The sequence below is a fragment of the Scyliorhinus canicula genome, chromosome 16 (genome assembly GCF_902713615.1).
Source record: "Scyliorhinus canicula chromosome 16, sScyCan1.1, whole genome shotgun sequence".
In the NCBI taxonomy this organism is placed as follows: domain Eukaryota; kingdom Metazoa; phylum Chordata; class Chondrichthyes; order Carcharhiniformes; family Scyliorhinidae; genus Scyliorhinus; species Scyliorhinus canicula.
In genome coordinates, this window is record NC_052161.1 from 18856708 (window position 1) to 19118493 (window position 261786).

Below are 261786 nucleotides of genomic sequence, written 5' to 3' on the forward strand. Positions count from 1 at the left end.
AGTGCACCCAACTGGGGCTCCTCACAGACCGCATGGTTTGGGTTGGAGCAGCAGTTGGATGCACTTAGGAGCATGCAGGTGGCGGAATGCGTCATAGATAGCAGTTATATTGATGTGGTTACACCCAAGGTGCAGGCAGAGAGAGATGGTTGACCACCAAAAGGGGCAGGCAGTAAGTGCAGGAATCCTCTGTGGTTGTCCCCCTCTCGAACAGGTATACCCCTTTGGATACTGTCAGGGGGAGTAGCCTATCAGGGGAAAACAACAGCAGCCAGAGCAGTGGCACCACGGCTGGCTCTGATGTTCAGCAGGGAGGGTCAAAGCACAGAAGAACAATAGTCATAGGGAACTCTATAGTCAAGGGCACAGATAGGCACTTCTGTGGACATGAAAGAGACTCCAGGATGGTATATTTCCTCCCTGGTGCCAGGGCCCAGGATGTCTCAGAACGGGTAGGGGGAGGACAAACAGGCAGAGGTCGTGGTACATATTGGTGCTAACGACATAGGCAGTAAGGGGGACGTGGTCCTGCAGCAGGAGTTCAGGGAGTAAGGCAGAAAGTTAAAAAACAGACCTCAAAGGTTGTAATCTCGGAATTACTCCCTATGCCACGTGCCAGTGAGGCTAGAAATGGGAAGATAGAGCAGCTAAACACGTGGCTAAACAGCTGGTAAAGGAGGGAGGGTTTCAGTTATCTGAACCACTGGGAACTCTTCCGGGGCAGGTGTGACCTGTATGAGAAGGCCGGGTTGCATCTAAACTGGAGAGGCATAAATATCCTGGCCGTGAGGTTTGCTAGTGTCACACGGGAGGGTTTAAACTAGTATGGCAGGGGGGTGGGTACCGGAGCAATAGGTCAGAAGGTGAAAACATTGAGGGAGAACTAGGGAATAGGGCCAGTATGGCTCTGAGGAAGAGCAGACAGGGAAATGTTGCTGAAAACAGTGGGACTCATGGCCTGAAGTGCATATGTTTTAATGCACGAAGTATGACAGGTAAGGCAGATGAACATAAAGTTTAGATTAGTACTTGGAACTATGATGTTGTTGCAATTACAGAGACCTGGTTAAGGGAAGGACAGGATTGGCAGCTAAACGTTCCAGGATTTAGATGTTTCAGGCGGGATAGAGGGGGATGTAAAAGGTGTGGAGGAATTGCGCTACTGGTTAGGGAGAATATTCCAGCTGTACTGCGGGAGGACACCTCAGAGGCAGCGAGGCTATATGGGTAGAGATCAGGAATAAGAAGGTTGCAGTCACAATGTTGGGGGTTTACTACAGGCCTCCCAACAGCCAGCGGGAGATGAAGAGCAGATAAGTAGACAGATTTTGGAAAGAAGTAAAAGCAACAGGGTTGTTGTGATGGGAGACTTTAACTTCCCTAATATTGACTTGGACTTTCTTAGTGCTAGGGGCTTGGATGGGGCAGAGTTTGTAAGGAGCATCCAGATAGTCCAACTAGGGAAGGGGCTGTACTGGACCTGCACTGTACTGGTATTGGGAAATGAGCCCAGCCAGTTGGTAGAAGTTTCAGTAGGGGAGTATTTCGGGAACAGTGACCACTATCACGGCCAGGATATTTATGCCTCTCCAGTGGACAAGGATAAGAACGGTCCGAGGGTAAATGTGCAAAATTGGGGGAAGGCTAATTATAACAATGTTAGGCAGGAACTGAAGAACCTAGATTGGGGGCGGATGTTTGAGGGTAAATCAACATCTGACATGTGGGAGGCTTTCAAGTGTCAGTTGAAAGGAATTCAGGACCGGCATGTTCCTGTGAGGAAGTAGGATAAATATGGCAAATTTCGGGAAACGAAAGATATTGTAGGTCTTGTCAAAAAGAAAAAGGAGGCATTTGTCAGGTCTAGAAGGCTGGGAACAGACGAAGCCTGTGTGGAATATAAGGAAAGTAGGAAGGAACTTAAGCAAGGAGTCAGGAGATATAAAAGGGGTTACGAAAAGTCATTGGCAGACAGGGTTAAGGAAAATCCCAAGGCTTTTTACAAGTACATAAAAAGCAAGAGAGTAGCCAGGGAAAGGGTTGGTCCACTGAAGGACAGGGAAGGGAATCCATGTGTGGAGCCAGATGAAATGGGCGAGGTACTAAATGAATACTTTGCATCAGTATTCACCAAAGAGAAAGAATTGGAGGATGTTGAGTCTGGAGAAGGGTGTGTAGATAGCCTGGGTCACATTGATATCCAAAAACGAAGTGTTGGGCGTCTTGAAAAATATTAAGGTGGGTAAGTTCCCAGGGCCTGATGGGATCTACCCCAGAATACTGAAGGAGGCAAGAAAGGAAATTGCTGAGGCCTTGACAAATCTTTGGATCCTCACTGTCTTCAGGTGATGTCCCGGAGGACTGGAGAATAGCCAATGTGGTTCCTTTGTTTAAGAAAGGTAGCAAGGTGTAGCCATCTCAGATGGCCACCTGCAAAGGACTATGGGAATTATGGCCAACCCAGGACTCAGACAGACTCAGAGCTTGTGTGTGTATTTGCAACCCAGATGGCTAGACGCGATCGAAACCCCCGCTCGTTTGCATTCTAATGGCCCATTTCCCCAGAACAAAAGAACTGTACTCAGGTAACCAACTAATCAGCACCACTCCCTTTACTCAGAGAGCCCAAACAGCCAAGGTCAATGACCGCTAAGGACACGTCCAGCCATAAGGCACCCGCCCCTTTATTGGCCAAAATCGAAGGCAGTGATCGAAGCCTGTCAAATTATTGGGTCCAAGTTAAGGACCGCCCCAAAGAGGGATAAGAAGAGGCACAGCCATGTGCTTGGTCTCTCTTGGATCCGGCCTATGCCAACCCAAATGCAGCATAATGACCAGACAGACAAGTTCAAGCCCAACGATTGCTACCAGACGATGAACCCAGGAGAAACAGAGCCACTTCTTCAACCCAGGCACGCAAGGTCCGGTTGCCCTGAAGTTAAGTATAGGTTATTGTAGTTGTTTTGTGTTGCATGTCAAAGTAACCCTTGTGTGTAAATAAACCATCTTTGAACTTGAACCGACTAACTGGTTGTGTGGTCCTTTGATCGATATCCGGTAAAGCCTTGTGGTGGTATCACTTGATACCTGCCGACTCGAAAGAGCATCATTATTAATCGACAACATTATTGGTGACTCCGGTGCAGATTGGCAACATTATTGGTGATGCTTGTGGGAATAGTATTCCATTAAAAAGGGCAACAAAGGATAATCCAGAGAACTACAAGCCGGTGAGCCTTACGTCAGTGGTAGGGAAATTACTGGAGAGAATTCTTTGAGACAGGATCTACTCCCATTTGGAAGCAAGTGGTCATATTAGTGAGAGGCAGCATGGTTTTCTAAAGGGGAGGTAGTGTCTCACTAACTTGATAGAGTTTTTCGAGGAGGTCAAAAAAATGATTGATGCAGGTAGGGCAGTGGATGTTGTCTACGTGGACTTCAGTAAGGCCTTTGACAAGGTCCTTCATGGAAGACTGGCACAAAACGTGAAGTCACACGGAATCAGAGGTGAGCTGACAAGATGAATACAGAACTGGCTAGGTCATAGAAGGCAGAGAGTAGCAATGGAAGGTTGCTTTTCTGATTGGTGGGCTGTGACTAGTGCTGTTCCGCAGGGATCAGTGCTGGGACCTTTGCTGTTCGTAGTATATATAAATGATTTGGAGGAAAATGTAACTGGTCTGATTAGTAAGTTTGCGAATGACACAAAGGTTGGTGGAATTGCGGATAGCAATGAGGACCGTCAGAGGTTACAGCAGGATTTAGATCATTTGGAGATTTGGGTGGTGAGATGGCAGATAAAGTTTAATCCAGACAAATGTGAGGTAATGCATTTTGGAAGGTCTAATACAGGTAGGGGAAATACAGTGAATGGTAGAACCCTCAAGTGTATTGACAGTCAGAGAGAGGTTGATGTACAGGTCCACAGGTCACTGAAAGGGGCAACACAGGTGGAGAAGGTAGTCAAGAAGGCATACAGCATGCTTGCCTTCATTGGCCGGGGCTTGAGTATAAAAATTGGCAAGTCATGTTGCAGCTGTATAGAACTTGGAATATAGTGTTCAATTCTCGTACTACCAATTCACACTACCAGAAGGATGTGGAGGCTTTAGAGAGGGTGCAGAAGAGATTTACCAGGATGTTGCCTGGTATGGAGGACATTAGCTCGGAGGAGAGGTTGAATAAACTTGGTTTGTTCTCACTTGAACGAAGGAGGCTGAGGGGCAACCTGATAGAAATCTACAAAATTATGAGGGGCATAGACAGAGTGGAAAATCAGGGACTTTTTCCCAGGGTAGAGGGGTCAATTACTAGGGGTCATAGGTTTACGGTGCGAGGGGCACGGTTTAGAGGAGATGTACGAGGCAGGTTTTTTTACACAGAAGGTAGTGGGTCTCATAATATCCACTCTTGTATATCATGAGATGCAGACAGGCAGTGATTGACACACAGGATAACCAATGAACGCACACGACACAGAACAACCAATCACCAGACAGGACACCACCACTATAAAGCCCACAGGGCATTAAGGCTCTCTCTCTCTCATAGGACACGGCTAGGGAGATAGTCACAGTGCACAGGCCAATGAACATCATCACCATGTGATAGAGAGCTAGTCTGGTCAAGCCAGTAGGAGGTTGTCAGTTAGGTTAATAGAGCGTCAGCCCACAGGAGATTATGTACAGCAATCAGCAGGTTCAATAAAACAGTGTCGGACCATCTCCTGTGTCGGAAGCCTGTTTCTCGTTTTACTGCATCCAGTTGCAGTCGATGTTAGACCAACACAGATAGCACATCAGTGGGTACCTGGAACTCGCTGCCGATCACTTCTACCATCTGCAGCACACAAATTGCTGACGGAACCAACAAGAGGGAAAAATATACTTGACCTCATCCTGAGGTTAATATATTTTTCCCTCTTGTTGGTTCCCTCACGGCCTGTTACAGTCCCAATCTAGCAGCTGTGTCATTTAGGACCGGCCAGCTCATTCTGTGATGGTACAACCGAGCCACACTTGGTGATGGACATTGAAGTCCCCCACCAGAGCATATTCAGTGCTTCCTCCAAGTTGTGTTCAACATGGAGGAGTACTGATTCACCAGCTGATGGTGGCCTGTACGTGGTAATCAGCAGGAGGTTTTCTTGCCCATGTTTAACCTGAAGCCGTGAGACTTCATGGGGTCCAAAGTCGATGTTGAGAACTCCCAGGGCAAAACCCTCCCGACTGTATCCCACTGCTCCGCCATTTCTGCCGGATCTGTCCTGCCGGTGAGACAGAACATATTCAGGAATGGTGATTGTGGCATCTGGGACATTGTCTACAAGGTATGATTCTGTAAGTATGACTATGTCACATGGAGGGTGAAAAAGTAAAATCAAACACTAGTGTGTTGTGCTTAAACAAAGGAGATTACAATGGGATGAGATAAGAGCTGGCTAAGGTAGACTGGGAGTAAAGACTTTATGGTGAAACAGTTGAGGAACAGTGGAGATCCTTCCAAGCGATTTTTCACAGTACTCAGCAAAGGTTTATACCATCAAAAAGGAAGGGCTGTAGAAAGAGGAAAAATCAACCGTGGATAACTAAGGAAATAAGGGAGAGGGCAGCACGGTGGCCTAGTGGTTAGCACAACCGCCTCACGGCGCTGAGGTCCCAGGTTCAATCCCGGCTCTGGGTCACTGTCCGTGTGGAGTTTGCACGTTCTCCCCGTGTCTGCGTGGGTTTCGCCCCCACAACCCAAAAATGTGCAGAGTAGGTGGATTGGCCATGCTAAATTGCCCCTTAATTGGAAAAAATAATTGGCTAATCTAAATTTTAAAAAAAAAAGGAAATAAGGGAGAGTATCAAATTGAAGGAAAAAGCATACAAAGTGGCAAAATTTAGTGGGAGACTAGAAGATTGGGAAATCTTTAGGGAGCAACAGAAAGCTACTAAAAATGCTATAAAGAAGAGTAAAATAGATTATGAGAGTAAACTTGCCCAGAATATAAAACAGATAGTAAAGGTTTCTACAAATATATAAAACAAAAAAGAGTAGCTAAGGTAAATATTGGTCCTTTAGAGTGTAGCCACCTGGGGTGGCCACTGCCCAACACAAAATGGAAGATTACAAAGAATGCAGGGAAAATGGACATGTTGCAAAAGCAAGCAGCTTGCAGAAGCGCTTGTGTATTCTGACTGCTGCAGAAACCAGACAGCACTGTGAAAAAAACAAGTTAGCATACTAATGAGGCGATACCCGGTGATTCCCAGGTACAATGGAAGCATGTTAACTCAAATCGCTACATTGAATAGAAGGCCAGACTTCTCGACGCCAAGAGAAGTCCAAAACAATAAGCCCCAAGAACCGCCCAGTGATCGAAGAGCAGCCCCGTTATTGGGGAAATTCAAATCAATCGATTGGGAAGAGACCCAATCGATTGCGAGTGTATAGAGGGTCCGCCCAGGTGGGCGCGAGACCCTGGGAGAGGTATAAGACAGAGACCCCGACCCCAGCTCGCTCTCTTAGCCAGCCTCTCCTTGACCAGCTCTCTCAGCCGGCCCTCCCAACAAGAACACCTAGACCACGGAGAGGAGAGGCCTGGTCAGCAGCCACCATCAAGTAAGTGTCATGCAACGCACGCTACGAGAGTAGACACTCCTGACCCCTTTAGTCCACACCGACTGGAAGCCTGCGGATCCAGGACAAAGCAAGAGGCCGTTGTTCCCTGATCCGGCAGTTCCCTTATCCAGATAAGTATTTGGCCTGTTAGTGGTAGGATTAGCCTAGTCTTGTAGTTTTATATGCACAATTTGTAGATAACTGTATTATAATAAATGTGTCTTGTTTGAACTTACTAACTGGTGTATTGAGTTATTGGTCTGAACTTGAACTTGAAACTTGTGGCGGTATCTTAACGATACCTGGCGACTCTAGAGCTAAGGAACGAAACAGAGCCAAATTGAGTGTAAAGCACACTCACCCAGAACGAGCAACAAGAGGATGAGAAGGGAGATTCAATAATGGGAGATGAAGAAATGGCTGAGGAACTGAACAGGTTTTTTGGGTCGGTCTTCACAGTGGAAGACACAAATAACATGCCAGTGATTGATGGACTGATGGAAAAGAGAGAGTTTTCTGGATTTCCAGAAAGCTTTTGACAAGATGCCACACATAAGATAAGGATGCATGGCATTGAGGGTAAAGTAGTAGCATGGATAATAATAATCTTTTATTGTCACAAGTAGGCTTACATTAACACTGCAACGAAGTTACTGTGAAAAGTCCCTAGTCACCCCAATCCAGCGTCTGTTCGGGTACAAAGAGGGAGAATTCAGAATTCTCACCCGGGATGGGAATTGAACCCGCGCTGCTGGCCTTGTTCTGCATTACAAACCAGCTGTTTAGCCCACTGAGCTAAACCACATCTAAGAGGATTGAGGATTGGTTAATTAATAGAAAGCAAAGAGTGGGGTTTAATGGGTGTTTCTCTGGTTGGCAATCAGTAGCTAGTGGTGTCCCTCAGGGATCCCGTGTTGGGCCCACAATTGTTCATAATTTATTAGATGATTTGGAGTTGGGGACGAAGGGCAATGTGTCCAAGTTTGCAGACGACACTAAGATGAGTGGTGAAGCAAAAAGGTGCAGAGGATACTGGACGTCTGCAGAGGGATTGGATAGTTTAAGTGAATGGGCTCTGGTCTGGCAGATGGAATACAATGTTGACAAATGTGAGATTATCCATTTTGGTAGGAATAACAACAAAAGGGATTATTATTTAAATGATAAAATATTAAAGCATGCTGCTGTGCAGAGGGACCTGGGTGTCCTAGAGCATGCGTCGCAAAAAGTTGGTTTACAGGTGCAACAGGTGATTAAGAAGGCGAATGGAGTTTTGTCCTTCATTGCTAGAAGGATGGCATTTAAAGCTAGGGGCTGGTTTAGCACAGTGGCTAAACAGCTGACTTGTAATGCAGAACAAGGCAGCAGTGCAGGTTCAATTCCCATACCGGCCTCCACGAACAGGCACTGGAATGTAGCGATGAGGGGCTTTTCACAGTAACTTCATTGAAGCCTACTTATGACAATAAGTGATTATTATTATGCTGCAACTGTATAAGGTGAGATCACACCTGGAGTATTGTGTTCAGTTTTTGTCTCCTTACATGAGAAAGGACGTATTGTGCAGAGGAGATTCACGAGGTTAATCCCAGAGCTGAAGGGGTTGGATTACAAGGAGAGGTTGAGTAGACTGGGACTGTACTCGTTGGAATTTAGAAGGATGAGGGGGGATCTTACAGAAACATATAAAATTATGAAGGGAATAGATAGGATAGATGCGGGCAGGTTGTTTCCACTGGCGGGTAAAAGCAGAACTAGGGGCATAGCCTCAAAATAAGGGGAAATAGATTTGGGACGGAACTCAGGAGGGTTGTGAATCTATGGAATTCCCTGCCCAGTGAAACAGTTGAGGCTCCTTTATTAGATGTTTTCAAGATAAAGATAGATCGTTTTTTGAAGAATAAAGGGTTATGTTGTTTGGGCAGGAAAGTGGAGCTGAATCCACATTGAATGGCAGAGCAGGCTCGAAGGGCCAGATGGCCTATTGAGTTTAAATTCCGTCACCTGCTATGATGGGATTCGAACCAGGGTCCTCAGATCATTATCCTGGGTCTCGAGTTTACTAGTCCAGTGACAATTCCACTATGCCATCACTTCCTCATATCGTTGAGAAAGCCAGCATAGGCATGATGGGCAGAATGGCCTCTTTCTCTACTTAAATTTGTTTGTAACTCTAATTGTGTGGAAAGTGGCTTTCTCAACAGAGCAATTGGCAGCACAGAGAGTCTGTGACATTGACAAGTTAGCAATGCAATAATCCTCTGTTCATACACTTCTCAAAATCCACAAGTTTTGCATTTCAGACTGCGCAATAAGGCACAAGTCATTTTCAGCATTGCTTGTAACCTGATAAGATCACTCTTTCTTCCTTGGCATCTCTTCATGATCATTGACTGATGCAGACTTCTAGTGAAAAAAGCCAAGTTCAACTTGGATTTGATTCCATTAGCACTGAATGCTGCAACAAAACTCATGAAAGATCTATTTCCCTGAAATGTGAGCCGAACCCAGCTCTTGCTTACGTTGGTCTTAGCCATAACATCCGTTTATATGGTCTATATCACAGTTGGATGGTGTGCGACCTCTAACCAGCAGGTGGCGGTACAGACACACCATGCTGTCTCGAGGCCAGGTATTGTCAAACCCGGGGGTGATCCGCGGGTGGGTCGCGGGCGGGTGTCGGGAGGGTCGTGGAGCCGTCCGCGCAAATCCACGCCCAACAGCCACAGCAGCAGGCTGTTAATAACCCCGACTGCAAGCGGCTTTCAAAATGGCCATGAACATGTAAAGAAAATGCGGCCGTACTGCGCAAGCGTGCCAGATCATCGGTGCGCATGTGCAAAACTATGCGCATGCACGTCAATGATCAGGCATGCATGCGCATTGCTGCTGCTTTTTTTTAACGTTGCAGTTGTTTTTTTACAAGTTCGGGGGGGGGGTTTATTCATTTTATTTTTATTTATTTTTACCAGTTTGGAGGGGTTTTATTTGATAAAACTTTACAGGGAAAAAATGCAGAACTTTGGACAGATGGAGACTCCATACTTTCCGACACCGGAAGGCTTCACCTTCATCCAACAGGTTCCATTGGAGGAGCGTGTACGAGGGCCAAAGGGACCCAAAACCATTTCCTCCATTTTTGTGAGCAGCAAACAAGGTAAGAGAAAATAGTGGGTCACACAAGTCAGCCAGCATAGTCTGCGAAGGCCGGCTGGCTTGGGCCGTGAAGTTCGGCTGGCATGGGTAGTGAAGGTCGGCCAGCGTGGGTCGCGCAGGTCGGCCAGGTTGAGTCCCAAAGGTTGGCCGGTTTGTAAAACTGGGTCCCTGGCAAAAAAGTTTGAAAAACACTGCTCTAGACCAAGATCATATGACCTGTGCCTCGGGTATGAAGGGAGACACAGCTGGCCATCTTCAGAAGAAGATTGAGAGGGTAATAAGACATACCTGTGAATGGTCAGTGCCAGCTGAAGGTTCCAGAGGAGTAGCTAGAAGACGTCATGATACGTCTGTATCAGATTGCTATCTTACCACACAGTAAAAGATTATGTTGTGGCCCTGAGCCTGTAGGCCCAGCCCGGTGAAAGGCGGGCTAACAGTGCCAGGTGCACAAGCGCTCGAACTGTACAACTCGTTTGTGTTTGATACGAGGTAGTACAGCGGGAACTTAAATAATCTGCATATCCCCAGACACAGAATCCACTCTGATACCAATGCCAGCAGGGAATGCTTCCATTTCCATTGCTTGGAGGTAACGCTGAAAATGAAATGAATGAAAATCGCTTATTGTCACGAGTAGGCTTCAATGAAGTTACTGTGAAAAGCCCCTAGTCGCCACATTCCGGCGCCTGTCCGGGGAGGCTGGTACGGGAAACCTGCCATCCGCTGATTCATTGCATTAATGGTGTTGTCATGCTGCGGCAAAAATTATTTTCAGACACCACATCAATTTGCTGCCTTTTACGAAAGTAATTTGTCATTAATTAGTTGCTGTGGTAGAGTTAAGAATCCACTGGGAAATAATAAATGATTTTGAATATAAATGTCAAGAACAACATTTCAGTGTTTTTTTTTTAAGCTGATCAAAAAACATAAGCAATACTCCTGGGCGCCCTTTTAAAAGTGGCATCTCGCAGTCATTAATTTGTTTCTGAAAACATCTTCTATTTTCTCCAGATTGACTGGTCGTCTGATTTAAATTGGAGTTAAATTACTCACTGGATATTTTCAGCGAATAATGAAACTCAAACAATCAAAAATTGTTCTGCAATTTTAAAGGAAATCGGGTGTGAGGTTGTCATTTAGATTGCGATGAAGAAGTCTTTTCAACCTTTTGCTTCCATCTCTGCAAGTACCCACACTGTCATGCAGATTTCACAGTTCCGAGTTTTACTTAAATGTTTCCTGGCCTCAACCAACCTCCTTAGGAAGCTCATCCAAGTTGTTAAATCTCCTTCATATAAAGGGATCATGAGTGTTGTGTGAGTCAAGGCTGTTGTATCTCCCAATGACGGTGTGAATCAGGCACTGAGGTCACTCTGCCCAGTGCGCTGATTTTCAAATAACTTATTTTAATTTTTACTCTGTGGTAGTCACCACTGTTTGTATATATTATGTATATGAGAAGTAATACGGTAAGGCATCTGTACTACAGGTACGGGGTAGATCCCTGCCTGCTGGCTCCGCCCAGTAGGCGGAGTATAAATGTGTGTGCTCACCGAGCTGCAGCCATTTCGGCAGCAGCTGTAGGAGGCAACACATCTCTGCTTAATAAAGCCTCGATTACTCTCTACTCTCGTCTTGTCGTAATTGATGGTGCATCAATTTATTAAGCAGAGATTTTACAGCGATGGACCTTCACATCAAGCCATATCGCCTGCAGTTGCACCCTCAAGCAGACAACGCCACATCGGCCTTCGATCACTGGCTAGCTTGCTTTGAAGCCTACATCAGATCAGCGACAGAACAACCCTCAGAAGCACAGAAACTCCAGATCCTGTATACACGGCTGAGCTCCAATATCTTCCCCTTATCAGGGACACACCCACCTACGCTGAGGCCATGGTGCTTCTGAAAGAGAACTACACCCGACCGATCAACAAACTCTACGCCAGGCACCTCCTGTCCACACGGCAACAACTCCCCGCTGAGTCTGTGGAAGATTTCTGGTGTGCCCTACTCGCCCTGGCGAGGAACTGCGATTGCCAGGCAGTTTCGGCCTTTGAAGATTCCAAACTCCTAATCAGGGATGCTTTCGTTCCAGGCATAGGGTCGGCGTACATCCGCCAGCGCCTCTTAGAAAGATGTACGCTCGACCTTATGGCGACCAAGAAACTCGCGACCTCACTAAAGGTCGCCTCCGGTAATGTACAAGCATACGACCCCGACCGCACGGGGCTTCCCTCCTGGACATTGTGGACCTCACCAGCGACCGCCCCAGCCAACCCCAAGCCTGCGCCGCGTGGCAGCCAGCCAACCCCGGGGGGCCCAAATGCTATTTCTGCGGATAGACAAAGCACCCCCCGCAGCGCTGCCTGGCGTGGAGCGCAATTTGCAAGACCTGCGGGAACAAGGGACATTTCACTGCGGCGTGTCACGCCCGGTCGATCGCCTCTGTAACCAGGCTCATTGTTCCTGCACCCCCACGTGCGACCCGTGGGCGCCGCCATTTTCATCCCCGCGACCCATGTGTGGCCCATGGGCGCCGCCATCTTCCCCCATCAGACCTCGCACGGCCCGTGGGCACCGCCATCTTCAATGCCGCCCACCACTTGTGCCCCATGGGCGCCGCCATCGTCTGCGCCATTTTGGATGGCGCCTCAGGACACCTACTCATCGAGCACCTCATTGGGTCGCTCATCGGCCGCAACCGGGGTCCACCAACACCAGCTGCAGCTCGCCTCCATCACGCTCAACCATTCCCGGCCACACAACCTCACAACCGCGACAACGACGGTGAAAGTCGATGACCACAAGACATCCTGCCTTCTCGACTCCGGGAGCACGGAGAGCTTCATCCACCCTGATACGGTAAGGCGCTGCTCCCTCGTGGTACACCCCATTACCCAACGAATCTCCCTGGCCTTCGGATCCCACTCCGTGGAAATCCGGGGGTACTGCACTGCCACCCTCACTGTCCAGGGCGTAGAGTTCAGCAACTTCTGGCTCTACGTCCTCTCCAACCTCTGCGCTGCCTTGCTACTCGGCCTGTACTTCCAGTGCAACCTCCAAAGTCTAACTTTGAAATTCGCCGGGCCCCTACCACCCCTTACTGTATGCGGCCTCACGACCCTTAAGGTCAAACCAACCTTCCCTGTTTGCAAACCTCACCCTGAATTGCAAACCCGTCGCCACTAGGAGCAGACGGTACAATGTCCAGGACCGCACCTTCATCAGGTCTGAGGTCCAGCGGCTACTGCGGGAAGGCATCATCGAGGACAGCAACAGCCCCTGGAGAGCCCAAGTGGTAGTAATAAAGACTGGGGAGAAACACAAGATGGTCGTTGACTACAGTCAGACCATCAATCGGTACGCAGCTCAACGCGTACCCCCTCCCACGCATATCTGATTGGTCAATCAGATTGCACAGTATCGGGTCTTCCCTACAGTGGACCTGAAATCTGCCTACCACCAGTTCCCCATCCACAAGGTGGACCACCAATACTCTGCGTTCGAAGCAGACGACCACCTTTACCACTTCTTTAGGGTTCCCTTCAGCGTCACTAATGGGGTCTCGGTCTTCCAACGGGAGGTGGACCGAATGGTTGACCGGTACGGACTGTGGGCCACCTTCCTGTACCTGGATAACGTCACCATCTGCGGCCATGACCAGCAGGACTACGACGCTCACCTTTCCAAATTTCGCCAGACCGCGAAACTCCTGAACCTTACGTAAAACAAGGAGAAGTGCGTGTTCAGCACCAACCGCTTAGCCATCCTTGGCTATGTGGTGCAAAATGGAGTTCTAGGGGCCGACCACGGCCACATGCGCCCCCTCATGGATCTCCCCCTCCCCCACTGCCCCAAGGTCCTCAAACAATGCCTGGGGTTCTTCTCATACTATGCCCACTGGGTCCCTAACTATGCGGACAAGGCCCGCACATTCATTCACTCCACCGCTTTCCCCCTGATGGCCGAGGCTCACCAGGCCTTCAACCGTATCAAGGCCGACATCGCCAAGGCAGCGATGCACACGGTCGACGAGACCCTCCCCTTTCAAGTCGAGAGCAATGCATCAGACATCGCTCTGGCCGCCACCCTCAACCAGGCCGGCAGACCCGTGGCATTCTTTTCCCGCACCCTCCATGACTCTGAAATTCGGCACTCCTCCGTCAAAAAGGAGGCCCAAGCCATCGTAGAAGCTGTACGGCATTGGAGGCATTACCTGGCCGGCAGGAGATTCACTCTCCTCACTGACCAACGGTCGGTTGCCTTCATGTTCAATAACACACAGTGGGGCAAGATCAAAAATGATAAGATCTTGAGGTGGAGGATCGAGCTCTCCACCTACAACTACGAGATTTTGTATCGCCCCGGTAGGCTCAACAAGCCCCCCGATGCCCTATCCCGAGGTACATGTGCCAGCGCACAAGTGGACCGACTCCAGGCCCTACACGATGGTTTCTGTCACCCAGGGGTCACCCCGTTCTTTCACTTCATAAAGGCCCGCAACCTACCTTACTCCATTGCGTAAATCAGGGCGGTCACTAAAGACTGCCAGGTCTGTGCGGAGTGCAAACCGCACTTCTACTGGCCAGACCGAGAGCACCTGGTGAAGGCCTCCCGCCCCTTTGAACACCTCAGCATGGATTTCAAAGGGCCCCTCCCCTCCTCCGACCGAAACACGTACTACCTTAACGTGGTCGATGAATACTCCAGATTCCTCTTCGCCATCCCATGCCCCGATATGACGTCTGCCACAGTCATCAAAGCCCTCAACACCATCTTTGCTCTGTTCGGTTTCCCTGCTTACGTCCACAGCGACCGCGGCTCCTCCTTTATGAGTGATGAGCTGCGTCAATTCCTGCTCAGCAAGAGCATTGCCTTGAGTAGGACGACCAGCTACAACCCCCGGGGAAACTTGGCAGGTGAAGAAGGAGAACGGACAGTCTGGAAGGCCGTCCTGCTGGCCCCACAGTCTAAAATCTCCCAGTCTCCTGCTGGCAGGAGGTCCTCCCCGACGCTCTCCACTCCATCCGATCGCTACTTTGCACTGCGACTATGAACATCTCCTTGCCTTCCCTAGGAAGCCCACCTCCGGGGTTTCGCTCCCAACGTGGCTGGCAGCTCCAAGACCCGTTCTCCTCTGCAAGCACGTGTGGCTCCACAAGGCGGACCCGTTGGTCGAAAGGGTACAGCTACTCCATGCAAACCCGCACTACGTGGCATACCTCGACGACCATCAAGACACAGTCACCCTCAGGGACCTGGCACCAGCTGGTTTCCCCCCCCCCCCCCCCCAAAATGCCCCGGCGCCACCCATCATCCCCCCGGCGCACCTCGTCACAGCTCCCCGCTCCAGGACGATCCGTCCTCCCCTTGGTCCCATCCGTGGATGAAGATGAGGACTACACGCTCCCGGAGTCACCGGTGACCAATCTGGCGCCTCAATCGCCACTGGGACATCGTCACAACGGAGGATCAAGGCATCCGACCGGCTAAATTTGTGAACATTCCCCAAACTGTACACTTTAAAAATGCTCATATACATGTAAATAGTTGTTCCACCACCCCCGCTGGACTCTTTTTTAACAGGGGTGAATGTGGTAGTCACCACTGTTTGTATATATTATGTATATGAGAAGTAATACGGTAAGTACTACAGGTACGGGGGTAGATCCCTGCCGGCTGGCTCCGCCCAATAGGCGGAGTATAAATGTGTGGGCTCACCGAGCTGCAGCCGTTTCAGCAGCAGCTGCAGGAGGCTACACATCTCTGCTTAATAAAGCCTCGATTACTCTCTACTCTCGTCTCGTCATAATTGATAGTGCATCATACTCTTGATAGCCAAACAATCTGAATTGGTATCAACGATCACTGTGTCTAATTATTTGGTATATGCCCCAGTAAGTGAGACTCTGTGAACAAGCCCTGCATGATATAAAATATAACCTTTATTTTCCAGCTTTGGTTTTAGTCCAATTATGAAGACCCCTGGGCCAAAGTTAACTTGACCGCACAGCGCAACCCGAGTTACAGCGGGATTAAGATTGAGTGTGACGTTATCAGAAAAGTAATAACTGCAAAGGTTAATGAAATGTCTAACTGAACCACTAGAGGGAGCTAGATGTACAAGTATATAAGATATTGATGCTAACCTTATGGGTGAGAGGTTGAGGAGAAGGCTGGAGAACAGATGAGTGTAGATTATATGTTTATTATCAACTGTGTATTATCTAGGAGTAAGTGTGGAATCCAAATTAGTAGTGTTAAGAAATTTAAAGCTTTGTTCAATTTAAAGCTATTTTGTGGTCTTTGTGAACACTACACCAACTATCCTAAATTTAGTAACACAAAGAACACCACATGGAGCTGGTCAATCCACAAGCCCATTCCTGCTCTGAAGCCCCTTTAACTCAGTTTTAAACTGAATAGCGCAAGTTCCAAACTAAATCAACCTCATTAGTCGGTACAAGTGGAGGCATTTTGCACCAGTTGCGATTCAGAGGACCTCTAAGACAAAGTGCGGATACTTTACAGACCAAAGAGCCTGAGGTAAGCAAGGTGGGAGGTCTTGAGCTGCAACACCTGGTGAGGCAGAATTTAACACAACAGCATCTTGGTAATGGAGTTGAAGCAATGGGGGTAGCCACACAGGGCCAGATGGAGGCTCATCAAGGTTTGATTGCCAATTAAATTCTCTCCAAACACTCATTAAAAAGGGCACTTTTGGTGGACAGTGCTTCAACTGGCGCCCTCTTTTAACAGAGACCAGCCAATTAGGAGTAAACGTGTAATTGCCTCGGATTTCAAATGCTACATAAAACCATACGCTTAGCATTTACTATTCAATTGCTCTGGAAGTTTGAAAAGGACTTTTCGCAGCCTCTGAAATTAGATCCAGGGGTCTCAGTGGGGGAACGGGGCTGCAGTTCTCCTTCTAGAAATTTAAATAAACTCTGACACAATGTTTTTTTCTTGGTTCCTGTGGCAAATCTTTATATACCTCTAACTGTATAGACCTTGAACTGTATATACCTCTAACTGTAATACTTCTAACTGTATATACACTTAACTCTATATAGCTCGAAATGTATATATTATATAAACCTCTATTGTATATACCTCTAACTTGTTATACCTCAAACTACATATACCTCAATCTGTGTATGCAGTATATACCTCTTTATAGTATGTAGCAGTATATATCTCAAACTATATCTACAGTATATACCTCTGTATATACTAATTGTTTATACCTCAAACTGTAATACGTCTAACTGTATGTACCTCATAACTGTATATACCTCAAACCGCATATAGAATATAGAACATAGAACAGTACAGCACAGAACAGGCCCTTCGGCCCTCGATGTTGTGCCGAGCAATGATCACCCTACTCAAACCCACATATCCACCCTATACCCGTAACCCAACAACCCCCCCCCCCCCCCCCCCCCAACCTTACTTTTTAGGAAACTACGGGCAATTTAGCATGGCCAATCCACCTAACCCGCACATCTTTGGACTGTGGGAGGAAACCGGAGCACCCGGAGGAAACCCACGCACACACGGGGAGGACGTGCAGACTCCGCACAGACAGTGACCCAGCCGGGAATCGAATCTGGGACCCTGGAGCTGTGAAGCATTTATGCTAACCACCATGCTACCGTGCTACCTCACACTGCATATCCAGCATATACTTCTAACTGTATATACCTCAAACTGTGTACATTGTATGTACCTCTAATGGTATACAGCAGTATATACCTTAAACTGTATATATTGTATTTACAGCATATACCTCGAACTGCATATACAGTGTGGCAATAAAATCGGGCCTGGTTTTAAGGTCAATTAAATGGGATATCTTAAATTAAAGAATTGGGCATATTAAAATCAAACACAGTCAAACTTCGGGCAGGCCAGGCTTGACTAAGGTCAAATATACAAAGACACAGAGACATGTCTGGGCCTGTCCCATCAATCACCCATCAAAGATCATCGCACTCTAATGAGACCCAGCAGGAGATCATCACACCCCATTGAAATGCACCGGCCTATTGTTAGAAGCTCAGATCGGGCCGGACGTTCTGTCACCTAGAGTTCCTGCCATTAATTTATATGGCAACAGGTCTCATGTAGCAACACCATGGAGATGGACACCTGGGGGTGGATCCTGGTGTCCTGTCAGGCAGCATCAAGAAACCCACTGGGTATTGGAACCCTCTCCCGAGACCTCATTGGCCTGCAGCCAGAGAAGTTTCTGGAAAGGCAGGGAGGGAAGGGGGTTAAAGGTACGCATCTTAGGCACACCAGGAGCGAAGACTCAACGACGGAGGTGACCTTGACCATCCGGAAGACTGACCAGAGAAGGAAGGAAGAAGCTGCCACCTTGACTCACCTTCGTGACGATGGACCAGAGAGACTCACAGAATCGGGCCTTCAGTTCTACCAAACCATCTTTGCGGGTAGTATATTTGTATCTGGGGTGTCCTCTTGTTTTATGTGGGTAATTTAAGGGTTAATAGTATTATTATTAATACACTTATCGAACCTTTACTTGTGTTTGTTCACCTTGCAACTAAGGGCACCTGGGTAAAACTTTTATTGATATACTGGTCGAAGTATCTGAGATTTAGCAGCTATAACAACAGGATATACCTCAAACTGTGTATACCTCTAACTGTATATACAGCATACATCTCTAACTGTATATATCTCTGTGTACACATCAAACTGTAAATACAGTATATACCTCTAACTAGATATATCTCAAACTGTATATACCTCAAACTATATATTGCTACAACTGTAAGTACAGTATATCCTTCTAAACGTATATATAGTAAATACCTCTGTATATGCCTCTAACTGCAAGTTTTTGCTTCAGCTTTAACAGTCTAAAAGGTTTGACTGCCTCCTGCTCATGCACTCACAGAACTGACTTTGGCATGTGCGGTCACTGAACTTGCATTTTACTTTCCAACGTGGCTCTCTTTTATAATGAAAACAGAACATACTTGAATAACTCAGCCGGGGAGAGAAACAGAGTTCACATTTCCAGTCCGTAAGATTCTTCTTCAGAACTGCAGAGGGCTAGCAATGTGATGGATAAAGTAGTTTCTCCAATTATTCACATTCCCCTTATTGATGTCAGCCAAGGCTCAGTGTGGATAGCTTCTTCACCTCTGAGTCTCCAGTTTCAAGTCCCACCCCAGGATATAAGCACAAGGTTGACAGTCCAGTGCAATACTGAGTAAGTACTGACTGTTGCAGATGCTGTCATTTGGTGGTGAGATATAAACAAAGAGCGTTTCTGCTCCCTAAAATGGATGCAAAAGATATAAATATAAAAGGCACAAGTCCGGGCGAGGGGTTATTATCCCTTCGGTTCTGGGCGATATTTATCCCTCAATCAACATTTCAACAAACAGGTTATTTGACCAATATCACATTTCTGATTGTGGGAGCTTGCTGTGCATAAATTTGCTGCCGCATTTCCTACATGATGTGGAGATGCTGCCGTTCGACTGGGGTGAGCACAGTAAGAAGTCTGACAACACCAGGTTAAAGTCCAACAGGTTTGTTTCAAATCACTAGCTTTCGGAGCGCAGCTCCTTCCTCAGGTGACTCCTACATTATAACAATGACTACACTTCAGAAAGTACTTTTGTTGGCTGTGAGCTGCTTTGAGACATGGAGTGGGTGTGAAAAGTGTTATATAAATGTAAGTCTTTTTATCTTTGAGTGGCTCAATAATTCCGCACCTCCAACATTTACTGGTTCAATCCGAAAGATGAGTAAGGTAGATAATTAATCTACTTCTCCCGCAACAGCAGGGAGACATTGAAGTTAATTGTTCCATGACAAGAAGATTGCTCTTGTAATCAGGCATCACGCCATGTTTAATGTTTTGGAAAGAGACACCATAAAAAGTACACTCATACTGACAGGAATTCTGAAGCAATTGTTGCTTGCTGAGGCTTATTTCTGCTGAGTACAAGCAATTGGCCCCAGCAGGAGGCACTGCGAAGAGAGGACGTGAGAGAGTCAAGGAGTTGCCATCTATTTATCATGATAAATCACTGACTTCATTTTCATGACTCGCTATAGTTTGGCCATATGGTAGCACAGTGGTTAGCACTGTTGCTTCACAGCTCCAGGGTCCCAGGTTTGATTCCCGGCTTGGGTCACTGCCGGTGCCGAGTCTACATGTTCTCCCTGTGACTACGTGGGTTTCCTCTGGGTGCTTGGGTTTCCTGCCACAAGTTAGGTAACTTGGGTATTCTGAATTCTCCCTCCGTGAACCCGAAAAGGAGCCAGAATGTGGATTTTCACAGTTATGTAGTGTGAATGTAAGCCTATTTGTAACACTAAAGATTATTTTAAAATATATATATATGTGTGTGTGGTAGGCTATATTCCGGGTATCGCGGTACCTAGGTGGGATGTACCTTAAACTGTAGCATGAGTGGTAGAACCTGCCTGCTGGTTCCGCCCAGCAGGCGGAGAATAAGAGTCTGTGTTTCACCCACAGCAGTCATTCTGTACCGGAGTTGCTGGGGTAACTACTTGTTCATTAAAGCCTTCAACTGGACTACAATCTCGCTTCAGTAGTGATTGATCGTGCATCAATATGTTCGGCACCTCCAGCAATATTAGTGCACAAATATTTGTGGCAGATTTGTTAGGCAAAAGAAAATTCACATAGGTTGGATCTACATATCCAGTAAATAAATAAAAAACATTAATACAATGCTGAAAACAAAATGAGTTTTTGCGGAAATTCCAGCCAACCATTGAGCTGGATAATGCACTTGTCGAACCTTACTGCCTGGTGTGAAAAAGTAATTATGTTTCAAAGCTTTCTTCAGCAATCTGTTTGACGTTGCACAGGGAATGAAAAACTGTCACGTTTTCATTCCCACCATGGAAATAAAAATCGAGGCCATTGAATTGAAAAGAGCGAGATCTTATCCATTAAGCCTCAGTTTGAATTCCCAGGTTTCACTACTGTGGACTATAGGCTGGTGCTCCATAAGACATACGAGCAGAATTAGGCCACTCGGCCCACCGAGTCTGCTCCGCTATTCAATCGTAACTGATATTTTCTCATCCCCATTCTTCTGCCTTCTCCCCATAACCCTGATCCCCTTATTAATCAAGCGGGTTAGGTGGATTGGCCATGCTAAATTGCCCGTAGTGTCCTAATAAAAGTAAGGTTAAGGGGGGGGGGGGGTTGTTGGGTTACGGGTATAGGGTGGATACGTGGGTTTGAGTGGGGTGATCATGGCTCGGCACAACATTGAGGGCCGAAGGGCCTGTTCTGTGCTGTAATGTTCTAAGTTCTATGTTCTATAACCTATATATGTCTGTCTTAAAAGTGATTTGGCCTCCACAGCCTTCTACGGCAAAGATTTCCACAGATTCATCACCCTCTGGCTGAAGAAACTCCTCCTCATCTCTGTTTTGAAAGATCGTCCTTTTAGTCTGAGATGGGGTCCTCTGGTTCTAGTTTTTCCTACTACGTAGTGAAAACATCCACTCCACGTCCACTCTATCCAGGCCTCGCAGTGTCCTGTAAGTTTCAATAAGATCCCCCATCATCCTTCTAAACTCAGAGTACAGACCCAGAGTCCTCAACCGTTCCTCATACGACAAGTTCTTCATTCCAGGGATCATTCTTGTGAACGTCCTCTGTACCCATTCCAAGGCTAGCACATCCTTCCTTATATATGGGGCCTAAAACTGCCCACAATACTCCAAATGGGGTCTGTACAGAGCATTATGCAGCCTCAGAAGTACATCCCTGGGTCTTGTATTCTAGTCCTCTCGACATGAATGTTACATTGCATTTGCCTTCCTAACTGCAGACTGAACCTGCACATTAATCTTAAAAGAATCGTGAACAAGGACTCCCAAGTCCCATTGTGCTTCTGATTTCCTAAGTATTTCCCCATTTGGAAAATAGTCTATGCATATAATCCTCCTTCCAAAGTGCATAACCTCACACATTTCCACATTGTATTTCATTTGCCTCTTCATTGCCCACTCTCCTAGCTTGCCCACTTCCCTGAACTCGAGATGATGCCAAACAAATATCAGGAATAGAAATGGAAAAGTGAGCACACACTTTACATCTTCTGAGGTATTTTCAGCCGAAGTATTTCATTGTTTTATCCCCAACTCCTGGAATTATAAAGTTACGAGAAACTACATTCTCGGGCAGCACAGTGGCGCAGTGATTAGCCCTGCTGCCTCACGGCGCCTTGGTCCTCGGTTCGATCCCGGCTCTGGGTCACTGTCTGTATGGAGTTTGCACTTTCTCTCCATGTTTACGGGGGTCTCGTTCCCACAACCCAAAGATGTGCAGGGTAGGTGGATTGGCTACGCTAAATTGCCCCTTCATTGGAAAAAAAAAATGAATTGGGTACTCTAAATTTATATAAAAAAAGAAACTATATTCTCTGGGTGGAAATATTTGTGGCATGGTAGCGCAGTGGTTAGCACTGTTGCTCCACATCACCAAGGTCCCAGGTTCGATTGCCGGCTTGGGTCACTGTCTGTGCAGAGTCTGCACATTCTCCCCGTGTCTGCGTGGGTTTCGTTCGGGTGCTCCGGTTTCCTCCCAAAAGCCCCGAAAGACGTGCTGTTTGGTAATGGAAGACCTCGGGGAAAGAGGCAATGGAAGACCCCGGAAGGAACACACTGAAAGCCACATCATGATCAAATGAAGATCAACGAGAGAATTGCAGAATGCTTCGTCCGAGATAAACCTGACCAAGAGTGAATCCGAAAAGGGTTTAGTTGGAGTTAAGACAAGTAGAACTAAGGTCCCATTTGAATCCTGTATGTCCACTAAGAACACGGTGTGTTCGCCTTGGAAGGAATGCAGAAACTAAAACCTTCTCAAGAAACCAGGAACTATTGAACATGAAGAGGAATCAGCAGAAAGAATTGAAACTCTGGAGAAGACATTGAAACACCAAGATGAAATGACTGATGGGGCGAGCTCAAAAGAAATGTTTGAAACATTGCCAAAAATGAAGTTTAAGAAGATGGAGAAATGAATGGGAAAATGGAGAATAATCTGAAATTCATGGAAAGCAACCAGAAAATAAGAAAAATCCAGTGAAGAATTGAATCAGGGCAATAAGAACTTGAAGACAGGAAGCTTGACAAAGAGAAATTAACTGAAGAGGTAAAAACATTGAAACTGACAGCGGAATCAACGATTCAGACAGAGAAAGAAACGGTGATTCCCTCGTCAGAACAAGAAGGCTGAAACGGTCACAGGAATGGACAAGCAGCAAGCCTGCCTGGAGGAGCTCCATGCATGACCTGGGGCTGGGTTCTCTGCCTTGCTGCGCCACATTTCTGTTTCAGCACCCAGGCAGGGTGCTCCGTTACGCCAGCTGGTCAATGGGGTTTCCCATTGTGGGGCAGCCCCACACCCAGGCTGCCGGCAAACGGAGCAGCCCGCCGGCCGAGAATCCAGCCCCATATTTGGAACTGTGCATAGCTAAAATCTACCAGTAAAATTGTGTTTAAATACAGAAACCCCAGATCTCAACAATGAGCCATCACCGTTCTACAAGAAACAGAAAAAGCCCTCAAAGATGTGTCAGAGGTGCCCAACTCATTTTTGTTTTAATTGATTTCTTCACGGGGTGTGGGTCTCGCTGGCTAAACCAGCATTTGTTGCCCAACACTAATTGCCCTTGAGAAGGTGGTAGGGAGCTGCCTTCTTGAACCGCTGCAGTCCATGTGGTGTAGGCACACCTACAGTGCTGTCAGGGAGGGAGTTCCAGGGTTTTGACCCAGCGACAGTGAAGGAACGGTGATATATTTCCAAGTCAAGATGGTGAGGGAACTTTCCAGATCGTGCTGTTCCCAGATATCTGCTGCCTATGTCCTTCTGGATGGTAGTGTTCGAGGGTTTGGAAGGTGCTGCCAAAGGAACCTTGGTGAGTTCCTGCAGTACATCTTGTAGATGGTGCACACGGCTGCCACTGTTCGTCAGTGGTGGAGGGAATGAATGTTTGCGGAAGGGTTGCCAATCAAGCGGCCTGCTTCGTCCTGGATGGTGTCGAGATCCTGGAGTGTTATTAGAGCTGCACTCATCCAGGCAAGTGGAGAGTATTCCATTACACTCCTGACTTGTGCCTTATAGGTAGTGCACAGGCTTTGGTGTATTACTCACTACAGGATTCCGAGACTTTGTCCTGTCCTTGTAGCCACAGTATTGATATGGCTAGTCCAGTTCAGTTTCTGCTTAATGGTAATCCCCAGGATGTTGATTGTGGGGAATTCAGCGATGGTAATGCCATTGAATGTCATGGGGTGATGGTTTCATTCTCTTTGATGGTCATTGCCTGGCACCTGTGTGACACGAATGTTACTTGCCACTTGTCAGTCCAAGCCTGGATATTGTCCAGGTCTTGCTGCATTTAGACATGGACTGCTTCAGTGTCTTAAGGAGTTGTGAATGGTGCTGAACATTGCGCAATCATCAGCGAACATCCCCACTTCTGAACTTATGATGGAAGGCATGTCATTGATGAAGCAGCTGAAGATGGTTGGGTCTAGGACACAACCCTGAGGAACTCCTGCAGTGATGCCCCGGGACTGAGATGACTGATCTTCAATAACCACAGCCACTTTCCTTTGTGCCAGTTATGACTCCAACCAGTGGAGAGATTTCCCCCCCCCTGATTCCCATTGACTCCTGTTTTGCTAGCGTTCCTTGATGCCATACTCGGTCAAATGCTGCCTTGATGTCAAGGGCAGTCACTCTCCCTCCCCTCTGGCATTCAGCGTTTTTGTCCATGTTTGAACCAAGGCTGTAATGAGTTCAGGAGCTGAGTGACCTGGCGGAAGCCAAACTGAGCATCAGTGAGCAGGTTATTGTTAAATAAGTGTCGCTTGTTAGCACTGTTGATGACAATATTTAGTTAGAACTTGTGTACCCAAACAGGCGCCAGAGTGTGGCAACTAGGGGATTTTCACAGTAACGTCATTGCAGGGTTAATGTAAGCCTGCATGTGGCACTAATAAAGATTATCATTATGGCCTTCGTGGACATGCATTCTGGATGTGCAGCACTGTGAGGCTCCGATTTGGGAGTGGCGATGTAAGATACTTACAGGGAGCCACAAATCTAGAAGCTGCTGGAGTTATAAACCTCAAACTGGCTGCCAGAATCATCTCCATTGAAGTAGGCCTCCTTGGCCCAGGAGCAGGCCTGACATATCAATTTGTTTTGATAAAAGACTGGTGTCCAAACTGTGAACTTATTCCTCCCCATGGGTGCTGACAGACCTGCTGTGCGTCTCCAGCATCTTCTGTTGCTGCCTCTGCCAGAAGCTATGCTGTTTAAATTCCAGTGGCGGTTGAACAACCTCAATCCTCTCCAATGGCAGCAAGAAGGAAAGTATTGGATTTCTCACGGCCTCAAGACTGCTCAATGTGCTTTACAGCCAATCGTGCACTGTGACACCCACTAATCAGATGATAGTGCATGTAAAGCAGGTTCGCCCCCTTCCTGGTGTAAACCTGACCGTCTCATCAGAGGGGTGCTGGAGAGATCGCTAGTCAAAATCTCGCCATCGAGAATTCCTTTTTCAGAATCTCACGAGATTTAGAAGACGTTAGGGAAATTGCACGTGAAGATAACACAGCCACTGAATCATGGCCTCAATCCCTGTTCTTACAATCTATTGCCCAATCTCCAGCATTCCTTTCCTCTCCAATTGATGTACATCCATCTTTCCTGCAACTCCCTGTTTAACTCTCTCCAATCCAAGCAGACCTCCATCTCCAAGATAGAAATGAAGCAGCCCAAATCAAACTCACGAGTGTCAACCCCATGGGACAATCTTCATTAGCATCCTTCAACCTTCTCAATGGCATTACCATCACTGAATCCCCCAGCCCCCCACTATCAACATCCTGGAGGTTACCACTGACAATGTCTGACCGTGAAAGCAGAACCGTCAAGGAGAGCGACAAGGCTTGAAAAAGAGCATTTGAAATAAAAGAACTCAGGTCGGATATTATGTGTGTCATGGATGGCCATGGGGACAAATGAGTGGGTGCGCAAGAAAGCAAGTGTGTAGAGGAACATGTTTGCGGCAGTGATACCGAGGAAGCTCACCGAATGTGGACACATACGTGACATTAACAGGAGGGAAGTGTTTGGAAAAAGAGGTTAATTCAATTGTGTTGCAACTCTGGGTCAAGTGGGGCTGAAATTGACTGGGCACTGGCCCAGGGGGTTGTAACAGACTGCATCGGGCTGTTCCCTCCCAAAGCAATGTGTAACATTGCTGCTATTTCTGCGATACACTGATTTGAATGAAAACGGCGAGCAGGCGCATTGTACAAGTGCTGGCCCATCATCAATATTGCCCTAACACAAGTTACGAATGTGCTCCAAACGTGAACGATTGGGATTTGGTTGGCTCTGCTAACTTTGCTGTAATAGGGCAGCACGGTGGCCTAGTGGTTAGCACAACCGCCTCACGGCGCTGAGGTCCCAGGTTCAATCCCGGCTCTGGGTCACTGTCCGTGTGGAGTTTGCACGTTCTCCCCGTGTCAGCGTGGGTTTCGCCCCCACAACCCAAAAAAAAAAATGTGCAAAGTAGGTGGATTGGCCACGCTAAATTGCTCCTTAATTGGAAAAAAATAATTGGCTAATCTAAATTTATAAAAAAAAAATAAAAAATTAAAAAAAAACTTTGCTGTAATGCATTCCCATTTTCACATTACACGGTGTCTATGATTTAATGAGTCTGAATAATGGGGATGGGGTGGGGTGGGATCAGATCCTACCCTGAGAGGGAATGTAAATCCAGCAATGATCTATGTTACACGCTTGGTGGGAACAAAAGTTAGGGAGTGTTAATGATACTTTGATACTTAATGAAATAATACTCAGGAAGTTTACATGCAAACTATACCAGATATTGCAACATCATTCACTTTTTTTTCATTTGTTTCACCTTCATAATATAATGTAATGTTATTATTTTTTATTGAGACATCCCATCTCATACCATGAGATTCAAAAGATTTTTAGCTCTGAAAGCTTTATTAAAAACATGATGAATGTCTTCATTCTCGGTTCCTTAATTGGAGATTCTGGCAATTTGTTTAGGATTTCGGTAATAAATATAAAAGCAATCTTTGGGACTGCAAGTCTTTTATCTCCATGTTCCTGCACCGTTATGTAAAACAGAGATCAAAGCGATCTTGAGATAAATTATCCCTGAAATAATGTAAGTTTTGTTCATTTCCAATCGTCCTTTTTACGAGTGTTCGGCTGAATTTCTGTCCACTCATCGCTTTGGTTGTAAATAAAACAAAAAAAATTCCCTGGACGTCTGAAGTAAAAGGAGAAAATAGTGGAAAATACCCAGCAGGGTCAGCCAACTTCTGTGCGAATAAGGAATGCTATTTGACCTGTTATACATGTGTTACGCAGTCCATTCAACTGGAAAAGTGAGCATCAAAGAGCCTGTCGTGCATTTCAATGAAGAGCAGGGAGTTCACCTGGAGTCCTGACCAATATTCCTGCCCCAAACAACAGTGTGGTGAATGTAATATAGATGTATATATGTTAATTCACACTGGCTGTGTAAGCGCAGTAGCGCTATCCTACCACTAGGGGGAGTAGCGCTGGGAGCACTCAGGAACTTGTACTGGGCTCCACCCTTGGCTCCGCCCATGACTCCTCCCCCTAGTGCAGCTGTATAAATACCCTTGTCCAGAGTCAGCCTGAGTTCACTGCGAGTTCATCGACAGGTAACAGGCTGGCTCTGAAGTAAGTCGATTAAAGCCTAGATTCACATCGGAAACACATGTCTGGTGAATTGATGGTTCCATCACACAGCAAAAAGTAGGTTAACTCTGCAGTTGTTCCATTCTCATATTGAGGTCATTGCCCTGGACAAAATGGCTGACGCATTTGATCGCACACGTGAGCACGTAATGTACACCAAGACCACAGTGCAACACAAAAGGACTGCTGCATTACCTCAGGGACCATATTTCAGAGGTTTTGAAACATGCCCCCCCCCCTCTGCTCGATGGGACAAGATGATCTACTGACTCTGAAGCTGTATCGACAGACTGGGCAAATACATTCAAGAAGTATTTGCAATCTTGTGAGAATGCCCCTTGTCAATGCCTTACAGCAATCCAAAAGGGAAAAATTCCCTTGTCAATCATTCTGATCTCTTTTATTTTTCCACAACGGAATGATGTTGACATCCTGTGGCACCCCTACCTACCCCCAACAAGCAAGCATGCATGTTGTGCCACTGTTTAAGCATAGCTTGTCCTCTCTACTTCAGTAATTTAGTTGGCATTCCATTGTTTCTTGCAGCCTTTGCTGACGCTATTGCCTTTTCAAGCTCACTGAATATTTGCAGCTCGAAATCAAGATGGTGATGAAAGACTGGCCTGAAATAAGTGAAATTCCACTTAGGGCAGCTGCAGAAGCAGTCATTTTGTATGAATTGAGATCACGATAGTATTCTATCTGTTCTCTCTGTCAGCAATGATGCTTCCTGGCGAAGAATTTGAGTGGTGCAATCCTTTTGGCTGAAGAGTCTATCACGTAGTTTATTCCAAAATTATGTTCAAAATGATGAGGTGGAGAGAGAAATAGATAGGGAGAAACTGTTCCCTTTGTGGAATTTAAGGTGATCGCCGACATGAGGAAAAACCTTTATTCGCAGCACCTGGTAGGAACTGGCTGAGAACGTGGTGGAGGTAGGTTTAATCCTGCCTTTCAGGAGTGAATTGGATGCACGCCTGAAGGGATAAGAATTGTGATGGAACCATCAATTCACTAGACACGTGCTTTAAGATATGAACAGTGGTTTTAATCTACTTACTACAGAGCCAGCCTGTTACCCGTTGAACTCTCGATGAACTGCAGGCTGGCTCTGGAAAAGGGTATTTATACAGCAGTCCAGCGGGGAGGAGTCATGGGCGGAGCCAAGGGTGGAGCCCTGTACAAACTCCTGAGCATTCCCAGAGCTACTCCCCTAGTGGTCGGATAACGCTACAGCGCTTACAGTGGTATTGGTAAATACAGTGTGAATTACTAAGTTACATTCACCACAAATTGCAGAGGCAATGGGACTGGCTGAATTGGTCTTGCAGAGCCAGCATGGGAACAAGAAGGCGAATGGCCTCCTTCTGTACTGTAATCACTCTGCGATTCTACGATTGTACAATTTAGTTTAGGGAAAGGAAAGAGATGCCTTTACGGATTATTGAACAGTACAATCACTTCTCCAAAGGAAATTCAAGCTGAATAATCATGCTGCAGCTATCACAGATTGAGCAAGCGATGACGAGACTGCATGCCCCACACATGACGGTGGTGGCTTTCTCCAGAACTCAGGGACGGCACGGTAGGACAGTGGTTAGCACTGTTGCTTCACAGCGCCAGGGACACGGGTTCGATTCCCGGCTTGGGTCAGTCTCTGTGTGGAGTCTGCACCTTCTCCCCATGTCTGCGTGGGTTTCCTCCGAGCGCTCCGCTTTCCTCCCACAAGTCCCAAATGACGCGCTGTCAGGTGAATTGGACATTCTGAATTCTCCCTCTTGTGTACCCAAACAGGCGCCAGAGTGTGGCAACTAGGGGATTTGCACAGTAACGTCATTGCAGGGTTAATGCAAGCCTACATGTGGCACTAATAAAGATTATCATTATGTCCTTCGTGGTCATGCATTCTGGATGTTCAGCACTGTGAGGCTCCGATTTGGGAGTAGCGATGTAAGATATTTACAGGGAGCCACAAATCTAGAAGCTGCTGGAATTATAAAGCTCAAGCTGGCTGCCAGAATCATCTCCATTGAACTAGGCCTCCTTGGTCTGCGTGGGTTTCACCCCCACAACCCAAAAGATGTGCAGGATAGGTAGATTGGCCACTCTAAATTGCCCCTTAATTGGAAAAAATAATTGGGTACTCTAAATTTATTTTTTAAAAACAAAAAAAACTAGGCCTCCTTGGCCCAGGAGCAGGCCTGGGCATCAAATTAGCCCCAGCATCAGCACTTAGTCTCTGAAACATAGAATCATAACGGGGCGCGATTCTCCGCTGCCCATGACGGGTCAGAAAATAGTGGGAGGGCGTCCCCGATATTTTTCACGCCCTCCCGCTATTCTCCCCCCCCCCCCCCCCCCCCCCCCACGGCCGCCCCACAACACGAATCGCTGCTCGCCGTTTTTTACGGCAAACAGCGATTCTCCCCGGGCCAAGTTCCCAGGCCTTTACGGCCATTTTTACGGCAGCAAACACACCTGCTTGCTGCCGTTGTAAAAACGGCCGCAACATGCCCATTCTGGGCATCCAGGGCCCCGATTGGCACGGTAGTACCACGACCGTGCCAAGGGGGGCATGGGCCCGCGATCGGTGGGCACCGATCGCCGGCAGTGCGTCCATAACGGACGCACTCCTTCTCCCTCCACCGCCCCGCAGGATCAGTCCACGGGGCGGCCGAGGGAGATGACAGCCCCGCGCATGCGCGGGTTGGAGCCGTCCAATCCGCGCATGCGCGGCTGACGTCATCGTGCGCATGCGCGAATCCAAACGAATCCAAAAACTGCAGGTCCCAGCTCAAAACAAAAGTGAAAGATAGACAGCCCAGCTCCACCCACACACGGACATCATTGCAGCTATTTGATACAAACCCACTTCTTAAAGGTACATCCACCTGGCAGTAAGCCTAAGAAAGATCAAAGTGGGTTTTGAGGTGCAGGGACCTTGGTTGTGGCTTTGGCTTTCAAACAAGACTTGAGTTAGGATCGCGGATGAGAACCCAATTATTTGCAATTTGTGACATTTGAGGAAATTTCACTGCACCACAGGAATGATAACACTGACCATTGGCATATTTGATGTGAAAGAAACTTTAATTTACACAGAATTAAACACATTAACAACAGAGAAATATCTTTACAGCAGTTTTTAAGTAAAAGGAGAAACTTTAACTTACTTCCTAAACCTGCCTCTGTATTCCAATTAAGCAAACCACTCCAAATAGTCCAAATACCACTCATGAATAAAGTTGACAATCAGGTTTCTACTTGCTTTTCTCGGTGCAGAATCTTTGGAGAGAGAATCTTTCAGGACCAAAAGTGAAACACCTGTTCAGAGTAAAACCTATGAATAACTAACTTTCAGACAAATCTGGATCCTTCCCTTAATTACATCAGCTGTACCCAAAGCATAAGGCACTCTCCTGTCTCGTCCCATAAGATCTCGATGACCTGTTTAGCCAGGACCAAACAGAAACCCCATGTGTCCTTTAAAGGTAAACTATAGTCCATTAGCAGAACACTTCACCTACCTCTTTAAACCAAAGACTAATCTATCTCTGATGGTATCGCATAACAAATCCCTAAATTTGCTATGTTCAGTCAGTCTTTTTATGGTAGCTACAAACTAGGCAATCGATTCACGTTCTTCTTGGTTGCGCTTATGAAACCTAAACCTTTCTGCGATAAATAATGGTTTTGATGAATGGTGACCCTGTAATATTTCCACTATTTCATAGTAGGTTTTTGTGCCTGGCTTTTCAAGCTGTACCAGGCTCCTCAGGAGGTTAAGTTCTGCCTCCCCCCCCCCCCCCCCCCCCCCACCCAAACCCCCCATTATACTCAGGAAAGTTGGGACTTTTATATCTGCTGCTGTCTCATTTGCTTGAACAGAATAATCAAATCTCTCTGTATGAGCTCCATCGCTCTGTATTCTCATCAAACGGTCCCACAGCACCAAAGCCCCCACCATTTTCACTATGGAAGGACTTGCGTGTGCACGATGTGCCACAAATGTTTAGCCCAACCTTCCTTCCTATCTCCCCGAAACAAGGTAAACCTGAGCTTAGTCTGTTGATCGTTGTGTTTTACACCCCCAGCACCAGCGGCGTGCAGAGGGGGGGGCCGACGGGGCGCTGGCCCCGGGCAGCGACTGGATGGGGGCAGCACCGCGGTCGGCCCGAGCGCGCCTGCGCACCGCGGTCGGCCCGAGCGCGCCTGCGCACCGCGGTCGGCCCGAGCGCGCCTGCGCACCGCGGTCGGCCCGAGCGCGCCTGCGCACCGCGGTCCACGGTCGGCCCGAGCGCGCCTGCGCACCGCGGTCGGCCCGAGCGCGCCTGCGCACCGCGGTCGGCCCGAGCGCGCCTGCGCACTGCAGGGGCTGGAGAGGGAGCAGAAAGGGCGCGAATTTTCCAGAATGGACGGCATTGCCACCATGGGTGAGTTTTATTTATTCATTTATTTATTTTATTTATTTGATCTATTTTAAAACTCTTCTCTGCACCCTCTCTGTAGCTGTCAACATTTAAACTGTCGTCCCCAGAATTTGACATTTGGGCCAGGGGCACCCATTTGGGACAGAACCAGTATTTTATAAAAATTCATCATGGCCTCTTAACTTTTGCCCTCTTACCCTTTATACTTAAAGCCCAGGGTCAGCAGGGTGCAGGGGAGATTCTCAGAGACTTGACTGCAAGCTGCTGGAGCTCGGATCTTGAACAGAGCTTTTATATCTGGATTTGGGGACCCTTTATGCACTGGCATAGTGCACAAACAGGCCCCACATGACCAGGGTTTTGTGAAGAAGAAGGGATCTGGAAATGTGTTGACTGTGAAAATTATATTTGTGGAAATTGGGTGAAGTAGTTTGATGAGACTTGGTGCTAAAGCTTTAGAGAAATGAAGATGGAATTTGATTTGAAGAAGTTCAACGTTTTGAAGGATATTGTGGCTGAAATGAAAGCGATACGTGCTGAATGAGCTGACCGAAATGTGTGAGATATGTCTTTGTATCTGCTATGTGTAATTTATCGGTCATATTATTGCAATTTTCCTGTTAATTCATGTTTAATTTACGTTGATTTTGGTGTGATTGCTAATATAAAAGTGAAGTCTTGTATATTGGTCTTAGTTGGGTTGTTTGTAGTTGTTTCCACAAGGGTCATAACAGTATTTCCATGACGTTCTGCTCATATCCTTCTCCATGGGGGTTGCAGAGGAGGGAGGCGCAACTTTTGAGACATAACATCTCACCCATTGATTTAGATTTAGAACAGTACAGCACAGAGCAGGCCCTTCGGCCCTCGATGTTGTGCCGAGCAATGATCACCCTACTCAAACTCACGTATCCACCCTATACCCGTAACCCAACAACTCCCCCTTAACCTTACTTTTTAGGACACTACGGGCAATTTAGTATGGCCAATCCACCTAACCCGCACATCTTTGGACTGTGGGAGGAAACCGGAGCACCCGGAGGAAACCCACGCACACACGAGGAGGACGTGCAGACTCCGCACAGACAGTGACCCAGCTGGGAACCAAACCTGGGACCCTGGAGCTGTGAAGCATTGATGCTAACCACTATGCTACCGTGTTGCAAAGCAAAATGACTGAAGAAGAGAACAATATCCCTAGAATTCCAGCGCTAAGGGGAAATTGACTAACTTACAGCGCAATTTAACCTCAGGCAGCCGTCCTATACCTTAGAGATGGCAAAGATAAAGAGGTCAGTGAATAGCTCTAGAACGGGTGCAACTACGTTTTTTATAGGTTTTTTGGTGATATTTAATGAAATATTTACGTGGGATGTAGTAAGAGTGAAGCCTGGATGATCAGAGGACTGCTATGGCATTTAATCTCGGAATAGGAGACATTTATTCCTTAACATGCTAATATTTGAATACAGATACCACTAATTTGCAAGTCTATGATATAAATTGCACAAAATTATCAGTGGAGATGAACAAGAAAGAGAGAAATTAAAAAAGGAATGTTCAGACTTTGCAAATTATTATGACAATGATGTGGTTGCAATTCAGTTATATGACGAAATTATTGATTTTGTGATGCTCCTTCGAGCTGGAGGGACTAGAGTTCCCCCTGATCCTAAAGATGCTCTGGAGTCTTTACTGCAGTATGGGAGGGATGTCTTTCCGACGCTGTGTGTTTCATACAGATTACTGCTTCCAATTGCATTTTCAGTCGCAAGCTGTGAAAGGTCATTTTCAAAACTGAAATTAATAAAAACATATCTGAGGTCTTCTATGTCACAGGAGCGACTGACCAACCTGGCTTTAATAAGCATTGAAAAAGAATTTCTCACAGCTGATGTAAAAAATGAAGTAGTTCAGGTGTTTTGTGACAGGAGGTATCATTTGGGGAAAAGAACTTAATAAATTTGATTGATTAATATTAAAATCGAATAAATCAGGGTAGCATGGTGGTTAGCATAAATGCTTCACAGCTCCAGGGTCCCAGGTTCGATTCCCGGCTGGGTCACTGTCTGTGTGGAGTCTGCACGTCCTCCCCCTGTGTGCGTGGGTTTCCTCCGGGTGCTCCGGTTTCCTCCCACAGTCCAAAGATGTGCGGGTTAGGTGGATTGGCCATGCTAAATTGCCCGTAGTGTCCTAATAAAAGTAAGGTTAAGGGGGGGGGGTTGTTGGGTTACGGGTATAGGGTGGATACGTGGGTTTGAGTAGGGTGATCATGGCTCAGCACAACATTGAGGGCCGAAGGGCCTGTTCTGTGCTGTACTGTTCTATGTTTAAAGCGTTTATTTCATGTTTCATCTGTGTTTATATATTCAAAATGTTTTCCTTTCTCATAATATTTCTCAGTATATTAGGCCTTATACTTGAGTCTTTGGGGGCATATAATCAAGATTTGCCCCGGGCATCACCAGACCTCTGCACGCCGCTGCCCAGCACCAAATTTGTCATAGCAGGGTACTTGCTACTCAAGCCTACCGAGTTCATTTCAGGCAGAGCACGTGGCGAGCTTCTTTCCAAAGTTGTTTTCTTCAGATTCCTCAATGATTTTCCGATTCCTCCGGCGGTTGCAACTGGCGTTAGGCTCCCCCTGTCCCCAGCTTTTACATAGCGCCGACCGTGTTTATTTGTTTCTCTTTCCGGGTGCCTACAAACGCCGTTCGACTTTTTTTTCAGCTGCCTACAAACGCTGTCCGCCCACCTCGTCGCCAGTTTTTATGTGGTGCTTTTCAAATTAAGTCTGCAGGCCTCAGGGGTTCAAACAAACGCCGAGCTTTATCCAGGAGATGTTAACACCGGAGGCTGTTATGTTACACTGCCCGTTTGCCCGGTGATGTCAGCTCTGCGGACGTCATGTGATCATTCTCTTAAAGTGCCCTGTTCCATCAGTACCCTTTATTTTATTTATTTCTTTTAATATAATTTTGGGGTACCCAATTCATTTTTTCCAAATAGCGTGGCCAATCCACCTACCCTGCACATCTTTGGGTTGTGGGGGCGAAACCCACGCAAACACGGGGAGAATGTGCAAACTCCACACGGACAGTGACCCAGAGCCGGAATCGAACCTGGGACCTCGGCGCCGTGAGGCAGCAGGGCTAACCCACTGCGCCACCATGCTGCTCCCCCCCCCTTTCTTTTATATTGTATCTCTATGAATTACTTTACATTTCTCCGCACTGAACTTCATCTCCCTGTCATTGGGAAGGATAATATACTGTGACAAAGCTAACTTAATATCTATGCCATTCTCCTGTGCTACAGTGAAAGAGAGAAATCAAAATGAAAGGTGACAGGTGAGGGGGAGAACAAAGGTGCACAGGCAGGGACTTCATTCTGAATGGATTAAGTCAATTGTAATTGTCTACTTACTGATGTATCACATCTCGTCTTTTCCTCAATTATAACCGGGATGCAGTCGCTTCACATCTCAATTTATTTTTTCGCGAGTTAAGTGTCCACAACAGTAAAACAAAACACCATGGCAACAGAATGTCAGATGTTCAGCGAGACATACGCAGCCCAAGTTATTGACTCATAATTTGCAATAGCCATCTGTTGAATATTGTAGCTTGTGACTTGGCTTAAGCACCGAGCCACGGCAGTAACTGGGAATCAGGAGGGGCCAATAGAATACAGTCATTTTCTCCCCTTCATTCATCTCCTTGGCTTCGATAAACTCAACAGTCTCTTGAGCAAGCGGTGTTAAATCGACTCCTGCAGTTTAAGATGAAAAACCTCTGTCCAAACCCATCTGTGGAAATGCGTAGAATATTCTGGCAGGAATGCAAACTACTCCCCTGCTTCAGTTCATGAAATATTTGCTTTTGAAACTCATTCTCGTCATCTCTAGGTCATCCATTTTTGATCGGCCTCATTTTCTCACCTACGCTTTTCAGCCTTGGCTCAGTGCGTTTGTTCTTCAAAATGGTTTATCGAGAACAAAGCACTGAAAGCACAATACCTTAGATATAAAACCCACAGAACATGATAAATGGGATAACTCGAGGGAATTATGTTCCTGACGACTTTGTAAGAAATTCCGATTGGCCAAGTTCGCTGCACCCTGGCTGCAGTGCATCAACATGATGCTCTGCAGCAACTCACCAAAAGTTCCTGGACAGCATCTTCCAGGCCATGATCTCCACCTCCATGAGTGATAACAGCGGCAGACGTATGTGAGCAGCACCGCCTCCAAGTTCTCCTCCAGGTTAGACTCCACCCTGGCTTGGCATAAAGTGATGGTTTCTTCATTGTCATTGTGTTAAAATTCTGGAACTTCCTGCTTAACGAACAAGGTGGGAGGATCTTCACTACACGGGCTGTAGCATCTCACGAACATGGCACACCACCTCTTTCTCAAGGGCAACTAGAGAAGGACAATAAATGCTGGTCTTGCCAGTTGGGGCCAAGCTGAGACATATAGGATTATCAGGGTGCTTGATAGGATAGATGCTAAGAGGATGTTTCCCCTTGTGGGAAAGTCTGGGACCAGAGGGCATAAAGTCTAGAGTAAGAGGTCACCCATTATGAAAGAGATGAAGAGGAATTTATTCTCTCAGTGGGTAGTTAGTGTGTGGAATTCTTTACTGCAGAGGGCTGTAGTGGCTGAGTCATTGAGTATGTTCAAGGCTGAGATCGACAGCTTTTTAATCAGTAAGGGATTCAAGGGGGATAAGGCGGGAGTGTTGAGGATAATGACTTCATTGAATTGCAGGGCAGATTTGATGGGCCGAGTGGCCTACTTATGCTACTATGCCTATGGCCACATCCAGAGAATGAATATTTTTTGAAACAAGCACTTAATGTGTTTCACTGCATTCCTGTGTGTATTATTATAAATATGTCAACACTTGTATAAGAGCAGAAACGTATCAAATGTTCATAAGTTAACTTTGCTGATTGAAAATTTTACCCCATTACCTCCCACAATAGACCCCTTCAGCAATCATCAAGCAGTGCCTGATAATAGTGAAAACCTGTTGCATTTTTGGTTAAAAGTAATAAAAGTTGAGGAGTTCAAACTCCAAACAAGACTTAGCCAGCCGACTGCTGATACCCCCGCTCTAGCTTCTCCTGAAATGTCGACACATTCAAGATCAAAGCTGGCTAGCTTCTGACTAGAAAGCTACTTTGATCCAAAGGAAAAAAAAGTATCAATTTTTCTGGGTACTGCCAGGAAGCATTCATCATTTTTCATGATCGCTTAATCCTTTTTTTTATATCATCATTTCGTTAACTGACAAAACCTTGCACCCAAAATTTTTTAAAGTACAGATCATGAAACTTAAGAAGTTATTTTTTTTATGTGGACTAAATCCAAATGCTCCTTTTAAATTGTGCGTGGAAAATAAGTACATCTTGATTCAGCTTCACTGATTATTGTCTTTAAAACTTACGGTGTCATGATATGCTGAGAGGCACTTAATGAGACACGGACGGGCAGCTAATGAGCACAGGGAACAGAACATAACCAATCAGCAGGCAGAACACTTGGGGGTGGTTTCCCACTATAAAACTCACACTCCGCCTCTTTCCACTAAGGACATCTACAGAGTGAGTCCAATGTACATATCACGTAACGCATACAGCACGTGGAGAAGAGCTAGTCAGGCTTGTCATAATATACACCAGTATATCATGGTGCAGACACGCGCTGATGGACACACACAGGGACCAATCAACATGTACAAACATGACACCAATCAACATGTACAAACACTGCAGCCAATCACCAGTTAGAATACACACACTATAAAGGCAGAGGGCACCACGGTTCCCGCTCATTCTGGGTGCTGCCTCTGAGTGGAACAAGAACTCATCCAGCCCAGCACAGATTCACAGCACGTGCTGAGAGAATCAACTGGTTTGGACAAGGCTCAGGTCTCTAGTTTAAGTTAGCATCATTTAGACCCACAGCCTTTGTGTGTTAGTTAGTTAGAAGTAGTTAATAAAATTGAGTTGAAACTTCATCAGTGTTGGAAGTGTCTGTTCATCTCTCAAGTCTACACTAGCCAACACTTCATGGTACCAGTAGTTGAGGGATACTCGCACTTCTGAGACCTAGCTTTCAGTGATCTGCCTTCCACCAGTCTCATGCCATCCTACAGAATAGACTCCGTTTGCCCGCCGCCGCCTCGCCACCTTGAAGGGAACCTGGACTCGAACTGGAAACTTTTCAAACAGCGCTTCCAGCTGTACCTCGAAGCCAGGGACCTGGAATCTGCCTCGGAAGCACGGAAGATTGCTCTCTTCCTCTTCACAGCCAGTACCACACTCTGCACATTTACAACTGGCTCACCTTCGATGAGGGGGAGGACAAATCAAAGTTCAAGACCATAATTCTGATGTTCGACAGCCACTGCGTGGTCGAGGTCAACGAGAGCTTCGAGAGATACATGTTTCAGCAGCGAATTCACGGTAAGGACGAGCCTTTCCAGTCCTTCATTACCCACCTCTGTGCCTTGCGCAGTCCTGCAACTACGGGTCCACCTCTGACTCCATGCTCCGTGACCAAATTATTTTGTGTTCAATCTGAGCCCCTGCGCCAGCAGCTACTAAAAGTAAAGCAGCTCACTCTCTCCACGACCATTGAGACATGTGTACTTCATGAACATGCCTCCACGCGTTACTCCTGCATCCAGGCTGCTGAAACGATGTAGTAAGCCCCTTACAAGGCAGAACGGGTCCAAATGATTAAGTATTTTCAGGCTCTGGATCTGAACAATGGCGGCCATTTTGCGCGCTTTTCACGGAGTCCCGCGCTTACACGCACCGAGTGTGCTGATGTCATGGACCGCTTCGCACAGATGCGCGATACGCTGGATCGCCCCGCACAAACGTCCCGACGCTCCGGTGTGCAGCAACTGCGGCTCCGTCCACTTAAAGCGGCAATGTCCCGCAAAGTCCCGATGCTGCCTGCAGTGTGGCAAGTGAGGCCACTACGCTGCAATGTGCAGATCTTCCCTGCCTGCTGTTTTTAGGAGGTCCACACAGCCCCACAGAGACATTAGGACTATCCAGCCTGCCATCAATGAACCTACTCGAGACCTTAATTCCGACTATGCCTGCAATGACCCACAGGTCCCGTTCCAAATCGGCATCATTACTACCAACAGGATGTCCCCCAAGCGTGGCACTGAACCTGTCCACGTCCACAGTGTCCGGCAGGATGATGAGTAGTGTGCCACCCTTACAGTCAACTGGTCCCCTGTCAGATTCCGCCTGGAAACTGGCGCTTCTGCCAATCTCATCGCGTCGTCTGATTTTCACAAGCTCTGCGTACAGCCTGCTGTCCTGCCATCTGCGTGTAAATTGCTGGACTACAATGGCAATGCCATCGCCGCCAGCGGCTCCTGCCGCTTTGAGGTGACACATCGTGCTCACACAGTCATTCTCCCGTTCGAGATTGTTGCTGCCTCAAAAGCCTCCTTGCTTGGTGAGCAAGCATGCAAGCTGCTCCACTTAGTGCAGAGAGTACTCTCTCTCTCTTCAAGTAATACACCTGCATCCTCTGACACAGACTTCAGGGCGCAACTCAACTCCATCATCCAGCGATACCATGATGTTTTCGAAGGCATGGGCACGCTCCCCTACACGTACAAAATCTTACTCAAGTCCAACGCCACGCCTGTCATTCACGCACCTCGCAGAGTCCCAGCGCCCCTCAAGGACCGCCTCAAGCAAAAGCTCCAGAACCTCCAGGACCAAGGAGTTATTTCTAGGGTCACGGAACCCACAGACTGGGTAAGCTCCATGGTCTGTGTCAAGAAGCCGTCCGGCGAGCTGCGGATCTGTATTGATCCTAAAGATCTGAATCAGAATATCATGCGGGAGCACTACCCGATTCTGAAACGTGAGATGGCCCACGCCAAATTATTCTCATAACTGGATGCCTCGAAGGGTTTCTGGCAGATCCAACTAGATGAGTCAAGCAGGAAGCTGTGTACGCTCAACACACCCTTTGGCAGGTTCTGCTACAACCGGATGCCATTTGGCATCATCTCTGCGTCCGATGTTTTCCACCCGATCATGGAGCAGATGATGGAGGGGATCGACGGCGTCCGGGTATATGTCAACGACATTATTATCTGGTCAACCACCCCACAGGAACACATTGCCCGCCTTCAGCGTGTTTTCAGCCGTATCCACGAACACGGCCTCCCCCTCAATAGGGCCAAATGCTCCTTCGGCCAGTCGAGTATCAAGTTTCTGGGGGAATCACATCTCCCACCAGGGGGTGCGTCCAGACGAGGACAAGATTGCAGCAATCACGTCCATGAAGATGCCCGAGGACAAGTAAGCGATCCTCCGGTTCCTGGGTATGGTGAATTTTCTCGGGAAGTTCATCCCGAATCTCGCCTCACACACCGCGGCCCTCAGAGACCTGATTCGCAAAACCACAGATTTCCGATGGCTTCCCGCTCACGAGTGTGAATGGCAGGAGCTGAAGGCCAAGCTTTCCATGGCCCCAGTGTTGGCCTTTTTCGACCCGACCAAAGAGACCAAAATCTCTACTGATGCCAGTCAGTCGGGGATTGGTGCCGTGCTCCTGCAACGAGACGAGGTCTCGTCATGGGCTCCCGTTGCGTATGCGTCGCGGGCAATGACTCCCACAGAGCAGCGTTATGCGCAAATTGAGAAAGAGTGTCTCGGCCTTCTCACTGGAGTCGTGAAGTTCCACGACTACGTCTATGGACTTCCGCAGTTCACGGTTGAAACCGACCACCGCCCCCTTGTAAATACTATCAAAAAGGACTTGAATGACCTGACGCCTCGCCTCCAGCGTATCCTACTCAAGCTGCGCAGATACGACTTTCAACTGATCTATACCCCTGGCAAGGACCTTGCCGTTGCTGATGCTCTCTCAAGGTCAATCGCAACTCCGTGTGATCATGACGGCTTAATTTGCCAAATAGATGCTCACGTTCAGTTTGCAGCCTCACATTTGCCAGCTACGGATGCACGACTGATGCAAATTCGCCGCGAGACAGCGGCTGATCCACTTCTGCAGCGGATGATGCGTCTAATGTCAGACGGGTGGCTCAAGGGCCAATGGCCTCAATTTTACAACGTCCGCGATTACCTGGCGGTTGTTGACGGGGTGCTCCTGAAATTGGATCGCATCGTCGTCCCACAAAGCATGCGCCAGCTGGTGTTGGAGCAACTCCACGAAGGCCATTTTGGAATCGAGAAATACCGCCGCAGGGCCAGAGAAGCCGCCTACTGGCCGGGCATCAATGATGACATCGCCAATGTGGTGCTCAACTGCTCTACCTGCCGGCGTTTTCAGCCCGCCCAACCACGGAAGACCCTGATGCCCCATGAGCTCGTCATATCGCCTTGGACCAAAGTGGGCATCGACTTGTTCCATGCATTGGGCAGGGACTACGTCATCATCATCGACTACTTCTCCAGTTACCCGGAGGTCATCAGGCTGCACGATCTCACATCCTCGGCTGTGATCAGGGCGTGTAAGGAGACATTTGCCCGACATGGCATTCCGCTGACGGTCATGTCAGACAATGGCCCCTTTTTCGCGAGCCAGGAATGGGCCGGCTTCGTCCGACACTACAACTTCGAGCACGTTACGTCCAGTCCCCTATACCCCCAATCCAATGGGAAGGCGGAAAAGGGGGTCCACATCGTTAAGCGGCTCCTGAGCAAGGCCGCCAACGCCGGCTCAGATTTCCATCTTGCTCTGCTGGCCTATCGCTCCGCACCGCTCTCCACCGGCCTGTCGCCTGCTCAGCTGCTAATGAACCGCACCCTCAGAACAAGGGTACCATCAATTCTCGCTCCCAACCTCAATTATGTCCCCGTGCTCCACCGCATGCACATGTCTCAACTACAGCAGAAAACTTCCTACGACTCACGGGCTGCTGACCTTCCCGACATCCATTCACGCGAAAAAGTTCGCATCCACCTCCCGGATGGTAGCTGGTCTGCACCTGCTGTTGTTCTAAGGCAGGTGGCCCCCCCCGCTCCTTCCTGGTCCGCTTACCAGATGGATCCATTCGGCACCACAACAGGCATGCTCTTCGCCTAATTCCAGGGTCGTCACAGGATCCTCCGACCAGCTCTTCTACTGATCCTGCCGTGGACTGTGTTGCACTTCCAATCACTCTGCCTGCCCCTCACAGTGCTGCAGCCCTCCCGGCTCCTGAGGCGCCAGCCATTGCCCCACCCTTGAGGTGGTCAACCAGAGTTCGTCGCCCACCTCAGAGACTGAACATATGAACTCTGTACACATGTGGACTCTCTGAAATGTTTTTTTCCTATACCCTTTATTGTTGCATTCGTTATCTAGTGATTTGTAAATAGACTTGTTCGTTGTTCCAGTTCATGGTAGTCATCTGCACCAGGCACCGTCCTCTGGATAACACAATTGCTTCATAGCTCCAGGGTCCCAGGTTCGATTCCGGCTTGGGTCACTGTCTGTGCGGAGTCTGCACATCCTCCCCGTGTGTGCGTGGGTTTCCTCCGGGCGCTCCGGTTTCCTCCCACAGTCCAAAGATGTGCAGGTTAGGTGGATTGGCCATGATAAATTGCCCTTAGTGTCCAAAATTGCCCTTAGTGTTGGGTGGGGTTACTGGGTTATGGGGATAGGGTGGAGGCGTTGACCTTGGGTAGGGTGCTCTTTCCAAGAGCCGGTGTAGACTCGATGGGCTGAATGGCCTCCTTCTGCACTGTAAATTCTATGATAAATAGTCTTGTTCCCTGTATATAGGTTTGTACATATGTCTTCGCACCTCACACGTAGCTAGGTACATTCTCCACACACCCACACTATTTATTATCACATGCCTATATCAACATTTTTTTATAAAAGGGGGGATGTCATAATATACACCAGTATATCATGGTGCAGACACACACTGATGGACACACACAGGGACCAATCAACATGTACAAACACCGCAGCCAATCACCAGTTAGAATACACACACTATAAAGGCAGAGGGCACCACAGTTCCCGCTCATTCTGGGTGCTGCCTCTGAGTGGAACAAGAACTCATCCAGCCCAGCACAGACTTACAACATGTGCTGAGAGAATCAACTGGTTCGGACAAGGCTTAGGTCTCTAGTTTAAGTTAGCATAATTTAGACCCACAGTCATCGTGTGTTAGTTAGTTAGTAGTTAATAAAATTGAATTGAACCTTCATCAGTGTTGGAAGTGTCTGTTCATCTCTCAAGTCTACACTAGCCAACACTTCATGGTACAGTCGAGATAGTGAAATCACAGCTAGGTTAGCAGAGTGTCGAACTCGCAGAGAACTGTGCTAATTGTGTGATAGGTTCAATAAATCAAGTTGAACTAAACTCAAGATTTGGAGTCTACTTGAGTTATAGCTGCATCCAGTTGCCGCCTGTGTTATCTCAACGTGGTTAACACGACATACGGAATATCTTAAAGAATTTCACAGTGGAATAAATTGACTGCGGAGAGAACTCCTCTCAGCAAGCAAGTCGAGATTGAAACATAAGATTAAAAGAAAGATTTTTCAATACAGCAAGATTCTATCCTAAAAGCAAGGGCTCCCGGGCCCATCTGAAAAATTACACATGAAGAATCCAGCTGTCTGGCATATTGGAATAACTTTCCAGAGACAGATTGCAGTGTTCTCCGGAGGCTCCTTTAATTACTGCACCACTCATTGTAGAACTGAGGCATATTGACCATTAATCTTCCCGGCTCAAACCCAGGTCAAGACCTAATAGTTAGCTCATGTCAGTTGTGGTATGATTATGAAGCTAGTGAGTAATGATTTCCGCTCCCGATCCTCATTAAGTGGCTCTGTAAAGCAGGAATACTCTGGCCACTGGACGATAGCACAACGGACCTTTCAAGGACAAGATGGTTAGATTTTTTGCTTAGGTCAGGATGTCAAGGGTGAGAGAACTGGATGGATTTGCCAAATTAATTTAAGGTACACATCAACCATTGCCACGACTTCACTGTAGCTGTATCAAAACCTGGAATTCCCTTCTGTCTCGGGGGAAGGAAGTGGGAGAGGTAAGCGGGCCTTTGACAACCCGGTATTCCTGATTTCCAGAGCATCAAACTTCGGAGTCGTTAATGGGCCTTACATATATCCTATCAAGTACCGCTAGCGCTGCAGTATATGAACCGGCCGGGTTTAGTTGCGTAGAGATTCTGTGGCTCACTCTCGCGTGCAGTAGACTTAACGTCTGTTCCTCTGTCGTTTCGGCTGTGCTTGCTTCTCCCAGGTAGGCCTTAAAGCACCGCAGCCAGTGGGAGAAGATTTCTTTTGCCTCTGCATCCTGTGGGTCGAGTTCCAGGCGTCCAGGCTTGAGGGCCGATTCCATGATCGATCTTTACTGTTCTTAAGTAGATTAAATTGATAGAACCATCAATTCACCAGACACGAGCTTTCCAAAATGAACAGTGGTTTTAATCTACTTACTACAGAGCCAGCCTGTTCCCGTTGATGAACTCTCGGTGAACTGCAGGCTGACTCTGGACAAGGGTATTTATACAGCAGCACAAGGGGGAGGAGTCGTGGGCGGAGCCAAGGGTGGAGCCCCGTACAAACTCCTGAGCATTCCCAGAGCTACTCCCCCTAGTGGTCGGATAACGCTACTGCGCTTACAAAGATACAGTGTGAATTACCATGTTACATTCACCACACTATGGTTCTGTGATAAAGTGCACAGTTGCCTTGTTGGGCAGTGGTTCCCAACCAGTATGCCAGGAAGACTCTCAAAGTGCGCCACGAAAACATATTCAGCATGATTCAAAAGTCATATAATTGAAATAAAACTAACCTTCGCCTTCAGCTCTGTGGTTGGCATCTCCAAGACCCAACAAATCTCAGGTCTCCCGCACATGCACCAGCTGAGAAAGAACTGGACATGCTTGGTTTCGATTTTTATGTTGGTCACGCCTATGTGCATGACCATAAGACCATATGTCATAGGAACAGAATTAGGCCACTCGACCCATCGATTCTGCTCAGCCATTCAATTATGGCTGATATTTTTCTCATCACCATTCTCCCCATAACCCCTGATCCACTTATGAATAAAGAACCGATCTATCTTTGTCTTAAAGACTTGAAGCTGAAAACAAAGGTCTCGGTGCCTCCACAAAAAGCAAAACCTCAAAAAGGGCGCAAAAACCCTGGGAAAATCGAGCGAGAGAGACGGGGCGAGGTTAAAAAAAAGACAGGAGAGAGGACAGGGAGAAGTTAAAAACGAAGCTCCCAGTAAGGGACGAAGGCAGAGAATATAGGAGGTGTGGCTCAAAATATTTTTAGAGTAAAAAGGTGTGCCGTATAAAAGGTTGGGAACCACTGTTGTAATGAATAAATTAAATGAAAATCGCTTATTGTCACGAGTAGGCTTCAAATGAAGTTACTGTGTAAAGCCCCTAGACGCCACATTCCGCCGCCTGTTCGGGGAGGCTGTTGCGGGAATCAAACCGTGCTGCTTGCCTGCTTGGTCTGCTTTCAAAGCCAGCGATTTAGCCCTGTGCTAAACAGCCCCTAGGGGGACAGACCTCTGAGTTCGGTACGGATCATGGAATACGATTAAAGGAAAATAGGGTTTGTGATCTGTTCCTACAATCATGCCGTACCTGGCCTTGGAGATTGTGCTAATACTTATCTCTGAAATGGGAAGTTATCAGTTCTCTTGCCTTGATAAGTACAAAAACTCGCACATCCCCACATAAGATATATTCATTAAAAGAAACAGCTGCATTGATGGGTGGAAGAAAGCAAGCACAAGTTCAGAAAAAAATTAAGCACATTATCTGCCTCTTTGATATCCTGGAGGCCTGAACAAAATCTGTGAAATTTGATTGAAGAGTTTATTCAGGCTTCAAGATGACTCTAATTATCTTGATTTTTGTTGTTTGACTTAAAAGCTGAAAAGGCAGAGAGGAATTATGCCAGCAGTGAAAGACATCACAAGAGTTCAAAGTATAAAAGGCTCAAGCCTGTAGCTGAATGTGTGAAATAACATTTCCCTGCCCCATTTGAATTTAATGCGACAGAAAAATCTGTGGTTTGTGGAAAATGGCTGTGATATTCGCTCCTGCGAATGAATGCTGTCACATTATTATTGGGGTAAGAGTCTGTGTTGGTTCGAACATCTACTGCTGCTTGTATGATTTGAGGACACTCCTTTACAAAATTGTCCACACCGAGGAATGGAATTCCTCACATTCCCTATTAATTCCAGTGAAATGAAAAGGCAAATATTTTAGTTTGTTTCTATACCAATGGCTTCTGTTATATGACCAACAGCAGGAGTTGCTCTGCATTGTCAAACATTATTAAACAATTAGGAGGAGATATTCAGACATTGACCATCCCCTTTTCGTGCAATGTACCAAATACATTTTGGAAATGCTTCTGTGAAGCGACTTTGTCCATTTTACCCTGTTAAAGGAGTTATATAAATGCAAGATGTGGCTCTGGTGACCGCAAATGGAGACACATTTATTACTATTCAAAAAAAAACCTATGAATATTTCAGGTGCACTAGTTGATCCCATTTGATGGTACACACGTGGTAATTTTAAGTTTGGTTAATAGGATAAGCAGATATAATAAAATCAGCCAGAAATGAAAGGATTACAGGGAAGGAGGAAGGAGTGAGAATGTGAGGGGGAAAGGAGGTGGGAGAGAAGATGGAGCTGGGAAGAGGACCATGGTTGATAGAGAATGGGTGATAGGCACAGAAAGATGAGAGAAGGTGGGCAGGAAAGGGGGCAGGGTGGGAGTGGCATGGGACAGGGGGAAGGCAGAAACAAGGCTGGATCATGGAGAGAAACTGGGTGGGGGAGGTGGGCAGGGAGATTACCTCAAAGATAGAGAGGAGGTGGGCCCAAGTTGGTATTGCACAACATCACTCTACTGGCCCTGGAATTCCTGCAGGAACCAGCAAAGTTCCTGATGGGCTGAGGGCACAGCAAGGGGCAGCCTCCTGTTTGACTAGGGGCAGATATTGTTGGGTTTGGCTCCACTGACATAGTGAAGCATTGAGAGGTACATTCTCTAACACAGGCTCAGTTTCCATTTGAAGTTCTACCAGGAAGAGGAGTTATGGGAGGGGGGGGGGGTTTACAAACCAGGTTTGTTGCTGAGAGGGAAAGAAGAGCTGGCCTGGTGGGTAGCTGAGCTTCAAATCACATGGTATAGTTTCTGCTAATTGTCAGATGAAAGTAGTTCAGTCAAACAGCATGAGCTGAGTTACCTCACACAGTTGACGATCATCTTCAGAACAGCACAGATTTTTTTCGCCTCACTTTATGTCATGGTCGGGAGATATTAGTAACTTGGGTCGAGAAATGGGGGGGGGGGGGCAAGATGTAGCAGGCAATTTAGGAGTTTAACAAACTGAAGGGAAAGACTGCAAGTAACATAGTTAGAGGGAGATGCCCACAGCTTGAGTTACCTTGTCCCATTCAGACTTAACCTCATTAGTGGAAATACACAGGATGCCCCGTTAACCCAGGATGATCCACTCAAAACCCATTGTCATTCGGGACAACCTTGTTTGACGAGAGAGAGAGAACAAATTGATCTTTCCGCACCGCATTAAAACTTTTAAAATTTATGACATCTGGTCCAGCCTCTTAGCCACTGTTGAGAGATGAACAGGCGTCCGTAACATTAGTCATGCTACTTCTGCAACAGATGGGAAATATTTCACTTCTGGTCCAGAATGGTGTTTTTGTTTTTGGGGAGGGGGGAGGTATTGTTGAAGGAGTCAGGTGGATGAGGAGAATAATTTCCTCATCCATCCTCATAACAGAAATTCCTCATTCCCGAAAATACCCTTGTCAAACTTTTCAGCACCTTCTCTGAAACCTTCACATCCTCCCTAAAATGTAGTGACCAGATTCCAGTCGAGGCCAGACAAGGTTTTAGGAAGTCAATGCCTCCATTTATAGAGCCCAGGATTCCTTACACTTCAGAAATGGAACCTGTCCTGCCAACGTCAATGATTTTTGCACATATACTCCTAGTGCCCTCCTCTCCCACAGCCCTTTTAGAAATTTGTCTTTTATTTTATCCTGCTTTTTAATAAGGACACAGGGAACCCGCACGACGTAAAGTAAGAACAAAGTTTTACGCACAAGAATGATATATACACTACCCGGTAGATCCCTACTGGGTTCCTCTCTCGTTGCTGCCTTACTGGCCGGACAAATGTGAAGTACTGCGATTTGGAAGGTGGGAAATATACAGTAAATGGTCGAATCCTTAAAGGTATTGTCAGGCAAAGGGATCTGGGTGTACAAATCCACAGGTCACTGAAAGTAGCAACACAGGTGGAGAAGGTAGTCATGAAGGCATACGGCATGCTTGCCTTCATCGGCCGGGGCATTGAGTATAAAAATTGGCAAGTCATGTTGCAGCTGTATAGAACTTTAGTTAGGCCACACTTCGACTATGGTGTTCAATTCTGGCCGCCACACTACCAGAAGGATGTGGAGGCTTTGGAGAGGGTACAGAAGAGGTTTACCAGGGTGTTGCTTGGTATGGAGGGCATTATCTACGAGGAGAGGTTGGATAAAGTTGGTTTGTTCTCACTGGAATGACGGAGGTTGAGGGGCACTTGAGAAGTCTACAAAGTTATGAGAGGTGTGGACTGAGTGGATAGCCAGAAGCTTTTTCCCACGGTGGAAGAGCCAATTACTGGAGACATAGTTTTAAGGTGCAAGGGGCAAAGTTTAGAGGAGATGTGTGAGGGAAGTAGGTGCCTGGAGCGTGTTGCTGGAAGAGGTAGTGGGAGCAGATACGATAGTGACATTTCAGGAGCATCCTGACAAATACACAATAGGATGGGAATGGAAGGATACAGACTCCGGAATTGTAGAAGGTTTTAGGTTAGACGGGCAGCATGGTTGGCGCAGAGTTGGAGGGCCGAAGGGCCTGTTCCTGTGCTGTACCTTTCTTTCTTCTTACATACAGTGGTTATTTGAGATACCCCACCCCTAGCAGGAAGCTCATACTCTGCAAGAAACATGGGGAAGAAATCATTCCGACCCCATAGGTCCCATGCGGGATATTTCACTTGTGCCTAGTTTCATATTGGGTATGATATTAAAGGAAGAACGAATACTAATTTTACTACAGCTGTTTATTTTCTGCATTTGCCGCAAAATATGGAGTCCAGAAAAACACTCAGTTTGCACCTTGCTTGGCTAAGGCTTAAACATTCCTCCACCGCCACCCAGTGTCTTTGTACTGGAATTACATGCTGACCAGAGGTACAACACACACCAGCGTGTACCTCATTCATGGCAGGCAGTCACAGGGGGAAATGTGTCTGCACCAACTGTGTAGAACAGGCTGGTAACCAGCTGTCAGCCGATTTTCCTTGCGCAAACTTTCATTTTCTTTTATTTAGAAGTAGTTGCTTGGCATTGCAGAGCTTGAATATTGCCAAAAAGAGATACATATTTAGCACTCTGGGCTAAATCGCTGGCTTTTAAAGCAGACCAAGGCAGGCCAGCAGCACAGTTCAATTCCCGTACCAGCCTCCCCGAACAGGTGCCGGAATGTGGCGACTAGGGGCTTTTCACAGTAACTTAATTGAAGCCTACTCGTGACAATAAGCGATTTTGATTTGATTTCATTTCATTTCATTCATACAGATCAGAACAAAGACAAGAATGCCAAATTTCAAACCGTCACATCAGTTTGGTACAAAAAAATGGGAAAATATGTAATTTGAAGCATGGAAGTCTGGCAATACCAACCTAAGGCTAGATGAGAGAATGTAGGGAAAATTCCCACGAAAGGTTAACAGCAGCTGCAAAAGAAGGTTTTGAAATGCAGATAGCCTTTATCAAAAAGGCATTAAGAAAACAGCTTGTGACTATTCAAGCTGTAAAACTGATGTATGTCTTTTAAGTCACAGCAGATTGAACTTTTAGTTATAAGGGAAAAAGCAATATTTCGCACCTCCTTTGAAGTTAATTATTTTAGTAAGCAGCTAGAAAAGAATGGCTAGGAATTTCAGTTGAACTGGGTGACAAATGTTTAGGTGTGAAATCCTCCTGACACAAGGTGAATATGGGAAGGTGGAGACAACGTGTCCACGGGAACACACGTTAGACCCAAATCGGAGTCAGAGTTCTGAGCTGGGGGCACTATTTGATAATAAAGCAACTTCAGAAATGACAGAAACCAGATGTAACACCCCTCTGGGATCAAAGCACTTTTGAACATCACAAAGAGCTGAAGTCATACTCAATATGAAGACATAGTCGTGTTTGAAACAATTCAGATTAAAGGTATCTTGTACGATCAAGAGTAAATAAAGTTACTTTACGATAATGCCATATAAACTTAATAACTGCTAGCAGGGGTATATAAACCCTAAAAAAGGGGACAGCCAGCAGAGTCAGCTCTCATCGCTCGGTCATGGGAAGAATAGAACATAGTAACTGAGCAGAACAGCGAATCCATCTGAGGAAGACAAAAAGTTAAAGAAGAGAGAGTCAGCTCTCACAGCTGCCCTCGGTCATGGGAAATGAAATGAAAAATGAAAATCGCTTATTGTCACGAGCAGGCTTCAATGAAGTTACTGTGAAAAGCCCCTAGTCGCCACATTCCGGCGCCTGTTCGGGGAGGTTGTTGCGGGAATCGAACCGTGCTGCTTGCCTGCCTTGGTCTGCTTTCAAAGCCAGCAATTTAGCCCAGTGTGCTAAACAGTCCCTGTTTAGGGGGCAATATAGAGCATAGCAACGGAGCAGAACAGCGAATCCATCTGAGGAAGACCAAAAGTTAAAGAAGAGAGAGTCAGCTCTCAAAGCTGCCCTTGGTCATGGGAAATATAGAGCATAGCAACCGAGAGGAACAGCGAATCCATCTGAGGAAGACCAAAAGCTAAAGAAGAGAGATTGTCAAGGTGGACCTGAAGGTCTTTTCAACCAACCAGGGGAATCCAGAAGCAAGATCCTTTTAGTTTTCTGTAGAGACAGTGGGCAGGATTCTTCGACCCCACGCCAGGTGGGAGAATCGCTGGGGGTCGGCGTGAATCCCACCCCCGCCGTCCTCCCACCACCCCCCCAAAAATTGCCACGGCGTGAGTTGCGCTGCCCGCCTCGAAGAATGGCGGGATCCGGCGCGACTCAGTGGACCCCGGGGCTGGCCGAATTCTCCGGCCCATGATGGGCCGAAGTCCAGCCCGTTCTGCCAGTCCTGCCGCGTAAATTAGAGTAGGTCCTTTACCGGCGGGACCTGGCGGAGCGGGAGGGCCCCGGGGTTCCTGGGGGGTCGCAGGGGGATCTGGCCCCGGGAAGAGCCCCCACGGTGGCCTGGCCCACGGTCGGGACCCACCGATCCATGGGCGGGCCTGTGCCGTGGGGGCACTCTATTGTTCCGCACCGGAGACCGTGGTCCTCCGCCATTCCCGGTGCGGAAGCGAATCCCTCTGCGCATGCATGGGAATGATGTCAGCACGCGCTTGCGCTCCCGCGCATGCGCCGGCCGGCGTAGGCCCTTCGGCGCCGGTTGGCATGGTGCCTAGCCCCTTTCCCGCCGGCTGGCGTGTGCCAACCACTCCGGGGCAGACCTAGCCCCTGAAGGTGCGGAGGATTCCGCACCTTTGGGACGGCCCAATGCCGGAGTGGTTCACCACTCCCTCCCGTCGGGACCCCCCCCCTGCCCCGCCCGGTAGGGGAGAATCCCGCCCAATAATAAAACAACTTAAAGTTTTACCCTGAAACAGTGGTTATTACAAAGTCTACTGTACTTACTTAGCAATGCGGGACCCAGGATCAATGCTACTAAGTGGTAAGTAGATAAAATTCTTCTGTGAAGATACGCAATGCCTCCCATCCAAGATACAACTCCCATCAAGAACTTAAGTAAAAAAGATATGACAGCGAGAAGTATGTTTTGTAGACAGGAAAAACACACAGAGAAGATTTCTTTTGACTATATTTATAGATATTTCAAACTTTTGAAAGCATTGCAACTTGGATTGTCGACAAAAGAAATAACAAACTGAGACAGAGACGCAGATGGTCAGTCAAGTGCAGCATAGATTTAAAATTTACTGGGTCCTGGACAAACAGTCAAAAAATTGTATCAACTGGACATCTTGACCAAAGAGCTGGCACAGCAGGGATGAGTGAATGTTTCCGGCTGTGCTGTATCATTCTATGGTTCAATGAAATGACGTTCTCAAAAGCTGGTTTGTCTCGCAATGTGATAGTGATACAGCTGACCTGGTTGTGCATCAAGTTCAGTAGTATTCTTGGAGATGTTCTCACCCAACCCGGTGATAATTTTAGTTCAGGCTATTGCAACCAGGCACAGGATTAAATTCTAACTTCCTGCAAATGTGGAGAAAGATAAGGCTCGCACTTCATTTATTGCCTGTCTGCTGTCACTGAAGGTTGTTCACAGTTGTGCAGAGCATCAATGGCCTAAATAGGGAAACATCTCCAGCATTAAACTTGCAAAAGGATTTTAGATAGATATTTGCAAGGTGCAGGACTTAGAAGTGGAGAGTGGTGTGAGTCTAACTGGGTTTTTCTCATGACACAGTTATGCTGGGCGAAATGGCCTCATTCTGTACGAGGTGCATAATTGCAGCCACATACCTAAAACAGAAAGATTGGGCAGGTAACCCCCACCCCCAACCACATCCGTGTCGTGTTTCCCAGCGGTGGAGACAGCTTGCCATTGGCCGCCGATATCCACGACGTTTTGAGTGGTTCGCCCGGCCAACCGGCTGGGAATCCACTGCGGTGGAGGGGGGAGGGGTGGCCTTCGGCAGGAAGGGCCGGGAAATCGCGCCGACTATTTTGCACGGTCACTCAGCTGACACTGTGGGTTATCCCCACGGATATCACACAGCGAGCTTTATTTTCAGCAGGAACATAGTTGTACAGGACCTAGCAGGAAAAGGCCATTCGGCCCTCCAAGCCTGCTCCACTTTTCAATAAACTCACGGCTGATCTGGTTGTGGCCTCAAGTCCACTTTCCTGTCTGAATCTCCCCACTCCCCGGCCACGACAAATCATAAATCTGTCTAACTCTAACTCTGCCTTTTTTTTAAAATAGTTTTTATTGAAAAATTTTGTATTTATACAACAACATCAAACCATAATAAAATACCAACAATAACAATAATAGCAATCATAAACATTCGCCCCTCCTCAATGAACACAACATATTAACAACGACTTAAATTAACACAATGTTAAGTTACATAACCATAGAAACAATAATAAAGAACCCCCCCCGCCCGGGTTGCTGCTGCTATTGACCAAGATACCTATCTTTTGCCAGGAAGTCCAGAAAAGGCTGCCACCGTTTGTGGGGCTGGGTGGTGGAGACGATGACAGAGGGGGGGGGCCTTAACTGGTTCTTCCCTGCGCTGGGGAGCTGCTGCCGTTTTTTCCCCCTTTCCACTCCGAGTTCGAGTCATGAAATGCGGAGAAAGTCAATCAGCACACCTTCGCCCACCGGGAGACGTCGAAAAAATTCAGTTTTGGGCTCAAAAAAGAGCCGAAAAGTCCGTTTGAATCGGGAGCTCCCAAATGTGTGGCTTCCTACGTCATCGCCGCCACCAGAAGTCAACTCTAACCCTGCCTTGAAACTTCTGCCCATAAATGAAATGGAGTGCCGGCGAGATCTTGCAATCAGAGGCAAGGCAATAATCTGTAATCCAAGGACTGTGGATACATTTAGCTTTCAACAGAGACCCTTCTCCTGAAATAAAATCCAGAATCAAGAGCACTCCTGCTATTTGTGTCCTATGGCTTATGCAATAGAACATAGAACATAGAAAAATACAGCACAGGTGTGCCGAACCTTTGTCCTAGATTAATCATAGAGTATCATAGAATTTACAGTGCAGAAGGAGGCCACTCGGCCCATCGAGTCGGCACCGGCTCTTGGAAAGAGCACCCTACCCAAGGTCAACACCTCCACCCTATCCCCATAACCCAGTAACCCACCCAACACTAAGGGCAATTTTGGACACTAAGGGCAATTTATCATGGCCAATCCACCTAACCTGCACATCTTTGGACTAAAATGTAACCAAATAAAATGTCAGACTGCTTGCCCGACATCCAGTGCTGGAAGAGCAGGAGTTTCCTTCTATTAAACATCGGGAAGACATCCGTCCCGGCCACCCATTCCATCCCATTCCCTGGCAACTGCCTGGGACAAACCAGACCGTTCACAATCTTGGTGTCATATTTGACCTTAAGATGAGTTTCAATCATATATCCACCATGTCACCAGGACCATCAATTTCCACCTTGTTGACAGCTTCAATGAGACTTACTGATGAACCTCTCCCCCTTTCAGGTGTGCACGGTGTGTTAAAATCCTCAGCAGCTTTGATGTATGCACTTTTTTTGCTTCTCTTAATGGACCCAAACCTGCAGAACGAGTTCATGCGGATCCAGAATGAAGTTTTTGCAAGTTTTGCAAATAGCCTGACGCCTCCCCAGCCTCGGCTCATTTGCTGCTGCAACGTTTTTGTTACTGCCAGACGTGACCTTTCCAGCACACCCCTAACTGCCTGCCACATTCTACCCTCCAGAAACCTGAGGTCATCCCAAACACTCCAGCCCGTAACCGAAATTGCACCGAATCCTGTTCACCCACCACACCTATGTTCGCTCACCTACATTAGCTCCCAGTTAAGCTATGCCTCGATTTTAAAATTCTCGTCCTATTTTACAAATCCCTCCATAACCTTCCTTCTCGCTACCTTTGCCCTCTCCTCCAGCTACACAACCCTCCAAGACATCTATGCCTCTCTAATTCGAGCCTCATCAATTTTAGTCACTCCGCTATTGGCGGCTGTGCTTCCGGCTCACTTGGTTTATGCTCTGGAATTTCCTCCCTAAATCTCTCCAACTCTCCAGCTCGCTTCCCCCCTCCCTCCCCCCACCCTTGAAGATACCCCTTCAACCTCTTTCACCAGGGTTTTGATGATCTCCTCCGATATCTCGTTATGTAGTCTGCTGACGCTTTTACTTTTAACTGTTGCATTTGCTGTTCTCGTTGCTGTTATTCAAACGTTGGTAGAATTGGAGAGAAAAGGAGGCTGTTTGTAAAAACTGCAACAACAAAAAAGGAAGTGCAATGATTCTGGATCTGCGTGACTTCATTTTGCAGGTTTGGGTGCATTAAGGGAAGCCAGCGATGCGTTTGAATCAGAGCTGCTGAGGATTTTAACACACTGTGTTAGCCTGAGAGCAGAGAGATTCATCAATGGGACACACTGAGGCTGTCCCCCTGTCACAAAATATAGAGGACCATACATCATCGCACTTGTTAATAATGCCCCACAGAAACAACGGCAGGAAATGATTACATCTTGCCATGTTGCACAATGGACACCATTGTCTTTCATGGACCAACAATATTTTCATTACAGGGAATGAATTTGTACATTTTGTTTGTTGATGGATATGAGAGCAATTGTTTCTGGATAGCTAGATGTTCAGTTCAAATTCAGTTACCTTGAAAATAATGAAGAGGTACCTACTGCAGGCAGGTGAAGGCTGAGAGCAAATGTTATTTATGCACACTAAATTTTATGTTACATAATTCATGCTTTGTCAAAATAAAAAATGGATGGGGAGGCTGATGTTCTGAGAATATGCAACCAGGTATCTGATGGTTACAGATCTTTCTGATGCACTTCTGAAATATTTAAACAGAAATGCATCTGAGAAATTATTCATCATTAAATTTACACCAACGTGGGAACCCTGACTATATAGGTATAGAAATGCTTTGAATTTTACTGGCAGATGTGCCCACTTGTTAAAGTTGTTCCGCGTCGGGATAAAGAAGAAAACTTTGACAGTGACGGCGGCATTAGTATACACGTACCAGAAATACAGTTCCTTATTTTACAGGGTGGCATGGTGGCACAGCGGTTAGCACTGCTGCCTCACAGCGCAAGATCAATTCCGGCCTCGGGTGACTGTCTGTGTGGAGTCTGCACGTTCCCCCCCGCGTCTGCGTGGGTTTCCTCCGGATGCTCCGGTTTCCTCCCACAGTCCAAAGATTTGCAGGTTAGGTGGATTGGCCATGCTAAATTGCCCCCTCGTGTCCAAAAGGTTAGGTTGTGTTACTGGGTTATGAGGATAGGGCCAGTGCAGACTCGGTGGACTGAATGGTCTCTTTCTGCACTGCAAATTCTATGATTTAGCTTTGTGAATCTATGGCATCAAGTATATGGAAATATAGAAAATAGGAGCAGGAATAGGCCATCCGGCACTTCATGCCTGCTCTGCCATTCAACTTGATCATGGCTGATCTTCTATCTCAACTCCATACTCCAGTGCTCTCCCATACCCCTTTACACCTTTAGAATCTCGAAATCTGTCTATTTCCTTCTTAAATGCTTTCAGTGATTTGGTCTCCACAGCCTTCTGTGGTAGAGAATTCCACAGAATTTCACCCTCTGAGTGAAGAAAGGTCTCCTCAGCTCAGTCATATAATCGTAGAATCATAGAATTTACAGTGCAGAATGAGGCCATTCGGCCCATCGAGTCCGCACCGGCTCTTGGAAAGAGTACCCCACCTGACCCCACTCCTCCACCCTATCCCCGTAACCCTGCAACCCCATCTAACCTAAGGGCAATTTAGCATGGCCAATCCACCTAACCTGCACTGTGGGAGGAAACAGGAGCACCCAGAGGAAACCCACGCACACACGGGGGGGAACGTGCAGACTCCGCACAGACAGTGACCCAAGCGGGAACCGAACCTGGGACTCTGACGCTGTGAAGCCATTGTGCTAACCACTATGCTACCATGCTGCCCACCCCATATGTCCTAAATGGCCCACCCCATATCCTGAGACTGTGACCACTTATTCTAGACCCTCCAGCCAGAGTAAACAACTTCCCTGCCTTCAGTCCAGCCCTGTCAGAATTGCATACGTTTCAACGAGATCCCCTCTAATTCTTTTAAATTCCAGTGGATGCAGGACTAGTTATCCCAATCTCTTCGCAAACGACAATATGGCTATCCCAGAAATAACCTTCACTGCTATTGCAGGTATACCCTTTCTTAGATAAGGAGACCAAAACTATACACAATCCTCCAGGTGTGCTCTTACCAAAGCCCTGTTCAGCTGCAGTAAGACATCCTTTCTCCTGCAACTCAAATTCTCTTGCAACGAAGGCCAACATTGATACCATACCAGACAAAACACTTCCTGATTTCAGGGCATCATGTCAGCGTCACGCACTCATAAACGTGTTACAGAATGATTGGAAGCAGAGTAAGGCTTCCTCTATTCCACGCAAACAAGGTGCCCAAGTCTCTAAACTCTGCAAAGCCTTCTGGATTAAGAGTTTGGAGTCACAGGTATTTCTGGAATTGGAAAACCGTGGTCCTACAGTGAGAATAAACTGCCTTTCTTGGTCTCAGCTTCAGCCAGATCAGGACTCAACTGAAAATCCTTTCTCAAAACGCCTGATGTCTTAGGTCCACCCAACAATGACATTACCTCATCCAGCTGAAAACTAATTAACTCCCCAGGAATTCTCTCTAATCAAAACAAAAGTCCATTTGGCCCAAGCTTTTATGATGGTTAATTGCACCTTAGGCTCCTGAACGCTTTGTTGTCTTTCAGACCAAAATTATTTTTTAAAACGTGACTGCAGCCGTCAAACACACTCTATCTCAGGCTTTTACTCCATACTTTACCAAATACTTAGAATCCAATATATCTAAAATACAACATTCATCACACACCTCACTCCAGATCCTGGCTGCAAATATCCAAGCTAACACTCAGGTTCAGGACTGAAGGAATACTGCACTGTAAGGGGTGCTGCCTTTCTGATGAGGCATTAAACTGAGTCTACATTTCCCCTCTTGTGTAGTCAACACTATTTTGAAGAAGAGCAAGAGAGATACCTTCAGTGTCCAGGACAATCGCTATCCTTCAATCAACACCAGCAAACAGGTTATCTAGATATTATCACATCGCCGTCTGGGAGAGTTGGACATGCACAAATTCAATGTTACCACAGTGACAACACTTCAAATAAACATATGTCATTGGCTGTAAAGTGCTTTATTGGGACATCCTTTGCTTGCCTAAGGTGCTATATAAGTTTTCTTTTTGCTTTTAGAAGACAGCTGAGAGTTATATCCCCAAACCAAAGCAAAACGCTGCAGATGCTGGAAATCTGAAATAATTACGGAAAATGCTGGAAAGACTCAGCAGGTCTGACAGAATCTGTGGAGAGAGAAACAGAGTTAATGTTTCGAGGCCATATGACCCTTCTACAGTTGTAGTCAGTCAGCTTCAGGAACCACCCTGGTAGTGAAGCCTCATAATTAAGGGCAGCACTATTGGAAAGAATTTTCAGGCAATGAATTCAGCAGGCAGCATGACGGACTGCTTTATGGATACCCACTAATGACAAGAAGCTTTGTCTTGCTGTTACACAGACTGATAAATCATGGACAGTGCAGCCAGAACCACTCCAGTGGGCATGACTGGTGACTGCATTTCCCTGTCCATTCAGAAAATAAGCCATGTCTCCTTCACTGAAGAATTTAGCTTGGTGGGGAGGTAGACAACTGATGTGTACCTCTGGGAATGGGGTTCAAATCCAGCCAAGACACAGGTCTCTGTTAGCTATTAAACATTCCACACAAATGAGTTCACATGGCTTTCCATTCAATTCCAATGGTTGGAAAATGTTATCAATATAAAGCTGCTCACAATCTGAAATTAAAAAGGAGAAAATAATTTGCTTTTACAACTGCTTCCCAGTTCATAAAGTATATTTAAAATGTGGCCAGTGGGAAATATGGCAGCCAACCAGAGCAAGGTGCAACAGCAACCAGAGAATCATACAACTGTCCAGTAAGGAGGGTATTTTTGTCTTTGGGCTGTATCAGCTCCATTGCACAGCAACCCAGCTAGTCATATTCCCACACTAATTTGCCATGTTCCCTGCAATTTATTTATCAAATTTTCTTTTTAAAGTGACAATTAAACTTGTATCCATCACTGCATCAGACATTGCATTCCAAATTCCAAACACTCCCTGTGTCAATGCTTTTTCTAATCTCACTTCAAGTTCTTTGTCAACCACTTTAAACCTTTGCCCTCTGGTTATTAACGCTTCAGTCGTTGGAAAATTGTTTCCCTTTATTTAATCTACCTAAGCCACTCATGATTTATCAAACCCCCTCTTCGCCTTCTCTGCTCTGAGAAAAATGCTCCAGTTTCTCCAGTCTCTGGAAATCCTGGGACCATTCTCATCTCCAGAAACATTCCAGTAAACCCCCTCTTCTGTCCTCTGTCCAAAGTATGCATGGCCTCCCATGTGATGTGTACAATTGGATTCAATGCACCAGCTAGAGTCAAACTAACGCTTCATAAAGGTGCTGCATACCTTTCTGTTTTTTTTTTGTGCTCTGTGCCTCTATCTATAATGATGTGGAGATGCCGGCGTTGGACTGGGGTGAGCATAGTACAAAGTCTTACAACACCAGGTTAAAGTCCAACAGGTTTGTTTCAAACACTAGCTTTCGGAGCACTGCTCCTTCCTCAGGTGAATAAAGAGGTATGTTCCAGAAACATATATATAGACAAAGTCACACATATATATAGACGCGCCACAGCAAAAAACCACACCGACCTCCTCAGAAGACAAACATGGGACACAACCGACAAAGTACCCTTCGTCATCCAGTATTTCCCCGGAGCGGAGAAACTATGACATCTTCTTCGCAGCCTTCAACACGTCATCAATGAAGATGAACATCTTGCCAAGGTCATCCCACACCCCCACTACTTGCCTTCAAACAACCGCGCAACCTCAAACAAACCATTGTTTGCAGCAAACTACCCAGCCTTCAGAACCAGTGACCATAACACCACACAACCCTGCCATGGCAATCTCTGCAAGACGTGCCAGATCATCAACATGGGTACCACTATTACACGTGAGAATGCCACCCACCAGGTTCACGGTACATACTTGTGCGACGCGGTCAACGTTGTCTACCTCATACGCTGCCAGAAAGGATGTCCCGAACCGCGGTACATTGGCGAGACCATGCAGACGCTGCAACAACGGATGAACGGACATCACGCAACAATCGCCAGACAGGAATGTTCCCTTCCAGTCGGGGAACACATTTTCAGTCAAGGGCATTCAGCCTCTGATCTCCGGGTAAGCGTTCTCCAAGGCAGCCTTCAGGATGCGTGACAACGCAGAATCGCCGAGCAGAAACTTATAGCTAAGTTCCGCACACATGAGTGCAGCCTCAACCGGGACCTGGGATTCATGTCGCATTACATTCATCCCCCACCATCTGGCCTGGGCTTGCGAAATCCTACCAATGTCCTGGTTTGAGACAATTCACACCTCTGTAACCTGGAGTTACCCCTATCTCTGGATCTGTAAAGACTTAATTACCTAAAAATGCTGGCATTCTAAGCATTGTCTTGCATCTTTGACTTCGTCTATATGTATGTTTCTGGAACATACCTCTTCATTCACCTGAATAAGGAGCAGTGCTCCGAACGCTAGTGTTTGAAACAAACCTGTTTGACTTGAACCTGGTGTTGTAAGACTTCTTACTCTCCCTATAATGCTCGGGATCCCATGTGCTTTCCAACTGCTTTGTTAACCTGACCTGCCACCTTCAAAGATTTGTGCACAAGCAACTCCAGGCCTCTCTATTTTCTTTCACCCACTTTAAAATTTTACTATTGAGTATATGTGGTCTCTACATCTACTTCTTAACAGAACGTCTCACCTCACACATCTCTGAATCCAACTTTATCTAATGTGTCCACCACCAGCCTGCCCGTGTCCCTTTGAAGTCTATTACTATCTTCCTCACTGTTTGCTAACACTTCCAAGTTTCACGTCACTGAGCATTTTGAAATTGTGCCCTGCATTCTCAAGTCTATGTCCTCACTATAAACCCAAAACAGCAGTGATCCAAGTGCGGAACCTTGAGGATCTCCACTGTAGACCTCCCTTCAGTCCACAAAATAGCCAGTAAGAACACATCTCGGTTTACTACCCTTTGACCATTTTTGTATTCATGATGCCAGTGTCCATTTTTTCCTGTGGGCTTCAATTTTGCTTAAAAACCCAATGGGCGGATTCTCCGTCCCACCGCACCCATTTTCTGGTGCAGCGCACCTCTGCCGGCAGTGGGATTCTCCGTCCCAACAGCCGGCCAATGGAGTTTCCCATTGTGCGCACTCCCATGCCATTGGGAAAACCACAGGCGTGAGTGCACTGCCGGCAAAACGGAAGATCCCGCCAATGGAGAATCCAGCCCAATATATGAAATAACTCAACAAGCACTCTTTAAAAGTCCACGTACACAATATCAACTGATCTTCCCTCATTCACACACTGTTACCTCAACAATAAACTCAATCAAGTTAATCAAACACAATTTGCCTTTTCTAAATCCATTCTAAATTACCTTGCTTCTAAGTGGTTGTTAATATTTTCCCGAACCATTGTTTCTAAATTGGTTGATGACACCAAACTGGGTGGGAAAGTAAGTTGTGAGGAGGATGTAAGAAACCTTCAAGACGATTTGGCCAGACTACATGAATGGGCTTGAACATGTCAGATGGAATGTGACGTGAATAATGTGAATCCAGACGTTATTCACTTTTGTAGGAAAAACAAGAAGGCAGAGCATTTCTTAAATGGTGAGAGATTGGGAAGTGCTAGCGTCCAAAGGGACCTGGGTGTCCTTGTTCATTAAGCACTAAAAGCTAGCATGTAGGGTCAGCCAGCAGTTAGGGAGTCAAATGGTACATTGGCCTACTACTTGGGCTGGTGAGTCTAAAACCAGGGTACATAGCCTCAGAACAAGAAGTAGGCCATTTAAGAATGCCAGGGAGCCTGGGTGGCCAGGGTACCTGGGTGGACATGGTGGCAGTACCAGGGGGAGTGGCAGAGTACCATCCTGCCCTGTAGCTAACTTTTACCTGTAGAAAATAGCTCCTGTCCACCCAGGTTTCCCCAATGGCCTGCAAGACCCCCGCTGTGCCATTACACCTGGTCGACATTTCTGTGGGCCAGTACCAAATGGCACCCAGGCAAGATCTCCTAGGCATGACCGTCAACTCCCGGGCGCTGGGTGAATCCATTAGGAACCGTTAGGATAATTTAAATATGCACATCCGGATCTTGCCAGATCTTACGCTTTCCGCACTGTTCACCCGTTTCGTCATTGACTCATGCCCATTGCCTTCATCATAGAATTTACAGTGCAGAAGGAGGCCATTTGGCCCATCGAGTCTGCACCGGCCCTTGGAAAGAGCACCCCACTTAAGCCCATGCCTCCACCCGATCCCCGTAATCCATTAACCCCACCCAACCATTTTTGGACGCTAAGGACAATGCATCATGGCCAATCCACCTAACCTGCACATCGTTGGACTGTGGGAGGAAACCGGAGTACCCGGAGGAAACCCACGCAGACACGGAGAGAACGTGCAGACTCTGCACAGACAGTGACCCAAGCCGGGAATCGAACCTGGGACTCTAGAGCTGTGAAGCAACTGTGATAACCATTGTGCTGCCCAAAAGCCTTTAGCCTTAGTAAGATGGTAATAACCCTTTTAGTGGGATAGAGGTGATGTACTTAATGGGAGGCTGAAGCAATCAGGTGTTGAGTGTTCAGTTAAAGAACTTGCTGTGACCAGAACAGGAGCTTTTTGCCAAGTGCTGAGAAGTTAAACAGGCAAGAATCTGCAAACTGTTTCCTCAACAATCTCTCTCTCTTAAATCAAGTTTATCCACGACATCGCTATGCAGCAAATATTCCTGGGTTTTCTAAGTGTATTTAAAAGTGGGTTTTGACCTGAGATGGTTTTGCTTGATTGGAGATAAAAAGATAGCAGTTAGAAATTTAAAGTGTTTCATTTTATTGTTAAGCATCGTTTAACTGGCAATAGTAAGCTATTTCTTGTATGATGTTAAAGTTAATTTAATCCTGTGTTAATAATAACGTTTGTTGTAATATACCATATCCCTATTTGTGCTGGGGGTCCGTCCTGGAGTGAAGTATCCTTTCCTCACAGGCTTATAAATTAAATTCAATATTGGGCCTTCCGTCCAGTACCCTAGCAACTGTTGAGATTTTGTCCAGGATTGTAATTATAATAATCAGGTACTTGGGATGAACACAAAATTAGAAGAATATACAGGACAATGGATATGAGAGCTCCCTGCTCCCTGCACAGCCTCTCTCACCAAATATGTTGTGATGTGGAGATGCCGGCATTGGACTGGGGTGAGCACAGTAAGAAGTCTTACAACACCAGGTTAAAGTCCAACATGTTTGTTTCAAACACGAGCTTTCGGAGCGCAGTTCCTTCCTCAGGTGAATCACTGTGCCAACATACCAAATATGCTGGCACAGTGGTTAGCACTGCTGCCTCACAGCGCCAGGAACCCGAGTTCAAGTCCAGCCTTGGGTCTGTGTGAAGTTTGCACTTTCTTCCCGTATCGGCATGGGTGCTCCGGTTTCATTCCCCAGTCCAAAAATATGCTGCTTAGGTGAGGTTACAAGGATGGGGCAGGGGAGTGGCTGAGGTACAGTGCTCTTTCAGAGGGTCAGGGCAGATCCAATGGGAAGAATGGCCTCTTTCTACACAGTAGGGATTCTATAGAACTGTGGAACGAGTCCCCAGGCCCACAAGTTCTTAAGATTCGTAGGCAATTGAAAACTGCAGTGAAAAGGATTCGAAGCCTGTTCAAACTTTCCTGGGAACAAGTGTTATTTCCCAAAGTGTCAGAGGAATCTATGCTCAGGTACTCAAGACAAGAAAAAACTGACCCTTAAAATTCTTATTGTCTCAAAATGAAGCAGAAAGAAACAGGGAAGATTTCTCATGTCTTTGAGGTGTAGTAAAATCTGATAAAAAATCATCGCATTTGAGAACAAATGCTTCATACAAACAATATTTAATTGAGCCATTGCTGTTTATAACGATTCCCAACAGCAGATCTATTAATCCCCTTATTTTAAAGGTTGCTGTACTGCGCAAACACAGTGATCATTAAGATCAAATGTCTTTAAATCCTGTCCTTAAGGCTTCAAGATTATAAGAGCAGGACAGTCATCCAAAATTCATGTGAGGACACACTGCCCTTTGCAGTTCATATAAAATGCACCAACTGTAAATTAGCAATGCAAATATCTTAATCCGAATTAATGAGTTTGATGCATGCATAAATGATTTCTAAATTCACACTACTGTTGCAACAAAGGAATCATAATTTTGAGCATATTTTCCTTTGGTGCATTAATGTTGCTGCAGCATTTCATTACTCAATTGCCTGCTGACTGCATTATGGTGTGTTGATGTTTGTGGGTGTCTACATTTCTGCAGTGTTAAATCTGAGGGAATAAAAGCCGGGTACTTGGGATTAACACAAAATCAGAAGACTTGGGAATGTACAGGACGATGGGTAATTCTGTCTCTGTCCCGTATCCTTGAGCCAATACGGCCAAAAATAATAGATGCAGGGCGGCATGTGGCGCAGTGGTTAGCACTGGGACTGTGGCGCTGAGGACCCGGGTTCGAATCCTGGCCCTGGGTAACTGTCCGTGTGGAGTTTGCACATTCTCCCCATGTCTGCGTGGGTTTCACCCCCACAGCCCAAAAGATGTGCAGGGTAGGTGAATTGGCCGCACTAAATTGCCCCTTAATTGGAAAAAAAAATAATTGGGTATTCTAAATCTATTTTTAAAAATAATAGAGGCATTGGTTTGTGCTTGTGAGACCTTGATGTGTGCTATGTTTGTTCATTTGGCAGAGGCACTGCTCCTGCCCCTGGCCCCATGAAAACCTTGGGAGAAAAAAAGCCCTAAAAATGACCTTTCTGGAGAAGCCACCGGTCATCTCTTTAAGGACCCGCTGGTTAGCGCCTGGAGAAGATGGGACAAGCATGTAAAAGCTTTCATACTCTGCCTATATTTATTCAGGAAAATTGTAGTTGGCAGCATAGATAGCGTGTCCAAAGTGGGACTTAAACATGCAGCCTTGAGATTTTGAGGCAAACGTCGTAAAATGGATGATAACGAGTTGGCAGCTCATTTTGTCAAGAGTCGTGATTTTTATTGTTATTGAAGTTCCATCCACATATAATCAGGCGCATTGTTTACCGTGTCTGAATAAGTGAAATTCCATTTCTTAATCACAGGTTTTTTTCAGATCTTATTTCAGGCAAACTGCAAATCGGTGACCCGCAGTGATCAGCAGCAGGAGTTATGGCTGCCTGTTAAAAGGAAAAACCAGTAAAACTTGCCCTAGCTGGTCTTGTCTGCCTTAAAACTTAACTCCAGTATTCTGAAAATTTTGAACTAGTTTTTCCATCGTTCTCTTGCCAGTTAAACTCACTGTGTAGCTCTCACGCCAGGAGAAGAATTAGCTGACCTTTCTCAAGACTTTCTGCCTTATTTATGCAAATGTAATTGAGAGTCCTGCTGAAGAAATTCAGCTGAAACGTTAACCGGTTTCTTTTCGTTACAAACTGATATGCTGTAAATTTCCAGCATTATCTGTGCTTATTTCAGAGTTGCAACTTGCTGACTGGTTTTCCCTGATACGAAGCTGTTTATTCTTCCAAGAATTACCCATCACATCATTTTAGTGATTTTCTTTGTGTTACCTTAATGATTTCTCACCTGTTTAATGGTGTCGCAAAATCCTAGCCCAACACTATCCCATCAAACATCATTTCCTCTGTTTAACACTGTCACAATGACCTTCTAAGTCAGGGATGGGTAAACTACGGCCCGCGGGCCGCATGCGGCCCGCCAAAGGTCTTTATGCGGCCCACCAAGTCATTAAAAAAAAAAAAAAATTTTTTTTTAAAGATTTAAAAAAAAAAATTTTTTTTTAAGGTTAATGGGGGGGGGGGGCTGTTGGGTTACTTACTGGTATAGGGTGGATACGTTGACTTGAGTAGGGTGATCATTGCTCGGCACAACATTGAGGGCCGAAGGGCCTGTTCTGTGCTGTACTGTTCTATGTTCTATATGAGGCGCCCAGAATCATAACCGGGTGAAGTAATTATTTTACTTAATATACTATGCGGCCCTTTAAAATTGTGAATTTCTGAATGTGGCCCTTGCACGGAAAAGTTTGCCCACCCCTGTTCTAAGGTATATCACTGCATCCAGTTAATAGCAACGCCAATTTAGCCTATGTGATCATATCTGTTTTGTATTCTAGTCTCAATGTAAAATTAGCCTGACTTCAATCATTCCACTCGGACTAAGGACTCAATAACACAGCATTATTCACAAAGCTGAACAGTATATGTTGGAAGGGTTTTGATTACAGAAGAGTGCCTCTTAAAGAAGACTTAGCAATCTTCAGTAGGTTAACAAGTCTTTATCAACTGCTTTATCATGGATATGCATACATACATTAAAAGGTACAGGAAAGGAGTTTTCTCCTGGTCTAGGTCTTTGCATCTATCTGCTCAACACCACATTGACTCTCGGTCTGGGTCATATATTTTCTTACATCACTGTGTGGGTAGCATTATACTCAGACCTACATTAACCCTGTATGTGCCAGACCCTTATACTACAGTACTGTTGCACTTAAAGCTACAAACAGATTTTTAAAAAACCTGCCTGGTAGTCATCAAAATATTATTAAACTTACAAAATAGCACCAAATGCTTCTCATGCTAGCTGTCTTAAGTAAAGAGTTTAGGGCAAATTCTTCCAGTTGGTGCTGGTAATCGGGATGGTTTACTAGAAACAAAGGAAATTGTTGCTACTTTGGCCTTTAGTCTGCCAAGAGTAAAATCCAAATTGAGCTATCAGCTTTGTCAGTCAAAACTTGGACCAGTTTTGTCTTCCAGTCTTGTATTGGTTAGATCTTGCTTTGGATACCATTGTCTAAATATGCCCAGCCCAAATGAAGCACATCCAAGAAAAACTCTCTTCTTCACACAAAGGGTTATGGGATGTGGGATTTTTTTTGGTTCATGGAATGTGGATATTGCTGGCTGGGCCAGCATTTATTGCCCCATCACTGAGGGCATTAAAGAGTCAACCACAATGCTGTGGGTTTGGAGTCACATGTAGGCCAGACCAGGTATGGATGGCAGATTGCCTTCCCTAAAGAACAGTAGTGAACCAGATGGGTTTTTATGACATCGACAATGGTTTCATGGTCACCTTTAGTCTTTTAATTCCAGATTTTCATTGAATTCGAATTTCCCCATGTGCCATGGCGGAATTTGAACCCAGGTCCCCAGCCAATGACTCTGGGCGTCTTGGGTTACTAGTCCGACGACAATACCACGACACCACTGCCTCCCCTTAATTCTCAGCTTTGATCACTCTGAACATATAGTCAGGGAATGCGGCTGGCACTTCACTCAGTAAGGCTTGAAGAATATGGAGAAAGGGCAGCAAGTTGGGATTTAAAAGATGGAGCTACCGTGACAAAAATAACCCTAGGGCTGGGATTTCCAGCCCAGCCCCACCAACTCCACAGTGGCTTTTCTGGTGGCAGAGGCAGATCATCATAAGCCGTTGGCGGGATCGTTTGGTGCCGCTGAAGTCAGTGGCCATCTGCAATGCACGCCGGCCGTGTCGTCGGAGAAACATTTGGTGGTTGGGGGGGGGGGGGGGGGGCACCTTCGGCAGGACTGGAGGATCTTATTGGTGGGTAGGGCCTGGAATGTGATGGGCCCAATGGTCTGCTCCTGTACCTATGTCCCGAATGAACGGCACTTGTTGAAGCATAGATTTTACCTGTAACAACCCTGGGCTTGTAGAACTGGGCAGCACGGTAGCACGGTGGTTAGCATGGTTGCTTCGCAGCGCCAGGGTCCCAGGCTCGATTCCCGGCTTGGGTCACTGTCTGTGCGGAGTCTGCACATTCTCCCCGTGTCTGCGTGGGTTTACTCCGGGTGCTCCGGTTTCCTCCCACAGTCCAAAAATGTGCAGGTTAGGTGGATTGACTATTCTAGTGTCCATAATAAAGGTTAGGGGTTGTTACCAGGATAGGATGGAGTTGCAGGCTTAGTTGGGTGTTCTTTCCAAGGGCCGGTGCAGACTCGATGGGCCAAATGGCCTCCTTCTGCACTGCAAATTCTTTACTCAGAGAATAGTAAGGGCGTGGAATGCCCTGCCTGCAACAGTAGTCGACTCACCAACACTAAACGCATTCAAATGGTCATTGGATAGGCATATGGATGATAAGGGAATAGTGTAGAGGGACTTTAGAGGGGTTTCACGGGACGGCGCACCATCGAGGGTCGAAGGGCCTGTACTGCGCTGTAATGTTCTATGTTCTATGTTCTATGATTCTATGAAGTGGACAGAAGAAAAAAAGGCTTTACTTTACAAAGTACTTTATCAATTTCCTCATGCAATGAACCCATTTGCACTGCAGAGACATGGATGTGGGCGAGGGAAGCAAATCAATTTGGTTGTACCATACTCTCAGTGAAATGAATGTCTATAATAGTTGAGGGGGAGGCATTGGTAAGAGCACAAAGAAGTCTCTTTAATGCTGTCCTTACTGAGAGTGGAGACTTGGCATAGGGGTCAATATGTATGAAGGTGAATACAGAATGCAGACAAAAAGGACAGTGACAGCAACATTAGACACTGTGCCAGTCCATTCTGGAACCTGACCTTCAGCCAAAAATACCAGAACCTAGAAATTAAATTGCCCTACATTAGGTCACAAATATTTAAAGCATTGCTACTGTGAAGAGTCCACCATTTTAACAGCAGAGTTGATTCATTTAAGATCATCTCTTTTAAAATCAGAGACAAATTAATTTCCTGTGAATGCTGAACAGTTGTATTAAAAATTTGTATACTAATATTGAAATTTCTGGGCTTTGAGCTTATTTTAATTTGGAATTTGAAATAGGTCTACCAGCAGAGGAGCTGGTGTGGACAATGTAGAGGTACTATAGCAGCAATAAACAGGATAACTGGTTGGAACTCATCCAAAAAGGAAAGTAAAAGATCAATTTTAACCCAGCCCATCCAAATGGGTCAGAGGGCATTGAAATTGCCTCTGGAGTCCAGTCTTAACCTACTATTCTGAGCAGGCAAGGCACGAACCACCCTAAACCACTCGGGTCCTTCTTTCATTTTGCCGATGGGTTTAGATGATGTCACTTGGGCTTGACTACAATTTGAACCCAGGACCTGAGTCTTTTGGTTTTCTTCACAGACCGATGTGTTGTGCCTGACTTTCCTTCAAGGGTTATGCAGGAGGAGCAGGAGTGCTCGGGGTTCTACAAGGCAAGTTTAGACCTCCCCCAACTGCAAGGTTTTCTAGAACCACCCCATCCAAACACTTACCTGAGTCTTGGGCACCATCCTTTCAAGATCCAGTGGCGGAATTCCTGATGCCTTCAGATCATGATCCTGCTGAATTTTGTTGGGAGATTAATGATGCCTGGCCGTTAAAATTTCCCAGGCTGAACATTGCCACGACCTGGACAGTGCGTGCCATTTAATTCAGTCACCCGCCGGATATTCTCGTTAGGTTTGAAGTCTTCTCCTGTACCAGCCTCTCCGAACAGGCGCCAGAATGTGGCGACTAGGGGCTTTTCACAGTAACTTCATTTGAAGCCTACTCGTGACAATAAGCGATTTTCATTTCATTATTGGGATTTTTAGAAATTTAAACTCTCGTGATTGCCACAGATCAGCACAGCATAAATTCAGTGACTTCTGATATTTTTCAGTAAGGGGGAGGGGGAGTGTTTGCATTTCCATTATATCATGTACGATTCATTGTTAGTAGAAGATTGATGCTGAAGAACAGGAGTGTACAAAGGCTTTTAAACCTCTCAAAGCTGGAGCTCAGATGCTTTGAGAAATTTAATTAGCACTTTGTTCCATAAACACAGCAGGACTGGATCCTGGAGTGACGAGTAATCCATTTCACGTGTTCTTTGCACTCACCGCCTAGGCTCAGGAGATTTGGCACTCTCCGGAAAGCAGACATCCAGGAGCTACAAGTGTTCTATTCCCCTCTTGTCACGCTGTCAGCTGTGGGATGTCCTGGTTTTAACAGGTACCCTGATGCAAACACTTTCCGAAAGATGATAAATCCATTTCATGTTCCAGCTGCTTATATCAAGGTGCTCAAAGGTTATCCATTAAGCAAGGTTAGGCAGATTTCAAAAGAAGCTCTCATGAGATTCATGCAAGCAGTTAATGGAAAGGAGTTTCAGTTACTTTTCAGTAACTCTGCTCTCCGTGACCAAGCATTATCAAGCTACGCATGGTGATTGGCAACAACGATTTATTTTTTTTATAAATTTAGAGTACCCAATTCATTTCTTCCAACTAAGGGGCAATTTAGCGTGGCCAATCCACCTACCCTTCTCATCTTTGTGTTGCTTAGGCGAAACCCACGCAAACACAGGGAGAATGTGCACACTCCACACGGACAGTGACTCAGAGCCGGGATCGAACCTGGGACCTCGGCACCAGGCAGCAGTGCTAACCACTGCACCACCATACTACCCACGGTGATTGGCTACAATGTTGAGGTGAAACAGAAATTGGTATTCCAGTGGGCATGCTGTCAATCATTGGCGATTGAGCCTATTTGGTTAAACTACCAAGTGCTGCTCATTGCTATTGTTCATTTCCATATTCAGTATCAATGACAAGAACTTGAAAGTATAAAACACTATTTGGTTTCCATTAATCTGATCAAACATATATGTTTTTTTTCCACAAATTGTTCATTTACCCCTCGGGTTCTTTATATGTTCACCAGTAACAGGTATATCAAGTCTTTATTTCCATTTTTTTTTGTCTGTTTGTCTTCCCCTTCCACCCATTCTCTCACTTTCCTCGCCTATATATCATAGAATCCCTATAGTGCGGAAGGAGGCCATTCGGCCCATCGAGTCTGCACCGATCCTTTGAATGATAACTATACCCATTTACACTCCATGCCCACCCCGCACTATCCCGGTAATCCAGAACCTGATCTGTGCAGCCCTGGACACTAAGGTGCTAATTTAGCATGGCCAATCCACCTAACCTGCACATCTTTGGACTGTGGGAGGAAACCGGAGCACGCAGAGGAAATCCATGCACATACGGGGAGAACGTAGAAATTCAAGACAGACAGGGGCTATGAATTGAACCCAGGCCCCTGGCGCTGTGAGGCAGCAGTGCTAACCACTGTGCCACCATGTCGCTTTGTGTCATATTCCACCCTGAGGTGAACTTCCATCCACATATCCTCACCATCTCCAACACTGCCTATTTCCACCTCTTTAACCACCTGACTCTACCACTGTCTCAGCTCCATCTCCTGCAGAAAACTCAATTTTTGCCTCTGTAAACTCTACAAGTGGTATTCCAATGATCTCCTGGCTGGCTGCCCACATTCTACCCTCCAAGTGACTTGGTGTCAAATTTAATTTGGCAACATTTCTGTGAAGCATTTTGAGATGTTTTACTACTTTAAAGTCAGTATGTAAATGCTGGTTGTTGTTGCTGTTGGAGAATTCAATGCCATCGACCATTCGGTATCTCAGCAAATGGGTGCACGGAGACGTCCAGGATCAACTCTTCAACTATGATATCAAAATCACTTTTAGTACGTTCCTTTCTTCCTTGAAAAGCAAGGGTCCAACCAATCAGAGGCCAAGAGCAAGAATCCCGATGGATGGCCCTTCATTAGCCCAAGAATGACGGGGCAGATTATCAAACCATGCTGCACATGAAATTAAATGAAAATGAAAATTGCTTATTGTCACAGGTAGGCTTCAAATGAAGTTACTGTGAAAAGCCCCTAGTCGCCACATTCCGGCACCTGCTCAGGGAGGCTGGTACGGGAATTGAACCGTGCTGCTGGCCTGCCTTGGTCTGCTTTAAAAGCCAGCTCTTTAGCCCTGTGCTAAACCAGCCCCAGTAACCAACCTTCTCAGACCCGACCTGAAATCTCCCTACTCTATACTTCAGTAACATGCATTAGTCATGAATAAGCTTTTAACAGTGCTACAATTATCATACTTCCTTATTAAGCTACCACAATGGCTTTTTCTCAAAAAAATACATCCATTTGTACAGACCAGACTGTATTCAGTAATGCAAAAAGAAAGGTATTCTCAAACACTATACTCGGTGTTGTGAACAGATCTGCAGTCAACTACACAATAAGGGAATAACAACCAAAAAACCTTTGGTATGACTAATTTTTTACTCCTTTACAATTTCCTCTTGTTCTGCTCTTGATCACTGTCCGGTGACCTCTAAAGAAAGCGACATTTCCTTGGGTAAGTCCCACGGTTTGGTTAACCATACCTGCTCCAAGTGACCATTCTTGTGTGAATCTGGGCAACGACACCTACAGGTTTTGTGACTATGGATCCATCATAATTGGACACTTTACTTTCCTCATTCGAGATCCAAATGCATACACTTGCAGGTAGCATCTTTGGACGAAGATAAGGAGACAAATCTCTGACAATTTCTTTCCCTCAGACTGGGTGAGAAATCACGAAGGCCAATTGGACTGAGTCTCATCTTGATTGGATTAACTCTTGAAATATTTGCAGTGGAAGACAGTGTTGTCTTAATCCTTGTGTTGTTTGTTGCGTTGGGCTGACAAGTGGGATTCGCACCACACAGGTGCCAGGCAATGACCATCTCCAATAAGAGAGAATCTAACCATCACCCCTTGATATTCAGTGGCATTACCATCACTGATTGCCCCACTATCAACATCCAGCGGGTTACCATTGAACAGGAACGGACCTGGATTAGCCATATAAATGCTGGGGCTATCAAAGCAGGTCAAAGGCTCGGAATCCTGTGGTGAGTAGCTCACCTCCTGACTCCCAAAGCCTGTCTTCCATCTACAAGGCATAAGTCAGGAGTGTAATGGAATACTCTCCACTTAAACAGTGCAGCTCCAACAACACTCAAGAAGCTCAACACCATCCAAGACAAGGGCAGCACGGTGGCGCAGTGGTTAGCTCTGCTGCCTCACGGCGCCGAGGACTCAGGCTCGGTCCCAGCCCTGGGTCACTGTCCGTGTGGGGTTTTAACATTCTCCCCATGTCTGCGTGTGTCTCATCCCCACAACACAAAACGATGTGCAGGGTAGGTGAATTGGCCACGCTAAATTGCCCCTTAACTAAAAAAATAGAATTGGGTACTCTAAATGTATAAAAAAATACACCATCCAAGACTAAATAGCCCACTTGATTGGGCCCCCTTCCTCAAACATTCAATCCCTCCACCACTGGCGAACAGTGGCAGCCGTGTGTACCATCTACAAGGTGCACTGCAGGAACTCATCAACGTTTCTTAGACAGCGCCCTCCAAACCCACAACCATTACCATCTAGAAGGATAAGAGGAGCAGATACCTGGGAACCAACCACCTAGAGGTTCTCTCGCTTTTTTTTACCAGCAATAAATATGGCAATCAATAAGGTTACCCTTCTTTCTTTGGATATCAATATTATATTGCTCAGTCGCCAGGTTTCAAATGATACCACCACAAGGTTCAACCGGGTATCGATCAAAGAGCCAAACACCAGTCAGTTAGTTTAAGGTCAAGGGTATTTTATTTGCAAACACAATTATCATGCAACATAAACACTACTAGTTAAACTATGACAACCTGTACTTAACTTCAGGCATCTGGCTTAGGTCAGAGGAACAGTGGTCGTGGTAATTTGCTGCAAACAACCCACAACTTGCCTTCAAACAGCCGCGCAACCTCAAACAAACCATTGTTTGCAGCAAATTACCCAGCCTTCAGAACAGCGACCACAACACCACACAACCCTGCCAGGACAATCTCTGCAAGACGTGCCAGATCATCGACATGGATACCACCATTACACGTGGAAACACCACCCACCAGCTACGCGGCACATACTCGTGCGACCCGACCAATGTAGTCTACCTCATACGCTGCAGGAAAGGATGTCCCGAAGCGTGGTACATTGGCGAGACCATGCAGACACTGCGACAACGAATGAACGGGCATCGTGCGACAATCACCAGGCAGGAATGTTCCCTTCCAGTCGGGGAACACTTCAGCAGTCAAGGGTATTCAGCCTCTGATCTCCGGGTAAGCGTTCTCCAAGGCGGTCTTCAGGACACGCAACAACGCAGAATTGCCGAGCAAAAACTTATCGCTAAGTTCTGCACGCATGAGTGCGGCCTCAACCAGGATCTTGGATTCATGTCGCATTACATTCACCCCCCACCATCTGGCCTGGACTTGCAAAATCCTACCAAATGTCCTGGCTTGAGACAATTCACACCTCTTTAACCTGGGATCACCCCCTATCTCTGGATCTGTAATGATTTCATTACCCGCAAATGCTCGCATTCCAATCATTGTCTGGCATCTCTGACTTCGTCTGTATAAATGTTTCTGGAACATACCTCTTCATTCTCCTGAGGAAGGAGCAGTGCTCCGAAAGCTCGTGTTTGAAACAAACCTGTTGGAACCTGGTGTTGTAAGACTTCTTACTGGGATTTTATCGGTTACTCAAGTATCAGTCTTTTGTCTTACGGAGATGGGCCATCAAAGTGCTAATCGGTTGGGGGTTTCGATTCTTCGCTCACAAATATACATTCAGGTTCTGAGCCTGCCTGAACCTTACATTGTCCATTTTTCCCATTATGCTTTGCGACCGTCCATGTTTCCCATTATGCTTTGCGACCGTCCATGTTTCTTATTGTAAGTGGCAATCCCAGATGGCTACAGTTCCCCTCCAAGTCACTCACCCTCCTGACTCGGAAATTTATCGCTGTTCCTTCACTGGGTCAAAATCCTGGAATTGCCTCTCCAGCGGCACTGTGGATATACCTACATCTCAGGGACTGCGGCGGTTCAAGAAGGCAGCTCCCACTAGGGATGGGCAATAAATGCTGGCCTAGCCAGCGATGGCCATATCCCGTAAATACATTTTTTAAAAGGTGGGCACTATTCACAAAGCTCTGAGACTTGACCGCACTCATTGCTTTTTAAAAAACAAATTGAGCATTTTCATTTCCACAGTCTGAATTTGGAAATATCCGATATAAATATTAATCACCTTTTATATAAAGAAGAGCTATCCAATATTAGGCCTTTATTTTATATTGAATTTATCAGCTGCTAAAAGTCAAATCCTCCCATGAGCCTTTGGTGAATAGATTCGGTCAGACTTGCATGTACAAATAGCTTAATGAAATCTAGCTTTGATAATGATTTAATGGATAATAGTAGAGATTGTGGTTGGGTGAAGACTTACGCCTGACAGAAACTGCTTCGAGCTATCTTCAGTAGCATCTGTCAGTTCGGTAACTTAATGTTCAGCGTTAATTCAAAGGCACAGCAAAAAAGCCAGCAACCAAGACTGCGGGAGCTCATAATTCATAGATACGTCCAACACAGAAGGTGGCCATTTGTCGTCCTGCACCTGTGTCAGCTATTTGAAAGTACGGTGACGAGCCCCACTCTGTTGCTCTTTGCCCTTAGCCCTGTGAATTACTCCTTTGTAATATATATCCAATTCCCTTTTGAGAGTCACTATTAATCTGCTTTGCAGGAAGTGTATTCCTAATCATAGCTACTCGCTCTGTAAAAAATATTTCTCTTCATTTCTCTCTGGAATTTGTGTCAGTTATTACGCCTGCCGGTGACAGTGGGCGGAGGTAATGTTTTGTGCACTAATGTTTTTGCCGTGATCTGATTGGCTGGCGGAGCAGGCTCGAAGACCGGATTGTCTTCATCGGCTCCGAATTCCTATGTTCGTTAGCCTGATCCTCTGAAAACAATATATCTCAAACCCAATGGATGCTTTCAACAATAAGGTTATGGCCCAAGGAAGAACTGATTAATTCTTGGCGAAGATGCCGATCCTGGAATTGTTTTGAAGCATCCGTTAACTTTGGGAGATAGAACGAATTGGCATTTATTTAGAATGTTGTGGGTTGAATTTTGATTTCCTTCTGAAATGTGGGCATCGCTGGGTAGGCCAGCATTTAATGCCCATTCCTAATTGCCTTTGAGAAGTGAGCTGCCTTCTTGAACCTCTGCAGTCCATGTGGGGCAGGTACGCCCAAACATCAGCAAACATTTCCACTCCTGACCTTATAATCATAGAATCCCTACAGAGAATGGCAGATTTGCAATGGGCAATTTGGCAGATGGGCAATTTGGCCCATCCTCTAAAAGGGCACCCCACCTAGATCCACTACCCCACCCTATCCGCGTAACCCCACCTAATCTTTGGACACGAAGGGCAATTTAGCTTCGCCAATCCACCTAACTGCAATCTTTGGACTGTGGGAGGAAACCAGAGCACCCGGAGGAAACCCACGCAGATACGGGAGAATGTGCAATCTCCACACAGTCACCCAAGGTCAGAATCGAACCCGGGTCCCTGGCGCTGTGAGACATTTGTGAGACATGTCCACATTTAAACCAAGGCTGTAACGAGGTTAGGGCTGAGTGATCTTGGCGAACCCAAACTGAGCATCACTGAAGAGGTTATTGCTAAGTAAGTGCCACTTGATAGCACTGTTGATGGCCCCTTCCATCACTTTACTGATGATTGAGAGTAGACTGATGTGGTGCTAATTGACTGGGTAAGATTAATTTTACAGGACATACCTGGGCATTCTTCCACATTGCTGGGTAGATGCTAGTGTTGCAGGTGTACTGGAACAGCTTGGCTAGAGGCGAGGCAAGTTCTGGAGTGCAAATTTTCAGTACTATTGCTGGAATATTTTCGAGACCCATAACCTTTGCAATATCCAGTGCCTTCAGCCATTTCTTGATGTCATGTGGAGTGAAGTGAATCAAATTGGCTGAAAGCTGGCATTTGTGATCCCAGGGACCTCCAGTGGAGGCCAAGATAGACCATCTACTCGGCACTCCTGGCTGAAAAGGCAAACAAATTATTCAGCTTTATCTTTTCTACTGATGTTCTGGGGTCCCCCAGCATTGAGAATGGAAATATTTGTGGAGACTCCTCCTCGAGTGAGTTGTTTAATTGTCCACTACCTTTCATGGTTGGATATGGCAGGACTGCAGAGCTGCTGGTGGGACAAGGCACACCCAAGGATGGTGAGGGTGGTGTCTAGGACATTGTCTGCAAAGTATGATTCCCTGAGGATGACTACATCAGGCTATTGCTTGACTAGTCTGTGAAACAGGTCTCACAATTTTGGCGCTAGCCCCCAGATGTTAGTAAGAAGGATTTGAAGGGCCGACAGGTCAAGTTTACAATTGTTGTTTCCGGTACCTTGGTCGATGTCTGGTGGTGCGTCCGGTTTCATTCGCTTAATTGTTTTAGAATGTTGTGGATTGTCTCAGCTGCTGTGGTGGAATTTGGCATAGCTGTCAAAATGTGAGCAGAGTTTTCAAAGCAGGTTGCTGGATATTGTTTGGATTGAAGCCTCCCAAGTAAGATGGAAGCTCTAAAAAAAAATTTTTTTTTTCGTTTGTAGTTACCAAGTATCAACCAGGTAGGGAAAAGTCTCATGGAAGAACTGCCTAATGGAGTTAAAACATCATGGCAGAAGCGTGCGTTCTCCTGAGGACCTTCTTCACATGTGTTAAGTATGTGTTCTTTGGTCACCATGCCATATAGAATTCTGCAGGAGAAAATAGCATGGTTTAGCCCATCAGGCCTGCTTTGTCTCTTTGGTGGAATTATCTAGATAAGGCAGGGGTGGGCAAACTACGGCCCGCGGGCCGCATGCGGCCCGCCAAAGGTATTTCTGCGGCCCACCAAGTCATTAAAAAAAAAAAAAAAAAAAAAAAATTTCTAAAAAAATTTTTTTTTTTTTTTTTAATTTTTTTTTTTAAAGGTTAATGGGTGGGGGGGGCTGTTGGATTACTTACTGGCATAGGGTGGATACGTTTACTTGAGTAGGGTGATCATTGCTTGGCACAACGTCGAGGGCCGAAGGGCCTGTTCTGTGCTGTACTGTTCTATGTTCTATATGAGGCGCCCAGAATCATAACCGGGTGAAGTAATTATTTTACTTAATATACTATGCGGCCCTTTGTGAATTGTGAATTTCTGAATGCGGCCCTTGCACGGAAACGTTTGCCCACCCCTGAGATAAGGTAATCAATGAATACTTTGTATCTATCTTTAGCAATGAAGAAAGTGATATCCAGGCCTTGGTAAAAGAGGAAGTACAGTAAACACTAGAATGATTTAAAATTGATAAGAAGGAGGTATTAGATAAGCTGTTGACGGGGCTCAATCGCCAGTGATTAACAGCATGCCCACTGGAATACCAATTTATGTTTTACCTCAACATTGTAGCCAATCACCATGGGTAGCATGGTGGTGCGGTGGTTAGCAATGCTGCTTCAAAGCACTGAGGATCCGGGTTCGATCCCGGCTCTGGATCACTGTCCATGTGGAGTTTGCATATTCTCCCTGTGCCTGCGTGAATCTCACCCCCACAACCCAAAGATGTGCAGGGTAGGTGGATTGGCCACGTTAAATTGTCCCCTAATTGGAAAAAAGAATTGGGTACTCTAATTTTTTTTAAAAATAAGTTGTCGATACATAAAGTTGGTAAAGCACCAGGTTCAAATGAGAAGCATGCCAGGATACTAATTGAAGTGAGAATGGAATTTGTGTAACTCTCCTTTCACCAAAAGACTGGAAAATTGTAAATGTTACTTCCTTGTACAAAATGATGTGGAAATCAGCCCAGCAGACCAGTCAGTTTACGTTTGGTGGTGGAGAAATTTCTAGGAACAATAATGAAGAGCAAAATCAATAGTCACGCTAACAAATGCAGGTTATTTAAGGAAAGCCAACATGGATTTATTAATGGAAAAGTGTGATTAACTAGCTTGCTGTATTTTTTGCAGAGGTAATGGAGATTGCTGGTGAGGGTAATGCTGTTAATGCGATGTACATGGACTTCCAAAAGACATTTAAATTCATGCCGTACAAAAGACTTGTTAGAATTCATGGATTAAAAGGGAATGTAGCAACATGGATAGAAAATTGGCTGAGTGACAGGAATCAGAGACTCGTGATTAATGTATGTTTTTCGGCTTAAAAATAATAATCTTTATTGTCACAAGTAGGTTTACATTAACACTACAATGAAGTTGCTGTGAAAATCCCCTAGTCGCCACACTCCGGCGTCTGTTCGGGTACACAGAGAGAGAATTCACAATGTCCGATCCATCTAACAGCACGTCTTTCAGGACCTGTGGGAGGAAACCCATGCAGACAAGGGGAGAAAATGCAGACTCCGCACAGACAGTGACCCAAGCCGCAAATCGAACCTGGGACCCTGGCGTTGTGAAGCAACAGTGCTAACTACTGTGCCACCGTGCTGCCCACATTGATTGGAGGAAGGTTTGTAGTGGAGTTCCCTTGGGATCAGTGTTGGGACTTACATTTATTACCCCTAATTTTGGTTTTCTCTTTGTTAGAAATGTTTTACCCTAATTCTACCCTAAAAATCCCTTTCATGGTCTGGCCTTCATAAGACCCCGACGAGGTCACCCCTCAGCCTTCAGAAAAGCAGTTCCAACCCGTTCAGTCTTTCCTGATCTTTTCTCACCTCTCAGTTAAGGTATCACCCTTGCAAATCTTTCTTTGCATCTTCACAAGTGTTCCTCTCCCCTAAAATTCACGGGAACCTTTGAGTAGATTTCCAGGAAATAAAAACAGCATAAAATAAACTTGGATGGTTTCTACTTTCAGTCTGTCCTTTTCACTGATGTAGACAGTAATGATCCAGCAAGGCAGCCATTTGATTGAATCAAATAGCTTCATCTCTCAGTGGTATCAAAATGAGTTCTCAATTCAATATGATGTATACTTAACCTAAAGGCGCACAGGGATTGACAATCACGTGGTATAAGCAGCATCTAAAACCTGATTATGCTGTTTATATTTTGGTGGATACTTTGGCTCATTAAGATGAATAGCATCTTTTTAAAAAATTGAAAACACCATTTTGGCCTTCATTGCTTTGATAATAAACTGGTAGTTTAATGACCATCTGTTATATAAACTGCTCCATTTTTATTTCCATGAAAATCCCATTTTTTCCTCTCAAAATCCCTTCGATAATGACTGCTTGCAGGGTTCAGTGAGATTTTCCATTAAAGTTTTCAACGCTATTCCTGACCTACAGTGAGCCTGTATAATTGCTCCTCCCTTTTCTTGTAGTTTAATTCCAACGTTCTGCATTCATCTGGCAGAATCAGTAAGGGAATCAAGGGCTATGGGGATGGAAAAGCGGAGTTGGGAATTATATCCGATCAGCCACGATCTCATTGAATGACGGAGCAGACCCGATGGGCCGAGTGGCCTACTTCTGCTGGGTTGACGGAGGTACTAGGATGGTACCCAAATGTATTCCAGCCCAGTTTGGGGAAAATAAAAGGGGCAATAGCCCATATCCAAGTCGAACCAGGAGCCATGCCGCGCTATTTTCGGGCACGCCCGGTGCCTTATGCCTTGCTCAAGAAGGTAGAAGGGGAGCTCACTCATGTGGCCTTAAGGCTCATTTGCTATCTGAACATTTCCTCATCAGCCAGAATTTCACTCCCGAAAAGGCATAGGGGTTTTTTTTGGGGGGAAGGGGCAGAGTGGCAGGAAGAAAGGAATCAAATTGAAGTGGAAGTGGGAAAGAGGGGGGGGGAAATAGGAATGTCAGTGTTATTACCTGCCTGCATACCACTGGCTGGGGACTAATGAAAATCCCACAATCCTTAGGGAGTATGAGCTTCCCCAATGAGGGGGGGCGGAGAAATCATTAGCAGGTCCCTGCATAAATAGAGCTGGCCAGTATGGAACCAGCAAGAGAGGAGTGAGCAACAAGGAAGTACTGCTGCTGTTGAATGTATATATATATATATGTTATTGTAAATGAATGTAATTTCTTTCTATTCTACAACTCGTGCTGGATTCTTCGTGGCCCTCACCAAACTGGCGATGAGGGTTAAAGAGCAGTCTATGCTGTCTATGCTGCTGAAGCCACCTCCCTGGATTTTTGTTGGATACACCATGCCTCTGTATGAACATTTGGATGTCTTTGATGCTGTGCTGGAAAGTTGGAACCAGTACGTACAACGGATGCGTTACTATTTCCGGGCAAACAACATCACCAGAAACGAGCGCCAGGTGGCCATTTTGCTTACCGCCTGCGGCCCGCAAGCGTTTGGGGATTAGGGGCCTTACGTACCCAGCTGCGCCGGACACCAAGACGTTTGATGAACTTGTGACCTTAGTGGGGCAACATTTTAACCCAACACCGTCCACTATAGTCCAGCATTACCGGTTCAATACCGCTGAGAGGACCCCAGGAGAATCCCTTGCAGAGTTTCTATCCAGGCTAAGCAGGATTGCGGAGTACTGTGACTATGATGAAACCTTGTCAGAAATGTTACGCAACCGTTTGGTTTGCGGTATTAACAATGCGGCCACCCAGAGAAAGTTGTTAGCCGAGCCAACATTGACTTTTCAACAGGCCATTCAAATAGTATTGTCCCGAGAGAGTGCAGCATGGGGAGTGCAGGAGCTACAGGGAATGGAGGTGCACGTCACGGGCCCAGCCTGTTGGGTCGGGACTGGTTGCGCCATTTGCGGCTGCAGTGGCAGCACATCCTCCAAACAGGTTCTGGAGGGTTGACGGAGGTACTAGGATGGTACCCAAATGTATTCCAGCCCAGTTTGGGGAAAATAAAAGGGGCAATAGCCCATATCCAAGTCGAACCAGGAGCCATGCCGCGCTATTTTCGGGCAAGCCCGGTGCCTTATGCCTTGCTCAAGAAGGTAGAAGGGGAGCTCACTCATTTGGAGTCCTTCGATATTATCAGGCCCGTCCGTTTCCCTGACAGGGCAGCGCCAATTTTACCTGTAATGAAGCCAGATGCCACAGTTCGCTTGTACGGCGACTATAAACTTACAGTGAATTGGCTTCCCGGCTCGACCGATACCCAATGCCTCGCATAGAGGATCTCTACGCGAAGCTTGCAGGCGGACTCTCATTCACAAAATTAGATATGAGTCACGCCTACCTACAGTTGGAGCTGGACCCTGCCTCCCGGCCATATTTAACTATTAATACACACTGGGACCTGTATGAATATACATGGTTTCTCTTTGGGGTATCCTCTGCCTGCGCTATTTTTCAACGCGTCACGGAGGGGATCTTGAGAGGTTTACCACGTGCCGCTGTCTACTTAGATGATGTTTTGATTACAGGGACGTCGGAGCAGGAACATTTTGAAAATTTGGAGGCTGTCCTTAGACACTTTTCAGAGGCTGGATTCCGTTTACGTCGCACAAAGTGCATCTTTCAGGCGAAGGAAGTAGTCTACCTCGGTTATCGGGTGGACCGCGAAGGTTTGCACCACGTCACAGAGAAGGTACGCGCAATTCAACAGGCCCCCGCCCCAACTGACACTTTGCATTTTTGTTTTTTCTCGGCCTCGTAAACTATTGCAGGAAGTTCCTCCCCAATCTGGCAACTACGCTGGCCCCGTTGCACCTTCTGCTAAAGAAGAATCACACCTGGGTTTGGGGTCAGCCGCAAGAAACCACTTTCCGGCGGGTAAAATAACAATTGTCGTCGTCTGGGTTACTAACCCACTATGATCCTGGAAAGCCTTTGCTCGTCACATGTGATGCATCCCCGTATGGTATTGGGGCCGTCCTGTCCCACAAGATGGAGAACGGGGCCGAGCAGCCAATAGCTTTCATTGACTGCAGCAGTAAAGAAGTACGTGCAGATCGAGGAGGGCCTGGCAGTGGTCTTTGCGGTGAAACGCTTCCACCAGTACGTATATGGCCGCCACTTCACTATCGTGACTGATCATAAGCCTCTGCTGGGACTTTTCCAAGAGGATAGGACAATACCGGCCATTGCTTCCACACGGATCCAGCGCTGGGCTTTGTTGCTCGCTGCCTACGAGTATTCTCTGGAGCATAAACCAGGGACCCAGATAGCGAATGCCGACACACTGAGCCGATTGCCTTTGTCGACCGGCTCCATGTCGAACTCCACGACTGGTGAGGATGTTACAACCCTAAATTTCATGGACACCTTGCCTGTCACGGCATCACAGATCCATGAGTGGACCCAGACGGAGCCAGTCTTGTCAAAGGTTTGGCCCATAGTCCTGTATGTTGGGCAGCACAGACAGCTCCCAGGCGAGTTGCGGGCATTTTCCTGCAAGCTGTCCGAATTGGAAGACGGTATCCTCTTGTGGGGGTCGCTTGTGATCGTCCCGGAAAAAGGACAGGAGTTGATACTGAGAGACTTGCACAATGGGCATCCAGGTGTGACCAAAATGAAAATGTTGGCCCGGAGTTATGTCTGGTGGCCAGGCCTCAACATCGACATTGAGAAGGTGGCCCAAAACTGCTCCATTTGCCAGGAGCGTCAGAAGCTTCCGCCGGCCGCGCCCCAACATCACTGGGAATGGCCAGGGCGGCCTTGGGCTCGCTTGCATGCGGATTTCACCGGCCCTTTTCAAGGATCCATGTTCCTGCTATTAATCGATGCCCAGTCTAAATGGTCAGAGATGCGTAAGGTGGGAGGCACAACGCCCTGCGCAATGATCGAGAAGATGCGTTTGTCTTTCAGTACGCATGGCCTCCCCAAGGTGCTGGTCACGGACAACGGCACTCCGTTCACAAGTGAGGAGTTTGCGAGGTTCATGAAGATGAACGGCATACGCCATATCCACACTGCTCCATACCACCCGGCTTCCAATGGGCTGGCGGAGCGCGCAGTGCAGACATTCAAACGAGGCCTAAAGAAGCAGTCTTCCGTGTCTATGGACAAGAAACTGGCTCATTTTTTTGTTTTCATACAGGACCACCCCCCATGCGGTGGCTGGGGTAGCTCCCGCGGAACTCCTAATGGGCTTTCCCGGACATTGGCACAAAAGTACGCAGCAATCAAGAACGGCAGGGGCATGGCCTTTCTCAGCATCGGGCGATTCGGCAGCTTGCGCCCGGTGACCAGTGTTCGTTCAAAATTTTGCTGGTGGTGCCTAGTGGGTCCCTGGCGTTATCTTTCACCGAACGGGCCCTATCTCTTACCAGGAGCAAGCCGAGGGTCGTCTCCAGCACAAGCATGTAGACCACCTTCGGTCCAGAAGACTATTTCTTCCAAAGATTCCCCGCCCCCGGAGCTCATTTCTACAGCCACAGAGACCAGACACAGTGGAGAGTATTCCTCACAATCTTCCTACGGGACGCCGACAGGACGGAGGCAATGGGCTCCGACATGGAGACACAGGACGCCTCAGAGGGGGGGGCCTCGGGCCCACGGGCCGAGGATGTACAACCGTTACGCTGTTCATCACGGAAGCGCCGTTCTCCGTCTTGTTGCACGCCGCCCGATCCAGCGCCCCGTGTAAATGGTGTCTGGCCTGCGGCAAAGCAAGTCCGACGCCCTCCTTCACCAGGGTCTTCGGGGATCCCTTGGACTTTGGGGGGAGAGGAGTGTTATATCCTGCCTGCTTACCACTGGCTGGGGACTAATGGAAATCCTGCAATCCTTAGGGAGTATGAGCTTCCCCAGTGAGGTGGGCAGAGAAATCATTAGCAGGTCCCTGTATAAATAGAGCTGGCTAGTATGGAACCAGCTAGAGAGGAGTGAGCAGCGAGGGAGTTACTGCTGCTGTTGTATATATTATTGTAAATAAATGTTATTTCTTTCTATTCTACAACTCGTGCTGGATTCTTCATGGCCCTGACAAAAGTCAGGAAGAGTTGTGATTTGGCGGGAGGAAAGTATTAGCTTGAAGAGAGTGAAGACATGAATAGGAACATGTCCACTTGAATCATCAGCAAGGGGGAGAGGAGTGCTGGAATGAACTGGGAGCTTGAAGGAAACCAACTGGGCCCGGTAAAGGGGCAAAAGTTGAATAGAGTGTTAACCAGCTTTGCAACCAAATTTGTTCCCCAAATTTGTTATCCTGGACAAGATCCCTCAATTTGTTCACTTCCTGAGGGGATACCCCCAAATTGTTACGCCCCAGGTGAGGAGGGAGGAACTGGCTCCCTTTCTTTATTCAACCCCCTTGGTTGTTTGTCACACGATTAATTCAAAAAAAGTATCACAGCCTTTGTGGCTATCTTTTCACAGCTCAATGTATTCTATGATTTAAAAGGAGCCAATTTAACTGGACTTTTTCGAGTTAAAGCGTGAGTTTACTGGCTACTAAATATGAGAAAAATGATAAGCCGCATGCATCTGCATTTACAAGGTTAGAAATGAGAATTGAGTCCTAAACTAAGTAAGTAAGAAAAAATAGTCAGTCTCTGATGTGTGTGTGAGGAGATGGTGGAATGTTGCCGCTGTTGCGATTCCTGATTCCAGTAGTGTTGACTTCAGCGGGTGACAGTCGGTTTCGAGATGCCCGGTTTAGCTGAGAACCTCCCCTGGTTCCTTTTTTCGGCCGTAGCTTTGCCAACTTGTCTTGTTTCAGCAATCGGAGGGAGAGAGTTACCTGCCAAACAATTACAGGGGCCTGCGGCTGTCTTTCTTCCTGTGTCGCACGCTGACACACCCAACACCAGTCCACCCTGACCATGAAAGGCAAATCGGCCTGGGACGTTGCTCACAGGGGGCTGGATTCTCCATTTGGGAGACACGGGACGGATTTCTCCATCCCGCCGCACCACAAACCATCGGGACTCCCCGTTTCCGCCAGCTGGCCAAAGCGGTTTCCCATTGTGGGGCAGCCCCACGCCTTCGGGGAAAACCCCCGGGCTGCCGGCAAAACGGAAAATCCCGACGGCGGAGAAATCAGCCCCATATAGCGTGCGATTCACATTTCCGTTGGGGGCGCTATTCGTTCCGCGACACAGGGCCAGCACTCTGCCAGCAAGAATTGAGATCCATTCCCGGCCCAGCAGGTGGTGTAATCACTGAGGCTGGAATTAGCGCTAAAGAGCCTGACAGCTGGAGTTGCTTTAAGCGCTCCTCACCACACACGCGTGGCAGAGAAGACCTGCCCCCAGATTTTAGGAGTCCGAGGTGGACCCACGTCTCGATGCCATTGAGAGGAGGGGCACCCTCCTTCCCAGGATGCGCCACAGACTCAAGCCCACCCGCCTCAATAGCACCTGGGAGGTGGTGGCAGAGGCAATCAGCGCTGCCATCCTCACCAGGAGACAGCTCATTATCTTGAGGGCCGGGGTCCCCAGAGAAGGTTCCAAAGGCCATGTTGCAGGGGTCCTCTGGGTGGAGTGAGTTCTGCTAGTCCCCAGCTTCCTCTGCAGTGGGGCAGCACTTCTGAGGAATGTCAACACCACTGATTGAGCATGGCCACACCCATCCCTTTGATGATGCTGCTGGGGTGGGGAGTTTCCAGAGGGGCTTCCACATCACCAGAGGCTCTCTGCACATTGACAGGACACACTGAGCAGTCAGCAGTGTGAATAGCCAGGAGCACGAAAGGGGTGCATTTGTACCCACAGGCTGCAGTAATGGCTGCCTGAGCCAGGCCATCCCAATCCCGAAGGAGACACCCCGAGTTCACCGACTTGGCGCCAAGTCGTTCCTCCACCCCCCCCCTACCCACCCCAGTAGTAATGACAATTCTTGAGAGTTTTTTTAGCCTCCCCCTCTCGCTCAATAGCCGTGGCACCTGAGCCCCACTTATAACCGCTTGCACCAGTTCTCGCCCGCGTAACTTCTGCCCAAGAGGACGGAGAATCATGAAGGGGTGGAGCATGAAGTGCCTGGCCCGCTAATGAGATTTAAATCCATGCAAATGACGGTTTTTGCATGGACCCACCGTCGTGGGGTGCAAACCTCCGTAACGCTGCCTGCGAGGGACTGGAAAATGGCAACGGAATCAGGTGCAAATTGTGATTTTTTTTTTTCCATTGCGCGATTCTCTACCCGATCGCGATTCTCGCTGCCGCCGTTGGGAAGCGGAGAATTCAGCCTACATGTCATTTCTGAGATGATAATCAGCTCCCATTATCTCTACAGGAGATGGCAGTTAGTTTATGGATGACTTTTATGCTTTTGATGCCTCACTTTCTGGATTCAGGATGTGATTCCATTGTCTCTCTCTCTCTTAATAGCACCAACAACTCAGCCAGTGACTGAATATACATCTTCAGCGATCTTTAGCTTGTATGACTGTTTTCAAAACCACAGGTCTTATTTATTTAAAGGTTCAGTCTGTCTACACCTAATTCGGGGGGGTTGAAGGAATGCAGGGTACACCCATGAAGCCCATGTTGGTCTGTGATTTCATCTCTCAAATGTATATAATCAGGGCCATTAGTATTATCTTTTTGAAGTTATTGGTCAACTTTTGCTGATTTTCTAAGTTGCCATGTATGTGACTCACTGTCCGATTAGAGGAGCTTATTTTATTGCTTGCAAGTTATCCAATGACTAGATTTGTGGAAACAATGGCTACAGGATTCCATTCATTAAATTCTGACATTTGACAACAGAAAATTGCACGATTGATGTATTAGACAACAGCACATTTATCCTCTACATTTATCAATTGCCCGTCAACAGCTGCAACCCTTTTACTGTTGCAAACACCAGACATCAGCAAAAATCAAATTCTCCAAGACCGGATTCCATAATGGATGGAGCATTATATTGCCCCATAATTCAGTAACTTAACTGACCGTTTCTTTGGGACCTCTCAGCTCCAGTTCAGAGACAAGTCAAGAGGTTTTGCCAGTAAAAGGAAAAAAGCGTGCTGCAAACGTGTAACTTGGAGGGAGATTGATTATGTGGAACCAATCTACAGCCCCGACGAGCTGTCCTTGTAGACAACTTGCTGATGTTGTAAAATGTTAGTGTCGATGTCGAGTATGCAATTCAAGGTAAGAGCTGACTTCTATGAAATAAAGGAGAAGACAAAATGATTGTGGAAGTTGTGTGTGTCTTTGGGGGTGAGGGGGGGGGGAGAGGTGGTGGGGGGGGGGGGGGAAGAATTCAAGAATCCCTAAGACAATACTGCAAAGGGGAAGAAGCCTGGCCCTCCCGAACTTGCAATACTACCACTGGGCAGCAACAGCCGAGAGAGTGAGGGGTGGGGTAAAGGAACCAAACATGGAATGGGTGAGGGTGGAGGAGTCCTCCTGCAGAGAACGACCCTCTGATCCCGCGCCATGACAGCGCACCTATCCCTGCCGGCAAAACACAACGAACCCAGTGGTAGTGGCAGCACTAAGAGCCTGGACCTAGATGAGACAGGTCTTTCGCTTAAACGAGGTGTCGACCATGGCCCCCAACTGCAGCAACCACAGGTTTCTACCAGCCATGCCAGATGACACCTTTAAGAAGTGGAGACAGGATGGGAGGTTGCTGGTGGTTCGGGACTTCTACACCGGGGACAGACTTAGAAGAGCGGATGGAGAGACTGGAACTACCAGATAGGAACTCCGCCATTTATAAATCAAAATATTTATCCGCAGGGAGATGACGAGGTACCCTCAGGCCCCGAGAGACACAATGTTGAAGGAGGGTACTGGACATGGACAGTCTGGAAAAAAAGAACTGCTCCCCACTGGAGGGAACAAGGGAGAAATGGGAGGAAGAATTAGCGACGGAGGTAGGGTGGGGACCCTGGAGCAAAAGCACTGAGCAGGCCACCTCCACCTCCTCCTGCGCAAGGCTCAACCTCCTGCAGTTTAAAGTGGTGCACAGAGCTCACCTGAACAGAACCTGAATGAGCTTCCTGAACCGGTGCCAGGGAGGCCCGGCCAACCACACCCACATGTTCTGGGCCTGCCCCAGACTTGTCAGGTTTTGGTCAGCCTTCGTCGAGATGATGTCCAAGATTGTGGGGGTAAGGGTGGAGCGTGCCCAAGAGTGCCAGTGTTCGGGGTATCAGACCAGCAGAACTTCATGTGGGCAAGAGGGCCGATGCCCTTGCCCTTGCTTCCCTAATCATCCGCTGGAGAATCCTGCTCGGCTGGCAGTCAGCAGCTCCAACCACAGCTGCAGAGTGGCCGGCAGACCTGTCGGAATTGCTCCAACTGGAGAGTGGCATGGTGGCGCAGTGGTTAGCACTGCAATCTCACGGCGCCGATCCCGGCCCCTGTCACTGTCTGTGTGGAGTTTGCACATTCTCCCCGTGTCTGCGTGGGTCTCACCCCCAAAACCCAAAAGGATGCGCAGGGTAGGTGAATTGGCCACAGAAAATTGGCCCTTAATTGGGGAAAAAAGAATTATGTACTCAAGAATTTCTCCATCTGGAGAAGATCAAATAGACCATCCGAGGGTTGGAAGAAGGCTTCCACAAATCCTGGGTGCCATTCATCAGCTTGTACCAAGACCTGTTCGAAGCCAACAATGGATAGAATGGGGGGGGGGGGGGATGTACAGGGGGGAGGGCCACAGAAAGCAAACAGGAATGGGGGGATGATCAGGGGGGAGAGACCCAAGAAAAAGCCAAAGGGGGTCCCAGGGGGAGACTGACATGGGGACCAGAGGGACCTTCACAAAGCCAGAGGAGTAAAACAAACCATCTAGGGTGAAGGGAAGGACCTAGTATAGGACCCGGGGGGTTGGGGGGAGGGGGTGACTAGAGGGGGGGGGGGGGGGGGGGCGGAGGGGTGGTGTGGAAAAGGAGCAGCATGTAAATTGTATATTATACCCATTTCAGCCATTTCTCGTACAGTGTTAAAATTCAAACCTTCATAAAAATATGAAAAATAAATAAAATAAAGGAGAAGAATGAGTACGACAGTAAGACAACATTCATTCAGCTCATTGCTTTAGGGAAAGCAACATTAATACTGCAGTCACATTTGCAAAACATGGATGCCCCACAGGAACAAAGCTTCCCATTAAACAAGTAAGACATCACCTTGCAATACCACTCGTGCTAACTTTGTGATTTAAAACTCTCACTTCTCTCTCCACACAGTATGAGGTTGTGGTGAATGTAATTCACACTGTATTGTATTGTGTCCTTGTGGGATCTGTCTGTGAGCCGTTGCGCGGCTCTGCCCACAGGGGGAGATGAGGAGCTTGTACAGGGCTCCACCCTCGGCTCCGCCCATGTCTCCGCCCATGGCCCCTCCCACTACCGGAAGTATAATGTGCTGCAGCCGTGTGAGCCTGCCCTCAGTTCTTCTGGTCGCAGGCAGGCTCAGTTGTAAGTCTATTAAAACCACAGTTTACTTCCAATCGTGTCTCGAGTGAATTGATGGTCACATCAGAGGTTTGATGTACCATCAATTACCACAAGACGAGAATGGTGGAACAATCGAGGCTTTAGTGAACAAGATGTTGTGCTTCCTGTAGCTGGAACCAGAATGGCTGCAACGCAGGAGAGCACACACATTTATACGCCGCCTACTGGGCGGAGCCAGCAGGCAGGGATTTACCATCGTACCTCTAATATACGGACAGTGCCGTAATACATATGATATGCCACTAGTGGTGTTCACCATTAGGTTGAAGCACCTTTAATTATCTTACAGCTTAGGCCTTGTGTTCGGAGTGAGGGTGGGTGGGAGCCAGTGTTGAGGGGAGGGTTTTTGGTGACATAGTTTGGGTGGTAAGAGCAAAGGGGAAGCAGGAGTTTGCCAGGGATGAGGGTACAAAGAGTGAGTTGGTCGTGAAAGAATCAAGGGTTATGTTTCGTGTCCAGAAATAATTTAAGTTTCTTCCACACTTTTACTATGTTGTGCTCAGACAGGTAGATTCCATTTCATTTTTTTTGTGCCCCAAGCTGGATTTGTACATTTAGAACATTACGCTTCAGTTCAGTAATGATGATCTAGTGCCATCTAGTTTCTAATGCAGCTTCTCATCATTTTACTAAGTGAAGAGACACAACCTTATGTTATATGTACCAGGAAAATGGTACTCTCATTGATTATCCTGGACTACTTAAATTACTTTAGAAAAGCTCCCAAGTTGATAATGAATCAATCTCAACTGTTTTCCTTTACTGTTTCATTGCCTGCCCCCGCCCCATCTGCACCTCAGTGGAGAATTTCTAGTTGCTGTAATTCAGGCAAAGGCTTTGCAAAAATGATGTTGGCAGCTTTTTTATTTTTTCACACTATGTGGGCACTGTTGTCTGGGATAGCATTTGTTTATCATCCTGAAATTACTCTCGAGCCGCCTTCTTGAACTCCTGCAATTCATGGGGCATAGGTGTCCCCATGGGGCTGTTAGAAAGGGAGCTCCATGATTTTGACCCAGCGACAGTGAAGGAACGGTGACATATTTCCAAGTCAGGATGCGAAGTGACGTGGAGGGGGACCTCCAGGTGGTGGGGTTTCCAGCTATCTGCTGCCCTTGCCCTTCTAGGTGGTAGCGGTCATGAGTTTGGAAGGTGCTGTTGAAGGAGGCTTGGTGAGTTGCTTGCTACGGTTGTTGGTGACTCACTTGTCTCTGACCTGCACTTCCAGTCACAGTATTTATAAGGCTAATCCAGATACGTTTCTGGTCAATGGGAACACCCAGGATGCTGATAGTGGGAGAATTAAGTGGTGGCAATGCCACTACATGTCAAGGGTGGTTAGATTTGTTCTTGTTGAAGATAGTCATCGGCTGGCACTTGTGTGCCACCCATGTTACTTTCCTTTTTTTCAAGTCAAGCCTGAATGTTTTTTTAAATATTTTTATTCAAATTTGTCATTTTATATAATACAGAATAACAAGAATAAACACTTATACATCCTTAAAATAAAGCCTTCACACAGCCTAACCCGTCCCTCCCTTCCCTTTTCTCTCTCTCCCCCCCCCCCCCCCCCCCCCCCCCCCCCCCCCCCACCATTAAGAACTAATAGAACATAGAACATTACAGCGCAGTCCAGGCCCTTCGGCCCTCGATGTTGCGCCGTCCTGTGAAACCCCTCTAAAGTCCCTCTACACTATTCCCTTATCGTCCATATGCCTATCCAATGACCATTTGAATGCGTTTAGTGCTGGTGAGTCCACTACTGTTGCAGGCAGGGCATTCCACGCCATTACTACTCTAATGCTGACAATAAATGTCTGCCACCTCCGATAGAACCCCTTGGTTGCTCCCCTGATGGTGCTTGACTTTCTCAAGGTATTGTCAATCTCCCAGTCACACCGAGGCACTGGTTGGAGACGCCGACCTCCACCCCAGCAGTACACGCCTCCAGGCAATCAGCGAGGCGAAGTCCAGGACATTGGCCCCTGTGCCCGGCTGCAGATCCAGTGAGTCTGACACCCCAAATATGGCCATTAAGGGCCCAGCTCAATCTTCAGAATCACCAACGTGGTGCTAAAGAAGGAGACCCAGAAACCCATGAGCTTGGGACAAGATCAGGATATGTGGGCATAGTTAGCCTGTCCTGCACCCCGACCAAGAAATGACTCATTCTGGATTTGGCCAGGTGCACCCTGAAAACTACATTAAGTTGAATTAAACCAAGTCTCGCCTCTAGCCTCCCTATCTATATGTGCTGTGTGTAATATGATCTTCCCTCTAATCCTCAGGGCAGCACGGTAGCACAGTGGTTAGCACTGTTGCTTCACAGCACCAGAGTCCCAGGTTCGATTCCCGGTTTGGGTCACTGTCTGTGCGGAGTCTGCACGTTCTCCCCATGTCTGCGTGGGTTTCCTCTGGGTGCTCCGGTTTCCTCCCACAAGTCCCGAAAGACGTACCCGTTAAGTGAATTGGACATTCTGAATTCTCCCTCAGTGTATCTGAACAGGCGCTGGGGTGTGGCGACCCGGGGATTTTCACAGTAACTTCATTGCAGTGTTAATGTAAGCCTACTGTGACACTAATAAAGATTATCACTGCTTTCAGGGCCTCCCATAGAGCAGAGGGAGAGACCGACCCATTCCCATTAAACCTCACATACTCATTAATTGCCCTTGATATCCATCCACAGAACTCCATGTCCGCTGATAACCCCACATCCAGCCTCCATGCCAGGTGCTGAACCAAACCCAGCTCCAATCTACAAATCTACAAGATGAGGAGCGTGGTCGGGAAGTTTCCTCACGCCAGGAGGGAGAGACCTTCCCACCAGGAATAAAAAATTTATCCTCGAGTATATTTCATGGATTGGGGAGTAAAACAAAAATTCTTTACCCCCAGGGTGCATAAACCGCCACAGATCTGACCCTCCCCTCCACCTCCTCCATAAACAGCCGCAACACCATTGCCACCCCCAAAGGGACCAACGACATTGGCGCAGGCCAGTCCCGTGTCAGGTTCAAAATGCAATCCCAATCTCCCCTCAGAATTAACTGGTATTGAAGTCTCACATTATATCGTCCCCATTTGGAGTGTTTATATTCACCAGCACCACTAAATTCCCTTCCAGCGTCCCAGTGACTATCATATACCTTCCTCCCAGCTCTGCCACAAACCTCCCTGACAGAAAGTGGACCCTTTTGTTAATTAAGATTGCTGCCACCCCTGCCCCCAGACCCTGCTATCAAAGCCCGAGTGAAATACCTGGCTCACCCAACCTTTCCAGAGCTTAGTCTGATCCCTCACCTGCAGGTGGATCTCGTGCTAAAGCGCCACATCGGCCCTTAATGAGAGAGAAAACTGGATCATTTCACTAGGCCCCCTAGACCACTAACGTTCCAAGTGGCTAATATTATCAGGGGTCTCTCTCATCACCCACCCTACCCCAAATCTCAGGTCAGCTATTTCCACCAGAAGTTCCTAGAACCAAGACCCCACCCAGGATGGCCGCCAGCCCCACTATAAGGTGGGACAAAGAAAAGCTGCAGGTCACCATCAGCTTTCTACCCTCCAACTCAAGAGCCTGAAAACTGCCTCCTATTGACCAATTGTATCATCCCCCTCAGATGCACTCGGCACATTGAAACCTGTCCAAACAGATCTAACAGGCCGCGGCCCCTCCCCACACCTCACCCCCGTTCACTAGCTAAGATTTAACTGCTAGTGAGGTTAACCCCCACCGCCCCCCCCCCCAAACCCAGGGCCCAAATCCAAAGAACAAAGAAAAGAGGCAAAACCTTCCCTGCCGCAAAAGAATAATCAAGATCAAACCCTTTACAATTATCAACACACCATGAGCCATATATTGTCTACATTGTTGCCTTAACCATTACCCCCAATTACATTTGCCCCCCATCAATCCCCAATAACGTATACACTCCAATACAGAACAATAAACCCCAGTTAAGCAAATATATGTACAAGATACGGATACATCCCAAACATTCCCGTCCCATCAACCCCCATTAAAGTCCCATTCAAACCCTTTCAATTAAGTCCAAGTCCTTGTTCCTTGACGAATGCCACCGCCTCCTCCACCATCTTGAAAAAAATTTATCTTTTGAGATATGCGTAAATCTCAGCCTCACCGGGTATACCACACTAAAACGCATTCCACTTTTATACAGCGCCAACTTCACCTTATGAAAGGCCGCACACCTCTTTGCTGGCTCTGCCCAGACATCTTGATAAATTCGGAAGCTGCTTCCTTCCCACATCTTCACACCCCAGTTCTCTTTGGCCCATTTCAGGACGCTCTTCTTCTTCTGGAAGCTACGGAAACAAACCATTGCCACCCGTGGCGGCTCATTTGCCCGGGGCCTCTGCCAGAGCGTCCGGTGGGCCCTATCCAACTCGGGAGGGGACATCGGATCGTCACCATCCCCCACCGACTTTGCAAACATCTGGGCAAAGTACTCGGTTGGCCTCGGGCTCTCCTCCCCCTCCGGCAACCCCACGATCCTGAGGTTCTGTCTCTTCAACCTGTTCTCCAGGTTCTCAGCCTTCACCCTCAGGGCTTTATTCCTCTCCTCTACCATCGACATCTCGGCTTCTAGCGAGGCTGTTTGATCACTATGCCGTGACAAGGTCGCCTCCACTCCTTCAGCATTTCTCTATGCTCTATTACAGCCTCCAAAGTCCTTCCTAGCCTCTCTATTATCGTGTCCAGCGCATCCTCAATAGACTTTTTGAGGGTCTCCATAATCACCCTTCCTTGCCTTTCAAAGTCCTTACCGACTTGTTTTTCAAATGCGATTGCCAAGTCAGCGTTTCTACTGTGAAGGGAGCGGCTACACCAGTCGAGCTTGCCTCGACCATCTTTCCTCCCAGTGAGCTTTGCACTTTCTCTGGCTCAGTCGAAGGACTACCACTCATATTCTTCTTCGCGGCGTTCGACATCCTTTCTTCAAATAATATTAGACGGGTCGGGTTTGTCAACCAATTTCCCTGGGAACGGGGTGAAAAGGACAAAAAAACAAGAACTCTGGTGGGAACAACCTTATGCCTGAATGTTCACCAGGCATTGCTGCATATGGACACAGACTGCTTCGGTATTTGAGGAGTTGTGAATGGTATTGAACAATATGCAATCACCAGCGAACAGCCCCACTTCAGGCATGTGACGGAGTGGTCTATTATAAACCAGCTGAAGTTAGTTCAGTTGGAAACACTACCCGGAGGAACTCCTACAGCAACGATCTGGGGCTGAGATAATTAACCTCCGACATAATTGTCTTCCTTTGGGCTAGGTACCATTCCAACTAGTGGGAGAGCTTTCCAAATTCCCACTGACTTCAGTTTTGCTAAGATTCCCAAGTAATTTATTTGGGGCTTCTGCCAATCTTTTGCTAAGTTGCAGATCAGGAAAAGCCCTATGGAAATTCAGAATGGTATCTACTCAGACCTAATCCATCGCTTTATCGAAAAGCCTATCTCATCCATATCAAATCTCTATTTACTTTTCTCAAAACAGTTTCTCTGGCTGAGGCTCAAATTACAGCATTTTGAATATTTAGTGAGTGTAAGGAAAACAAAGTACAAGCAAACAGCTCATTGGCTGAATTATAAAATAGCATTAGCTAGCATCACCTGCACATTTTTTGCAGGATTCAGTGAACAAAATACTCTTCAGAATAGGAAGGCTCTCTCGAGTGCCCAGGCTGAAAACTGATAGATTGACACATCGAGTATGAATGGTCAACCACTGTTTACCCTCGTCACATTTTGTACAACACTGTCCAATTTATTTTCCATAGTCTGTCATGCCTTTCTCTAGATAAGCAGGCAGTGCTGTGCTACAAAGCCTCTGACAAAGCAACTCTCGGGGATATGAGGAGGGCCAAGTGGGAAAAGGGTAATAAATATCTGGGATGGCATCAGTGAAGCTATTGTTTGCTTTTTCTTAAATGACAAATGTTCATCACATGTGCAGTGATACCATTTGTTTTTATACTTGTACTGTGCAAATTGCTTCAGTCTTGGATTACCTTGAAATCCTACATTTTCCATGCCACATTGCAGGAGCAAGATTAGAATCTCTCAGCACATCACCATTTTAATTGAATGCAATGTTTAAGGCAAAACAAACACCAGGTTTTGTGTCCAATCTGACATTAGATAATACTGTATCGCATCACTGAGTATGCCTAGAAAAGGAAAACAGATACGCAAGTTATTTTGAAAAAAAAAACAATCCGTAACATCCTCAATCTATACTGCTGGCTTTTAATGATTCCACTTTGTATCTTCAAAATGACTTCCTTGGTCATCACGGTGGCGCAGTGGTTAGCACTGCTGCCTCACGGCACCAAGGTCCCAGGTTCGATCCCGGCTCTTGGTCACTGTGTGAAGTTTGCATTCTCCCAGTGTTTGCATGGGTTTCGCCCCCACAACCCAAAGATGCGCAGGCTAGGTGGATTGGCCATGCTAAATTGCCTCTTAATTGGAAAAAATGAATTGTGTATTCTAAATTTTAAAAAAGACTTCCTTGCATATCTTATGTGATTCCCATTATAATTTGGATCAATGTGCATTAGATCTTATCCGATTTAGCTCGCTCAATGGCTCAGCCAGTCTACGGCAAGAAACTGGATTGTGCAGATCAGGAAGAGCCCAGGTCTGAAATTTGGTCTGTGCTGCTTGCTCATCTTTGCCAGTGCAACAGTTGGGCCACTGCTTGGAGACATACCTCACACAAACAAAGAGGTTGTGGTTATTAGAGGTCAATCACCTCAGTCCTGGGACATTGCTGCAGGGGTTCCTCAGGGTTGTGTCCCAGGCCCAACCATCTTCGGCTGCTTCAGCAAAGACCTGCCCTTCATCAAAAGATTATTAGTGGGGATCTTCATTGATGTGGGGATGTTCATTGATGATTGCACTATGTTCAGCATCATTCGTGACGCCTCAGATACTGAAGCAGTCCATGTCCAAATGCAGCAATATTGGCAATATTCAGATTTGGTTTGATAAGCAACAAGTAATCTTCACGCCACACAAGCGCCAGGCAATTACCATCTCTAAAGATATGATCGAACCATCTCTCCAGATGCACATTCAATGACATTACCATCGCTGAATCCCTCACTAACAACTTGCGAGTTACCACTGACCAGAAACTGAACTGAACCAGCCATATAAATGCCGTGACTACAAGAGCAGGTCAGAGGCGGATAATTCTGCAGCAAGTAATCCACCTCCCGACTCCGCAGTGCCTATCCACCATCTACAAGACACAAGCTAGGAGTGCAATGGAATACTCTCGACCTGCCTGGGTGAATGAAGTTTTAACAGCACTCAAGAAGCTCGACACCAAAGAGAAAATGCTGGAAAATCTCAACAGTCCTGGCAGCATCTGTCGGGAGCGAAAAGAGCCAACGTTGAGTCCAGGTGACCCTCTGTCAAAGCTGAGGACACCATCCAGGACAAAGCAGCCTGCTTGACTGGCACCCATATACCACCTTAAACATTCACTCCCTCCACCTGACAATGCACAGTGGCAGTAGTGTATACCATTTACGAGATGCACTGCAACAAATCATCAAGCCTCTTTCAACAGCACTGTCCAAATCTGTGACGTCTATCGCCCAGGACAAGGATTGTAGACACATGGGAGTACCAACACCTGCAAGTTCCACTCCAAACATCATCCTGACTTGGAACTATATCACCGTTCCTTCACTGGATCAAAGTCTTGGAATTCTCTTTCTAATACCACTCTGTGCAATACCTACACTGCGGTGGTTCAAAGCGGCGGCTCACCATCAGCTTCTCAAGAGTAATTAGGGATGGGCAACCAATGCTAGCCTAGCCTGTGATGCACACATCCTGTGAAGGAATAAAAAAATTGTTGTTACAAGTTTACTTCAGAAACCTTCTTGGGGAGAGTTTGCCATTCATGCCAGTGTTTCTGAACATCTATTATTTAAGGCTGTGGTCATATTGCCCGAGGTGACAATGTAAACCAAGGTATGTAACAATGTGACCAGATATCCAGTCTTTTGAATCTAACGTCAAGTGTTTGGAATCGGAGGGTAGATGAGCAAACACATGTCAAGACAGACTTCACAAGAATTGTTAAGCTGCTTTATTTTACAGCAGGTGAACATACAGTATTTCAATCAGTACAACTCATCTTCGTACAATACAGAATAATAAACATGCCGTACTTCCCCATAGAAATGGGGGCCTTTACTTAACAAAATAGCTCCTACCTGCTTGCCTGCATGTATGCTGAATTTCTAAGCCGACTAAAACCTGCCTCGGTTTTTCAAAATTGTTTTTATTCCAGAATTGTGTTCATAACCAAAAAGGAAGCCCTGCCCGATCAGAGACTTCCCAATCGGTGCGAGGTCCTCATCAATTACTGGACACAAACTAAAAAAATAAAACTCAGTTTTACTGCCTTTTTGAAAACCTTACACTTTAACCAATTTTTCTCTCCGTGCCTTTCTGTCTAAACTCGAGTACAGTATACTTTTTGCTTTAAACGCAATCCTTAAGTATAACTGTAGAAAAATGGTCAAAGACCCTGAAGGCAACCACGTTCTACAGTATTATTGCAACACAAATGATTAACAATAGTGTCATTAGGTTGGTCAACAATGTATGAAATTTATTTCGACAAGAATCATAAAATGTAGTACAGATAAAGATAATTTGGTCCCTCTCACCAGCGGCAGCTCAATTGGGCTGGTTTAGCTCACTGAGCTAAATCGCTGGCTTTTAAAGCAGACCAAGCAGCACGGTTCAATTCCCGTACCAGCCTCCCCGGACAGGCGCCGGAATGTGGCGACTAGGGGCTTTTCACAGTAACTTCATTGAAGCCTACTCGTGACAATAAGCGATTTTCATTTCATTTCAACTGAAACTAGCCCAATCTACTCCGTTGCCCTCTACTGTTTTATTTTGCTCTTTTTAAACTATTTATCGAGTTTATTTTCTTAATGTTGTCGTCTCTGCTTTATTGATGTCACAAGAAAATAATCCAGTAAACCACTCTGCATAAAAGGAATTCTAATTCCCGTTTCATTTTTATGTTCTCATTTTTCAAGTAATAACCCTGAGCCCGAGCTCCATTGTTACTGATTTGCCAACAAAGGAAACAGCAAAGTTGATTTTTTTTAAATGAGGTGTTCTTCAGACCTCTCACGGTAACTTTGTCAGAAACCTCGTGGAAATGACAATCTGCGTACTAAAGATAGTTTCTCCGTGGTTTCCAGTTACAGAAGGTCGGAGAACCCCCACAAAATTCTGCCCATATCTATTTATCCTTTAAAACCCCTCTATCGGAAACAGTGAACCTTCTCTGCACCAGTTTTTTTTTAAAAACTCTTCAACTTTACAAGTTTTTTTTCATAACTATAACTTTGAAATTTGGCCAAGAGCTAATTTCCTATTTTGTTGGGTCACTGCTGAGCAAAGCTTCCACTTGTGCTTTAGCTCAAATGCTCTTCACATGGGAGTAAATGGAAAAATGGAGGCAGACGTCAGTGCACACTAAAGCTCTTCTCTTGTGGGTAGATCCTGAAAAGAACAGTCCGTGCCCTATATTTTTAGATGGATTGTTACTGAAAACCAGCTGCTGTCGGAAACTTAGGGTGCAAATTGAGTAACGTACAAACCACCGACAAGTAACTGCTGGACCAGAAAACTGAAAGAAAGCAGCACAAACCTCTTTTATTAACTTTTATTTTATAAAAATGTCAAACAGTTCTCCTCAAACCAGATGTGGGATCTTTGAGATCCATCTCCTGCCAATTGCATTTCAAAACATCAAGATCACAATTAATTGTCAAAAGAATGTTTCAGCGTTTGCCGATATTCTCATTCTTCCCCTTGCCCATCCCCAGAAAGGAAACAACATAAATATGGTCGGCGCAACATCGAGGGCCGAAGGGCCCGTACTGCGCTGTAGTGTTCTATGTTCTATGGACAAAAGGCCCATAGCTGCACAGAAATAATGTCACAACCCTTTTTTGACTATGCAGTAATGATTATGTCCTGAGCAATAACTACGTTTTTGTGTCACATTTCCAAACGTTCTCAAGACTCCTGCCCAGGGCAAAAGCGGCTTTGTTTTTACACAAATGAACTTTAGTGGTTAGTAATCTTCAAAATGCATCACACTGCCCTAAAGTAGTTTTGTGGTACAATCTATACACCCATCTAAAAAAGGGTAAAATAACTATGTTTATATAATCATCCATACAACCAGAAAAGGTGAGAATCTGAAAGAATATACATTATTCCCCTTATTAATAGTTGCAACTTTCGACAGGCGTTAATCAACAGACAAAAGCTAATTCCATGCAGTAGCTTAGACCAGAATGGATGTGAATACGCTGGCAGCAAACTAGGCCAAGCCCAACTCCTTTGGGTCCAAGAACACTGCAACCTTAATTCTTAATGTCTCATCTTAACATTTTAGTATCCATCCATTACTAATTTGCAACATCTTTGGGCTGAATGTTATTTAAAAAATACAATTTTGCAATTTTTATACTATTCCAGCTTATCGCCACTTTGCACCATAAAGGAAACAGCAACCTCCTCAATTAATCGTGTCCCTCACCAAAACAGAACTGAAATACGTGTCTGGTTACATACAGCAGTGCGAAAGGGGTTGACCTGGTAAGGCAAAATCCAATTTTGTTTTCTAAATGGATGGCAGAGTTTGTCCTTGGAGTTGTCAACTTGGTCAAGCTCTACTAGAACATACGCAAGATCACTAACATAACACCCTAAAGATGGAGTTATTCCTTTTTCTGTTTTGTACTTTTAGCTATATTTATTCACTTCATATGACAAATGTTGCTAAAATGTAATTAGTATACATTGGAAACTTATAAGTACAGAACAAGGTGAAACATTCAGCTATCTTCTAACATGCATTCGATGGAATTCCCTCGGTGGTTCACTAAACATACTATGTGCGATAATCAAATGTTCCCGACAATAAGGTTTAAATTCCTAATCTGTGCTGATTCAGCTCTTTGCAGCCTATGTTGCTGGGCGAGGGTTGGGGGGAATAAAACTGGTTGGGTTTTCTGCTATTGGTCTCAATCTGATCACTCCTGTCTCCACTGCAAAGACCATTTATTTGGGCGTATGTAGTTGCTGCTGTCAAGCAAGGGCAGGATAGGCCTAAGCCTGCAAAACCTTATACAGCCCAAGCTCAATAACCAGGCCGGTTTAAGAAATTAGGCCACTTTCTAGGGGTACTCAATAGCCAGTGGAATTCATGACACAGTATCCCAAAGAATCAAAACCTTCAGTAAGCAAAGGGTTAAAAAAAAAACTGGTGCCGGGCAGGGGAATTAATTTATCTCAGGACTTGTTTACCGGTGTTAGCGCAAAAATAGCCCATTGGTTAGCTGAACTTGTGACGACTGCTATGTTGAAAGCAGATACCAATTTAAAATGATGAGAGGGCCATCTCCACAGTCACTTCCACAAAACTAAAAAGGTCTTGAAATAGTTTCAGACTCTTTTTTTAAAAAGAAACAGAACATACCAAAATGCAGACAACACAGTAAATATGGTAAAAAGACAGTGAACTGCTAATAATGTTTTGCATGTTTTTATCCTTGACACATTATTTCCTGTATGGCTTTAATAATGATTGGAGCTCTTTCTTACTTGTGGAAGCACCATATATAATTAAGGCTTCTAGTAATCTAGGTTATTTCACAGTCCTGAGCCTAACAAATCAGTGCAATTGTTTCCAGCTAATGCTCTTCAGCTAGTTAAAACCTCCTGCACGTTCGCTTCATGACATAAAATATATCTGAATTTATATCACTGCTTTAGTGAATGTGTGAACCCGTGTTCTCACCAACGCACACGGCTAAAACAAAACTTATACGACCCAATACCTTTAAGCTGACTGTACCATCATAATACCCTACTGCTAGAAGGAAAACCATTGATCTTTTTGTATCCTGGGTACTGTAATTCAAAACTTATTTCAAAACAAGTCAAAAGCAAAGACACTTGGGATATAAACAAACTAGGAGTCTGAACAAAAACTGCTGGAAATACTCCAGCAGTTAGTCAGCATCTGAAAGAGGAAATACAGTTTAAGTTTCTCTTTTTATTGTGTATTTACAGCACGTATTTTTTTTCCCTCTAACCCCCTTCCTGTGTCAGAAGCAAGTGATGCAATTCTGCCCCCATCCAAGTGCGAGGCAGAAAATCGACTCGAGTCCCGCAATCACTCACTCAAAAATTTGAAACATCAAATAATGCAGCATGTAGTTTTTACATATAACATATTGCATATATTAGAAATGGGACATACACAAAAAATGAACAAAAATGTGTTAAAATACAGTGCAACTAAGTTGTGGAAACTCTTTGGTCTAACACAGAGGTGATGTTTTCCACAAGAATGATTTGGGTAGTTATTTAGTTATATAATGTAGGTGGAGCATTAGCCATTAAGGCTCAACTTTGTTTCTCCCAAGATTCGATCAGCATGAGTTTGTGTCAACCCTGTGAAGAGGGAATAGCTGAGAACTTCAATAAATAGATACACAATAAAATAACATGTACAAAAATGTTAATGTACTACAGTATTTACACATTTCACAGCAACAATGTGGTTTCCGAATCCCAGCCTTTATAAATGATACTGAAGTGCTTTTTTATTCATATTTCCTCAGTATGAGGTGGTCCACCATTCTAGGAGTTACCATTTGTTCTTGACAGGGATTCAAGCTGGAAAGGCAGCACACAGAAATTAACTTCTCTTAGTCATGGTATTCCCAGCATAAAACCTGTGGTTAGAAAGTCTCTCCTTTTAGGAGGGACAGGACAAAATATTGTGCACTGTACGGATTTCATGCCACACAGTAGTAATGGCAAATACACTTAAATTTCAGGTTGACAAGTGTCATCAGAGGAATGAGTTGGACTCCATATTGCTTCGATAAGATAATGCACAGCTCAAAGTGGCTCCACTCGCTAACACCATCGTTTGAAGTATTTTGAAAACCGTCAGTGCTAATGCTGCAGACTTCACAGGTACAAGGTCGATCTGTAATGTCTAGCAACAGATGCACATTCAATAACTTGGGATTTCTTAAGTTCCCCCCCCCCCCAATCGGCAAAATACATTTGTTACCAGACAATGGGAAATCTGAATGTTTGGGGAGGCACCTTGTGATGGATGGTTAGTTAGTTTCGATAGCCATCAAGGTTGGGATTTGAAGTTAAAGGTTAGTAGCCATGCACACTATTCTTACAGCAAGTTGCTCGTCACAAAATAGATATAACTACCGGGAGTACTACCTTACTGCCAAGGTACAATTTATGTCTATTGTAAACATTTGGCCCTTTTGAATTTATATGGCTTGTTTCTTGGTCACTGTGTACTTCAGATTTAATCAAAGTACTTATGCCGAGTGTGTTTTCAGCAACCCTAAAGCAGTCTGTAATCTGAGGTCCGGCACACACAAAGTACAGGTCAAATAATTGTCACTACAATTAATCATTAATAATGCAGGGCAGTGTGGTTAAGCCTGGATCGGCAATTTTGACTCCTCAAGCAGCAAGTTCCCAATGTCAATGTGGCCAGGCTCAGGAACTGTTGGGGGGGGGGGGGGATTAAAGAAAGAGAGAGGAAAGAAAAAGAGAAAGTTGTACATGGGGAAGGAGGAGCATATATCAATCTGGATAATTCTCCTCACAGCTGAGGCCACATCAACCCCCAAATTTGTTATATAGTTCTTGACATAGCTGTTTCATGCAGCACTGCAGAAAGCAGAGGCCAAGTCAGATGCTGTCCCTATTTAGCTACCAATGGGTTGCAGCCATGGGGTGGAAGGATATCTTTATTAAGATATCTGGAATATGACCAATATCAGCCAACTGGAAGAATCAGAGCCTTATATCAGCATTAAGAGATTCCCTAAAGGGAAAGAACATTAGGTAGCATACATTCTATGATTGCAATGTTTTAAGTTATTGCAAATAGCTGATCTTTCAGTAGAAGGTGGTTGATGTTAAAGATAGGTTTGGGTGAAGACCTCTTATAAAGCCAATAGCGTGCGCACAGATTCACTCCTAAGCACAGAACAATCGTACTGTATCAAAAGTACTGAAATGAAGTCTGGAGAATAGCAGATACCAGCCTAAAGGTTTTGCACGGGAAGTCCACAACTTAATCTCATAGAACTCACAGTGTCGGATCGCTTAGGTTTTAGCACAGCAGAATGTTTTAGCAAATGGCTTTCTTTGCATGGCAACAATGCTCCCCAGTGTCCCAAGAACCCAGGATAATTTGGTACCTCATTCATTATTGCTGAATTTGACACTACAATCTCTGGCCTATGACCACAACCTCTCAGGAATAATGTAAAATCTCCTCAACTTAAATAACAAGCATAAATTACATAAGCACGAAAGGTCAGACAAACTTTCGCAGTTTCTAGGGATATCGTAAAATATCAGTGTATTCAACAAGCCAGCAGCAATGATGGCCGTCGCCTTTTAGTGGAATACGTTTTCATGTACCCGCATCAAAAGACACAAGAGAGGCGACGCTGAATGGAATGGTACGTTAGCTCAGACTGCACAGGGCAGGTGAGGGAGTCGGGGAGGAGGGAGGGTATTCAGCCATGTGCCCTTCATTAAAACAGTTAAAAAGAAAACAAATGAGAGAACGCAGCAAGTATTCATTTCTGCTTTTAAATGTCAATTATCCAATTCAAATGGATTGATCAGTCCATGTCAGCAAATCACCATCTGCACCACCTTGCCCAGCAACTTCTATGCTATGGTGAAATTAAGGATGTACTCCAGCAGTTTTTGTCGATTGATGAGAGGTAGAAAAGTGCTGCTCAGTTCCAAGGTGGAGCTCCCGCTTTTCTGCGCTTTGAAAACCTGGAAAGGCAGAGTTGTTCACATTACCTATAAATTGCTTGAAATTCTTTAAGCGCAGCTTGCAGCACCCGTAATATTCCCTTCTCACAATTACATCTGAACACAATCTCATAACACTGTAGCTCGGATAATGTTATTAAAAGCCTACAACACCATCAGCTGTTTTGAAAGCTTAGCGCTTGTCTTATGAGGAACGGTTGAGGACTCTGGGTTTGCACTCGTTGGAGTTTAGAAGGATGAGGTTGGGGGGAGTGGGGAAGGAAGAGATCTTATTGAAACTTACAGGATATTGCGAGGCCTGGATAAAGCGTATGTGGAAAGGGTGTTTCCACTTGTAGGAAAAACTAGAATCAGAGGGCACAGTCTCAGACTAAAGGAACGATCCTTCAAAACAGATGAGGAGGAATTTCTTCAGCCAGAGGGTGATGAATCTGTAGAACTCTTTGTCACAGAAGGCTGTGGAGGCCAAATCAGAGTATCTTTAAGACAGATATAGACAGGTTCTGATTAATAAACAGATCAGGGGTTATGGGGAGAAGGCAGGAGAATTTGGATGAGAAAAATATCAGCCATGATTGAATGGCGAAGCAGATTCGATGGGCCGAGTGACCTAATTCTGCTCCTCTGTCTTGTGGTCTTATTTCCAGGGACCACGGTTTGATAAAAAAAAGATCATGGGCAGATACTGTGTAAACAACAGCGATGACACAACTTTTCTGGCCAGTAAGTAAAGACTGTAACTACTTGAGCACCAAGTCAGTCACTGCCAAAATATGTGCGTGCCTCTGTTGCTGTAAGAACCCCATGTTTATCATAACCTGATTGGTGGTGCACACTGCGGCTGGAAGATCTAAGATCTCTTCTTCACTAACTGATAAATTAAATGGGGTGCAACTTTACAGTTTTTTGCCTGCATTTCATACTCTTAGCAAGTAATAATATACATTAACTTAGTTAAGAAACTAGTCATGCGGCAGTGAAAGTGACCGTGGAAAAGATTGCCTACCCCAAGATCTTTAAGAGTCTTCACCGCACTTTTTGCAAGACAGAAGGTGGCACTCTCACCTGCAGGGCAAAGAAAACATGGTGAACCAGCAGATCTCCTCTGGTGTTACACATGGCAAGTTGGAGGGTACGCAATGTAACAGGAGTGATACACCATACAATGCACAATGTGCTATACAAGCGTTAAGACGGAGTTGTGTTCCTTTAAAGTCCACACATCTAATTGCTGTAAGAAAACACTGGTTGAATATCAGAGTTTAACGTCTATCTGGCGGGAGAAATTTGCAGATGGGATTGCCCTTCTGTACTTTCAGCTTCAGATCAGGGAAAACCATGGAATGGTGCCTCTCCCTCTTTTCTGTCGGATTAGGTGCAACGCCTGAAATGGGTCACACGCTTACAAACCTCTTAATACATATATGCTAGTACGCTTTGGCACATTATACAGTGGAGTGCAGGGTCTGGGGTTAATTAGCAATTCAGCTGTTAGGGACTTTGCGAATTGGGTTGGCTTGCAAATTGGCTGGGCTTTTGTCTCGAATCACGAGATGAGAGTCTTTTGTGCTCTTTTGTCCAAAATAATTTTCACTCTTTTTTTCCACAGGATAATGTGGAATTTTTACCATGGAATCAGAATGTTGTGGGTTTGAGTCCAACTACAGGGTTTGAACAGAAAATCTGGGTCACTGCGTTACATCTGTGCTGAAACAATGTTGCATTTCCAGGTGGGTTATCCTATGGATTAGATGTTAAACCAAAATTTAATTGGTCCTTTAAAAACCGTTGATAGGATTTCTACTTTGACAAGCGAACACAAATCACTGGAAATAATAGGATCTGAAACATTTGGAGAAGTTACCAATAACTATTTACTTCCCAAGATCACAGATGTGGTTTGCACTCACTTTGAAAAAGGATTGAAATTGGAATAACAGTAACATAACAGAACTCACCGAATACTGCGATCTTCATTTCTGTTCTGGATAACAGATACTTGTGAAACTTGCTGATGTATTCCATTTCTGAAAAACAACAGCATTTTTTCAAAACACTGTTAACATAGTCACTGGCCCAAGAAAATAATTTATTACAGAAGATTAGATTGCTTATTTTGGGCCTTCCTCCATTTTGAGCAGCATTTAGTCAACCATCACATACAGATGAATAAACCATTGTTTGGAAAGGGAAGGGATAAAAAGCACAATAACTATTTTTATAGCCTGCATACATTATGGAAAAAAATCTCCCTAATGAATGCAGCTCCATCTTTGTAGCTGGTCTTATTAATGCTGAATTTTGAGAAATGATGTGACGCAGCTGGTTTCCAGACTAAACACTGACTGAGGAAAGTAAAGCTATTGCAACAGTATACTGACCCCATGACTAACAACTTTCCTCACTACTGCGTAAGCATTAAAAGTCAGCTCATAAATATGGCTTTTATGACTAGTCTTTGGAGATTTCTGTTATAATACTTCCAAAACGTAAGAGCGTTCCCAGTTCTTTTCCAAAATCTCCATACATTTCTGAGCACCCTGATAGCCACATCAATGAAAGTCATTCTGCTTCTCTTGATTAATGATCCTTTTAGCAAGTAACCCTAACCCAGTGTAATTGTTTACTTATTCAGTGATCAACGGTATTCAACGAAAATTGAAAGACTCTTACTTCCTGTCAATCACTATTGATCGGAAATGTAATTGAACCAGCCAGGTAAATACTGCGACGACAAGCGCAAGCCAGAAGCTTGGAATTCTGCAGCAAGTAACTCTTTTCGACAACAATCTCTCCCTCAATGCCAGCAAAACTAAAGAGCTGGTCATTGACTGCAGGAAGCAAAGTACTGTACATACCCCTGTCAGCATCAACGGGGCCGAGGTAGAGATGGTTAGCAGTTTCAAATTCCATGGGGTGCACATCTCCAAAAATCTGTCCTGGTCCACCCATGTCGACGCTACCACCAAGAAAGCACAACAGCGCCTATACTTCCTCAGGAAACAAAGGAAATTCGGCATGTCCACATTAACCCGTACCAACTTTTACAGATGCTACATAGAAAGCATCCTGTCGGGCTGCATCACTGCCTGGTATGGCAACTGCTTGGCTCAGGGCCGCAAGAAACTTCAAAGAGTCGTGAATACCGCCCAGTCCATCACACAAACCTGCCTCCAATCCATCGACTCCATCTACACCTCCCGCTGCCTGGGGAAAGCGGGCAGCTTAATCAAAGATCCCTCCCACCCGGCTTACTCACTCTTCCAACTTCTTCCATCGGGCAGGAGATACAGAAGTCTGAGAACACGCACGATCAGACTCAAAAACAGCTTCTTCCCCACTGTTACCAGACTCCGAAATGACCCTCTTATGGACTGACCTCATTAATTCTACACCCTGTATGCTTCATCCGATGCCAGTACTTATGTAGTTACACTGTATATCTTGTGTTGTCCTATTATGTACTTTCTTTTATTCTCTTTTCTTCCCATGTACTTAATGATCTGTTGAGCTGCTCGCAGAAAAATACGTTCACTGTACCTTGGTACACGTGACAATAAACAAATCCAATCCAATCCAGTCCAATCCCACAGACTTTTCACCATTTGCAAGGCAGAAAAGAGCATTATAAACAAATACTCTGAAGATCCCTGGATCAGTGCAGCCCCAGCAATTCTCATGGATCTGGACACCACCTGGATCAAAGCAGCCCACTTGATCGGCATGCCATGCACCACCTTAAACGTCAAACCGGGGCACACAATCTATAAAGTACACCGCGACAAACTGCCAAGGCTTCGTCAACAACACATCTCACACGTCGAACATATACCACCATGAAAGACAAGGGCACATAAGAACACACCGCTTCCCAAGTTCCCTTTCCATGTCTGTCACCACCTGGGACTCCCTATCTAACAGCATTTTGGATGCACAGACACCACATGGACAGCAACTGCTCACCACCACCTTCCCAAGGGCAATTACACATCTTTTGTTTGCCCAGTATCGGAAAATGGGGCACCTTGGCGGTCAAGCAGACTCACAAAGCAGCAAAGCCATTGAAGGTGTTCAGAGAAGAGATTGCCGAGTCATTCTAGATTACCGAGTCATTCTACCTACCATTTTTGCTACAATGCATAACACAATAGCTATCTTGACTCACTCAAGAACAGATACAATCAATTCTGCCATTCTAATACAAGATCACTGCCAAACTTAATTACTTGCAACCCACAGGCAGAGCTCAGTGTCTACCAGCTAACGATCTCAAAATAACCAACTGAATGAAGATCAGAAACAACAAGAATTAAGAATAGTTCAATGCCATATTTGATTGGCACAATGAATAAACTCCAATGATTTTCAACCTTTGAATCCTGATAACAAAGATCTTAATCTAACAATCAAGATGTTATTTTATTTTGCTCGATCATTTTTTTTGTATTTTACTTGGAAGAATTATAGATTGCAAACCTTACCTCACTTTGGTTCTTGGCCGCGATGAAGGTTAAATAAATAAACCTTCGATGAAGAAGAATTAGGGAAGGGAAATAAACGCTGGCCTTAACCGCAACCCTCACAAACTGTGACTGTAACTTATTGAACAGTTTTGATCCCCTTATCCAAGGAAAGATATACAAGCATTGGAGGCAGTCAAGGGAATGTTCACTAGGTTGATCCCGGGTATGGAGGGGTTTTCGTTTGAGGAGACGTCGAGTAGGTTGGCCCTGTATGCATTGGCGTTTTGAAGAATGAGAAGCAATCTTATTGAGGGGGTTATTGACAGAGTAGATGCTGAGAGGATGTTTCCCCCCCCCACCTGTGGGAGAGTCTAGGACAAAAGGGCATAATCTCAGAGTAAGGGTCGCCCATTTAAGACAGAGTAAGGAGGGTAGTGAATCTATGGAATTCTTTACCGCAGAGAGCTGTAGAGGCTAGATATGTTCAAGGCTGAGATAGCCAGATTTTTAATCAGTAAGGGGTTCAAAGGTTATGGGGATAAGGCGAGAAAGTGGAGTTGAGGATTCATATCAGATCAGCCATTGAATGGCAGAGCAGATTCGATGAGGCCAAATGGTCTACTTCTGCTCCTCCACCTTATGCTCTAATACATATTTCAAAAGTCACAAATACAAGTGAGCAGTTGACGTCCTCAGTAAAACCTACCTTCAACTGGAACTCTAAAGTTTTGAATAAAAACAGCAGCTGCAAAGTAAGCTTCCAACAAAGGGCCCAACAGTCTCTGTAGGAAGGTGATGAACTCCTGATGATCCTGAGATTGGCTCACCTAGAACAGTTAAATTTTAGAATATTCTGCAGTTGTATAAACAATATCTTAATGCGCTAATTGATCTTGCGTGGTACTGCTCACAGGCAATGTTTTGAATTGATCTTCAACATTTCATAGTACACACCGAGTACCACAGCTTCCCACTCACACTGCCCCCGAAAATGGTAGCATGAATAGAAAATCAATCTAGATGATTAGCAGGGACCAATTTAATGCATTTAGCATGGATCAATCAGATGGGAGACTTAAGCAATGTGGTTCGGAGAGACCAAAGAGCTGCACTAAACTTTGATCAACAAATGTTACACAGGTAAAGAAGTAAAAAAAATTTCTTTAATATCTCCAGCACAATGACACAACTAAGGAAGTATTCTGCAGCAGCAATCATGAGTATGTGGGAGTGTGTAAACACCTCTGAACTTTTTTTGAGCACCAAACTAGGACCTAGAATTAAATTGTTGAAATTTTAAATTTCTAACAAATTGATTTTGTAATACTACACCTTTAGATAACGGTCTCGCTGCTCTTCCCCATAATCACTGTCATCTTCTTCATCACTTCTCCACGATAGACCATCTGGATATTTATTAGCCCATGTCTCCTCTGTAGGACTGGGGCTCAAATCCTCCTGATCATTTAATAAATAAAGATCTGGTTATGATTTGAAAAACACATGTGCCATGTATAGTTGATTGCACTGCATTATAACCATGACACAGACAGTTGGATGTGAAGTACATATCCACCTGTATAAGGAGAAAACTGTCTCTATTTCTCCATCTCTATCAATTGCTCTATATACAATATATATATATGATCCGTGTGCGCATGTGTTTGTGGCCGTATTGTGTGTGTGCATTGCAACAGAATGAATTACAAGATACCCTTTAGGGTGTCATAAATATGAATGGCAAAACACAGGAAGATAAAACATTGAAAAAGTTTGTGACACTACAAGGCGACCGACACAGCAAAGTGGGAATTAACCTTCTGAGCTGTTTGCTTTAGTTGTGGAGTTTACTCAGCAACATTTTAAGGAAGTGAGTTCTATTCTAATCAATTCTGGATAAACTGATGGGTTCCATTTGAAAACCATAGCCAAAATCTTTAAGAGACTTGCCTAAAGAACTAAAGTTATGTACAAGGTCACGGAAACCAAGAGCACGGAATCGTCACTGTTTTCTTTTGTGGCTCAACCTGCTTTCTGTAAACTCAACCTCATTGTTTCCCAGCAAATTACCACTGGTATAGAGAAAAAAACAAATGGTGGGTGCAGCATTATACACCACTTTTTTCCTTTTCAGCCGTGGCTGAATTCACAAATGATTGGGTTTTATGCATGTGTGTTTAAAAGTCCAATAGATTGTTTGCTCACCTCTGCCACCATCAGGATGCCGTACTGAATAAACTTTCCGACAGCATCATGACAAACCTGGTACACTGCCTGACAGGGCTAGAAATGGAATTGATCAGATAAATTTGCATATAAATCACTATGACATTGCTACCAAAATCTACGCATCTTACAAAAATGATATGCCTGCACACCTCTTTCCAATTATTCATAACTGATCACAATTCTCCCCATTAAGCCATAATTATTGGAATGTCCGTAGTTATTGATTACACTGTAAAGCTTGTGCATCTCAGTTTTGCACTTACCAACGCTACTGCCACTTCATTGGAAAGGAGGTGGCACAGACTGGCAGCTGTGCGAATAAGTCTTTCTTGGCTGACCGTTAGCTCTATTTGGCCTGGTTCTGTAATCCTCTCCTTCAGAATAGCACAGAGGGAACAGGCTGAAACACAGTGAAAGTAAGAATGACAACTGACCACAAACAGAACTGTGGGACTGCCAAGTTACATGGAAGAATTATTCAGCTCTAAGAAAGCATGTACCAAAAGACACCTCTTAGACTGCCTTGGAAATGTTCTACATTTATGAAACAGAGTAAAGCACATATCACTTTTTTAAAAAACTTAATTTTCCTTTGCCAGATTTACTTTTTCTTCACATCAAATAAGCTTACCTAATATGAAACATTCATGAAGTGAACCTACTGAAACTTTGTGCGAAAAGGGCGGGTGCGAATCTTATCAATGCTGCATTGATAAGTAAAAATGGCAAATGCCTAAGCGTAAGTTTATTAGGAACCAAGTTCCAAGAGTCTAGTGAAGAAAAACTATTTCCTTTCCACTTCTCCTGAATAAATACTGGCCAGACGTGATGTGGAATATCAAGCTCAGTTTTGGAAGGATAACTCCCCCGACAGCCTCCTCTGCCGTTCAATTCAATCATGGTTGATCTTCGACCTCAATTTCACCTTCCTGCACTGCATCATATCCTTTCATTCCCTTAATACCCCAAAAATCTATCAATCGCTGGTTTGAATTTATTTCACAACTCAACACCCACAGCCCCCGAGTTTCAAGGATCCAGGGCTTTTTGGCCTCGGAGTGCATTTCATCACGATGATACCTGCAATGAAGGGACCGAGCTACAATGCGAACTTGGGGAAACCCAGCTTGCATTCTCTACAGCTATAGAGAAGTTAATCAAATCTTATGGCATAGGAAGCCATTCGGCCAACCCTTCTTTTGCCATGTTTTGAAAGAGGTATCCAATTAGTCACACTCCTTCGGTCTTTCCATATAGCCCCGTCAACCCTTACTGAAGGGGTGAATTGATTGTGATGTTCAAAATAATGAAGGGAATTGGCATGATAGTTAATGCTCTTCAGCGTCAATGCTGTAATGGAGGAGCGTATGGACTGGCAGAATTAAACTTCACCCCAATAACACTCCACCAAATTCAAAAACGCTCATATTTCAAACACACACACACAAGACTCCCCTAGATTCTTCAAGAACATCATTTGTTTGGTAGCTTGTACAAGGCTTGAACATTTTGATTATCAAAATAGCTTCGCTGGAAAATTAAGTTGAAGCAATCAGTGGGCAAGAGAAGAGGCTGACACCTTGACACTTAGCACTTACCAAGTATAGCTTCTGTGAGAAAAACCTGGAAAATGCCATTGCTGTAGAAATTCAGCTCGAACAGGGCTGGAATTGTCGTGGTTGGAGCAATAAAGAACTCACTGTTGCGCCGGGAGCTTCTGACATTGACGCAGTCACCCAGCAAGTGCAGCGCATGCATAACAACATCTTCCGAATTTCCAGAGAAACCCAGGTCAAAATCCCGAGCCAGTACCACCTCCTTCATAGAGAAGAAATCTTCTACCAACTTAGATAAATGGACACCCTGAATAAAAGTAGCAATTCAGGAAAAGTAAATCACCCAATTAAGTCAAACCCTTGCAAATCAGATACAATCACATTTACTATTATGGTTACTGATTTGAGGAATTACAAGAACTATGAGCAAAGTATGTTGCTTATACCGCTGAGTATGGTTATATATAATGCTGATACACAGTAAGAAGTCTTACAACACCAGGTTAAAGTCCAACATGTTTGTTTCAAACACTAGCTTTCGGAGCACTGCTCCGTCCTCGGGTCTTACTGTGCTCACCCCAGTCCAACGCCAGCATCTCCACATCATAATGCTGATAGTTATTATGTCAAAGACCATCACTATTTGGAGCTCGTGATCCTTACTAGGTCAGGCAAGAAGTGCACACAGTTTATTCGGGGAGAGCATTCAACTCGGATCAAAATCATACAATGAAATTGGGAAGGGACAGCATGTATCATTCCTGATTTTGATGATTTTGCCTCTTTAATGGGGGAGCAATGTAACAGTACATAGGAATGTTGGAAATTGGCACAAGACATTGCCCTGGGGGGACGATTCATTGAATGGTAGTCACTATTTTGTTTCGCTGAAACAGGTTCAACTTGTGTACGGACAGAAAACTTCACAGGTTCAATGTCACTTAGAATCACTGAGTCATAAACGAACAGAAAGGCGTTCAGCACAGAATGGACTTGCTGCTCGGCCCATTACGCTTGTGGAATAAAATTTCGTCCAACCTCACACTGCTTGGACAATGTTGGTACTTTTTTTTTATGTTGGTACTTTAAAGAAAAAAATGAAAACTAGATTATGCATTTCTCTTCCAGGTATCTAATGCCAGATTTTTCTATTGTAGGATTAATTATAATGTGTGGCTAGATCGTGATAAGGAATGCCAGTAGAGGCTGCAAAACGGTATGCATAAAGCACCGTACAATCACTTTACTGGGTGCACGAATACAGTATGCAAACAGCATGGAATTTTATAACTGGGAACGTATATTAGAATGACCTGATTCACTTCGACTTACTTCCAAATATCAATTTTAAGTAAATATATCCCTTCATTGCGTTTGCATTTTTATTTTCTGAAGTGTTAATGTATGGAAAACAACTAGATTCCATGTATGGACAAGTCTTTTGTGTGGCCTTTTAATTTTCTTTCGTGCAGCTGCAGTATTCTGCATTGCAAGCTGTTTGCGGCAGGAAGGGAATTTGGAAGATGTGCACACATTTGTTGTAAATTGTTGCCAGCTCCAGCTTATGCGCCCATATGCAATGCTCCAAGCACGGGGAGGATAAAGATTTAGGCAAGTAATTTAAAAGCAACATGTGATCAATCATTTTAGATTCATTGCCCCACAGACTTTCTCTGCAGCTGCGTACCGAACCTATGCTTAATATGCCTTGTAACTTTGCCCATGGCATCACATGCCAGCCTCGATACATGGCTCGCAAATGAAAAGCTCTCACCTTCCTGTGCCTGTAAAGCAACAAACAGGCAACAATGTGAGTGGACATCACAGCAGAGCATCTACTGGCAGCTGGAAATTATAAATCAAATGGAGATACATAAATACAATGACACAAGACAATTTGGAGATGATTCATACACTATTCAGCAAAGACATGATTGATGATGTCTAACTTTTCCCAAAGTGTTTGCTTTCATTTTCTTTCTAAAAAAAAACCTGAGTAATAACCAAAGGATTTGCTGATGGTAATGGGCGACACGGCAGCACATTGGTTAGCACTGGTGCTTCACAGCACCAGGGATCCGGGTTCAATTCCGGCTTGGGTCACTGTCTGTGCGGAGTCTGCACATGGGTTTCCTCCAGGTGCTCCGGTTTCCTCCCACAAAGTCCCGAAACACGCGCTTGTTAGGTGAATTGGACATTCTGAATTCTCCCCCAGTGTACCCGAACAGGCGCTGGAGTGTGGCGACTAGGGGATTTTTGCAGTAACTTCATTGCAGTGTTAAGGTAAGCCTACTTGTGACACTAATAAAGATTATTATTATTTTGAAGGTAGGCTAGAACAATAAAGGAGATGGTAAAACATTACTCCTCAAATCATTTGGAAAGAAGTTGAGTTAAATTGGCATGTTTTTCTCTTCCTCGACTGAAGGCAATAACCCATACCATAATGTAACAGGCATTAACATCTCGTCAGCTGCCTATGCCAACAACAGTGTATGGCAAAAGGCTGTTCAACTGTGGGGTGGTAATGTGCATCATTGTTTGAGCCTGATCCTTTCCTATCTAACATATTTTAAGTCGGAGACACTTAACAGCAAACAGGAAGGGGGACTCCTGAATAACTTTATCACTCACGTATCCAACAGAATCAACTGTAGAATACCCAATGGTTGCCTTATCTGAGTTTGGCTAACCCAATAGAGGTTATACAGAATTGCATAAAAGTTATAGCACAGAAACAGGCCATTCAGCCCAACCGGCCAATGCCAGTGTTTATGCTGCACACAAGCCGTTTTCAGCCCTATCTTTTAACCTTTATCAGCATTTCCGACTACTCCTTTTATCCTTGTGTACATATCCAGTTTCCCCCTACATTTATCAATGGTATTCAACTCAACTGCTTGGTGTGGTAGGAAGCGCTACATTCAATTTGAATTTGGGACCGTCAACTAAAACATGTTCTGCAATTTTACCCATACATGTGTTTACATTTTTATTTGCATTTCTAATTCATAAAACAGCATTGTTTTGTTTCAGGTAAAACAGATGTGTATAATTTGAAAGTTGCAAACAAAATGTCACGGCTCAAATGATTAAAGTCAACACTTACTGAACAATGCATGCTTGGCTACATTGGAAATCAACTGGCGCCTGTATTGTTCATCTGAAAAATCTCTGGAATTTATAATTGGAACCTGGTCGGGTTCAGCATAGTCATGGCCTGGCCTGCATGGACAAAACAGAGCATAGTGCAATAACATAGGGATAAAATAATTCTTATTTCATTATATAAGATAGTCACAGATCAAAACAGAAAATTATGAAAACACTGTCTAATGGGCAGGTCTTCAACTGAAATGCAGAAATTTACCAATGGTAAGAAAAGGAATCAAAATTAAAGTAGAAAATGTTACTTTATGTAAATGTAGTCTCTTAGCTCCTTGAAAGCTTTAATTCATAGAAACTCACTAATAGTGTAACGTTTGGACAGTACAATCATTTCTAGCCAGATTGAACTGAATAATATTCGAAAAACAATAAATGTTTTTGGAAAAAATCCTCAGAGATTATTAATTAATGTAGAGATTGTCAATTAATGCAGTGTAAGATCGTAATGTGATAGTGTATAATAGAAGTTCACATGTACTGTGGCACAATGTGGTTATTTCACAGGCTCACACATGTAATTCCCCATTCACTGAATTCCCAAGCTGGATCAAACAACCATAAAGACACTGTGGTATTTTAAAAGAAAAGCTTGCAGACCACAAAGGTACAAAATAAACAAGAACTTTATTGGGAAGGTATTGTCACACAGGCTGCTAGTTTAGACTGACTGTTAGCCCGCTTAAACTGTGATGATGCCATCGGTCGGTCAAGTGACCGGACTCTTAAAGTGACCGGACTCTTAAAGTGACCCTCTTCCAACTATGAACAAACATGAAATACAACAGACACAGGAAAGAGAAGTCAAATCTCCTTGAGGCAGAGCTACAAATCAACATCGGTAGAAGCCTGGGAACAGGCTCCCTTGTCTAATTTCATGGTCAGTATATGGCATCCATTTGAGTGGAAAGGGGCAAAATAAAAATCAGTTGCAAGGAAAATAAAGATGAAATGGAAATTTGGGTGTACATTGGTATCCAACATTTAAAAAAAATTAAGAGCCAGCAAATCATGGATGAATAACCTTTTTGGGTGAGTTCATTGAAGCAGTACCAATTGGTGTCACCTGCTATCTATGTCAGGGGCACCATTTACAGTCAATCAGCATTTATGTTACTGAATCCTATCCTGAAGCTCCTTTGAAACAGTTCCCACAACAGTCAAATCTATATTGAAACTATGCTAATTTGAATATGGGAAGTTTTAAAATTTCTTTGCAAACAGTCACCATTTCCTAACAGGTCTACTGTCGTTAATGAAACGTCTGTGCAGGCCATCAGAGTAATTATGCTTGCTGACCTTATATGGAACAGACCCGAGTATTTTAACTTGCTTCAAAAAACATGGTCATGTCTCTACAGGCAGGCCAGTTTGCTGCTGTGGGAGGCAGGGTCGCAGTTCAAGGTGTGGTTCGTAATCGCTTCTTTTGCACGATGGAATTCTGTTTGTTGTTGAATACAGACAACATAAGTGAGCAATTCATTTCACTACAGAAGCCAAGTACTGCAAACCTTACCTATCAGTAATAATAGACGGCAGAAGGATTTCCTCAAGGGAGAGGGCAGCAGGTAATGGACGGTTTCTTTGAGCATCGATGTATTCCTGCAGTAGCAAAAATTACATTTTGGTTTTTACTTTGACTAGTCATTGTCATAGCCTTTAAATGAGTAATTTTCTTAATTAAAATAGCAGACAAAGGAACTTAAGCAAACGTTAATATTTGAAGAGCATAATTCCGAGGCACTTATTTTTAAAGAGCCGATAATCAAAAGTTGGCAAAATAATTAACACTATTAAGTCCTGTTTTTATCTGATAATAAACGAAGACTTAACTCGTAAAGCAACATGTAAAATCTTCCTGAGGAAAGAAAAACAGTTGATGAAGAGACCAGAAGCAGTAGGGGGGTGCAAGAAACTGACATTCCCTGTAGGTATTCGGAGGACGCACAATGTACAACAATTAAGAAAATGCAATGATCCATGCAGGAAAAATAAAGCAATATTTTCATTCGTCTTAGTTGATGTTCCCAGACGCAATGCATGTTCTTTCATATCACATAACCCCTTTTTCTTTTGCGTTGCAAACCTCACATTTGAATTGCACAGTTTTGCTACTCCATAATCTCGAACGAATCACATTGTATACATTTCCATTAATCAGGAGAATAAATCAGTCTGTGGAATGATTGGTTTAACAACATTGAATAGGTCACATTTTTAAGCGGTACATTCAGGAGATTTCACAGTTTTATCACTCACCTTAACAGAGAACGGCTGCCCAAAGTCTACTCGGACACAGCCAAAGTTTTTCCGAAGCATTCTGAAGACACCTTGTGCAACACCCCAAAGACTCTCTTTCTTTTTGGGTTTTCCCTAGAAAATAATAATTTCTTTTTAACATTATGATAGTTAATTCAAACCAGCTTCTGAACCATTTTAGTTTAAAAAGAACACTGCAGGTTTCTTGCCACAGAACTAAACTAACGAAAGCTGCTCAGTCCCTCAAAAAGCTATCTTTTGATATTAAGCTTTATATTGCACCAGCGATCGTGAATCTGGCTCTCATTGGTTCCTGAAATTAAGCAGCAATTCCCAAAGTTCAACATATCATGGAATTTACAGTACAGAAGGAGGCCATTCGGCCTATCGAGTCTGCACCGGCTCTTGGAAAGAACACCCTACCCAGGCCCATATCTCCACCTTATCCCCATAACCCAGTAACCCCACCTAACACTAAGGGCAATTTTGGACACTAAGGGCAATTTAGCATGGCCAATCCACCTAACCTGCACATCTCTGGACTGTGGGAGGAAACCGGAGCACCCGGAGGAAACCCACGCAGACACGGGGAGAAATTGCAGACTCCGCACAGACAGTGACCCAAGCCGGGAATCGAATCTGGGACCCTGGAGCTGTGAAGAAATTGTGCTAACCACTGTGCTACCGTGCTGCCCACGCATGACACTACGACAACTGAACAGGCAGGGAATATTTGACCATAGCTCGACCTATACGCTCTGAACTAAAACATATCTTTATAACAGCAAATACTGAAATAGTTGTCCAAGTTTTATGGTATTTCTGTTGGTGTGCCCTCTGTAAGGTTAACGCGTGAATGAGGTGGTACAATTGGAACAGATGTTTCTTTGTGCAATGCTGCATTATTTACATTAAACAACCTATCATAAATATTTTCATTTTCAGTCCACACTATAGCAAAGCAAAAAACAGTTCCGCGAAAGCAATCTTGGTTATAATCAAAACAGCATTAACGTTACCCACCAGCTGTTCACTGTTGTAATTGCCTTCAATGATCCTGTCATACGAGATTCCCACTGGAATAATCATAACATCAGCAACAGTGTTTTCATAGAGGCTATCGACCACGATAGAAAGAAGGCCCGTCATGGCCATGTATGGTTTACCACTCCGAGACCGCGTGCCTTCCACAAATATCTCCATAAACTGTTGCTGACGGAGAAGTTCCGCGATGTACTACGAAATGGAACAGATAACACTCAATTAAAAATAAATCAAGCACACCATTGCTTACTCATACACAACTGTATGGCTGCCCACTAACTCCTTGCACTCTTGGGGGCTGGTTTAGCACAGGGCTAAATCACTGGCTTTGAAAGCAGACCAAGGCAGGCCAGCAGCGCGGGTTCAATTCCCGTACCAGCCTCCCCGAATAGGCGCTGGAATGTGGCGACTAGGGGCTTTTCACAGTAACTTCATTTGAAGCCTACTTGTGACAATAAGCAATTTTCATTTCATTCATTTTTGAACACTTATTTTAATGTTCAAAAATAAATTAATACAGATACACAAAGCACTGTGCCACAGACCAGCGGATTTTCTTTTTAAAAATCTTTTCACGGTTTGTGGACTTTGGTGGCTAGGTACACACCCATGAAACTTTGGATAGTAAAGGCGTCAACTTAAAAGAACAGACTCTCCCCAACATTAAAGATAATTCAAGTTTAGACGGTTCCCGTTGGTCCAATAGACTGCCAGGCAACATCTTCAACTCAGTTTACTTAAGCTACACCTTAAAACTGTGGGAAGACCAAAACCACAAATTAATGCAACAATAAAACTTCCTCCAGGAGGTCGCATGCCACCAGGCAGCAGAATCCAGTCTGGATTGATAATAAATTAGAACTATACAACACAGTGCGAGAAAAAACAATTCAGATCTTTTCCACTGTGGATAAACCTTGAGATGAGCTTGTGGTAACAAAAGGTGCGAGATTGAGAGTTTAGTCAGCACCATAGATAACTGTAGAAAATAGATTGGGATCCTTCCATAATGTGGTCCACCAATAGTGCAGAATTCATGCAGGTCCATCGTGGAACCCAAAATGTAGGGTTTGCCCAGTGTGATATTAAACCGCACAAGTCATGGAGGCTTCAGCTCAGTAACTGAGCTCTGCTGAGGCAGCGTTCCAGTTGACCCCAGTACCCCTACTTTAGGAAAGAGGAAAACCTGCCTGGTTCTGCTGTTGGCTGTCCAGTCAGCCCTGCCGGATAGTGTAGGCCTGAGCACTGGGCACCAAGAGCAGACACTTTGGGTCCAATGTGCGCACTTACCGAGTTACCATGGGAGGAAATGCTGATTATTTCGGAAACAAAAATACACACAAACTTACCTTTAATACCCAGTTGGACTAAATTCACTGGGCCTTGTTATAACATGGTCTCAAGATATGGATCCTGCGGACCGCATTACAGCAGTGTCCCAGTGTACATACTGTTAATTCTTCCAAAGATTTGTTTCCAATTTTGCACATCAAAACTTACCACACGTAGGACAGCTCGATATAGGATATCCTTCCGTCCATCTGCACAAATATCCAACTTTCGACGGATGAAGAAGCCACCTAGTTTTCGTATAAGAGTGCTGTAAGATCAACACATACCATCTTTAAATATTTTAATTGTAATGGCTGCAACAAACTAGTTTCAGTGCCATATTTCAGGCATGTAAACACTCCTGAAGAGTAGATGAACTTCCCAACTTCAATTTCAAGCAGCATCCTTTCTAGTCTGCCATGTCAGAAAAGACACGTTCCATGACCCCCTCCCCCCAACACATATTATACATTCCCCAATATGGCCGTGACACATATTTAGAGGCATTTATATACAATTTGGTTTGGGCCTTCACTTGCCATTAGACCGGTCCCCTGCGGCTTTGTCCCTCCTGCTCATACCTTGGGTTCCTTTTTGCTTGCTGTATGTTCTATGTCACCTCCCCTGCCCCTCCCCCCAACTCCCCCTCCCCCCCCTCTACTGGTTGCTGGCTGGAGGTAAAGGCTAAGGCACCAAGCCCCCCCCCCCCCCAAATGAAGAACTCCGGCTGATCTGATGCTCCGAAGATCGTTACTTTTGGGCATGGCTCCACACTCACTCCCACAACCCTGAACTTGACCTGGAAGAAGGATGCCCAATACCCGACAAGTCTGGGGCAAGCCCTGAACATGTGGGTTTGGTTGGCCGGTCCTCCCTGCTACCATTGGCATTGGTCCATCACCTCATTGGAGTTCTGACAAGTGTGTTCTGTGCACTACCTGGTTATTGTTATGAAGATACTTTCTTGTAAAGATAAGTGTTGGTTTTTGCGAGTTTTTTTCTGATAAATGTATAATTTATTGGATATAAAATGACTCAATAAAATTAGCCCCAAAAAAAGGCAAGTTCCTCACTGCTACCGACAATTACAATGAACTGCATTTGCCTGTCATTTTAAAGCTTTACATTTTAAAACTAGTCAATAGACTAGAGCAAGGAATCACCGTCTATTCAATGCAGAATCACACAATAGAGTTGGTACAAAAATCACTGCTAGGAACCAGGTTACGACAGCATGAACCATATGTAGACTAAAGCTAACCTTTAACCCAAACCTCGAGTGTACATACTAGCCCATGTGACATTTCCATTTCCTACAGCAACCGCTATCTGAGTTTGTTTTGTAAGAATGCTAATTTACACCAAAGTAAAGGCAGTCTCAGGCCGCTAGACTCATTTTCACCAAGAACTGGAGCCAGTTCCTCAAACTTGTTTCACAGAATTCTTCCGTGCCACAATGAAAAGACAACGTAAGCCCATCAATCAAAACTAGAGTTCAAAGTGTACCCGGTGGATTGCACTTTGTTGTTTTAGATATTAAAATTTTGTTTTTAAACTTCGTGCACAATGTAATTATACTATATATGTAATTATAAATATACTATATCATCATAGAATTTACAATGCAGAAGGAGGCCATTCGGCCCATCGAGTCTGCACCGGCTCCTGGAAAGAGCACCCTACCCAAGGTTAACACCTCCACCCTATCCCCATAACCCAGTAACCCCACCCAACACTAAGGGCAATTTTTGGACACTAAGGGCAATTTATCATGGCCAATCCACCTAACCTGCACATCTTTGGACTGTGGGAGGAAACCGAAGCACCCGGAGGAAACCCACGCACACACAGGGAGGATGTGCAGACTCCGCACAGACATTGACCCAAGCCGGAATCGAACCTGGGACCCTGGAGCTGTTAAGCGATTGTGCTATCCACAATGCTACCGTGCTGCCCCTTATAATATGGAACGATTATACTCATGTCATTAAAAGACAGCTGGAGCCCTCTAAATTTTGTTCACCAAGAGAATGTTTTCAAAACCATTTTGAGTTGAATTCATACCAGCGCCTTTCCTGCCCAAACTTATGAATAAAGAAATAAAACATAGGTTACTCATCCCTTTCAGTCTGCTCTACCTTGTTAGCTGAGATTGCTTTGTCCTTTTAATTGCAATTTCCTGCTCTTTTTGCTTTCCAATTAAGTATCAATCGCTTCCTTAAACACCAACTGATTCAGCACCTAAGACCTTCTAAAACATGAATTCCTCTGCGTGAAGATTTTTAATTTCTCTAAAGGTTCAGAACAAACAGACAAATCATTTGTGAGCAGAGGTATCACTGGAAGCTTCTAATCGGGTTTCTGACAATACAAAGGTGCTGCCTGGCCTGCTTGCATTCAGCAGGAGCTGAGAAGAAGAAAAAGAGCGTTTGGATTCATCAAACTCACCTGAAAATGGGGATATTCAGATTATTTCCAGCAGCAATGTGTGGCGCTTTGATATTATGGCAGAACAGAATGAAAGTGAGCAGCAGGTAGTCAATGTGCGATTTGTGAACTGGCAGGAAGATCAATGGGACATTCTGCTGCAGAGAGAGCAGAAAACATGAGATCAATGGAATAGAAACCGCTACTTGAGGAATATCGGAGACCCTTTCGACATGAGGCCAAAGCCTGGTCAAAGGAAAGCTAAACAGAACTATTTCAGCAATATATTCACCCTTCATTTGCAATGTGCACTCTACCATTATAACTGTGGAAATGAGCGGAACAACTCATTTTCCTATAACTATCTTTGCATAAGCTAGCAGTAATATCAGAACTACAAATTGTTCAATGGCCAAATCTTCATACAAACTGCATGAAGATCTGCAACACGCACCATAAAAATCAGCTTAAGATTGCATAGATAGACCCTGCATCAGATATATTTCACAAAATATATATATGATTTCAACTTTTTGGTATCTCACCTCAGACTGCAGACGAGTATTACCACCCTACATTCATGTCTAAATGTCAATTATTCTCCATGTGTACATAAAATACTTACAGTGTAATCATTACGCAATCTAACATGACAATGATAAATCCTACCAGCTACCATATCTTTTTATTAAAACAGTAAAAAATATATACAAGGCCAAACGGTACAAACACTAATTTTGTGTTGGAGAAACCAATGAGGGGAGGGGGGTGGATACTCTGATTATTAAAACAGTTCACAACACATTTCTACAAAAAACAAATGGTACAAGCACTAAACTTTGTGCTGGAGCCCAGATACCCTCACCTCTGTACCAACAGATGGGAAAGGAAGGGGGTTGGTGGGGAGAGAGGGGAAAGGAGGGTGGTGGGGAGGGAGGGAGTCGGGGTGTTGGTGGAGGGGGCCCCATAGGGCACTGCCTGAATATCTACGGAGGCAGAAACAACAAAAGAACCTTCAATTATGATGTGCCAGATTCCGGGAGTCCTCCAGAGGGGGTGACGGGCGACACAGTCAGGCACGAGTGAGGCCTGCACCCCACTCCAGAGAGCCTCATGTGCACCCTGCGCTCCCGACATTGGGCGGCTGACAGCCTTCGGACAGCTGCTCTCCGGGCCAGAATCCTCCACCACACTGAGTGCAGCAGGTGACACGGGCCCTCCAACCAACCCAGGGGCTGCCTTGATCCCGCCACCGGAATCATCGACAGGCGGGATCAGGCTCCTCCCGAAGTCCCGGGCCAGTGGGAGGTGGTGGTGCAGATGCCTACCAGCTACCAACAGAAATTTGTCAGTGTGATCAATTAAGTAGAAGCACAAAGTTTATGCTGCTCTATTTCAGATAGTCAGGTGTGAAGCACAGTACTGGAATCTAATGTTTACACTTATAAACATTTATTTAGAAGGACACATATCAAAGAAGCACCTCCAAACCCCACAACTATAGTTTCAGTTTGTTCCTGTATATATGAACAGACGTAATCCCCAGTTAATGACCACCACCTGTATATAATTAGTTGCTCAATTCCTGTATAATTGACACATGATCTACGGCCGGGGGAACATAAAGCAAATGAAATAAATATGATATTAAAGAGAGAGAATAAGAATAATTTAACTTCTGAAATTCAGACAATGGTTAAAAGGCATTTAGGCATTGTTCTCAATTTAGAATGTTATTAAATACCTCAATTAGATTAGAAATTTAAACTGCTCCCAGTGTACAATATTCTACAATTAACAGGTGCCAAACATTGGGAATTAACAACCTTTAATTAAACTGGCAACTCCCAAATTGCATTTACACGAATGAATGCAACATTTATTTAATAGGTAAATCAGGTTTGGAACAAAATCACTGGTAACCATCAAATCGTGCTCTGTGTCTGGAGCCCCAAATTGGAGGACTATGATTTTTACCTCAAGTTCGAATAGTTGCAATGCCCAAATGAAAACAATTACAAGTTAAATATAATCAGCTACATTTTGTTCCTTGCAGCTCAATGCTTTTACTTCATGGCAGTTCAATGTATTAGGTTGGAGTTAGATAGTTCAGGTGATGTTACTGAGCTGCCAAGAATTTAATTCAGTAAAACTGTTTTCTAAAAATTCAAACTGCTCAAATTCATTGCACTCCAGGGCTGCTCTTCCTCTCTCCTCTGCCCCAAACCATCAGCCGACAACTCCTCCCACCCGCCAGAAAAAAATGCAGCTTCTCTCATTTTAACTGTTGGCATTTCCTCATCCACGGTTTGCTCTCTAGGCTGGCAAAGATCTGTCCTTGGCAGCAATGAAGGTGCATGTCACTGACAAGCTTCTCAAAAACATTTCAAGTGAACAAAGGGAAACGATGGAGCTAACGCCTTGATGCCTCGCCGAGATGCAACGTTAAATAGAACACAGTGGGCCTGGGAAATCCAGAGAGAGAGAGAGAGGTATGGATGGCTGGACAGGATCTGAAACCTCACTATCAAGCGGCTTTTCAACTTCCCCATCCTCAGAGAAGTTTTTCTATTTCTAACTGGACCATTAGAGGGGAGTATTGTACAGTGGAGAAGGCAAAGCGATAAGGCAAAGGATCTACGTCGTACCAGTACATCTCCTTTCAGTTAAACTCAACGTGGGTATCGTTAGCACCCGAGGAGATTTGAGCTTCACCCAGCATACCTATTCTTAGCCAATCAGAAAGTCTGACATTAGAAACTGCGCTAATACCCGACGAAGAGAAAAGGGCAGATTTTAAATTAAAAGATCACGAAAGATGCTGAAGGAACACACGCTCCTTCTCTACTCTAAGAAAGCCTCTTATTTCGCCAGGTTATTTAAGATCGCTCCGTCACAGCACTGACTTTGCTTAGATTAGCACCAGATAAAAAGTATTTGGGTCACCTGTTATGCTCAGTCAGCTCACTTTCAATTTTGTGCCTGTAACTCTGCCACGTTTGCAAACCTCTTCCAATTATAATCATAATCATTACCCAAGGGCAATCATTTGTGTAGCAGAGTTAAAACGTTAGTGTCAAAAAACGAACCTTGGTTACTAGTTAATAACTAGTGAGTGATATTTTATTATGGCAGTATTATCGGCTTGGTAAATTCCACTGGAAAATTACCAGGTGAGAGAAAGCTGAACTTATTTGAAATATGCTGAAAGATCGGCATTTTCATCGATGCTGAATCCAAGGAAAATGTTCACAAGGCCTGTGAAATGCTCTCTGGGGATGTTAACCCTCAACAAGCAATAAGTAGCCGTGGATTGTTGCAGAACTGTCAGCATCTCATACCAACCAGATACCCGAACAACAACATGGTAAATGTCTCTCGATTCCCCATAGAACAAGTGAGCAAAGGCAAACAATTCATCAGGAGGCGCCGTGCGTGCGGGATCCAGGTGTTTCCCAACACAACAGGTTTGCCATCCTCATCACTCTCACTCTCCGCTTAGCAACTAACAAGGAAAGCAGATATAATGCAACACTGCACTTCGTTAGATTTCTGCTCATTTGTAATTGCTTACCTCTGCTGCAGCTTTCTTAACCATTTCAAGCTGCCCCTTGTGAATCTGAATGCTCCAAAAGAAGCCATTGAACAGTTTTAGCAGCACCCAACCCGTCAATCTAAGAAAACAAAACATAGGTTATTTAAGCCAACTTCTATTAGATGAAGGCTATCCTTTATACTTTCCCTCTCATTCCATGCAGAATCTGAAGCCAAAAATCTTGTGGATATCAATGAGAGTTCAGTGGGGTGCCAGACAGAAAATGGGAATGTTAAAGGGTATGAGCGTGGACTACACTTTGTGAAAATGAAACATAGCCAGAACATAGAGAGTTAACCCACCAAGGCGGATTATTTTTAAAAATTCATTCTCAAGACAAAAGCTTCACGAGCAATGCAATCATTTATTCATTATTCATTCATTCTTGGGATGCAGCCTTCGCTAGCTAGACCAGCAATTGTTGCCCATCCCCAATTGCCCTCGAGAAGCTGGTGATAAGCCGCCTTCTTGAACCTCGGAGTCGATGTGTTGCAGTAATACCCAGAGAGATATTAGGGAGGGAGTTCTAGGATTTTGACCCAGTGACAGCAAAAGAACGGTGATATATTTCCAAGTCAGGAGGGTAAGTGACTTGGAGGGGAACGTCCAGGTGGTGGTGCTCCCATGCATCTGCTGCCCTTGTCCTTCTAGGTGGTAGAAATTGCGGAGTTTGGAAGGTTGTCAAAGGAGCCTTGGTGAGTTGCTACAGTGCATCTTGTAGATGGTACACATTCCTGCCACTGTGTGTCAATGGTGGTGGCGGTGTTGCCCATCCTCAACTGCCCTCAAATAGATGGTAGTGAGCCTCCTTTTTGAAGTGCTACTGCCTTTGTGACGAAGGTTCTTCCCGCAGTGCTGCAAGGTCAGCAGTTCCAGCGTTTGCACCAGTGACAATGAACATTTCTTCCACTTCACTCACTCTGGTTTCCCCCTTCCACAACTATAATGTAGTGACTCATGCCAGATTGCACACTGCGAGATATCCTTCAGTGCTTTGGCCAATTGGGCATTCTGACCAAGTGGACATTCTTTCCACGTGGGCCCCAAATAGGAAGTTCTAGGGGTCTATTCAACATTGAAGAGAATTAGAATTGTGGATTCGCCCACATTCTTCAATTATTCTTTTCGGCAGGGGTCACTGATTAGCAATGTGAAGTGGGAACCCTCCATAACCCAGGAGAACCATGACCCTTTACTACTTTTGTGAGTGAGATCAACAAACTTTGCAAAGATCAGAATGATGATCCAATTCCAATGTTTTTATGCAATGAGTCAGCAAGAGACCGGAGTAAACCTCTGATGAATCATAAGAAGCTCTTAGCTAGTTACTGATTATCAATTTATTTGCTTTCTCTGTGGGAACAAATGAGAGGAGTGTGCAATCTGGAGTGATTAGGATCAGCTGCTCCGCTGTTTTCTGTTTGTGTTGGCAATATTGTGATTTTGTACAATTAATGTAATTTTTATTACAATGGCCTTGCAAGTGTCAATTGATATGGGGGGGGGGGGGGGGGGGGGGGGGGAGGAGAAGAGAGAGAGTGAGAGAGATAGAAGAAGAGGAAAAGCCTGAAAGGAAACAAAATACAATGAAACAATGATGAGCAAGCCTGTTTGATGAGCTCATGACCTTGAATTCCATTCCTGAAGAAGGTTTGCCAAAGGCAATACTGGAGTGCAAGATCAGAATAAACAATCCAACTGCACTGCCAACAGGCATTGTCAAATTACCTTCAATTGCGAAGGCAAAGTGGTGATGATCAACCTATTGTCACCATAAATTATTTCCCAAATACTCCAAATGAAGAGTAACTTCCATTGACTACCAAAAGTCAGAGCTTAAAAGTGCAAAGCTTGTGTGAGAGCTTTGCTCACTTGGCAGAGTTCTTGCTTCTGTGTGAAGTGCATGAGTTGGAGACAGGGCCGGCCCAAGGTACCGGCAACTCGGGCAGTCGCCCGGGGCGCCATGTGCTAGGGGGCGCCAGAGACTCGGGTCCCGCGCATGCGCAGTTGGGCCGGTGCCAACCAGCGCATGCGCGGTGGCCGCCCTCCCCCAGGGCGGCCCCTTTCACCCCCCCCCCCCCCTCCGTCCCCCCTCCGTCCGCCCCCCCGGCCCCCCCCCCGAAGGGCGCCGAAGTTCAGCTTGCCCGGGGCGCCAGCAACCCTAGGGCCGGCGCTGGTTGGAGACATCATTCCATGATTTTAGTGCATATTATAGGCTGGCATTTCAGTGTTGTACTGAGAAAATATTGCACTGTCAGAGGTGCAGCCTTTTAGATCAGGTGCCCACCTAGCAGACATTTTAAACAAAACACGGGAGGGCACTAGAAAGATAATGCAGACAGTTTTGAACAATTTTTCAAACTTCTATGTTAATTACTACTGATAAAATTGAACACTGCTTTTGCTACAATCTCATTAATTACCTGATCACAACAGGTGAGATATTGGCCACCATTTGCTGCAGGATTCCTCTAGCTTTTCGTTTTACTTTACCCACAGCTTTGGAGTCTGGTTGAGCAAGAGTCTCCGCTGGCATCCTTTCGGCAACCGTCTCCATAATGGCCATTTGCACTCTAGTCAACAGTTCACAGAAATAAAAATGCATCACAAAAAAAACATATTTCAAAAGAACCAAGCTCTACCCTAATGCCGTTGATGCAGCATTGGAAATACTCACAGTTGAGTCCTACAAAATAATTTATAATGCTTACAAGTATCTAAAGTTACATTTCAATTTTGTGTGTGCTTTGCAAGCATTATAAATGCTCTCTGGAACGTAGAATTTACAAATATCGTCAATGCTGTCTACCTGTATTATAGATAATGGAATGGTAGCATAGTGGCAATGTTACTAGACTAGTAAACCAGAAGCCCAGACTAATGCTCAAGATACAAGCTCAAATACGAGGGCGCACCGGTGGCGCAGTGGTTAGCACTGCTGCCTCACGGCGCTGAAAATCCAGGTTCGATCCCGGCCCCAGGTCACTCTCCGTGTGGAGTTTGCACAGTCTCCCCATCCATCACCAACATTGGCCCATTAGCGCCACTGCTGAGCAAACACTGGCTGAGTCCTTAAGGACATATCGGTCAGACTGGGCTGCAGCGGGTTGAGTGAACCTGCACAAGGGTAAACCCTACTTGACCTTGTCCAATCTGCCCGTCACAGATGCATTGTCCGTGATGGTGTTGGTAGGAGTGACCATAGCACTGTCCATGTGGAGACCAAGTCCAATTTTCCACACTGATGCTCCATGGTGTTGGCTGCAGCATATTGCTACTGCTGTCCAACATGCATGTAGTCTTGTGTTGTATGTCACTTCTATTGTGTTAAATGGGATAGACTCATAACAGTTCGAGCAGCTTAAAAATGAACATACATGAGGCACTGTAGGTTATCAGCAGAATTTGTACCCTCATGGACAGCTTATCCTTAAGTTAACATTATCATCAAGCCAGGGACCAAATCTGGTTCAGTGAGGAGTGCAAGAGAGCATGCCTGAACAGCTTTAGGCATGCCTAAAACTGTAGTGCAAATCTGGCGAAGCTGCAACACAAGACTACATGCATGCTGGACAGCGGAAGCAGCATGCTGCAGACAGAGCCAAGTGATCCCACAACCAACAGATAAGAACTCTTCTTCCATGAACTCCGTTACCCATGCACATCTTTGGCCCAAAGTCCTTCCTCTGCAAAGTAGACCTTTTATTCATCTGCAGTATTCTCCCTTAGGTTAGACTCTTCCTAGGGCCTCTGACCATCTCTTAATCTGTGCATTGAGAAATGCTGGCAAAGCAATGGAAATCTCAATTTCTCTGCTTCCCTCACTCACTCTTAACTTGTCTGCCTCTGAACTTGCTGCACTCCATTCCCTCAAGTCCAACCTACCACTATCATCAAACTTGCTGGCAAGGGTGGGACAGTTGTCTGGTGTACTATCTTATATTTAGCAGAGGCTGAATGGCAACTCCTCCACACTTTCACCTACCTCCCTGGCCATGAGCCCACCCACTGAGCATCGCACCATCATTCCCGCCCCAAACAACCCTCCCCACCGACAATAGTACATTTCCATGAAAATACAAGAGATGTAACATTCTCTCTCTTCACCTTCTATGGTCCAAACACATTGCCAGGTGAAATAGTGTACTTCTTTCAATTTAATATATTGTATTCATTGCTCAAAATGCAGTTTGCTCTATACTGGAGAGACAAAATACAGATTGGATAACTGCTTTGAGAAATACTCCATTCAGCCTGCAAATGTGACCCTGAGATTCTGATCGCCTGAGATTTTAATTCTCCACTTTGTTCTTGCGCTGAGGACACTTGTTTACTGCAATGTTCCAATGAAGCACAAAATAAGCTCAAGGAACAGCACCTCATCTTTTGATTCGGCACTTTAAAGACTTCTGGCCTCAACACTAAGTTTCAGATCATAATCTCTGCTTCTATTTTGTTTCCTTTTCACTGTGTGTTTCATCTTACTGTTCTTCTCTTGCCTTTTGTTTGGACAGCAACAGTTCATCATACTGCCATTTACACCTCCTCTTAACACATCTTTTGTTTCTTTACTTCTCCCATTTTCCTTGTATCACCAACTCTTTTCATCATTTAATTTCTCCTGTTCTTGATCCTATCACAGAGCTTCCCTTTTGCTCATCACCGCATTCCCCAACTCACTCGCTTCAAGTCCATTACACCTCTAACTTGTCCCAGTTCTGATGGAAGTCATCCACTCGAAACGTTAACTGGTCTCTCTTTCCACTAATGCTGCCCGACTTGCTGAATATTTTCAGAATTTTTATTGTTATTTTGGATCAGATCAAAACTCTGCGGTGCTGCCACATCCAGGTTCTGGACAATTAAACAACTGACCAGAGAAGGAGGCTCCAAAGACATCCTATCCTCAATGATGGGGGGAGCACAACACGTCAGTGCAAAAGACAAGGCTAAAGCTCTGCCAAACAAGTGCTGATTGGATGATACATCTTGGCCTCCTCTCAGGGCCCCCCAACAACCTAGATGACAATCTTCAGACAATCTGATTCAGAAAAGGCTAACAGCACTGGATTCAGAAAAGACTATGAGCCCTGACGACATCCTAGCTATAGCACTGAAGACTTGTGCTCCAGAACAGGGGAGGAGGGTGGGGGTTGTGTCGTGCTGTAAAAATGATGAAAGTTTGAATAAAATTAGTTATCAAAAAAAGGTATGTCCTGTCTACGAAATGCAGGAAAACCTCAATCAGGCCACTTACTGTCCCGTCAGTCTATCCTCAAAGTGACGGAAGGTGTCATCGACAGGTCTATCAAGCAGCTCTTACTCAGCAAAATTTGCTCAGTTTGGGTCAACTAAGGCCACTCAGCTCCAGACCTCATTACAACCTTGGGCAGAAGAGCTGAACTTCAGAGGCAAGTGTGACAGCCCTTGATTGAATGTGGCATTGAGAAGTTCCAGCAAAATTGAAGTCAAGAAGAATGATGGGGTAAACTCGCCGCTGATTCAGTCATACCTAGCACAAAAGATGGTTCTGGTTGCTGTCGACCGCATCAACAAACATGCCATCAAAGAAGCTCTCAACCTCATAGATGTGCCACAATGAGGTCAGCTGCTGCTCAAGCTCCAAAACCTGGATTCCAAGCTGTTGCAGCTGATGCTTCCTGCACACACAGTTAGCTAGGACAAGGGAAACATCTCACTCAATGTGTGAATACTTCCTCACATTCCCCCTGCATCTCTTGCCCAAAACCTTAAACCCATGTCACAAAGTCCTTGTACCATCAGCTAATAAGAACAATTTTTCTTTGCCCATCTTATGCAAACATGTCATAACCTTGTACACCTCCATCAAATCTCCCCTCAATCCCCTTGGTTCTAATGAGAACAAGGCCAGTTCTTCCAATATAATCTTGCAATAAAATCTCTTTTATCATTTTAAATATCTTGATTTGAACACCCTTCAACCTTTTTTTAATAAACAAGCATTTTTGGTTTTACAACAACGCGAAAATAAACAGCATACACAAGTCTATAAACATTGTGCAAAAAGCCTGCTTCCTCCCTTACAGGTCCCACCTTTATTAACTCCCTACTCTAATCTAAACTAACACCCCCCCCCCCTTCTGCTGACGTTTAATTTTCTGCAAAGAAGTTGACGAACGGTTGCCACCGCCGGGTGAACCCTAACAGTGACCCTCTCAAGGCGAACTTGATTTTCTCCAAACAGAGAAAGCGAGCCATGTCAGGTAGCGAGGCCTCCGACTTCAGGGGCTTCGAATCCCTCCAAGCAAATAATATCCGCCTCCGGGCCACCAGGGAAGCAAAGGCCATAACATCTGCCTTTCTCCTCCTGGATTCCCGGATCTTCCGACACCCTGAAAATCGCCACCTCTGGACTCGGTGTCACCCTTGTTTTTAATACCGTGGACATGACATCTACAAACCTGTGCCAGAATTCCCTGTGCTTTGGACATGTCCAAAACATGGTTCGCTGGCAACACCCCCCCCAACACACCTTGCGCCTACCCCGAAGACACCTATCTTCGACCCCAAAGAGAACCCTTCAGCCTTTTAAATGCAAGGAAATACAATCCAGATTTATGCAACCCGTCACATAATTTAACCCTTATGCTAAGATATCACTCCGCTGCTGTATCCCTTTCAAAGCCTCCATTTGAGCATTAGCGATCTCAGGGTTCACCTGTTCTTATCTGGAGTGACAGGAAGGCTGCTACAGTAGGCCACGGTGCTACCGAATAATAGAAGTTTGGAATCAGCCATGACTTTGTTTTGTGATCGATATCCAGAGGACACTGCTTGAAAATGTGTTCCGGTTGGCTGAGGATTGATTGAGCTGTCATGGCCTCATTATTGAGAACACACGTTGTCAATGCTACAGAGGGAGAATTCAGAATGTCCAAATAACCCAACAGCACGTCTTTTGGGACTGTGGGAGGAAACCAGAGCACCCGGAGGAAACCCACGCACACACGGGGAGAACATGGAGACTCCACAAAGACAGTGACCCGAGCCGGGAATCGAACCTTGGGCCCTGGAGCTGTGGAAACAACCACCTAAGCATTCTAATTCCATTCTCCAGCACTTGGCCCATAGTCTTGCATGCTTTGAAATCGCAAGAGCACATGTAAATGCTTCTCAAATGTTTTGAGGTTCTCTGCCTCCAACACCCTTTCAGGCAGCAGGTTCCAGGCTCCCACCACTCTCTGGGTGAAAAAGTCTTTCCTCACATCCCCTCTAAGCCTCCTGCCCCTTACCTTAAATCTATGCCCCTCAATTTCATACATTTCAATCATGTCTCCCACTCGGTCTCCTCTGCTCCAAGGAAAACAACCTCAGTCGATCCAATCTCTCTTCCCAACTAAAACTCTCCAGCCTAGGCTACATCCCGGTAAATCTCCTGTGCAACCTTTCCAGTGTTATCACATCCCTTCTATAATGTGGATTCCAGAACTGGATAATAATACTCTAGCCAGGTGGAAGACAGATGTGAACGGTGCCAAAGAGGCCCGGCCAACCACGCCCACATGTTCTGGTCTTGCCCCAGACTCGTGGAGTACTGGACAGCCTTCTTCGAGGTTATGTCCAAAGTGGTGGGAGTGAGGGTGGAGCCATGCCCGATAGTGGCGGTCTTCGGGGTTTCAGAACAGCCAGATCTATTCCTGGGGAGGAGGGCGGACGCCCTTGCCTTTGCCTCCCTGATCGCCCGCCGTAGAATCCTGTTTGGCTGGCGGTCAGCAGCACCGCCCAGAGCTGCGGACTGGCTGTCCGACCTCTCGGAATCTCTCCAAATGGAGAAAATCAAATTTGCCATCCGAGGGTCGGACGACGGCTTCCACAGAACGTGGGAGACATTCATGCAACTGTTCCGGGACCTATTTGTGGCCAATGTACAAGAGGAAGAATAGTCGGGGGAAGGTAGCGGGAGGGGGGGGGGGGCTACAGGTTCGGTACGGGGGTTCGATGGCGAGCTAAGGCCCAAAACCAAACTAAATAAACATGTTGGGGGGGGGGGGGGGGGGGGGCGCGCAGTTACTACTACGAAGATGCTTACCTGTAAATATGTATGTTAATTTTTGCGTGTTTGTTTTTTTTTCTCTCCTAACAATTTGTAATTTGTTCAATATAAAATATGAAAACTGAATAAAAACATTTATAAAAAAAAAAATAATACTCTAGCCGTGGTCTAACCAACGTTTTATACAGTTCCAGCATAACCTGTTTGGCTCTTAAACGCGAAGCCTCGGCTAATAAAGGCAAGCACAATATGCCTTCTTAACCACAGTATCCACCTGCCCTGCTATCTTAACGTACTGATGTCCATGCACATCAAGGTCCCTCTGATCCTCAGTGCTTCCCAGGGTCCTGCAGTTCATCATGAATTCCCTTGCTTTCTTTGTCCTGCCCAAGTGCATCACCTCACACTTAACCGGGTTGAATTCCATTTGCCATTGATCAGCCCGTCTGACGAGCCAGTCATAACTGCTCCTATTATTTATATGGCAATAGTGACAGTTTTTCATGATACTTTTGGTTTCCAAAACAAAAGTTAGGTTATCATACAATTTACAGTGCAGGAGGCCATTCTGCCCATCGAGTCTGCACCAGCTCCTGGAAAGAACACCCTACCCACGGTCAACACCTCCACCCTATCCCCATAACCCAAGAACCCCACGCAACCCTAAGGGCAATTTTGGACACCAATGGCAATTTATCATGGCCAATCGACCTAACCTGCACATCTTTGGACTGTGGGAGGAATCCGGAGCACCCGGAGGAAACCCACGCACACACGGGGAGGATGTGCAGACTCCGCACAGACATTGACCCAAGCCAGAATCGAACCTGGGACCCTGGAGCTGTGAAGCAATTGTGCTATCCACAATGCTACCGTGCTGCCCCAGGTTAAACAGTTGGTAAGTCAACGTGCAATGCTATCCCCTGACTTTGTAAAGTTTTCGAATGCCAACGCGAAGCCTTCCATACCTGTTATTGTTTAAAACGTTCTCAATCACGTTCCTTGGAAACATATCACGATGCACATCTCTTTCCTGAACAAACAAGACATAGCAGAGGCGACGTGCCAGCCAACCACGGTACCTAAATCACCAAAAAAGGACATGGTAAATATGAGCAATTTCAGCGTCTCCCCAATGTAACGTATACTTGAGCTTACAGTGAGCTCACTATTCACTTTCAACATAGAGCCTTTCTGCTGGCTCGCCTCATCAGAATTCAACTTCAAAACTGATTTTAACAAAAGGAAAAATCTTTTTCCTCTCTTGTTGGAGATGGCTATTGCCTACCCCGTTGCAAAATGTTACTTGCCACTTGTCAGTCCAAGCTTGGCTATGGTCCCTTGCTGCATTTGACAAGGAGGCTATTTCAGTATCTGAGGAGTCGTGAATGAAATGAAAATGAAATGAAAATCGCTTATTGTCACGAGTAGGCTTCAATTAAGTTACTCTGAAAAGCCCCTAGTCGCCACATTCCGGCGCCTGTTCGGGAAGGCTATTACGGGAATCGAACCGTGCTGCTGGCCTGCCTTGGTCTGCTTTCAAAGCCAGCGGTGTTGAACATTATGCAATCATCAGCAAACATCCCCACTTCTGACATTATGATGGCAGGAAAGTGATCGATGAAGCAGCTGAAGATGGTTGGGCCGAGGACGTCATCCTGAGAAATTCCTGCAGTGATGTCTTCGAGCTGAGATTATTGACCTCCAATCATCACAACCATCTTCCTTTCTGCCAGGTATGACTCGACTACCAGCAGAGGGTTTCCCCAATTCCCACTGACTCCAGCTTTGCTCGGGCTTCTTGATGCCATAACCGGTCAAATGCTGCCTTGATGTTAAGGGCAGTCACTCTCACCTCACCTCTGGAATTCAGCTCTGTTGTTCATGTTTGAACCAAGGCTGTAATGACGTCAGCAGCTGAGTGACCCTGGCGGAACCCAAACTGAGCTTCAGTGAGCAGGTTATTGCTAAGCAAGTGTCACTTCATAGCACTGTTGATGACTCCTTTCATCACTTTACTGATGATCGACAGTAGACTGATGGGGCAATAATTGGCCTGCTTGAATTTGTCCTGTTTCTTGTGTCTAGGACACACCTAGGCAATTTTCAGTCATGAAAATGCTGCTGAACCACAATTTAAAAAAATATATATATTTTCCATCCTACGCATTGTTAAACGCTCAAGAGTAATTGACAACGAATATACGACAGCTGACTGCTACAATTCAGGTTATTTTTTTCCCTATTATTAGTTGATTGGCTTCTCCCTTTAGATCCCACAGCGCCACACACCATTTCCCAATCAAGAGAATGAGGGCGCAGACAACCTGTATTCAAACCTTTGATAACGTTATTCCCAACGGACTATTAGGAAATACTTGAGAATAACCAGACTGGCTTTTGATTCCATCTAACGTGGCTGACCTAGAAGAAAATGCCTGGCCTCCCAATTGATGCCACCTTCAGAGGCAGAGATGTTCTGGCAATCGTAGGTGCAAACCCACCATGCTACTCATCTGCAACAGTACAAATTTAGTACAGTTTATCCCTGCCAAACCGATTACCATCATGAATTAGCCCGCATTTCCTTTTAAAATTTTAGACAACTGAACCAGCCAGGTGAAAGATTCGGCAGTAGAAGAACTCAATGTATCTCATTTTTCCAACAAACAAGTTGGGACCTGCTGATCAGCTCGAGCAAGCTTAATGCGATGCTCATCACGGAGTTCAATTATGTTGTCACTTCAGATTTAAAATATGAAGTCAGCCAAACATTTAGCAATACTCTGAACTACTGATGGGCACAGTGTACATTTTTTCTTCACTGCCAATAAAGCATGAAATCTCCTTCAAGTTAGCCATTTGTTTTTTCACTGTGAAGGAGATTGTGCTCTTTTCCTCAACTCAATGCTCCACAATTATACCCAAGGCACATGTGGTATCTCAACACACTCTTAAAAAGATTGTGGGTGAAACTGGCTATGTTCACACAACCTGCAAAGAAGCAGTCTCAGAAGCCGCCAATTAAGAATGGAACGAGGCACATTAAAACTAGCCTGGGAAAACTTAACCAAAGGTTAAATGCAAAGGTGTCAAATCAATTCAGATTTCTCCCAAATTATATAACATTGGATCAATACGTCATATAGATAATATTAATTAAATAGACAAAAAATCATCCAGTATCAACCTGGTTAATTTCCAGATCACAGATTCAGATCATACCTGGTGTGGGTTTCATTAATATAGATCACGTTCCGTAAGCCCTGGGAAGGGATGCTGGCATTGAAAAGTTTATCCTGGGTGGCAAAGAACAAAACACCTCAGTCACATTCTCGCACTGTTTTCAAACAATTGGGCAAATTGTTCAATCACAACCTCTTTCAACTTATTATTGAGACTGCAAATTAAGATTCAGAATAGTGAGTTAAAACACATTGATCAGATTGGCTAAAGCGTAGTACCCTTTCGACTCTGAGGTGGGTTGGAATCCAGACACTTACACGATACAAACATCTCCTCTCTCCTGGCTTCGAAGCAAGGGTTCCAAGCAAAATGAGCTCGGTCATTCTCAAACTTTCCATAATTTGGTAATAAATTAGCAATCTCAATCAGAGAGAGACAAATAGCTGGTGTATACAATAAAGAGGGCACACTGTCAATCATAACCAGGAAGATTTTTATTTCTGATCTGTGATGAATTACCCGATTTCAGTCAGGATGGTGCTCGGGACACTATAATGATGTTGGTTCCCCTGGGTGATGGAAATGAAAATAAGCCAGGCTTCCCACGGATATTCATCAAAAGCGACTGCAATTGTGTGGGCATCAAGCAAAAAGAGAACTATGACACTGACTGACCAGCCTGCTAAGTCTATGAAGGCTTAGATACGAATAATGGGCATTAGGGCAGAGTTCCCAGAGCACTTGGATCCATACCACAGCAAGGAGTAAATGCCTTCAGGAGAGAAAGAGAGAAAATAAATTTACAAGGAAACAAATGGGTAGTTGAAGCCATGTTTTATTCTGTATTTAACCTAGAATGCGCCTGAACTCCGAGGGCTCCACACTGTCACAGCTTGCACAATGTGGAAACCGTTCCATCCATTAACTCAGAAATGACTTACATTGGCAAGCACAAAATCTGGAGAACGCTCTTATACACAAGATCAGGGAGTATACCTAGGACTTTGGAGCAAAGTGGGCATTTAGTGCAGAGGGGAAGAGGTGCTCCTTTGCTTTCTAACTGTTCCATGTTCAGAAAGTGGTCCTGTCTTGCGACAGAAGAGGGCTAGTCATTTGTGGAGTACTTCAGCTGCTGGGAGGAAACAGTGGGGGAAAAAAAAACCAAGCGTGACATCACAGCAAACTGGATTTGAAACGCGACGTCAGTACAATGGAGACAGCTGACAGGTCGGTAGTGGGCAAGTTGATTTATCAACTTTAAAATTAAAGGAAAGGTAAGAGTTCTAGCTTCTTCAAAAAAACTTTTTGAAAGATGTACAGGTTAGGTGGACTGACTGTAATCAATGCGCATTGTTATGGGGATAGGGCGGGGGAGTGGGCCTTGGTAGAGTGCTCTTTCGGACAGCAGTGTAGACTCAATGGGCTGATTGGCCTCCTGCACTGTGGAGACACTATGGGTTCTATTTGGCATAAATTGAAGGTAAGAATCCTTTAAGCTAAAAGATGACTGGGGAACTAAGTTCAGTGATTCGTACGGCCTGCCGGATTCTTAGACCCTCCTTGCAGTCTGGATGACCACATGTGCCACATGTGCAGAAGTACCACCGGTTTGACCAGCTTGAGGACCGGCTGTAGGCACAGTTGCTGAGAGGTTCACCAATAACACAATTTTAAAATGTGGTCATCCTGCAGTCCGTAAGTGCAGTCAGAGAGGGAATGGGTGACCATCAGCCAGAAGGAGGGGGGCAGGCAGGCAGGTGGTGGTGGGGTGGGGGGGGGGGGGGGGGGGGGGGGGGGGGGGAGAGTAAGAGGGGAAAAGCAATAGTGATAGAAGACGTGATAGTGAGGGGTGCAGGCAGGCGTTTATGCAGGCGCAGACATGACTCGAGGGTAGCCTCCCTGCTACCAGAATCAAGGACGTCACTGAACTTGGGAAGAGGAGCAGTCAGAGGCTGTGCGTCACATGGTCATAGAATTTATAGAATTTACAGTGCAGGAGGCCATTGAGCCCATCGAGTCTGCATCGGCCCTTACAAAGAGCACCCTACTGAAGCCCACACATCTACCCTATCCCCATAACCCAGTAACCCCCACTTAACATTTTTTTTGGACATTATGGGGCAATTTAGCACGGCCAATCCACCTAACCTGCACATCTTTGGACTGTGGGAGGAAACCGGAGCACCCGGAGGAAACCCATGCAGACACGGGAGAACGTGCAGACTCCGCACAGTGACCCGAGCCGGGAATCGAACCTGGGACCGTGAAGCTGTGAAGCCACCGTGCTAACCACTATGCTACCGTGCTGCCCACGATGGTACCAATGGCATAGGTGGAAAGAGGATTGAGATTTCGCAACAAGAATTTAGGGAGCTAAGTAGTAGATTGAAAAGCAGGATCTCAAAGGTTGTAATCTCTGCATTATTCCCGGTGCCACATGCTAGTGAGTATAGGAGGACGGAGCAGATGAATAGGTGGCTGAAGAGATGGTGCAGGAGGGAGGGCTTTAGTTTCCTGGATCCCTGGGTCTGTAAAGAAAAAGGGGGCAATCACTTTTCTGGGAGTGTACGCTAGTTTAGGGAGACAGAAGAGCAGATAAGTAGGCAAATCTCAGAGAAGTATAAAAATAATAGGGCAATAATAGTCGGTGATTTCAACTTCCCCTCTCATCCCTGATTGCGCTCATATTCTCTCCCTGCCTTCCCAATGAACCTGCTTTATAACTTCTCATACCAGAAATAAGTCAAGGTTTCACATGGCTTCATTCTGTGCTATAACCATTCTATGATTCTGTAAAAATTTAGCAATGTAGCACTAACTTTTCTATGCATCAGTCTGCTCTACATGTTCTAACTGGTATTTCTCAATTTATCTTCCCTTCTCTCTTGACTCTTAGCCTGGTTTATATTCTAACCTATGGCCATGGCCTTCTCCTAACTTTCTCAATTAAAAGAACACACACTTTATGTCAAATAATTCTTCCTGTACTACCGTGTAATTTTCAGCATTCTTATTCTGATTCTCTCTGTTCCATAGACTACTTTCACAAGGCAGGAGAAATATTGTTCTTCGGCTTCTGAGATTCAGCCTCTAAGAAATGTGCAAGAGGGATCAGACTGATTTATGCTTTAACTCCCATGTTCCCCCTTGGGAATACCGCTCCCTAATTTAAAAAAGCCTCCTATACTCACTAGCATGTGGCACCGGGAATAATGCAGAGATTACAACCTTTGAGATCAATAAATTTAAAGGATCAGTTCTGCCTCAGTCGTCAAAAGAAAATTCTCTTGCTTAGGTCGGGTGACTCGTTATTACATCATTTACATGCCTTAATTAAATGATCGGGCCAAACACACACCATATTAACCATCCAAGTGTTAAACAATTTGCACATGATCGAGAATAATGGTTAAAAGGTATTTTTTTATCAATGCTTTATGCTTAATGAGTAGGTACAATTACCCTGCTTATTGGAGAACACACGTGGCAGCATCGTCCAACAAATGGTCGCTTTCTGCTCAGAAGTGACTCTTTTCCAGTAGCAGCTGCAGATCGAAGCACAGCAGAACTAGGGCTGTACTCTACCTGTAAAATATTACAACAGAATAGAAGGGGCATGAAGGGGAGTCTGGATGAAGAATACAACTGAAATTAAAAAGCCTATAGGGCTTAAGCACGGCAAAATTTCTAAACACATTTAGGAATTTGGGAAAGTAACAAGGTTAACACACAAATAACAAGACTAGCAGGCACCGTGAGGAATAATGAGATGCGATTTGCCCAGTAAAAAGATTAGTAGCCGTCTAGAGAGACATTGTTTATTCGAGGTCAGTGGTGCTATACAAATGTTAACTTTAAACGGCAAGGAAATTAAGAGATGTAGATAGCCAAATCCACAGGGTGGAATATCGAAGAGACAGTATGACTGCTGGCATCCTCATTGGGGAAGGAGGCTAGTTCGCCATCCAACAGTCAGACAGGCTAGTTCCATCTTTGATTCGGAGGCCTGTTCCATCTAATATTTAGAGCCGCAGCAGACTGCAAGTATTCTCCTCTAAAAGATGTAGTTCCATGACTTTGGTGAACAAGGAAGAGATGTTTTCCTGGATTTGGTCACTTAAGCGGTATTGTGTGGTAACCTTTAGCTGGATTTTACCTGTGCAGTTACTAAAACTATTTCTTCACAGTGCCGAAAGCAATCATCATCCTTTCCTTGCAATTTGAGGTTCAGTTTGTTTAGAATTGAAAAGATGTCTGCAGGGTAAGACAGAATTAGCACCCAACTTTCATCACCAAACGAATCAGCCAGAGTGGACGATTTCTCAAGGAAGAAAGCATAGATTTCATACCTCAGTTTGTAAACTCTGCCAAGCACTCAACCCGTTGACAGCCAATGTACTTCTGCATTCAACAATAAATGTGTGCTCGGCACCTATATCAGATCAGAACCTTGGAAAGTCTAGCATCGAGTGTGCTGCACCTAATGAAATTTCCGACTTCCACAATTCCTTTCAACACCATTTCAAGATCGGATGGAATTCCTTCTGATGCAAATGCTTCATGGTTAACTCAACAATAATTCCAAAAACATGTCGTTACCTGTTGCCTCCTTGATCCTTATTCTAACTCCGTTCTTTTCTCAGTCATGTTGGCTGCTCTATCGCTTCTCATTTCTCGGCAATGACTGCAATCAAGCCCATGGTTTCCAACCACACAACTATTCAACGCTTCAAAGATCTGTGCGCCAGTCACACTGGTTGGTAATGTCAGGAAGAACAGCAAATCCTCAACAAGTTCATTATGCCAAACATACCTGACGTAAACTAGCAAGGTTCCACAATCCGAAACATCTGGGGCGAAATTCTCCGACCCCCATGACGGGTCGGAGAATAGCGGGAGGGCCTTCCCGACATTTTTCCCGCCCTCCCGCTATTCTCCCCCACCCCCCCCCCGCCCAACTCCCGACCCGAATCGCTGCCGCCGTTTTTTTACGGCCGGCAGCGATTCACAGCTGTTCGATGGGCCGAAGTCCCAGCCCTTTACGCCGTTTTTACGAACGGCAAACACACCTGGTCTGGCCGTTCGTAAAAACGGCGTCACAAACTCGCTTTTCATAACCATGGCACCGATTGGCACGGCAGTACCACGGCCGTGCCAAGGGTGCCATGGGCCCGCGATCGGTGGGCACCGATCGCGGGCAGCGGGCCCGATGCCCGCGCACTCTTTCTCCTTCCGCCGCCCCGCAGTATCCATTCGCGGGGCGGCTGAGGGGCAACCCGGCCCGCGCATGCGCGGGTTTCGCGCAAATACGCGATGACGTCATCTGCGCATGCGCGGGTTGGAGTCTTCCAATCCGCGCATGCGCGGCTGACGTCATATGACGTGTCAGCCGGCGCTAACTCCGGCAAGCGGGCTTAACGATATTCGTTAAGCCCGGCATGCCGGAGCCTACGGCGTCGGGCTGCTAGCCCCGACCGGGGACCAGAATCGGTTCCCGGTCGGGAAGGGGCGCACTGTTTTGGGAGAATCCCGTTTTGGGAGAATCGCGCCCCTGTACTTTCATCCAGTTCTATTGAGAACTCCTGTGCTAATTTTAAATGAGAAATAAGCTGTACTTCTAAATTCTCAAGCAATATCATAAATTCAGTGAAGCATTATGTTATCACTAAGCGGGCGCATTTCAGACTTTTAGCTGACCTCTCAACTAGGACCATGAGAACCATGTCTCATGCTGCAGGGAGAATTAATCCTTCTGCAACAGCATGGGGCATTTCATTTTAACCATGCGGTAATTGTAATGTAAGAGATTAATTTTGCTTAGCCATTCAGTGTTAAATAGACTTCAGCTGGTGATTTCAGTTCTCACTACATTCTTTGACAAAACTTTAAGAGGTTTATTGCCCAGCTCGCCATGCTTAGTCTCCAGATGCCTTTGCAGTTGAGGGTTTCAAACTCTTATTCAACAGTACTTCCCTGCATATAAAACACTATTGGTCTTTGCATCCTGTTTTGCATTAGCACAATTAACAGGATCATACTTTAAGAAAATCATCTATATACTGCTTTGTTCCAGATTGAGTTTCTTCTTTGTAGAATGTTCACCAGAGACCCTGGAGCTCTGTACAAAGCTACCACTGCTCTGTCCTGTCCTGACTCTTCTTGGCAGCTCTCCCCAGCAGGTTCCAATGTGAGATCCTGGCTAGTAGCTACACCGCCTATTTGTTTCTCTGGCCATTTCTTACTTGTAACCAAACAATCCATTTTCGCAGTTCTCTTGCCTTGCTCGAAAGTGAAAGATGCTGGCCTCCAAGTGAATTTGCACCAAAAACACGTATCTACAGGGTACTTGGCGCCAAGTGAACGAGCAGGACACGCTGACCTGCTCACTATTGCCACTCATGGTCAGAGCCTGCACTGCTGATTATGCAGCAATTCTCGGTCTCAATGATGCAGGCGGCTGATGCGCGAGGCAAGAAGCAATTCGATCAATTGGGAACACCACGACCCTCAACTCCGCGACACTTCTGACACCCCCTCCCCTCCGCACTTTGAAAAACACTGTTGCAGTGTATTAGTGTTTTGTCATTTCTTTTCTTTTACTTTAATAAATATTCTTTATCAATTGTTTACACTACAACTGGACTGGTTCTCACTGGGTTGTACGTTTTTCATCATATTATTCCAAACAAATATATACCACTAAGAACCAATGTTTCAAGTTATCCCCCAAGAGAGACACTCTCGCAGGTTCTTAACAACACCCTCTAAATTTGCTTAAAGAGAAAGTTAAGGGAAGTACATTTTTATTCAAGTTATTCCCCTGGTGGCTATTTGCATGTGTATATTTAGAAAAATGATCCAAGTTTTATAACCACTGAAACCAATTTTGTTGCACCTAATTACCTCTACGCCACTCTGCTGATGTTATGCTGATGTTATGGATGCATCAAGGAGATCTATTGTAATGGGGCCATGTGACTTCAGAAGCTCAGCTGGGCCTGCCCTGTCTGGGGAATCATACTAGTTAGAAATGCCCAGCTGATATAAAAAATGCAACCTCCCGAAGTAATCAATGGAATGATTACTGGGCAAATGGAACCCTTAACCACCAGGGGTAGCCTGAAGGGAAGAACACCTGAAAACTCACATTTCTGACAAATGTCAAGGAGTACTAATTAAATGTATTTTAAAGTAATTTCTGGAGGAGCATTTGAAACAAACAGTACATTCCTTCCTGTAAAATGGGTTTTCTTCCCATTTATACTGAACCAAGAGTTGAGATGCAAGGGCTTTACAGAACTCATTACCAAATTTATGATTAAATGAAAATATATTCTAGATTTCAATCATTTTGGGAAGAGTGAGAAATAAATCATTGCAGTGGAATTTGTAATATTTATCTTTCTGGGGGACCCCATAGTAAAAATCTTGTGCTACATTGAAATTCTGACATATTTTACAACTTATACGCATTAGTGCAGAAACAGATAATTTGCAGTTTTTTTCTCTCCTTTGAATTGATGCTTGCTTACCTGCTCATCGTTGGAATTCTTCATTTTGTTGCCGCTCTGTACTCTTATGTTTGGCAAACAGGCAGCGTCCATCACAGAAGAAATCAGCACCGACTCAGCCATGTCGCTTACCCACTCGAATACTGTAAATGAAGATGCAAATTTCAAAACAATGTTTATCTTCAATATAAAAGGCATGAAAAATTGTACGGGAAATATTTAACTTGCATGTATTCTTACAAACTCTTTCCTTGGTTACTGATAAACCTGTTAGTCTTGGCTCAGTGGTAACATTGTCACCTCTGAGACAGAAGGTTCCACTTCAGAGACCTGAGCACATCACTGAGGCTGGCATTTTAGGGTAATACTGAAGGAGTGCTGTACACTTGGGAGGATGAAAGGTTAAACTGAGGCCCGAATGCTCTCTTAACAGGATGCATAAGATCCTATGGCATTTTTCAAAGAGTGAAGAAGTGCTACATGGTGCCCTGATCAATATTTATACCGCAGCCAACAATGTTAAAACAGATTATCTAATAGCGAGGCTCCCGACTGCTGTGGGACGGGGCAGCATGCGGCGCAGTGGTTTGCACTGGGACTGCGGCGCTGAGGATCCGGGTTCAGATCCCGGCCTAGTTCACTGTTTGTGTGGAGTTTGCACATTCTCCCCATGGCTGCATGGGTTTCACCCCCACAACCCAAAGATGTGCAGGTTAGGTGGATTGACAACGCTAAATGAAAATCGCTTATTGTCACGAGTAGGCTTCAATGAAGTTACTGTGAAAAGCCCCTAGTCGCCACATTCCGGCGCCTGTCCTTAGTTGGAAAAAATAATAATTGGGTACTCGCAATTTTTTTAAAAAACGAACGCTGTGGGACCATGCTCTGCATAAATTGATTGTCAGATCGCCTATACTACAATAGCAACTGCATTTTAGAATCATTTAGTTAGCTGTAATGCAATTTACAACATCCTGAGCAAGGGGTTTTCTATAGCAGTTCCTTTTCTTTCATGAGGAAAAGGACATAAAGGAGAATGCACTGTACTGGGCAAAGTATGGTATTTCAAGGACTGCTTTAGTAATGTATTCTATCCGCTAGCTCTGTTAGCGAGAGAGCTATAATAGCAAGCATCAGATAAGAAGTTACAAGAAATCAAACAATGCAAGTTCACTGTACACAGTGAGCAGAGATTTGGCACAATTGTATGAATTAAAATACACTGACCACATGGAAGGCATGAAGGACAGACTTTGTGACCTTTCCTGTTAGAACTGTACATTATTCAATCAAAGGATCATTGTAAACTCATTGTGGTGTTGGATTGCAATCTTACATACAGGCACTGCATAAACTGGACTAGTTGCTACAGTGCACTGTGTAATCATTAAGTATGGTTCACTTAATCAGAGATTTCTGATCAATTGAAAGTTCACTTCCATTGTTAAGGATTTGACTCTTTATAACCCAGTAAACTTTGCCCATCAATACTGGCAAAGCAATTTTCAGGTAATATGTAAAGCAATTTGTGAGGTAAAAGTTAAAGGTGTCGCAGCTTTGTGTCCCTTTGGGGAGAGAAAAACAGATCTTCATCAATAAAAAAGACAAAATTATCTTGTTGGATTGAGAACATTGTCTTAAGTATTCAACAAATGCAATGAGCTCACACTCTTCTAGAGATTTATCCAAAGTACCTGAACTAACCATTGAGCCCTGTTACAGTCCACTACAATTAAACCAATGTCTTGTTTGTGAGCCTGACGGCTATCAATTCAACATTCATGCCAACTACAAACTTACTAAATGTTACTTGGAATTTAATTTGTTTTTAATGAAGGGGCTTCACCAATGTTTAATGCAAGTTGTAGATGAACAATATAAGCAGGAAGCTCCCAGTCCAACTCTTGGTCTGTACTTATTGATCTCAGCTAGGGTGCCAGTATCTTGTAATTTTTTTGGCCAAGGTGAGATTCAAGATCATCCTGGTCCATACAGCTCAGCATCAAGCAGAGATGCAAACAAATTAGGCTGAATCTTCAATGCAGTGCTACGGGAGTGCTGTGTTGTCAGGGATGATGTTTTTCAGATCAGGCATTAAACTGAATCCACTTCTACTCGACATGATACACAATTGATTTCTTAGTTATTGATAAAAACCTGTGAGCACTGGCTCAGTGGTAGCACTCTCATCTCTAAGATAGAAGGTTTGAGCGCCTCTCCAGAGACTGGAGGACATTACTCAGTCCGGTGGTACTTTAGTACAATACTGAAAAAAGTAGGTATTGTAAGAGTTCTTCCTGTTTATTTCCTTTGTTCCCATTTCTTCTATTTAATTGTTTTGGTCATAATCGGGATGTGCCTTTCAGCATAAGATTCAAAGTTGAAGCAGCCTGCTTGCCAGGACATTTGTGTTCCCAGGTTTTATATTTTGGAAAAGAAAAGCCAGACACTTTGGCACCGAGGCAGATCTTAGGAACCAGCTTTGGGGGATGTTGGTTCGATTGGTTAACTGGCAACTGGTGGGTTGACCAGGGACAGTGTTCTGTCTGACAACAGTCAGTGATTAGTTCCTGCATGATGCTGTCTAAGAGAACTGGACAGAAGTTAAAGGAACTCTTCCTCCTGCTTGTTGAAGTAAAAGATCTGCTCTATTGCTCTGAAAGCAGAGTGTGCCTGGTACATCCTTTGTTTTAAACCTGAAATGATGCTGAGTCTGCAGAGAAAGTTGACATACTTGCCAGAGAAAACCATCTCAAGCCTAGAAGGAAAAAGTATCAAAACAAAAGCCTGAACTTCAGAAAGACATTGACTGGAAGTCATCCCAGTGCATCAAAGATCTACCACCCTTTCCCCTCTGTTTTTTGTGTGTGTAGATTGTAGGGAAAATTAGAACGGTGGCCGGGTTAAGAAAGGGGTAATAGATAGTCAGTTATATTTTCTGTCCGTTTACTTATAATACTGCACATAACAAAAGATTACTTGTGTTAAAGTTACAAACCTGGTCTGCAGTTTATTGGGTTCAACCAAATAACCTCGGTATTTCAAATAAAATCTAATTTCACCTGCATTGTGACTCAGGGTCCAGTGGAGCTAGAATTGACTGTGCACTAGCCCAGGGTGTCGTAGCAGTATGGACAATAGGAGAAGATACACAAGGTGGTGCTATCTTTGGTCAAATAGCCTAACTGCCAAGCTTTATTTGTGAACTAATATTATAAGTGAGGTATCAGAGGACTGGTACCAATCCATGGAACCATAACGCAAATCAAAACACTGACAGAGTGAGGGAAGAAGTAACAAAGAACTGCACAGAGAATTTATCATGTCTTCAGCTATCCCAAAGCATCGCACAGCCTGAGCCAATGAATTACTCTTGAAAGGCAGTCGCTGCTGACATGTAGGCAAATGTAGCAAACAACTTGTGCACAGCAAAGTCCAACAAATAACAAAAGGTGATGAATGCTTGTTGATCGTTTTGGGGATGTTAGATGATGGAAAATTGTTGGCCAGGGTTTCAAATAGTGCCATGGGACTATTGAGCTACTATTCTTGACTATTAAACTGTGAAGAGTTCAGTTTAATTCCTCATCTGAATGATGGCCCTCCAGTTACACAATGTTTAATACAGCTTCAACCTACTTTGTGCCTAGATCCTGGAATGGAGCCAACCTACAAGTTTGAGCACAAATCGCATTGCAAAATAGGCCAACAGAGTCTATGCAAATCTTATTTTGGTTGAACACGAACCAGTACTAACATTCTGCTGAACTAATAAGCAAAGTGTGCAAGGGCAAGTGTTGCTTTTAACATTAATCCATCGGCATTGTGAGTTACGGTTTCTAATGCACCGAAAAATTCAACCGTTTAAGCAACTGTGCCAAAAGTCTGGGCTGAGAAGCAGGGAAATAAAACAGCCTGGATTTTGTCTTGATTGCTATCCAATGGCGTCAAACTGGTCGATACTCAGTGCCCAACCTCTGGAGCCTGTTTCTGCAGACAACTGTGAAACTTACCCCACCAAGAAGTTAATATCTTCTAGAGAACAAACATTTCAAGTTAAAACTCCTTCTGCCCAATTTGGAAATACTGTAAATTAAAACATATTTAGCAAAAGGTCTTGTAACAACAATGCTTACACAATCTCGCAAAATAGAGTTACATTTTGAAAGACTCGCTACAGTCCAAGTTACTTTCTCTGAACCTTGGACTCACTGTGAGACTCTTATTAAAATATGTGCTGCGTGAATCATACCATTGGAGCTAGAATTATGCCCAGCAAGTAAAAGAGTTTGATGTTGTTTATTTCAAAACAACCACAAAAGCCAGGCAATCATTCGTATAATTAATGCGAATTCTCCGCATAGGCTTCCCCCTGCCCCACCCATCATTCCCCCTAACAGAAAAACAATGCTTAGAATATGTGATCTGTACTTATGCTTCAAAAAGATAAGGCGGCTCGCCTCAATCCTTAATTGCAGTACAGTACAATAACAATACCATTGTTAGTCTTGAGTGGGAGAAATTAAGCAATAAAAAACCCTTTATATTCATCACATATCCCGTGACAACACACTGAAATCTTCTTACAATGCAATCTTACTTCCTGGCAGAAAATGTCACCAACCAGCAAGATAATTTAGCCAAGTAAAACTTCAAGGACAGTCGCACATTTATTTAAAACTTGAAAAAGCTTTATTTAAAATAGAAGACTGATCAAAAAGGAATGTGGCATTCTCCATTCCTTCAGGATGTGACCTAAATCTGAAACTGATTGCATGTCGCAAAATGAAGAGCAATCCTAAGGCCTCCAAAGCTATCAGTAAATAAGCACAAGGTGGGTTGATATTTAACTCAAGGATGTTGGTGACGTGCTGTTCCATCTTATTTACATTGCAGGATAAACTTAACAGAACAAACTATTCAATTTCAGCATTTCCTTTAACTGTGGAATGCTTGACCTCAATGCTTCCTCCTACAGTCTTCAGACTTCTGAAGTCAAAGATTAGATTCACCCAATCACAACTTCCCGATTCACCTCCCTTCTCTTTTACACATTCAATGTGCCACAACATGCCTCAGCTGGAGTATTGTGTGCAATCCTGGGTACCACGCATAAGGGTGGGTGCCATGAGGGCACAGAGGAGATTTACCAGGATGATATCCGGGATGGGAATATTCAGTTCAGTAGAGAAGCTACAATTGTTATCAAAGATTCAGTGCAGAAGGAGGCCATTCTGCCCATTGAGTCTGCACCGGCCCTTGGAAAGAGCACCCTGCTCAAGCCCACACCTCCACCCTATCCCCGTAACCCAGTAACCCCACCCAACCTTTTTGGACACCAAGGACAATTTGGCATGGCCAATCCACCTAACCTGCACACCTTTGGTCTGTGGGAGGAAACCGGAGCACCCGGAGGAAACCCACGCAGACACAGGGAGAATGTGCAGACTCCGCACAGACAGCAACCAAAGCCAGGAATCAAACCTGGGACCCTTGAGCTGTGAAGCAACAGTGCTAACCACTATGCTGTCATGCCGCCCCTCTTTATCCTTAGAGTAAAGAAGGTTAAGGGGCGGTCTAATGGAGGATATCAAAATTCCCAAGTTGTTTTGGCCCTTCAAGGAGAGACAAATTATGTCCTCAGAGTGGTTCAGTAACTAGAGCTTACAGATTTAAAATAATTGGTATAAGAACTAGAGGGGAAATGAGTTAGAAAATGTCTTCACACTGGAAGTTGTTATGATCTACGATGCACTGTGCTTTAAAAAGTTTGTGGATGTGTAATTAGAGGATTAATTTGGAGGCCTGTGGGGAAAAGGCTATGGGTTTGGGATGAAATTGAACCCTCTCTCGAAGAGCCAGCACAGGCATAATGGGCCAAATTGATTCCTTCTATTGATTTATAATTCTAGGTGCATCGCCTTTCGCCTTGATTTATCCTGTATGTTTTTCTAGGCTTCCTTGATGGCTGGAGAGGATTAGTGCAAGCCATCAAGTTCACGTCACATCGACAGAAGTGGTAAATGCAGTTATTATTATTATTACATCCTGGAATAGGTAGCAGCATCTGAACACAGCATTGGAAGCCACCTCTGTTCAATAGGTCAGAAATGAAAATGAAATGAAAATCGCTTATTGTCACAAGTAGGCTTCAAATGAAGTTACTGTGAAAAGACCCTAGTCGCCACATTCCGGCGCAACAACATTTGTTGTCATGGCAGTCAGGGCTAGTGTCAGCAGGGATTCTGGTCAATAAATACTGTATTAAAAAATTGTCCAATCACGTTTTTGGTTACAGGTATCCTTTTCCACATTGACCATGAACACATCCTCTGGTTAAAAGGTTGGATGACCTTGGGTGAAAACACACCCTCTCATTTAAAGCTTATTTATTTGGGTGAGCTTGGATTTCAAAGACTAGATGCAAACTGCTTCTAAATTCAATTCTTCTACCGTTACTCCTCCCCCATCTCCTTTTTGACCAGTGGTTCATTCCTAATCGCACTGCATTCTTTAAAACCATTTGTGATGTCCAAACTGCGCAGCTTTCCCCACTCCTCTAACAGTTTCATGACAGCTCCCCTCCCAACTGAAGTCCATAACAAATAGAAAACATGAATCAATTCTGTTTTTTGACACAAAATAGTGAATACAAAATTTGCCACAGCTGCCGTGTTCCTACCTTGTTTGAAGGAATGTCATTAAAGTTGAATTTAACACACCAACACAGCGTCACTCATTCAGATCTGATGAGCATTCGGCATTTTAACATTGCAAGCACATTCCGGTGGCATTTTTCAGCCAACGCAGACAGTATGCCAATTTGCAAAGGAACAAAAGAAATACATTTAAATGCTCCTTTTGTACAGTAGATTGAAAATAATCTAGCTTTCCATCTACTCGAGACTGTTCACTTGAGCCTCTCATAAAAAGATAAACTCAATGGCCCCAATTCCTTGCTCAAGGGTAACCACATATGTATCAATGCCTTTAAATGTGCATAACATTGTCAATAACACAATTCAATATGTAACTATGTTCCTATACCCATTATATGTATAGATTATATGATTACAGTGTAAAAGTATAGCAGTAAAATAACTCAGAAATCTAACCACCCAAGAGCCTTTTGACTTATTACAGAGAACACTGACCCAACGACCCGCGGAGCCACAGAAAGTGATTCAGAGCAATATAAGAAGAGATTTACTTCAATTTTTAAAAATGTTATTAACCCTTACTTAAAGCGCAATGGACAAGTTAACCTGACCCGCATTATTGAGCTTCACAGACAAGATAATCCATTTGATGTTGGTAAGCTGTACTTTCATAAAAGTTGCATCAAACGTCAATATATGCCTCAGTGACAGTGGATGGTGGAATCCAAGACTTTAGTAAAAGTGTTCAGCTATTTCTGGTCTTGAATGGACTTGGAATAAACAGAAGCGAAGAGAGTCTGGCAAGTACAATCTTCAATATTTCTAATAGCATATCCTAATTGTAAAAAAAATCATTGGAATAAAGCCATTCCTGATATTTGAGAAGTTGTATTTCTGTTATTTATGTTTGTGTAAGCCAAAAAGGTTTTAATTGGTTTTTTTTAAAAGCAGCTAATCCAGTGAGCCTGGAGTTCCTTGTTCTGCCAGCAATCTTGGATAAATTTAATTACTCTGCACCGTCAGAACCACTGAAACATAGAGGCAGCACGGTGGCACAGTGGTTAGCACTGCTGCCTCGTGGCGCCGAGGTCCCAGGTTCGATCCCGGCTCTGGGTCACTGTCCGTGTGGAGTTTGCACATTCGCCCCGTGTTTACGTGGGTTTCGCCCCCACAACCCAAAGATGTGCAGGATAGGTGGATTGGCCATGCTAAATTGCCCCTTAATTGGAAAAATGAATTGGGTACTCTAAATTTTTTTTTTAAAACACCACTAAAACATTGATAGGAGTTTTCTTTGCTTCAATTGGGAGCAATCGGAGCCTGAGGTTTGTGGGTTCTGAAGTCCTGTTTCGGCATGCGAACACAATCGAATAGCCCCTCAGAACAGAAATAGCTGCATGGTCTGAGGTTAAACCAAGGTCTCGATGTCCGTTCTGATGGTTCAGGCCAATGCTTAGACCAAGGCACAACATAAAAAGCAGGGCATTCTCCCAATATCCTAGCTAATGCACCTTTCTCAACAAATGCTACCAAAAATAGATTAAATGGTTAAATAGATTAACTTATATGGCTGGGGCCTTACTGTGCAAACACGTCTGCCACATTTAACGCAAAACTAGACACCGCAATTCAAACGAATGAATTCTATGAGATCACTTCAGAATGGTTCTCAGGCTCACAATAAAGTACTATATTAATCTTTATTTGGACTAGATTACATCATACTATAACAGTGAATTTCTGGGGCGGCACAGTGGCGCAGTGGTTATCACTGCTGCCTTAAGGCGCCGAGGATCCGGGTTTGATCCCAACCCCGAGTAACTGTCCGCGTGATGTTTGCATATTCTCCCCATATCAGCATGGATATCATCCCCGCAACCCAAAAATGTGCAGGGTAGGTGCATTGGCCACCTTTAAATTGCCCCTTAATTGGGAAAAGAAAACAACTTCAAAAAAGTGAATTTCTTCCCAATTAGTTTGAGGGACAGCATAAGTTGCACTCAAATGTAACTTGGCATCTAAATGCATTATTATATATGCAGGCATAAGGGACGTTTATTAAACTTTGGGGAATAGTTATGGCTATTACACTGAAGTGTGGTCAGTTACTTGGATCAGTTATAGAATATTCTCATTAATTACAACGGTGAATTGTAATACTGTACTTGCAATTGAAGTAAATAATTAAAGACTTCCTGAGTATAACAGCTACTGTGAGCGGGAAGGGCAGTGCCTTTCAGTATACAAACATAAACACAGAAGGGCCACAAATACTCAAGCTGGCTCTTAATATGAATGGCCGGGTTTGTTTTCCAGCAGAACTACGCACAGACACGCATTTGGCAGGCTTAATTTTACACTTCGCTTACCATACACTGCCAGCGAAATAATTTTAAACTGCTCACGTTATTCTATTATTGGACTCAGGACTACATTTTGTTCGTTGGAACTGGTCTGCAGACACTGCTGCAGCACTGTGAGGATGTAAGATTTTTTTTTTTCCCCATTAAGGGGCAATTTAGCGTGACCAATCCACCTACTCTGCACATTTTTGGGTTGTGGGGGCGAAACCCACGCAGACACAGGGAGAACGTGCAAACTCCACACGGACAGTGACCCAGAGCCGGGATCGAACCTGGGACCTCAGCGCCGTGAGGCGGTTGTGCTAACCACTAGGCCACCGTGCTGCCCATTTGAGGATGTAAGATTGGTCACTGACCTCAATCAGACCCCACTGTGATCTAGGCTCCAATGTAGCTGCTGCACGCTGTCCTGTGAAACGCAACTGGTGATGGGCAAGTTGGCAAGAGGCTCAAATCATGTTTAGTGTAAAACTGTAGATATGTAAAAAAGTCACTCGTTTGAGAAAAAAAATCCCAGTTTTGCTCCTCAACAAGAAATATTCATCATTTTCAATGCACTTCACAATAGAAATACCTTCAGGCACTTCATTGCACAAATAATTAAAAAAAAAAGGACTTGCATTTATAACGCACCTTACACAACCACACGGCATCCCAAAGTGCTTCACGGCAAATTAAGCATTTCTGAAGTGTGGTCATTGTTGGAATGTGGGAAACATAGCAGCCGATTTGTGCATAGCAAGCTGCCACAAACAGCAATGTGACACTGACCAGATGATCTTTATTTTTTGCCGTGTTAATTGAGGGATAATAGCCAGGATACCGGGGGAACCTTTCCTGGTTGTTTTCAAAATAGTGTTAGGGATCTTTTACATACAGCACAAAGAGGGCTGACAGGTATCTCAGACAGTGCAGCACTCCCTCAGTACTGCACTGGAGTGTCAACCTTAATTTTTGTGCTCAAGTACGGAAGCGGGACATAAACAAAGGCAAGTGTGCTGCCAACTGAACCGTGGTTGGCATGGTACTTTACTTATATTTTACATATACTTTATCTGTTGAATTACTTTAAAGTGTAGTTGTTATGTGGGGAATCTTTTGGACACAAAATCTCCCACAGCGTTTAACCAGCTTTTGCTGGTGTTTGTTGAAGGTTGAATGCCTGACAGGATACGAGGTGAATCCCCAGCTCTTCTTTGAATGGTGCAATAGCAGAAGTACTGAAACAGACACGCACGGTATCAGTTTTAATATCACAGACAAAGGACAGTAGAAATACAAAATTACAGACTCAGCACACACAATGGTTTGGCACGGCACTCCAATATCCATCCCAAGTCTGTGCCGTGTTAACTGACCTCAACCACAGCAGCAGTGGTGCCTGGCAATGGAGAGTAAAGGACGCAAGTCAGGGCTCCTCCCTTTTTGCTAACTAGAGAACCATGCTGTAAGGTGCACGAGAAAAGCTTGGGCTCAACTGTTAATCCTCCAGCGTTTACAAATTCAGATTTACACGCCAAATATTGCCACTAAGGGTGCTGGCAACCATGGGAAGCACTTTCAAGACAAGGGGCCGAAAGGAGATTAGAAGAACAGAACCTTTTATCTGCTACAATAATCTGTCATAACTAACAAGCAATATCCTACACTCAGGAGTAAAGAATTTATCATAAAACACAAAGTGGCAGTAATTTTTCTAGGGCTGTCAGATAGGAGATGATTGCTGTCAATAAACAGTGAAGCCATACCTTGCGCAAGCTTTAGCGGTAAGAGTGATACTGCACAGAAAGAAGCCATGTGGCCATCACGCCTGTGCCAGGTCTTTGTAAGACTTCACCAATTGGTCCCACTTCCCTGCTGTTTCCCCATAAACCAGCAAATTATCTTTCCCTTTCAAGTATTTATCCAATTTGTTTTGGAACGTTACTATTGAATCTCCTCCCACCACGCCTATAGCGCGCACATTCCAGATCACAATAGCTCATTGTGTAAAAATAATCTGCTCATTTTGCCTCTGGCTCTTTTGCCAATCACTGCTCTTTAATTTCTTCCTGTGCTCCGGAAATTCGGATTTCAGACCTCAACTCTTTTATATCATTGGTTCCCACATAGGTCCCCATTCGGGCTGTTCCCCCATTTCCCCACCTCAACATTTTTCACAGCCTCTCATTAATAGCCTTCGCCCTGGCATCCACCAGACCAACACACCATGCAGGACTTACATCGCTGGGTGCAAAAATGTTCATCTACCTCCTGACTATCAAATCCCCTATGATGGCTTTATGTTGACAATTTGCTGTGCTCCTCTGCTCAGTCATTTTCCCCAGAGTGCCGCAGGTGTGCTCTAGACTGTAACCTCTTAAGGTGTTGCCATTTTCACTGGTATTCAGCACTGGAAAGTGGTTTGAAAGTGCCACACCCTAAGAGAACTCTGCCTTTTCCTACCCTGCCAAATCGCCACCCACTTATTCTTCTCAAACTCTCAGTTGCTGTGGGATGGTTAACCCCGGAACGTGCACTCCGGAAAATGCTTAGCCTCCCATAATGCCCTGCAGGAATGCCGCCGCTCCTCAAACACAAGAACCCGTGAACTCAACCTTAAGGCACTTTCTTTACATGTGGTGATCCAAGAAATAGAGGTCTTGTGGCACAGCGGGTATGATCAAACCCCCATGCTATTGACCTCCGAGCCAAAAGTTCCATGTTCAAGTCCAGGATTTGATGGCCAAGGAACGTCCCAAACAGATTGAGTATTAACTTGTAAATCCTTCCAACATACACCAACAACAAGCGGCAAGAGTGGGCGAGGTCCCTGTTCAGCCATGTGATGGACAGAAATCAGACCTCCATTATTATTCATAGCAACAGGTTGCAACATGCATGTAAAAGTATATGTTGCCATAGCAACTCCGGCTCCTTGTGGGGCAGTTGTGGATCGGATTGGTGCCAATAGCATGGGGGTTTGATGTCCATTCTGGCTGGGGTGGATTCGGGACCTGCCCTCTTGCCCTACCCGAGGTGGAGGTCCTGGCACTGTGGGTCGGACCGTCCTTCAGGCAGAGAACTCAGGAAGAAGAGAAATGTCAGAGGCATACAAACGTCCTGGAGTTCCTACATAGGGCAGGAATTTCAGGCAACGGGTCACCGCTGGCCATCATTCTGCTTAACAGTCTCTCTACATATACAATATGTATGCTTTTAGTTCAGTATGCCCCTAGTATCAGATTGAAATAACTAGAACTATCAGTACTCCTTACCAGTAAATTCCAACTTTCACCAAACTCCCGTTTAGCAGGTAATTCCGGCTCAGCTGTTCATCCAAATTCAAGCAGCTAATTAGGAAGGTAGATAACTGAGTTTCAACTGTAAGTTACCAGACATGAAATGATGCCTGTCCTTGACTAGCTGATGCTCTTCATACAGCAATCAGTATTTCAACACAGTTGGCACATTTTCCAAGTCTTCTGTCCAAAAAGTTTTTTTTGAAAGGTCGTATGTTCAGTGACAAGAGCCTACATCTGCCTCAAGTTGACATCTGACTGGCTGACAGTGATGACATGATTTATCAAGTGACATGAAATTACAATTCACGGTCAATTTCATTTCTGATGCCTTTCTCTTTTTAAAAAAAAAATCACGTTTATATTGACCAATCCTTTCTGACCGGTTCCCACTGGCCCTCAATGCCTCATAGAACATAGAACAGTACAGCACAGAACAGGCCCTTCGGCCCTCAATGTTGTGCCGAGCCATGATCACCCTACTCAAACCCACGTATCCATCCTATACCCGTAACCCAACAACCCCCCCCTTAACCTTATTTTTATTAGGACACTACGGGCAATTTATCATGGCCAATCCACCTAACCCGCACATCTTTGGACTGTGGGAGGAAACCGGAGCACCCGGAGGAAACCCACGCACACAGGGGGAGGACGTGCAGACTCCACACAGACAGTGACCCAGCCGGGAATCGAACCTGGGACCCTGGAGCTGTGAAGCATTTATGCTAACCACCATGCTTCTCTTCCCTCCTTACAAATCTTTCTTCCTTCTGCATCCTCCGTTGGACCTTCATCACAACGTGTCTGTCGTTCTCTCTCTCTCTCTCCCCCCCCCCCCCCTCCCCGCAACACTGTTCAGAGTCTGGACGAATGCATATCCGCCGCTCCCTCCTCCACCATTAGTGGCAAAACCGAAAGCTATCACATGCCTGCATTCTACAATTCTCTTTAGAAATCCTCTGCCTTGCTGCATCACTCAGCACCTTCAAATCCCTTCTCGGGGCCTCCGCTTCCCAATTCTGACTGAATCCACTCCACCGTCTGTAAAATGTCCCGAGATGTTCTTTTACATGAAGTGACGGCGTTTGCCACCACTGTTAATTAACATCACAGACCTTACATGTCCCACTGTCCTTATCAATGTTCGATATACAAGGTTCCAGAACGACTGGGGCTAAAAAGGAGCACTGAATGTTCCAGAAGTATCAAAGGGAGCATCACAGATTTGCCACGAGATTGAAAATTAAGCTTTCACAAAGTTCAGCAGAATCAGACATTCTTAAACAAAATAAATTCTCAAATCGTCAGTTAGGGTTCCAATAATACCTCAGTTTATATGTTGAAAGTATGTGCTCGTGGTGTATTTTAAAGACTTCAAATTCAGTGCTGGCTGAAGAACTAAACTACAATAACCTTTAGCTGGAATTTCTAAATGAACTGCACCAGCCCTTGCTAACTGAGTTACCATTGGCTCCTTCTGCTGCTCAGCTTACCCGTCCTACAAATGATCTGGCTGATTGCCAAACACAATTTTTTTTTTAAAGCGTCAAATACACTTCCAGATAATAATTTAAAATGTAGTTGTAAACAGATCTGGTAAAACGGAGCAAACTGCTACCCTTACTTTACTTGTAACATTTTGTTTTACTTCAAGTGAAAAATGAAATGAAATGAAAATCGCTTATTGTCACAAGTAGGTTTCTAATGAAGTTACTGTGAAAAGCCCCTAGTCGCCACATTCCGGTGCCTGTTCGGGAAGGCTGTTACAGGAATCGAACTGTGCTGCTGGCCTGCTTTCAAAGCCAGCGATTTAGCCCTGTGCTAAACAGCCCCATTGTTTACCAAAAGTTACCAAAATGTGAATACTTTTAAAGTCAGTTCTCAAGAATTAACAGGATTGCTTCAAATTTCTGGAATTCGAACCGATTTGTAAACTATAAACTAGGTCAATTTAACTTTGGAATGACCTGACAACAGCAAAGGAGAGGTGGAATGGAGGTGGCCCAGTGGTTAGCACTGCTGCCTCAAGCACCAGGGAGTCAGGCTCGATTCCGATCTTGGGTGACAGTCTGTGTGGAGTTTGCACATTCTCCTAGTCTCTGCGTGGGTTTCTTCCAGGTGCTTTGGTTTCCTCCCACAGTCCAAAGATGTGTAGAATAGGTGGATTGGCCACGGCTAAATTGCCCCTTAGTTCCGAAAGGTTTATTGGAGTTGCAAGGTTATGAGGATCGAGTGGGGGAGTGGACCTGGGTGGGGTGGTCTTGCAGAGGGTCAGTACATAATTAATGGGCCAAATGGCCTTCTTCTGTACTGTAGGGATTCTATATCCTTGAATAGCTAAATGTCAGAGTGCATCAGGGAAAGAGCAGGACACTAATTGAACAGCTCTTACACAGTGCGAACACAAGATACAATAGGCCAAAAGGACTTCTGTGCTGTAAGATTCTATGATTTTATGGCTGACCATATGTCGAAAGTACAGTTTGTAATTACTGAAAACAAGGACAAAACTACACGCAAACCTCCTTTTCCCAGGGACCTTTGGGTTTAATTTGTGCTTCGCTTCAATAGGTCAGCGATTTGAATTGGAAGATAATGATTTTGTGCTATATAAGCACAATTGCCAAGGTATCTTACTCTGTGAAAGAGATTTACTCAACATATTTTAATTGTATTGTACCTACCCAATGGGATCTGACCTCAACATTCCAGCACTGATCAGAGTACTGAGAAAGAGGATAGATAGCTGACCTCGCTCAATGAGTTACAGTGATATGCAACTTGAAATAACTACCAATTTGGGCAAGGTACTTAAAATAAATTGGTTTTAAGAACCATAATTGCATTTGACCAACTATGAGTCTAAATAAACTGAAGCCTTGGCTTTACACTTCCCCACTCCTACACGGTGGACATTTAAGGCCTGCAAGTCAAATTTGGAATAAAAGTATTAGCAAAACAATTCTTTATCACACTTTGGTTAGGACACAAACACGATTGGCAGAGAGGAATAAAGCCAATGAGTGAAAGTCAAGGGGGAAGACAGCACAGGGAGATTAGAAAGGTACTACAGCCCAACTGAGTTCATCCAGAAATCACTAATCCAAATGTTTGTTCAATAATTACAGGGTTTCATTGTCTGTAAAAAAAAAGAAAAGAAAAGTCCCAAGACAGTTAGCAAGAACCATATGTAAAAAAAAACGTTTTGTCTCTGAGATTTGGCCAGCGCGGTAAGTTTAGAAGTGAGTTTCCATGAAAAAAAGGGTGGTGGAGGGGCAGAGAGGGAATTCTAGAGCTTCTCAAAGAAGCTGAAGGCATGGTTACCAGTGGTGAAAATCGAATACGCACGCGAGGCTAGAATCAGAGGAGCACCAAGATCTCGAAAGTTTGTAGCGCTCAAGGAGGTTGCAGAGACGGTGAGGGATGAGGTGAGGGGTGAGGTCATCGAGAGATACAAAAAAAAACCAGATAGACATACAAATCGAGGTTGTTGAACTACTGAGATAATAAACACTACTAACGGTTTGTAAAGAACTTCCAGACTTTAACCGTAAACTTTTATTTTGTTTAGTCCAAACCTGTGTGCTCTGTCCGGCGTCCAGGAATTTAATTTGAAGCTGCACTTTACTACCTTAATTTATTCTGCATTCCCTTCTTTTACGGGTGAAAATGCCCAAGTTCCTTCGCTCCTTACTCATAGCTCAGTCCTGAGCTAAAGGGCCAGCCTCCTCTGTTATCATGTCCTTGGTCTAAAGTTTCCTTTTTATCTTGCTGAGAATGAGACACAGCTCGCACAATCAGTTCCAATCATCATAGCCTCCAATTCATGCGCCACTAAGCTGTCCATATGGTGTAATACTCTCATTGTTTTGTTAATTTTTGCAAGTTAAATTCGGAGTTTATACATGCACATATAATCTGGGTTTCATGTTTTTGGGGTTCAATGAAACATGGTGACACCGCCCCACACCTCCTTCACCGCCCACTGATTTTAATATCTATTTGAAAAGTATTCCTTCTGATTTTCCACTGGCCGCCTCTCCCACTCCCCCCTGTTCTGCCGAGGACTTGTTGGTTAATGTGTTAACAAAATCTTTTAATTCTGTTATGAAAGTTCTGAAACACAAATACTTAACTCAGAAAATGGTACAAACTCCACCACAAGTGAAGCTAAAGAGGAGAGTTCGAACAGAACCTTCGACTCTCCGTTTCACAACCTTCCTTGGTTTTAATACTTGATCCCCAGGAGGTACAAAACAAGGCTGATACGCTTCTTCTGAATATTTTAAGCACAGTGGTTAGATTTGTTGCTTCACAGTGCCAGGGTCCCAGGTTTGATTCCCGGATTGGGTCACTGTCTGTGTGGAGTCTGCACGTTCTCCCCATGTCTGCGTGGGTTTCCTCCGGTTTTCTCCCACAAGTCCCAAAAGACGTTCTGTTAGGTGAATTGGACCTTCTGAATTCTCCCTCGGTGTAGCCAAACAGGCGCCAGAGTGTGACGACTGTGGATTTTTACAGTAACTTCATTGCAGTGTTAATGAAAGCCTACTTGTGATACTAATAAAGATTATTATTATACGGGAAGATTAAAGTTGGGGCGCAATGCGACAATGAATGGATTTGGCACTAGCAAACAACTGGCTAAAATTAAACTCAACAAATACTTGAATCTGGTCATTTTACATATGATGGCATCGACCATAAGACATAGGAGCAGAAGTAGGCCATTCGGCCCATTGAGACTACTCTGTTGGCTATTCAAACATGGCTGATATGTTTCTCACCCCCAATCTCCTGCCTTCTCCCCATAACACCTGATCCCCTTATTAACCGATCTGTCTCTGTCTTAAAGAAACTCAGTGACTTGACCTGCACAGCCTTCTGCTGCAAAGAGTTCCACAGCTGCACCACCCTCTGGCTGAAGAAATTCCTCCTAATCTGTTTCACAGGATTGTCCCTTCAGTCTGATGCTGTGCCCTTGCGTTCTACTTTCTCACTACTAGTGGAAACATCCTCTCCACATTCACTCTATCTAGGCCTCTCCGGATTCTACATGTTTCAATTATCCTTCTAAACTCCATAGAGTACAGACCCAGGGTCCCCAACTGCTCCTCATATGACAATTCCTTCATTCCAGGATTCATTCTTGTGAACCTCCTCAGGACCTTCTCCTAGGCCAGCACATCCTTCCTTAAATAGTGCCCAAAACTGTTCACAATATTCCAAATAAGGTCTGACCAGAGCCATATATAACCTCAACAGTACATCCCTGCTCTTGTATTTTAGCCCACTCGACATGAATGCTAACATTGCATTTGCCTTCAGAATCCAGAACTAGGGCTCTCAAGTCCCTTTGTGCTTATGATTTCCGAAGCCTTTTCCCATTTATAAAATAGTCTAGGCCTCAATGCTTCCTACCAAAGTGCATAACCTCACATTTTTCCAAATTGCATTCCATTTGCCACTTCTTTGTCCATTCTCCTCGCCTGTCCAGGCCCATTCTCCTAGCCTGTCCAGGTCCTTCAGCACCCTCCCTGCTTCCTCAACACAACCTGTCCCTCTATATGTCTTTGTATCACCTGAAAACTTAGCAACAATGTCCTCAGTTCCTTCTTCCACAGATCATTAATGAACATCATCAATAGCTGTAGTCTGAACACTGACCCCTGCCAAACACCATTAGTTACCTGCTGCCATCCTGAATAGGACCCCTTTATCCTCACTCTGTCTTCTGCCAGGCAGTCAATCCTCAATCCATGCCACGACCTTGCCCCTGACACCATGAGCTCTTATCTTATTAGCAGCCTCCTGTACGGCACTTTGTCAAAAGTTCTTCTGGAAATCCAAATAGATCACATCCACAGGTTCTACTTTGTCTAACTTCATTACCTCCTCAAAGAATTCTAATAGAAGAATTATACGGCACACTTTAGAAATTGCTGCCTACTGACCTGTATCCTAGCCCAGCTGCCTGCCAACCTGTGACCAATGTCTTAGAAGGAAAACCTTTCCACCTTCTTTCAGGTGAAATCGCCGTGGGAGGGATGCGGAAGTGCGCCAAAATGTGACCAGGATTACAAGGGTAGTTATTTCACACAACCCTATGCAGACATTGAAGGAACACACGTGCTAGCAAAAACTGGCTCCCCTATTGTAGCAAAAACAAGAGCTGAAAACTGGGCTGTTGGCATAAAACAGCTGGTGTAGTAATGTGGGCGAAGAGAGCTGTCGGCCAGCATTGCCCTCCTGTGCTCCAAACTACAGGAGAGTCAAAAGGAAAGGTGCCTGCAAGTTCACATCTCACAACTACTCAGCACTGTGGGCTGACACACCAGCTCAACCCTGCACATTTACTCCAAATTGTCACAGGCTCAAGGCAGAGACCCTGCTCGATTTCTCAGGAACAATACTGTACTAGCATGACTATAATTCCCATTTTAAACACTAGTACTGTCCAACTCACTTTAAATTTACTTCTGAATTACTGCAAAGATATCAGCATCTGGGAAACCATGACGAATTATGTAGGATAATTAGAAAAAAGGCATGCACATATTGCGGCTGAAGTCTTAAATGGACGTCTGAATTCAAGCCCGTGGGTAACAAATCGGAATTCTTTCTCCCTGAAAACTCACCATGGTGGCTAGCTATCTCACTGATCAGCATGAGGGTTTCTCAGTATGTCTGAGTTTAGACACTGAATCAGGATGTATTTTAGGTTTGCCTCCGACCAAAGTGCATCTCATCACTTTCAGTGGAACAATGCACACTGTTGGAATCCTTAAAGACATGCATCCACCACCAATGACTCAGTTGGCAGTGCATAATTTTGACTCTAAACTGTGCTTCCAATCCCACACCCTTCTCATCACCAAAACTGCTCATTCCCACATCCGCAGCAATGCCTTGCCTCAGCGCTTGTGTCTTCTTTCCCCACCTCCGGATTCAATGATTCCAATACAATCTGTCTGTGTGCCATGAATTCCACCATGTCCAAAATGCAGCTGCTGTCCTGCATTTAATTTAAAGCTCTCAACTTTAAGTCCCTCTTTCAAAATTGCTCACTTACCGTTGCTTTGTACGTGCGAGTAGTTGCAGTCATTACACATGACACTCAAATCACAGTTGTGGCGGTGATTCCTGATCCACGCTGAGCTTGTTGATTTGAGACTGAAGTTCAGGCATTGCAATTGGCTTCAACCCTTGGACTGGAGAGGGGGAACATACAGCTAAGGGCACCTCCTGCTCCCAATCCAATTTCTGGATCATAAGTATTTAAGGATGTGAGCTGAGAGCATGATTGAGCTTGTCTGTGATGCCACCGGCAGTTCAATAACTCAGTCTGTGCCCATGCACAAAGAATGGCTGATTGAATTCAATGGAGGCCAGCTGCAGCCCTCAGGATGATTCAGCACTTGCAGGCAAAGGAAGCCAAGAAACATTTTTTTACACCATGAATTACACACAGATAAATCATTTTAACTTCAAAGGCTAAGACAGTTTTGCAGCTTCTTAGTGACTCAACCGAAAAGGGCAAGATGAGCAGCAGACAGTGCAACTCACTGTCCTCTATGCAGCGTTAATCTTCTTTTGCTGACCAGGTAGTCACTGAAGGAGTTTGCTGCAGAATGCTGCAGGTTCTGAATGCTGAATGGACAGAGGCAGTGCTAGCTTGTGCAATGTCACTGGAAGACAGGATGCTCAGTCGAGAATTATGAATGAACCCAAAATTGAACATGGACAAATCATAATTTTTCACAATGGGCAAACTACAATTAACAATCATGCTTCAAATCTAGATTAATTTGATACGGTCACCGTCTCATTATCTCCAAACTTCTGAACCTTCTTGTCAGATATCACCTGGCATTGCCGAGGTCCAGTGTCAAGGAGACCAAAGACCTGCATTTGCCTCAAACGTGTTATTTTTTATTAACCGAGATACTTGGCTGTTCAATCAAGGAACTAACCACAACCAAGCTTCATCCCATCCTTGTCAGCGTCCACAAAGAAAATGTATATCTTATACAGGGGGCAGTTGGGAGTGAGAAACATTTGCACTGTAATGTTAGTAGGTGTACTGTTGTATCCCCTACCACCACATTGGTCAAGACAGCCTCACCTGCAGATCAGATTGAACCCAAGACTTTCCTGATCCATGCCTGCACGGTAGCGCAGTGGTTAGCACTGTGGCTTCACAGCGCCAGGAACCCGGGTTCGATTCCCGGTTTGGGTCACTGTCTGTGCGGAGTCTGCACGTGTCCTTGTGGGTTTCCTCCGGTGCTCCGGTTTCCTCCCACGAATCCCGAAAGATGAGCTTGTTAGGTGAATTGGACATTCTGAATTCTCCCTCAGTGTACCCGAACAGACGCCGGAGTGTGGCAACTAGGGGATTTTCACAGTAACTTTATTGCAGTGTAAACGCAAGCCTACTGTGACATTAATAAAGATTATCGACATTCCCGGTGTACACTCACCGAACCAGCTGGTGAGTTCAGAGACTTCTGAAAGGCACACAATGAGGCCTGCAGCGACAGTACAATCATAGAATTTCTAGGGCAGAAGGATGCCATTCAGCCCATTGAGTGCACGGACCCTCTGAAAGAGTTCCCCATTTCCCCCGTCCTATGCCCGTAACTCCACCTAACGGTACATCCCTGGACACTAAGGGGCAATGTTATCATGGCCAATCCACCTAACCTGCACATCTTTTGACTCTATAAACTGAAGTAGTTGTGCAGAAACAGCAGCCTAATGGGATAATTGTAAGGCATCCAGTCTCCCAATCACTGCTGACAACTTCAAGGCATATGAAAATCAATCCATGGCCTAAATTTTGACCATCAAAACTGAAGTGCCATTCAATTACTGGTGAAGCAAGTTTTGATTACACAATTGAATAATGCTTGATACACCAGAAAGAAGTGGATCTTTAAATTGACAGACATTCTAGTTCAAAGAGCACCCTACTGAAGCCCACGTATCTACCCTATCCCCGTAACCCCCACTTAACATTTTTGGACACAAAGGGCAATTTAGCATGGCCAATCCACCTAACCCGCACATCTTTGGATTGTGGGAGGAAACCGGAGCACCTGGAGGAAACTTATGCAGACACGGGGAGAACGTACAGACTCCGTAGACAGTGACCCTGGTGCCGTAAAGCAACCGTGCTAAACACTATACCGCCCCTGGCATTAGTGCACAACACAAAGCTCATATTGTCAGTTCAAACAATATCAGGTTTATTCAGTGTACCAGAGACATCAGTAACATTGAACTGAAGGTCACAACCATGAAGACGGACTTGGCTGGAGCCACTCTCACATCTCTATCTCCAATTCGTACATGCATATACATGTTCCAAACTAGGAACCCGGAACACAGGCTGTTAGATACGCAATCCAGCAAACTTACAGAAGTGACAGAGGGAAGGGAAAGTCTAACCATTTTACAAATAGCATTGCAGCGTTCAATCGTAATTTCCATTTGAAGTTCCTTCTTCCAACTCCTGCCAAAAATCTAATCGTGTCACAGGGCTATTTCAATGACTGGTCTCTTTCTGTGTCGGAAATGACTAACAGAGCGGGATAATGACCACGGGATAACCACGGGCCATAACATTTACTCTAAGTGTCATCCTTCTTTAAGAAACAGAAAAGGGGCAAGAGAAAAATGGAAAAGTAAAAAGAAATCAATTAGCCACCATATGCAAGTGCTCGTGTATGTTTAATTTTGATATTTCTTCCCGTCAAGGGATTTCATAAACGACTAACCTTTATTAGTGTCACAAGTAGGCTTACATTAACACTGCAATGAAGTTACTGTGAAAATCCCCCAGTCGCCACATTCCGGCGTCTGTTCGGTTACAATGCGGGAGAATTCAGAATGTCCAATTCACCTAACAAGCACGTCTTTTGGAACTTGTGGGAGGAAACCGGAGGACCAGGAGGAAACCCACACAGACACTGGGAGAACATGCAGACTCCGCACAGTGACCCAAGCCGGGAGTCGAACCTGGGTCCCTGGCTCTGTGAAGCAATAGTGCTAACCACTGCACTACCATGCCGCCCAACTAGAAAGAATCACAGCCTGACCATCTAACCCAGTGTTCTTCAAAGTCGGGGGCGCGACCTACGAGTGGGTCGCGGGCGGGTGCCAGGAGGGTCGCCGAGCCGTTGTCCGCGGCGCTCCCGATCACGCAAATCCCCGCGCAGCAGCCGGCTTTTCATAACGCCGACTGCAAGCAGCCACGAACATGTTTAAAAAAAAAAAATCGGCCGCATTGCACATGCGCACACTATGATCGGCACGCATGCACATTCCGCGAACATGTAAAAAAATTTGCCCGCATTGCATATGCCCGCCGGTAATCGGGCACGCATGTGCAGTGCGGCTGTTTTTTTTTAAACGGTTGCAGCTTCTTGTTTTACAAGTTGTGTAGTGGTTTTTATTCATTTATTTTATTCATTTAATTTTTTTTTCCATTTATTTTATTCATTTTTTTTTTTACAAGGTCCATTTATTTTACTCATTTTTTTTCCTGCAAGTTAGGGGGGGTTTACTTGATATAATTTTACAGGAAAAAAATTCAGAACTTTGGACAGATGGAGACTCCATACTTTCCGACGCCGGAAGGCTTCACCTTCATCCAACAGGTTCCATTGGAGGAGCGTGTACGAGGGCCAAAGGGACCCAAAACCATTTCCTTCATTTTTGTCAGCAGCAAACAAGGTAAGAGAAAACGGTGGGTCGCGCAGGTCGGCCGGTGTGGGTTGCGAAGGTCGCCCGGCGTGGATCGGGAAGGTCGGCCGGGTTGGGTCCCAAAGGGTGGCCGGCGTGGATCGGGAAGGTCGGCCGGGTGGTAAAAATGGATCCCCTGAAAAAAAGTTTGAAGAACACTGATCTAACCCACGTGGGAGCAGAATGAAACCTGGAATCTCCCTTGGCCTTAGCAACTAAAGACGATCACTTCCTTTACTGCCTAGTCTTTAAGGAACCTACTTCAAGGACTCTTTGTTTTTAACTCGCCGAAGGAACTTCTTACTGCAAATTTTTTTAACTTCAGAATGAAAACAAAGTTTGAGCAATCAAGCCCGCCCCTTCCAATTGACCAAATGTAAATGTGAACCTCGTGGGCCTGCCTGATGCCCATCTGAACCCCATCAGCTGTGGTTCTTTGGCAATCTCACAGCTTCATAGGACCCTCCATTTGCAGCCTCTCTGGCTCTGGGATGCTGACCATGCTGCGGTTTGGTGCCCCTTTTATTTGCTACTCAGAAATTAGAAGCATGGGAATGCTATTAGGAAGCTGGTTTATGACATATTTAATTTGCTTGATAATACTCTCCCCATTACTTAATCTCCTGAGTACAGGTGACATTTGCAGGTGACAGCTTTAGGAGGAAATTCAGAACAATCTTCCAATACCCCAGGTGCTCAAATGGAAATCCAGGATTTAACATAACCATTCAAATTCCACAAATTACTGCTCCACAGGTTGGAACCACGTGGATCTGTAGATTGCTGGATCCACTATCATTTGATTGTTATTCTTACAACCTTCAGGCCGCTAGTGCACACTGCAGTGTCCCTATGCCCTCCAGTGTCCACAACCTTGCAAGAGGATCGACTAGCAACAGAGAAAGGTCAAACCCGACACAACCTTGGTCTCAAGGCTCAACCCTCGTTTTCAGTAAACTCACCAAGACACTCTGGAGCATTTCAGTCTTGTGTTCTGGACTCGGAATGATTTAGTTTACACACACGTTTAGCAGGAATGCACAGCTGCAGTGACTTCATATCAAAGCTAAACTTGCTGTATGAACAGGCTGCAAACCAAGTAGTTATTGAGAGTTATTTGATGCAGTTTATCAAAGCAGCCATTGTGAAATACCGGAGCAGAAAATTCAGATTAAACTGCTTGCAGCTCAAAAGCCTTTCGAAACAACTGAATAAGTCGATTATTTGCCGTGGGAAGCAAATCTGTCAGGGTAAAATCATGACAAAGCTTCTCAGTTACTCTTATGTTTTTATATTTAAAGATAACCTTTCAACTATAAATAGGATGACTGCCGCAGTAACGCCAATGATGCTAAGAATTGGATTAGAGTGCATCACAGCTTTACTGTAGCCTAAACCAGTCTTGCTCTAGCACTTTAATTAAATCAAAATGTTGATTGACATAAAGATGGTTGAAAAAACATTCACGTCCCGAGAAGTTATCGCAAAAGGTTTGACTCGCAGGCTCCACAAACGAGCTTAAGGCTTACTATTGCAGAATCCCCACTATTAATGGCACAGGTTTTAACCGGCATGTCCTTACACACTAGCAACTTTCCCCAGCTTCCAAATCACCGATAAACCCACCTCTTCAATAAATGCTTTGCTCACTTACTTAAACTCTTCTTTCAAATCCTCCTTGTATCCAGTCCTTTGGAACTTTCAAAGCTGCAGCATTTTCTTTTACAGCAACCCCCCTCCCCCTCGGTATTTACACTTCAGCCAAGCTACAATACAGCCACATGCAGCTACTTCAAACGTACGGTCATCGTGGTAAGACAAAGCTCTTCTTTTAATATATATATATGTGCATCTTAAAACTGTAAATGAGCACATTTAGAGCGGGTCACATTTCCAACATACCTCCGAGCCAGCTGAAGGGGTCACTGACACAATACATGCGTCAGCACAGACACACAGCAGCTTAATTAGATATGGCAGCCTTTTCTGTTTGGAATGCAAACAGGACGCAGGTCGACTGCCGAATGAATCTCATTCTCAGCGCCAGCTTAGAGACTGCTGGTGCCGATTTCCACTGTCAGGGTGAGTCAAGCTCTTTACCCATTGGGAAGGCAGGGTAAAGGGTCAGTATTCGGGAAGCCTTCCCCAACCTGCCCAAAAGACATACGGATGAAAAGAAAAACAAAATATTGCATGCTGAAGTAAAACCAGAAACGCTGGAAACGCTCAGCAGGCTGGCAGCATCTGGGGAGAGAGAAACAGAGTCAACACTTCAAGTTGAATACGACTGAAGTCATACATGACTCACAATGTTAGCAGTGTTTCTCTCTTCACAGCTGCCAGGCCTGCCTGTATAAGTGACAATGCACAAAGGGACACCCTATGCTCCTTGCCCCCTCTCTCAATACATCTTCCCCATTCAGAGACTGAAGCATGATGGCCAAAGGTTTGATTGTCAGCACGAACAACAATGGGGACAACGTGCATCCCTGCCTTGTGCCCCTGTATAGCCGAAATACCCGGAGCTCGCTGCATTAGTCCGGTCACTCGCCGTGGGGGCACTGTACAACAGTTTCATCCAGGAGACGAATGTTAGCTCAAACGCAGATATCCCAGAACCTCAAAGTGGTACCTCCACACCATCCGATCAAAAACCTTCCCACATTTACTCAATGTGCTGGCATCCACAACACTTCTGGGGTAGTGAATTCCACAGATTCACGACCCTTTGAGCGAAATAATATCTTCTCATCTCGGTTTTAAATCTGTCACCCCTTATCCTAAAACTATGACCACTCGCTCTAGATTATCCCACAAGAGGAAGCATCTGCTTTACGTCTACTTTGTCAATACCATTTATTATCTCATATACCTCAATTAGATCTCCTCTCATTCTTTGAAACTCGCGATAGCATAAGCCTAAACTGCTCAATCGCTCTTCGTAAGTCAAATCCATCGTCTCTGGCATCAATCTAGTGAATCTGAACTGCCTGCAATGCAACTACATTCCTTCTCAAATAAGAGGACCAAAATTATACTCAGCACTCCAGGTGTGGTCTCACCAATGCCTTGTACAGCTGGCAGCAACACTTCCCTACTTTTTGCACTGTAGTCCTTTAGCTGTAAAGACCAAAATTCCATTTGGCTTCCTTATTACCTGCATACCAGTATTCTGCGACAGGTCAAGGGTACATGGTTAGATTACCCCTTGTTAGAGAAGATCATTTCCTGGTATTTACGTGGGTTTGAATGTCACTTGCCACTCATCAGCCAAAGCTCAGAATATGCTGTCAAAGCAGCCTTGGTGAGTTCCTGCAGTGCACCTTGTTGATGGTACAAGCTGCTGCCACTGTGCCTGCTGATGGAGAGATTGAATATTTAAGGTGGCAGATAGGATGCCTTTTCTTGGGTGATGTCAAGCTTCATGGGTGCTGTTAGAGATGCACTCATCCAGGCAAGTGACGACTATTCCAACGTACTCCTGGCTTGAGTCTTGTAGATGGTGGACAGGCTTTTGGGAATCTAGAGAAGAGTCGCTCGTTACAGGATTCCTAGTTTCCGATCTGCTCTTGAAGCCACGGTATTTATGTGGCTAGTCCAGTTCAATTTTTGGGCAATGGTAAACCCCAGGATATTGGTGGGTAATTCAGCAATAGTAATGGCACTGAATGTCAAGGGTACATGGTTAGATTACCCCTTGTTAGAGATCATTTCCTGGTATTTACGTGGGTTTGAATATCACTTGCCACTCATCAGCCAAATGTTGCCCAGGTCTTACTGAGTGCAGATATCGACTGCTTCACATTGAGGTGTCACGAATGATGAACACTCAGTAATCATCAGCAAATATCTAGACTCCTGACCTTATGACAGCAGGAAGATCACAGATGAAGCAACAGGAGATGGTGAGGCCTAGGACACGACCCTAAGGAACACTTGCAATGATGCCCTGGGGCTGACTCCAGCCAGTGGAGAACTTTTCCCATGACTTCCACTGACTTCAGGTTTGCCAAGGCTGTCAAATGCTGCCAAATTATGGGACAGTAATTAGTTGGATTGGACTTGTCCTGCCTTTTACGGACAGGATATACCCAGACAATTCTCCACACTGCCGGGCAGATCGCACTTGAGCAGTTTGACTCGGGCTACGGCGAGTTCTGGAGCACAAGTCTTCATTATTACAGCTGGGATTGCAACGACCCAGCCTCTACAGCTCCCTGGTAAAGAATTCCACAGATTCACTCCCCTCCGAGAGAAGAAATTCCTCCTCATCTCTGTCTTAAATGGGTGACCCCTCACTCTGAGATGATGTCCTCTGGTCCTAGACTCTCCCACAAAGGGAAACAACCTCACAGCATCTACCCTGTCAAGCCCCCTGAGAATCCTAGATGTCTCAATATGGTCGCCTCTAATTCTTCTAAACTCTAATGAGTGAAGTCCCAACTTACCCAACCTCTCCTGATAAGAAAATCCCTGGATCAATTTGGTGAACCTTCCCTGGACTGCCTCTAATGCCAGTATATCTTTCCTTAGAGAAGGGGAGCAAAACTATTCACAGTATTCCAGGTATGGTCTAACTGGTGCCTTATATAGTTTTAACAAATGCTTCACTTTTGTACTTTGCACTGATGTGCTGGGCTTTCCCACCATTGAGGATATGGGTGTTTGTGGCAGCTTTTCTTCCAGTTAGTTGCTTAATTGTCCACCACCATTGAAATAAAGGATGTTGCAGTATAATGCAAGATCATAACATAACTAGGAGCAGGACTGGCCAATTCAGCCCCATGAGCCTGCTGCGCCATTCAATACAATAAGCGCTTTGATTTGATCCCCTGATTGTAGATTTGACACCCCCACAAACCAAAATAGATGTGCAGGGTCGGTGGATTGGCCCTGCTAAATTTCCCCTTAATTGGGGGAAAAAAAAGAAATGCAAAGACGGAATCTTTACCTCATTCAAAAATGAAGCATGGTCATGGGAACTGCCAATTCTATCCCACGAGGGTGACGTCAGGCCAGCGATGCAAGGTTCTGCCATAGATTTTCACACGGCTGAACACACCGATACTCAACACGCAGGGATTTGGGCACATGGGCCACGAGGTAACGGGATCCAGAGTGCAGGGTTTGATTCCTTTCTTTGACTCCTCTGCCTCATCATTAAGACGCTGTGACTCAGCTTGATGGACGTGTTTTCATCATTCTAAATAACCGGGCACAATGGTTAGCATTGGCGCCTCACGGCGCTCGGGACCCCCTTGGGGGGCTGCGTGTGGAGTTTTCACATTCTCCCCCCCCGTCTGCGTGGGTTTCCTCCGGGTACTCCTGTCCAAAAATGTGCAGGTTAGATGGATTGGCCACGCTAAGATTACCCCTTGTTGTCCAAGGATGTGCAGGTCGGGTGGAGTTAAGGGTATGGGGCCGGGATAGTGGGTCTGGTAGGGTGCTCTCTCAGAGGGTTGGTGCAGACTCGATAGGCCGAATGGCCTCCTACAGCTCTGCAGGGACTCTATGTAGTCATAGGGTACTTTATATTTTAGGTGTTCCAGTGCTACATCTGACATGCCCTCCGGCACTCCATATTGAAACAGGGTTGTCCCCTGGCTTGATGGTACTGATAAGACAAATTGCAGCTGAATACAGTGACTGTGACTGAATACAGATACCATCTAACCTGAGTATTTCCAGCAATTTGTTTTTATTTCGGAGTTCCAAGATCCACAGTATTTTGTTTCATAATGTCATTGGGATCAAAGTGTCCCTTAGCCCAACAACAAAATCCAAGCGATTTTGAAACAATCTTTGGTGAAGCACTGATTTTAAAAAACGTTCCAGATTTTTCACAAGTGACACCACTAAAGATGTCTTGGCAATTCACATAACTTACACATGGTGGTAAGAGTTTTGTATGCGTGCCTTTTAAACCTCATCTTACTTTCCTCAAGCTCCTTCAATGTTACTTTGTGAAGAAAAATTCAGCGAGCTAGACCAGCAAGGTCAATTTTCCAATGAGATGCACTTTAACCGCTATTTAACACATTGCGTGTCACACACCCTTTAGACATATATACACACCTCTGTGCATGTTTGTTCACCTTAAATGGGTTTGGAATTGGTCATTCTTACTGGTCAGAAACGTCACCAATATTTTAACCCCACTAGTGTTAGTTATGCTGTCAGTGGCCCTCTCTAATATCCTTCCTGATTCACTCTCATTTTCCCTCAGATTGAGGGAAAGCAGGCCAGTTACTGGGGTTCTCTCCCCATCAATCCCCCTCCATTATTGTGGCCTTTCATTTACTTTTTTCATTGTTGGGGGTTTCTTTCTCTCTCTCCGACCTCATTTCTTGGGGTTTCTCGTTCTACTCTATCCTATCTTTTGAAGAGTTTGTATATTACAGCTGTTCACCCTCAATATCTTCCTTTTTTGTGTTTCTGTCAGAATCTGCCCTTTGTCCTGATATTCTCATCCTCACACTTGCCATTTCTGGGAGTGTCTCTCTCTCTCTATATTCTCTCCATCCCCTCTCTATTTCTCCCTCTATCCCTCTCTCAATCTCTGTTCTTCACTGCTCAGTCTCGCCCCCTCATTCCCTCTCCCTCACTCATGCACTCTCCCTCCCTCCCTCACACTCTCTCTCTCTGTCCCTCCCCATTTCTCTCCCTCACTCTCTCTCTCTCTCCCTCACACTCTCTCTCTCCCTCCCTCCCTCACACTCTCTCTCTCTCCCTCCCTCACACACTCTCTCTCTCTCCCTCCCTCACACACTCTCTCTCTCTCTCTCCCTCCCTCACACACTCTCTCTCTCTCTCCCTCCCTCACACACTCTCTCTCTCTCTCTCTCCCTCCCTCACACACTCTCTCTCTCTCTCCCTCCCTCACACACACTCTCTCTCTCCCTCCCTCACACACTCTCTCTCTCTCCCTCCCTCACACTCTCTCTCTCCCCCTCCCTCACACACTTTCTCTCTCCCTCCCTCACACACTCTCTCTCTCCCTCCCTCCCTCACACTCTCTCCCTCCCTCCCTCACACTCTCTCCCTCCCTCCCTCACACTCTCTCCCTCCCTCCCTCACACTCTCTCCCTCCCTCCCTCACACTCTCTCCCTCTCTCCCTCACACTCTCTCTCCTCCTCCCTCCCTCACACTCTCCCTCCCCTCACACTCTCTCCCTCCCTCCCTCACACTCTCTCCCTCCCTCCCTCACACTCTCTCCCTCCCTCCCTCACACTCTCTCCCTCCCTCCCTCACACTCTCTCCCTCCCTCCCTCACACTCTCTCCCTCCCTCCCTCACACTCTCTCCCTCCCTCCCTCACACTCTCTCCCTCCCTCCCTCACACTCTCTCCCTCCCTCCCTCACACTCTCTCCCTCCCTCCCTCACACTCTCTCCTCCCTCCCTCCCTCCCTCACTCTCTCACTCTCTCACTCTCTCACTCTCTCCCTCCCTCCCTCTCACTCTCTCCCTCCCTCCCTCACACACTCTCCCTCCCTCCCTCACACTCTCTCCCTCCCTCCCTCACACTCTCTCCCTCCCTCCCTCACACTCTCTCCCTCCCTCCCTCACACTCTCTCCCTCCCTCCCTCACACTCTCTCCCTCCCTCCCTCACACTCTCTCCCTCCCTCCCTCACACTCTCTCCCTCCCTCCTCACACTCTCTCCCTCCCTCCCTCACACTCTCTCCCTCCCTCCCTCACACTCTGCACCCTCCCTCCCTCACACTCTCTCCCTCCCTCCCTCACACTCTCTCCCTCCCTCCCTCACACTCTCTCCCTCCCTCCCTCACACTCTCTCCCTCCCTCCCTCACACTCTCTCCCTCCCTCCCTCACACTCTCTCCCTCCCTCCCTCACACTCTCTCCCTCCCTCCCTCACACTCTCTCCCTCCCTCCCTCACACTCTCTCCCTCCCTCCCTCACACTCTCTCCCTCCCTCCCTCACACTCTCTCCCCTCCCTCCCTCACACTCTCTCCCTCCCTCCCTCACACTCTCTCCCTCCCTCCCTCACACTCTCTCCCTCCCTCCCTCACACTCTCTCCCTCCCTCACACTCTCTCCCTCCCTCCCTCACACTCTCTCCCTCCCTCCCTCACACTCTCTCCCTCTCTCCCTCACACTCTCTCTCTCCCTCCCTCACACTCCCTCCCTCACACTCTCTCCCTCCCTCACACTCTCTCCCTCCCTCCCTCACACTCTCTCCCTCCCTCCCTCACACTCTCTCCCTCCCTCCCTCACACTCTCTCCCTCCCTCCCTCACCTCTCTCCCTCCCTCCCTCACACTCTCTCACTCTCTCCCTCCCTCTCTCACACTCTCTCCCTCCCTCCCTCACACTCTCTCTCTCTCCCTCCCTCCCTCACACACTCTCCCTCCCTCCCTCACACTCTCTCCCTCCCTCCCTCACACTCTCTCCCTCCCTCCCTCACACTCTCTCCCTCCCTCCCTCACACTCTCTCCCTCACACTCTCTCCCTCCCTCCCTCACACTCTCTCCCTCCCTCCCTCACACTCTCTCCCTCCCTCCCTCACACTCTCTCCCTCCCTCCCTCACACTCTCTCCCTCCCTCCCTCACACTCTCTCCTCCCTCCCTCACACTCTCCTCCCTCCCTCCCTCACACTCTCTCCCTCCCTCCCTCACACTCTCTCCCTCCCTCCCTCACACTCTCTCCCTCCCTCCCTCACACTCTCTCCCTCCCTCCCTCACACTCTCTCCCTCCCTCCCTCACACTCTCTCCCTCCCTCCCTCACACTCTCTCCCTCCCTCCCCTCACACTCTCTCCCTCCCTCCCACTCCCTCCCTCCCTCCCTCCCTCCCTCACACTCTCTCCCTCCCTCCTCCCTCACACTCTCCTCCCTCCCTCCCTCACACTCTCTCCTCCCTCCCTCCCTCACACTCTCTCCCTCCCTCCCTCACACTCTCTCCTCCCGCCCTCACACTCTCTCCCTCCCTCCCTCACACTCTCTCCCTCCCTCCCTCACACTCTCTTCCCTCCCTCCCTCCCTCACACTCTCTCCCTCCCTCCCTCCCTCACACTCTCTCCCTCCCTCCCTCCCTCACACTCTCTCCCTCCTCCTCACCTCTCCCTCCCTCCCTCACACTCTCTCCCTCCCTCCCTCACACTCTCTCCCTCCCTCCCTCACACTCTCTCCCTCCCTCCCTCCCTCACACTCTCTCCCTCCCTCCCTCCCACTCTCCTCCCTCCCTCCCTCCCTCACACTCTCCCTCCCTCACACTCTGCACCCTCCCTCCCTCACACTCTCCCTCCCTCACACTCCCTCCCTCACACTCTCTCTCTCCCTCACACTCTCTCTCTCCCTCCCTCACACTCACTCTCTCTCCTCTCTCTCTCCCTCCCTCACACTCTCTCTCTCTCTCCCTCCCTCACACTCTCTCCCTCCGTCACACTCTCTCTCCCTCCCTCACACTCTCTCTCTCTCTCTCCCTCCCTCACACTCTCTCTCCCTCCCTCACACTCTCTCTCTCCCTCCCTCACACACACTCTCTCTCTCCCTCCCTCACACTCTCTCTCTCCCTCCCTCACACTCTCTCTCCCTCCCTCACACTCTCTCTCCCTCCCTCACACTCTCTCTCTCCCCTCCCTCACACTCTCTCTCTCCCTCCCTCACACTCTCTCTCTCCTCACACTCTCTCTCTCCCTCCCTCACACTCTCTCTCCCTCCCTCACACTCTCTCCCTCCCTCCCTCCCTCACACTCTCTCCCTCCCTCCCTCCCTCACACTCTCTCCCTCCCTCCCTCACACTCTCTCCCCTCCCTCCCTCACACTCTCTCTCCCTCCCTCCCTCACACTCTCTCTCTCCCTCACACTCTCTCTCTCTCCCTCACACTCTCTCTCTCTCCCTCACACTCTCTCTCTCTCCCTCCCTCACACTCTCTCCCTCCCTCACACTCTCTCTCTCTCTCTCTCTCCCTCCCTCCCTCACACTCTCTCTCTCCTGGCGGTGCCGGCCGGGAGCTCTGACTCCCCGGTTCCCCCGCAGGGCCCAGGCCGCACTCACCTCCGGCCGCTCCTCAGGACACGGTGCGGCTCTCAGCAATTGCCAAAGGCGCCAACTTCACAACCTGCCACCGACAGACCCTTCACCTACACGCCATCCTGCCGCCGCCGGCTCGGCCTCACCGGAGCTGCCTGACACTCAGCGCGGACACTACGAACTGCATGGAAGAGGCGGATCTCCCTGCGCCCACTCCTCCCAACCGCGCGGTGGCGCTGCGCCGCTCCTCCCAGCCGCGCGGTGGCGCTGCGCCGCTCCTCCCAGCCGCGCCTCCCAGCCGCGCGGTGGCGCTGCCCCGCTCCTCCTAGCCGCACGGTGGCGCTGCGCCCACTCCTCCCAGCCGCGCGGTGGCGCTGCGCCGCTCCTCCCAGCCGCGCGGTGGCGCTGCGCCGCTCCTCCCAGCCGCGCCTCCCAGCCGCGTGGGGGCGCTGCCCCGCTCCTCCCAGCCGCGCCTCCCAGCCGCGCGGTGGCGCTGCCCCGCTCCTCCTAGCCGCACGGTGGCGCTGCGCCCACTCCTCCCAGCCACGCGGTGGCGCTGCGCCGCTCCTCCCAGCTGCGCGGTGGCGCTGCCCGCTCCTCCCAGCCGCGCGGTGGCGCTACCCCGCTCCTCCCAGCCGCGCGGTGGCACTGTGCCCACTCCTCCCAGCCGCACCATGTCGCTGTGTGCGTTCCTCCCAGCCGCACTGGGCCGCTGTGTTGCTCCTCCCAGCCGCACTGGGCCGCTGTGTTGCTCCTCCCAGCCGCACGGGGCCGCTGTGTTGCTCCTCCCAGCCGCACGGGGCCGCTGTGTTGCTCCTCCCAGCCGCACGGGGCCGCTGTGTTGCTCCTCCCAGCCGCACGGGGCCGCTGTGTTGCTCCTCACAGCCGCACGGGGCTGCTGTGCGCTCCTCCCAGCCGCACGGGGCCGCTGTGTTGCTCCTCCCAGCCGCACGGGGCCGCTGTGTTGCTCCTCCCAGCCGCACGGGGCCGCTGTGTTGCTCCTCCCAGCCGCACGGGGCCGCTGTGTTGCTCCTCCCAGCCGCACGGGGCCGCTGTGTTGCTCCTCCCAGCCGCACGGGGCCGCTGTGTTGCTCCTCCCAGCCGCACGGGGCCGCTGTGTTGCTCCTCCCAGCCGCACGGGGCCGCTGTGTGCGCTCCTCCCAGCCGCAAAATGACGCTGCCCTGGGCTGCAACCCATTTAATTTTAATTTGTTTAATCTGATGGGAACTGGAAGTGATTAATTTACTTTTGCATTTTGAAATTGTAAAGAAGTAACCCCCAGATGGAGAGCGCGCTCCGTGTTATTGCCGGGGTTATTCCCGTGTCCTTGCGGCCTCCTTCACACTCCCAAGATGGCGGGTGTGGGCAGGCTCTGAGCAGCCGGCAGCTCAGTCTGAGCCAGGAGGGGCTTAATGGTGCTTCATTCCAAACACCATGGAGGTGAACGTGCACCAATGGAGAAGGGAACAGGTAACGGTGTCGCTGATTGATGCTTTCACCCAATACCAGCCCCTAAACGCTTGCTCCATTCACTCCTTCATCTCTGCAACCAACAAGCCCCGTCCCTCCCTCCACTCTTCTGGGCATGGACTATTGTACCTGCTCTCCTTGTACTCTCCATCCTTGGTAAAATAAGCCCCCCCACCCCTGTTAAAGATACATTGCAGCATAGGGGCTGGTTTAGCACAGGGTTAAATAGCTGGCTTTGACCAGCCTCCCCGAACAGGCACCGAAATGTGGCGACTAGGGGCTTTTCACAGTAACTTCATTTGAAGCCTACTCGTGACAATAAGTGATTTTCATTTTCATTTCAGTATAATTTGGAAGTTGCAAATTACTTGGTGCAATACAGATCAGTCAGGTTGCATTGTCTCAAAGGTTATCTGTGTGCAGCCCCAGGGGGTTTCACATTGGTTCCGGCCACTCGGTTTTGCTCTGGTGCAGTCATCCTGAATTCAAGCGTGGCCTTTCGCCACTGCACCAAGCTTCAGCATGTCCCTCAACGTGCAATCCAAGACCTTGGGATGTATGAGTCTGCAACACTCAGTTGCGGATAGCACTGCACTGACAGACCATCCAAGTTTCAGGTGCATTAAAGAGTATCTTCCACCCAGTTAATAACTTTCTAATAATAATAATCTTTATTATTGTCACAAGTAGGCTTACATTAAGACTGCAATGAAGTTACAGTGAAAATCCCCTATTCACCACACTTTGCAGCCTGTTTGGGTACACTGAGGGAGAATTCAGAATGTCCAGTTCACCTAGCAAGCAGGTCTTTCAGGAATTGTGGGCGGAAACGCATGCAGACATGGGGAGAATGTGCAGACTCTGCACAGATAGTGACCCAAATGGGATCCTGGAGCTGTGAAACAATAGTTCTAACCATTGTGCACGGTAGCCTTGTGGATAGCACAATCGCTTCACAGCTCCAGGGTCCCAGGTTCGATTCCGGCTTGGGTCACTGTCTGTGCAGAGTCTGCACATCCTCCCCGTGTGTGCGTGGGTTTCCTCCAGGTGCTCCGGTTTCCTCCCACAGTCCAAAGATGTGCAGGTTAGGTGGATTGGCCATGATACATTGCCCTTAGAATCCAAAATTGCCCTTAGTGTTGTGTGGGGTTACTGGGTTATGGGGATAGGGTGGAGTTGTTGACCTTGGGTAGGGTGCTCTTTCCAAGAGCCGGTGCAGACTCGATGGGCTGAATGACCTCCTTCTGCACTGTAAATTCTATGAAATCTATGTACCGCCTGGAGCAGTCCATATTTATCTTGGTGTCTGTCCTTGGGAATAGTCCATAAAGCGCAGAGCCCTGAGTTACGAAATTCCAGCGAATTAACCTTGACAAAAAGCATTACATCTCTCCAGACCCTTTTGATAAATGCACATTCCAGACGGAAGCGGGTGATGGTTTCCTCCTGACCGCAGTTGCCACGAGATCAGTGGGCACTGGCGCTGAGACTCCTTGTGTGCATGAAGGATTTGATGGGAAGGACACTTCTCACTACCAGCCAAACTGTATCTCGGTGCTTGTTTGAAAGTTCTGACAATGAGATGTTCTGACGAATTACTTTAGCAGTTTGCTCAGAGAACCATCCAACAGGATTCACTATCCCCCCCCCCCCCCCCCCCCCCCCCCCCCCAGGGGCTCGAGGAAGAGTCCACCACTGCCTGGGGGAACTTGTGGTTAAAGTTGTCTTCCTTTACAAACTCTTCAATCCTTGGCGATATTGGGGTTTGGTTGCACACAAAGGTAGCCATCAGGATGGGAATGGTGCTGGACATGTTTTCCCCTCCTCCCTTGTGCAGAGATTTGTATGTAATTTATCTGCAGATAAAGTAGAAAATGTCTCAGGGGACTGTCACAGCAGATGGGCCAGACCTGTGCCACACGCAGTGACATTGAAAGTATCCCATACTGATGACTAGGTTCTTAACCACAATTGATAGAGTATTGCACCCATTTGCCCAGTTTCTGTTTCACCTTGACTAACTCTTTCCCATTCTTGGCACGTGTCTCGGCCCTTCAAAGCATCGCCCCAGCACCTTCGGGTGATTTGACCTGATGATGAAGCGGGAGAGGGAAACATCCCAGTTTCTAAGGAAGGTGGCTTCACTTTTCCTGCAATGTACCTTTGTTTGCCGAAGCCTGTTCAAACTGATCGCAGATACTTATCAGTCCACAGACTGACAACTGATCCGAACAGAGGACAGCGACGTCGCTCGTACAGAGCCTTTAATGCAAATGCCTCTGCTTCCTTGGATTATCACCCCTCTTATGCCCACATCCTTCTTGATGGGATTGTAATTGGTTCAATACAACATTGAGGGGGAACAGCTGACTTTAGATTTGATCAGAAACCTTTCCATCTCACACCGGTAGAGGCTTGGAGGGCCGAAGGGCCTGTTTCTGTGCTGTACTGTTCTTTGTTCTGTTGATTAAAACTGTTTGTGTAGAACAGTTGTATCCAATTGTGGATTCCCTCCTCAAGCCCCATTTTTTTGAGAGCACGTTCATCGTGTCGGTGTGCGATAGTCTATCAATTTCTCTCTGCTGCTGCTGCTCCAAGTTAATGAAGTCAGTTGTCCACTCTCTCTTGCCTCGTGTGTAATTTCCCTGAGTAACGCTGGGCTATCGGACATCTTCCTGTGGGTACAACGCAGGCCTCATCAAGGTGGATCACCGACTCCAAAGCAGACTTCACTGGATTGGCCATGATCTTGGATGGAATTTGGTCGTCCACATTAAACAGCGTAACAGGCGATCAATTGCTGATTTCCTCCCTCTCCCCCTACTGCTTGTAGATGAGACCGAAGATGCCTTCCCTCGGGGATTCTGACATGCGGCTGAACGGATACATGCTCCAGTCCCACAAAGCCAAGTACAGCTCGGCTGGTAAACCTCCTGGGAATTTTGCATATCGAAGCGCAGGATGGCCTTCATCAGCTTGTCCACAGTTAGCAGTTTGTCCAAACCCTCCCACGTGCTGTCGTCTTAAGACTTCCATGATGGAGGACAGTAAGGATTGGGAAACCATGCTGTCTGTGGGCCTCGTGTAATGCAATCTTTTTTTTGTTATTTACGGGACGTGGGTGTCGCTGGCTGGGCCAGCATTTATTGCCCGTCCATAGCTGCCCTCCATTTCAGAGGGCATTTGACAGTCAACCACATTTCAGAGGAACCGGAGTCACATGTAGACTACAGAAGGACATAGAACATACAGTGCAGAAGGAGGCCATTCGGCCCATCAAGTCTGCACTGACCCACTTAAGCCCTCACTTCCACCCTATCCCCGTAACCCAACAACCCCTCCTAACCTTTTTGGTCACTAATGGCAATTTACCATGGCCAATCCACCTAACCTGCACGTCTTTGGACTGTGGGAGGAAACCGGAGCCCCCGGAGGAAACCCACGCAGACACTAGGAGAACATGCAGACTCTGCACAGACAGTGACCCAGCGGGGAATCGAATCTGGGACCCTGGCGCTGTGAAGCCACAGTGCTATCCACTTATGCCACCGTGCTGCCCAGAATTCCTTCCCTAAAGGACATTGGTGAACCAGATGAGTTCTTATGACAATCGACAATGGTTTCATGGTCATTCAACTTTTATTTCTAGATTTTTTTTTAAAATATAGAATTCAAATTTTGCCATCTGCTGTGGTGGCATTTAAACCCAAGTCCCCATTGGCAATACCACTACGCCACTGCCTCCCATAATCTCCCTCATCTACCTTAAAAGGATGTGCTGATATCAGTGTGTCAGTCGGCAATGCTCTTACTGAGTTGTCTTCTTCCTTCAGGCTGCTGATTAGAGAGCTCTCTCCATGTGTCTTGACAGTCAGAGCTCAGAGAAAAGACCAGCCTGACATCAGTGGAGCTGACTCCGAATGTTTGGGATACAAAGCTGAAGTGGAGGGACCTTCCTGGTTTTGAATAGGTGCACCTATCCAGTACTTTGAAGGGTTGCTGAAGATGTGCAGCTTGGTGCGTTTCAGCACTTCCATCAGGAGTCTGAATGTGTTGTCCAGTGCGCTGATGCAGCTAAAACCACTGCCGAGAATGACCAGCCTCGATGCCCCCAGTGGGAGTTTGAAGCTGCTGGAAGATGGCAGATCATTTGCTGTTTAGAGCCATGGCATATACCTTGATTAACCCGAGAGGGACATTGTTGTGCAGCATGCCTGCTTCAAGGAGACAATAATCACTCGCTCGCTCCTTTAATTCATGATGAAATTGCCTCTCTGAAGCAGAATAGCAAGCGGAACAGTAATTGCTTCTTCCTGATCCAATTGATGGCTCGTGGGACCATCATCATTGTCTGAGGTGATATCGTACAACCCGTAAGAACAACCTTAGCCCAACATCAAAACATTGTTTCCTTCATGCAATACGCATTGTCATTTTTAAACCCATTTTTTCAAAGAATTTTACGTGGCCTCTTCCAACCATGTTGGGATGATATTGGGACGAATGTTGCCTTCATTTTTCTTGCATTCTTTGCTGACAAAACCAGCATTTGTGGTCCATCCATAATTGCCCTTGAACAGAGTGGCTGGTTAGAACATTTCAGAGGATAGATAGAGGCAAAGATAGAGGCAGCACGGTAGCATTGTGGATAGCACAAATGCTTCACAGCTCCAGGGTCCCAGGTTCGAATCCCGGCTTGGGTCACTGTCTGTGCGGAGTCTGCACGTTCTCCCTGTGTGTGCGTGGGTTTCCTCCGGGTGCTCCGGTTTCCTCCCACAGTCCAAAGATGTGCCGGTTAGGTGGATTGGCCGTGATAAATTGCCCTTAGGGTCCAAATTGACTTAGTGTTGGGTGGGGTTACTGGGTTATGGGGATAGGGTGGAGGTGTGGGCTTGGGTAGGGTGCTCTTTCCAAGAGCCGGTGCAGACTCGATGGGCCGAATGGCCTCCTTCTGCACTGTAAATTCTATGAAATATTGGTGTGGGTCTGGAGTCACAAGTCGGCCAGACTTGGGAAGGAAGGCAAGTTTCCTTCCCCAAGGGTTTTTTGCGACAATCTAAGACAGTTCCACGGTTTCACCATTGCTGAGGCGAGCTTCCAATTCCAGATTTGATGAATTGAATTCAAATTTCACTAGCTGCCATGGATTTGAACCCATGTCTCCAGACCATGAGCCTGGGCTTCCAGATTACCAGCCCGATGATACTCGCACAACGCCAGTGTCTTCCCCACTACGAGCATCTGTCCACCCAACCAAGCTTTACCAACTACTGAGTTGTTTTGGAAAGAGTGTTCAGGACAAATGTTTGCAACTAACAGGGAAAACAGCTTAATGAGAATGCTGATGCTGGCTTTTGACTGCACAGTATTTTCTGGAGGAAATGTTCACTGTCCACAAATAATAGATCAGAGTGACTTGTTGATGATGTCACTTTCCAGAACGGTGCTCCAGACACGTCTTCATTCTTCCTTAATCGTTGCTTCCCACCCACTGGGGTCGGCAGGGCCCCCAACCATGTCCCGCACCTCTGCTCTCACCCACTCTCCTCCCTCCCCCTTGTCCTCAGTTTTCACCGCATCAACCTCCACAATCAAAGAATCATCCTCCGCCAGTTCCACCAACTCCAGCATGATTCCACCACCAAACACATCTTCCCCTCACTCCGCTTGTCAGCATTTTACAGGGGCCATTCCCTCCCAGATACCCTGGTCCACTCCTCCATCACCTCGAACACCTCACCATCTTCCCACGGCATCCTTTACCTCATCCCTGCTCACCATCTCGGGCCCTAAACACTCTTTTCAAGTGAGGCAGCGATTCACGTGCGCCTCCTTCAATCTGGTCTATTGCATTCCCTGCTCCCAGTGGGGTCTACTCTACATTGGAGAGACTAAACGCAGACTGGGTGACCGCATTGCAGAACCCCCTCCCCGGGTCCGTCTGCAAGCAGGACCCAGACCTTCCTGTCACTTGCTATTTCAACTCACCGCCCTGCTCACACATCCGCATGTCCGTCCTTGGCCTGCTGCAATATTCCAATGAAGCCCAGCACAAACAGAAGGAACAGCATCTCATCCAGCCCCACCACTCCACGCCTCCCCACGACAGTGGAAATCTGATCCTACTCCAGCTCTCTCCATCTTTGACAAAGAGTCATCCAGACTCGAAATGTTACCTCCCTTCTCCACAGATGCTGCCAGACCTGCTCAGATTGTCCAGTATTTTCTGTTTTTGTTTCAGATTCCAGCATCCGCAGTAATTTGCTTTTATCATTATTTTATAAATTAACTTTTGCTTATGTTGTATTTATTGCATTTTGTTTGATTGTTGTGTTCTGCAGTCCTTCTTCCACAGGTTACTTCAATGGTTGGATATTCTGGACCCGACAACATTATTAGCATCAAATGTAAGCAGTTTTATTTAAAACTGAGTTGATTACATATAGTGTTACGAATAATCATATGTGCTTGTTTTTATTGAAGGCGTTCAAATGTTATTTAATGATTTGAAATTCTCTTTGTTGCTGCCACACCTGTCCATGGCCTCGACCCTCCCTGGCTCTGTCATCTCTTCTAGCTCCACAAGCCTCTGAGAGATCTATGCTCCTCCGATTCTGGCCTCTTGAGAATCCCCAATTCTAGTTGCTGCACCATTAGCTGCCTGGGTGCTAAGCTCCCTAAATCTTTCCGCCTCCCTATCTCATTTGTCTACTTGAAAACACTCCTCAAAACCCATCTCTGATCAAACTCTGGTTCATCTGTCCTCAATAATGCCTGATGCTGTTCAATGTCAAACTTTGCTTTATAATGCTCCTTTGAAACGCCTTGAGATGTTTAATACATTTAAGGGGCTAAATAAGTACAAGTTGCTGTTGTGAACCCGTGGGTGTCACAGTACAGATACTCTATAATCTTTATAATTGTCACATGTAGGCTTACATTAACACTGCAGCGAAGTTACTGTGAAAATCCCCTCCTCGCCACATCCCGGCGCCTGTTCAGGTACACTGAGGGAAAATTCAGAATACCCAAATCACTTAACAAGCACATCTTTCAGAACTTGTGCGAGGAAACTGGAGCACCCAGAGGAAACCAACGCAGACACGGGGAGAACATTGGGGCCTCACGTTCACAATGCTTCACAGCTCCAGGGTCCCAGGTTCGATTCCCGGCTGGGTCACTGTCTGTGTGGAGTCTGCACGTCCTCCCTGTGTGTGCGTGGGTTTCCTCCGGGTGCTCCGGTTTCCTCCCACAGTCCAAAGATGTGCGGGTTAGGTGGATTGGCCATGCTAAATTGCCCGTAGTGTAAGGTTAATGGGGGGATTGTTGGGTTATGGGTATACGGGTTACGTGGGTTTAAGTAGGGTGATCATTGTTCGGCACAACATCGAGGGCCGAAGGGCCTGTTCTGTGCTGTACTGTTCTATGTTCTATGTTCTAACGTGCACAGACAGTGACTCAAGCCAGGAATTGAACCTGGGCCCCTGGTGCTGTGAAGAAACAGTGCTACCCACTGTGCAACTGTGCCGCCCATCTAACCCTTAGTCATCTGTGACTTTTAATTGATCCCTTCATAAATCAGAGTGTTGAGTGATATTCCCAGAACTCGACTTCACGAATCTTGGTTTCCCAACCACTGGAAAGAGGAAGTAAAGTATTTGGATATGGGACAGTGACGACATGTGTCGAAGAAGTGAGAGTGCACTCAATGAGGTCACAAGTGATGGGCTGAGTCCCTTTACTCTGCTGATACATGAGGCAGCGAGTGTCAATTTTATATTAATTGTGCTTAGCTGTAGGCAGGTGGTGGCCATTAACTGGGGACTCACTTGTGCTTCTCGGCCTCTTGGCTAAGATCCAGCGTAGGACGAGGTGTGAGAACGCCTGTTCCTGACAGCTTGGATCTAGTGTGTCTCTTTTGTGGGGCACCATCAATTGGATTCAATTTTAATTCGTTTTGGGAGGGAGCAAGGGGATGGATTAAGGGGTTGTCTTGTCCTCTCTCCGCATTGGCTTTGTAAACTCTGAGAAAGGAATATTAATAGGAGCAGACTGATACTGTGATTGTTGGGTTCAGAGGTGCATGCTAGTAATGTGCATCTCTGTAAGTAAATGCTTATGAATGTATGTAAAGATTGGCTCCAGTCCTATCCTTCATCTCTTGGCTTTCTGGAGTGTAATAGCATCTAATAGAGCCTCCCTCAAGCGTGGCACTGTTATTATAGCTCTCTATCAAAATCGGAGATAGGAAGAAAGCTTAAATGTTTTCACATACTCCAATTCAGTGTTTTACATCTAAATCACACAGGAAAGACTTGCATTTTTATAGCAGGAAGTACTTTGCAGCGAATCAAATACTTTTTAATTATAGTCGCTGTTGTAATCTAGAACAACATCAGTTTGCACACAGCAAGATCCCACAAAAGTACTGAGTTAAATAACCAGACTGGATAAGTTTTAAATATGACCAATACATTCCTATCAAATGCAAGTTACTCATTTCATGCTGGCTTCTTCTAAGCTACTGGAACATCTGATTTTTTGCAAACATATCTCAACAGTAGCAAGAAATCTAATTGGCCTCATTGATTAAAAATTCTTTCACGGGTGTGGGTGTCGTTGACTAGGCCAACATTTGTTTTCTATCCCGAATCGCCCTTGAGAAGGTGGTGGGGAGCTGCCTTCTTGGAGCGTCTGGTACACCCACAGTGCTGTTAGGGAGGGAGTTCCAGGATTTTGACCCAACGACAGTGAAGGAACGCCAATATATTTCCAAATCAGGATGGTGAGTGGCTTGGAGGGGAATTTGTAGATGGTGTTCCCACGTGTCTGCTGCCCTTGTCCTTCTAGATGTTAGCAGTGGTGGGTTTGGAAGGTGCTGCCTCGGTGAGTTCCTGTAATGCATTTTGTAGTTGGTTCACACGGCTACCCTTGTGAGTCGGTGGTGGAGGAGGGAGGGAATGTTTGTGGAAGGGGTGCCAATTAAGTGGCCTAATTTGTCCTGGATGGTGTCACGCATCTTTGAGTGTTGTTGAAGCTGCACTCATCCAGGCAAGTGGAGATTTCCATCACATTGCTGACTTGAGTCTTGAAGATTGTGGAGAAGCTTTTGGGAATCAGGAGGTCAATTACTCGCAACAGAATTCCCAGCATCTGACCTGCTCTTGTAGCCACAGTATCTATATGGCTAGTCCAGTTCAGTTTCTGGTCAATGGTAACCCCGTGAATTTTGATACGGGGCTTTCAGCAATGGCGGTCAGGATTCTCCGGTACGAGTCGACCTCGCTGCAACTGCTAGCGGGACGGAGAATGTGGAGCTGATCCAAATCTCTCATTCACTGAAGTGGGACCGGAGAACCCGGCTGCCTTGAACAGACTGAGAATCCAGCCCGGTAACGCCGGTTAAATGTCAAGGGGGGGGGGGGGGGTGAGATTCTCTCTTGTTGATGATGGCCTGGAACAGAGATTGTTGACCTTCAGTAACCAGAACCATCTTCCTTTGTTGTGCCATATGACTCCCAACAGATTAACAGTGATTAAGTTTGCGCGACAGTTGGTGCCATTATTAGTTGGGATGTTCGAGGACTCGGTAACAAGGGGCTCCCTGACTGAGACGTTGGTGCAGGCAACAATTTCACTTTTATTAATCAAGGATAAGGACCCCGTGGAATGTGGGGCGTACCACCCTATTTCTCTACTTAATGTGGATGCCAAGGTATCGGCCAAGGTGTTGGCACTGAAGGTGGAACTATGTCTTCCTCGCGTTATTGGGAAATATCAGCCGGGTTTTGTCACCGGCAATTGTTGCCTAACTTGTAGCCATGGCTAAATGTGGTGCTTTCTCCGTCTGAGGGGCCTGCTCCAGAGGTAATCGTTGCATTAGATGCCGAGAAGGGATTCGGTGGAGTAGAATGGGGGTATTTTTGCAGTCTTAGAGAAGTTTGGGTTGACTCCCAAGTTTGTGTCTTGGATACGACTGTTGTATAAGAACCCAACAGCTAGAGCTGGAGCCCTGTCCCTTGGTAGCCGTGTTTGGGGTGTCAGACCGGTGGAGGTGGGTGGGGGGGCATGGGGCAGACTCGCCAGTGCTGCAGATGGGCGGGGGGGGATGCATTGATCTTCAACTCGCTGACTGCCCAGAGAGAGTACTGCAGGGGTTGGAGGTCTCCTTCTCTGTACATGCCCAGTGCCTCAATGTGGTGGGAGATCTGATGGGAGTTCCTATATCTTGAGAAGGTATAGGGGTGCAATTGAGTGGTTTTACCGAAGATGGCAGCCATTCATTGTTTATTTTAATGAGTTGGTCACCATTAGTTGTTATGGGGAGGAGCGGAGAGAAGGAGTTAGTTTGTGGAAGAGAGTAGGCTATGTTTTGGGGACTTTATGTTGTGCCAGTGTTTTATTCTGTTTTGTATTTTTCTTATTATAGAAAATGCAAGATCTGAATTGAAATGTTTTTAAACGTTTTCTTTTGCAGACTTAACGGGTCAGTTCCAGAATAGATGCAGCTCCATTTCAACACCCTGTTAGAATCATAGAATTTACAGTGCAGGAGGCCATTCGGCCCATCGAGTCTGCACCGGCGCTTGGAAAGAGCACCCTACCCAAGCCCACACCTACACCCTATCCCCGTAACCCCATCCAACGTTTTTGGACACTAAGGGGCAATTTAGCATGGCCAATCCACCTAAACTGCACATCTTTGGACTGTGGGAGTAAACCGGAGCATCCGGAGGAAACCACGTAGACACGAGGAGAATGTGCAGACGGTGCACAGTGACCCAAGTCGGGAATCGAACCTGGGACCCTGGAGCTGTGAAGCAACTGTGTTACCATGCTGCCCTTTTTTTTAGCTGTGAGTCAGTGGTTGTCACCCAGTGCTGCACTGACACTAGTGCTGTCTTTCAGATGAAATGTTAAACTTGAGGTCCCATCTTCCGCTCAGGTGAATGTAAAAGATCTATTTTAAAAAAGAGCAGGGGAGTTAGCCAAGCCATTATTTATCCATAGTCAACGTCGCAGAAGCAGCTTGTGGTCATTATCACATTGTTGTGGCAGCTTGCAGTGTATCATTTGGTTTTCATATTCCTGACATTACCCCAGCAACTACACTTTACCATTACTTCATTGGTTGTAAAGTGCATTGGCATGCACTAAGGTCATGAAAGACACAATATAAACGCAAGCTTTCCTTTCTCGTTCAGCACAATGCATTGCAAATCATATGCTAAATGTTCCTGTTGCCATAATATAACAGATCAGCTGACTCTGAAAAATGCCACATCTGTATTCAGCTCAGAGCAAAATGGAAGTCACGATGATGAAAGTTCAAATCAGAACTGAAATAACGTTGACTGAAGATGTCATCGCCATTTCAGGATAATTTCATCCACAGGAAATTGGATTATTCTGAACCAAACTCTTTGTTGGTGGATGCCTGTCCTGTAATCTAATTAGAAGGCATGGGTTCAGTTGCAGAGACTTTATTTTGGAGTTGCTGCTTGAATCGACTGATAGACAGCCACTCTGAATCAGTGTTGGAACACCCACGGTATTCCAGTCTGAGGGCCAAAACCCCGAATTGTTCGATTGGCATGTTTAGAAATACTCACAAAATTATCATAGAATTTACAGTGCAGAAGGAGGCCATTCGGCCCATCGTGTTTGCACCGGCCCTTGGAAAGCGCCCCCTACTTAAGCCCACACCTCCACCCTATCCCAGTGAACTGACCTTTTGGACACTGAGGGGCAATTCAGCATGACCAATTCACCTGACCTGCACACCTTTGGACTGTGGGAGGAAACCCACGCAGACACGGCGAGAAAGTGCAGACTCCGCACAGTCACCCGAGGCTAGAATTGAACCCGGGACCCTGGAGCTATGAGGCAGCAGTGCTAACCACTGTGCCACTCATTCCCATTTACCAAGTACAAACGCGGTTTCAAGACCCCTCTCCCCAGCATACTCCTGGCAAACATCCAAGCGATTGAAAACAAGCTGGATGAACTTAACGCCAGACTTGCATCTCAGAGGGAAGTAAGAGACTGCTGTGTGCTCTGTTTCACAGAGACATGGCTCACCCCCGCCTCACCGGACTGTGCCATACAACCTGAAGGCTTCTCAATTCACCGGGCAGACTGCACCGCGTCATCAGGCAAAGCGAAGGGTGGAGGGGTTTGCCTCCTCATTAACTCCTCCTGGTGCTTGGATGTGGCGACCCTGGCGACCAATTGCTCCGGACCTGGAAAACCTGACCGTGAAGTGCCGCCCGTACTATCTTCCATGTGAGTACATTTCAGCCATCATCACAGCGGTCTACATCCCACCCCAGGCAGAAGTGAGGAAGGCGCTGGACGAACTGTACACAGTTCCAAACAACTACGGAACTGAACACCCGGAGGCCTTGTTCATCGTGGCCGGAGACTTCAACAAGGCCAACCTCAAGAGTGTACTACCAAAATTCCACCAGCACAACTCCTGTCGCACCAGGGGCGACAACAATCTTGACTATTGCTACTCTAAAATCAAGGGCGCCTACCGTTCCATCCCCCAACAGCACTTGGGGAAATCAGACCATAAGACGGTGCTCCTTCTACCAGCATACAAGCAAAAACACAAGCGGAGAATCCAGCTAAGACGGTCATATAGTGCTGGTCCGAGGAGACAGAAGAGCTCTTACATGACTGCTTAGAGACAGTGGACTGGTCCATATTTAAGAACTCAGCGACCAACTTAAATGAGTATGCCACCACCGTCACAGACTTCATCAGCAAATGTATGGATGACTGCGTGCCGAAGAAAGCAGTACGTACGTTCCCCAACCGGAAACCATGGTTCAATCGCGAGATTGACTCCCGAATGAAGGAAGATCTAAGGCGTTCAAGTCAGACAACCTTGACCTATACAAAAAATCCAGGTACGACCTCCGCAAAGCCATCCGAGATGCCAAGAGAGAATATCAAACCAAGCTGGAGTCACAGACAGACTCTCGACAAGGACTAAACAACATAACAGCTACAAAGCGAAGCCAAGCAGTATCTCCGGCAGCAGCGCACCCCTCACCGATGAACTCGATGCATTCTATGCTCGGTTTGAGCAGGTAACCAACAATCCGCTGTCGGGTGCCCCAGCAGCCCATAACTCACCCATACCCACCATCACAGCTTCCGAAGTCAGATCGGCCTTCCTGAAAGTGAACCCTCGGAAGGCGACAGGCCTGGACAGGATCCCTGGTTGTACACTCAGAGCCTGCGCGGACCAGCTGGCAGAGATGTTCGCGGACATCTTTAACCTGTCCCTATTCCACTCCGAGGTCCCCACCTGCTTCAAGAAGACCACTATCATACTGGTGCCAAAGAAGAACCAGGCAACGTGCCTCAATGACTACCGTCCGGTGGCCCTGACCTAATTCGTAATGAAGAGCTTTGCGAGGTTGATCATTAAGCGCATCATCTCCATACTCCCAGAATGCCTTGATCCACTGCAATTCGCATATCATCGCAACCAGTCCACAGCAGACGACATTTCCCTAGCCCTACACTCATCCCTAGAGCATCTCGACAACAAGGACTCCTACATCAGACTCTTATTTATTGACTACAGCTCCGCCTTCAACACGATAATCCCAGTCAAGCTCATATCAAAGCTAAAAACCTAGAACTTGGCTCCCCATTCTGCAACTGGATTCTCTATTTTCTGACCAATAGACCACAATCAGTAAGAATGAACAACAACACCACCTCCACAATAGTCCTCTATACCAGGGTCCCGCAAGACTGCGTACTTGGCTCCCTACTCTACTCCCTGTACACACACGACTGCGAGGCAAAATTTGGTTCCAACTCCATCTACAAGTTTTGCTGACGATACGACCAGATGGGCCGGATCTCGAATAATGCCGAGTCAGAATACAGGAGGGAGATAGAGAACCTAGTGGACTGGTGCAGCGACAACAATCGCTCCCTCAATGCCTGCAAAACTAAAGAGCTGGTTATTGACTTCAGGAAGCAAAGTACTGTACACCCCCCTGTCAGCATCAACGGGGCCGAGGTAGAGATGGTTAGCAGTTTCAAATTCCTAGGGGTGCACATCTCCAAAAATGTGTCCTGGTCCACCCACATCGACGCTATCACCAAGAAAGCACAACAGCGCCTATACTTCCTCAGGAAACTAAGGAAATTCGGCATGTCCACATTAACCCTTACCAACTTTTACAGATGCACGATAGAAAGCATCCTATCGGGCTGCATCACAGCCTGGTCTGGCAACTGCTCGGCCCAGGACCGCAAGAAACTTCAGAGAGTCGTGAACACCGCCCAGTTCACCACACAAACCTGCCTCCCATCCATTGATTCCATCTATACCTCCCGCTGCCTGGGGAAAGCGGGCAGCATAATCAAAGAACCCTCCCACCCGGTTTACTCACTCTTCCAACTTCTTCCATCGAGCAGGAGATACAGAAGTCTGAGAACACGCACGAACAGACTCAAAAACAGCTTCATCCCCGCTGTTACCAGACTCCTAAATGGCCCTCTTATGGACTGACCTCATTAACACTACACCCTGTATGTTTCATCCGATGCCGGTGTTTATGTAGTTACATTGTGTACCTTGTGTTGCCCTATTATGTATTTTCTTTTATTCCCTTTTCTTCCCATATACTTAATAATCTGTTGAGCTGCTCGCAGAAAAATACTTTTCACTGTACCTCGGTACACGTGACAATAAACAAATCCAATTAACAAATCCAAAGTAATCAAGGACAGCTCATATTTCCTAGAAACTGCAACATTTTATCCACAGAGTATGAGGTGGCTTTGCACTGTGTTCATTGAGCCTATTATTACAAAATTATTATTTACCCCAGGATTGCTACCTTTGCAGGCTTTGAGTAAAGAATGAGCCCCTTTTCCTATTGATAAACTCATTGAAAAGAATATGAGACACAATATGCCCTTCACAGACACCAATGTCCAAATTTGTCATGAGTAAAGCCATGTTAAATCTGCTGAGAGTTAATCTCTTGACCTGTAACCTTCAACGCAGGGGAAATATCTGTCATTCAGTCTTGCTCCCCACACTGCATTTATTTTTGAACATGTAGGTGACACGATAATCAAATTACGTTGCCACTTACTGTCTTTTAGAGGTGATATTATCAGCTCTTTCGGCACTTGTGACAGGATAGGAAGGTAAAAGAACAGATTTCTCTTTCACCCCCCCTCCTTTTTGCCCAATCTACTAGGTGGAATTATCCATTGCTGGTAATGTAGCTGAGGATCTCTCCATGTGACTGCAATGGAGAGGAGCAGGTGGTCTGTGTCTGTCCTGTTTCCATGCTACCCCCAAGTGGTGTCAGGGTATTCCCTTGGCATTTTCCTGCCTTTGATACGCACTCATCTGTCCGGGTCATCCTGCTGCAACGTCATTGGCGAAGCGAGTCACCTCCTTGCCTTCAACCCCACAGTGGAATCTTGTGGCATGGACCCATGTCCTTCCATCTAATGGAACACTCCTTTGATCCTGATGCATTCACAGTGGCCACGTCACATAATGAACAAAGGAACTCGAGGTGTTAGGATTAATGGAAGTGATTTGAGGATACCACATGACACTGTGCAGTGCTCAAATTAATGAGTGGAAGTTTGTCAGAGATAATTTATAGATGGTTGTTTCTGACGAAGTAAAGATATCCGAACTGTTACTACAAACTGTATTTGTGTATTCTTCAACAGAAGGAAATAGAAAACGCTCTAACTCTGCTTCAGGGCAGCCTCCCGAGCCTGAAGGAGACAGTGAGGGATGAAAAGGTGAGCGAGGTAGACCGCAAGAATCAGCTGCTGTTACAGATAGCCACCTTCTCGGAGGTTTTCATTTTATCGTTTATTTATTTCTGTACCTTATTTTGGGTTTGGTGTTTATCTGTTCTATTTGTTCAAATGATTACCCTTTTCTCTTTCAGATTAAAGAAGCTTTGAAACTTACTCTGGTGAGCAAAATTTCCTGCGTTCGTCAAGAGCACATTAAATCTCTGACTTAAGATCCTCTTTATAACTCCACCAATGCTCATTGATAGACAAGAATATCGGTGATGCGTTAATGGTGGGCATGTGAAAGAAAGGATACGAACATCCAAACTATTAATGGCCGGTTTCTGTGTTTGAATATCTATCAACGAGCAGCTTTCTACTGCCTTTCACACCCTTCAGATGTTCCTTCCCAGCCAATGAATGGCTTTTTGAAGTGCAACATAGAATCATTTTTCAGAGTCCGTGCAGATTTAGATGGGCCAAATGGGCTCTGACTGCACTGTAAAGATTCTGTGATTCTGCAGTGGCTGATGGGCTGTCAAATTCCCACAGACAGCATTGAGATAATCAATGTTTGATAATTCCAGCTGAGCAATAAATGTAGTGTGCCCATTTGAACAGCAATCAGCCAGCTGGTAAAATATACCTTTCAATAGAATGCTTTGAATTCTGGCCTGGTCCTCCTGAACGACAGTTAAACACCTCACTTCCTTAAAACCAAAGATTTTGGTCTTCAGATTGTCAACTTGGTGGACCCGTAGTTCCCACATTGCAACATTAGTGCTGAATTTGTTTTGGTGTGGGGATTCACCGTTTCTTCACACGGGCAATTGGTGAATGTGTAGTTTGCACCTCTGTACTCTTCTGCTTCTTCACATCTCTCAAAGACATCATTCCGAGAAGCGTTTTTATGGGCAGAGGATGAGGTTTGCTCTCTGATGCAAGCGGTGATGTAAAACAGGGACAAGAGAATTGTCAACCGATTCTATAAATTTGGCAAAGTGGGCTACTTGGGAAAAGAGGCTAAAATCTGATAAACAGAATAAACATGCACTGTCTGAACTGTTGAAGCTTAGGAACAGGAGTCAACCATTTAACTACACAATTCAGCTCCACCACTCATGTTTGATCTGCACCTCGGCTTCATTTACCCACTTTTGTTTCCTGTCCCTTAATACCCTTGCCGAACAAAAATCTGTTTCTCAGTCTTGGAAACTCAAATGGTCCAAGTATCCAAACCCTTTCGATAAAGGGGTCCAGAGTTTTGTGTGGAGAAAGTGCTTTCCTGGCTTTGCTCCTGAACAGCTGACTATGTCACCAGACTCTAGATTCCCCAACCAGAGGGAATGGTTTCTTTGTATCAAACACTCTTAGCATTTTAAAAGCTTGATTAGATTATTCTTCAGTATTTCGTTCTTGAAATATTCCTGGTGAGGTACCTACAAAGCTCGATACAACCAACACGTAATTTCTTCCCCTTTGTATTTCCAACATCTTGTGATAAAGACTAACATTCTATTCACCTTCACACACAATTCCTTTCTTTATAAGAGAACAGTCACAGCATCTGTTCTCCATTTAGAAAGCAACTTGATATGATGTTGGTGTAGGTGAAAATCTTTTGTGTGACTTTATACATCTTGTTACTGATACAAATGCCTGTCTTAAATCAAGTCTGATTTTTGTAAAATACAATTGCTTCTCATTACATGTACCATGCAATTTGGCAAAAAATACTCATATGGTCTCTCTTTAAACCTTAGCATTTTTACCAGTGCCCACCAATCATACTGTTAATGTAATGCCCATGTCTTTGCCTCCTTGTCTCTTCAGTCTTCAATTCATCCAGATACTGCTGATGTGTTGCCAACGATATTCCGTGCTTCAGGTCAGTCTTGTTCGATATTTGTGGACTTCCTTTTCTCGTATTCCTCTTCTTGCAAGATCAGAAGTGATTTACTGCGACGGGGAACCCGGTTGCGATGAATGCTTGCCAACCTGGCCTGACCAGTTCAAAGTCAAACGGTCCGGTTGCTGTAAGTTAACACACCCAGAAGACCAGGGGCTAACTGCTGGAAACACTTTTCTGCAGATTGGCAACTTCTTGTAAATCCCTGATTGCTCTTCTAGGTCAAAAGAAACCAGTTTAAAATGACTGGCTTGTTCTGCAAGCTAGCATGTCTGACAATATGTGATTAATTCACATGCTAACATTTATGTGTAATGAGAAAGAAAACGACAAACTGCGAGAAGATATCAAGAGACCGGTCGGTTTGTTGGAACAGTGGCAAATGGAATACCATCCCGAGAAGTGTGAAGTGATGCTAACAAGGCCAGGGAATGCACAATAAATGGTTGAATGCTGGGAAGCAGTGGATCTTTGTGCATGCCCATAGATCCTTGAAGATAGCAGAACGGGTAGGTAGGGTGTTTAAGGAGGAAAATTACATGCACTCAATACCTCGGTGAACAAAGGAAAGTAAGAGTTGCAACTTTGTGGAACACTTGTCAGACTGCAGTTCAGGTTGCTACATTTTAAGAACAATGTAATTGCAATAAAGAAGATACAGAGGAGATTTGTGTGGATGTGGCTAGGAATGGAGAATTTTTTTAATGTGATGGGTCGGTTGGGATTCCTTTCTTTGGTACAAAGATTTAATCGAGGCATATAAAGTTATGCGGAGTCTAGGTAGGGTGGTTCGGAAGGACGTCTTTCCATTAGCAGAGAGGTCAAGAGCATACATTTGAGGGGATTAGTGAAAGAATAGGAGATCGATTAAGTATTTTTTCTTTCATCCAGAAGTCAGTGGGAGTCTGGAACTCACTGCGTGAAAAAGTAATACAGGCAGACCCTCATCACATTTAAAGAAGACTTGAATATACACTTCAGATGCTATAACCAGTAACGTTACAGGCCAAGAGTTTGAGGGTGGGATTAGACCAGGCATTGTCAAACTCTGGGGCACGACCCATGGATGGGTTGTGGGCGGGTATCAGAAGGGTTGTGGAGCTGTCCGTCGCGGAGCTCCCGATCGCACAAACCTGCACGCAACAGCCACAGCAGCCGGCTGCTAATAACGCCGGCTGCAACGGTAGCACAGTGGTTAGCATTGCTGCCTACAGCGCTGAGGACCTGGGTTCGAATCCCGGCCCTGTGTCACTGTCAGTGTGGAGTTTGCACATTCTCCCCGTGTCTGCGTGGGTTTCACCCCCACATCCCAAAAGATGTGCCGGTTAGGTGGATTGGCCACACTAAAATTACCCCTTAATTGGAAGAAAATTAATTTGAGTACTCTAAATTTTTTTAAAAAGTAACGCCGGCTACAAGCGGCCTTCAAAATGGCCACGAACATGTAAAAAAAAAATGCGGCCGCACTGTGCATGCATGCCAGATTGTCGGCGCGCATGCGCAAAACTATGCAGATGTGCGCCGATGATCGGGCACACATGCGCAGTGCGGCCACTTTTTTTTAAACGGTCGCAGCTTTTTGTTTTACAAGTTCGGGGTGGTTTTATTCATTTTAATCATTTATTTTATTCAATTTTTATTTTTTTCATTTATTTTATTCACTTATTTTTTTTACAAGTTTGGGGGGTGGTTTGTTTGATAAACATTTTACAGGAAAAAATGCAGAACTTTGGACAGATAGAGACTCCATACTTTCCGACACCGGAAGGCTTCACCTTCATCCAACAGATTCCATTGGAGGAGCGTGTACGAGGTCCAAAGGGACCCAAAACCATTTCCTCCATTTTTGTCAGCAGCAAACAAGGTAAGAGAAAATGGTGGGTCGTGCTGGTCAGCCGGCTAGGGTCACGAAGGTCGGACGGGTTGGGTCCCGAAGGTTGGCCGGTTGGTAAAAATGGATCGCCGGAAAAAAAGTTTGAAAAACACTGGATTAGACTGAACTGGCGCAGACATGGTGGCTGAATGGCCTTTTGCTGTGCCATAAATGTTTCTTTGCTTCTAATTATTGGTTTTCTTTCTTTCCTCCCAGCATTCATGCCATTTGCAACCCCTTTGGTAAGAGCTAAAATTCTGATATGTGACTATTTAGTTGAATGGCTCAATTTGCCATGGACTCCCTACTCCTAAATAGTTTTACATTTAGATTAAGAATTTGTTTCTCCTCATTAAGATGTTGTTTATGCTATTATGAAACCAGTTGACGTTGTAACTGGTCAGGAAGATCCCAGAACGGAACCCTGGCTCAAAAGACCGTAACATTATTAATTTTCTTTGATTAAAGTATGGAGGAACAGAGTCACAGGACTGCTAATTAGTTTCACCAACAAGAAAAAAAAACATTTATTAAACATGGAAAAATTGGATTATAATAAAGTACTCCTTTTCTCCCCCTGATCTTGGCAAATGCACAAGATTTAAACATTAACATGCATTACAAAGTACATCTTAAGCTACAATGGTCTCATTCACACAAAGTCCCTTTTAAGCATACAAGCGGACTGTGGTAAGAACACTCTTCTCTGAAAACAAGTGAATGGCTGTGGTTTTCTCTTCCGAATCCCCCCAGATGATGGTCACAGGAGAGTTTCCAAACTTCCAAAACTATCCTTTAATGTCGTTTCTCATAATTATGCATCCCCTTGGTGATTTGCATTACAAATGACTCTTCAACTCTCGAGCCTTCTAAACCAACTGCTTCTAACAGAGCTGTGAGAGCTGCCTTCTCTCTCGCTACCTTTCTCCAACTGCAAACAAATTAAGCTCAACTAAAACTTTAAAGCTTTTTGTATCCTTACAAAGGCCTCCAGTTGCTAAACCGCCCCTACATGCTTATGCCGTTTATTTATTCTTCAAGCGGTAGGCTTTTCTCAGCACAATAGAAACATAATTGGAACTTAACCAACCCCCACACACAAACATCTTTGTCCAGCATGAATCTAGCTATAGGTTTTATCCTCCCAGGCACAGAAACGTTAAATTAAAACAACTTGAAACTATGCCTCATTTCTGGTGTTTCTCTTACAAATATAAATCCCTTAAAACTACCTTTGTTTTCCTCATAATGTCAATTTTAATATAGCAGTTTCCAAATTCTTGACTATTCCGCAGTAAACAATGCGCCTATTTTCAGATGATGTAGTAATAATGCCTTGTAAAGCTGTAACTTTTAAATATGTAAACTGCTTAATAAACAGAAAAATGTATTTGGGCATGTGATGCTTTTTCACTGAATTCTGTGGATTTGCCTGTAGATTTAAACCTGTAGCCTCGTATGAATATATAATCCTAATCAAACATGCCTATTGTACAATGCCAAATGATCCAAATAATTCTCCTTTACCTTCAGGTTGTGGCTATGCTTTTGCCGCACAAAGGGATGAAACCAGCAGTATTTTGGCAGGTAATGATAGTTCCTGGCTGAGCCAATTTTGCTTCCCGCTATTCAAATGTATAAATGAGTGTGAATAGTGTGTCATTTCTGTGGGAAGCCAGCAACTGAAAGAATTTGCCCAGCTATTCTCATCCAATCCAATCAAAGTGAGCAACGTTAAATGAAATGTTGTTTTCAAGTGAAACATTGAAAACACGACAATGGGGAAAATAGTTTAAAACACAGCTCACTAAATGTGCCAAGAAGCAGGCATACAAGCAGGGGGATGAGAAATTTGACCCTGGTGCCCACTCGCCCCGTTAATTGTAGCATTGTATGTGTATTTGTGAAGAATTCAGCCTCCTGTGTAGTTGTAGATGAGGAGGAATTTCTTCAGCCAGAGGGTGGTGAATCTGTGGAACTCTTTGCCACAGAAGGCTGTGGAGGCCAAATCACTGAGTGTCTTTAAGACAGAGATAGATAGGTCTTGATTAATAAGGGGGTCAGGGGTTATGGGGAGAAGGCAGGAGAATGGGGATGAAAAAATATCAGCCATGATTGAATGGCGGAGCCGACTCGATGGGCCGAGTGGCCTAATTCTGCTCCTATGTTTTATGGTCTTATGGTCCTATTAACCAAAATACATTTTTAAAAAGCATTGTCTTACCATTGTGGAAAACGTTTAGGTTAAGTATCGAAAACAAAATTGACACTGATTCATTATCAACCTGAAGCACAGATAAAGTAATTTGGCTTCACCGGTGAAACGGATTCATTTAACACTTGAATATTTGTGCAACCTTCATATTTAAACTTTGACATAAATTACATTAAAAGGTGTGCAATCATAAAACAGCGAACAAAACTTTATAGGGGGTTGTGACTGAATTGTGGATCAATTATCTTTGCTGCATCAAATGCTACAAAATGGACATGCTGTTCTTCTGTTAAACTTTTCCTGCACTTCATTTCTCAGGCGAAACGTTAACTTGTGTGAGCTCTCCTCCGACGTTGTCTGATCTGCTGAGTGTTTTCACCATTTTCAGTCTCATTCTAGTTCCAAGCTCTTAATTTTACAGAACATAGATTTAACCAATGAACAGAAATACTAAACCAAGTCCAAATATATTTCCTGTTTTCTGCACTCTCCCACTAGATTGCTAGTTCTGAAGCGCTTGCAGTAGCTATCTGCAACATAATTTCAGTTTACGAACTTCTAGTACTGCTACATAGGGGGACAAGGTGGCTCTTGTTACAGTCCTGCACTTTTTGCCCTTTTTTTCTTCGTTTAATGGGGTATTTTCTTTTGAAAGCCCATAGAATTAATAATATATCGGTGAAGTGCCCAGAAAGGTCTGGGGGGGAAAAAGGCAGACAGTAGAAGTTCGTTGACAGAATCGGTGGCTTCTCTGGGCTTGTTGGCAGAAAAGATGACAGACGCAGCCTGTGGGCTCCGGCCACTCCACTGACGGGCAAGATACTTTCGAGTACCTTGGCGATTCTTGCTGGCGTGTTGTGTTGGAGGACCTCCACAAATCGATGGAGGAGGTTTTGCACCCCCCCATCCGAGTGGCTCTGGAGAAGACCAACGAAACCATGAAAGCCCTTGGAACCATGTTAAAAGACACGGAAGACGCCCTTTTGAGACATAGTGATTGGATTGCCTCACTGGAAGCAGAGATATCTCTGCTGACCGAAGTGAATAAATCGCTGAAGGCCAAGGTGAATGATTAGAGAATCGGTCCAGGAGGCAAAACGTTCGAATTATGGGGCTGTCAGAGGGAATGGAAGGCACGATGCCCACCGAGTACTTTGCAGAGATGTATGCTGTTTTGGAGAGGGTGGATTTGCGTCATCTCCTGAGTTGGGCTGAGCCCATCGTGCAGAGGCCTCGACCTCGAGGATTCACCATGTGTAGTAATAGTGATGTTCCATAGCTTCAAAGAGAAAGAGCGGGACCTGTGATGGGTGAGGGAGCATCATGACTTCAAATGGGAAGGCCACACCATCCGGTTTTAACTGGGATCGGAGCTGGCGAAGAAGAGGGCTGAAATCATCAAAGTCAAGGTCGCCCTGTACAAATGTGGAGTCTGTTTCGGTGTGGTGTATCTGACACGGTTAAGAGTGACTTTCAAGGGAAAAGGACTATTTATTTGATTCAGCGGGTCAGGCAAACTCCTTTGTAAAAAACACGGGTTGGACGCGGGGTGGTGAAGCTTTTTTGAGTTTTGGGGATGGGCATGTTGAATTCTTGGAGGTCTGTGTTAATGTTTGCACTTTCCTGTTCATGTTCGGGTTGAATTTTTACGGTTTGGGCTTAGGTTTGGCGTTTAGTTTTATGTGGGGTTCTGTTTGGTTTGTTCTGAAAATATATAGATCCGTGTTGGAGCACAATAAATTATGGGGTTTTATTGTTGTTTGTATCCATTTGCTCCACTCTAGTTAGGAGCCACCCTGCTAACATAGGAGTTGGCTAACTGCAGCAATGTTGAAGGAGTGACTGCCGCATATTATAGCAGTTTTAATGAACTTACAGTTCTTGTTTTGTTTATGTAAGAGGTTGATTTTATTTGTTTATGTTCGCCTTGCTACGATCTGTGTGTGTATTTGGGTGTGGTGGTATTTGAGGGGGTGGGGTAGTTTGCTAACGGTGACTGCCGATTTTTCTTTGTTTACTCTTGAGATTTGGTTTGGTGGCTGTCTTGGGTGGGCCTGGTTGCTGTACCTTTTGGGTAATCTCTCTTTTGTGGAAATGGCTAACTAATGCTGGATTAAGGGAGGTGGGAGACCTCCAATTCATTTGGTCACCTGGTATGTCAGGGGGTTGAATGACCCAGTGAAAAGATAGAGAGTATTGTTCACCATAAAAGTTTAAATTCCAAAGTGCTGTTTTTGCAGGAGACTCATTTGTGGGTCAGAAACCAGAGAAGGCTGGGTGGGGTAAATGTTTCATTCGGGCTACGATGGTAGGGCCCAGGGCACGACAATATTAATTCATAAAAGCGTTCAGTTTTTTGCTGCTAAGATTATTGTCTGTGGCTCTCTGGTGGGTACGCCAGTAGTTCTAGTTAATATCTGTACTCCAAACTGGAACAATATGAATTTTATTAATAATTTGCTGATCTCCGTCCCTGATTTGGATTTGCATCAGCTTATTTTGGGTGGGGTCTTAAATTGTGGTCTGAACCCTAGTTTGGATTGGTACAAACCCAAATCTCTGACTCCATTAGGGATGGCCAGAGCTTTGTTGTTGTTCATGGAATGGGGTGGGGAGAAGGTAGATCCGTGGCACTTTTTGCACCCAAGTGATAAAGATTTTTCATTTTACTCACCAGTGTATCAGGTATTCTTGAGGATTGTTTTTTTGTGGTGGATAGGTGTCTCCCTTTTGTGGTGGCGGCTGGTTACTCTGCGATTTTGGACCATGCCCGCACTTGGTTGATTTGGCACTAGAGTCAGGACCCTCCCAGTGTCCGCCATGGAAGTTGGACACAACACAAAGCTTGGACAAGAAATTTTGCAAACGCTTGTCATCCACCATTGGGGAATATATAAAAGTGAGTCATCTTCTACGCTGTGGGAAGCCCTTAAGGTGGTCAAGGGGGAGATTATCTCCTACAAAGTGCAAATGGTGAAGACAGCAAGGGTGGAGCATCAGAGCTGGCGGACTCCATTCTTGAGGTGGACCACCCGTATTCACTTACCCCAACCCCCTGAGTTGTTGGCAAGTAGGAAAAAGCTGCCAACATAATTTGAACTGCTGTTAACAGACAAAGCGGTGGGCCAGCTGTGATGCAAGACGGGCATGTTTTATGTATAGGGGGAGATGGCCAGTTACATCTTAGCTCACCAACTGAAGCAACAGGCAGCTTCCCGGAAGATCGTACAAGTACATAATTCAAGTGGCAGCCTGGTTTCCATCCCTGGCCAGGTCAATGCGGCTTTTGAATTGTTTTGTCAGGGTTCTAGATCGGAGCCTCCGGCTGAGGGATCGGTCATGATTGACTTTTTGGGCAGCGTATCTATTCCAGCTGTGGTGAGGGAGAGGAGTGAGGAGTTGGAAGCACCATTGGGCCCAGAGGAAATTATGAAATGCATTGGGTTGATGCAGACTGATAAAACCCCTGGCCCAGATAGCTACCCCATTGAATTTTATAAGAGGTCTGCGGAGCAGTTTGTACCTTTTTTAATTTTGGATATGTTTAACGATTCCTTATCCAAGAGTTTCTTGCCCTCTACTCTCACACAGGCCTCTATCTCCTTGATTTTTAAGAAGGGTAAAGACCCAACAGAGTGTGGGTCATATCAACCTATGTCACTCTTAAATGCAGACATTAAGTTACTTGCCAAAGTGCTGGAGCTGCAGCTGGAGCCCTGCCTCCCAGAAGTGATCTCGGAGGATCAGACAGGCTTCATTTAAGGGTCAACACGATCTCCTGCTAAACATTGTCCTTTTACCCTCCTTGGTGGCCGTACCAGAGGTGACTGTTTCCCTAGATGCTGAAAAGGCGTTTGATAGAGTGGAGTGGGAATATCTGAGATTCTTGGGAGCGTTGGTTTTGGAAAAAACCTTCAATGCTGGATTTGATTATTGTATCAGGCCCCCACTGCTAGAAGAGAGGTTTAATAGCCTTGGGTTGTTTTTCCTGGAGCAGGGAAGACTGAGGGGTGACCTGAACGAGGCGTACAAGATTATGAGGGACATGGACAGGGTAGATAGGGATCAGCTGTTCCTTTTAGTTGAAGGGTCGGTTACGAGGGGACACAAGTTCAAGGTGAGGGGCGGGAGGTGAGGGGGGATTTGAGGAAAAACCTTTTTACCCAGATAGTGGTGACGTCTGTACGCACTGCCTGGGAAGTTGGTAGAGGTGGGGAGCCTCCCATCCTTTAAAAAGTACCTGGATGAGCACTTGGCACGCTTTAACATTTAGGGATATTGGCCAAGTACTGACAAATGGGATTAGGGTTGGCAGATAAGGTGCCTTTCATGCGGTGGTGCAGACTCGATGGGCCGAAGGGCCTTTTCCACACTGTATTTTTCTGTGATCTGTGAAAATGGCAGTCACTCATTTCCTTTTTTTTAAGGAGCTGGTCACTGTCAGCTGTTAAGGGGTTTAGTTTAGTTTTTGGGGTTAAGTTAATATGTGCTTGTTAGTCTTGCTCCTTTGTTTTGTAACTTTTGTTAACTGTTTTATATAATATTTTTATTGAGAATTTTTTTTCATAAACTTAAAAACAAATTTCAGTTTACTGTATTCAACAAAGCATACCGAAAGAAAAGAGATTAACATTCTTATCCTCCTTTTGTTTATAGTTCCTGTTTCAGTCATACAGTGCAGGATACAACTTGGTAAACAGAAATAAAACCACCTGTAAAGTAAGTGTGCCATTGCTTTTAACTTGGATCAAATGGGTACTTTTACTGTGTACAGTGGTTCCCGAAATCTATGGCCAGCATTTTCCTCAAAAAGAGGCAGAGTGACTTAGCGAGTGGGAAAAACAGCAAGGAGGCCACCAGCCATAAAGGCTGCTTTCCCCATCATATCGTTCAGCTCATAGAAAAAAAGTAAAGGAGCAGATCCCATCACGCCACCTTGGTGGGCGGCCTGCCAGCAACCTCGACTTTTAAAGACAGGTGCTCTGGTTAGTACGGCTGCCTCGGGTTCGATCCCGACCCCGGGTCACTAGCCCATTGAAGTTTGCACAATGTCAACTTCCCCGTGTCTGCGTGGGTCTCACCCCCCACAACCCAAAAAGATGTGCAGGGTAGGTGGATTGGTTACGTTAAATTGCCCCTTAATTGGAAAAAAAAGACTGGGTACTTTAAATTTATTTTTAAAAAGTGTGCCCTGATGCAAGAAATTGTAAATAGAACCTCCCCACCCCTATCCAGGAACACCCCTGGGCAGGGACAGGGGGTAGTCCCTGGGCATGACCCTGCCCTTGAGCGATACACTTCCCTGAACTCCTCTGGTGGGTTCTGCTGGTCAGGTGCCCACACTGAGAAACTGGTCATGATTCATTTTGGTGTGATCTCACGCTGATGTGAATGGACAATCTAACGGGGAGAATTATTAGGCGTAAAGGTCGAATTATGACATTTAAAGGTATTGAAATAAGAATCCCGATGTTGAACATCAAGATTGCTGTTTCATCATTGACGGGGGTAGGGACCAATGCAACGGGAAATCCTGCTGCCGATTCCGCCCACCACAATCGGAAGTGGAAATTGTCAGATTATCATACTCAAAGATTGTTCTTTGGGGAGGGAGCCTTGTCATCCATAGCCAGTCATTGAGTCACACAGTACAGAAGAGGCCCTTCAGTTCATTGAGTCTGCACCAATACAACTACACTAAATCTACACTAATCCTACTTTCTCGCACTTGACCCATCATCTTGAATATTATGATATTTTAGGTGCTCATCTTAATACTTTTTGACTGTTGTGAGGTTTCCTGCCTCTACTACCCTCCCAGACAGTGCATTCCAGACCACCCTCTTGGTGAAAGGATTTTACCTCAGATCCTCTAAAATGTTCTGCCCCTCACCTTAAAATTATGCCCCCTTGTTATTGACCTTTCAACAAAGGGAGCAGCTGCTCCTATCCAACCTGTCCATACCCCTCTTGTGCATCCCAATCAGGTGCCCCCCGCCAGCTTTCTCTGCTCTAAAGAAAATAATCCAAACCTACCCAGACTCTCAAGTGCTCCATCCCAGGTAACTTTGTGATGAATCTCATCTGCATCCTCTCCACTGCAATTACATCCTACCTATAGTAAGGTGACCAGAACTACACAGAGTACTCCAGCTGTGGCCTAAGCAAAGTCCTGTACAGCTCCAACATAACCTCCCTGCTCTTATCTGTGCCACGACTGATGAAGGCAAGTGTCCCGCAAGCCATCTTAACTACACTATTAACCTGCCCTGCTGTGTTCAGGGATCTGTGGACAAGCACCCCAAGATCCCTCTATTCCTCTGAGCTTCCTAGTGTCCTACCATTCATTGTGTTGTTACTCCTTCCACAATGCATCATCTCACACTTTTCAGGGTTAAATTCTGTCTGCCATTGATCTGCCCATCTGTCCAACCTGTCTATATCTTCCTGCAACCTAAAATCATCTTCCTGACAATTAGTCACCCTGCTAATCTTTGTGTCATCCACAAATGTACTTCTCATCCCCCACCTGCCCAAGTTCTCATCTGTATCGTTTATACATATCACAAAAAATAAGGGACCTAAAACTGATCCCTGTGGTACGCCACTGGACACCGGCCTCCTGTCTCACAAACAGCCTCTACCAACACCCCCTGTCTCCTACCACTAAGCCAGTTTGGTTTCAGCTTGCCAACTTATCCTGGATCCTATGTGCTTTTACTTTCTTTATCAGTCTCCCATGTGTTACCTTTGCTGAAATCCATATAAACTGCATCAACTGCACTCCCCTCATCTACACACCTGATCACCTTCTTTAAAAAAATTCAATCAAATTCGTTAGGCATGACCTTCCTCTTACATTCTGAATATCCCTGCTCAAACCTTGTCTCTCCAAGTGAAGATTAATTTTCTCCTTTAGAATTTTCTCCAATAGTTTTCCAGCCACTGATGTAAGACTCACTGGCCTGTAATTTGCTGGTTTAACTCTACCATCCTTCTTGAAAATTGGAACCACATTAACAGTCCGCTGGCGCCGACCCTATGGCCAGAGAAGAATTTAAAATTTGGGAAGGAGCCCCCGTAATCTTCTTCCTTGCCTCCCACAGCAACCTGAGATGCAACTCATCCGGACCTGGGGATTTGTCCACTTTTAAGCCTGCCAAAACCTCCAATCCCTCCTCACTCCGTTTGCCAAACTGTTCAAGAGCCTCACAGTCCTTCTCCTACCCCATCCGTCCCGAATTGTGTACCTACGTCGTTCTTATCCTCAGTGAAAACAGATGCAAAGTACTCATATAATACACCATCAATGTTCTCCAGCTCCATGCACTGATTTCCCCCTAATGGGCCTACTCTTTCCCTGGTTATTCTCTTCCCTTTCATATTATTAAGTATCTTGGGATTCTCCATAACCCTACCCGCAAGTGCTTTTTCATGCCCCTACTTTGCTCTCCTACTTCCTTAAGTTCCCCCTCTATGTTTTCTGCACTCCACTAAGGTCTCTGTTGATTTGCTCCCTTTGTATCTGCTAGAAGTCTCCATTTTCTTTCTTATCCAGACTGAATATTCCTAAATATCCAGGTTCTCTGGGCTTACTGCTCCTACATTTCACCCTAATGGCCCATGTTGGGCCTATACTCTCCCCATTTCCTTTTTGAACACAACCCAACGTCTGCACTAGATTTTCCCACAAGAAATTGTTCCCAGTCTACTTAGGCCTGATTCTGCCTCGTTCCAATAATATCTGCCTTCCCCCAATCCAAAACTGTTTTTTGCAGACCATCTTTTCCCTTTTCATAACAAACATAAGATTTACTGTGTTGTTGTCGCTATCACTAAAATGCTCCCACTGTCACCTTGGACAGCTTCGTTCCCCAGAATTCCATCCAGCACTGTGCCATCACTTGTTGGACCTTCTACATTTCAAAATAACAAGCTTTCTTGACTTTCAAGAAATCTGCCCCTCTCAACCCTTTGCACTTTGGCAATCCCAATTAATGTTGGGGAAGTTGAAAGTAGGGCGGCACAGTGGTTAGCCCTGCTGCCTCACAGTGCCAGGAACCCGGGTTCAATTCCGACCATGGGTGTCTGCTTGGGTGTCCTCCGGATACTCGGGGTTTTCTCCCACAATCCAAAGATGTGTAGGTTAGGTGAATTGGCCATGCTAAACTGCCCTTTAGTGTCCAAAAAGTCTGCGGGTTAGGTGGGGGGGGAGTTGGCCGGGGGAGTTGGCCTACCAGTGCTTTTTCAGAGGGTCGGCACAGGCTACGTTCTGCACTGCAGCAATTCTAAATCGCCTAATATAATTTCCCGATCGTTGTTGTGAATTGTCTACATATCTCCTCTATTGCCCGCTGACTATTTGGGAACCTCTAATACGCTCCCAGCAATGTGACTGCCCCCTTTTTATTCCGAAGCTCTACCCACAAAGCCTCTTTTTGAAGATTCTTCTAAGATATTGTCCCTCCTTGCTCAAGTAACGAGTAACTGAGTCTTTAATTAATAACACAACATTACCTCTCTTTTACACTCTCCCCATCTCGCCTGAAGAACCTATACCCAGGAATGTTGAATTGCCAGTCCTGCCCCTCCCTCAATTCCACGTGTCAATCCATGCCCTTAACTCATCAATCTTACCTATAATATTCCTAGCATTGAAGTAGAGGCCATCCAGCCTCGCCTTATTCCCGTCGAACTCAATGTGGTAAACTCCTTCTGTCTGGCCTGTATGTGACTAGAGTTCCCACTAATCTCGTTGACTCATAAGTAGCCGAACAAGCCATACAGTTGCATTGAACCTCTACAAAGAAGGATAAGACTGGATGAACCACTGAGCCGAGACCTAGGTATCGAACCCGGGCACAATGAAAATGCAGCCAGCCCAATCAACCCCACCAACTCCTCATTGCTAACATCTGGGGACGAGTGCTGAAGTTGGGAAGGATATTCCGCAGACTTAGAAAAAGAATGCCATGGTATTTGAGAACAAAAGTTGAAGTTAGCTGCCAGCGTGTGGAGGAGGACACCTGAAATCTAAAGGCATTAAAATTGATGTTCATAGCAAAGAGGGCAGCGTACGTAAGAGAAATTAAAAAACAATCCTGAGCAAAATCTTGACATCCAGACTCATCACACAGCCACCTACTCTGTATAATTATTAATCATTCTTTCAGTCTTGGAAAGATTGTCTCTTCAGACCTCCCAGCTCTTGAACTCTACATTACTGAGTATATAGAACTACAGTCATTTAAATCTAAGAAAATGATTAAACTATTTCAAGAAGAGAAAGTGCTTCAAAAATATTTCAATTGTCAATTATTTTATCTGCATTTGAAACCAAACTGATGCTTTTCAAAAATTTCTTTTTAGGATGAAAAGGTTCCTCTAAAACAAGTTCTCCTATTGTTTGGAGCTGTGACCTATACTACATGTTTGGGAGTATGTAATCAAAATAGTATGTGTTTTATGAAAAATTATCTGATTTAGCAATTGTTCCATGGAGCATTTATATTGGTGATTAGCGTATGTTGAGCTGGAAAGAAACATCTTGTCATTACTTAAACAGATAAAGTGAGAAATATTTTCCTTTTTTGATACACTGAGCTGGGTTTGTGCTGAATGCCAATGATGGCCTCTTGCAAAATCCAGATTGTGGGATTGTCTTGTGCTTGACAAAATGCTTTTAGCAAAATGCTCTGAGCTCATTATAGGCTTCTCTATTATCTACTGCCTACGGCTATTTCATTTTTGCCGTTCACTTCAACACCATTCAATTTTCTTTTGGCAGAAAGTGCTTTTAGAAAGATTACATGCTGTGAAGGCATTTGATCAAATAGAAAGGATGTACCCATGCTATTTCCTTTATGGCTTGAGTCCTGGAACACTGTGGTGCCTATCATTAATAGTCTCACAACTTTCCCCCGCATTTCTTTTGTGCAACCACTTCAGAAAAGTGCTAACTTGTGCTATGAAGTAGCTCCACAGGTCTTGGCAGTACCAACCAAAGGTGTTCTTCATTTATTAGCTTAACCAATGAACATTGTCCTGCAGTCCAACAAAGGAGGACGTCATAGTCTGATTCTGTCCTCATCTGATAACCACATACACTTCAGAATGGATTGCTTGATGGAAAATAACAATTCAGAAATGACTGTGGCTATTTAGCTGTGGCTATTGTTACTTCAGTAATCCCAAGTGTGTTTTACATTGTGCGTGAAACATTTGGAATAATTTGCATCCATGTTGGATTCTAAATCGCTATTTTTTTAATCTTTTTAAATGTAGGTTTCCCCTCAGTTTGTGATGCACCGCTATGCATCAAACAGTCCTGTAATGTACACTGTGTTCAAAAAGATTCTGCCAGTTCCTGTACTTGGTAAGTAGACAGTTGTTGGAGCAGTCAGGCAGGTCATTAGGATTGGGTTCTTTGGGAATCAGAATGGCAGGTTGGTGCAATAGGAGGCTCAGATGAAAGAATATTGTTGAAGGGTTCCTTACTCCACATCTGCACAAGTCTACCTGATAATTCACAATTACTTTAATTATCGATTCCCAAACTCTATGGAAATGGCATCAAACTTGTGATTTGCCCCTGAAGTCTGCGTTCCCACTTTCACTCACAGCACTTTGTCTGCTTCTCCCTCTGAATTCTCCTCTGAGCAATACCTTGGTCTCTGTTCTCTTACCTTCATTGGTTTTCCAGACTGTATCTGGTTCTTTGGGATGCTTGTCTCTTTGCAGCTCCCTTGTCTTGTCCAGCTTCTCCTGGCAGAGTTGAGAGATGTTCCCTCACGGGGGAATGTCTTCAACTACTGACAAATTTAAAAGCCATTCTACGTTACAGGGCCCCCAGTGGCTAAGCAACTTCTGCCCGCGTCTATTTACTCTTCAGGCTGTAACCCTCTCTAAGCACAATAGAAATTGAAACCAACCCTCCACACATTGAATAAACTGGGATTGTTCGCCCTAGAAAGACGGAGGCTGAAGGGTGACCCGATGGAAGTTTATAAAATTATGAGGATTAAAGATAGGGTGAACAGTTGGAGGCATTTTCCCAGGGCGGAAATGACAATTCCAAGGGGCACAAGTTGAAGGTGAGGGGGGGGAGGTTCAGTGGAGATATACGGGGGGAAGCTTTTTACACTGAGGGTGGTGGTGGCTTAGAATGCACTGCCAAGTGAGGTGGTTGAGGTAGATACATTAGCGACCTTTAAGACTTACCTAGAGAGACACATGAACAGATGATATAGGCGGTTGGTCGAGATAGACACGTGATCGGTGCAGGCTTGGAGGGCCGAAGGGGCTGTTCCTGTGCTGAATTGTTCTTTGTTCATCCAAACACCTTCATCCAGACTGAATCTAACAATAGGTTTTACCCCTCTTGGTGCAGAATCATTAAATTGAACCCAATTAAAACTAGCTTATTTCTAATGTTTACCAATACAAATATAATAAATCCCGTAAAACATTGTTTTCCTAACACAAGCCTTTGGCTTTTGTCTGGTGAGAATTGGCAGAATGATTGGTAGAATTAATGCTAAATTGGCCAGTGTCTCACTCCAGAGATTGAGGAGGTGGGTCTTAATTTTTCTCTTCCTCTACTTTTTAATCACTACTAGAAAGAGATCACTTCCCCATCAATTTTTCTGGGCAAGTGTCCAGTCTTGACCAGCTGCAAATTATTGGTGTCTTATCATGGTTTAAGATTTATGTTTAAGAAGGATTCACAGGGCAGCACGGTGGCGCAGTGAGTAGCACTGCTTTCTCACGGCGCTGAGGTCCCAGGTTCGATCCCGGCTCTGGGTCACTGTCCATGTGGAGTTTGCACATTCTCCCTGTGACTGCATGGGTTTTGCCCCCACAACCCAAAGATGTGCAGAGTAGGTGGATTGGTCATGCTAAATTGCCCCTTAATTGGAAAAAATTAATTGGGTACTCCAAATTTATATTTTAAAAAATAATAATTTTAAAGAAGGATTCACAGTATAAGATGAGCTATAAATTACTTAAAATGTTTGATTTTGATACTTGTTCAAGGCTTGTTTTGATTTCACTGCTCCTTTTCCCAACAGCGTTTGCAAGTGCTCTGAATGTGGCAATAGTTAGAGGCTTTGAGTTTGATAAAGGAATTGAAGTTGCGGATAAAAATGGAAATGTGGTCGGAGTCTCTCAATTAGCTGGGACTAAGGTAAAGTTTTAAGTAGTTATGTTTGTGGACTGACAGACTAGAGTTTGCAAGGTCACACCTCGTCATGTTATTTTGTGAAGTTGAATTCAATCTGTAAGCTAACACCAAAAATAATAACCCTAAAAATTACCATTGGAATCTGCACAGTTTTCCTTACACATGGGTCTAGTCCACTCTTGTCTGTTGACTGCTTATAAAAGCATAAGAACTGGAGTAGGCCTTTTAGCCCCGTGAGCCTGTTTCTCCTTTCAAAGAGATGATGGCTGATCGACAGCAACAATAACTTCTTATATGCCCCGTAACTGGGCAACAAAAATACGCCCATCTGAGATCTAAATTTAACAATTGATTTAACATCAATTGCCATTTGCAGACGAAAGTTCCGAACCTCCTACCACCCTTTGTGTGTCGGCATGTTCTTTGAGGTCACTCCTGAAAGTTCTGGCTCTGCCTCCTTAGCCAATATAATCCTTTCTAAGGTATGGTGCCTAAAATTGCTCACAGTACTCGAGGTGTGATCGAACCAGGACTTTGCATAGCTGGTATAATTTCTACCCTTTTTATTTCTATTGTTGTAGTATTTTCTGTATCTGTTCGTGACATTTCAATGATCTCGTTTTCTGGAACCCTAATCCTCTTTAGACCTTCTCTTTCTCCCGAGTGCCCTCTGAAGTGACTTCGCAAACAATTGTTATATGCACGAAGAAGGCACCTTCACTTTCTAAAAGCAACCTTTCCATCGTCACCCACATCCCAAGAACACATAAAATGAACTTCAAATCATAACCCCTTTATTTACCTTAATCCACCCTATTTAAAAGATGAATGCACCTTTTGTCACTGTGTGTCTACAGTTCCACATAAGCAAAGCCAAAGGTTTGAAAGTTATGTTTTCTCAGGGTGATCATGAGATAGTAGCCTGTAATGATTTCTTAATTAATTTCTCCAAATCCAGGTTGTCCTTGAGTCCCACATTTTGATAATTGCTGTTATTATTGGTTACCTTCTTCAATGTATTAATATGGAATTAAAGCTAGAAAGAACAAGGAATATTATATTCCTTGTAGTCAGTTGGAAAAGGAAGAATCCAAAGCCAGTCTTTACTTGGAATAGATTTATTCACAGCGTGAAATATTGCAGAGATATATCTCCTGACTCCACTCCACGCCTTTGTCAGTAAGTGCCTTTTTCCAAGTGCACAACTAACAATCCAATCAATGCCCACCACCTGTATGTACTTAACTTCAGCCAATGCAATTAACAAAAAATAGTGAAAAATTGTAAGCTCCCTCAAAGGGTCATTTGGAAAGTTACTCAAAACGTTCTGACAGACATAGGACAAACATTAATGTTTCCGGTTGCATTTTCAACCTATGCTAAGCCAATACATCTATGCCTAAGCTGTAATTAAGGTGCTACAATGACTCTCAGTCATCCTGAGATAAGAAGGGAAATAAGACAGTTGCTGGACTTGACCAGTCTTCATTTCTAGAAAGGTAAAAGGGCATTAGGTGAGGACAGAATTCGACCCTGCTATAGTGTTCTGTGCAGTCATCACTCTCGAATACCCCTCTCAAACTCTGACCACCTTCTCTTCCTTCCATTTATAAAACCCTCCTTAAGACCTTCAGAAATTGACCAAACCTTTTATTATCCTCCTATTCGATCTTTGGATTGGCATCCATTTTCCTCAATCTCTGAAGTGTGCTGAGACATTTTTCTGTGTAAATGTATTCTGTTGGCGGCATGGGGGCACAGTGGTTAGCACTGCTGCCTCACTGTGCTAAGGACCCGGGTTCGAATCCAGGCTCCGGGTCGCTGTCCGTGTGGAGTTTGCACATTCTCCCCGTCTCTGCGTGGGTCTCACCCCCACAACCCAAAGATGTGCAGGGTAGGTGAATTGGCCACGTTAAATTGCCCCTTAATTGGAAAAAAAAGAATTGGGCACTTCAATTTTTTTAAATGTATTCGGTGCAAAAAGCTGTTAAAATTGTATTAAATCAGACACTTGTTCAGTAACTATACCATTTAACACTGATGTTTTCTGACATTTTTACTTAGACTCCTAATACGTATCTTTGGTACAGAGTTGAGTTCCATATACGTAGTCACAGTCTGAGGGAGGATGAAATTCTTTGGTTAACCTTAATTAATATTTAGTTCATTACTGTTGATTGACCTCTAAATACCCTGAAGTACAGTAATCTGAAGATTTTGCTGTGTTTTAAGTATGATAAAGAGTTAAGTCAAGTATGCATGAAAACCAAAAGGCTTTTAAAAGTTGCATCTTTGTGATTAGCAGAAACATTTTCAAAATGTATTTACTCCTATCAAGGCAATAAAAGAGACGGCGCTCTCTCGAGCAGTATTAGTTGGAGCTACAGTAACTGCACCCAACATACTTGTCGGCTATTTACAAAGGTAGGAAATATTTTTTGAAACAGTCTCGGATTTCTTGACAGACTCAGTCCAAGTTATACATCCATATTGTTCGCTAAACACTTCATAATGTTGCAACAATTACAATTATTTAGGTTAATTAGCATTAATTTAAAGTCAGTTTGATTTTATTTCCACCTATCTTTGTCTCTTTTTAGCTTTTCTACAATATTCACAAGGAAACAACAAAAGACTGGCATTTTTATAGCGTCATTCACAAGCATTGGCAGTCCCAAAGTGCTTTTGAGCTGTCAACGTACTTTTTGAAGTGTAGCCAGGATTGTGACTACAGTTGTCGCCACACTATTGTGACAACAGCCAATTTACACGCAGCAAACATCCATGAGATAATGCCCAGATACTTTGCTATTTTGTCATGTTGATTGAAGGATAAATATTGGCCAGATGGGATAGATCCCCTCCTTCTTCAAATTAGTTTCATGGGATTTTTTACATGCACCTGAACAGGCAGATGTGGCCCCTCAACTGGAAGTCCCACAGTGCCGCACTTCCTCAGTACTTCACTGGAGTGCCAGTGTTGATATTTGTAGGACTTAAACCCCTCAGAACCTTCTGACTCAAAGATGAGGGGGTGAATTCTCTGCCGGCTGGATTCTCCGTTCTGCTAGCAGCGTATCCCTACCAGTGGGTTTCCCAGTGGGGTGGGGGTGGGGTTTCAATGTGGCCGAGAAACATGCGACTGGGGGACTGGAGAATCCCACCCGAGATTGCAACTGACTGAACCAAGGCTGACGCACGTGGGTGTCTTCAACGAGGAAAGAGAGGAGGGATTTAGGGAGGGAATTGCCGGGTTTAGGGCCCAAGCAACTGAAACAAAATGCATACAAGTGCCATTTTTGTAATGTATTTTTTTAATATATATATATATATATATATATATATATAGTGCATTTTTATTATTGTTAAGTGCACAATTTTTATTTCTCCTGTAGAACGAATTTCATAAGAAGATTTCCATTTGGTCTTGCTCCTATTAGACATATAATGACTGCCTTTGTATTCGGACTAATGGTCCCCTTCGCCTTCAGCCTGTATCCTCAGACGGGAAAGGTATGTGATGAGTTTCTGTATATACTACTCCTAACTTAGTTATTGTGTAGATTGCCAGCCATTCCCGCTCCATCGCCAGTCTTTTGATGTCTGTGAGGTTATCAGATTGTTTTCTATTTGTCTGTGTTTTACTGGATTTGTTGATTTAGTGCTATTATTTCTTGCTGTAACTTAGACAGAATTAAAAAGAATAAAAGAATGAACCTGCATTTATATAACAGCTTGCATGACCTCAGGGCGTCCCTAAGTGCTTTACAGCCAATGAGGTACTTCTGTAGTATAGTGTAATGTGGGAGATTTGAACATGGAACATTTGGCAGCCAACTTGCACACAGCAAGTTCCCACACACAGCAATGTAATAATCTGATTTTTTTAAAAAAAGAGATGTTGATTAAGGGATAAACATTGGTCAGGACACGAGCGATTTCTCCCTGCTCTTCGAGATAGTGCAGTGGGATCTTTAATGTCCACTTGAGAGAGCAGAAGGAGCCTTGGTTTAATGTCACTCCCAAATTACAGCACCTCTAACCATGCAGCAGTCACAGAGTCCTGCACTGGAGTGCCAGCCTGGATTTTTGTGCTCCAGTCTCTGGAGCAGGTTTTGAATCCCTGGCCTTCTGACTCAGGCAAGAGTGTTACCCTTTCCTTACGGAAGCTGATGCTGGATTTATCTGGTTTGGACTTGTGGTCTCTGGATTGTGTCCGTATTTACAGAGGGTCCCTGAGGGATCTGCAACCTCTTTCCTTTTCTCCCTTGTCGTTGTCCACCTCTTGAGTGTCAATATTTGCATATAGTGACTGACGCAGAAAAGCCCATAATTTTGAGGTGTGAAGATAAAATTTGCAAAGCTTTTCAAACAACATAACAAGATATTCAGTGTGTTGGCATTTAAGTGCAGGGGGATACACTAGATAATCTTGAGTTGTAACTCTGAGACTAATTGCAAAACTTGCAATGGATCAAATTGAAAAATGTGTTAATGACTTTATGTTGCTGAGCTTTTTAATACATAATGTATTCTCGGCAGTGCGGGGATTCCCATATTTTGAGCTCATAGAATCCCTACAGATCAGAAGGAGGACATTCGGCCCATTGAGTCTGCACTGATCCACTGAAAGAACACCCTATCAAGACCCATCCCCCGCCCATCCCCATAATCCCATCTAGACTGTACATCTTTGGACACTAAGGGGCAATTTAGCATGGCCAATCCACCTAACCTGCACATCTTTCGACTGCGAGAGGAAACCGGAGCACCCGGAGGAAACCCACGCAGACACGGGGAGAATGTGCAAACTGCACACAGACAGCCACCCAAGGCCAGAATTGAAAGGGCATGCTGCCCTTTGTGAGTGGGTTAGGCAATCAAGCGGGATAATGCATTTTAGTCTTTGGCTGAAAGGAGGTTGATTAGGTCAGAGGAAGATCTTTTAAAAAGCTTTAACAAAGAGTAATTCAGACTCGAAACGTTAGCTCCCTTCTCCACAGATGCTGTCAGACCTGCTGAGATTGTCTAGTATTTTCTGTTTCTGTTTCAGATTCCAGCATCCACATAATTTGCTTTTATTTAAGATCTTTTACATGTCTCCTAATGATCATTTAGATCGCAGCATTTAGTGTTGACACTTGGATTTTGTGGCACAAGGTGACTTTGATAATACAGGAAAGTTGAATTTGGGGACACTGAGGGAGAATTCAGAATGTCCAATTCACCTAACAAGCACGACTTTTGGGACTTGTGGGAGGAAACCGGAGCACCAGGAGGGAAACCCACGCAGACACGGGGAGAACGTGCAGACTCCGCACAGACAGTGACCCAAGCCGGGAATCGAACCTGGGATCCTGACGCTGTGAAGCAACAGTGCTAACTACCGTACTACCGTGTAGCAGCCCTCTGCGCCCAGGTACCCAGGTTTCCAGATTAGAAATGGCTGGAGGTTGATCCTTTGTTTGCGATGAGTTTGCCGATGGCAATCAGTTCAGTGGTGGAAAAATCTCACAGCTGACTTCAGTGTTCCTCGAGGAAGAGGAATAAAGTGAGCCAGATATTTACTGCTCCAGTAGAGTGGATCCTTGGATGTCACAGAATGGGCTGATCACCAGAATCACAGAATTGTTACTGTGCAGGAGGGAGGCTATTTAGCCCATCATGTTTGTACTGACTCTCCGACTGAGCAAGTCACCTAGTTCCATTCTCCCGCCTCCTCTCCCTAACCCTGCATGTTCTTCCTTTGTAGATAACAGACTAGTTCCTTTCTGAATGCTTCAACAAACCTGCTTTCACCACACCCTCCGAGCATTCCAGGCCCTAACCACTCGCTGTGTGAAAATGTTTTCTTTTGCTTCTTTTACTAATTACTTTAATCTGTGCCCTCTCGTTCTCGATTCTTTCACAAATGGGAACACTTTCTCCCTAGCTACTCTGATCAGACCCCTCATAATTTTGAATGCCTCTAACAAATCTCCTCTTGGCCTACTTTTCTCTAAATGACGATGTGGAGATGCGTGCCTCACCTGATGAAGGAGCTACGCTCCGAAAGCTCGCGATTCCAAATAAACCTGTTGGGCTTTAACCTGGTGTTCTCAAAGTGAAACAGTCCTAACTTCTCCAATCTACCTTCGTAACTAGTTTGTGGGATGAGGAACTTAATGCTCATGAATCATTTCTGCAGTTCTTCAGGCCTTCACATCCTTCTTAAAAGTACAGCACCCAGAACTGGATGCAATATTCCAGCTGAAGCCAAACGAATGATTTAGACAATATCAACATAATATCCTTGCTCTTGTACTCTAGGCCCTTAGTAATAAAACTGAGGACACATTATACTGTATTAGCCACTCTCTCAACCTGTCCTGCCATGTTCAATGGCGTATGCATCTACTCCTGCACCCAGTGTTGTACCATTTAGTTTATATTGGCGCCATGTTCTACCAGAATGAGTCACTTCACATTTCTCTGCATTGAACATAATCTGCCACCTGTCTGCCCATTCCACCGACTTGTCTGTACCCTTTTGAAGTTCAACACTATCCTCATCATTCACAACACTTCTGAGTTTTGTATCATCTGCAAACTTTGAAATTGCACCCCGTACACCAAGATAATATATATCATTAATATAAATCAGGAAAAACAAGAGTTTCTGACACTGACCAATACAAACCTTCAATAGCTCCAATACAAACCTTCCTCCAGCCTGAAACACATCATTAACCACAAAACCACTGATGCTCCTCTTGCTCCAGTTGCAGTGCCAGTATCTCAGTCATGTTTTGATGTAGAACTTTGTGAGTGAAGCAGCAGGGAGCCAGTGGAAATTGTCTAGTCATAGCTTTGGGGTGGCTGGGGGCAAAGACACTAGAAAAATGAAAGATAGCTCATTTGGAAATGCACTCTCTAAGCAAAGTAACACTGATTTTTAAAAAATCTAAGCTCACTGTTAATTTTATTTCAGATAAAACGGAGCAATCTTGAACCTTTGATCCAGTCGGCCACCACAGAAGAGGACCTTTATTACAACAGAGGGTTGTGAAAGAATCACAAAATAAGTTGTATTCTGTCTGGAGTCAATTTGTTCACATGGACAGATCACACTGAGGACAGATGCTATCACAAAACGAGATCGCGGAGGCCTGAATGCAGGAGAAATTTTACTTGATGGAGAACTGTTAATAATGTGTAAAACACTGAATTTTATTGCAATTATGTTGACTAAATAAACACATTAACCCAAAAGTCAGTTTTGCTTCCTTCTATATTCGGCATATAAAGGCAAAGGGCATGGTCGTCTTGTTGGCTTTTGAGATCATGCTCCTCTGATTTTAATCAGGAGTTGTCCAATACCTTTACTTATGGTGGGTTTCCAAGATTTTTCCCACCTTCCCTTTAAGGTGGTGACTTGTGCTTGAATGCAGTTCCATGCTTGGAGCCCACTGCTACCTCGGAACTGTGAAATGTTTGTACGTGTGCTTAGTCATTTTGGGAAAAACATGATCATAGAGACATCGCAGTCTGCATCCCCATCATCTCCTCACTCAACATCCATGCACGTACTAACCAACTGTAGTCACTGGATAATGAAGACCAATAGCTGTGCTCGATTTCCCTAGTTTCAAAGTATAGAAGCCACATAGTGCTGTCTTGGATGACAGCTCAAACCAAATGAGGGACATTTCTGGTCTGTAAGTGCAGCTCAGCACCACATTGGACAGTTTATTTAATCATGGAGTTGTTGAGAAGTATGCGGTTTTCCCTTTGAGGGCAGAGACATTATGGCCTTGAAATCAATTGCGGTCTTGTGCACCTAAGCATCCGATATGGTGGGTGGTGCATTGGTAAAGCTTCCAGTAGGTGTTCAGGGCCCCTGGCTGAAAAAGGTGTTGGATCCTTTACTCCTGCGCCCCCTCAATCTCCTCCCACCCAGGCCTGCCTGTGGGCCTTTGCAGAGGAAGTAGCTGGTTGAAATCAGTCAGTTGCCTCTGGATACCAGGTTGGCATCCACAGATTGTTGTCAATTTGCTCATGAGACTTGAGACATGTCTGTGAACAATTGTCAAAATGTGTAAATTATTGTTGTATTTTAAGTTCCAACTGTTGTAATGAAGTAAGTAAAAGTTCATTTGTGGCACTCTTGGCGAACAAAGGCACTTCAATTGCTGATTGTTTGAGTGTTCATTGAAAACAATCCCATTTTACATTAAGATGATTGTTCCAATACCCAAATGGGTTCAATAAGTCAATTGAGTTTGAATTGAGTCTCACCGTCAATGCTTTTAAAGTTGTTTGATACAATTGTGATTCTTCTTTAGTTCTGTGCATGAAGGCAGGTCACAAAAACCAGAGCAAAGTACCAAGGCTTTTTCTGTGTGCAGCACGAGGAGGCAGGCTCAGAATCTACATCATCTGGAACAATGATTGGAACCTGTCCTGTTGGCACTGAGCTGATCCACACACGAGCCGTCCAGCCGACTGAGCGAGTCAGCCACCCACAATCATGATTAACGACCATTATTTATGATGTAAAATATTTTGTACAGTCGATTCTAATATAATTGGAAGAGGGGTTATTGATCCCAACCACGCATACAATTGCTGAAAGATTAAAGAAGTAATGATGGTCTGTGCTGAAGGTAGGCACCTCAATCTTGTCTGCTCCAGGGAGATAGTCTAGTCACAAATGTTCTGTTTTTTAAGAAAAATCAACAGCAATGGAAATAGAACGAATTTTCATGGTGTGTGAGAAGTGCTATGAATCTATTTATGTGGCCTTTATGTTCTAGGATGTGGAGATGCCGGCGTTGGACTGGGGTGAGCACAGTAAGAAGTCTTACAACACCAGGTTAAAAGTCCAACAGGTTTGTTTCAAACACTAGCTTTCGGAGCACTGCTCCTTTCTCAGGTTGGACTTTAACCTGGTGTTGTAAGACTTCTTTATGTTCTGGGGAAGATTTAGCGTACCAACAGCAATGCCAACCACTGACCTTGTGAGGATATAATTCTTCAAGATCCCTGCAGGTTTGAGAGGATGATCCCCACCCCTCTGAATTATGTAAACTGAATTGTTAACCTGTACCAACTGAAAGTAAATGCTCGTTCCCCGAGTCAAATGGAAAGATATAGTGCTCAGCATCCGTTTCACATTTGGTGCTGCTGTATATGTGGTTTAATCCCAAGGTACTCCTAACCATTCTAAACTGTGGGGCTAATGGTGAGATAACAACTTGGTTCTGAATATTTACTTAACAGCATAAATTTTATATGTAAGTATCTAACCAGTTTTTAAAAATTGTATGGGTAATAATAAAACGGAGTAATCGCCAGTTATTGCATGGTGGAGATGGATAGGGGGTCAAAGCACAGGCTTGAAGCCAGTGCTGTATATTCACACTATTTTACATTGGTAAGCTTGATCGTGCAGCTTGATGGTGCAGCAGAGTAATCTTTCTTCTATACGAATTTTTAACTTTACTGCCTTTTCATTCCGAATTAAATGTAAAATCACATTTTTATGATGAACACTTTTAGGAACATAACAACAGCAGGAGTAGGCCATAGGGCCCACCGTCCTGCTCTGCCATTCAAACAGATCATGGCTGATTATCTACCTCTGCACCATTTTACTCTGCTATCCTGATGTGCCTCGATTTCTGGCTTGAACATGGTCAATAATTGAGCTTCCACAGCCCACGGGGCACAAAACTCCGAAGAATCAGCACCCTCTGAGTGAAGATCTGACTTGTCCAGTATTAACATCAGCTGGGTTGTAACAATCAATTACAGCTTATCATTGTAATCAGCCATTTCTTTTGAAGTCAACTGAAGATTAGAAATTGTGTGTCTGTTGAGTGGTATAGAGCAGAAATGGGGCCAAAGTGGTTCAGGATTTCAACATCAGAATGAAATGACAGAGCCATACATAACCTAGCCACTGCTTTGTTCCAAGAAGAATTTAATAATTCATTCACCCCACAATTAATTAAACTTAAAACAGCACGATTACCAGTCTTGGACTGAGAGGGGTATGGCAGGAGAGTGCATCATAGAATTTATTTTCTTGTTATGAGATTGGGTGAAAAGTTTGCCTAGGGGGTTCAGTAGAACAAAAGGTATTCTGAAATGTGATTGGCGAATAACAAGTAGAAAGTGACCAATTAGAAAAAAATAAATGATCAGACTGAAAACTGCTTGTAATATAACAATGTTTGAGATAAGCTTTATTAGTCTTATTAATTATTTCTCAGGAGATGAAAAAGGTGTTAGATCCTTTATACCTGCGCCCTCTCAATCTCCTGATGGTGCCATCTCATCAGCAAAGCCGGTGTTTATTAGAAAAAAAAATTACAGATGCTGTAAATCTGAAATAAAAACAGAAAATGCTGGAAAAACTCAGCAGGTCTGGCAGCACCTGTGGAGAAAAAAGTTAATTTCTCGAGTCCACCATAACTCCTCTTCGAAACCAAATGATAGATTATTGATGGTTTTAGGAGCTAATTGAATGCATAGCCAAAGAATGAAATTATTAAAAGTGTTGTGAGAATACAGTTATTGTTTCAGATAATGAATTAACTATTGAACTCTAGTGTCTTGACTGGAAATGTAGGCATTGTTTCAGTGAATGTTTCATATAATGAATTGACTATTGTATTTCAGTGTATTCATCAATAAGAATGTATCAAGTAATTGGTTACAGCAAGGTCTAATTACCCAGCCAAAGCTTCATGGAAGGTCTGCGGATTCCAAAATCATTCAGGACATCGAGTAAACGAGAGTTTGAACAGTACCTCTCAGCCTTAAATCTCCAAGCCATCAGTGAAATGCAAAAGATTACGCTGTCACTAAATTGGGCTGGACCGCTGCCGATAGAATTATATTACTCATTCCACTCTGAGAATGGGGTTGAAAGCAATATTTTGATGTGGTGATTGAAAAATGTGATGACTGTTGAGAGCTAAAAAGAAATGAAAAGCTAAGTAAATGGTCGAAAAGCAATAAAAAGTAAGGCTGGAAGATTCTATTAAAATGTCCCATGTGAGTAAAGCAACTAAAAATAGAAGTTCTGAAATGTTGAATCCGCAAAGTAAAAAAAAGGTTGCTTCCATTGAAGCAGTGGCACAGCTAGAAATTCATCGCGCCGGAGAGGAAGGCCAGTTTGCACAAGCCCACTTGAAAAAAACGCACACTTGAGAAGTTGGACATTTCGGACATGTGCAGTTAAAGAAAAAATGCATGATTCGGATGTTGAATATTCTGGGCATGTGTGGGGCCAGCTTACACATGCGCACATTGAAAAAAGACGCGATTTGTGAGATAACTGTTCTGCACATAGAACAGCACAGAACAGGCCCTTCGGCCCTCGATGTTGTGCCGAGCAATGATCACCCTACTCAAACCCACGTATCCACCCTATACCCGTAACCCAACAACCCCCCCCTTAACCTTACTTTTAAGGACACTACGGGCAATTTAGCATGGCCAATCTACCTAACCCGCACATCTTTGGACTGTGGGAGGAAACCGGAGCACCCGGAGGAAACCCACGCACACACGGGGAGGACGTGCAGACTCCACACAGACAGTGACCCAGCCGGGAATCAAACCTGGGACACTGGAGCTGTGAAGCATTTATGCTAACCACCATGCTACCGTGCTGCCCCATAAATTTAGAGTAGCCTCTTATTTTTCTCTTTTTTTTTCCAATTTAGCGTGGCCAATCCACCTAACCAGCACACCTTTTGAGGTTTGGGAAAACAACACAGACTTGGGGAGAATGTACAAATTCCATACGGACATTGACCCAGGGCCGGGATTCGAACCCGGGTCCTCAGTGCTGCAGTCCCAGTGCTAACCCACTGCTCCACATGCCACCCTTGAGATCACATGCGCAGAGGATTGCATATGCGCACTTGAAAAAAGCGCACTCCGGACGAGGATCGATTTGCACATGCGCAATGGAAGTTTTGCGCATGACGTTACTGACATGTAGATGCTGTGGCCATACCCACTTAAGAAAAAAATGCCTGCCAATTGCCCGTGTCACCCGCTGCACTCAGTGTGGTGGAGGATTCGGGCCCAGAGGGCGACTGTCCGAAGGCTGTCAGCCCACCCAATGTCGGGAGCGTAGGGTGCACGAGTCGTTCTGTAACGGGGTACACTCGTGCCTGACACTATGTCGCCCCTCCGGGGAACTCCCGTAATCTGGCACATCATAATTGAAGGATCTTTTGTTTTTTGCCTCTGTAGATAGTTCAGGCAGTGCCCTATTGGGCCCTCCTCCACTGACTCCCTCCCTCCCCATCACCCTCCTTTCCCCTCTCTCCCCATCACCCCCCTCCCTTTCCCTTCTGTTGGTACAGAGGCGAGGGTATCTGGTCTCTCCAGCGCAGAGTTTAGTGCTTGTACCATTTGTTTTTGTAGAAATGTGTTGTGAACTGTTCTAATAATCAGAGTATCCCCTCCCCCCCCCCCCCCCCCCATACATTGGTACTGAGGGGAGGGTACCCTGTTTCTCCAACACAAAATGAGTGTTTGTACCGTTTGGCCTTGAATATATTTTTTACTGTTTTAATAAAAAGATATGGAAACACAAGTTTAAAAAGCACCCAACAGAAGCACTTTGCTTCTGAATTTGTGCCTGAATTTGAACCAACAGCTGAAGAAGACATTTGCAGCACCATTGAACAAGCATTTTACAATGAAAGACCCCAGAAGGAGGGCAATGAAAGACCCCAGAAGGAGGGCAATGAAAGACCCCAGAAAGAGGGCAATGAAAGACTCCAGAAAGAGAGCAGTGAAAGAAGCAGACTTCAACCAATATGAGAATACAGAAGGTAACTCGTACATTGAAGAATATTATTCAGATATAGTAGAAATTTTTGGCTTAACTGATCATTCCGTTAAAACCCGAATAACACTCTACTAATGGTAGATGAATCCAATACATTGATGGAATTGCACACTGTTGCTACATCGGATAGCAGTAATCTGACAAATTAACAACCAGAAAAAAAAAGACTATGAAAGTCTATCCACTATATTTGCCAGTAAGGACAACAGTGAATAAACAGATAATGTGGAACAAAAAGAAGACTATGAAGGTCTATCTACTTTATTTGCGAATAGTGACTACAAGATGAACAGGACAAGCAAGACTGATAGATCTCAGCTGGACTGTCCAAAGGCTGACAATCAGAGTGCAATAATGAACAGATCAAATTAGAGCACATCAGTTGTGAACAGCCAACAAGAACATAATGAGTGCAACAGTGAACAAATCACTTGAGAGCACAGCAATGATAAACCAGCAATGATAAACAGTCAACAAGAAGATGAAGACTTCTTAGACAAGTTGACTCCAGATGAGAAGCACCAAGAGCTCAGCGATACATCAAATCATCCAGAAGGGACTGATGTCACAAAACCTGACGAGACATCAGATAATACACTGATTGTATTGTGATGATCGGAATACCTTGCCCTTTTAAGAGGCTTGTGATGATCGGAATACATTGCCCCTTTAAGAGGCTTGGAACCCTGGGGGACTCCGCCTCTGGCTACACCCCCTGGGAAACAGTACTTAAGATGAGACTCCATTTTGCGAGCACGCTTCTCATGGAGGCTGTCATTGTTCACTGCTTATTAAAGCCTTTGATTACTGACCTAACTTTCGTGTCGTAATTGAGAGTGCCTCAATTTAATAAGCAGTGAACAATGACAGCCTCCATGAGAAGTGTGCTCGCAAAATGGAGTCTCATCTTAAGTACTGTTTCCCAGGGGGCGTAGCCAGAGGCGGAGTCCCCCAGGGTTCCAAGCCTCTTAAAGGGGCAATGTATTCCGATCATCACAAGCCTCTTAAAGCGGCAAGGTATTCCGATCATCACATGTATAAAGGTTGAAAATGAATCAAACAAGCCAGAAGGAATGGATCTTGAGCACCCAAAGAGAATGAAAGACTACACAACGGTATGGCTGTGAAACCAAAGGACAACTGAACAGCACAGTCCAATGTAATGCCAAGAAAGTGTTTGAACTTACAGTCACACTTGAAAAACCATACCAATTGGAAAGCAATCCAGATGGCAACAAAGCAAGGGACTGCAGCACAGTGTGTGCAACTACCATATAATAAAGCAAATTACTGCGGATGCTGGAATCTGAAACTAAAGGGAAAATGCTGCAAAATCTCAGCAAGTCTGGCAGCATCTGTAGGGAGAGAAAAGAGCTAACGTTTCGAGTCCGATGACTCTTTGTCAAAGCTAACAGACAGAGTGGGAAATATTTATACTGTGGAGTGAGAATGAAAGATGAGTCACAGCCACAGAAACCCAGGGAAACTGGGGGCTAATGGCCACAGATACCAAGGGGAAAGAGTGTTAATGGCAGTCCCCAGAGAGGACAAAAGATGTGAAAGGTCAAACAGCAGGAAAACTAACATCAGAGGATGAACTGTAGGTGTGGGGGGAGGGGAAGGGGGAAAGCAAAGAGGAGAAAGGTGCAGGAAAGGTGGATAAGATGGGGGGGGGGGCGGGGGGAATTAAATGTATATTAAGAAAGAAATGGTAAAAGACAGTTAAAATGAAATGAAAACAAATGGGTTGAGGTGGGGCTGACCATCTGAAGTTGTGCGACTACCATTCAAGGTAGGACAAACCGATGCGTGTGTTGACAATGCCATGTTCACGCATAATGACACCAATGTCAGGAAAATCAGGACATTGTTTGGAAAGAAACAACTACATTCCAATGGTCTAAAAGTAGTGGTTCTTGCTGTAAAACCGGATACCAAACAGGTGTTGAAAGCAAAGGAAACACAAAAGCAATATCACAAGCACAGAAAGAAACCACGTCAGGTAACGAACATGGTTCAACATTTGATGGCTTGGACGGATGACAAGTTGGTACTGTAACATTACCACAGGTGAACACTTGAGTGCATACTCAAATTTGGGGACTGTAAAAAGTAAACAGTTTAAAGAAAAAATTAATTAGTACTCAATTGCTTGTAATGATCTGACAATGATTTTGATATGTTTGTAACAATTTCCAATTTATCTTACAGACAAGAAACAGAAACAAGGGGGAATAGTGGGACATGTATAGTCATTAGTAATGGAAAAGGATAATGCATTTATGATTAATATTGCATGACATAAGAGTGAAAAAAAAATGTCTTAAAGTGTACTAATTTTTCTTTAGAAAGAGGGGTGTGGTATTGAAAGAAAGGGGGATATGGTATTATACATGAAGGCAATGCAAGGGTTAATGAAGTGTATACTGACAGCCACTAAAGGGAGCTAGTCCTATGAGTATACAAGGGATGACGCTTAGCCTTGTGGGTCAGAAGAAGATACAGAAGGACAGTTGAGCGAGAGAGAGGGAGCAGTTGTGTACTTGAGAGTTCTGCAGTTAGACAGCATAGTTTAATACGGTAGCCTTCTACTTTAGGAATGTGAATGAAACATAGTAAGTAGTGTAAATGAATTTATAGTTTTGTTTGTAAACAAAGCTTGTTGTTCTTTGTTTAACACTACGCATCAAAGCAATCCAGGTAAAGCAAAGCAGAAAACACGCCACTCTCACTCCACAGAATGCAAAGGAGCAAGCCACAAAATACACAAATTGATCATTGCTGAACAGCTTTTGTGCTTTTCAACTTCTAAAAACATGCCTGTAATTGCTGAATTGAAATCCAAGCGTATTTGTTCTCCGAATGACGGTAAAGACGGTCAGTATTGTGATCTGCGTGATTTGAAATGAGTAGATTTGGAACTGGCCAATGAGCAATGGGATGGAAAAATCAGCCAATGACATGGCTGTAGCACAGGACAGTGCATGACAGAATGTGCCAGAAAATGCTAATTGGCACATTAGTCCATTGCATTCAAGTCCAATATCAGTGGTGTGGCTTTGTCTGGCAGGATTTAATTCTGGTCCTGGAAAGAGACTTTCTGAAGGCCAGTCTTGAGAGTGATGGGGGGGGGGGGGTTGCTGGTGGTGGTTAGAACTATGTGCATGCGACCAACAGCCATTATATCAGTCCAGCAGTGGCGGCATGGTTAGCACTGCTGCCTCACGGCGCCAAGGACCTTGGTTCGATCCCGGCTCCGGGTCACTGTCCGTGTGGCATTTGCATGTTCTCCCCGTGTCTGCGTGGGTCTCACCTCCACAACCCAAGAGATGAGCAGGGTAGGTGGATTGGCCACACTAAATTTCCCCTTAATTGGAAAAAAATATTGGGTACACTTAAAAAAAAATTTTTTAAATATCAGTGCAGCAAATGGTGGTCCCTTTTGAAAAACAGAATTTAAAGAAGAAAATATGGAAGGGGGAATGTGTTTTTAAGATTTTTATTTTACTACATCCCTTGTTGGCATGGCAATTTTGATAGTTTTCTTCCACACCTTTTCTTCACAAATTCATTAATTACACCATTGTATGTAAAGTCTTGTAAAGACCCACTTTCAATCATCAATATTGCTGAACTTGTCAAATGTTCCTGACTCATTGTGCTTCTCAAAAAATTTTCATTCTTTTCAATACAAAAAAGAACATTCACCAGAAGCATCTTGTTATAACCTGGCCGGATCCTAATGGCTGGGGACAATTTGTTCCCCAGGTTCTGGGGGATTATGAGTCCCCCACAATGAGGACGGGGGGGGGGGGTTCGGAATCATTAGCAATGCAGCTGCATTAATAGAGCTGGCCTGTGTCGTACCGGCTAGAGAGGGAACCAGTAGTTAACTGCTGGTACTTTGTACATATTGTTGTAAATAAAGTTTCTTTCTGTTTGACTCTGCAAACTCATGCTGGATTCTTCATGGTCCTCACAAATCATCTGTGACAGGAATTCATAGAATTCTTACAGTGCAGAAGGAGACCACTCGGCCCATGGAGTCTGCACCGACCCTTTGAAGGAGCACTCCACACATATCCACTCCCCCAACCACCTCACCCTATCCCTGTAAACTCATAACCAAACCTGCACATTATCGAAGCTCTGCCTGTGACAATTTTTGATGTCCAAAACTAAATTTGGAATTATTTCAAAAACAATTGTCTCCAGACACTAAAGTGTGGGGTTGTAGCTGGACGAAACAGATAAATTGGTCATTAACTTCAGCATCACTGGTCACACATCTTGAAATTACTGTTCATTGATCCACATGACTCACATCTGGTGTTGAATCAACTGTTGTGGAATAGTATTTGGCATGTTTTACTTAATTGTTGAATTGGTTGCTGAGCCGCTCTGCCATTATCGTGATGAGATCATCGTAGGTTCTGTACGTTACAAAGTTGGTCTTTCCTAAGCCACAATATTGATAGCTTTTCAAATGCTCTTTGAGAAACGTCAAATTCACTGAGATATTCAAGACAGGTTAAATAATTACCTCTTCGGGTTGACAATGATGAATCATCATGTCTTCTTAGAGAAAGTCCCAAAAAGACAGCAGTTTGACTGTGGCAACAACACACCTCAGTACTTTCCTCCAATAAGAACACTTTTTGAAACCGAGGCAATAACACACAATCAATTCTTTCAGATAATTTACATCTTTGAACGAACGCAAACGTGGCTTTAATATGACGTCTGGAAGTTTCATGATCAGCAATATCTCTTCCAACATTTCTCCCAGTTGGAGTACCCATTGACAAATGATGGTTTTCCTTTACTGGGGTTAGGGAATAATTTACAAACATGGTAGTGGACTGCCTGAGAGGTTTCTGGGGAAAAAAATCAACCAATTTCCAGTTTCCATCATCCCAGGGGCTGTTTAGCACACTGCACTAAATCGCTGGCTTTGAAAGCAGACCAAGGCAGGCCAGCAGCACGGTTCGATTCCCGTACCAGCCTCCCCGAACAGGTGCCGGAATGTGGCGACTAGGGGCTTTTCACAGTAACTTCATTGAAGCCTACTCGTGACAATAAGCGATTTTCATTTCATTTCATTTCTCTTCACCCTCAGACAATGGGACTTGTGAAGACAGCTAAACTGTATTTGGCCTCGAACTTCAAATTCTACTCAAATTTTCCCTATTACCTGTGTTTTCTGGTTTATTTAGTATGAAATATTCTACCATTTCCAAGTTGACCAGATTTTGGCCAACAGGCAATGTGTAGGTTTCTTCTCTCACTTCAGCAGATTTCACAGTAACTTCATTGCAGTGTTAATGTAAGCCTACTTGTGAGAAAAATAAAGATTATTATTAATCAGCAATATCTTGTATTTCCATTCCTATTTCAGAGTCCACTTCTTGCTCTTGTTCAACTTTTTTAGGCAACGTGATATCTCCAGAAAGTGGCAAGTCAGTCATCAGATAATTCACTCATACTAGATTGGGACCAATGTGTAGTTTGTGCACTGCTTCATACTTCGAACTTCCTCGAGTAAAATGACAAACTGTCTTTTTGTCCAGCTTCACATTCTTGCATCGCCTTCAATTTTCTGTGATTTTGCTGCCAGATTGATAGTGTCACTTCATATTGACTGATCTTTCTTGATTTTAATGAATGGATTTTCTGAAAGTGCATGCTTTTTTTTTTTGCCCGCCTCACCCCCTGGGTTCAAGTTGCCCCTGCTCACCTCGGCGACCTCAACTCACTGCTGGTTCAGGCTGCTTGCCTATGGTGTAGCCTCACCCTCGATTGCCCCACCCTCCTTAGCCCTGGCCTGGGGTTAATTCACCTCTACTGCTGCTCCCCTCGACGGTGACAACCTTGGCTTGCCTCACTTGCTGGCACAGGCTGCCTAGCTGGCTATCTGGCCTCTTTGCCTTCAGCTCATTGTCCAGCCCTCCTCAACCCTGCTGACTTGCCACGCAGCCCCCTTCCACAACCACTGCAACATCCTTGGCCCTTGCATCTCACCTCAAGCTCTGCTCGACAGCGACCTCTGAAATTGTGCTGCCTCACTGGCTACCTGCCTTGCTAGCCGGTCTACTCAAACCCCTGGCCTTGGGTCAGAAATTGCTGCTGCTTTTTTTAAAGTGTTCGGTTGTCCACCACCCTCTTCAGCCCTCCCTTGGGAGACAATGACTGCTGGCCAGCGCCTGCCTCCTCGCTTGGCCTTTGCAGGCTCGCACCCCAGAGGCAATCTCGAAGACCTCACTCTTGGCTCAGGCTGCATGCCTGGCTAACCAGCCTACTCGGCCCTGGATCAGAAAGCTGGCTGCTTTTCAAGAAGCTATTTTTGAGAGATCCTCATTACTGTACTGCTGTCTCTCCCTCCAAGTCACCATCACCTCTCAACGATCTTGGGCAGTATTTTCCTGCTCTCGAGGGACTCGACAAATCAGAATCCGATGTTGCTCTGCAATGCCTGCTGATAGGCTCCACTTGAGCCTATCCGCAAATTCAGAGCTATCAGGCTATGATTGGTGCCCCCAAAAATCACCAGCCAGCATGGAGCTGCTGCATGGGCACAATATGTTTCATTGTAAGTCCGCCTCTGCCCAGCGCCCTCTTCTCCACCAAATTCCGGCCATTCAAAAGAGCCCCAATGGGATTTAATCCCAATCAGACACTACCCTGCCTGCCATCAGGATGGATCCCTGTCTCCAAGATCACCAGCTAATCAGAATCTGATAGTTCCTCATTACCAGTAGCGCTAGCAGGAAATTGAGGCCTGGGAGGAACAGCAGTCACGGAGGCCCCAGAACTCCAGTAAATGGAACTGTCCCACCAGACCCAATGAGTCAGAGCTGAGAGAGGGGCAGTATTTTGACCGGTCGGAGGGGGGAGGGGGGGGGGGGGGGGTGGTCCTTGTCACTGGTGGAATCCTCCATTGGACACAGGGTAATCCTTGGGTGGGATGGAACATTAAATTCCATACATCATTTCAGACAAATCAACTTTTACTATGTCCAAAATAATTAGTGAAACTTTGATTGGAAGAGATATTTTGATTTTTGTCATAGAATTTACAGTGCAGGAGGAGGCCATTCGGCCCATCGAGTCTGCACCAGCTCTTGGAAAGTTCACCCTTCCCAAGCGCACGCCTCCACCCTATCCCCATAACCCAGTAACCCCACCCAACACTACGGGCAATTTTGGACACTAAGGGGCAATTTAGCATAGCCAATCCACCTAACCTGCACATCTTTGGACTGTGGGAAGAAACCGGAGCACCCGGAGGAAACCCACGGGCACACAGCGAGAACATGCAGACTCCGCACAGACAGTGACCCAAGCCAGGAATCAAACCTCGGACCCTCGAGCTGTGAAGCAATTGTGCTAACCACTATGCTACCGTGCTGCCCAAAATACAAATGTTTTACAAATATTTGAACTTGCATGTAGTCTCCCTAATTACGAACTTCATGTGGCCCAACAAATACAAATACAAATGTAAATGCACACTTTCATTGGACTGATGGGTCAACTGGGAATTTGTTGCTTTACTGCGAAACCAGGAAGCAACATGATGTGTGCAGGTCGAAATTCAAACTTTTTTTTTCATTTACGCAAAGTAGTTCTTAAGCAGGATATTGTTTGTCTCCCAACAATTCACGTTGGTCCAATATGGTAAAGGTAACACATTGTGAACAGCAAAGGTCAGATCTGAAGCATTTGCTCCGCAGCTGCTAAGTGATACAAGAAATTCTCGGTCGCTGGTGGGAAGCGGCGCCCCTTCAGAATCGCCAGAGTGATTTTGGGCTTCCCCCCTTCATCTGGTGCCAGCGAGGCTAAGTTGGCCAAAATTTCCCTTGTTTTCTGTGAAATGTCCTGAAAGGAACAATCAAAATGGGTGTCAGCACAAAGAGGAATGAGTCTGTAATTTATTATTTTAACCTTTCAATTTAAATTTTTACCCTCAGCTACCTGGTGGCTCTGCAAGTGGATCGTGCAACTCATTCAAACCAACAAGGTCTGGAAGTTAATCTCAAACCCGTACTGAAGAGGCTGATGTTAACTGGGACTGTAGTGGATAAGCTACAATTGGCCTCAGTGCCCTGAACCGGGGAATCAGCATAGGCTCCTGCTTAGTGCATCATGATCAGCAACCACCCGAGGAAGTTTACATATGGGGACTGTGACATCAACCATGCCTTAAATGCCCAGCAATACAGACATATACATTAAGGTTCATGTATGAATGCCAATGTGGGTAATGCACGAATACAAATTACACCCCAGCATACGATTCAACCCTTTCAGGAGGGGGAGGGAGGAAAGGAATCACAAGCAAGTTATGGAGCTGCGACTTGAAACAAACTCTTTAGTTTTAAGCAATGTGAGGCTGGAATTCTCTGTCTGTTTGCTGACAGCAGGATTCTCTGGTCCAGCCGGCAGCGCAGCCCTGCCTGCTAATTTCCCGGCTGCACAGGGTGACTTCAATATGAAAACCCATGGACACCACCAGCAAATGACGTGCCGCATCCCTCTGCCGAGAAAGATGTGGCTGGGAGGCCAGAGAATCCCACCCTTAGTCTCCAAGTCACAGGGGGTGTTTGGAATGTGAAGTTCTGTAAGCGATTATACTTTAAACTGTCTATTTAATTGCAAGATAGAAGAGCATTGGGGGTCAAATAGAATAGCTAATTAGCATTTTTACGTGGATACAAGGCCCTTATGGCATGGAGATTGGCTTTGAGAGGGAAAGAGCGCATAGCACCACTGCAGCATCAGGTTTCGGGGTGTTTTGTTAGAAATCCCTGAAACTCACAGACAGGACTGCCATAATTTTTGAAAGCGAGCAGAGAGAGACAGAGGCAGCTCGTACTGCATCTTAAGGAGAGAAAATTATGGCCGTGATGGTCAACATACAAAATGCATTTGGGAGCTCAAGCTTCGATTCAAGAGACCAAGCTCGTGAAGATCTAAAGGAGCCTGGAAATTTGAAGAGCTTGACTAGAGGGAAGAATGTCCAATTTGAAAGTCACCATGAAAGTCAGTTCTGGGGTTAGACGTTATCCAGCTTGGTAGGGGAAAAAAGGAGGCAAGCCATCGGGAGCTGAGAATAGCTTTGGACTGAAAACCTGAAGAACTAAGAGTCCACTTGAGGAATAGAGTAAATTATAATCGTGGAGGGGGACGTCCTGCCATTGAAAATAGAGATATTTTCAATCATTTAGAGTCTACGCTGTCTACTGAATTGTGTTTAGACAATGTTGCTTTTCATTTTTTTACACAGTGAAACCTTCAAAACTTGAAATCTTGCCAAGCGATCCTGTCAGACATTGGAAATTTAATTATTTTTCTAAACGTTACTGCTCTCTATGGGGATCGTAACAGGAGGACATTAAGCGTCACATGTAAAACAAACTAGGCAAGTTTACTTGATTTAATGATAATCTCACAGCCTTCGTGATTGTGCTTTCTGTTGGCAAATATATTGAATTGATTGCAACACAGCAACAACTGACTTGGTAGAATTGGAAATTGACCTTCAGATCACTAGTCCACTATCATAACCATTTACCCAACCCCTCTTTTGTAAGTTATTTTCTCCTTATCACTCCTAAACATTTGTTGAGATTGGGAACTCATGAGGTTTGGATTTTCCCTTCATCATTTAATGTGAGCAGAGAAGAGAGTATGGTTATCAAGCAGAAAAGCATTTGTGAACTGAAGGAAGGAATACACAGTGGCAGGGGCTTAAAAGAAGAAAATAAGTCTGAACCAAATAACTACTGTGAATGGAACAGACACGATGTACTCTCCAAAGTTCTGCAGACAAAAATATTGTAGCAAATAATTACCTTAATCACTTGACCATCTGATTTATCAGAGTCACTGGCTGACTGGACAATGAGTTGTCCAATGTCCTTGTGTAGTTTACCCATTGTCATTGTTTCTATGGGGAGAGAGAGAGAGAGTTAAAAAGTTCCACCTATTTCATCAAACAGTAATAATTTAATTCTGTGTTAGCAGATCTCTCTGAGATTTTGTTGTGAGAATGGATGTTACTTTAAAAATATTTTGGGGGGAATATTGTGTTATTCTGTGAAGACGGGTGAGTGTGTGTATATGTGTGTATGATTTAATTAAGATGGGAGAAGGGTAATAGAGACAGGTTACCTATGGGAACTGAGGCATGAAAAGAAGCGAAGGTGCTAAATGCATGCTACGATCAAGTGGTTTTATAAGCAAATAGGCTAGGTTTAGAAATTTGCATCAGGAGCTACATAGGGACCTTTTTTTAAGCTGTTAATTTTAAAAATTCATTCATGGGATGTCGACATCGTTGGCTAGGCCGTATTTATTGCCCATCCCTAACTGCCCTTAGACAGAGTGGCACTTAAGAGTCAATCACATTGCTGTGGATCCGGAGTCACATGTAGACCAGACCAGGTAAGGACAGCAGATTCTTCCCCTAACGGGCATTAGTGAACCAGATGGGGTTCTACGACAATCAACAATGGTTTCACAGTCATTATTAGACTTGTAATTCCAGATTTGTATTGAATTCAAATTCCACCGTCTGCCGTGGTGGACCTGGGCCCCAAGGGCATTATGCAGGGTCTCTGGATTACTGATCAAAGTGGAGTAAGTGACTTTTACAACTTACAATGGTTTCATGAGTACAGGGTTATTAAATTTTATTTGACTTGAAAGCGAGAGCCAAGGGGAAAACATGAAAGATTTTTATATTTTGAAACGTTGAGTTAAGTGCTGAGAACAATGGAGTCGTAGATGAAAGGGAAAAAGGATATTTATTGGGAGATGCTGAGTTGTTTAGGTGTTGGCTGTGTGAGGGAAATTTCCTAGAAACAGAGCTGGGAGAAGGTGCAGTTTGGAAACAGCCATGCAGTCAAACCAGAAAAGTCTCCGGGCTGCGCAAAACCGTCTGGTTTCTGAAGGTTTCTTGGATTTCCACAGCAGAGTGGAAGTGAATTTGAGAGGTCATACTGTATGCGTTTCTTAAAGCTACAGCAATGTGCTTTGGGTAATATTACTGGATTTTCTTAATGGTTAAACATCTATAACAAGAGTAAAAACAGAGAGGGGCAGCATGGTGGCGCAGTGGTTAGCAATGCTGCCTCATGACGCCGAGGTCCCAGGTCTCTGGCTCTGGGTCACTGTCCGTGTGGAGTTTGCATATTCTCCCCGTGTTTGCATGGGTTTCGCCCCCACAACCCAAAGATATGTAGGCTAGGTGGATTGGCCACGCTAAATTGCCCCTTAATTGGAAAATATTAATTGGGTACTCTACATTTTCTTTTTAAAAAAAGAATAAAAACAGAAAATGCTAGAAAAACTCAGTAGGTTTGGCAGCACTTGTGGAGCACTGGGAAAGAGACATCCGATTGGAAATATTAACTCTGTCTCTCTGTGAATGTTCTCTTCTTAAGGATTTCTGAATCCAGTTTTGTTTAATTTACGGTTGCCGGTTGTTGGTGAGACATTGCTGAAACTCAGTAGAAATTCAAGTTAAAAACTTGTCAGGTGCAAATAAGAATTGTTTTATTCAAAGTTCATTGGTTACAACTTGGAAATGATTTAAAAGGTAGTTTGTAGACAATTTGATTTTCTTCAAAGAATCACAGGAATTATCTTCTGAGACAATAGCCTGAACACAACTTTAAAAGTCAAAGGCTGAAAATGAAATAGGAATACAGAACTCTTTTCTAATTCTCTCTCTCTCTCTCTCTCTTTCTGTCTTGTTCTCTTTGTCTCTCTGACTTGTCTGTCTTCTTGCCTTTCTGACTTGTCTTTCTGTCGTCTCTCGTCTCTTCACGCCTCACTTCTTAGTTTCCTCACTTCACCTCACTTCACCTCACTTCACCTCACTTCACTTCACCAAAAATGGTGGTCAAATCATCCATGGATATACTCTTTGATATCTGTCTTAAGCGATCTGATCACACCCCAATATAATCCTAATTGGTTTAAGCTATATTCAAAACACATTTGATTTGATAAAAAGCCGTCCATCATGACAATGTAACACCACTTCTAATTGTTGCTTATTGGTATGTTTCTCATGGGATATTGTGCTTTATCAAAACCAGCAAAAACTGGTCTAATGCTGACCTACCTATTGCCACCATGGAGACCTCATGTTATCTCAACCCTTGTCCTTGGAAAAAATGTAATGTTTTTATCAGACTTCTGTGTTTTGCAAACTCATGACTGAGTTTGGAAATTGTATGGTTCTTTCATTTTAAAACTGGGAATTGATATTTCTGTCTTAAACAGTCTTCTTACCTATATTAAGTGTATTTAAAATACCTGACTTCTACACTCTCTCTCCACATATACTGCCAGACCTGCTAAGTTTTTTCAGCATCTTCTGTTTTTTTTTAATCAGGTTTCCAACACCTGCTTTTATATCTATAAGGGAGTGTTGCCTGGAAGGTTTCACTGTGAATCTGACCAAGTAGAGTGTATTGGGGGGGTGGGGGTTGAATGTTTTGGAAGACTAATTTTAACTATGTACCTGTAATCTTGTGTGCTTAAGTTTTCTTTCCGTCTTGTAAATAAACCTTTTACTTTCAATTTTTTGAAACCCCAGATGTGTTACTGGACTTATTTCTGCTGAGATCAGTCCAATGCTATACATTGGTTCAAAATAAGTACAACGCCTAATTCTCTGAACATAATACATATTGTTGGCAGTGAGTATAAAGCTGCTGCAAATATTATACGGACACAAAACTGAACAATATCCTGTTAACAATAGCGAGATTATACAAATGCCCTGCAGGAAATAGAATCACACTTAAACCAATGCTTTCATATTTTACCAGTATGTTTACAGTATTCTTAATCAACTACCTCAAATTACTCCAAACACTACCAGTACCAGTGACAGATATGCAGCTCCCAAAACATCTGCTGTCTGATCAGAGGCAAACAGCTCTCCAATCCTAGCAGTGCCACTGGGAACGGACGCCATTCCTGATAGTGTACCCAGAGCTGAGGAGGCGAGCTGTGCTAGATCTAGCCCAGCAGGGGAGTTGGGGTCTCCACAGGTGACACACTCAAAGGCCCAACCGAGGGAAAGGGGCGCCGGAGTTTGTGAGGGCGCAGGGGAGCCTGGTGGGATAACACATTCGGGAGATCTCTCTGTTGGAGAGGGTCCTTTAAAGTAGAACCCTCCCCCTGCACACCACCAGCACTAAGTTCCAATGGCAGTGGGATCCCTCAAGTGGGCATTAATTGGGGCACTTTAGGGTTAAACCGTGGTAGGTGGCGGGCAGGCCACCGCCTGGATTTTGCAATTCCCCTGCCTTCACACCCACTGGTCAGGGAGCATATCATCCAGTCCTATATGAAATCTTATTGCCAAAACTTCCATTTCAAGTTTAAGTAGAGCCTTTAAAGTTGTAAAACATCTCAAAAAACCTCGCAAGAGGTGCTATTAAACAGAGTAAGCAGATATGAGGATGGGTGGCCATTAGCCTAGTCAAAAAGACACATTCCTCGAGACATCTTAAAGGAGGAGAGAGAGTTAAGCAGGCGGAGAGATTGCAGGAGGAAATTCCAACAGCTCAGGGCCTCCTGCTGAAGACAGGGACCCAATGGTTGCAGCGATGAAAGTTGAGACTGAATAAGAGGCCAGATCGGAGAGGCACAGAGATTGTGCAGCATTACAGGTTAGAGAGACAAGGAGGGACGAGGCCATAATGGGGCTTCGTTTGACCAAGAGGCAATGTGAGTGAGCCAGCACATGGGTGATAGATCAACGGGACTTTACTGAAACAGTAAGTAATAAGTAAAGTCGCCAGCATCCCAGATGACGCTTTCCCCTTCGAGGGGGGGCGAGCTGACTGGTGGTGATTTAACTTGAGGATCACCACACCTCAGGTGGGTGGGTGGGTCAAGGTCCAGAAGGTGGGGCCTGCATGAATAATCTCAGCGGGACCGGGAATTGGCCCCGCTCTGCATCACAAACCATCTGTCCAGCCAACTGAGCTAAACTAGTCCCCACTGAAGCCAGAATTGCAGTGAAGCAGTAAAACACCAGCGATACCTTTAGCATGTGGCGCAACAATGATTTCACTTTCTACCAGGTTCACAAACACATCATAGATGTCCGGGCGGTCTGTCACCTTCAGAACTGTGAAACCAGCTACGTAACCTGGGTGTGAAATTAAAACAGCTGTTATTGAAGGCTGCGGATATGTGCCCGCTATTATTGGGGAAATTACATCAGAGTTCAGCCGGAAATTCATAAGCACTTTACACATCCCAGAGTTTAGATTTTTCAACCCAATTACTGCAGTTCCAAGTGGAAGTAGATATTGCAGGAATAGCACAACAAAAATTATTTTCTATGTAGTTTTGAAAAAGAAAAATATCTTCTCACCGATGGAAGTCTTCAAGGCCTCAATCTCATCTTGGTTTAAATGCACATACGGATGAAGTATTGACCAGTCCTGCCTGTGCCAAATTAATGTAGGCAAAGTCCTGGAAAACAAAGTTACAAAGTAATATCTGTCACACTTCTCTGTCAGCATGCTTTGAAGTGTCAAGCTATATATTAACCTCTATTATCGCTTGTCCATCTGGTGTTCCTCAGCATTTTCCATTGCAGCGTTTTACTTGTGGGGTACCACAAGGATAGGCGCTGGGACCCCAGCTATTCACAATGTATATTAACAATTTAGCTGAGGGAACAAAATGTAATTTCTCTAAATTTGTAAGTGACATAAAGCTGGATGGAAGGGTGAGCTGTGAGGAGGATGCAGAGATCGTTCCGTGCAATTTGGACAAGTTGAGTGAGTGGGCAAATGAAGGGTACAATTTGGATAAATACGAGGTTATCCACTTCGGTAGGAAAAACGGGAAGACAGACTATTATCTGAATGGCCATAAATTAGGAGAGGGGAATGTGTAACGAGACCTGGGTGGCCATATACACCAGTCACTGAACTTAAGCATGCAGGTGCAGCAAGAGGTAAAGAAGGCAAATGGTATGTTCGTCGTCATAGCGAGAGGATTCGGGTACAGGAGCTGGGATGCCTTGCAGCAATAATATAGGGCTTTGGTGAGGTCACACCAAATTGTGGGCAGTTTTAGTCTCCTTATCTGAGGGAGTTCAGCGAAGGTTTACCAGGCTGATTCCTGGGATGGCGGTACTGACGTATCAGCAGAGATTGAGTCGGTTAGGATTGTATTTCAGAGCGGCACGAGGGCGCAGTGGTTAGCACTGCTGCCTCACAGCTTCGAGGACCCAGATTCAATCCTAGCCCTAGGTCATTGTCCGTGTGGAGTTTGCACATTCTTCCCATGTCTGCGTGGCTCTCACCCCCCCCCCCCCCCAACCCAACCCAAAGATGTGCAGGGTAGATGGATTGGCCACGCTAAATTGCTCCTTAATTGGAAAAGGTAAAGAAAAAGGATTGTATACACTGGAGTTCAGAAGAATGAGGGGAGATTTCATAGCAACCTATAAAATTCTAACAGGACTGGACAGGGTAGAAGCAAGAATGGCGTTCTCAATGATGGGTGTATCCAGAACAGGGGGGTCACAGTCTGAGGATACGGGGTAGACCATTTAGGACAGAGATGAGGAGAAATCCCTTCACTCAGAGAGTGGAGAGCCTGTAGAATTTGTTATCACAGAAAGTTGAGGCCAAAACATTGCATGTTTTCAAGAAGCAGCTCGAAATAGATATGGGGAAAGGCAGGATCAGGGTATTTAGTTGGATGATCAGCTAAAATCATAAAGAATGGTGTAGCAGGCTCGAAGGGCCAAATAGCCTCCTCCTGCTTCTAAAATCACAGGCAGGAGTGACGGAAAATTGTGTCAAATTGGTGTGGCAGCCAAAAGAGTAAGTTTAGGAGGTGTGAAATATAAAAGCAAACATTGTGAAAATCCCGCGAGAACAGCCAAATCACATTTTACATTGATGTACATGTGTGAAACGATTGCCCCTCCCCGCTGTCAGTGAGGGGGCACGCTTGCTGACATTCAATGTCGGGTACATCACTTGCATTCATTAACATGTCAGTAACAGGTCCCTCTGCCTGATTTATCATACATCACCGCCCCACCCCCATCAAAAAAAAACATTAATTTAGGCATGAGGACAGAAAGGCGTGAAATGTAACTTGTCTCCCAAGGTGTGTACCTGTAAAGGAGACCTTCTAAGGGAGTTCAGATGAGTGCATCACTTGGGGAGGGGTGGTCTTTCCTGGGCACTGGTCCTGGTGCTGTACCGGGGGGTACATTCCTTCTTTGTGCTAGGGCGGTCTTTAAAAATAGCTGCCCGATGCTAAGTTGCTGGTAGGGCAGGCGAATCAGAGGCCGCCCCACCAGCAATACATCGTGGGACCCGCCCCTTGATATTTATTTCTCTGTGGCGGGCTATACGGTACAGAAAGCCGCCATTGTTGGCAGTGACGTGAATGCGCCTCTCCCGCCTGCTTTGGCATTTGTTGATTTCTGGGAAAATCTCACTCGATGTGTCATTATTTGTTCCGTGTGCGGAATTCTACCTGGTAAACTCCTGCAATGCTTCGATGTGAGGATGGTAGACCACAATCCTTTTCTTTAGCATCAGTGCAGTGTACAGGATAATGGTTTCCATTCCAAACTGAATTACCACATCTGGGGGGGAGAAAAAGCATTTTGCAACATCATCAGAAGAAAACTTGTTTTATATTGAACATTGAATAGTGCAAAATAAGGGCTATCATGGAGAGTTGAAGAATTCCAGTTCTCTTGAAAGGAATCACTTGGTGCCACCATGACCCAAGGTTTGATTCCTAGTCAGTGTTGAGTTAATTGTTCTCAGTTGGGACTTGACTTGAGGCTTTGGCATTTCTGGGCATGGCAGAAGGTGGAGGCAGTGGCAAAGTGATACTGTCACTATGCCATTGTTGGGCAAGTAATTCAGCGACCCCGGGTAATGCACAAGGGACCTGGGTTTGAATCCCATGATTTGAAATCAATAAACAATCCAGAATTAAACGTCTAATGATGACCATGATACCGTTGACGATTGTCATAACAACCCATCTGGTTCACAAACGCCCTTTAGAGAAGAAAATCTGCCATCCTTACATGGTCTGGTGTACATGAGACTTGAGGCTACAGACTCACAGCAATGTGGTTGACACTTAAATGCCCTCTGAAATGACCAAGCAAGCCACTCAGTTCTATCAAACCACCAAAGAGAGGTCACAAGGGATGAAACAGCCAATACAGCAAGTTACATTCGCGCCACACAAGTGCTAGACAATGACCACCTCCAATCAGAGAGAATCAAGCCATCGCCCCTTGACATTCATTGGCATTACCATTGCTGAATCCCCCACAATGAACATCCTGGGGGTTACCATTGACTAAAAACTGAACAGGACTAGCCATATTAATACTGTGGCTGCAAGAGCAGGACAGAGGCTGGGAATTCTGTGGTGGGTTCCTTATTCACCAAAGCCTGTCCACAAATCAGGAGTGTAATGGGATACTTTCCCTTTGCCAGGATGGGTGCAGCTCCAACAACACTCAAGAAGCTTGACACCATGCAGGCAAAAGCAGCCCGCTTGATTGGCACTCCATCAACAAATATTCACTCCCTCCACTGCTGATGCAGAGTAGCAGCCATGTGTACCATCTACAAGATGCACTGTAGAAACACACCAAGGCTCCTTAGATAGAACCTTCCAAACCCACAACCCACTACCATCTAGAAGGACAAGGGCAGCAGGTACCTGCAAACACCACCACCGTGGAATTTCCCCTCCAGGCCACTCACCATCCTGACTTAGAAATATATCATGTTCCTTCACTGTCGCTGGGTCAAAATCCTAGAACCTCTTCCCTCACAGCTCTTTCGATGTACCTACACCACATGGATTGCAGGGGTTCAAGAAGGCAGCTCACCACCTCCTTCTCAAGGGAAATTAGGGATGGACAATAAATGCTGGTCTAGCCAGCAACACCCACATCCCTGAATGAATGAAACATCAATTATGGGGCCAAGTCCCGACTGCTGTCCACTTTTCCTTGCTGATATTTTTGTATATGCGGATGCCTGGTTTGAACAAGACTGAGCTCACCTGTGACGTTCCACACGATGGAACTGTCTACCCAGACTCGCTGCCTAGGCTGCTCTATCAAGAATGGTTCATTTCTAAAAAATAATAATTCATGAGGATGTGTGCAGTGTGGCAGGCCAGCATTTTTGCCCAATTGCCACTGAGAAAGTAGTGGTGAAACATCTTCCCAAATACAATGAAGTGGCCTTTCTAGAGGGCAGTCAAGAGTCAATCACATTGCTGTGTCCGGAGTTACATACAAGTTAAATTGGGTAAGAATATCAGATTCCTTTCCTTAATGAACATTAGTGGACCAGATGTCTTTTTTAAAATATTGTTCACCATTAATTTTTTTTTATTTTTTAAATTTAGATTAGCCAATTATTTTTTCCAATTAAGGGGCAATTTAGCGTGGCCAATCCACCTACTCTGCACATTTTTGGGTTGTGGAGGCGAAACCCACGCAGACACGGGGAGAACGTGCAAACTCCACACGGACAGTGACCCAGAGCCGGGATCGAACCTGGGACCTCAGCGCCGTGAGGCGGTTGTGCTAACTACTAGGTCACCGTGCTGCCCTTTGTTCACCATTAATGATAATTTTTTGTTATATCCAAATTTACCTCATCAACTGAATTTAAATTCCATAGCTACCATAGCAGTCTTTGAACTCGCATCTCTAATTATTAGTCTAGTAACATAACCATTATGATAATGTACCCGAGGTGGATGTGGGCATGGGTGTGATACCAGAGGATAGCTGGTAGCTATCCACTTTCAAGAGAGGCTGCGTGTAAAATGAAAATAAGAATAGTTACTAAACTATGGATAATGGATCATATGTGAAATAGTTAAGCTAAAATAAAGCCGATTCAAAAATAAACAATTCCAGACACAAGTTTGAAGAAACTGTTTCTATTATTGTAGTTAATTAAAAATTACCTTTTTTGACACAGTAGCTTAAGATATTCATGGTTTTAAGGATCTGCTTGGGAGAAAATGACACAGCGGACGGGATTCCCCGGTTCCCCAGCCACCTGTTTCTCAATGGTGCGCCGTTGGGTGGCAACGGGATTCTCTACTCCCGCTGCTTGTCAATGGGATTTCTCATTGAAGCCACCCCATGCTGGGAAACCCAGGGGCTGGGGGTGAGCTGCCAGCGAATGCTGAGAATCCCAACGGCCAGTGAATTCCGGCCAATATTACATCTAACACAAATTGTAGGGTTCAAACAGAGCAGGCATTAATACCTGTATGTGATCATATTTGATCATATTTACTCTACGTTGCCTATTGCACAAGAACAAGTAGATAAATGGAATAATGATCTTGATTATTATCACAAGTAGGCCTACATTAACACTGCAATGAAATTACAGTGAAAAGCCCCTTGTCGACACATTCCGGCGCCTGTCCGGGTACAGAGGGAGAGAGACTTCAGAATGTCCAATTCACCTAACAAGCGCGTCTTTCGGGACTTGTGGGAGGAAAGCGGAGCACCCGGGGGAAACCCACGCAGACACATGGAGAATGTGCAGACTCCGCACAGACAATGACGCAAGCGGGAATCGAACCTGGAATCCTGGCGCTGTGAAGCAACAATGCGAACCAATAACCTCTTTCCTAACCAACAGTGCCATTTCAGGGCTTTATCGTGTCCTGGGCTCCTGTAGTTCTCCCAGACAACGTACCATGCTCCATATCACAGCCCAAGAGAAAGAGCAGACAAGGCCAGACAAAAACATGACTGGACTGGATTGAACCTCAACCGCACTCAGTACTTAAAGCTGAATCATATGTTTATATCATAAAACAAAAGCATAACATTTTTGTGTTTACCTTTAATGGATCCAGCAAGATATGCCTTTCTTGAATCGTAATCCTTCATAAGAAATGATCCATTCTCTTCACTTTGACAGATGCCATTGGTTAGAACAGAAATATAACCTTCCATCATCCTGGCTGGGCTACCATATTTCATGTAGCTCCTTCAGAGAAATAAAAATGATAAGTTTTAATAATTAAATTTATAAACATTTTTACGAGAGGAAATAAGTTTTTAATGACTGGAGCTGTACAGAAAGACGCACACTGGAAAGCCCCCCCCCCCCCCCCCCCCCCCCCCCCCCCACCACACCCCAAGTGAGAACATGGAATTCAAAGGTTAATCTTTCTAAATGACAAAAGTGGGTCAATTTTCAGATTTGAATTCCCGATACTGAGGTGGTGCCTCTTCTGTACCAAATGCTACTGTGCCAAAGTCCTGGGCCTTCCTCCCCTAGCTGTCGGTATGCATCATCACCTTCTCAAGGGCAGTTCGGGATGTGAAATAAATACTGGCCTTGCTGCTGAGGCCCGTATCCCATGAATTAATTTTTTTTAAAGTAAGTAAAGTTGCCATAGACCCAGATGACCATTGGCTGCTTGCCCCTTTGAGGGGGAGAGCTGACTGGTGGCGATTTAACCTGAGGGTCATCACACCTCTGGCGAGGAGCACGGGTGAGAAGGTGGGCCAGTTTAGCTCAGTTGGCTGGACACCAGGGGCGGGATTCTCCAATGATGGGGCTATGTCCCCACTCCCGCATCAAAACGCGGGAGTTTCACTCTGGACTTTCTTGAAGAAAGTCCAGAGTGATTCTCCTACCTGGAGGGGGCTGGCAGGGCCCCAAAGTAGTCCTCGCAGCTCCGGCTGCCGATACGGGGCCCTGCGTCGGCCGTCCCGCGCGATATGGCTCTGGTCAGATCCCATTTGGAGTATTGTGAGCAGTTTTGGGCCCAGTACCTAAGGAAGGATGTACTGGCCTTGGAAAGTGTCCAGAGGAGGTTCACAAGAATGATCCCTGGAATGAAGAACTTGTCGTATGAGGAACGGTTGAGGACACTGTGTCTGTACTCGTTGGAGTTTAGAAGGATGAGGGAGATTTTATTGAAACTTGCAGGATACTGCGAGGCCTGGATAGACTGGAAGTGGAGAGGATGTTTCCACTTTTAGGAAAGCTACAGCCAGAGGACACCATCTCAGGCTAAAAGGATGATCCTTTAAAACAGAGATGAGGAGTGAATCTGTGCAACTCTTTGCCACAGAAGGCTGTGGAGGCCAAATCATTGAGTGAATTTAAGCCAGAGATAGATAGGTTCTTGATTAATAAGGGGATCAGTGTTATGGGGAGAAGGCAGGAGAATGGGGATGAGAAAATATCAGCCATGATTGAATGGCGGAGCAGACTCGATGGGCCGAGTGACCTAATTCTGCTCCTGTGTCTTATGGTCTTAAGGTCTTATGGCGGACCCACACCGCGGACCGGCACCAAAAAGATAGGACCCCCAAGATCGCGCGCCCGCGGATCGGTGGCCCCCGATCGATAGCCTGGCCGCCTGTGAGGCCCCCCCGGTGAAAGATCCCCCCCGCCCCCCCCAACCAGAGCATCCACGGACTGACCGCAGCCGCCACTGGCCGTTCCTGACAGGCAAAACGTGGTTAGAACCACGCCGTCGGGAACTCGGCCAGTTTACGTCGGAGAATCACCGCGGGCGCCACTGTCCATGGCCCTCAACCCGCGCCACGTAGACTGCGTGCGCACGATTCACGCCGATTCTCCGGGGACCGGAGAATCACGGGAGCGCCGTCGGACCGGATTTCGGGTTTGATGCCCATGGTTTGTGATGCAAAGCAAGGACAACAGCGCAGTTTCAATTCCCGTACGGGCTGAGGTTATTCATCAAGGTGATTTTTTTAAAAACCCGCCAGGCAAATACGTTTCAAGCCCAATTTATATCAATCGTGTCTTATCTATGCGACCACGCAGATATTAACTACATAATTCAGAAATGCAATATAATTATGTGCACCACATAATGCAATGCACAGAGAGCATTGTTTAGTCAAGCCATAATATGGTAGGCAGTATCTATCAATTAGTTCATAACTGACCCAGGCTTGAGGTTAGGAAAAACCCCATTGGTGGAAGGTGTTGTGAACTGCAGGTCAAAAGTCATCACCCAAGACCATAAGGAGGCTACTAGTTTTTACTGGATGACATACCCATGTGGTGTAGGGCTCCCCTCCACTTAAGGACCTCAGCTCAGGTGCTCTGTGTGGGAAGGCCATTCTCAACCATCCCTGCTCCTGACATAATCAGAGGGAGTTCAAAATGTGATCAGAACTACACCACCCACCCCCTCTCCCCAGTTGCTTCTGAAGTCAAAACTAAATTCCACTCAGAGAATGCTGAGGGAGCCATTTAACGGAGGAAGTCGACAACTCCTGCCTCTATTTCACTGTTGGGTTTTACAACCCCTGGTAAACTTGTGGACCAGCAGTTCAAATTTCAACCTGGGCTCCCAATTGCATTGGAAGAGCCCGATAAATATGTTAATCAATGTGGCGTGTTTCCCAGGCAGAACAGTCAGATGCACCGATATCCGTCACTGTAAATGTGGCGGTGGGTGCATGCACAGCACATTGTGGTAAAGAAACGTGCATTTCACTATGTAATCATAGGGCAGCAATGTAGCACACTGGTTAGCACTGTTGCTCCACAGCGCCAGGGTCCCAGGTTCAATTCCCGGCTTGGGTCACTGTCTGTGCGGAGTCTGCACGTTCTCCCCGTGTCTGCGTGGGTTTCCTCCGGGTGCTCCGGTTTCCTTCCACAGTCCAAAGATGTGCAAGTAAGGTGGATTGGCCATGCTAAATTGCCCTTAGTGTCCAAAAACGTTAGGTTGGGTTACGCGGATAGGGTGGTGGCGTGGGCTTAAATGGGGTGTTCTTTCCAAGGGCTGGTGCAGACTGGATGGGCCGAATGGCCTCCTTCTGCACTGTAAATTCTATGATCCCTCCCACCCACCACACTCAATCCTCTTTGATCCATTGGGAAGGGCTGGGGAGGAGGGGGTGTTAACATTGAGCACAATGCTTCCGCTGTTTAGCTTTCAATGAACCCCCTATCAAGTCCAAGAAAGTTCTGCCCAATATTTATCCATGCATATATGAATAAGGAGTAGGCCATTTGGCCCCTCAAGCCTTCTCCGTCGATCAATAAGATCATGACAGATCTGATTGTGGCCTCAACTTCACATTGTGCATACCCCTGATAGTCTTTGACTTCCTTGTTAGCCAGGAATCTCTCTTTCTCTGCCTTAAATATATTCATTGATCCTGCCTCCACCACTGTCTGCCGGAAACTTCCAATAATTCATGAGTTTCTGAGAGAAAAAATCGCATCTTTATCTTAAATGGGAGACCCCTTATTTTTAAACTGTGACCCTCTAAGGGGAACATCCTTTCAGCATCCACCCTGTCAAGTCCCCCCGAATTTTATATTTTCAATATGATCACCTCTCATTCTTCTAAACTCGAGTGGATACAGGCCCAGGCTGTCCAACCTTTCCTCATAAGATAGCCCTACCATCCCAAGTATTAGTCCCGTGAATTTCACTGATCTGCTTCTTGGAGACTTGGGCGGAGAGATGGCAGATGGAGTTCAATCCGGACAAATGTGAGGTAATGCATTTTGGAAGGTCTAATACAGGTAGGGAATATAGTGATTGGTAGAACCCTTAAGAGTATTGACAGTCAGACAGATCCAGGTGTACAGGTCCACAGGTCACTGAAAGAGGCAACACAGGTGGCAAAGGTAGTCAAGAAGGCATAACGCATGCTTGCCTTCATTGGTCGGGGCATTGAGTATAAAAATTGACAAGTATTGTTGCAGCTGTATAGAACCTTAGTTAGGTCACACTTGGAGTATAGTGTTCAATTCTGGTCGCCACACTACCAGAAGGATGCGGAGGCTTTAGAGAGGGTGCAGAAAAGATTTACCAGGATGTTGCCTGGTATGGAGGGCATTAGCTATGAGGAGCGGTTGATTAAACTTGGTTTGTTCTCACTGTAACAAAGGAGGTTGAGGGGCGACCTGATAGAGGTCTACAAAATTATGAGGGACATAGACAGAGTGGATAGTCAGAGACTTTTTCCCAGGGTAGAGGGGCCAATTACTAGTGTGCATAGGTTTAAGTTGCAAGGAGCAAGGTTTAGAAGAGATGTATGAGGCAAGTTTTTTACACAGAGGGTAGTGAGTGCCTGGAACTCGCTGCCGGAGGAGGTGGTGGAAGCAGGGACGATAGTGACGTTTAAGGAGCATCTTGACAATTACATGAATAGGATGGGAATAGAGGGATACGGAACCCGGAAGTGTAGAAGATTTTAATTTAGATGGGCAGCATGGTCAGTGCAGATTTGGAGGGCCGAAGGGCCTGTTCCTGTGCTGTACTTTTCTTTGTTTTTTGCTTCAAATGTATTTATATCCTTTCTTAAATATGGAGACGGAAATGGTATAGAATACTCCAGTTCTAGTCTCACCAATGCCCTTTACATCTGTAGCAAAGCATCTGTACTTTTATATTCCAATCTCCAAGCAATAAATGACAACATTCCATTATGCTGACTTTTTAAAAAAATTTTAATTACCCAATTCTTTTTTTCCTAATCAAGGGGCAATTTAGCGTGGCCAATCCACCCACGCTGCACACCTTTGGATTGTGGGGGCTGAGACTCACGAGGAGAATGTGCAGGCTCCACATGGACAGTGACCCGGGCCGGGATCAATCCCAGGTCCTTGGTGCCATGAGGCAGCAGTGCTAGCCACTGTGCCACCGTGCCACTCCTTTGCAGACGTTTTATGTCCTTTCACAACTTACTTTCCGAACTATCTTTATGTCATCAGCAAATTTAGCAAAAGTACAATCAGTCTCTACAACCAAGCCATTGATCTAAATTGTAAATAGTTAAACCCACAGCACTTATCCCTCCATCACTCCCCTTGCCACATCTTACCAATCAGAAAAAGACCAATTTTTCCCGACTCTGATTCCTGTTGACTAACCATTCCTCTATTCATGCTAATCTGTTACTCCCTATGCCATGAACCTTTTTTGCATAGTAACGATTGATGAGGCACTTTGTCAAATGCCTTCTGAAATGTAAGTACATCACATCCGCGTGTTCCCCTTTATCTATTTTGCTTGTTTATTCCTCAAAGAACTCCCAACAAATTGGTCAAACATGATTTCCCTTTCACAAAACCATGTTGATTATTCTTGATTGCACTGAGATTTTCTAAGTCCACCACTATAACCTCCCTAATAAGAGATTCCAGCAATGTCCCTCTGACAGATGTTAAACTGGTCTGTGGTTTCCTGCTTTCTGTCTGTTTCCTTTCTTGAATAGAGGAGTCACATTTGCAATTTTCCAAACTGGTGGGACCTTTCCAGAATCTCGGCAATTTTGGAAAATTAAAACGAATGCATTTACTATCGAATCTTATTGCAAGTTGACTGACATGTTTCCTGCATTATAACAATGAGACACTTAAGAAAATAGTTCATTAGTTGTAATACCTTTTGGGATGTCCTGAGGTCATGTGAAAGGTGCTACATAAATTAAAATTATCTTTCTTCTCACTGTACAGTGAACTTATCTGCTAAGCCACCCAAGGAAGCTGATTAAATATAAGTGCTATCTTTCTATGTATGTAAAGCAATCATTTATGATTATTTTTAGCCATGAGGAATTGAGTGTATGAATTGTACCCAGCAAAGTTGGATATTGCTGCATATGCAATCTTCAGACAGATCCATAATGACAGTGACATAAGGTGCAACATTGTGTCAAAACTTGCAACTCACCTACATAACACTCTCCCGAAAGATGCATATTTCTCTGGGTTAAAGTCTCTGGCAGTTAGAACTAAAGAAAAATGGGTCACCTATGGTAGGAATGAAAAAGAGGATATATTTCATGTGCATCATTGTTACACTTTTATTTCAATTATTAGGTGCTATGTAAATTAGGAAATAGAATTTAAGAGTGAAAGCTAATATGGCTATGACATCATAACATTCTCCTAATTCACTGCCATATTACACAGTATTTGCAGCAAGGCCATTCAACATTTCTATGCTGTATTCATTAAAAAATATCCACAACTAGGGCAGCACGGTGGCGCAGTGCTGTCTCACGGCACTGAGGTCCCAGGTTTGATCCCGGCTCTGGGTCACTGTCCTTGTGGAGTTTGCACATTCTCCCAGTGTTTGCATGGTCTTCGCCCCCACAACCCAAAGATGTGCAGGGTTGGCGGATTGGCCATGCTAAATTGCCCCTTAATTGGAAAAAATGAATCGGGTACTCTAAATTTATTTTTAAAAATCCACAACTAAATTTGGATGTGACATCTGCAACATCACCAGCCTCCACCTTACTTATCCCGACTATCAGTGAATGCCTTGTTCACGTATTTGCCACCTTTCAGTTTGACTTCTTCAAAGCTCTGCACCCTGGCTCCTGAACTTGATTCTTTATCAGCTCCAACTCAGTCAAAACACTCACTGTTTACCTTAAAACCACCTCTGTGAGTTTGGTCAGTTTCTTGTTCTTTAGAAAGGGTTCTAACACAGTAAATTCTTTAACCTTGTTTCTTTGAACAACAAACATCAACAAATAATCGAGAACCATGAAACATGACTGTCAGTGCAGTTTTTTAGTCATTGTGCTTATATTCTACTAAAGCAGGATACCAAACATCATTGTTACTACTCTGTCCTTTGTAACACAAAGCAGCATTTGGAAGCAGCTTAGTAAGGATTTAATTGTTAGTGTTCCAAGGAATACCTTTTTGTTTCCTTTCCAAAACTGTACTATTAAAAAAAATGAAAAGTTGCTCTTTATATGAAACAATGCACCTGCTCTCCTCTAAAGTTACTTTGAAGAAGTAGGAGTTATGAATGATCGATTTTCAACTTTGCTAAAAAGTGGCCTTTTATCGAAGTTATTCATTCAAAAAAGGATTTTGTTTTTCTCCACACTTCCAATCCCTAAATTAAAACTATACTAGCACCAAATAGGAAGATTCCCTCTGTGTACCACATGTATCAAAGTTTAAACAGGTTTACAATTTATTACATGTGCACTAAAGAGATCCCTGCTTGCCCCAAGTTGTTGAGGGGATAACATTTTCCGTGGCCTCCAGGAATTTCATTCGTCAACCAGCTTCTAGGAGATGCACTAGTATGGCACTATTTGGCTGACTCTGAACTCCCTCCCCCTAACCTGCAGAGAGCTCTACCTTTTATGTTGTCAGTGTGTCCATAAGTGGTAAAACTACAATGTCCCTGGAGCAGGTCAATTTCTACATAAACCATGGAGACTGACATTGAGGGAGGTGAAGAGAAGAAAGTTTGTCCTCAGGTTAAAAGATTTAAAAAGTAGGGCAGCACGGTGGCACAGTGGGTTCACCCTGCAGTCTCACGGCACCGGGGTCCCAGTTTCGATCCAGGCTCTGGGTCACTGTCCGTATGGAGTTTGCACATTCTCCCCGTGACTGTGTGGGTTTCGCCCCACAACCCAAAAAGATGTGCATGCTAGGTGGATTGGCCATGCTAAATTGCCCCTTAATTGGAAAAAATGATTTGGGTACTCTAAATTTATTTTTAAAAACATCTATAAACTTACGTACCTTTGACAATGTAGTGGGATCCTGGACTTGTGTGGTTATGATATAATACCAGGTTCTTTTGAACTGGCCAAAGACAAAGGTGTGAAGGACATCATTTTCACCCGAAAGACAGCATTTCCTTAAAAGCAGTACTCGGAGTTCCTCTGTGACAGTTGGATAGCACCACACCCACAGTGCATCACCATTTGTGTCTTTTTCTAAGAAAGAAGGACATTCATTGTCAGTGGGTTGAGGAGGGGCACTGACGTTAAAAAGATGTATTTAACACAAGCTCTGTTGGGAAAGTCGCCTTTAAAGCAGGAGCTCCCCCTTTCCTCATCGGTATGCTTTTTAAAAATGAAATATGTTGCTAAGAATTAGATGGACGGGTCAACAATATAGTACGAGGGACTTTCGCAGACATATTCCTGAACATGGTGAAATGATTCTATTAGCGTGCAGAACTGTGCTCAGGTGGCCACCCAGATTAATGGCTGTCACTACTTAAATCAATCTGCCCCTTACATTATCAAAGATCTTTAAAACTTGTTATTTATCATCTCTGATGTCCTTGACCATGAACAGTGTTCACAGAATCTGAACACACACAAAGATGAACTTGGTATTTGACCAATTACTACATCAGCATCGAGTTACAATAATTGCAATCCTATGGCATTCTTTAAATGCAGTCCTTTATCAACTAATAATAATAATCCTTTATTGCCACAAGTAGGCTTAATTATCAGTGCAATGAAGTTACAGTGAAAAGCCTCTAGTCGCCACATTCCGGCGCCTGTTCGGGTACACAAGAGGGAGAATTCAGAATGTCCAAATTACCTAACAGCGTGTCTTTCGGGACTTGTGGGAGGAAACTGCAGCACCCGGAGGAAACCCACGTAGACATGGGGAGAACGTGCAGACTCTGCACAGACAGTGACCCAAGCCGGGATTCGAACCTGGGACCCTGGCGCTGTGAAGCAATAATGATAACCACTGTGCTATCATGCTGCCCTCCTGTGCTAGTTTGATTATCACATTTTGTTTTGATGTGAGGGGGGGTTACAGAATTTAAAATCTTAGGGTATAAATGCCACGTTTCAAGAACAGTCGGTGATGTTGAACACAATTATACAAATTCCTGGGGTGGTGGGTGAGACATGATCAATGAATCAAAAGGAATGCAGGAGTGTTCCTCCACCTATGATGAGCAGGTTTTAGTACCGAGCTCAAGGTATATCTGACTGTGACAACGCCTCAATTGCTCTGATCGACAGATTGTTCTATAAACTAAAGCTTTGTGAGCACCAGGCCTCGAGTCCTCAAACCAGCATCATGTGACCGAATAGGAAACACGGAAATCCCATTTCGAACATATATATGTTTGCAACATGGATCAACTACTTCGATGCCGCAAACAGAGCTGCAGTACTGCTTGAGCACATACGTAAACGCTGTTTATATTTGAATAAGATGCACTGGATTCAATCTGCACAGCGGGGTCTTTGGCGTTTTTGCGCACACGCCGGGAGAGACGGGCCGGAATGCAAAATGCAAACCTGTGGTGTCAAACCCTAGAGACCAGACAAGCGGCTACCGTTCAGCACAGCGTTAGTACAGAGCAAGCAAGAGTTCAGGGTAAACGCATTATCCAGAGCAGGTTCCACGTCTGCCGACCCTTACCGACCAGCCCCACACTCAGAGGCGCCTCAGCCATGGTCTGTACCCAACGTCGCCGTCAGCTCAGTAAATCAATGTGGGGGGGGGGGGGGGGGTGGGGTAATACTCCCTCTGAAAACAATCTTCAGCAGAAGGAGTTGGACACGGAACTATTGCAGACGTAAACGAGACTGTTACTGTACGTTGCTCACTGTAACCATTGCTGCGCTGCCACTGATACAATGTAACCAGGGGGCAGTGTAATGTACAACCCCTGTGCATGCCAATCGTCTTAACACATACAGATGTTGTCACTGTGACTTTTCGCTACTGTCCTTAATATAAAATCTTCCCGCAACTTGTTACTATTTCACTGATCTAGTCCAGAAGCAGCAGTTTTGAGCCTGAAACGTACAGACTCGCTGTTATCTTTCAGGACCTCGGGTGTCCCAGTTAAAAACTCCGCCTTGGCACTGATAAAAGTTTCTTTTTATATATATACATTCATGACTGTGCAGGAACTGAGTTGACCGTGTGGAGGCGTGCAAGGAAAGGCCACTCTGGAGGAATGAATCTTCTTGTCTTCAAGGCTGGAAGGATTATTTTTAAAACCTGGTTTTCGGTTTGCGAGTTCAAAACATGAGTCTTCTGAATAGAAACGAAACGATTGTGCCAATAAAGTTAACAGAAAATGCAGACACCCGACAAGCAAAATAACCTTGGGATAATCTGGGATAATCAATGGGGGACCCCCTCCCCCCGCCTTTGTGACAAATGTTTCCTGCATCTGATTAACATTGTGGCAAATGACAGCGATTCTCACTGTCTAAAATTAGCTGTTAAAAATATCGACATGTAACATTTTTTCTGTATTTTGTCCCCGAATAGCAACAAAAACTTTAACAGCTGAGTCATCTTAAGACTTTGTACCTTCTCCTTTTACCTGCCACACGTTCTCAAACATTGTTATTGTTTGTTTAAAAACGCAAAATATATAAAAAGGCCAGGGCTTGCATATTACGTGCATTGGTCAGATACTCTTTTGTCTATTTATCCTCGATGATCTGTCGTCAATGTATTAATGTTGGTGTTCTGGGTGGTGGTGTAAATGCCCAATATAGAAAGGCACCAACCATACAGTGGTTCAGTCTGTACAAACAGCACACCATGTGAACAGAAATCACTTACCTCATTAAAGACCCTGCTTTTCCTTGGTGTGACCTTCTGAACACATCACCTAGATAAAAGTAAATGAAGATGGACGGCACAGTAGTGCAGTGGTTAGCACCGTTGCTTCACAGCTCCATGGTCCCGGGTTCGATTCCGAGCTTGGGTCACTGTCTGTGCGGAGTCTGCACTTTATCCCCGTGTCTGCATGAGTTTCCTCCGGATGCTCCGGTTTCCTCTCACAGTCCAAAGATGTGCAGGTTAGGTGGATTAGCCATGCTAATTTGAAAAATATTAGGTGGGGCTACGGGGTTAGGGTGGCGGTGTGGGTTTAATTAGGGTGCTCTTTCCAAGGGCCGGTGCAGACTCAATGGACCGAATGGCCTCCTTCTACACTGTCGATTCTATGAACATCAAACTAATCATAAGATCTGTAGAAAACAGCAACAGGAACTCACTCAGACCTCTTCAACAGCATCTTCCAATCCCACAACCGCTACCATCCAGGACAGTGGTCCAACCTTTACAATAACATGGCACGGTTCACTGAGACAAACAATCCCATGGCACACTCAGTTGCTTTCAGCTGAATGAATTGCTCATAAATGTCACATTTACTTACATTTACCAGGTAACTAGCCTCTTGAGCTTTTTGCGAATCCCGCGCACACTCCCATCAGATTTTGGGTCTACTTCATTTTTGGTTCTTTAAAGCGCTTCAGTACTGAACGTCTTTGCTCGTAAGAGATGGATGTTTTGTCTGCAAATGGTGTTTTAACCTACATGGTAACATTGCAGCGCTTGACAACTTCTCTCTGCAGATGAGACCTCCAAGTATGGGCCAAGCAGAATCTCCTGTCCATGAAACCCCCAAGACCAGATAGCTTTCATTATACTGTCACTGAACATTTCTCCCTTTTTCTCTTGGGGTTCGGATATTTCATCAATGACTCAATAAACGGAGGAATCAAACAACCATTTCTTCTTAGATCAGGCAATATAAAATAGATCCAGCAAAGAAATGTGGATACGGTCAATTTTGCTGCATCGGCCAGCATGGTTATAGAATCATAAAATTTTACAGTGCAGAAGGAGGCCATTCGGCCCATCGAGACTGCACCAGTCCTTGGAAAGAGTACCCTACTTAAGCACACACCTCCACCCTATGCCCATAACCCAGTAACCCTTTTGGAGACTAAGGGGCGATTTACCATGACCAATCCACCTAACATGCACATCTTTGTGGAACACCCAGAGGAACCCACGCAGACACGAGGAGAAAGTGCAAACTCCGCACAGACAGTCATCCCAGGCCAGAATTGAACCCAGCTCCCTGGAGCAGTGAGGCAGCAGTTCTAACCACTGTGACGCCCCATGTTTTGTCGTGTTTTACTATCAATAAAAATGCACACAAACGCCATTGCTTGGCTTCTATGGTGACTAGTAAAAACTATCGCGTGATCTCAATTTAACCTTTGGTCACCTGCATTTAGAATGTTCACGTTTTAGAATCAAAAGTCCGATACCTCACCTTTAAAGTTTTTGATGATTAATATTCACGAGTTTTATGAATTGTAATTTTGGTTGGATTCAATATTGTTTATGTTTTTTTACATACATAACTTTTGTACAAAATTTAATGTCACACTTGGATGGTTCTCATGGCACACCAGTGTGCCATGGCAGACCGGTTGAAAACCACTGATATCGAAGGACAGGGGCAGCAGACTGAAATAAAATGAAAATCGCTTATTGTCACGAGTAGGCTTCAATGAAGTTACTGTGAAAAGCCCCTAGTCACCACATTCTGGCACCTGTTCGGGGAGGCTGGTATGGGAATTGAACCACGCTGCTGGCCTGCCTTGGTCTGCTGTAAAAGCCAGTGATTTAGCCCATGTGCTAAACCAGCCCCTAATGGGAATGACTAATGACTAATGGGAACACCACCACCAACATCATCACCAACACCACCACCAGGAAATTCCCCTCCAAACTACTCACCAGCCTGATTTGGAACATATATCGCGTTCCTTCACCGTCACTGGGTCAAAATCCTGGAACTCCCTCCCGAACAGCACGGTGAATGTACCCACAGCACTTGGACTGCAACGGTTCAAGAAGGCAGCTCACCACCATCTTCTCAAGGGAATTTAAGGATGGGCAATTGATGTTCCCTAGCCATCAATGTCCACATCTCATGAATTAATTTTAAAAAACATTAATATAATTTAATATTTACTGCCAAAAATCCCTATAGATAGTTCACAATGTTTTGCTGTAATATTTGAGTATGTCCCCAGTGTGGAAATTACTTATGAACCAAGCAACAACAGTCTCTTGTGCATCTATTCCCTTTGAATCAAACTTTAACTAGTAGTGGCTAAAAGTACTGAAATCATTTGTTATTTTTAAAAATGCAACAAAATTGCAATCCAAAATTAAAGACCTACTTCATAATACTCTAATAAAATAATTTAATATTGATACAGAACTATTTAAATTCAAGTCATAGATCATAATTTGAGAAAACAAACTACTGCACCTGTTGAAAATTGAAGCAATATCTTACTGAAAATAAATATTTTGTAAATTTCTCTGCATTAAAATAGATTTCTCATAATGTACATGACATTGACATTTATTGGCCAGTTACTCTGAAAGATGGTGGTGTGGCTTTGTGAAACACTTAAGTCCATGTGGCATTCTTTATAGTTTGATACAGCTGAGTGCTTTACTAAACCACTGTCTGTGCAGATGTGAGACTGGAGTCATCTTTCTGCTGAATCAGGTAGGGACAGCAGGTGTCATCTCTGCCGACCCTTCCTCCCACAAAAAACATTTGTAAAACACAGTCCATATGGCCACCTTTGCTGAAACCACACTTTTATTTCCAAAGTTAAAAAAATAACTTGAACTCAAATTTCCACAGAGCCATGGCAGCATTTTAACCCTTTCTCCAGGTTATCATTTTAATCACATAACAAATGCTATATGGAATGGCAGGAAACATCATTATTTGCCTGTGATGTCAAACATGATAACATTATTTTATGCTCTTTTGTGATGTCCCTTAGCTATAAATCTAAAGTTTAAAATTATAACTTTAATAATTTGCGAGCAAGCTTTATTGATTTTTAATCCATAGTACTTTTCTTAATTTAAAATATATTTTAGTGTAAACAATTATTTGCAAAGGTCTGTTGATTCAACGCACAAATGACGTGCAATGTCAGCTTTGATTCAGATGGTAGCATTCTTGCCTCATAAGCTAGCCTGCACATAATAATAATCTTTATTGCCACAAGTAGGCTTACATTGCAATGAAGTTACTGTAAAAAGCCCTTAGTTGCCACATTCCGGCACCTGTTCAAGTACAGAGGGAGAATTCAGAATGTCCAAATTCTTAACAGCATGTCTTTCGGGATTAATGGGAAGAAAACGGAGCACCTGGAGGAAACCCACTCAGAAACAGGGAAAACGTGACAGTGGCCCATCCAGGAATCGAACCTGGAACCGAACCTGGAACCCTGGTGCTGTGAAGCCATGGTGCTAATCATTGTGCTACTTTGCTGCCCTGGCCGCTAAGGGGCAATTTAGCTTGATCAATTCATCTTCATTTTCACCGACCCTCGAAAGAGCAACCTACCTTGGCCTAATTCCTATGCCGTAATCCCTCCTGGGAGCAATTTAGCATGACCAATCCACCTAACCTGCACATCTTTGAGCTATGGGAGGAAACCGGAGCACTCGGAGGAAACCCCTGCAGACATGGGGAGAACAGACACCGCACAGCGACCCAAGCTCGGAATCGGACCCAACTCCCTGGTGCTGTGAGGCAGCAGTGCTAACCACTGTGCTACCGTGCTGTCCCATATTTTTTTTAATCTGGTGATTATCTCCTTGCTGCCTGTTTGTGAGAGCTTGTTTCAAAATTCCTGCCATTGGCTGCTGTTTCCTAAATGTCAGTGATTCAATTTCAAAAGTACTTCATTGACTGTCAAGCACTTTGGGACGTTGT

The 261786-nt window shown here is 45.2% G+C and overlaps 3 protein-coding genes across 11 annotated transcripts; 1 reads left to right on the forward strand and 2 right to left on the reverse strand.

The window, feature by feature from the left end:
- Nucleotides 1-98389: 98389 nt before the first annotated feature.
- On the reverse strand, nucleotides 98390-179259 carry gpam (glycerol-3-phosphate acyltransferase, mitochondrial). Of its 5 annotated transcripts, none has more exons than XM_038822166.1 (22): nucleotides 179071-179259; nucleotides 146028-146149; nucleotides 141958-142080; nucleotides 138535-138608; nucleotides 136278-136391; nucleotides 129698-129847; nucleotides 127254-127353; nucleotides 123701-123837; nucleotides 121421-121520; nucleotides 119900-120112; nucleotides 118877-118990; nucleotides 118134-118219; nucleotides 116562-116677; nucleotides 115227-115297; nucleotides 113495-113759; nucleotides 112160-112296; nucleotides 111873-111950; nucleotides 111000-111125; nucleotides 110374-110494; nucleotides 107163-107231; nucleotides 106211-106269; nucleotides 98390-105204 (listed from the first exon to the last, which is right to left on the reverse strand). In XM_038822166.1, the coding sequence occupies exons 2-22, from the start codon at nucleotides 146127-146129 to the stop codon at nucleotides 105091-105093; spliced, it is 2469 nt and encodes an 822-aa protein (XP_038678094.1). In that variant the 5' UTR covers nucleotides 146130-146149; nucleotides 179071-179259; the 3' UTR covers nucleotides 98390-105090. The 5 variants fall into 5 exon arrangements, with proteins under 5 accessions (XP_038678094.1, XP_038678093.1, XP_038678092.1 ...); XM_038822165.1 differs by lacking the exon at nucleotides 179071-179259 and adding an exon at nucleotides 170958-171050 and having other exon boundaries at nucleotides 123701-123834; XM_038822164.1 differs by lacking the exon at nucleotides 179071-179259 and adding an exon at nucleotides 170958-171049.
- Nucleotides 179260-180172: 913 nt separating this feature from the next.
- sfxn4 (sideroflexin 4) lies at nucleotides 180173-221759 on the forward strand. Of its 3 annotated transcripts, XM_038822169.1 has the most exons (14): nucleotides 180180-180517; nucleotides 186859-186924; nucleotides 196253-196327; nucleotides 196480-196506; nucleotides 198161-198215; nucleotides 200326-200351; nucleotides 201643-201696; nucleotides 206981-207043; nucleotides 211694-211762; nucleotides 212609-212699; nucleotides 214396-214511; nucleotides 216847-216932; nucleotides 217904-218021; nucleotides 221479-221759. In XM_038822169.1, the coding sequence occupies exons 1-14, from the start codon at nucleotides 180482-180484 to the stop codon at nucleotides 221554-221556; spliced, it is 960 nt and encodes a 319-aa protein (XP_038678097.1). In that variant the 5' UTR covers nucleotides 180180-180481; the 3' UTR covers nucleotides 221557-221759. The 3 variants fall into 3 exon arrangements, 2 of the variants coding, with proteins under 2 accessions (XP_038678098.1, XP_038678097.1); XR_005463763.1 differs by lacking the exon at nucleotides 214396-214511 and having other exon boundaries at nucleotides 180173-180517; XM_038822170.1 differs by lacking the exon at nucleotides 211694-211762 and having other exon boundaries at nucleotides 180179-180517.
- A 13109-nt stretch (nucleotides 221760-234868) lies between these two features.
- On the reverse strand, nucleotides 234869-257580 carry dennd10 (DENN domain containing 10). Of its 3 annotated transcripts, none has more exons than XM_038773434.1 (9): nucleotides 257532-257580; nucleotides 254964-255160; nucleotides 253138-253217; nucleotides 247294-247442; nucleotides 243910-244021; nucleotides 241775-241875; nucleotides 241439-241546; nucleotides 237222-237316; nucleotides 234869-235245 (listed from the first exon to the last, which is right to left on the reverse strand). In XM_038773434.1, the coding sequence occupies exons 1-9, from the start codon at nucleotides 257563-257565 to the stop codon at nucleotides 235075-235077; spliced, it is 1047 nt and encodes a 348-aa protein (XP_038629362.1). In that variant the 5' UTR covers nucleotides 257566-257580; the 3' UTR covers nucleotides 234869-235074. The 3 variants fall into 3 exon arrangements, with proteins under 3 accessions (XP_038629362.1, XP_038629363.1, XP_038629364.1); XM_038773435.1 differs by lacking the exon at nucleotides 257532-257580 and adding an exon at nucleotides 256626-257078; XM_038773436.1 differs by lacking the exons at nucleotides 254964-255160; nucleotides 257532-257580 and adding an exon at nucleotides 256626-257076.
- Nucleotides 257581-261786: the final 4206 nt, after the last annotated feature.

Coding starts and splice junctions, on each gene's coding strand:
- dennd10 (XM_038773434.1), bottom strand. CDS start 257,565: ATGTTTGAGAACGTGTGGCAGGTAAAAGGAGAAG. Junction 255,161..257,531: donor GTGGCAGGTAAAAGGAGAAG/GTACAAAGTCTT, acceptor CTTCTTTCTTAG/AAAAAGACACAAATGGTGAT. Junction 237,317..241,438: donor TGTTGCGCCACATGCTAAAG/GTATCGCTGGTG, acceptor CTCTCCCCATAG/AAACAATGACAATGGGTAAA.
- sfxn4 (XM_038822169.1), top strand. CDS start 180,482: ATGGAGGTGAACGTGCACCAATGGAGAAGGGAACAG. Junction 200,352..201,642: donor TGCCATTTGCAACCCCTTTG/GTAAGAGCTAAA, acceptor CTTTACCTTCAG/GTTGTGGCTATGCTTTTGCC. Junction 211,763..212,608: donor CCTATACTACATGTTTGGGA/GTATGTAATCAA, acceptor TTTTAAATGTAG/GTTTCCCCTCAGTTTGTGAT.
- gpam (XM_038822164.1), bottom strand. CDS start 170,994: ATGTATTGTGTCAGTGACCCCTTCAGCTGGCTCGGAG. Junction 142,081..146,027: donor AGAATTCCAACGATGAGCAG/GTAAGCAAGCAT, acceptor AATATTTTACAG/GTAGAGTACAGCCCTAGTTC. Junction 111,951..112,159: donor ATGAAGTGGCAGTAGCGTTG/GTAAGTGCAAAA, acceptor TTCCATTTCTAG/CCCTGTCAGGCAGTGTACCA.